The sequence below is a fragment of the Mauremys mutica genome, chromosome 1 (assembly GCF_020497125.1).
Source record: "Mauremys mutica isolate MM-2020 ecotype Southern chromosome 1, ASM2049712v1, whole genome shotgun sequence".
Lineage (NCBI taxonomy): Eukaryota > Metazoa > Chordata > Testudines > Geoemydidae > Mauremys > Mauremys mutica.
Window position 1 is genome coordinate 208,479,587 of NC_059072.1, and position 288,358 is coordinate 208,767,944.

General features: G+C 42.9%; 1 protein-coding gene and 1 long non-coding RNA gene across 2 annotated transcripts in view; one reads left to right on the forward strand and one right to left on the reverse strand.

The window, feature by feature from the left end:
- Nucleotides 1-8,543, reverse strand: part of DNMT3L (DNA methyltransferase 3 like) — a 20,195-nt gene extending 11,652 nt beyond the window's left edge. The window contains exons 1-7 of the mRNA XM_044998114.1: nt 8,420-8,543; nt 7,701-7,799; nt 7,260-7,304; nt 6,105-6,184; nt 4,781-4,893; nt 2,606-2,777; nt 30-114 (exon numbers count right to left, since the gene is read on the reverse strand). Of these exons, the coding sequence (XP_044854049.1) occupies nt 30-114; nt 2,606-2,777; nt 4,781-4,893; nt 6,105-6,184; nt 7,260-7,304; nt 7,701-7,799; nt 8,420-8,507 (682 nt within the window). The 5' untranslated portion in view covers nt 8,508-8,543. The remainder of the gene's footprint in view (nt 1-29; nt 115-2,605; nt 2,778-4,780; nt 4,894-6,104; nt 6,185-7,259; nt 7,305-7,700; nt 7,800-8,419) is intronic.
- Nucleotides 8,544-94,033: 85,490 nt separating this feature from the next.
- Nucleotides 94,034-214,572, forward strand: LOC123352539. Its single transcript, XR_006574208.1, has 3 exons — nt 94,034-94,185; nt 99,308-99,398; nt 214,468-214,572. It is a non-coding gene; the product is annotated as an uncharacterized LOC123352539 (long non-coding RNA).
- Nucleotides 214,573-288,358: the final 73,786 nt, after the last annotated feature.

The window sequence follows — 288,358 nt, forward strand, 5'->3', positions numbered from 1 at the left end:
ACAATCCTAAGCCATCTATGTACACTTACCTGTGGTAATATTATCAAAAAGGGTGAGAACATTGATTGGCTTTCGTTCCCATGGGGATAAAGGCTGATAAATCTCAAGATGGTTCTGTCATAAATAAAAAAGACCCTTGTTTGCACAACCCATTCATTTGTGTGAATGCTCAAAGCTGTCCATTAATAATAATAAAGCACAGACGCTGGCCTGTTTCGGGAGTCTGGCTTATTGGGACTATCACAGTGTAGGCAGGGTACTGTGCAGCCTGGAAAACCCCCAGTCAGGAGGGAGAGAGATGAGGATCTTTGCCTAAGAGAGTTGACATTTGAGGAGCCCGCAACCTAGAGTGGGAACCGTTGGTGGGCCACAGAGGGGGAATACAGATGCAATTGCCCTGAACTGTGACACTGTCCCTTTTTTAATGAAATGACCCACCCAGCATTGCCAGCAAACACTCCTCTCTTCAGTATCCAGTCAGGAGCCCAAAGTCCACAGAAAGGCATAAGGCAACTAATTGCAATTAAAAGCATTTCAGAACCTTGGAGACTCCTGGATTCTGATTAGCACATTAGGAAGTAGTGATTTTATACATTGCAAATAAGTATCCCTTCACAGTATAGTGTAATTATTCTGTTACATAAAATGGGTTCCACTTCATTTTCTAACACCATCCAAATTGTCTGGTACTGAATCATTTGCTGGAGAATTTAAAGCAGGATGCGATCTGAAGTATGTTGTGATAATTTGCCTTGTGGCAGGTAAAATTTAAAGGGGCAGCACCCAATACACCCAGTACAAATTTCGTATCAAACCCTAAATTGATGTGCAGTGTAGAAAAATATGAGTATAGTCTAAGACAGTGGTTCTCAAACTTTTTTTTCTGCAGACCACTTGAAAATTGCTGAGGGTCTCGGTGGACCACTTAATGGTTTTTCCAAATGCTGTTTGTACCGGTAGCTAACTATTGTGAAGTGCTTTGGATAAAAGCACAATATAAAAAAACCCTTAATAATAAAAAAAATTTGTTCTACAATAAAAGCACACAACTCATATTTTAATATCAGTAGCCTTACCTTTCTAACGCAATGGATGTGCCCTCTCTCCCCCGCCGCAGCAGCCCCTGAGCTGGGGCTGGGAAGGAGGGGGGTCTCTCCCTGGCAGCCATAGCTCTCAGCTGGGGAAAGTTGCCTTTCTCTTGCCGCCACAACCCTGCACATCCCAAATTTTCCCCACCCCCTCTTCTCAACCCACTGTCCCCTCCCGCCTACCCCATATTCCCCACAGGGCCACCACCTCACCTTACATGTGTGTCTTCTCCAGGGTCCAGGCACCTAATTAGTAGAGCCACGCCTGCGTGGCTCCATTAATTAGGTGGGTGGCCCTTTATTTTCTTGTGTGCAGCCACTGAGGCACGCACCTTAGAGGAAACTATCCGCGGACCATCTGAATGGAGCTCACGGACCACTGTTTGAGAACCTCTGATCTACGATGTCTGTGATGATTGCTGACTGCTGCAGAACTCAGTTCTTTCGGTATTTAACGTGGTAATTAGATAACATGGTGATCAACACCTTATTAAAACCTATGGTAGGAAGATTTCAGATTTTCATCAGTATTTGTCCCCAAATATTTTTATTTTTGCAAATGACAGCCTCGCGTTCCTTCTAACAGTACAGCTGATGGGGCTCTGCTTCCACCTGCTGGAGGCAGAACATATCTGATGGGTATGCTGACTGTTTCCTCTTGCAGAGGTGATAGATATCTAAGGTCAGTTTTTTGTGTCTACAACTGGCTGCAAGAAGAGAATTCCAGCCACCACTCACAACTGGCATGGAAGAATAAATGATACACTTAAAAAAATCCAAAGCTGTTAAATTCTAATTTGTATTTTGGTTATGACAGGAGCCTGATGCAGTTAATATATTTTATTTGTCTTAGTAGTACAAAGAAAAAGAGTCCAGCTATCGTACATGAACCTAGCTCTGAATACTTTGCATGAATTCTATATCAGAAATCTAATTGATCTTTAATGGTTTTATCTGAACTAAAATGATCATTCTTTTGGCCTATTTTGATAGCACCCGTGTCCTGAAAGAAAAAAAAGCCACGTACATTTAATGATCAAGAAGGAAAATATATATGATGGATCACAATGAACATATCTTATTTTTTCTTCTCTAACTTTTAAAACCTTAAAAAAAAAAAAGATTGTCAAGGTTATTTACGTAATTTTTTTCCATAACCTTTTTGGAAGCTGCTTCCTTACGAAAGTGTTTCTTTTTCAGTCCCACATACACACTAAGGCCCAGATCCTGCAAACATGTAGCAATCTGTGTAATTTTGCTGATGTACGTAAAGTCACACATGTACATATTTGCAGAATCAGTGTCCAATGTTAATTTAAAATGCAGGGCTGCTGGGTATTGATTTACTTTTTTATAAGAAAGAGGATTCAAACATTTGTTCTGAAAACATATGCACATGTTGGAGCTCATTATTAAGAGATACGGGAAGAAAGATAGGTCAATGATTGGGTCTGTGTCAGCCTTGACTCCTCCATCCCTTTAATTTTATATTAAAAGTTAATGGAGATGCTCCTTACAGATTCCTGATCGTAGAAGCACTTCAGTTTCGCACGCCATCTCTTCTTCCTCTTCAGCAAACCATTTGAACTCCAGGGGAGGCACATGAAACACAGCCATGTATTCATTGCTTTAGCTTTCTCTGCAGTACCAGGACTTACAAGGACATCCAGACACTCCAGGCAATAGCATCTACCCAAATTAAATAATAAGTCAATTCAGTGTTTAAACAGGTCTTTCCACACATCCTATGCTAGCCAGAGGCTCCGTTTAACTGGTTTGGTTCTTTTCTGATGTTTAAAATCATATTCAAGATAATTATCTTTTTCCTCAGGAATGTTTCACTGCAGATGCTGGTACATTGTCAGCTATATGATAAAGAACTTTAGCAGTGTAATGTCCATGAATGATCCCCTTCTGTGTTCCTGGCCCCACACCTTTAAAACAGTCAAAATTGAGGTAGATTCAAAGGAACAATCCCAGTTTTTATGCAAAACTCAGGGTACGGTAAGACTGGAAGCACTGGGAATTCACCGTAGTTTGTTTTCAATCAAATGACCAGCCATGCTAGATATGTCCAGTAAAAACCCACATGCTCTTTATTTTTATACCAAGTCTAAAGAGCAAATCAAGCTCCCATTGAACCCAGTGGAAAGACAATCCCCCCACTCCCGCCACCCTGACTAATATGGGGATTAGTTGGGGCCTGAATGCATTACAAGGAAGCTCCTGTTTATGTGGGGCACAACAACTAGGGAATAAGCTTTAGGAATGAGATAAAGGGTGTTTTTGCAGGGTGGGGAAAAAGGGGACATCCAAGCCAGGACAACCTTGAAGATTAAAGTAACCTCAAAATGGGGCAGCCGTCAGTTAGTGAGAAGGGCAAGTATTTGGCTATTTCCCCTGCTAGCTGTGCACAGAGCACTGAGCTGTTCTTCACCCTGCTGAATCATCACTCGTAGAAGTACAACCTCCATCTTCGGGTGGCGATGGACATGCCAAAGGGTAACCTTAACTTTGGGTGCTGATGAGCTTGGCAAAAAATGTTATAGGGTGAAATCTTAGCCCAAGGGAAGTCAGTGGGAGTTTTGCCACTGACTTCACCGGGTGCGCCTAGAGTGCAAAAAAACCCCTGCGGCAGCAAGTCTCAGAGCTCTGGTCTACAGACTCAGGCTTGCGCTACGGTGCTAAAAACAGCCCCCCCCCCGCCACCCTTTGCTGAGTCTCAGAGCCCAAACTCCAGCCTGAGCAAGAAAGTCTATGTTGCTATTTTTAGTGCCGTAGCGTGAGCCTGAGTCTGTAGACCTGGGTTCTGTGACTCGCTTTTTTCCCTTTTTCCAGTGTAGTGGTACCCACTGTGGGCAGGATTCACCCGCGGGTATAGCTGGTGATTTGCAAGGTGCCACTCTTCTCCCTCCCTTCCCCAGTTAGCCATGTTGAAATAAGGTGTTTTCTTACTTGACATGGGCAGACAAATATTATGACAAAGTGTCTTGAATAATCTTGTTTCCTTGACATGGTTGTTTGTAGAACTCCATTTCTTTATTCACATTTATAACTGAGGGTTTTAAGTGATGAGTTTTTCTTTAATCCCTACCCTGCTGCTATCCTGTGGATAATTTGTGTTGAATTACTTGGGGAACTACAGGTGATTTAAATGTGTATGTGAGTGCTGGGCATGTCAAAACCTGCACAACCCAAACAATATAAGGTACAACAATGAGAGGAGGTGAGCACAGTGCAGGTCCTGATCTAAAAATCTGACATCCCAGCACCCCAAGCTTATCAGAACTTTATAGCTAGCTCCAACCTCAATGAACTGAAGCAGACCCCTGCATGCAAACCTGCCCCTTCAAACTTTGCGGAAGTTTGGAACTGGATTTGATCCTTGTGGCTTAGGGTAGGTCTATGCTGCAGTCACTGGGTGTGGCCATACTGAGCTAGCTTTAATTTAGCTAGCGGAGGCCCCAGAGCAGCGAAGCTGTGACTGCACGCACTTCAGCATGGGCCAGTCCCACAAGTAATTACCCAGGGTTCGGGGCCAGTTTTTACTGCCTACGCTGACACGTGCAGCTGCACCATTCTGGTGCCCAAGTTAGCTAGATTAAAGCTAGCTGCAGTATGTCCGCTCGAGCTGCAATCACATGCAGCCACTGCAGTCTAACCAGACCCTCACGCCTACCCGTAGTCTTTACCTATTACAGGCTGGATCATCGCACATTAGCAGAGTCTTCCCTGAGCAGCAGATTGTGCAAAAAGATGGAAATCCATCCTCATCATACAGGAAAAATGTTTCCAGAAAGTTCTCCTTATAAAACAGCAAACTGTAGTTAGTTGCAAAAATAGGTTTATTTGATTAAAATGTAACGATCATCCTGAGCTGTGTTTGCTTTGCACGTGAGCTTCCTGAGCTTGCGTTAATTTTTTTATGTAGCACCATTAACGTGCATGGTGCTTTGCAAACAGATCATAGGTTTCCTGCCCCAGGAAGCTGAATGTACAAGTGAATGTAGACTAAATACTGACAAAGGTGATGAAGAATAGGATGAAACATAAAAGCAACCTGATATATTATATAACTTGAGCCATATAATTATAATACGTAAGTCTTACATGGTGTGCCTCATCAGTAGATCTCAAAGGGAGGCAAGTATCATTATCCTCATTTTACAGATGGGGAGACTGAGGCACAGAAAGGGAAGTGACTTTCCTAAGGTCACCCAATGGCCCAAGGGGCAACACAATACTATATCAATTCTAATTTTTATAAAGTATTATTATTATTGGTGTGTGTAAACTCTAATGGGAGCCAAATTAAAGGACACTGAGTTGAGGCATATTGCTGGGTTGCTGGTTAGTGATACTTCCTTATATATTTAGGCCAGAATGGGACCATTCTGATCCCCTAGGATTTAGAACCTCACCCAATCATTTCTGCATCAAGCCCATAGCGTCTGTGTGAGCTACAGAATATCTTTTTAAAAGTTGTGCCATCTAGATTTAAAGCCTTCACATGATGGAGAACCCACCACATCCTTAGGTAAGTTGTTTCAATGGTTAATTACCTTCACTGTTCAAAATGTCCACTGTATTTCTAGTTTGAATTTGTCTAGCTTCAGCTTCCAATCATTGCATGGATGCTGGAACTAGGGGTGTTGAGGCTGGGGTGCATGTGGTGGTACTGCAGCGCCCCCTGGCTTGAAGTGGTTTCCATCATATACAGGGTTTACAGTTTGGTTCAATGTCTCTCAGCACCCCCACTATACAGATTGTTCCAGCACCTCTGAACCATTGGATGTCATTATCCCTTTTTCTGCTAGATTAAAGAGTCATCTACAATCAGAAATCTTTTGCCATGTAGGTACTTACAGACTATGATCAAGTCACCTCTGACCGTCTCTTGGATAAACTAAATAGATGATGTTTCTGAAATGTCTCATTGACTTCAGGGGATCCACTTCCAGCTGAGATAATAGGCGGGGGGGGGGGCTGCCTTATTGAGCCATATGAACTACTAACCGTACATGGAGCACAAATTCCTCCGTGAAACAAGGGATGCTGGGTATGAATCTGGAAACTGCCACAGCAGATGCAGATTTCTATAAAACACAAAGAAAGTCCTCTCTCAAAATCTAGTATTGTTTAATTACAGCCTCTCTCGCTTATTTCTTCTGAACAAGATGCAGAATTCTCTAGCCATTGCTCTGAAACCTGAGAGGCTAGGCGTTCCCGGATTAGTAACTCTTATTATTACATGTTCAGCACACCAGTTAGAAATGAAAAACAGTGGCAAAAATATTCTTTAATGCCTTCTAAAGAAGAGTTTTAAGACTATGGTCCTCATCTGCACAGCAGAAAGGATAGGAAAAGGATCAATGTTACTAATAAAGCCAAAGGGACATTGTGTTTTTAATACAGACTATTTAAAACGCTGTCAATGCAAGGATCCACTTCCAGCTGAGATAATTTGCACACCACTCCTGTGGACATTGCCTGTGAGCCATTTCTTTCAAGGCTGCCTGCTAGAGACCTGCCAGCACTTCCAAATCACAGAATTTGTTCTTAAGGGCTAGATTTTCAATGAGGCTCTCTGATCTAAAGACAAACATGTGCATCTCTTTTAGCCAGACAATTTCGTCTTGCTTCCAATTTATTCAGCATCATGCCAGCCTCTGTTCTATCTAAGGGCTGGCCTAACACACCCACAAATGATCCTTGAAGGGCCACCACTAGCTGCGACAAGGCAGTGCAGTCTCTGTGCCAGTTCAGCTTTCATTTTCTTTTTCAAAACTGCCAATTCATGTCAATTTTGCTGATAGTTCTTGTGATGAGTCCATTAGATGCTGGTGTAAGTCCACCAAATCATTTCCTATAGGCCAGCAAACCACCAAATGTTAATGTCTTTCAGGAACTACCAATGTGGGGCAGATTTAAATTAGTGAACCAGAAATGAGGATGGTTGTAATCCCAATCCTTTAGGGCAGCCATTGTATGCCAAATTCTTCTTAATGTATTTTTGTTTATGTTTGATTACCCCATATTTTTGGATATTGCTTTTAGGTTGGACACTTGATTTTTTTTTTGTCATATTGGTTAATATGCAGTGTGACATGGAAATTTAGCCACATGGCTAAATGGCCTATTGGTTTTAGGTAATTTAATTTGATTACTCACCTTCAATACTCCTTTGGTTTTCATTTACTTCATGTGCAATAAGATCTGGGGAAAAACAAAATGTAAAACTAATTGTTTATTTCTTCAAAAACTTGAAGAGCAACAATCCTTAAGAGTTGGCACACCCTGTATTTTCTGCTAGACAAACAAAAGAGTTCCCTGAGAAATTTATGAGCCAATCCTTCAAGCCTTCCCCATGAAGAACTCCCATTCGAGTCCATGTGAGTTCTGCATACAGCTGGCGCTGAGGATCAGTCCTATAGTTTTGCTCTAGTGTTTCCTTTTTGTAGATCAAATAACTTCAGTGACTCGTATGCACACAAGTGTAACATTGTATGCTGCTTTAGTGGCACTCCGCAGGTCAAGCTGCTGCAACGTTTTAAAGAAAGTCTAGAGCAGAAGTGTCAACATATTGTGAATTCCTTCTGAAAACACTGATACCTCTGTTGGGGCTTGAGGGTGTAGCAGGCATTATTTCTTCAAGAGAGTCAACAGATATCACATCAGAAGAGGTGCTTTCTGTGTCTTGCAGTTCTATTGCTTGAGGAAAAAAAAATCAAGCAACCATCAGTTTCTTGGACAGTAACTCCACTTTTAGCAGTACTGAGATTTTCTAAGCAAGAAACACCATTATAGCTGGGTTACACCACTGAACTTTTGCGATTTCTATTTCCATACTTTTGGAAACACCAGTCTAGCCCACCCACATTCACTGGATTCTTCAAACAGCTGAGAAGACATGTATTTATATAGCTGATCCATGCACAGTTAGCTGAAGTCGGGGTGGGGGGGATCATTTATTATTCCAATGTGCAGAGTGGCCCAACTCTCCCTCCTATGGATTGAAGTGTCTGTTGTAACCCATGGCAGCAACTCACGTTCCCCAGGGCTGAACTAACTTTGAATCAGACACATGCTCTCCTATGCCTGGTACTGAGCATCCCTTCCAATTTTCCCAAGAGGGGAGGAAGTTTAAAGTTCATCGTTAAACTCTCCAGAGGTCCGTCTCTCAGAAGTCATGAGAGCATCAGGCATTCAGGGACTGGGCAGCCCCCCGCTGCTTCCAGTCCCTACCATCGCCTGGACCGTGTCATTGACAACGCCTCCGGTTACAAAGGCATTGCAGCCCCAGGCTGGCTCCAGTTATTTCCATTGCTCACTTATTCCAGAGAAGCTGGGCTCCACCTCCTCCAGGTCCTCTGCGCTGTCTGTGTCCGACAGGACCAGCACCGGCTCTCCCTGGGCCATGCTGCGTCTATATGGACCATACGCAGGACCGCCCGGCAGCAGTAATCGCACGTGGGTGCGCCGCCCGCGCCGGCGAAGGACAAGCTTGTCCCGCGCTACCGGGCGGTGTGCTGGGCGGGGCTCGCCGCACAGGGGGCGTGGTGAGCGTGTCTCTTGCAGGGGTCTCTGTGGACGCTCCAGGGAGAGGTTTTGAGCAGCGGGGGGAAGCTTTTTTTATAATAATCCGCCAAGGAAATTCCAGCCCTGAGAGATCGTAGAGGTTATATGAACTCTCCAGCACCTACGGGGTGTGTGTGTTTGTTTTGCAATGCTGGCTGCATCAAGCCCCGTTTTAGAGTTAAGTTCATGCCAGAAGAGCAGCAAGGTTCTTTAGTTTTCCAACCTGTTGTCAATTTCATTTACGGACTGAAAAACCAAAAAAGCAGCTTTTAAAAGAAATGTCTGTATTATAATTATCCTGTACTGTATTACATGTGCTGTGCATAGGCTTCGGTCTATCATATCTTGCTTTATATGCACACAGTGCTATAGCTGGGTGCACACTACTGTCTGCATGCATAGATATAACACAGAAGTATATATCCAGTGTTGTGTTTGTATAGCTCATGTATGTATCTATCTGTTACAAGCCTGTTATAAAATTGGATAATTGATTTTCAAAACTCCACAAAAATGTCTTTTAAAAAAAGTTCGATATATATAGTTTATAAAATACTGACAACCAAATGAACTTTGCTGTTAGTCTGGTATTATGATTATTCCACATAAATAAATATATTGGGAGACTTTTGCTTTTGGAGGCACATATTTTTTTTTAAAGATAACAGTACAAGGGTCTTAGCTGATGAAAAGAAACTTTGTTGCATTTGCGTACACAACGATACCCTTTTTCTAATTGAATTAAGTTATTGCTAAGTGAGATTTTTTTGATGAAAGGTTTTAGCGTAAGTCTTGCCTTAGTAAGTAGTGATACTGGATACTGAATGCCCTTTCTTCACAGAACTAGAAAAAAAATAAAGATCAAAACTTTCAGTAGAAAGGGCAGATACATCCCTGCTATAAGTAAAAACTAAAGATTGTGCATGAGTATAAAGCATATGCTGGGACACTAAGGCTGCAAATAGATGCATCTAAAATCGGCATCACCAATTCTTACTCAGCAACTCTGATGTCTAAATTAATTGCCAGCTAACTGATTTAACTGATGCTGGGATAGTGAATGTTCTGGTTTTGTTATTGTTAGTTTTTCTTTTCATTACCCTCTATCATAATAGAAAAATGTGAAGCTGCTGAATGATGGGGATGGTGGAAATGGTTCGACGTGTTTAATTTATTAATGTAGGAGGATTCTGTATTTTCTTGAGGCAAAAAGTTTAAGGACAAATTAGACAGATACGTGATACAGACAAGAAGCACAGAACACTCTATTGAAGACATACAAGACCTGTATTTTATTGTTTTTAATTGATCAAAGCTCCCGCTGATGTCAGTGGGAGTCTAGCTTGATGATGGCAGAACTTGGCCCAGTCTGTAAGTAAGGTCTCTCTTTTGGTGTGGCAGTTGACTTTAAATATTAAAATAACGCCCTTGTTTTATTTGAACTGCCACACACTTAAAATAAATGAGATCTTACTTTTATTTTCATTTAATATATCTCAGCCTCCTCTCCCACTTTCCCATCCAAATTAGGCACTGGAAGAATCAAAAACATTAATTTGTGCGGAACTATCAAAATGTATTGTTTTACTGTTAGTGTGAATTAATTTATATTCTTGTTGGTTCAGTTGAAATACAATATCAATAACCTTTAGTTATCAATGGGCTTGAGTTTTGTTGCATTGGTTTACTTTACGTAATTTCAATTATAAAACACTAAAGAGAAAAATACCTGCTAGTTTAATGCCCCCAGGAACTAAATAATTTGCAGGAGGAATCTGAAGCAGAAGCGGTATCTTTCCCCACCCGCCAAAGAGATGTGACATTCAGAGATGGCCCTGACCTAAAAAGTTCAGGTCTGGATCGAAACTTTCTCAAAGTGTGGGGATATTTGGGTCTGTGGCGATTTGGTTCAGCTCTGCATAGAGATGGACAAGTCACAAAGTTCAGCTCCAGATTAAAATTTCCAGAGACTTGGGATCTAAGGCTTTAGAAGTCCCATCTCTAATTAGAAGATTTAGCCAATCAAGTATTTTGATTCACTATGAAATTAGGTCGATTTTATAGAAGTCGATTTTTAGAAATACAGTCGATTGCGTATATCCCCACTAAGCTCATTAAGTCGGTGAAGTGCGTCCTCACTGCCATGGCTAGCATCGACTTATGGAGCGGTGCACTATGGGTAGCTATCCCACAGTTCCCACAGTCTCCACCGCCCATTGGAATTCTGGGTTAAGCTCCCAATGCCTGATGGGGCAAACACATTATCGCGGGTGGTTTTGGGTACATGTCGTCAGTCGTTCCTTTCCTTCGCAGCAGACGGTGCAGTAGGACTGCTAACCATCATCATCCACTGCAACTCTGCTCTCCTGCTCCCCAGCGACGAGCTCAGGGGATTTGTACTGGTCCTCCTGGGTGCTGCTGGCAGCAGACTATAGGCATGCACAGCACATTTCATTAGGGTGTGCACCCAGGAAATTTTATTTTTTTTAAAGGCGAACATCATAAAGGTTGGGGTGCGGGAGGAAGTACGGGGTGTGGGAGGGGGTGCGGTGTGCAGGAAGGGGCTCAGGGCAAGGGATTGGGGTAGAGGAGGGGTGTGGAGTGTATGGGGGGCTCAGGGCAGGGGGTTAGGGTGCAGGAGGGGTGTGGGGTGCAGCAGGGGGCTCAGGGCAGGGAGTTGGGGTGCAAGGTGCAGGCACGGGGCTTAGGGCAGGGAGTTGGGGTATATGGGGGTCCAGGGTGCAGCAGGGGGCTCAGGGCAGGGGGTTGGGGTGCGAGGTGCAGGCAGGAGGCTTAGGGCAGGGCATTGGGGTGCAGAGGGAGGCAGGGTGCAGGCAGGGGGCTCAGGGCAGAGGGTTGGGGTGCAGAAGGGGTGCAGGGTTTGGCAGGGCTCAGGGCAGGATGTTGGGGGTGGGGTGCAGGAGGGGGCTCGGGGCAGGAGGTTGGGGTTCAGGATGGGTGTGGGGTGCAGGAGGGATGTGGGGTGCGGCAGGGGGCTCAGGGCAGGGAGTTGGGGGCAGGGTGCAGAAGGGGGCTCAGGGCATCGGGTTGGGGAGTGAGGTGCAGGCAGGGGGCTCAGGGCTGGGAGTTGAGGGGCGGGGTGCAGGAGAGGTTTGGGCTCCGGCCCGGCGCCGCTTACCTGCAGCGGCGCGCTCCCTGCCTGTCTGCCCTGGGCCCGGCCCCAAACCGTGCCGCTCACCACGTCCCTCCACGGCCCCTGGGGGTGGGGGGCACAGGGCTCCATGTGCTGCCCTTGCCACACCTCCAGGTACCTCCCCCGAAGCTCCCATTGGCCACGGTTCCCTGCGGCACCACGGCACCATGGGGGGCAAATCCCGCAGGCCGGATCCAAAGCCCTGAGGGACTGGATCCAGCCTGCAGGCATTAGGGTGTGCCTGGGCACACCCGGCACACCCCGTGCACACGCCTATGCAGCAGACATTGCAGTAGGACTGCTAACCATTGTCATCCACTCAAGGGTGAAAGTAATTTACAGGACTTACCGGTGCTGCCGGAGTCCTGAGGGGGGCGTGGCCTCAACTGGAAGAGGCATGGCCTCAACCGGAAGAGGTGGTGCCTCTCAAGATTTACAGGCCCTGGGGCACCGGCTGTGGCTGGGAGCCCCAGGGTCTTTAAATCAACCCGGGGCTCCCAGCTGCAGAGGTGGCTGGGAGCCCCTGGGACTCAGGGGGAAATTAAAGAGCCTGGGGCTCTGGCTGCCGTGGTGCTCCGGACCCTTTAAATCCCCACTGCAGCTCTGGAGCTGCAGGCGGGATTTAAAGGGCTCTGGGCTGCCCGCAGCCACGGCACCCCAGAGTTGATTAGTACAGAAGTTGATTTTAAGAGCCCTTTAGGTCGACAGAACAAGGTTGGTTGCGTGGACGCATTCATTTTTAAATCGACCTAACGTGGCTAAATTCGACCTGACCCCGTAGTGTAGACCAGGCCTAATTCTTAAGTTTCAGAGTGGTAGCCGTGTTGGTCTGTATCAGCAAAAACAACGAAGAGTCCTTGTGGCACCTTAGAGACTAACAAATTTATTTGGGCATAAGCTTTTGTGGGCTAAAACCCACTTCATCAGATGCATGGAGTGAAAAATGCAGGAGTAGGTATAAATACGTTAGGTCGATTTAAAAATGAATGCGTCCACACCACATACGTCCATTACCCAAACGGCTCACAGTCTCAAACAACAAACACCACCTGAAAGGTGAGGGAAAGGAACACAATCAAAATATATGATCCTTTATTATTTGTATTACTGTAGCACCTAGGAGCCAATCATAGGCCAGGACTCAACTGTGCTAGCTGTTGTACAAACACAGAACAAAAAGATTGTCCCTGCCACAAAGTGTTACATCTTTTTGACCCAGGCAGCTAGTCAGAGTTCCGGGCCCTGGGCGTGTTCCGGTTGAAGACCGGTGTTCTCTTTGATGCCATTTTGTTTATTTACAAGGAATGTACAAAGCCCTGCTTCTCTGAATGCACAAGTCACCAGGAACAAAAGGAGCAGTTTCTTAGCGTACAGCCCCCAAACCTCTTTAGCAACACCAGACTCAAAAGCCCTCTAGCTTTTTCCAGGGTCACACTCTGCTTACAGGCTCCTATTTGGCTTTCTTGCCTCTTTTGCTCTCTCTGTACTTAGTTTCTATATGTTCTCTCTTCCTCCCCCCCCCTTGCACACTTCCCTCTTCCCAAAATGAAACTCAACCGCCCATGTTTTGTCTTAGGCGGGGGCTTATGCTTACAGTTATATTTATTGAAGGGTGAGTTCACACCTCTCAATCAGATGTTAACTCAACCCAGAGCATGGTTTCACCCAGCTCAGAATATGTATGGTTCTTATTTATTATTTGCATTACTATAGCATCAGTTATGGGCCCAGACCCTTCGGTGCACATTATAAAACACAGAACAAAAAGACAGGCCCTACGCCAAGGGGCTCACAAGCTTCAATTTTCACATAAAACACTGTCTTTTCTTTCTTTCTTTTTATTACACTACTATGTCCATTCAGCTTCTCCAGCCTGACCAAATTTCAATGACAGCATTTACAGGGATCGGAGCATCAGGGGTTTGCCCTTCCACAGCTCCACACGTTGCTTTCACGCCTGCACACACACTGTACTTAGTTGGCTAGGAGCGTCCTTGGGGACAAGAGTTCATTTCAAACACAATTTTTCTCTTGTCCGCATTCTCTTCCCACTTCACATCACCATACACTCATTACAACCACCAGCAAAAGTGATGTGTTCCCCCTCCCATTCTGCTCTACTTCAGCCACTGCATGTGAATACCAGGGGCCATATCCTGCCATCAGCCTTTTAAAATGCCCCCATTGACTTCAAAGAGGAGTCCTGCTTAAAAACGGATGGCATGATAGGACCCTGTGTATTTAATATCATTAAAAGTTGTTTGTCTAAGTTAAGGAGTTCTACTATAGTAAATATAAAAGGGAATGTAAGAAAATATCTAATAGTAAGCAGAGGGAAAGCTTTGGATAATTTCCTGCCTGGAAGTTTTTTAGAAATGACATAAAAAGAGCCGACCACACTTAACATGTGTGACACGAATACACTGTGAGTAGAAGTTTATGGCACCATCATCTGAATAAACTCTCTAATGTATTTGTCATGCATGGATCACTGTAACGCACCAGAATTACATCAAAATAATGACCGTGCCGGGGGGCCAGGGTCTCAGCCTATTTAGAGTTGAGTATCCACGTGTTAGCTTTATTATATATTGGGACTTCTGACAAAGAGCAGTGGGATAAATAATTCAGCGTCCTTGTCGGATCAGTAAACACAGAGTGTGTGCAGAGCTGTAAGCTTTTTACTCCCTATCTGTTGGTTTTATATTTTAATCATCTGGAGATCAGGGAGGGGTCTTATGCAGCTGTAACACACATAATAAATATAGTATTCAAGGTTATACAATAAATATAGTATTCAATAAATATAGTATTACTTTAGTTGCCTGATGGTCTAGTATTAGCTTCCTGATGGTGGTTCAAAGAGTTGAGGATGAGTCCAGATTATAGTAATTTGAGGTTATAAGGTTTAGACATACCATGACACAGCCTCCCCTTCTGTTTGAATCAGCAGGGGTCCTTCTCCTTTTTTTGGCTCTGTCTACATTTGAGATGGGACATGTGATTCCCACCTGATGTAGACACACCTGTGCTAGTTCTGCTTGAGCTACTGTGCTCAAAATGGAAGTGTAGAGGGGGTAGCATGGGCCGTGGCTTGGGCTAGGTACCGGAGTACATACCTGCCTGGACCCCTGAGGTACTCTGTCAGCTAGCCCAAGCTGCTGCCCATGTTACCCTGGCTACCCTGCTATTTTTAGCTAGTGCAGGGCATCTGTGGGAGCTGGGAATCACTCCTACCTAAAAGCTACCCAGATAATATAAGAAAGCTCTAGGACAACATTTCTCAAACTGGGCCTGCGGACCCTGGGGGTCCCTGAGGAAGCTCCAGAGGGTCCACGGACCCCGCTGATCAACTCCTCCCCCCTGGGGCAATGCTAGGAAGGGGCAGGAATAGTCACATGAGCCTCCCCAGACACCCTGGAGGGGACACATTCCAGAGGTGAGGGGGAAAGCTGTCCCTGTCCTGTCCTGTCCCACCCACCCAGGTATCTGCTGAGGAGAGGAGCTCGCTGGAGTCACTCTGCTTGCCGCTGCCTGCCCAGTGAGCAAAAAGGGGCACATTTCCTGCAGTTACAGGGCAAAATGGGAGGGCTCAGGGGAGGGAGGAAGGAAGGGAGCCCGGAGGAAGGGGGCCACCAGGGACACTAGGGATGATCATCATGGGGATCATGGGGGGAGGCAGCATAGGCAAGGGCTGGGAGTCTGTTTGGGGGGTGTCTGCAGCAAGAAAGAGAAAAGCCATGTGGCATGGATGGGCGTCTAGGGATGAAGCGGGGCGGGGGGGGAGCAGCAGAGCCAGGGGCTAGTGATGGTGTGGGTGTTTGGGAGAGAAATCAACCTATGGGGAATGTGGGAGTTCTGTGGGAGATTGGGGGAGGCAGCATCAAGGCAGGGGGGTGAGGATTTCCAAGCCCTTCAGTGCTGTACACGATTTGGCCTTTAGGTCAGTCAGTCTGGCACTTCTTGCCTGCACTGAATTCACTTTTTTTTAAAATGTAAACAAAGAGAAGCACTGAGTACCTCTCTGGCTTGTAGGAGAAGAGTGGGCTAGAGTCTGTGTATGTAGTGGTAGCCCAGGGGTGAATGCTTGCTCACTCCATTGCCCTCCCACCCAGAATCCCAGATCAGAATTAACATACCCTGGATTTTTTCCCTCACATGATGAACCCCTTAGGGTTGATTATGGTAGGACCACAATTGCCAGGGATTTTCTGTTCATGCCATTTTCTGTTCATGTGTCTGCAGACAAATGAACTTTACCTTGCTAATGCGCCTACTATTGGGGTTGACAAGAGCAGTTCAAGGCCAGCTGAGTTCTCTGGGCTGGGATGGATCTGCTTGAGCTCTCTGGCTGGATGCTTATGTGGTTTGAATTGGGACTTCCTAACATGCCCGGTGCCCCTTGTTTCCTTGCCCCTCTTCTGCATGGGTAGCATGCAACAGTGAGATGTCTGCTAAAAATGAGGAGAAATCTGGTTTTTTTTTTATGGCAGTGAGCAAAGTATGGATTAGTGAGAGTGTACTGTGGTTACCAAAAGCTGGGCTGCTAAGGAGAACCTGGTGTCTGGTGGAGAGATGTAGTAGATCTGCTCTGCTCCCAAAGCCAAACAGAAAGGAGCAGGTCAGTGGTGACAGGAGATAAATCTGGTCTAAGATGATCACAGCAGTATCCGTCCCTGGTATTACAGACTTAAGGGACAGCTCTCTGCAGCACAGAGTGAACTTGAAACAGCCAAAGGAATCTCCCTAGTGGCAGTGATGGTTCTGCTGCCTTCTGCATCTGCCATCTACTGTGCTGGAACTCACTGTGTGGCGTAAGGGAAAGCAAAGGCTTCTCGGAGGCAAGGAGGAGACAGAGCATGTGAGGGAAGGGGAGGAGGCAGAGCTAGTCTCCGATATACCCAGTTCTCAACTGGCTTAAGGTCCTTGGGGGATCTTTCTGCTTGGGCACAGTGGAGAATTAAGCCCAAATCTCTGAAATAGACCAGAGCACTGGATCACTGAAATGAGGGTCTTGGCCTGGTGTGCCCATTTATATAGCTGTAGTTACAGGAGAACAGTCTCTTACATTTTTAGCCCAGGGCTGGTCTTTTCAAATAAGTTACACAGATGTAAAGATGGATCAGCAATCTCATTGGTTTGATGGGGATATAGCAGCTCAAGGGCATAAAATTCTTATTCACTTTAGCAGGGTTCGGCCAGCTAGACAGCAAATCAATGACACATTTTTGTGCACTGTCTGAGCAAGACCTTGCTAATTTGCTTCTAAGTCCCCATTCTATTGTGTAGCTTAGGGGTCCCTGAAAAATTTTAAATCAAAATGGGGGTCCTGGGGTTGCTAAAGTTGGAAAACCGCTGCTCTAGGAAATGTATACTAGCCGGAGAATGACTTTGATATTCGAACGTGCAGGGAAAATCCATTCACACAAATTCATTCATGCTCCACAAAATTGGCCAAATATGTGTTATAAAATGGACAGGAAAAGAACACTCCATATGATTACACAGAAGAGAAAAATCACACACACAAGATGTTTTTGGACAATCTAGTGCTGATTAAATATGCTGGATGGGCAAACTGAGAGACTGAAATCATGTATTTAAGCATGGGCTCTGATGGTCTTATACGTCTTTGAGCTCTGTACCAACTGGGGTAATGGATATTGTGCTGTGGACGCGATGAACTGGACTGAGATCAATAACTTAGTCACACGATCCACAGACAGACATCTGATGATAAAATATTTTAGTTAAAATTAGGGCTGTCAATTAATCACAATTAACTTAAGCGATTAACTCAAAATAAATTAACTCGATTAAAAAATTAATCGTGATTAATTGCAGTTTAGGATGTTTTTCTACATTTTCAAATATATTGATTTCAGTTACAACATAGACTACAAAGTATACAGTGCTCACTTCATATTATTTTTTATTACAAATATTTGCACTGTAAAAAGGTAAACAAAAGAAATAGTATTTTTTATTACACCTCATTCAAATACTGTAGTGCAATATCTTTATCATGAAAGTGCAATTTACAAACATAATTTTTTTTTACATGACTGCACTTAAAAACAAAACAATGTGAAACTTTAGAGCCTACAAGTTCACTCAGTCCTACTTCTTGTGCAGCTAAATGCTAAGACAAATCAGTTTGTTCACTTTTTTGGGAGAGAATGTTACCCGCTTCTTATTTACAATGTCACCTAAAAGTGAGAACAGGCATTCTCATGGCAGTGTTGTAGTCAGTGTTGCAAGGTATGTGCCAGATGTGCTAAACATTCGAATGCCCCTTCATGCTTCGACTTGTAGATTGTTTTGTTTATCTTTTTTTACAGTGCTAATATTTGTAGTAAAAAGTAATATAAAGTAGCACTCTACACTTCGTATTCTGCATTGTAATTGAAATCAATATATTTGAAAATGTAGAAAAACATCCAAAATATTTATAATAAATGTAAATTGGTAGTCTATTATTGTTTAACACTGCGATTAAAACTGCGATTAATCGTGATTAACTTTTTTAATCTCACAATTAATTGTGATTAATTCTTTTAATTGTTTGACATCCTTAGTTAAAGTTGACCTTGAATCCAAACCATGACCTAGAAATGGAGTGCTCCATATTCCATATATTAAATAATTAAACAATCAACTATACATTTTAGTTTATGTAGTGTAGATTAGCTGACATTTTCTGCATCAAAGTGAGAATTAACAATAGTAATACCTAGCTCTTAGCTAGCATTTTTCATCAACAGATCTCAAAGTGCTTCACAATCTTTACTGTATTTAATATCACAAGCACCCTTTTTTGTTTTTGTTTTTACTTTTAGACATTTTTACTATATAAGTTAGGAACAGACAGGACATGACAGGGCAAAGAAGCAAACACAAATGTTTATTATTGACCAGGTCCAAGGTGTCTGCCTTTCACTTTGAAAGAGATGTGTCTGGAATTAAGAAACCTACTTTTAGGTGCAGAAGCACCTTTGTAACAGACATGATCACTGAAAAGCTGTTGGAGGTAAAGAACCTACACCATATTAGCTTCTTAAACATTTAAAAAACCTTACTTTACATGCAACAATAGTTTAGTTATATATTATAGACTTATAGAAAGAGACCTTCTAAGAATGTTAAAATGTATTACTGGCACGCAAAACCTTAAATTAGAGTGAATAAATGCACACCACTTCTGAAAGGTTGCTGACCCCGTACTAATATATCACCAGTTATTCCCCATTTTATAGTTGTGCGTTTGATTATTCCTTCCTAAGTGAAGTACTTTGCACTTATCTTTGATGAATTTCATTTTGTGGAATTCAGACCAATTCTCCAATTTATCAAGGTCATTTTGAATTCTAATCCTGTCCTCCAAAGTGCTTGCAACCCTTCACCGTTTGGTGTCATCTGCAACTTTTATAAGCATATTCTCCACTTTAGTACCCAAGTAATTAATAAAAATATTGACCCCCATGTGTCCCACCTAGATACATTCTCCAAGTTTGACACTGCACCATTGATGACTACTCTTTGAGTATGGTCTTTCAAGCAGTTGGGCACCCACCTTATAGTAATTTCATATAGACTGCATTTCCTTAGTTAGTTTATGAGACTGTCCTGTGGGGCTGTGTCAAAAGCCTTACGAAAATCAAGATATAAGATGTCTAATGCTTCCTCTTATCCACTAGACCAGGAACCCTGTCAAAGAAGGAAATTAGGTTGAATTGGCATGTTTTGTATTTGACAATTCCATGCTGGCAATTCCTTATATTATCGTCTACGTACATACAAATTGATTGTTTAGTAATTTGTTCCAGTATCTTTTCAGGTATTGAAATTTTCTGACTGATCTATAATTCCCTGGGTCTTTTTGGTTCCCCTTCTTAAAAATGGGTACTATGTTTGCCCTTCTCCTATCATCTGGGACTTCAGCCATCCTAAAGATAATTGCTAACAGTTCCAAGATTGCTTCAGCTAGGTCCATAAGTACCCTAGAATAAATTTCATCAGGCCTTGCTGACTTGTGTACACCTAACTTATCTAAATATTCCTTAACCTGTTCTTTCCCTGTTTTGGCTTGTGTTCCTCCCCCTCCGCCTCCCCCTGCCCCGTTAACCATTTTAGTGAAGACTGAAGCAAAATAAGCATTAAACACCTCAGCCTTCTTAATGTCTTCTGTTATTAGCTTTCCTTCCTTGCTAAGGGAAGAGGACCTGCACTTTCTTTAACCTTTCTCTTGCTCCTAATGTATATAGAGAACCTCTTCTTATTGGTTTATGTCATTTGCTAGGTGGAACTCATTTTGTGCCTTAACCTTTCTGATTTTGTCCCTACATGCTTGTGCTATTCTTTTGCACTCCTCCCTAGCAATTCACCCATGTTTCTACTTTTGAGGTATTCCTTTTTGATTTTCAGGTCATTAAAAAGTTCCTGATGGAGACATATTGACCTCTTACTGTTCATACTATCCTTCTTTCACATCAAAGTAGTTTGCAGTTGTACCTGTAATACTGTCTTCTGGAGATATGAGAGCTCTCCTGAACTATGGTGGAGTTAGATGTGAACCAAACCCTGCATGTGCATGTGGACGTTTGAGTTTGATCAGTTTGAATCTCCCCATGTGTCCATCCCATTTCTATGCCCCAGCCACCATCTCCCGTAAAGGGATCCCACTCTGCCTCCACAAGAAGCCTTGCTATCTCACCGGATGTATGAAGACATCTAAAGTAGGGCTGTCGATTAATCACAGTTAACTCATGTGAGTAACTCAAAAAAATTAATCGCGATTAATGGCAGTTTTAATCGCACGGTTAAACAATAGAATACCAATTGAAATTTATTATATATTTTGGATTTTTTGTACATTTTCATATATATTGTATTTTGTGTTGTAATTGAAATCAAAGTGTATATTATTTTTTGTTATAAATATTTGCACTGTAAAAATGATAAACAAAAGAAATAGTATTTTTCAATTCACCTCATACTAGTACTGTAGTGAAATCTCTTAATTGTGAAAGTGCAACTTACAAATGTAGACTTATGTACAAAAAATTGCATTAAAAATAAAACAATGTAAAATTTTAGAGCCTACAAGTCCACTCAGGCCTAATTCTTATTCAGCCAATTGCTAAGAAGAACAAGTTTATTTACATTTACAGGAGATAATGCTGCCCTCTTCTTATTTACAGTGTCACCAGAAAGTGAGAACAGGCATTCACATGGCACTTTTGTAGCCAACATTGCAAGGTATTTACGTGCCAGATATGCTAAACATTCGTATGCCCCTTCATGCTTTGGCCACCATTCCACGCTTATGATGCTCATTAAAAAAATAATACATTAATTAAATTTGTGACTGAACTCCTTGGGGAAAATTGTATGTCCCCTGCTCTGTTTTACCCACATTCTGCCATATATTTCATGTTATAGCAGTCTCGGATGATGACCCATTTTAAGAACACTTTCACTGCAGATTTGACAAAATGCAAAGAAGGTACCAATGTGAGATTTCTAAAAATATCTACAGCACTCAACCAAGGTTTAAGAATCTGAAGTGCCTTCCAAAATTTGAGACGGATGAGCTTTGGAGCATGCTTTCAGATGTCTTAAAAGAGCAACACTCTGATGCAGAAACTACAGAACCCGATCCACCAAAAAAGAAAATCAGCCTTCTGCTAGTGGCATCTGATTCAGATGATGAAAATGAACATGTGTCAATCCACACTGTTTTGGCTTGTTATCAAGCAGAACCTGTCATCAGCATGGATGCATGTTCTCAGGAATAGTGGTTGAAGCATGAAGGGATATCTGAATCTTTAGTGCATCTGGCACGTAAATATCTTGCAACGCTGTCTACAACAATGCCATGTGAACGCCTGTTCTCACTTTCAGGTGACATTGTAAACAAGAAGCATTATCTCCTGCAAATGTAAACAAATTTGTTTGTCTGAGCAATTGGCTGAACAAGAAGTAGGACTGAGTGGACTTGCAGGCTCTAAAATTTTACATTGTTTTATTTTTTAATGCAATTTTTTTGTACATAATTCTACATTTAGAAGTTCAACTTTCATGATAAAGAGATTGCACTACAGTACTTGTATTAGGTGAATTGAAAAATACCATTTTGGTTGTTTGTTTACAGTGCAAATACTTGTAATCAAAAATAAATATTAAGTGAGCATCGTGCATGTTGTATTCTGTGTTGTAACTGAAATAAGTATATTTGAAAATGTAGAAAACATCAAAAAATATTTAAATAAATGGCATTCTATTATTGTTTAACAGCATGATTAATCCCAAATAATTTTTTTAATCACTTGACATCCCTAATCAAAAGTAAGAAAGAAGGAGAGTGTTCTGTGTTGAAATGAGGAAGCTGTGGGGGGAAAGGTGCTTTACAGAAGGTCAGTTTATTTATCTCTGGTATGTATATGACCCCCATTAGCACAGTATCTGAACACGTCACAATTTTAATGTATTCATTTAGCCTCATGACACCCCTGTGAGGTAGGGCAGTGCTATTATCCCTATTTTAGAGATTGAGAACTGAGGCACAGCGAGACTAAGCGACTTGTCCAAGGTAACACAGGCAGTTTGTAGCAGAGCAGGGAATTGAACCCACATTTCCTAACTCTCAGGCTGCAGCCCGAATCACCAGCGCATCTTTCTTCTCTTTAGGGTGGAAAGCTTGGGTTGCCTCCCCAGCTGGGTGAATAAGCTCATCCCATATTTGCTGAGCTTTTGTGAACAAAAGCTGGGGTTTGTGAGTACATTAAGGTCAGATTTTCTAAAAGAGATTAACTCCTGTTTGGACACCAAAACAAGCGGCCAAATGGGAGCTGCGTGCTTTTGAAAATCTGGCCCTAAACCTCAACGCCCAGAGTAAGTTTAGAGCTTTGATGCAAATCAGCTTAGATGCACATCAGATCCCCATAATGCACTCTTAAATTGTGTGTGTGGGAAGCTTAAACAGTACCTGCCAACCGCATTTGTGGTCTAAGAGAGACCTCTTAGGCCAGTGCTTTATTTACAGAGCCAATCTTGAGCACTGAAGCTGCAGTGCTGCTTATGCTAAATTTGTTTCCGGCACTATATCAAGAGGCATGGAAGTTTAAGGCTCAACAAAGTACACGGCATTAAAGTGAAAGATTTGACTCCTGAGGATTTCAAATAAACTAGTGCTTCGACACAGCAGAATTGCACCTAAGAGCACTGAGCAAACCAGCTACCCCACCGCAAAATTATATGTTAAAGTGCACAGTAAAGTAGTCGTAACAATGGAAGCGTGCCCCATATATAAAGAGAGTAATATGAAGAATTAAATTCACTTTTCAGAATACATTTTCAAACATGGGCACTGAGGTTGTGCCTATACGTTATGTGTACATACCCATTGTGTGCATGTCACATGTAATTGCCCTGGCATTCCTATTTGCGTGTGACCACTCATTTTACGCCTTCAATGGATGCATGCACATGTTTTGTGGGTGCAACTTATATGCTCCTATTTGACAATGTGGCCCTTTGTATATCTAAAAAAATAATAATAAAGACACGCGTATCTGACAATTGCGCTTGTTCATGTGCTAAAGCATTTACTTAGTCTTTTGATACCATATGAAAAGTCAATTTATAATCCTAGTAAATTATTTCCATGGGTTCCATTTGTCAGTTATTTTGCTGCTTCCATAAATTCTGTCTGAACAGCTATTGAGCCTATTGAGATTAAGGCTCAGCCACTGCCTGAGTCACTTTGAAGTAGGGAATGATTGCTGATTGGATGAGGGCGAGGCGTATCTTTTTTCTGATGCTTCTTTCTCCACACCCGATATTCCAGCAGATTGCCTCTACGCTTGAGTTAGACTACAGATGTCATGCAGGGAAATAATAATTCTCACCATGTCATAATGAAGTCTGGTGGAAGCCTGTATGACATTTAATGTTGTATGGTCAAGACTATGATTTCACACCTTTGTCATTACTTGTTTTGATGGAGAAAAACACAGTGCTTCTGCTCTGGGGACCATTAATCATAATACTGTAAGGTGCAGTTAGACTCTTAAACCAAAAGCCCAATTCTGCAAAGACTTTTGTGCCTACATAACTTTAGACATGCGAGTAAGTCAAGTACATGCCTGAGTGTTTGAAGGATCCAGGCCCAACTTTGTAAAAATGGCTTGTGAGAGTAGCAAATGCTTATTTTTGTCATTAGAAACAGGTGGATGTGATGTGGAGTATATGGTGTACAGAAAGCAGATTTGTTGAGTAAGAAGGTGCCAGTTTTACCTAGCCACTTCTCTGGTTATGAGAACCAAAGAGCAAAATGATGTACTACCTGAAGGTGACAGCTTTCAGTTATTCCTCTGTGTGTGTGTGTATGTGTGTGTGTGAGAGAGCAGGGCTGATGAGAAGGGGGCGGGAAGCCGGTACAAATTACCGGGGCCTGGCGGTCCGAAAGGGGGCCCGGGGCCCGGCTTCCCCAGCTTCGTCGGCCCTGCTTAGCCAGTCTGCCCTTGCTGGGAGCCCCCAAAAATTTTTTTTCACCGGGGCCCAAACCCGCTCTCGAAGGGGCCCTGTGAGTGAGAGAGCAAGCATGTGTGTTGGAGATGAGGAAGAAAATCTAGGAGATTTCAGGCTTCATTAGAGGTTGTGTTCTTAACATGGCTTTTTGACACACTGTGATTATTTTTAACTGTAAGAAAAAGCTGTGTTCTGCAGCAAGTGCAATTACATTAGTTAGCAGCATGTTCAGGCTGAGATAATTGACTGAACAAGTCTTTTAATATCTTGCCCCTTTCACACCTGTTGCTTGGATACCACTTTCTGTGAACTATTATGTACCATATTGGAAAGAAGAATGCTTTTACCATCCTGCTCTTTGCTTTGTTATCTCCTTAAACTCCATATTTAAAAATAATTTCAGAAGTGGAGTCAAAGGATTATGACTGTCTGGCAGCACTAAACTGAAAGGCACAGCTGGAAAATCCAGCTCATGTGGACGCTGAATTCAAACCTTTGTTTTCTAGTTGTTGGTACTGAGTTATATTTTTCTTGCATGCAAGCATTTCCTTCTGCTTCCCTGGAGAGTATGACTTTAAGAGATGTGGCCAACAGAGCGTAGAAATAGAAGCATCTCTAAATATCCGGATAGCCTAGTCCAGGAAAATTTGCCACTAGGAGGAGGAGTTCATTGTCCTCACAGTTTTTCATAGGCTCTAAAAATATAAACTAAGATTTTGCACCATTATGTGTAGTGTTTGTAATCAGATGGTATGGTACAGTGAGTAAATGTTCCAGTTTCCATCTAACTGCAACAGGTTATGCTGAGTTATATTATGCTAGGTGCTGAATGATGTGATGCAACATGTGCTGTGATTTATTTGAATCCAAGAGCAGTTTCCTTGTCAATACACAAAAATGCCTCAGAAAGGTGTACGCTCCCATGACAGAAGGTCTCAGACACTACAGTGCTGGGGCATTGAAGGGAGAGGCAGGAGTCAGTGGTTGCCTCACCCGTTTAGTAGATTTTGGAACCCTGCAGAGAGCTACTTGTGCCTGATTTTCTGGGGCAGGTGTGGCTCACTAGTCTCCACCCTGAATAAGGAGGAGTGGGAGGTAGGGTCTGGGATACCCATGTTGGTTGGTTCTGAGGGAGGGAACCCTAGGAGCAGCACGGCCCAGGGTGCTGGTTTAGACTAGGATTTATGTTGTGTTACTTTGGATTTGCCTTTTAGTTGCTAAAGCCTAGGAGGGGTGAATTTTTGACTCTCCAATCACCTTGGCACTGGGTGAGATCCTAACTGTTTATATAGGATATGTAAATATGGGTAGGTAGAAGGCAGCAGCTCCTGCCCGGCCATTTTGAATTTTAAAAATTGGATTATGCAAGAACAAGTATTTACTAGTGTTTTGTGAAAGTAAGGATTATTCTGGGAAGGGTACCGGGGGTTGTGTGTGGGAAAATTCCATTCTGTTTGCAGGTGATGCTTATGCCCTTTAGAATTCGGCCAGTCTATGAAATTGAGACTGCCTGGTTCTTCACATTGAGTCATAGAAAATGAGTAAAAAGCCAGGGCATCACTAAACTATTATTTTGTTAGGAGGGTGGAGAGAGAGAGAGAGAGAGAGTGAAGAAAAACATATTTATACAGGCACACACATCTCTCGTGAAGGAGGAGTAGGAGCCCAACATTGCAAACCCTTACTCATGCAAGTCGGTCTGATGACTTCAGTGTGACTGTATGAATGACTGCTTGTGTAAGGCTGCAGGAACAGGCCCGGTGGGACTATTAACATAAATAAAATCGTACTGGACTGGGAAGGGTTGTGGCCACCATTCCAGATCCCAGCTGTCTGACCATGAGCTGGTGAAATGAATTTCATTTTCCACCTCTCTTGCTTAGTTTCTTCAGTAAATTAGGCTTTATGTGAGGTGAACTTTTTCCTAATAGCATGTCCCCTTTCACTTCGTTAGTGGAAACAGTTTCTTTTTACCTTTTTATATCTATATAACATGTTACAAGCTAAAATTCTATTTTAAACTTGGAGATGGGGAAAAAGCCCTCCTGGGCTGAGCTGTTATGTCTGTTTTTAGCCTCAGAATTCACTCAAGGTTAAATTATAAAGCCTTGTAAAAGGGGGCAGCGCTGTGTACAGTGGAACTGTGGCTAACAAAAATTCTCTACTTTGACACTAGTGCAGGTAGTGCAGCTTTGGTAAATGGCATGAGCCCTTTCGGAAAGTAGCAACTGAACTCAGTAACGTAGGTGAAAACTCAGAACTAATTCCATAGGGCCCCTTCAACGGGTCTAGGACCAAGCCTACAAAAATAGGCAACCAGCTTGATTATTATCATGATAGGAAAGAGAGAGGAGCATATGCTGAAAAACTTGGATCTGGATCCAGATTTGGACCTCAAACAGCCTCTGAACTCACTGGTGTCTGGCTTTGGAGTTTGCCCATAATCTCTAATACAAAGGCAATGTTTTGTCAGACTTGTCGGTAATATTGTAAAAGTGACTCACAAGGTCCTGAAATAGTGAGTCACTACACTCTGCCTTTGAGGAGCTGATACTAATCCTCCTTTCCTGCTGCTTGGTGCTTGTTGGAACCACAAAATTAACGTTTAAAGACACCACAACTTATTCTCTTTCTCATCTATGTCCAGGACTGTTTTTTCATAACTGAGAGGCGGAATACTTCTGTTGACTGACTAGACACGTCACACGTCTCACACCCAGGCACCAAAGGATGACAAGACTTTGCCATTTGTTTTACCTTTAGAATTGGGTGTCAAACTAATTTAAGTCAGAAGTCTTTGGCCTGGATTGAACAGCTTTCCTTCCAGATGACATCTGCTGAATGATTCTGCATGATATCTTCTCTAGTCTTGCCTTGATGGTCAACTGTGTTTTAAAAGAGACTCGAAGGATGCTTTTTTTTTTTTAATGCTTTCAAGATTTTCTCTGAGTCACCTGAATCGATAGATCAAAGGCAGGATATGATGCTTCCAACAGGGTTCATCCATTGCAGTGCCAGATAAGCGGTCTAGGAAAAGGCCTTTATGGTTACTAGCAGATATGGGGAGACAGAGCCTAGTTAACTGACTGAGTAGCTTGGTAAACCAGACGCAAGTACTTTTTGGGGTATTTCCTAGTTTAATGTTTGACATTTCTATTTTAATACAGGAATTGTTACAGCTCCATAGCTAGATTTGGCAGTGTGGTGGGGCGGCAGCCCTACCCCCATCAGATAGAGGGCTAGAGTAGGCCAGAGTGGCTGCGCAGGCTGGCAGCCAATTAGAGAAGGGCCTTCTGAGAGCCAATCAGGGCTGTGATTAGAGCCAGCCAATCAGGGCTAGGCTTGGCTAGGCCCTATATAAAGGCTGCCTAGAAGAGGCGCAGGCAGTCTGTCCCAGACCTTCATGGGGGAAGGTCTGTCTCTGGAGCAGGAGACCAGCACCTTGGACAGAGCAGTGCTGGGGAAGGGCAGAAGGAGCTGGGGAGCTCCAGCCAAGGAAAACCCCAGGCTGTGGGCCTTGCTACAAAGGGCCAAGCGGGTGCACAGGGCCAAAGGGGAAGCGGCCCAGGGACAAAGTCTGACTAGGGGAGAGAAGGAGGGCTGGGAGGCTGTCACTAGAGGGTCTCTGGGTCGGGACCCAGAGTAGTGGGTGGGCCTGGGTCCCCCCCCTTCCCTCTTGTATTACACCTGGCTGAGGAGAAGCATGGCCTGACACAGGCTGTGGCTGGCCCCTGTGACAAAGGGGCTAGACTTTTAGGCTGCAGCTGGCCACTAGAACAGGTCCAGACAGAGGACTGCTGATAACACCAGACCCCTGGAAGGGGGTGAGACTAGAGCAGTGAACACTGCCGGAGGGCAGCGTCCTGAAGAGGACGCCGCTGAACGGGGAGCAACGGAGGTCCGGACACCAACAGGGGAGCAGATGATGGACAGGACACCACTGGCAGAGGGTGCCCCACCAAGGGCAGAACTAATTCCCAGATGTGCCAGCGGGAGGCGCTGTGGTGGTGAGTCCCAAACCCGTCACAGGCAGAATTCAATTTTTGAAAATAATTTCAATGGATAATATTGGTTTATTTTAAAACAGTTTTTAGATTTTTATCTATTTACATTTTCACAGTTGCACAAAATTATGGGTTTTAAGCATTTTTTCCAGTTCTTATCGATTTAAATTTTCACAGTTGCAGGAAACTTGTAGGGGAATCAGACAATTATTTAATTACAGTAGGTGTTGAGATTCAAAAAGTTTACATTTGGTAAACTGCTAAAACACAAATTGTCAACATCTTATGTCCAAATATACAAAGTAAATAGCCTTAAATCAACAACTCAGACTTGTTTTTACTATTCATTCACTTGTCCGTTTGTAATATGCCTAATTCAAAAGTCTAAATCACTGGATTTTGACTCTAATAAGTTATCAAGCAGCATTTTTCTTACTTTGCCTATCTATAAATTTCTATTATAATCAATGAAAATATATTTTTCATCGGTTTGTGTGAAATTGATGTTTAATGACATTTACTGATAAAAATCTAATCTGCAGCTGAGTGTAGCAGGCTAACAGGGTAGATCTGAGGAAAAGACAATTCCATGCAGAGAATAAAGAGTCAAGCTCTTATCTGAAAGGGGAATTATTCTCAGGGCAGAGCCTACACGTGATAGCTACAAATTCAGAGATGAGCCTGCAGGTCCTAATGGAAGATGTTTTTGTTTTAAAACCTCTATCTAATAAATTGCTACAACTAAATACACTGTGGCTACCATCTTGGAATTGCTTCTTGTGAGAATGAGTGTCTATGACTTTTAAATATGTTGGGAATTAAAAAGTTAAAATCAGAGTTTAGGCTCAGTTATATGTTCTCTCTCCTTATCTCTCTTCCATCCTCCCCCGACAATCAACCAAAAGAACCCTATCTCCAAAACCAAAACCCCCTTGGAATTTCTTTTATATTTGTTTCCATATGTGGCACTTTCCTCTGATGGCCATATCCTGCACCTGGAGCTCCCTGTGTGGAGAGGCAATGTGATCTAATGGGTAGGACACTAGATTGGGACTAAGGAAACGTGGATTTTATTCCTGATGGTTCATAACTATTGTAACGTTTAAAAACGTTAAGGCTGTATAGACACTAGTTTTACAGTCTCTGCCACAGGGCTCCTCTTCACCTCCCCTAATGCCAGAGTTACAAATAAGGTGATTTTCTTACAAGTGTATTGGCTGTCAGCCAGAGGCTCTGCAATGTTTTCAAAAGCAGCCTTTACACGTTTTGAAAGGTTGTCTCCTGCCACGTGAACTCTGAGTGCACTGTTCTAAACAAAACTGTTGTAGCTGTGTTCCACAGACCTAGACTGTGTCTGCAGTGGTGTAGGCTGCGCTGCTCTGTTTGTAGTAGCAATGAGTTTCCCACTGCTGTTCCTACATGCGAATTGTGCCCATTAACTTACATTGTCTCCTTTATTTAAACTTTTAAGGCCTTAATTGTTTTTCAGTGGTTTGCAGACGCCTCTCTTGCTTCCCACATAGATTCCAACAATATGACCAGACGTCTAGTTCAGTTCTCTTGACATACTTTACAGCCCTAATCTCAAATGTTAACACCAGCCACAAAAGAATCAGATGTTTGTTGCGTAAATTATTACAACTAAAATAGCCAAAACATTATCTCATACAGGCCTAGTCATTACAATGCTTAATATTAAATTCTTCTACATGCTTCAGGAAGTACTGCCTTAGGATACTGGCCAGAGCTGTCTGTCCTTTCTGACTGTACTTTGAAAAGGGCAAAGCCAAACTTCTTTGTATAAAGTGTATGTGAGCAGTCTAGACAGATAGTGGGATCTGAGCCAGTTATTGAAAACCCACTAAAACTCATAATACTAATGGAAACCAAGTGAACCAAATGGAACCTGTGGCAATACAAACTCTCTCCAATACACCATAAGGGAGATCTACCATCAGAACCTAAGCTTATTGGGACCATGATTATTTCATTGCTGTAAAGCCCAGTTAAAATAAGACCTACTTCACAAATAGTCAACCCACCATATAAGAGTTTTCAAGGAGGAGGGTTTCATATAGACCACTTTAGAAGGAACAGGTGATAACATATGAATACTAATATTGGGCTTGATAAGCAAGCTCTCCAGACATAAAATTCTCACTGATTTCAGTGAGTCTTTCACCTATTGATGGTCCAGGCAGGAGAATCCAGAAGACAGGATCAGCTGCTGGCTACAAAGACCAGCAAAAAATTTGTACATCCAGAAGTTGAATCCAAAACTGGCCTCAGTGTGGCCTAGTCGAACAAGTACTGGGTTGGGACTCAGGAGACCAGAGTTGCTTTGCCACTGGCCTGATGGGCAACCTCTGTGCCTCAGTTTCCCCATATGTAAGAAGAAAGATAATGATACTGACCTCCATTGTAAAACATTTTGAGCTCTACAGATGAAAGGTGTTAGATAACAGGTAAGTATTATTATTTTATTCATCATTTTCATGGTGATGTTTCGAGCACAGTTTGCTGCTGCTGCTTCTTCGCTAATCACTTCAAAATGTAAACAGATTTTGCTGCTAGCTACACTCCAGGGATGGTCTCTTGGAACATAGATTCCAGTTTGTTGAACCAAATTTTCAGTATGTGGGTTCTTTTTTTGAAAATGTTAACCTGGATGGTTTGGATTGCCACCAGAACTCTTCACCCAGCTGTAAGGGCTGGCATTAAGTAAGAATATCACTCATACATAGACTGAGTATATTTATCAGTCTATGTAAGCACATCTTTGGGGTGCTGTGGAAGCAGTAGATACCTGTATATAAATACACACACACACACACATTATATATAAAATATATATATATGAATATCATTATAATGGATTTCTAGGACAATCATCTCTATAGTGTCTAGGCACCAGTATATAAATTAAAAGGATCTCCACAATCTACCTAGAGAATGAACCTCCTCCATAGTTCAACCTCCTTACATGCTGGGAGTTGGGTCATTAAGGTAGCCTCTTGCTGAGCCATTCCTCTCCTGGGCTGTTAGAGGAATTCTTGTTGAAATATTATTTGTATTATAGTAGTGGCTTGAGACATCAGCTGAAATCAGAGCCCCATTGTGCTGGGCACTCTATAGATGCATAAAAAAGTCCCTTTATGAGTATTCTGAGACAAAAAAGTTGATCTGCCATATTGTGTCCAGTCAAACAACTAAGCAGAGAGGCAAACCTTTTCAAAAATATAAACTGGCTTCTGGAATTTAATACCTACTGTGGAACAGGATCTTTCAGTTTCTTGAATGCAAGCAGCCCGGTCTGTTACTTTCCTTCTTAGGCAATACTGTGTAGTTTGAATGGCTACACTTAAGTTATTCTCAAAGCTTTAAAATTTGGATGACTTATACTTAAAATACCAATGGACCAGAACTGCAAATTCTTAATCCAGATCTGAAGACCACGGAATTTACGGGATGTTCAGGATTTGGCCAATATACCACTATTTGCACCACTACTCATACATAAAGAGTCATAGAATTTGTGGTGATCACAAGCAGTCAACCAAGTTCAGGATTTATTTGAGCTGTATCCTTCCCATACTGTTGTACGACTGTGAAACATGGACACTACGCTGCTCAGACTGGACAAAATGTCAACGTCATATATTGGGCATAAAGTGGAATGACTTCATCTGTAATTCAGATGTTTATGGTCTCTTGAGTTTACGGACTACTGGGGCCATTGTCCGCAGGCGGCACCTTACGCTTTTTGGACATGTTGCAAGGATGCCATAAGAGATTCCAGCGAACGCTGTTCTCCGGGTGGGTTTGTAACATCTGGGATAAAATTCCACCAACTGACGGGTGGAGGTGGCCAGGAGGGAAACCCCCTATTACATGGGTTCATCAAGTCTGTTCCAATGTTGGACTCTCAGGACGTCAAGCCTTTGTGGTTGCGCAGGAATGGACCAAATGGCGAACGATCGCTACAGCCGACTGTCTGGCTAAGCATTGAAGAAGAAAAGACAAGCAGTCAGGACCATGGTTTCATACCTCATATGGAAGGTAGCACCTTCACCAGCAAAGTTGCATTACACCATACTGGGGCAGTGATTCAGTATTGATGAAGAGGGAAGTGTGCCACCTGCTGAATCACTGCCATCCTTTCATCAGCATCCTACATTTTCCTTGGAGTCTCCCATCAAAGTTCAGGCCAGACTGGCAGGTCTCTGTAGCCTGATAGATCAGAGGAGATCACAGCCATAGGTGGTAAAGTCCCCAGCTAATCATATATTACAAGACATATTTGAAAAGAGGAAAATGTTGATCTATTCTGGGAACAGAGATTGTTTACACAGTACGTGAAAGGGCCTATTATGTAACGTACTGGCTTCTGAGCTCCTGGTGTAACCCTTTCAAATGTTGGGCTTTGTGTCCCAGAGGGAAACCTTTTTGTTTGTTCTTACTCCAGAAGTAAGAACACAGGTAAACTTTGCTTCTTTTCATGAATACTGCTCTGGGATTACTTTGCCTGGCTGAGTTTTGTCTGTGGTATGAGCCCCCATACAGATGTTAATTCCATAGTGTTCGGCTGCATCTTTTATTATACTGTCCAGGACTGGCTCTAGGCACCAACAAAGCAAAGCACGTGCTTGGGGCGGCATAATTCCAGGGGCGGCATGCCGCCTTTTTTTTTTTTTTTTTTTTTTTGCTTGGGCAGTTGCACTCTCGGAGCTTGGGGCAGCAAAACACCTACAGCCAACCCTGATGCTGTCCCCACCCCCACTCTCTTTGTTTTTGGTTTGCTCCCTATAAGATGTAGTCCTGTTAGAGGGAATAATGAGAGGTATTTAAGAGTTTAACTTCATATTGTGTTAGAGTCCAGACATCTTCTCTCTGATTTGGTTTTTGAACCTAACATGAATATTTCAGACTTGGTGATAACAATTGTTCTGTTATGGGATGTGTACAATGTGAAAATATTGATTTCATAATGTGATGAAATTATGAAACAGAAAACTTAAGGTGAATATCAGGAAAAACTTATTGGCAGATAGATGAATTGGGTTGTAAAGCAGCCTCTCAAGAGAAGAGATGGAAGATGTTGAATGTTTAAAACTTGATTGGATAATGCATTCATAAATTTACACAAGGGAGCATTCTTGCAGTAGCACGGGGAGTGTTTAGACTACCTAACAGATCTCTTTCATCACTCACACCTATGATCCGTACAAACCAAAATGTAATATTTCCTCCCATTTGTAACAGTGGTGCTATATTTGCAAAGAGAAGTTGCTGCCAACCCCATCAATTATTTCTCAATACTGGGCTGCCACATAGTGGTCTCCTTCATAAACCTGGTGAAACACAGGAAAAAGTTCCACCTTACTGACTCCTGCTATTAAAATCTTGCTTCATTACTCTGTTTACAGTACCAGTTAATTCATCACTGGGTCTAAATACAAGGTTTAATTATGTATAACGCAAAGCAATCCTAGGTAGCATGAATTTATGTTCTGCATTCCAGCTAGGTATTTTAAATAGTTCTTGAAAAAGTATCTGAACACCACTACCCATTCCCATACATATAGTCAACCTCTCCGTGCTTCCACCCAGCTTCCCCAGGCACTCCCCCCCCCACCCACCACATACCACGACCAGGCACACAACACTGTATTTTCTCCCCCGCATGCAGCCCCTTCAATCCAGATGCCCCAGGCACTCCTTTACTGAGCCCACCATCCTAATCCCTCACTTTAGCTCCCTGGTACCCCCTTATTCAGGCCATCACAGTAACCTCCCACTCAGATGTTCCTGGCACTCCTTCAGCCAGCCAGTGGCTCTTGGCACTTCTCATCATGAACCTGGCATAAATGTCTACACAAGGTGCAAGGCAATGGAGAGTTAGGCCCATTGACTTAGAGAGCCCTGCAGTAAAGATGACAAGTTCTCTTATGATACATAGACTGAAAACAAGAAGCCATATAATTTAATCATCTGCAGAGATGTTTAGTTTTCTCCATCCACAACCCTCCTCTCAACTTTTCATTGTGTGCAGGAGCATTGCAATACTCTCTTTTGAAAGGTAAGAACATAGCATGCTCATCCCAGTAGGTGGTGCTGCTGAGCTGCACAGTATCTTTACTCATCCTTCCATTTTTTTCTTGAAAAGATTATGCCAAAGTAAAAACATGGTTGTTAGAGAGAGATCCAAGGCACAAAGGGGCTGGATAAAGTTATTTTCAAGGTCTTAGCTGCTGTATAGTTTGAGAAAGTACTCTGCAACATTGCATTTGTTTAATTAATTTGCAAAAGCATTTGTGAATATAGGTTCTGAAAAGGTTTATTATTAATTACTATTATTATTATTATTGTGTAAAATATCAGAGGAAGGTGGAACTAGAGGATTTTCCAGTTTCAAATGGACACTGCCAAGGTCAGTACTATAGATCTACAATAAGATGCATAGCTTCTGCTGCCTAGGGGGTACAGATTGTCCATTCCCTCCCTTCATTCTGCCTGCCTGCTTCACTTTTTTACAAGATTTATTCTTCTGAGCTTCATTCTAGTGAAATCCATTTGAGTGGAATCATGGCTATAGGGAGAACTGCAACTTAGACCCTGTCTGGCTCTTTTGACTGCGCTGCTTAAGTGACAAGCCTGGTTTCCTGCATGTTACCTTGGGTCAGAGGTGAAAGTAAGCCGGTACGGTACAGCATACTGGCAAGAGCCAGTACGCCATGCCGGACTGGACTGGCTTCTCTGGCGGTGATTTAAAGGGCCCAGGGCTCCAGCTGCTGCGGGGAGCCTCGGGCCCTTTAAAGCGCCACCGGGCCCTGCCACCCCAGGGTAGCGGTGGCAGGGCTCCCGTGGTGATTTAAAGAGCCCGGAGCTCTGTGGCGACCGGAGCCCCAGGGCCTTTAAATCACCCCGGAGCTACCAGCTGCAGAAGCAGCTGGGAGTCCCGGGGCGAATTAAAGGGCCTGGGGCTCCCAGCCACAGCCAGAGCCCCAGGGCCTTTAAATCTTGAAAGGCCCCGCCTCCTCCGGTTGAGGCCACGCCCTGCTCAGGACTCTGGTGTACTGGTAAGTCCTTTAAGTTACTTTCACCCCTGCCCTGGGTGAAACCAGCCTAACCTCACAGTCTAACCAGCCTCAGAGAGGATCTCTGGGCTTCAGCCGGGGGCCCTGGTTGCCAACTGAGTCCATGATGTAAGCCCAGCATGGCTTTGGCACCTGTACTCGTTTCATAGTTCATAGATTCTGAGGGACCACTGTGATCATCTAGTCTGACCTGCAGCATAACACAGGCATAGAACTTTTCCAGTTAATTCCTAGAGCAGATCTTTTAGAAGAACATCCAATCTTGATTGAAAAATTGCCAGAGATGGAGATTCCACCATGACCCTTGGTAAATTGTTCCAGTGGTTAATTACCCTCCCTGTGAAAAATTTACACCTTATTTTCCAGTCTGAATTTGTCTAGCTTCAACTTCTAGCCATTGGATCATGTTATATCTTTCTCTGCTAGATTGAAGACCCTTTTTTCAAATATTTGTTTCCCAATGTAAGTACTTAAAGACTGTAATCAAGCCCACCCCGCCCCACACACTGTTAAGTGAAATAGGTTGAGCTCCTTGAGTCTATCACTATAAAGGCATGTTTTCTAATATTTCAATCATTCTTGTGGCTCTTCTCCCAACCCTTTCCAATTTACCATGTCTGTTTATCATGTCCATTTAGCGTGTCTGTTCTGCTCTTTACAGCCTGGTTTGTTGACCTATAGGCAGTACAGGTGCTTACATCAGAGAAAGAATTGCAGATAAATCAATAGTATTACAGTTAGCATTGCTAGGTTATGACAGTTTAAGCTACAAAAAAGGAAACTTCCAATGGCATACTTAAGTATTGTACCACCAGGGCCAGTCTTAGGGAATATGGTACCCTGGGCGAATTTGTATTTTTGGCCTCTCCCCATCACCCCTGGCCCACACGGGCTCTCCCCACCTAACTCCTGGCCCCGCTGTCTCCCTGCATTGCTTAGTTTGTATTGAAAGAAGTGCCAGAACTCAGCACCGGCTCAAATTAAGCACTGATAGGGGCAGCTGCTGGACGGGTGCCCAGTTCTGAGGGCAATGCCACTGTCAGCAGCAGCGCAGAAGCGCAGGTGGCATGGTATATGGTGTATTGCCACCCTTACTTCTGCTCTGCTGCAGTGGCTTGTGGCGCCTGGTGCTTGGCCTGCAGCTCAAGGTGGGCTTTGCGCTGTTACACAGGGGCTGCATCTTGCCAGAAGTCCTCCTGCAGCCCTCTGGCCATGCTTGGCTCATCAGGGGCTCTATTTCAGATTTTGGGAGGAGGAGGGCAACTTTAACTGTGATTCCAGGGGCTACTTAGGCAACTGAAAACTCTAGGGTTCTTTTGAAGATAATAACAGGAATTAGCTGACAGGAGCACTGTATCTAATTCCTATAGAAAGAAAGAAAAAAATATATACAAACTCCAACTAAAGTCATATTAAGTTTTATATGTAAATTTAGAATAACCAGGAGATAATACAGCAAGATAGTCTCAATCCCAAGCCTTGAGGTATCAGTTCTGGAGCTTTAACACAGCATATCAGAAACACGTTTGATACTCCTGAGGGCATTCTGTGCCAAAAAATTAAGAATTCCACACCAAAAACTTAAAAAGTCTCTGCACAATATTTTAAAATTTTGCAAAAATCTGCAAGTTTCATTTGTCAATAAATAAATGCAGCGGCTCCAGCTTGGTAGTAGGGAGCACAGGCCACTGGAAGCACAAAGGTGGGAGATCACCCTGCAGCCTCCCCATCCCTGAGACACGGACTCAGCATTGAGGCTGCACATGACCCTGACACAGCACAAAGCCTGGGTCTGCCCGAGAAACACCCTGGGGCCCTGCCCCTTTGTGCCAGGCACATCAGGTGTGGGGCAGGCAGGCTCAACCAGGCAGGATCCAAGTGTAGAGGGGCTCAGTGTGGGGGATCCAGGAGCAGGATGAGAGGATTCTGTGTGGATTAATCTGGGTGCAGGCAGCTCAGTGGGGGGTCTAGGTGTGGGGGGGATCTGGATGCACAGAGGCTTGTTGTTGGGGTTCCAGGTGCAGGAACAATGGGACTCTGCAGGGGCTTCCAGGTGAAAGTGGTTGGGGCTCAGTGGAGGGGTCTTGGTGTGAGAGTCTCAGTGTGGGGGTCTGGGTGCTGGGGGAGTGGGGCTTGGTGGGGTGGGGGTCTGGGTGCAGCTTGTTGGGGGTCATTGGTGTGGGGGTCTTGATGTGGAGGCTCAGGGTGGTGCACAGAGTGGGGCATCAGAGTGGGGGTTTGAGTGCAGGGAACTCAGTGTTGGGTGGCCTGGGTGCAGGGGTGGGGGTCTGGAGGCAGGAGTTCAGAGTGCAGGGGGCTCCAGATGCAGGGGTTGAGGTTCAGTAGGGTGGGGTTTGCATATGGAGGGCTAGGGGGCTTCTGGATGTACTGGGGGAGACTTGGCAGGGGTGTCTGGGTATGGGAGGTCCAGATGCATGGGGGTTGTGTGAATGGGGGAGCAGCTGAGGAGCGATGGGAGTGGGAAGCAGGGGAGGATGCTGAGCTCCTGCAACTGGGGGAGGTTTGTGGGGGTGGGTCTGACACAGCCCCAGCCACTCCTTTCAGGGACAGAGGAAGTCCCGCCCGCTCCTGCTGCCAGCCCAGACGAGACTAGCATCTGATCCAGGCTCAGGTTAGGAGCAACTGGCTGGAGTGTCCCCAGCCCCGCAATGATCTACCCCTACCTGGCTGCTCTGGATGCCTGAAATGATGTACCTGCGCAATTAGGGAGTGGTGCATGACTGCTCTTACAGCTTCCATTTGCTTCCCTGTCAAAGTCATTTTTATGCAGAGAAGCAAAGAAATCTGCAGGGGACATTAATTCTGCACACATGCAGTGGTGCAGAATTCCCCCACGAGTAGTTTGATACTTTGTACACTGTCTTTAGTACAGATAAATAAAAAATAAAATCTGCTTATTTTCTCTAACAGACACACTCTGGATTACTGCCATTATCTACTCTATTTTAGTCAATTGTTTTTCACTCCACTAAAAGCATATTTACTTAATTTTAACATATGTGATTAAGGATTTTTCTTTTATTGGGAAAGGGAATTTTTTTTTAATTATTGTGGCATTTATCTTTACTGATCAGTCATGTATGTGTCTCACTAACATTTTACTCCATCATTGCTATTAGTATCATACTTGGAACTATATTTATTTTCATATTAATTTTAAGTTAAGTTACAGATATAACTAAAATACAGTTTGAAAATAAATGACCTTCATCTGCACAGTGTCTAAAGTTATGTTTAGTTAATTTTTTTAAACTGTCACTGCTAAGGTTAGTACAAGCTACATTTACATTCTAGAAGGATACTGTTATTTGATTGTACCACTTTAAATAATGAATGACAAAACACAATGGGGTAATAAAAGTAATAATGATAATTACTCCAGCCAGGACAGGTTAGGCATTTTAGAACTCACCACTCAAATATTTAAATTTAAGCATAAGAGAGAAATAAAATTATGAAATGCACAGATCAGTTAAAAAAATAAAATAACAGCACTGTAACCCTTAAATTTTTTTTGAAATAATACAATTACAGAGAATATATGTGCCTTGGCATTCCAGCAGGAAGTTCCAAGAAGTAATAACAGTAACACAAGTGTGTGGTGGGGGGTGAATATGTGTGCTGGGGAAGTGAGCGAGAGAGAGTGTATTTATGTGTGCTGGAGAAGTGTGACAGATTGTGTGTGTGAGTGTGCATTGGGGGAGTGTGAGAGACAGGGTGTGTGTGTGTGCGTGCTGGGGAAGTGTGACAGTGTGTGTGTTGGGGGAGTGTGAGAGACAGAGTATGTACACAGCTGCATGGACAGGACTCCTGTCCAGGAGTGTGCAAGCCACTTGCACACACTAGCATGATCAGGGACAGCTGATGGTGAGCCTGGTGCCCGTCCCAGTGGGCTGGGCTGGGGGCGGTACAGCCATGCCGCAGGAGCTGCCCAGGCTGGGTGCTGGCTCCTGTGAGCGATGGCCTGACATGCTGCTGCTTTCACTGCTGCGGTTCCTGGCCTGGTCGCTGGCCATGGCCCTACTGGTCTCACTCATTGTTGCTAGATCCCTGAAACTCCACAGATATCCGTTTTATATCTGCAGATATCTGCATCTGCAGATACAAATTTTGTATCAGAGCCAGGCTCTACCCACTGATGGTGGTGCTGGAGGAAAAGATTCTTGGATTGGAGCACCAAGTCGAAACTGAGACTCAGAGAAGCTGAAAAGTTCCTAGAGAGCCAGGTCCAGGAAACATCAGTACCCCAGATTCAAGGAAGAAAGGAGCTGGCCACCAAAGAGTTAGAAAGAGAGGACATCAGAGAGGAGGCCTGGCAATTTGTAAGCACCAGAGGCAAGAGGTCAAAATGGTATTCTATATGCCTGGAGACAGATGATGATGGGCAGTCTGTGGCCACCAGAGAGAAGACCAAGAGGAATTCCACACATCTACAAGTTTCCAATCAATACCAGATCCTCAACATGTAAACTGTGGAAGATACTGCTCAATATCCAGCTAGTCCAAAGGAATGGAGAGATGCATGGGACACACCAGTGGATGGCAGCTCAGCCCAACCTTTTAAGAAAATCAAGTTTGTCCACAAAGAGGTCTCCAGCCATCCCAGGAAGACAGACCATCCTTTTTGGGAATTCAACACTTAGAAGAATTGAAAAAACATTCTGCAAAGCAACAGGTGAAGAACAGGACAGTGTGCTGCCTTCCTGGAGCCAAGACACGAGATGTCACTCCAAGATTGGATAGGCTTCTGAAGTCGACAGGCAAGACTCCATCAATGATGGTTCATATTGGCACTAATGACACTGTACCAAGGCAGATCGGCTTCCCCTGGCAGCAATTTAAAGGCTTACCCTGGCATTGGCTGGAGCCCCGGGCCCTTTAAATTGCTGCCAGAGCCCTGCTGCCGGAGTCCTGAGGAAGTGGTGGCGGAGCTCGGGCAGCAATTTGAAGGATCTGGGCCTGCACAGCCACTACTGCCCCGACCCTTAAAATAGCCACCAGAGCCCCTTTGCCACCTCCCCAGAGCTCTGGCAGCAGGGCTCTGGGGACAATTTAAAAGGTCCGGGGCTCCGGTAGCCGCTACCGCGCCGGACCCTTTAAATCACCCCGGAGCCTGCTGGAGCCCTGGGGTAGTGGCGATGAGGCTCTGGCAGCGATTTAAAGGGCCAGGGGCTCTGCCACCGCTACCGCCCCGGGCCCTTAAAATAGCTACCAGAGCACCGCTGCTGCTACCCCAGGGCTCTGGAGATGATTTAAAGAGCCCAGGGTTGTAGCAGCAGCTGGAGCCCCAGGCCCTTTAAATCACTGCTCGAGCCCCTGGCTACTACTGCTACCCCAGGGCTCTGGCAGCGCAGCTTGGGTGGTGATTTAAAGGGCTCGGGGTTCCCACTGCCACTACCCTCCAGGGCCCTTTAAATCGCCACCTGAGCCCTGCTGTTGGAGCCCTAGGGTAGCAGCCATGGGGCTCTGGTGGTGATTTAAAAGGCCAGGGGATCCCGGCTACCGCTACTGCAGCGGAGCCTCGGGCCCTTTAAAGCTACACCAAAGGCCTGGGCCCCCTCCTATGGTGATTTAAAGGGCCCAGGGCTCCACTGTGGTAGCTCCTGCCCCCAGCACAGTCCTCACAGCTCCCAAGGCACAACCAACATAATCTTCATGACACGACAGATTCAGGAGAAGTGCAGAGAGCAACAGCAGCAATGTTCATGGCATTCATCGACCTAACCAGGGCCTTTGACTCTGTCAATCGTGATGCCCTATGGAAGGTGCTGAATAGGTTTGGCTGTCTATGGAAATTCATTTCTATCAGACTACTCCATAATGGGATGATTGCCACCATTTTGTGCAACGGCTCAAAGACCGAACCATTCACCATTTGCACTGGTGTCAAGCAGGGCTGTGTCACTGCTCCAACATTCTTTTCCATTTACCTTGCTGTGATCCTGATTCTCATTCGTGACTGTCTTCCTGATGGAATCAGGATTGAGTATTGTATGGATGGCCAACTCCTCAACCTTCAATGTCTCCAAACAAAATCTAAGATCATGAGAATTGGCATCACTGACCTTCAGTATACAGATGCCTGTGTCATTCTTGCACACCCAGAGGCAGACCTGCAAAGCACCCTAAATCTTTTTGCAGATGCCTATCACAGCCTGGGTCTCTCTCACAACATCGGAAAAACTAAGGTACTCTACCAGCCCTCACCTGCACAAGCTACTCTTCATACGTCACAAATCACCATCAGCGGAGAACCCCTGGAAAATGTGAACCATTTTCTGTACTTTGGCAGCCACCTCTTCCAAACAGCCAGCATTGACCAGAAATTGAATACAAGATTTTGCTGTGCCAGCACATCTTTTGGAAAATTTCTCAAACGAGTTTTCAGTGATAGGGCTCTGCAAACAGGTACCAAGATCTTCGTTTACAAGACAGTTGTCATCCCCACCCTTCAGGTTTGAGACCTAGGTAACCTACAGACATCTCAAGTGGATAGAGTGGTTCCAGCAGCACTGCCTCAGGAGGATTCTCAGGATCAGCTGGGAGGACAGAGGTACTAACATCAGCGTTCTCTCTGCAGCCAACATCAGCAGTAGATCTCACTGAAGGACTGTTTGGATATGTAGACTCTCTACTCAGACCCTATGCTACCAGTTACTCCCAGCTATCTCCGTGACACCACCGTGACACCACTGATTTCCTGAGGAAACTACAATGCATTGGTGACCTTCCAGAAAACACCATCCTGGCCACCATGGATGTAGAGGCTCTCTACACAAACATCCCACATACTGATGGAATACAAGCTGTCAGGAACAGTATCCCTGATGATGCCACAGCACACCTGGTTGCTGAGCTCTGTGGCTTTATCCTCACACACAACTATTTCAAATTTGATGACAATATATATCTCCAGATCAGTGGCACCGCTATGGGCACCCGTATGGCCCCACAATATGCCAATATTTTTATGGCCGACCTGGAACAACGCTTCCTCAGCTCCCGTACACTCACGCCCCTTCTCTACCTACGCTACATCGATGACATCTTCATCATCTGGACCCATGGGAAGGAGACTCTGGAAAAATTCCACCACGATTTCAACAGCTTCCACCCCTCCATCAACCTCAGCCTGGACCAATCTACACGGGAGGTCCACTTCCTAGACACCACGGTGCAAATAAGTGATGGTCACATCAACACCACCCTATACCAAAAACCTACCGACCGCTATGCCTACCTTCATGCCTCCAGCTTCCATCCCGGACACACCACAAGATCCATTGTCTACAGCCAAGCACTGAGGTACAACCGTATCTGCTCTAACCCCGCAGACAGAGACCAACACCTAGAAAATCTCCACCAAGCATTCTCAAGACTACAGTACCCACACGAGGAAATAAGGAAACAGATCACCAGAGCCAGACGTGTACCCAGAAGCCTCCTACTGGAAGACAAACCCAAGAAAGAAACCAACAGGACTCCACTGGCCATCACATACAGTCCCCAGCTAAAACCCCTACAACGCATCATCAGGGATCTACAACCCATCCTGGACAATGATCCCACACTTTCACAGGCCTTGGGTGGCAGACCAGTTCTCGCCCACAGACAACCTGCCAACCTGAAGCATATTCTCACCAGCAACTGCACACCGCACCATAGTAACTCTAGCTCAGGAACCAATCCATGCAACAAACCTCGATGCCAACTCTGCCCACATATCTACACCAGCAACACCATCACAGGACCAAACCAGATCAGCCACAACATCACCGGTTCATTCACCTGCACTTCCACCAATGTAATATATGCCATCATATGCCAGCAATGCCCCTCTGCTATGTACATCGGCCAAACTGGACAGTCTCTAAGGAAAAGGATAAATGGACACAAATCAGACATTAGGAATGGCAATATACAAAAACCTGTAGGAGAACACTTCAACCTCCCTGGCCACACAATAGCAGATCTTAAGGTGGCCATCCTACAGCAAAAAAACTTTAGGACCAGACTTCAAAGAGAAACTGCTGAGCTCCAGTTCATCTGCAAATTTGACACCATCAGCTCAGGACTAAACAAAGACTGTGAATGGCTTGCCAATTACAGAACCAGTTTCTCCTCCCTTGGTTTTCACACTTCAACTGCTAGAACAGGGCCTCATCCACCCTGATTGATCTAACCTCGTTATCTCTAGCTTGCTTCTTGCTTGCTTATATGTACCTGCCCCAGGAAATTTCCACCACTTGCATCCGAAGAAGTGGGTATTCACCCACGAAAGCTCATGCTGCAAAACGTCTGTTAGTCTATAAGGTGCCACAGGATTCTTTGCTGCTTCTACAGAACCAGACTAACACGGCTACCCCTCTGATAATCAGCAGTATAGAAGCGCAGGTCATGAAACACCAGCTCCACTGGCTGGTCACTGTGTACGTATGCCTGACACTCACCTCCCGAAGCAAGTACTCTCTCAGTTAAGTCAGGGAAGAAGGGCTTGCGAAGGGCAGTGGAAGTATTTCAAAGACATACTGAAAATACATCTTAAAAAGGGAGGCATCAGCCCAACAAACTGGGAGGACTTGGCACAGAACAGAACACAGAGGTGCCACACCATACACCAAGCCACAGCTCACTTTGAGGAGAACAGACGTGCTCATGAGACAGAGAAGCGACAAAGGAGGAAAGAAAGGGTACAACACTCCAGCCAGCAACTATGTCTCCTCCAAGATTACACCTGTCACTTCTGTGGGAAAACCTGCAGGACAAGAATTGGGCTCCTCAGCCACTTAAAAACTCACCAATGAACCCCCTTGGCAGACATCATCCTCACATTGAGTGATAGCTGAAGAAAAGTATCTACATGGGGAACAAAAAGATGATGGGACTTAGACTCTTAAGTCACTTATGTGTTGAAAATTTTACCCTGCAACTTCAAAGGGAAATCAGAAAACCCTTGTGTTAGGAATTGGAACATCATCAGTTGGGTTGTATCTTGATTTGGGTTCAGAAAATTGAGTTGATCCTTTCTTCAGACTCAGACTAGAATTGTTGGTACTATATATGTGACTATCGGGGGAGTTCAATGACACTTGCACAAGACCTGATGTTTTCCAAAATGGGTCTTGGTTTGGAACTCTGTAACTTAAATTGCTGACATTCTGTTCTTTGATTTATTAAATTTTGAGTGCAGCATTATTATGGACAATTGTGGTAGTTTCTTTTAATAAAAGTATACGTGTGTGGCACTAAAAAATCCTAATCCTAGGAGAAAATGATTAAAAATGAGTGGCAATGATTTACAGTAGAACCAATGTTTTATCGTTGAAGAGCATCACTTTTGAATTATGTGCTGGTGTGGAATTCACTTCAGTTTCACTTCAGATGACACCAATGAAAATAATTGGAAAATATGGTTTCCTGAAACCACTAGAATTAGTTTATCCCTCAGGATCTGATCTGCCAAAGAAAACTTATTTTAATCATGTAAGAGTGTGACTTGCTTCACTGACTATTTTTAACCTTTTTCTTTTAATGAAGCTACAATAAAATGGTCACCTATATTCAGAGATTAAGCTGTATTCCTTTTCCTCAAAAGTGAAATAAAACCATTACTGCAAATACAGAGTATGGTACTTCCAGTAAATTATCAAATGTCTTGCTAGCAGTTACTTAAGTCTTATTAACACCCACCATACACAACTCATGTCAAGCAACAATGTGCTTTCCTTAGGATTGCATTGTTATACAGTTACTAGAAAGTTACTACAGTTACTAATAAAAAGTAGCCATACTTGAAGAAAAAAACTTCAAAGAGAAATTGCAGAACTAAAATTCATTTGCAAATTTAAAACCATTAATTTGGGCTTGAATAGGGAGTGGGCGTGACTGGCTCACTACAAAAGCAACTTTCCCTCTCCTGGCATTGACACCTCCTCATCAATTATTGGGAGTGGATTACATCCACCCTGTGTGAATTGGCCCTGTCAACACTGGTTCTCCACTTGTGAGGTAACTCCCTTCTCTTCATGTGTCATTGTATAATGCCTGCATCTGTAATTTTTCACTCCAGGCATCTAAAAAAGTGGGTTTTTTACCCACGAAAGCTTATGCCCAAATTTGTTAGTCTTTAAAGGGCCACCGGACTCCTCATTGTTTTTGTGGATACAGACTAATACAGCTACCCCGATACTATACAGTTACTGTGATTCACCTAAATTCATATCTGCACTTGCATGTAAATTTAAGAGTAAACAATAACCTAAAATGATAGGAATTAATCACATGTTCTTACTATAAAGTTGTTCTACCATTTTGTCTGTATCTTTCATAACCTGGGACATCTCTTGTATTGCTCTGCTTATTTCCAGGAGTTTGTTAGTGGGTTCCTCTTCCCAGAATGCAAAGATTCTTTTTTCTCTGTGTCTACTTTGCAGTTATAGGTTAGAGGACAGTTGTTCATTCTTGTTGCCCTGATTGCAATAAGCTCTTTCCTCTGGGCCTGAATCTCTAGATTTGGATTAGAAAGCCATAACATTTGTGACTCAGACTAAACACAGAGTTAAATTTGGATAACTAAAGGTGTGCTGTTAAAGTGCAACTTTGTGTGTGAACACTCCTCTTAACATTGGTTTAGATCTGGCTTGTATAAGTTTAATTTGCTTCTGCAAATTAAAGGTTGCCACTTAATAGCCTCCTGGAGAGCTAAGTAAGTGGAGTTATATGGAAGCTCAGAGAATATCTTCTCACCTTATGTAATTCAGTTTCACTCTGATTAAAATTAAGTTGTTGTTTTTACAGCTGAACTCTTAGTGAATATTGCTTTGCCATTCTTCGGTACTGCTGTCCCTCAGATTTTGGCCCCAGGTTACATGTATGCAGTAATTGGTGTGAGTTTCAGAAGGCAATGTAGTCAGACATTTATCTTTCTAAGTAACATTTTTGTACATTTTGTTGTACCTATAATTACTTTTTATTATCCCAAACTTCTCTAGGCAACTGGAAACCACGTTATTCTAGATGCAATTTTGAAAAATACAAACTCTAAAACTTTAAATGACAACAATTTACTATGCATTTGATATCTCAGCATTTCAAGTGTCGCAGAATCCTCCTTTGGTGAATTTTATTCAGCATAACTAATGCTTGTGTCACATACATAGTCCCTTCCCCATCAGTCATACTGATGTAATCAATTTGGAAAGCATGGGAGTGCTACAGAAAAAAGAAGTTTGTCAAACCAAGCGTAAGAAAGCAAATTTAAAAGTGGTGCTCAATCTAGAGTATTAAATCCATAAAGATTTCTTACATCATAGTTATTGGCTTTTTGAGATTACCCCAATGGAACTCTCATAAAGCAATGGATGTTGACTGGTGATTTTTAGTATGCCTGAGTTAAAAGAGCAGTGTCATATAGTTTATTTAGGTTAATACTCTGTTGGTGGGAAAATGTAAGCATTAACTAATGATCCTGGGTTATTTTGTTTATAAAAAAGCATTACATATTACACACTAAACAGATATTTATTATTGTAGGTATGTTGTTATATACTGTGTGATACAGCATGGCCAGAGGGCAGCAGGAGAGTGTTAGCAGGGAGCCTTATTCTCTGCAAGGGGAGGAAGGTTTGCTATAGATTAATTAGAGCACCTGAAGCCAATTAGAGCACCAGCAGTCAGTCACATGATATAAACCCCCTGCTTCAGTCAGACAGTGTGGGGGTTGGAGCAGGAAGGTTTGGGTGGAGCAGAGAGCGCTTTGAGGCAGAGAACAGTTTTGAAGAGAGACAAAAGGAAAGTTTGGAAGAGTGCTGCGTTGGGCTGAGAAGTCCAAAAACCCTAGGTAAGGGGCACCTGGCTTGTGTAGAAGGAAGGCAAGAAGCCCCTCCACAAGCTGAAGGGCAGGAGAGGGAAATAGCCCAGGGGAAGGAACCACCAGTTCAAGTGGTTCACCACTAACCTCAGGGCCCCTGGGTTGGGACCTGGAGAAGAGGGCGGGCCCAGGTCCCTCCCTCTCCACTCCTCAAGGACACTAATGGGGTAATTAAAAATACTGGTTCAGATGCAAGCAATGGTGCCCTGAACCTTCCCCAAAGAAGAGAGAGTGTGAGACCCAGCATAACAGTACCGGCAATTTGCCACAACTGTATCAAACTGATATTGTTCACTGGGAATGCTGTTGTTTTTTTTATTGTTCTCCATATCAGTGCAAGGCATAAGACATGCCAAATGACCAGGTTCAGCTTTTATAAGTATTACATACAAGATACCTACCTCCAAAGAGGTTGTGGAGATTAATTACTTAATATTTTTAGCACACTATGCCTATATTACATGCTAGTGGGTGAGGGCTTTTGGGACTGAATATTTTAAGACTTAGGCATAGTATTTTAGGACTGTAATGTAGAGGTGGATCTTCACATTTTCTCTCAAAGCTTTGGTGGTTTTCCAGAGAGCACACTAATTAGACAAAGTAGAAGATCTAGGGATATACGAGTGAAACAAGTGAAAATGTTTCTAGTGATAATTGAAAGCTAATTACTATCCTTACTCAGCAGTTGGCCAGCAGGTAGTGTGAAGCTTATTAACAGAGAGCCTGAGACAGCAACAGTGCTTTTTGGTTTGGAGTCTCAGAACTTGCCAGAGCTAGGGTACTCTAACAATACTGCAAAGCTGATACAATTCTTTACTTTGATTATATTTTCTCTTAACCTAGGCCAGGGGTCGGCAATCGGTGGCTCGCGGCTCGCCAGGGTAAGCACCCTGGTGGGCCGGCCCGGTTTGTTTATCTGCCGCGTCGGCAAGTTCGGCCGATCGCGGCTCCCACTGGCTGCGGTTCGCGGTCCCAGGCCAATGCGGGAGGCAGGAAGCCGCGGCCAGAACATCCCTCGGCTCGCGCCGCTTCCTGCCTCCCGCATTGGCCTGGGACCATGAACCGCGGCCAGTGGGAGCCGCGATCGGCCGAACTTGCCGACGTGGCAGATAAACAAACCGGGCCGGCCCGCCAGGGTGCTTACCCTGGCGAGCCGCGAGCCACCAGTTGCCGACCCCTGACCTAGGCCAAAGCGCTTGAATACAGAAAGATTCTAATTAAATACATGCATACATAGAAGAAAAAGGAGGGAGAAAATCCTATATGTTCAAAAACTAAACAGTCACTGTATCAGTCAGTGACAGGGTGGCAGGTTTGTATAATTGTTGATGGTGCCCAGAACAGGGCCAAGCCCCCACCCACCTGCTCTGGGAGGGAGTTTGGGTGCAGGAGGGGTGTGGGCTCTGGGATGGAGTTTGGGTGTTGGGTGCAGGCTCTGGGCTGGGATAGGGGGTTGGGGTGCAGAAGGGAGTTTGGATGCAGAAGGGGGTTTGGGTGCTGGGTGTGTGCTCTGGGCTGGGGACAGGGGGTTGGGGTAGCCAGCAGCAGCCAGTGAGGGAGCGCAGTGCGGAGCTGCAGGGGGCAGCTAAGGATGCTCTGGGAAGGTGCATGTGGGCAGCAGGTGGGGCTGGGGGAGAGACCCAGCTCTGAACATTGGTGCAGCCAGCCCCCCTGGAGCCTGGGCACCATGGGCCCATATAACTCGCCACCCTGGTCAGTCAACATTTTTCAACTGCATCTTGGCATGTTAAAATACGCAGTGTTGCTGACTGTCATCAGACTCGTGACATTTCGGTGCTCTTTTTAAAGCCTCAGCTGCTGGAATCATGTGATTGTGAGAATCTCCGTTTACTCTTTTTTCTTTCTTTAATGAAAGTTTCTAGCTCTCTTGGCTGCAGAGTAAAACTTGAACATGTGAACTCTAAAGGCACCAAATAAAAAGACCCCAATGTCTTATTTTAAAAAAATTAACTATTTTAAAGCTAGTCTCATGATTTTGATGGGGCACATGATTCATGATTTTTGCCCTTTGGGGGATTGGCAAACAAGGGAGTGATTCTCTTCTCAGACCAGTCTTACATTGAGGTAACACCTTTGGCTTCAGTGAGGTAAGTGAGAGAGGTGGCCTAAAAGTGGCTAATCAGCGTAGTGACACTGTATCTTCTACACTTAACCTCTACTGCTGGACTGACTGGCTAATGTAATAGCATGCTGAAAAACTGTAAAGGGAAATCGTGTCTTACTAATCTATTAGAGTTCTTTGAAGGGGTCAACAAACATGTGGACAAGGGGGATCCGGTGGACATAGTGTACTTAGATTTCCAGAAAGCCTTTGACAAGGTCCCTCACCAAAGGCTCTTACGTAAATTAAGCTGTCATGGGATAAAAGGAAAGGTCCTTTCATGGATTGAGAACTGGTTAAAGGACAGGGAACAAAGGGTAGGAATTAATGGTAAATTCTCAGAATGGAGAGGGGTAACTAGTGGTGTTCCCCAAGGGTCAGTCCTAGGACCAATCCTATTCAATTTATTCATAAATGATCTGGAGAAAGGGGTAAACAGTGAGGTGGCAAAGTTTGCAGATGATACTAAACTACTCAAGATAGTTAAGACCAAAGCAGATTGTGAAGAACTTCAAAAAGATCTCACAAAACTAAGTGATTGGGCAACAAAATGGCAAATGAAATTTAATGTGGATAAATGTAAAGTAATGCACATTGGAAAAAATAACCCCAACTATACATACAACATGATGGGGGCTAATTTAGCTACAACGAGTCAGGAAAAAGATCTTGGAGTTATCGTGGATAGTTCTCTGAAGATGTCCACGCAGTGTGCAGAGGCAGTCAAAAAAGCAAACAGGATGTTAGGAATCATTAAAAAGGGGATAGAGAATAAGACTGAGAATATATTATTGCCCTTATATAAATCCATGGTACGCCCACATCTCGAATACTGTGTACAGATGTGGTCTCCTCATCTCAAAAAAGATATTCTAGCACTAGAAAAGGTTCAGAAAAGAGCAACTAAAATGATTAGGGGTTTAGAGAGGGTCCCATATGAGGAAAGATTAAAGAGGCTAGGACTCTTCAGTTTGGAAAAGAGAAGACTAAGGGGGGACATGATAGAGGTATATAAAATCATGAGTGATGTTGAGAAAGTGGATAAGGAAAAGTTATTTACTTATTCCCATAATACAAGAACTAGGGGTCACCAAATGAAATTAATAGGCAGCAGGTTTAAAACAAATAAAAGGAAGTTCTTCTTCACGCAGCGCACAGTCAACTTGTGGAACTCCTTACCTGAGGAGGTTGTGAAGGCTAGGACTATAACAATGTTTAAAAGGGGACTGGATAAATTCATGGTGGCTAAGTCCATAAATGGCTATTAGCCAGGATGGGTAAGAATGGTGTCCCTAGCCTCTGTTCGTCAGAGGATGGAGATGGATGGCAGGAGAGAGATCACTTGATCATTGCCTGTTAGGTTCACTCCCTCAGGGGCACCTGGCATTGGCCACTGTCGGTAGACAGATACTGGGCTAGATGGACCTTTGGTCTGACCCGGTACGGCCTTTATGTTCTTTATGTTCTTATGTTCTTATGGATCATAAAACTTGTGAAGAGCTTCATGGAGTTTTGCTGCCAACAGACTGATACTTTTGTGGGCTACTCAAGTATTTCAAAACTTAGAAGTAAAAATGAATAGTGAAGCTGATCCATGCTGTTAACAGGTCAGTTGTTTGTTTCTGACACAAAGCAGAATGGCCATTAGAAAAGGGATCCAGCTATATATTTATAGAGGTTTTTAAGCTTATTGGTGAAGACTTTAAAAAGTGATTAGTGGTTGTTCTGTGCCCAACTTGAGATGTCATCAAGGAGCCTGACTTAGAGTGTGGGTGCTCAGCATTTTCTGAAAATTGGACGCTTCAGGTTGTCTCAAGTTGGGCACTCAAAGTCACTAGTCTCTTCTGAAACTTCTGGCTGTATGTCCCACATTTATGTTGGCCCTTTATTGAGGTGACATGACAAATAAATAATAAATTATGCACAATATAGTTTATCTAGCTTTCTTATTGTAAGTGATTAAAATGCTACAGTTAATCCATGAGAATGTAACATAAGTAAGTCTTACTGAGCAGCACTGTTTGAAACTATTTCAGTTTTCAGGATCTCTTTTTATCAGGCAACAGATATTCTCATCTGTTACAGGAAACTAATAAGGTACACTATTACCATAGGCAGTTTCCTTCCCGGGCATGTGCGTGATTTACTAATACAGAGGAGAGATCCAAAATTTTTTAGCTGTGGTGCAGTTTAGTCACCTACTGTGACCTAATATACCATCTTGCTGGATATTAACATTTATCTGGGATGGGGTTAACAAGTCAGATGTGGAAATAAGGCAATTAAACAAACAACCCCCTCTCCCCCACTTCACCCCCAAAACCCAACCAAACAGAAAAAACCCCCACATCAGACTGAGCAGACTCAACTCTATGGTAATAGCCACCACCCAAGAGATCTAAACTTGGTTTCCAAGCCCGTCCTCTCAATCCCCAGGCTGACAGGTGTCACAAAAGCCAGAGAGGGCACCACCTTCTCATTGTTTAAATAACTCCCTCTGAATGAAGCATGAAGTGGCACAGAAAGGTCCTAAAATGTGCCAAATCTCAACACTACAGTAATGGAGGTCTTTGGTAAAAGAGGAGAAATGACGGATTTTGGGAGTCCCTTTTGTTCCTGACTTTGGCACTTGCTTTGGGCTAAGCTGACTCATCGGTTCCAGTGCTTGACCCTTGATTTGTCTTGCAACATGGCTGGCAAATGTGGGCTTGTAACCATAGGGGAAAAAGTCGTCTTCAGTTCTGCTGATGACTGTGGGTATGCATGGTTCCTATATAAAGTGGCGCACAGTAGCTTTATGTAGTAAGTATACACAAATATGCCTGTACTTGGTAAGCTTTCCTGGTCATGGGTGGAGGAATGATGTGGGTTTCTATTTAACTGAAGATAGTTAGGGTGACTCAGCTTTTTATTAAACATTTACATAACACTTGAACATTTCATGGTGTCTCTGTGCCAAAAGCTTACTTGTGCCCTCTTAGTTTTTCAACTTCAGTAATGAGTCAATGACTACTATGAAAGGGGTTATTGAACAGATCTATTTCTTTGATTAAGATAACTAATTAAATTATTTCTCAGATGTGTCTTACGTTGGCTCCCAGTATACATTACACTTAAATTCACAATGTGATTTAAAATGCATGAAGTAAGTTATCTAGACTCTAATTGCTGAGTTTCTGTGGGTTCACAACTAGCCCAGCTAATTTCATCTTCATGTGCATGTACTAGTTTGTTGGAGACATTTGGCTCATTGTGTTGTTTCACAGCTGATTGTTTACCAGAATAGACCAGTCTTTAAAATTTTAAAATCTTAAAATCCACCAGCTCTGAAATGGTTTAATAGAAAATTTGAGACAGATGCCACAGCAATGAATGGGTAATCTTTGGAACTCGTGGCTGCAATACATTACTTGGAAAAATATTGGGACAAGTTTAATAAAATTAGACACTTATCAGGGAAGAATAGCATCAACATTTGTACCGTAGTAGCTTGGGTAAAATTCCAAGGGTTTTCAATTCAGAGGCTTCAGAGTGGTCACCATTTAGGGTCAGAAGAAAATATTCTTCTCCTTCCTCTGCCTATCCTTTGGTACAGTTTTGAAAATTAGGTAAACTATGGTAGTGTTCTGCCTTCTTGGAAAATATCTGGTAGAGGCAAATGTCTGGGACAGGATACCAAATTACCATGGGCCATTGGTCTGTTCTGGTATGGCAAGACCTATTTCCTCTGTTCCCTCTTTTCTACTATTCTTGGTATCCAGGTCTCTACTAACCCCAAGATATTAAAAATGGCACACAGGAAAATAATACACGTCTTCTATCAAAAGGGAGAGATCTGAAATGAGGACTTTTGCCAAAATGAATATTGTAGACCCATTTGCTAAATCCTGGATGGAATGGAAGTGGAAGAAGATGACAACAAAATAAGTTTATGGGACCACTCAGTCTCCCAAGATATTTGGGAACAATAACAGTGGGAACAAAAGTGGTGTGACAGACTGAATTGCCTCCAGAAAATTAAAAAAAAAAAAGCTGTCCCTGAACATTCACTGATTCCTTGCAGCTAAACCTTTTTCTTCTATGCTGCTCTAGAGTGTGGTTGAAAATGTATGTAAAAGAAATTTAATCAAAAAGTATTGAATTATTCCAATACTCTAATCTTGCTAGCTGAGGAGTTATGTTGGAGAAGTAAAATCGAGATGCTTCAAATCTCAAGCAAGATAGAACCATATACAAAAACCTCTTCCACTGTGGTTATTTTATGTGGATTATTTGATTTGCACTCATTAAGATTTCTGGATTCTTTTCTGGTGAGTCTAAATAGTAGGGGTTGGGTATGTGGTAACATCCTCTTCCAGCAGAGAATAATCACTCTTTGTAGAGATATACTAATATATTCATTTTCCTGTAGGAAAATGGTTTATCTTGATATTTTTTCATTGAGGCTAAATGGGAGGAAACAAATTGAGCCTGTCTCAGCTGATGTTCAGAACTCATTGAAGCCTGCATACCAGACTTGGGGAATTTATTAAATGCTATTTGTGTGGTATATGCTGTACATGTAGGTTTCCTGAATATCCACTGCCAAAAGCAGTTTAGGTTGGAGAACTTTATTTCAAAGACCTTTTCTCTCTAATTTTTAAAATGGATACGTATTCTATAGCGGTATTAGTTTGTGTTTCAAAGATTATACTAGTACTCATTCTGCTGGGAAAGCTTGTTTTGTCAGTGATTCCACTATAAACCCTTTTCCCCCAGAAGTTATGAATTTAGTCTATGGTGAAACTCATTGGGCATGATTTCACAGGATGTGTTACTTATTTTTTAAAATAAAAGTTATTGGTGTATGTGTCATTTAATTGGAACTGTAACAATGAATGGGCCTGTTTTCCTAAGAAGTTGAAGAATCTCTAAGAAACTTTCTTTAAACTCAAAACACTAAAAGATCATCATGTATATGAACAAAAATGTCGAGGTGATTTTAAACATTATCAACTTTGGCTATTATTTTTTTTAAATTATACAGGTATTTCATTGTGCAAGCAACTGTAAATATTGCTATAACTATGTTGCTATAATTATCTCCATAGTCTTTCCTCAAATGGGAGATTCAATACTGGTTTATATTTGGTGAGATTTTTAGCATCAAGATATGATTCCTTGTGCATAGGCCTCAACAGTATTTCCTCAAGAAAACCTGGCACCTTGCTTTTAGAAAACTTCCACCAACCCAGGTCCCCTTACTGCATCTCTGGCCTTCCCCACCACAGAGAGTTCAATGCAGCATGGTTGTCACTCAGAAGCATCTCCAATTTTTCCAGAATTTCATAGGTTGATGGATTTTTAGCACCAGAAGAGATCCTTAGAGCATCTAGTCTGACTTCCTGTGTAACACAGGCCACAGAATTTCACCCAGTTATTCCTGAACTGATGCCATTAACTTGTTTTTGACAAGGCAAGACTGTTGGTTTTCAGTGAGCAACAATGGCCAAGACTCTGTCTGTCAGCTTGATTTTGACTTCAGACTTAGATATGTAAAAGGTCCACAGTTAATATGAAAATGAAGCAGCATATATTAATTCTTTCTGAACTGATTATCTATTTTCCTACTAGAACCCTGCTAAAAGCATACTTTGGCAAAGAATGAAATAATTCTGTAATGAATTTGATTTCAGAAAATTACCTGGTGTGGTATTAATAAAAAATGACTAATTTTCTTCCTGGGCAGTTTAATACAGTATAAAGAAATTATCCCTGTTTACCAACCAATTTAATGTAGCATATATAACCCATAAATGCATTGACAAACTAAAACCCCAGTATTGCAAAGGGTTACATATGTGCTTAACTTTACACAGGTAAGTAGTCTCACTGCCGTTGAAATCTGTTTCCTACTCTAAAAGAACTATTCAGTCTATTAATAATAATCTCATAGAACCTACTTGTTTGTTTCCAGGGTGGTTTTCAGTTTTGCAATAGCTGTATTAGATGTGCTTGAGTACCTTTTTACAGCTGCTTATAAGGAATCCAATAATTCCAATGTTCCTGCCAAAACAGGTAAGAAGTTTTGAACTGGGGTGGGAATGAGGGGAATGGAGGGGACTAACACTAAAAAAATCAAAACTGCTAATGCAAAAACTGCAGTTAAGAGTAAATTCCGTCACTTACTGTAATACTATAATCCAGCCAATCTGCATTTGTGGAGTAGAAGGGAGAGACTGAAAACTATACTGTCTGAAAAGCTTAAATAGCCAATAAAATAGAGTAATTGGCAATGATATATTACAAATGCTCTAGCCAAAAATAAAAAGGATGAGGCAATTTGTATAATTAAAGTTCTCATGGAAATTGTCTGTGATGTTTTTACAATCCCACCAACACTTTGGAGTACTGGCTTAATAATTAAAATTTCCTTTGGCTTTCACTGTAATTATAATGATTTGGTTTTAGTGTGCATATCTTAAGTAGGCCTGTATGATTCCGTTGGAATCAGCAAATTAACTAGACCATTTAATTGTTGCCACAATTACTGTAGCCATGTGTAAACAGTTGTACAGACATTTTCAATGTTAGTTGGAGACCTATAAAAACAAGGGGCTCCTCAGACTTTTGGAAATGTCAGAAGAATGAATGGTATGATTTATCACCTTTCATATCTTCAAATGGTAGTAAAGATCAGAAAGACAGAGGACTAAAGAATAATAGAAGGTAAAGAATGTAGTATTGGAGGAATGGAGATGCCTAATTAAAGTGGGTTCTGTTGAGAAAATTTTCTGAAGAAGAATGGTTGAAGCCTAGTCTCGATGTGGAACACAAAGGCTAAATGGGCTATTGTTCTGGGATGTCTCCCTTTTTGTCATACTTGCATGTCTAGTCATTGGTCAACCAATAATTTTGATGAATAACAGTATACGTGAGAACGACTTAGAGAATCAGTTCCTAAGGATACTAGGTGGAGACACAAAGAAAATAAATCCCACGATTATATGATCTGAAGGTAAAAGATGTTGTACTCATAGTTACGAAACTTTGGAATTAACTGGCAGTAAAATAGGTGGTTTTGGCAACTACAAAAAATACTTAAATAATTACTCAGCACATCCTCCATTGAATTATCTCTTTCAAAGCTATCACCATTCTTTTCTTTTATATGAAAGAAGAACTTTTTATCCTCTGGCAACTCCTTTTTGAATGTTACATTTTCCACTGGTTTCCTGTTTAAAAGTTTTCAGATTCTTGTTCTACAAAATGTTTGTTTTTGGTTTCCTTCTTTAGCTTTTTATCTGTGATTTTTGCTTCACTACCATTACCTCCCTCGCTTTCTCAATCACCACCTTAGCTTTTTTCCAGCCAGCATTCACTATCATCTGCCTTTTGTGTAGCTAGGTATGGAATTGCTGTGCACAGTAGAGCTGATTTCGTCGTATGGAAGGAAGCATTGTAGCTAGTTTATTAGGTAGCTTATTTTTCCCCCTGCTAATTAATCAAACATTAACACCAACTTTTGTAATGAACATATATTAAGTAGATACATGTACTGTAGAGTGACTTCAAATACATCTGCCTGAGTATCAATTGTTGGGCTGAGATTCACTCTGCCTGAGCGGCTACCAATGAGAAGTCCTGTTCTTGGCAAAAATCCCCTTAACAAGACCAAATATTTGACTTGCTTTTCCCATTTTCAGAGAATGACTGTGAGATCACCTGCTCTAAATGGACTTTTAAAATAAAAGCACAAAGAAGTGAAGTGACTAGACCACAGTTGCAGAGTAGGAATTGGAACCAAGGTCTCCTGAGTCCCTGTCCAGTGTATTTCTAAGCTTTGGTGATCTACTCAAAATATGGAAAGCAATAGGCATTTGTTTTTAAATTACTGCCACATAAATTAAACTTACACAAACAAGCAACAAATTATATTCATTATGTAGGAACCTGGAAACCAGTGAACACAGCCAGACTTAGCAAGATCTCCTTATTTTATGCTTAATTGGACCAAATTTGGAAACACCCCTATGACAACCTGTGGTTTTGAGTAAAATTTCCCCACTGTGGTATAGACAACAAGTACTGTGTGAAATGTAAAAGAATAGATCATCTTGTGATTTCATTCATATATGGTAAATGGCCACATAGATTGGGCCAAATTCACCAAGGAGGAGAGGCCTGGAGATTCTTTGTAACAACCAAATTACTTGATCTTTTTTTGATAAGATTGCAGATTTGGCTGATAAAGATAATAGTGCTGATTTAATATACTTCAGCTTCTGTAGGGCATTTGATTTGGTACTGCACAACATTTTGATTAAGAAAACTAGAATGAAAATTAACATGTCACACATTAAATGGATGAATTGCTAGGTCTCAAAATGTAATTGTAAATTGGGAATCATCAGCAAGTGGGTGAGTTTCTAGTGGGGCCCCACAGGGATCAGTTCTTGGCCCTATGCTAATAAACATTTTAATCAATGACCTAGAAGAAAACATAAAATCATCACAAATAAAGTTTGCAGATGACACAAAAAAATTGGGGTAGTGGTAAATAAAGAAGAGGACAGGTCACTGATACAGAGTGATCTGGATCAATTGATAAACTGTGTGAAAGCAAACAATATGCATTTTAATATGACTAAATGTAAATGTAAACATCTAGGGACTAAGAATGTAGGCTATACTTACAGGATGGGAGACTCTATCCTGAGAAGCAGTGACTCTGAAAAAGATTTGTGGTTGGGGGTGAATAATCAGCTGACCATGAGTTCCCAGTGTGACACTGTGGCCAAAAGGGCTAATACGATTCTTGGATGCAGAACCAAGGCAATCTCGAGTAGCAGTAGAGAGGTTATTTTACCTCTGTATTTGGCACTGGTGTAACCCTGCTGGAATACTGTGTCCAGTTCTGGTGCCCACAATTCAAGAAGGATGACCATAAATTGGAGAGGGTTCAGAGAAGATCCACAAGAATAATTAAAAGTTGAGAAACCGTGCTTTCAGTGGTAAACTCTGGGAGGTCAGTCTATTTAGCGTAACACAGAGAAGATTTAAGGGATGACTTGATTACACTCTTTAAATACCTACATGGGAAGAAATATTTAACAAAGAGTTATTCAATCTAGCAGAGAAAGGTGGGACATGATCCAATGGCTGGAAATCGAAGCTAGACAAATTCAGACTGGAAATAAGGTGTAAATTTGTAATAATGAAGATATTAACCACTGGAACAGTTTACCAAGGGTTGTGATGTATTCTCCATTTCCGGCCATTTTTAAATTAAGATTGCATGTGTTTTGTCTAAAAGATGTGATTTAGGAATTATTTTGGAGGTTCTATGACCTGTGGTCTACTGGAGGTCAGACTAGATGATCACAGTGGTCCCTTCTGGTCTTGGAATCTATAAATCTACTGAAGGTACAATTCCTTATGTCAGCCATGAAATTGGTCCATTTTCTTAAACAAATTACTGTCTCATTTACCTAGTAGCACAGGCTTAGAACACAAACACTGGAAATTGTGTGTGCACTTAATTTTGATGCAGACATTTCATATGTCTTCCAGTTAAACTTTTTTTTGGAATGTTTGTTTCCTGACCTACCTTGTTGTCTTCCATTTTGATATTTTGAAAGGCTATTGTACAGTATTATGGAGGAAGTGCCCACTAGGGTGAAGTGGGTTGAAAATGGGACTTGGGCTACTAAGAGGCTGATCTTGTTCCCACTAAAATCAATGACAAAGCTCCAATTGATTTCAGTGGTGCAGGATCAGACACTTTTTTAAAATTTACCCATTAGTCTATATTGAGGCACTCAAAAAAGTGCCTGATTTTCAAATGTGGGGCACACCCAGCAGCTCCCGTTCATTTCAATGGGAACTTCTGGGTTCTCCATTCACACTTGTGGGAATCTGGCCATTAGTAACTCAAATTGACAACTCTACAGAAATACACAGCCAAAACAGAGTTGAGGGATTTTGTTACATTAATGGAAGATTTTATCTACTGCCAAAATTATAGACAAAGCCACTGCCATAGGCAAGTTAACGTTTCTGTAAAGCATTGTCATTTAATACTAATGAAAACAAACACACCTTTAATAAGATATGGTTTGTATTGCTTGAGTTCATTATACATGTCAATGAAAACAAGACAGCCTGACCATAACATCTCGGACCTAATCTATTTATCACAGGGATTGGCAACCTTTGGCATGTGGCCCACCAAGGTAAGCCCCCTGGTGGACCAGGCCAGTTTATTTACCTGCTGCATCCGCAGGTTTGGCGGATTGCAGCTCCCACTAACCGTGGTTTGCCACTCCAGGCCAATGGGGGTGGTGGGAAGTGGCAGCCAGCACATCCCTCAGCCTGCACCGCTTCCCACAGCCCCAATTGGCCTGGAGCGGCGAACCGCGGCCAGTGGGAGCCACAATCGGCCGAACCTGTGGATGCAGCAGGTAAACAAACCAGCTTTGGCCCACCAGGGGGCTTACCTTGGTGGGCCACATGCCAAAGGTTGCCAGTCCCTGTGATAAATAGATTAGGTCCAAGATGTTATGGTCAGGCTGTCTTGTTGAATCTAAAAGCCTCAGCTGAGATCAGCACCCCATTGTAAGAGACCATCACTGCCCCAAGGAGCTTGCAGCCCCAAATAGACAAGACTGGCAAAGGGTGAGTGGGGAAACAGAGCTACAGAGAGGTGAAGCAACTTGCCCAAAGTTACACAGTAGGTCAGTGGCAGAGTAAGGCAGAGAACCCTGGTCCCCTTAGTCCTGGTCCAGTGCCCTACCCAGGGGACCGTGCTATGGTCCATACTCAAACAAATACATATGGTTAAACTGTTAAATGAAGATTTCAACTACAAAATAGAACTAAATGTTCATAATAAGCTTCCAATCTTGTACAATGTAACTCAAGCTCAGAATGAGCAATACATAGTATTGGTTTCACTGTTCAGAATTAATGTATTACAAAACCAATCTACAAAGTAGTACAGACAATGTATCCTTAGCTAAGGAGACAACATATTTAAGATCTCTAGCAGAAGCATCAGAGGCTACATCAGGAACCCCAGGCACAGTCTCCATCAAGAACACAAAAGTACTTAATACTGCCAAGCACGTAAACCCCTGTCTCATCTGCATCAAATATCTAGTAATAGCTCACAGCATGAGCCACCGTGACAACTGCAGCCAGTTACATTAAATATTCAAAATTCTTAATGAAATATGGAAAACTTCAGTGATTACATTTATAGTCACTGTTTCATGCTTTGTGTGCTGGGTAATAACATGACTCCATGTGCACACAGACTGGCTTCCTGGTGCCTTCTTCAAACTCTTCCATCCTGAAACCTGTGTACCTACCTCCAAGTTCCATGCAGGTTGCTATAGTCAATGTAACAAGTGGAATTAGGGAGACAGGAAGGCTTAGGCTACTAGATTCCTGGGTAAGAGAAGAACAATAGCCCTCTCCCACCTCAGAAGAAGTCAGAGGCCAAAAGAAAACAGGACTCAACTAATTACAGGGGAGAAAAAAATGAAAAAGGAACTGGAGTGAGGTTATAGGTATAAAACAAGAGAACCAGAATGGGACACCAAGTAGAGAACCTCAGACAACATTCACTGTGCTGAGAAGATTATGCAGGGAATCAGCCAAACTCTATCTGGATGCGTGACTGCTCATGCTCAGGGAAAAAGGCCCCACAGTCATAGAACACCCTCATCTGGCTTCTCCTTATGGACTGATAGATGGCCAGTTTGGCTAGCACCAGGTGCTAGTCAAGAAGAAGGCTTTTGCTGACAATTGGATACAAGACCTTTTACTTCCAGGTCAAATCTGACCACGCAAGTGATTGAGGATCTCAGTCCAGTTTCTAGAGGACTGTTATCTCCATTCTAGATGGACTTCCTTCCATGCACTTACAGAAAATCCAGAGAGTGGCACCCTGGTACATACTTTTTGCAGATGATATAGTGCTCATGGGGGGAGAGCAAAGAGGAAATGGAAGAAGATTTAGAGAGATGAAGGTGTGTATTTGAAATAAATGGCATGAAATTCAGCAGAAATAAAACAGAGTACCTCATATGCAGATTCTATGATCCTTGCACAAACAGACAATGAGATTGTAAATCTGGGTGGCCAGCCACTACCAAACATACAGAAATTCAAATACCTAGGTTTAATAGTACAGGTCAACTCAACAACAAACTTATAAACAGAACAGGAAAGGCCTGGGCTAAAGGAGGAGAAGTGATTGGAGTGATCTGCGATAAGAGAAACTTTTCAATTCAATAAGCAAAGATCTACAAGTTGGTAATTAGGCCTGCACTTTTGCATGTCTTCGAATGCTGGGCACTAGGGAAGAGACAGTAGCAGTTCTTGAATACAAGTGGAAATATAATGATGAGTGCTTGGAGTTAGAAGGATGGAACCTATTCAGAACAAATGAATTAGGGGACCATGAAGGTGGTAGAGCAACTCCTCACTTAACGTCCTCCCACTTAATCTGGTTTCAAAGTTACATCACTGCTCCATTAGGGAACATGCTTGTTTAAAGTTGTGCAGTGCTCCCTTATAACATCATTTGGCTGCCTGCTCTATCCACTGCTTGTAAGATGCTATGGAAGAGCAGCGACTTTACAAGGGAGCATTGCACAAGTTCCTCTTCTCTGCCTCCTTCCAGCACTTCCCCCACTGCCAAACAGCTGTTTGGCCACACTTAGGACTTTCAGGGAGGGAAGGAGTGGGGATGCAGTGTGCTTCGGAGAGAAGGTGGATTGGAGGTGGGAAGAGGTGAGCCTGGACTGGATTGGGGATGGAACTAGGTGGGCCTGAAGCATCCCCCAGCAAAGCTGGTGCCTGTTCTTCTGGGGGGAAGCTGCCACTGCTGCTGCACAAGGTGCTTCCTAGCGTCCTTGCCTGCAGCGGGCTGTGCCTGTGTGGGGTAAGCCAGGGGCACCTCCCAACCACAGTACAGTACTGTACAATATATAATGCCTTTTGTCTGCCCCCTCCCCAAATTTCCTTGGAATCTAACCCCCCGCATTTACATTACTTTTTATGGGAAAATTGGATTCGTTTAACATCGTTTCACTTAAAGTTGCATTTTTCAGGAAAATAACTACAACGTTAAGTGAGGAGTTACTGTATCAATTATAGAAAAGCTGAGGGAATCCAGGCTCAGAGGGCTTGAATGTGAAAGGAAGATAGGAAGAATATATAGGAAACAGGTGGTAGACTTAGAATGGAGGGCCAGAGAGGGGTTGAAAGTCCCAAAACCAAATTAATGGATGTCATACAAAAGGATCTGATTAGCTGAGACGTTCCTGAGGAAATGCTTCAAGCCACACTGGAATGGCGAATAAGGACTTGAAGAGCCAATCCATATGGGACCAAAGCTGGCAGCTGTAGAAGAATTGCCTCCATTACAGAAACCCATTGGTACAATCTGCAGGGTCTTGTACCCTCATTAGTTTATTCAAGAAAGTATTTACTCCCTTCCATTTAAAAATCTTGTTTCATTTTCCAGCATCTGAGCCTTCACAAGTGTTTAGTGATTAGAGTTGATGGTGGCCGAATACTAGCAAATAATTCCATGTAGATCCAGGTTTGAATAAAATATAGTCCAAAAATATGTGTATGTACAAGAAATAAAATGGGAATTTGATGATCATTGGAGTTACTGAGATTATTATGATTATTATTTTATTTTTTGGCTACCTTTCTGTTAGCATTTTTCTGTGTGTGTGTTGACCGGCCACCCTTCAGAACCTATCTTTCTTTCAGTGTACTGCTTCTAAAGCACCTCTGTTAAAACTTCAAGCAACTAAAACAGAACAAAAAGATTTGCAACCACTCCCTCCCTCTAACTAATTAATTTGTTTTGTCAGATTATGCTGTACTGTGGTGTAACTTACTCCTTTAGCACTAGCAATACACAATGCAAATGCGGAAGACTTGTTTACAAAAGCCATCCCTAGATGGAATCTGTCATGCTTTCAGCTCAGGAAATTAGCATAGTTCGACCTCGCTATTGAATGTTTGTTTGTTTTTTTCACTCTCAACCATTGGTTCTCAAATGGCACATGGCTGTTGCACTTCACATTTACAAACAAATATGTACTGTTATAACAAAGGTGGAGATATTTTGCTTGAGAAACAATATAATTGGTTGGAAATCTTTGGAAAATACTTATGCAGAAAAAAATTGAGATTTATGTAATCCTTAACAGCTGAGATAACACGATAATATTTTGGAGTCGAGACTAACAGGACATTTAAATCAATATAATTAGAATATTCTGAGGACTGAGCAAAATGATCAATATTGCAATATAGCTTATTTATAGTAAATTATATTTGTATCCTCTGGTAGGATTATAGATTCTGATATAGCAGCAAAGAATCCTGTGGCACCTTATAGACTAACAGACGTTTTGCAGCATGAGCTTTCATGGGTGAATACCCACTTCGTCGGATGCAAGTAGTGGAAATTTCCAGGGGCAGGTATATATATGCAAGCAAGAAGCAAGCTAGATATAACGAGGTTAGTTCAATCAGGGAGGATGAGGCCCTGTTTTAGCAGTTGAGGTGTGAAAACCAAGAGAGGAGAAACTGGTTCTGTAGTTGGCAAGCCATTCACAGTCTTTGTTTAATCCTGAGCTGATGGTGCCAAATTTGCAGATGAACTGAAGCTCAGCAGTTTCTCTTTGAAGTCTGGTCCTGAAGTTTTTTTGCTGCAGGATGGCCACCTTAAGATCTGCTATTGTGTGGCCAGGGAGGTTGAAGTGTTCCCCTACAGGTATTTGTATATTGCCATTCCTAATATCCGATTTGTGTCCATTTATCTTTTTCCTTAGAGACTGTCCAGTTTGGCTGATGTACATAGCAGAGGGGCATTGCTGGCATATGATGGCGTATATTACATTGGTTTCACCCTATACCGAAAACCTACCGACCGCTATGCCTACATTCATGCCTCCAGCTTCCATCCCGGGCACACCACAAGATCCATTGTCTACAGCCAAGCACTGAGGTACAACTGCATCTGCTCTAACCCCGCAGACAGAGACCAACACCTACAAAATCTCCACCAAGCATTCTCAAAACTACAGTACCCGCACGAGGAAATAAGGAAACAGATCAACAGAGCCAGACGTGTACCCAGAAGCCTCCTACTGCAAGACAAACCCAAGAAAGAAACCAACAGGATTCCACTGGCCATCACATACAGTCCCCAGCTAAAACCCCTCCAACGCATCATCAGGGATCTACAACCCATCCTGGACAATGATCCCACACTTTCACAGGCCTTGGGTGGCAGGCCAGTCCTCGCCCACAGACAACCTGCCAACCTGAAGCATATTCTCACCAGTAACTGCACACCGCACCATAGTAACTCTAGCTCAGGAACCAATCCATGCAACAAACCTCAATGCCAACTCACATATCTACACCAGCGACACCATCACAGGACCTAACCAGATCAGCCACACCATCACCGGTTCATTCACCTGCACGTCCACCAATGTAATATACGCCATCATATGCCAGCAATGTCCCTCTGCTATGTACATCGGCCAAACTGGACAGTCTCTAAGGAAAAGGATAAATGGACACAAATCAGATATTAGGAATGGCAATATACAAAAACCTGTAGGAGAACACTTCAACCTCCCTGGCCACACAATAGCAGATCTTAAGGTGGCCATCCTGCAGCAAAAAAACTTCAGGACCAGACTTCAAAGAGAAACTGCTGAGCTTCAGTTCATCTGCAAATTTGACACCATCAGCTCAGGATTAAACAAAGACTGTGAATGGCTAGCCAACTACAGAACCAGTTTCTCCTCCCTTGGTTTTCACACCTCAACTGCTAGAACAGGGCCTCATCCTCCCTGATTGAACTAACTTCGTTATCTCTAGCTTGCTTCTTGCTTGCATATATAAACCTGCCCCTGGAAATTTCCACTACTTGCATCCGAAGAAGTGGGTATTCACCCACGAAAGCTCATGCTGCAAAACGTCTGTTAGTCTATAAGGTGCCACAGGATTCTTTGCTGCTTTTACAGATCCAGACTAACACGGCTACCCCTCTGATACTGGATTCTCATATGTATATTAGAGAGACATAGAAACAGATCCATAGTGAGAGCTAAGACCATTATTTCACATTGATACATGGAAGGATATATGGGAATGATTCTTGTTAAACAAGGATGAGAACTGTACAAAGCTTGTTCTTCTCACTGTTATTTTGTCCTGCTCCTGTCCCTACATTTGTTTGGTTTTGTCTGTGTTGCATATCCTCTTAACCAAGATTATAGGGTCCTTGGGGATCGGTCTTTTTATTTCATATTTGTACAGTGCCCCCCAGAAAGGATACCTACTGAGGCATCTAAGTATTGCCATAATACAAATAATGTAAACAATTCTAGGGTTCACCGTCTGGCGATTTCCAGGTTTTTCATTGTAAGGTACATTGATTACATGGGATGAATCAAACAAACTGTAATGGACAGACCTCTTAAGTGATCTGTAGGCAGCAGGTATTGTTGTGTGTTCAGAACAAGAGGTGTAGCAGAACAAAAGCTGTAGTTAAGGTCTTAGTTTTAATTACTGCAGAGGTTTGAGTTATACGGGGTTAATGTTTAGATAGACATTTTAGTAGGTTTTCAATTATGTTCTACTTAGAATTACAGCTCTTCATGCTAATTGTCAGCTCAGTTAGGGTCTGACCCAGTTCCCATTGAAGTCAATCGGAACTGGATCACCTCCTAAATCAGCAAATACAGCTATACACATCTTTGAAGTAACAGGACACTCCATCGTCCCTGGCATTTTTTACCTATCGCCAGTGACTTAACGAGATCTCCTTTGACCGTGTGGCACCTAAAAAGGTCTGAGAGCAGCTATTCCCTCCCCATCACCATTAAAAATGGACGGTTTGAGCAGGAGCTAATTTTCAGGCCCTCTTGCTTAGTTTGGTCTGAATCACTCAAAGCCACAAAAGAATAAATCAGCACTATTCGTTTTTCAGAGTCCACATAATTGTGTGTGTCTGGGTGAGAGAGCGAGCATCCTTCTTTTCTATAGTGCAGTGAAGCAAATTTGGAGAATGTCCAAAGTTAGGGTTAACAAAGAATTTAGTATTTAATTAAAAAAATGTGTTTCCTGAATGGAAATTGAATTCTAGGGTTCCAAGCTTCCCATTTTTTTCCTAAAAACATCGATGTTTCTTCTTCTAAAATGACTAAGCAACATTATGAATATTGATGGCAACAGGAAAAAGGGAGGCCACATGAGGGCAGCAAATACTCAGACTATCTAATCCATAGTACAAGACAGAATGTGGAAAGACAGAGTATATTGATCTCCCATTTATGTATCTCATGGTTTCTGGCTGTCTTGCATAGAGCTCTGTTACGAAATTATCACCAGCTGTAAAGGAGATGGAACATCATTTCTATGGGTCTGCAAAAGATCACACATTTTTTGTTCTTGCCTGGGTCCCTTTTGAAAAAATGTAAAGGATTGTGTGGATTTTCTGTGGGAGAGGGGGTTGAACTGTGGAGTTTCCAAATGGGAAAATCATTTTTTCACATGGCACTTTTCCACAACTGTGTTTCACAGGTTCTGTATAAAAGCCTTAGGAAAATATATACAGTAGGATAACAATAATATCTGGTTTGCCAGCATAAATTTAGTATGTGAGCATGTAACAATCAGATATGTACAAGATAAAGACTATTATAATGCATAAGCACAAGAGGGTCAAACAAAGGTTGCAGAGGAAACCTTAATTCTGGCATTTCCTAATGTTTAAGTGCTTGACTTTGCAAGTATAACGTTCTTTTAATATAGCAATTTTCTAGGTTTTAAAAAAAACAAGCTGAAAAAACAGAAATTGCATCATGTGGAACTATATTTATTCACACATGGCTCATTAGCAGGGTTAAAACCTTTAGATCTACTGAACAGACCTCTGCCACTCAAGCTAATAGAGTAGCAATAGTAAGTTGTCATCCTCTGTGTGAGTCATCCACTGGAGGGAAATGGCACACCTGGGGGTTATGCTTTGTAACTACTAGAGGCTCCTTTCCAATCCTGACCCCTAACACTTCTGCAGCTTGTCCTTTCCCTGATCCTTCTCTTTGTCCTAGTCCCAGTATCCCCAGGCCTCCCTTGACTTCCCATACTCTCCCCCCAGCTACACACACCATGGTTCTATGGTCTAGTCCTCCCCACCCTTTCTTAGCTACTTGTTCTAGTCTCCTCACAATCCCTCAGCCAGGGCTTCTTACTCTTCTGCATTTTAGTCAAGCCATTTCCTCTTTTCTGCCTGCCTGACACCTACTGGGGGTGAGGGGCATTGAGAGCACACTGAGTTTCTCTGCTCTCAGTACCACGGTGGCTTCTGGCTGCTAGGAGGAGCAATTATAGGAAAAGTCCTGTTCAGTCCCTGCAGCTTTGGCTGGAAGATGCTCAGTACAGATAAAATCATTGTAGAATTTAGCTTCCAAACTCAAGCAAGTCTCTACAGAGCATGTGTGATCTGTGATTTTCAGAGTTCATAACTTGGTTAAATATGGGTGAATTTTCAAGTGGATGGCAAAAGGCACATCCCTAATACCAGAGTGACACCCACCTCTGCCAAATTTTCAGTCCCAGTTTCAAAGTTCTCAAAGAAATGGCTGTAAGAATTTTTTTAACATGGACAAAACTATATATTTTCCCCTAAACTTGTTCTGAGATATAACTGAACTGTCTTGGCTGAAATTCATACATATATATCAGCCTGAGGCAGACATCCAGCATGGAAAACTTTAGCCAAATGGTTTAAGTTTGACAAAGTTGTAAGCAACTGAAAATAGGATCTTATAATGAGAGATGTTGAGGAACCTTAACTATAGGCGTTCCTACCTGCACCACCTATACTTTCTATGTCTAAAGGACCTTAGCTCTGTGGTCAGAAAATGTTTTACAAAGATCAATAATTTAAGTCTCTAGATACCCCTGCAAGGTAGGTACATATTATTCCTATTTTGCAGATGGGAAAACTGAGACTCTTATATTATTGGCCAACAGTTTCCAGAATTGCCATCGAGTGTGTGTGTGTGTGTGTGTGTGTGTGTGTTTTTTTAATATTGTGTGCCCTGCTTGAGACAATGAAAGCCTGATTTGCAGAACTGCTCTACACTCACATCTCCAGCTGAAGTAAAGGGAGCTGCAGGTCCACAGCTCCTCTGAAGATCTGGTCCTGTGTTAGGCACACAAAATCAGTGGTCATTTCTGAAATGTTGGCTGTAAATGACTTGCCCCATATCTCACAAGAAGTTTGTGGTAGAGCCAGAAATATAATTCATGTCTCATGACTCCTAGCCCTGTGCTTCAGCCATGAGACCATCTGCCATTTAGACTTCCTGCTTTGAATGAGATAATACATTTGAATAGTTTTGATTTTCAAGAATTAATTCATTTCCCTTTTCCTCTGTTTGTATTTGCCTGCATTCATATACCCTGAATTCACTGAGGTTCAGGTTTGAGTGGACCCTCAAAATCAATAGCATAACTCAGCTCATTTCCAAAGGTTATCAGTGTAAAGTCACAGACCCCTTTAGATTATGTTAAAGGACTTGAAAATAGTCTTGGCTTCAGCTTCAGGTTTGTGATGAAGCCTGGAAACAGGTAAGTTCCCTGTGCTTCAGGTGTCATACTGAAGGTTTTGCACTGCTCTAAATTGTAAGCCCTGTGTGTGTGTGTGTGTGTGTGTGTGTGTGTATATATATATATATATATATATATATATATATATATATATGTGTGTGTGTGTTGGGGTGTGGAGGAAGCTTTATGAACAGGGAGCACTATGTTTTCCTGGACTGTGCCTACATTTAAACTGCATCTGTATACGACACCAACTTGGCTCTAATCCATTAGGTCAGATACTCTGTCTCCCAACTCTGTTCTCTCAAATCTCCTAGGCCAAGTACTCTGCCCCCCAAGTCCATTTAAATTCTTTATGAATTATCTATTAACACAAACAGTTGGTGTCTCCTCGGAAGAACTCTCCCATCATTGTTTCACAAGGGGAGAAGAATATGCTGGACATGATTACAATGTGGATCACCTATTGACATATGTGGTGTTTTAAAGCCATGCCGATATAGAATCTGGTGCATTATTAGTGGTTTACCACTAATAATGCACCAGATTCTATATCGGCATGGCTTTAATTTTCAAGACTCCATTTCAGGAAAATCTGGTGCAGCTCCCTTCCCCCAGAAAAAAAAATCCCACCCATAAATGCCAGCTCTATAAAGACAGCTAATTCTAAGCTTCAGTAATACAGTATAGGGCATATCATCACCACTGCAGAAATGCTATATTTTAATGAGGTTTTGGGGATTAATAACCAATTGGGAGTTCAGTTTATTGTTTGTTTTATCTGCATCAGTTCTTCTGTCCCTATTTTTGCAATTAATAACATTCAAAGTACTGGAGAACTGAAATCTGTCTCTAGGATACCATCTGCACCACTTCCTATTCTTGATTCACTTTAACTTCCACCTTTTAACTCTGTTGTTTTCTCTTCTGTGCATCAGTTGTGAAGAATGCATTTCATAACTCTTATCACCAAAGGGTTAATGAGCAGCAGAAAAGCACAAGGCCCTGGAGATTTGTGTGTGTGGCTTTATCTTCACTGCAAAACAAAAACAAAAAAAAGTGTATTTTTACAGTGGGATAGCTAATATGTGTTAGCCATCCTGCTGTAAAATCCCAGTGGAGATAAAGCACCATAGTTTTTATTGCAAGGTAGCTAAACAAGGTTAACATGACACCTCTGCCCATGTTTGACTTCACCTAGCTACCTCCTGGTAAAACTAGAAGTTCTTTTTCTTCATTAGGATTTTATAATGGGGTAGTTAACCTGTGTGTCCCCATAACAAAGAATGACTTCTCCACAGTGGCATTTGAGCCTGGATTTCCTGGAAAGCAACCTTGATGTGCTTGTAGTCATGTGACTCTGTGAAAGTGTCTTCAAAAAGGATTTCACAAATGACATGACCTCTCTGTTCAGGGCTGGCCCCAGCGTTTTTGCTGCCCCAAGCGAGAGGGACCGAGGGGCCTGCTGCCCTTCTCCATTGGCCGCCCCAAGCACCTGCTTGCTGCGCTGGTGCCTGGAGCTGGCCCGGTCTCTGTTGCCCCTCATACTTTTTCTGACTACTATACTGTCCTTGTTTTCCAGCGTATGTAAAGGGACAGAATGAGATAGACACTGTTGCTATTGCGGAGTTCTTATTTGAGGATTAGTTTGATGCCCTTTTGGGCTTTTTTGGGGTAACTCATCTGGAAAACATCTTTAAATTCTGTTGTCACATGTTAATGTGGAAAGAAATAAATGTTTTTAGTACCTTGATCCATTGTAAGCTCTTGGAACAGGAATAGGATATTCACATGACAAACAATTAACAGAAAATTATTGCCACTACATAAACAGCCAATTTACAGCTTTCTGGAGTCCCAGCTATAGGAATTGGCATCATGTTGTTGGCAAACCTCCATTTTGTATGTCAAGATCTCACATCATGACCTGTATCTGTGATGTCTGAGTGTACAGGTCAGTGAGAAATAGGACGTCAGGGGAAAATGGGGTAAAATATTTCCAAAAGCATATCAAACCTGTAGCTCAAAAAACGATATGCAACAGAAGGAACTGTTGTCTAGGAGTCAAACCCCTTAATGGCATTTTGCACTTGGATTACATGATCATTTTGAGATTTTTTTTTAAAATATAATCCCTATGGGCAATTTACTGTATGAAATCCACTTGTTCTTGATGCCTTTTGTTAATTATTTATTCTTGGTTGTGGGCTTTGCATCTAGATTTTCTAGACTGGAAGGACACTTGCTTATATCAAATTTCTTGGAGGAGTGCATTTGATTTGCTAGGGTCAGAGGTTTGTGAACTCTCCTATCTCTTTTCTATGCATATAAATCTCTGTATAAGTGATGGGAAATAGAGTTGCAAATCTAACTGCTGTTTATAGCCATATTGTATTGTGAATACCTAGCACATGCACTGCAAACTTTGGGCAGATCATTATATGTGGATAATGAAGGGGAGGTTTTTCTCAGCTAATTCAGGCAAGGCAGGTACCCACATTCAACATAGGTTCATGTTTGGGACGGTGACATAAAATAGTTCCCATAGTTATTCCGAGAAGTTAATTAGCTGTGACCTTGGGAAAGTGACAACCTCATGATTCTTGGATATTTATAATGAGGCTGCCACTTGCAAGGTTTGTCAGGTCACATAGGACAAGGGTTCTCAACATTTTTCTTTCTGAGCCCTCCTCCCCAACATACTATAAAAACTCCATTGTGCATGTGTGCCACAACAACTGTTTTTCTGCATATCCAGTGGCTTAAAAGCTGTATTAAATTAATAGTTAAGCACACCTATATATTATCCTTTTCTTTTTTATATTATAGGTACATCAATAAAAACTGGAATATTATGTACAAATACTAATATGCCCAAGCCCCACTGTGTGGGTCTGAAGCCAAAGCCTGAGTCCCTCCACATAGGGTTCCTCCTTTGTTTCACCAGTTCCTTACCCCCACCAAGGGACTCTAATAAGGAGTACAGACCATATTATACCTGAGTCTTTGCACCAGGATTGGGACCTCATGAATGAATGGCAAGGCTCAAACTGTAATTTTCTCCCATTATTTCTTAATAATGTATTTGATATAATTGAAGGTTTACAGTCCATTTATTTATTTTTGAGAACACAGAGCTAAAATATAGTTAGTAAGATAAATCAGAATTAACAACAAAATTTAGCATCTGTAGATCTCAGAATGCTTTATAAACAGGGCTAAGCATTGTTATCCCCAGTTTACAATGGAAATAAAAACATATCTGATAAAAACCAAGGCTTACAGGGGGAGAGGCCAGACTGTTAGGGCCCAAGGGATGATGTCATCTGAGAGCACAGTCAGAATCTAACAGTGACATATTTATTCTTTTCTGGTCTTAAAGGGTTCCTCTTCGAGTCTTTGTTTTCATACCTTGGAAAATGAAACAGAGTCAAATGTAATGGTGCCTTCATGTTTACTGTCTGTCTGTTTAGCCATAATCCTGTGTCCCACACCCTCCAGTACCACATCTTAAAGTTTGGGGAGTCTGATTTTAGCTTTAAGTGTGTGGGCCAGTTGATCCCTGTAGATATAAAAAACCCCTAGAAGGCGGCATATCTCCATTACATTTTACAATCTTAAAATATTATCAGGTCTACCAAGTGAATCTGGGAATGTCCCTAAGAGTGGCTGGCAGTGAAGCTGAAGGCTTAGTTGAAGTGAATCTCCACAGCAGATTCAAGCTGAGTGTTATGCTTGGGTCGGGTGGGAACCCTTCTGGCATGGTCTCTGGGAGATATAGTTTTTCCAGTGCAACCTCATTCTTCCCGCTACTCTGTATCTTCAAAATCCTACCTTTGCAGTGCAGATAGAACAAATATGATCCTTCCATTAAATGATTATTTGAGACAGCAGTTAAGGAAGAATTCCAGGGGCTATCAAATGTCTCCTAGTTAAGGCATGCATAAAATATACGAATGCACTAATAAATAACCAGGCTCCTCTTCACTTATTTGAAAATAATGAGGGGGGGTTTCTTTAACTGACACGAAAGGGTTACTCTTTCACACTTAGTTTGCTCTGAGCACTGTGGGAAAATGATATTAGTACTGTTTAGTTTAAGGGAGGTAGTCATGCAAAACCTGTGGTGCATTTGTGGAGGGAAGCTGGAGGGTTTGAAGAAATAATGAAAGGCGTGAATCATCAAAATTCCTCTTTTTGTCTAATTAAAAGATTTTCTTATCTCTCACAGTAATATAAGGCCTCCGATCACTGTATTTTTTTTATACACTGTGTAATAAAATCTGCAATAAATCATTGAAAAAGATTCTCAGATTATCAGCAGGCTCTTCCTTTGATATTAGTGTTTCCAAGTAGTCTTCTTTCAGGGTTTTTACTTGTTAGTTTATTTTTAGGAGAGATGTAAGCCAATTAGTTCATTTTTCCTCTTAATAGTCTGTTTCTGGCATACTTAGAGAATACTTGAGCTCACATTGTTCAGTTTTAATGGTGCCCCTTGGAAATGCTGAATTTAAAGATGTCTTTTTCAGGGAGTGGTTTCCATATTGTAAAAAGAATTTGTTTTAAAAAAGTATGGCCAGATTCTGCTCTCATTAAAATGGCAAAACTCCCATTGACTTTAAAGGGAGCAGGAGTACCGTGCCAGACACTACATTTTTCCTGCTTGTGGAAATTCCAGCCAATAGTTCTATCCGGATTGAAGGGGATGGACTGGGATTTGTGTCCCCACTCAATGATGCTACACTACGGAACCTGCCAAGTGTACTAGGATGATTGGTATATCCTCATGAGGGCTTTGCCTTTAGCCAGTGCTGTGCACAATCCAAACACTAAAAGCCAGGTTGTGAAGCTGCTTCTAACACTAGGCAGTGATTTCCCCGACCTGAACTCAGTGGAACTTCTGTGAGTCAGTGCCCACCAAAGTGACTCAGGTGCATTTATTTTAAAAAGGTCCCCAACCTCCCTAGTTCAAGAAAATGTTGTTCAAGACAATTTCAACAAAACTCCATATTCCTTGGAGAAAAACAGATGCCTCTCTTTTTGCCTCTTTATCAACATGCATCATCACACTGCAGCATTTTTTACATCTTTTCACATACTGAAGGTTGATATCTTTCTGCACAGGAAAAAAAATGAGTGTAGGATGTTTTGCAAGTTCATTTCTAAGGGCTTCAGTGGTCTTTCCAGCAAAGTTATATCTTTTATTTATACAAGACATACAACACTGTAGAATGTCAAGAGGGCAAAGACCTTGTTGCAATTCAGTCTTGCAGAATCTTCTGTGATCAACAAAGGAGTAAAATAATGGAAGCAGTTGAGATTGCAAGCCTGAGAACCTGGCTGTGATGGAATGACTATCACAACCATTCGCAACTAGACTTTGACTGTAACATTATTTATCCTATACATGAGCATATAAATAAAAATTGGATTGTGTTGGCTACAATGGAAACTGAACAGTAATCTACAGATGCAATTCTTTTACCATCCACAGATAAAGGTATCTATGGGTATGTCTACACTGCGGGTCGACAGACTTGGGCCGTGTAGACAGCGTTTTGAAGTTGAGGCTTGGGCTGGAGCTCAGGCCCTGAAGCCTAGGGAGGGCTTCAGAGCCTAAGCCCCAGTCCCAGCCTGAGTCACACTTCAAAGCTCTGTCTACACAGCTATTTCTCCACTAGCCTGAGTCTGCTGAGCCAGGCTGGGAGGCTCTCTGCGGCAGACTATGTAAACATTAAATTAAACGTAAATTAAGTTGTCATGGGATAAGAGGGAAGATCCTTTCATGGACTGAGAACTAGTTAAAAGACCGGGAACAAAGGGTAGGAATAAATGGTAAATTTTCAGAATGGAGAGGGGTAACTAGTGGTGTTCCCCAAGGGTCAGTCCTAGGACCAGTTCTATTCAATTTACTCATAAATGATCTGGAGAAAGGGGTAAACAGTGAAGTGGCAAAGTTTGTAGAGGATACTAAACTGCTCAAGATAGTTAAGACCAAAGCAGACTGTGAAGAACTTCAGAAAGATCTCTCAAAACTAAGTGATAGGGCAACAAAATGGCAAATGAAATTTAATATGAATAAATATAAAGTAATGCACATTGGAAATAACAACCCCAATTACACATACAATATGATGGGGGGCTAATTTAGTTACAACTAATCAGGAAAGAGATCTTGGAGTCATCGTGGATAGTTCTCTGAAGACGTCCACGCAGTGTGCAGAGGCAGTTAAAAAAGCAAACAGGATGTTAGGAATCATTAAAAGAGGGATAGAGAATAAGATGTAGAATATCTTATTGCCCTTATATAAATCCATGGTACGCCTGCATACAGATGTGGTCTCCTCATCTAAAAGAAGATATACTGGCATTAGACATAACTGCATGTAAAAATGTGAAAATCCATTTTAGTAGAAATGTTGAATATGGGACATTTGGCTCGGAAACTGTGCATACCATATTAATAATAATATAATAATAATGCAGGACTGGAAGGGACCTTGTTAGGTCATCTAGTCCAGTCTCCTGCACTGAGGCAGGACTAAGTATTATCTAGCCCATCCCTGACAGGTATTTGTCTAACCCTTTCTTCAAAACCACCAGTGACCGGAGATTCCACAACCTCCCTAGGTAATTTCTTCCACTGCTTAATTACCCTGACATTTAGGATTCTAGTGGCTGACTGAAATCCGCCTTGCTGCAATTTAAGCCCATTGCTTCTTGCCCTGTCCTCAGTGGATAAGGAGGACAATGTATCACTCTCCTCTCCTCTTTATAATAATGATTGCAGACTGTTATCTTGTTTCCTCCTCCTCCTCCAAGTCTTCTCTTTTCCAGACTAAACAAACACATTTTTTTAAAATTGTCCCTCCTAGGTCATGGTTCCTAGAGATTTAATAATTTTTGTTGCTCTCTTCTGGACTTGCTCCAATTTGTCCACATCTTTCCCAAAGTGTGGTGCCCAGAACTGATCACAATACTTCAGCTGACACCTTATCAGTGCTGAGTAGAGTGGAAGAATTACTTCTTGTGTCTTGCTTACAACACTGCTGCCAGTACATCCCAGAATGATGTTCACTTTTTTTACAACAGTGTTACACTGTTGACTCATAGTTAGTTTTGCGATCCACTATGATCCTCAAATCCTTTTCTGTAGTACTTTTTCCTAGACAGACAAGGTGAGTGAGGTAATATCTGGGATCAACTTCTGCCAGAGAGAGAAACAAGCTTTTGAGCTACACAGAGCTCTTCTTCAGGTCTGGGAACGGTACTGAGAGTGTCCCAGCTAAATACAAGATCAAAAAGATATTTTAGCATAAGTAGTTAGCACATATTCAAAGGTCATTTCCCATTTTGTATTTGCACAGTTGGTTAGTCCTTCCTAAGTATAGTACTTTGCATTTGTCTGTAATCAATTTCATCCTATTTATATCAGATATTTCTCCAGTTTGTCAAGATCATTTTGAATTCTAATCCTATCCCCCAAAGAGCTTAAAACCCCTTTTAGCTTGGTATCATCTGCAAACCTTAAGTGTTCTCTCTATGCCATCACCCCAATAATGTGTTAAGACATTGACTAGAACTGGACCTAGGACCCCACTCAAGACACCCTTCCAGTTTTACTGTGAACCATTGATAGCTACTCTCTTACAGTAGGTTAGTCTAGGCTCAGTATATTTTCCCTACATCTAACTACAGTTCCTGTGTTGTCTGGGAGGTGAATTTTTGTTTAAATAAACCTCCACAAGCCAACAAATGGTCATGCCAATAAAAGGAGAGAAACATTTATTTCCATTTCTCCCACTTTAGTGTTTTGCTTCACACTGTCCCTTACATGTGGAGCAGTCTGTCCATGCACCGTTTTTTTTCTTCTGTTTCAACTCTGTCTTTGATTTGTATTCCATATGTGATCTTCTATAGCTCTCTCCTAGCTCCATATTCATGCCTCATCCTTTGTATTGTTCCAGTCTAGATTAGATTGTGAGCTCCACAAGCCAGGATCCATGTGTTGATGCTAAGGCCCTTTGCATCTGTGTTGTTACGTAAATACCAAATAAAAAGAATGGTTTGTATGAGACATATAATGGACTTTAAATATGTTACAATTAAGTTATATTCTAATAGAGAATTTCAGGGGAGGTGGATGTGAACTGCTCAATTTCCCCTAAATCTTCCTTAGATATGAGACAGTCATGCATCAATCGGGAGTTAACCTAGTGTGAAAAACATAAGAAATACTTTTTGTTTTCTTCTCGTTATGAGCGAGCATTAATCTTTACAGTGGTGTTATGGGACAATTGGAGAAGAGGACTTTCTGTCAAAGGGAACTCCTTGCGTCTAGTACTATGGGATCATGTGCTAGGAAGGGACTAAGGAGGAACTGAAAACTATTCTGTGTTATAATTGAAATCAATATATTTGAAAATGTAGAAAACATCCAAAATATTTAAATAAATGGTATTCTATTATTGTTTAGCAGTGTGATTAAAACTGCGATTAATTGCAATTATTTTTTTTAATTGTTTGACAGCCTTAGTCCTTAGTTCTTGGGGAAGTTCACTCCACAGTCTTAGCCTACCCTCAGAGAAAGCTTTACTCTTATTGTAGAAAGATACATTGTGCCAGAGCAGTGTTGTTGTTGACCAGCTTTTACATATGGGAACACAAAATGCAGGCCATACTTACAGAATGGTGGCCTCTATTCTGGGAAAGCAGTTACACTGAAAAAGCTTTGGGGGTCATAGAAGTGCCATAGCTAGGACAGGAAAACTGGATGGGCCCTGACTTTCGGGTGGGTGGGCAATGATGGTGGGGCAGGAAGGATGAAGGGCCCACCTCCCTCCAACTCCTTCACCCAGCCCTTACCACTCAGCAGGCACCTGAAGATGAGGCTGTCTAGGGCACGCAGGCTGAGGGGGGGAGCCCCGGGACTCCGGAGCTCCGGGGCTCGAGCTCCGCCCACCCTCTCAACCTCGGCCTGTAAGTACCTATATGGAGAATAGAAATTTGATAATAGAGATCTCTTAAGTGTTGCAGACAAAGGTATAACAAGATCCCGTGACTGGAAGAAGAAGCTAGACTAATTCAGACTGGAAATAAAAGACAGATTTTTAATGGGAAGGGTAATTAACCATTGGAATAACTTAACCAGTGGTTATGGTGGATGTCCATCACTGGAAATGTTTAAATGAAGATGGGATGTTTTTCTAAAGGATATGCTCTAGTTCAAACAGGAATTAATTCAGGGAAGTCCTATGGCTTATGTTATGCAGGGGGTCGGACAAGATGACACATTTTGGCTTTATAATCTATGAATCTATAACAAAGTTGAACTGCGATCCTGCAAAGACTAATGCAGGTGCTTAACTATGCCCCCTGTGAGCAATCCCATGGAGTTTAGTGAGATAATTCATGCACATAAAGATAAGCATATGTGTTTGCAGCACTGGAGCTTTGAAGCATCCCTATTTCTATCTCAAATCTTGGCAGGTATGCTGGCGTCAAGAATGTTATTGGGCTGGAGCAGCTGGAAGTGTCATTCAAGTTCTCTTTCTTGAGAGGGCAGGTGGCCCATAATTAAAGAAAAAGCTCCCTAGTTGATCAGTTCAGCTCACCCACTGCGGTTAGTGTTTTGTATCTGCAGCTTGCACTGCCTTCCAAGCGTAGACCTTCCAGACCATTTTTTAATAGCTGCAATGAAGGAAAATGGTTAAAGGAAATGTTAACCAAATTGCAGCTCTAGCAGGAGCTGAACTAGGTGCACCTTGCACGTGAGGGATGAAATCCTGGACCCCAGAGTGGATAGGTCTGTCCAACAATATAAATAAAGTTCTAGCATTTTGTGTAAGTCAGGCGGGTACTCCAGAGTCTGCATCAACCTCACTGTTGTGTCCATAATGATGGTCAGAGCTTTTGTTCTAATTTGTTTTCAAGTCACTGTTGTGATTTTCAATAGCTGAAGTAGCTTTTCAGTGATTTCAAACATCAGTGCTTAGCCAAATATTATCAGTTCTGGCTTAGTGCAGTCAATGATTAAGCAATCACACACTGTAGCACATCCATTGATATACTCTAATTATGGCAAGGATTTTCATGCTGTGTGGGTAGCAAAAGGAGAGTAGAGAAAGACCTGTGTGTAAGCTGGGAAGCTTGTCTATCTCACCATCAGAAGTTGGGCCAAGAAAAGATATTACCTCACTCACCTTGTCTCTCTAGGGAAAGGATAAATGGTTCTGATAAAGTATTTATTATGCTGCATCCAAACTAATTCTAGGTGTTTTACCGGGAAATGTAAAAAACAGTCCCTTCCCTGCAAAGATTACATGTAGTGTCTGTAGTATAGACATAGCTTAGGTATAGCTGTAATCAGATGAGTAAAGGCAACAGAAATGATGGAGTGGGGATGGACAATGATGTTTTTTATATATATACACACACACAAAGAAAAGATGTGGTTGCTTCAATTAATAATATACATCTCTTTGTGGTTTTATTTGGATTTTTTAAGTATTTTAGGGGCTGGCGAAGTTGTAAAAATGCAGATAATAGGATGGGAGTGTAGGAAGAGGCAGGGTTTGGGGGGAGCAAACAGAGGAGAAAGGATGAGAGAGGGAGGACATGAAGGGAGGAACGGAGTTGCTATAGGTGTGAAGGAGGATGAAAAGCAGGGTGGGAGGGATAGCTCAGTGGTTTGAGCATAGGCCTGCTACACCCAGGGTTGTGAATTAAGTCCTTGAGGGAGCCATTTAGGGATCTGGTGCAAAAATCTGTCAGGGATGGTACTTGGTCCTGCTGTGAAGGCAGGTGACTGGACTCAATGACCTTTCAAAGTCCCTTCCAGTTCTATGAGATATGTATATCTCCATATTAATACAATAATGAAAAAAAAGCATAGTGGGTTGAGCTTGGGTAGCAGACAGGAAAGAGGAATGACTGGGTGTGAGGAAGCAGTACTGTACAATACAATGTAGGAGTGAAATAGTAAACTTACAAAAGTCAAAGATGAGGAAAGTTATGGGCTGTCTCTAGAAGGGCTCCTGAGGCTGGGAATGTTGTCTCCCCTGGTTTCTGCTCCTGCTGGTCACTTGTGAATGTTGGTGGCTCCAGAGGGCAGGAACCTTTGATGAGCCACCCTCAGAGGGTGCTGAGCTGGGTTGCTGCCCTATTTGGAGAAGAGGGAGGAGGTTTTGGGACCCAGTAACCTTGAGAGATTGCTGGGAAGCCCATTGTGGGGAAGAGTGGGCTTCAGGAACAACTCTTTCTGTTGTTACTCCAGCTTCTGTTGGTGGCTGGTCTGTAAAATCTTTTCCCACAACTTGAACTGAATCAAATTAACTCAAACTTTTTTGAGATTTGAAAATATTCAGGTTCATTGTTTTTACAAAAAAATTCATGTGCCTCTTCATTTCTTGGTTTTCATTGGGAACAACAGCAAAAATCCTGAAATTCTGTAAGTCAAACTATTCCACTGCTATGTAGAACCTAAGAAAAAACAGGAAGTGAATTGGAGATTTGTTGTATTCCATAATCTTGACCAAAGGCTAAGTTCCAAAAAAAAAGCTAGAATAGGCTTTCAGGTGTTTATCTGGGCCTACCTGTATCCTTTTATCTCCCCACAAAGACTTGAGACTGAGAAGGGTGGGGCAGAGATGTAGGAGCTTGTATGTCTATCACATCCCACAGTAAAGACATTTGGACAAAGTTAAATTCTTGGCAGAAGGGGAATCTACAACAAAAAGTTCCTTAGCAAAGGCTACATGTCTGCCATGTGTATGTTTTGTCATTAAAGTCACTACTATGTATTTAAGCTTTTTAAAACATAATTTTTATTCTTGTTTGTGTCTGTGTGGAGATGATATTATTTAATTTTTGCGTGCAAATTTTCTCTATTTTATTTCTTTTTTCTATAATTGCAAAATATCTATCACATGCCAAATTCTGCGGTATTTCCTCAGCCCTTACTAAGGAAAGCTCCCATTCAAGTCAATGATAGATAGAGGGTAACAGGTAGATGAGATTTGAAAACTCTAGGTGCATTCTCATTCATATCTGAATTAAATCTAGTCAGTAGGTTCATTATGTCCCTACCCTGAACTGAATCACCAAACTTTTTGAACTTTTCCCATTGCTCTATGTTATGTCAATCTTCGCTGTACTAGTGAAGGAAGAAATTCCTGTTGCCTACAATTAGGGTGACCATATGACCCATTTTGTCCAGGACAGTCCCCTTTTCAAGCCCTGTTTCAGCTGTCCTGACTTTTTTTTTTCTAAAGGAGACATTTGTCCCATTTACTCTTGCTGACTTGATCAGTTGGCAAGCGCAAACGGGACAAATGCCCACTTTTGTCAAAAAAGTCAGCTGTGGTGTGGAGGGGAAGTAGGGCTGGGGGGGTGGGAGATAGTGTTCCAGCAGGTAGGCTGCCTCCCCCTCCAGGTTTCCAGAGATGGGCAACAGCCTCCTGAGGGGGCTCCTGCAGGGTTCCAGTGACAGGCAACATCCTCGTCTGTGTGTGTGTGTGTATTATGTGTGCATGCAGGGTTCCAGTGACAGGCAACAGCCTTGCAGGGCGTGTGTGTGTGTGTGTGTGCATGCACGCAAGGTTCCAGTGACAGGCAACAGCATGTGTGTATGTTGGGGGGGAGGGGGGGGGAGGGTTCGGGCAAGTGGCTGGCAGTGTCCCATTTTCTCTCTGAGAAATATGGTCACCCTAACTACAGTACCTTTCTTTTCTACTCCCTCTTAACCACAGTTATTTTTTGTATGTACGAGTGAAAACCGTGTTTTCGTTGCTTACCTGTATGCATCTTCATAATTAAGCAATAGATTTAGCAGCAAGCTATCTAAGTGATATACTCAACAACCAATCGTACCTACAATCTGTCTGCCCACACACATCCTCTTCTACATTACACCCAGTTCTTGTCGCATATGCTCAGAACAAATGTCTGTCTTATCTGGAAATGTCCATGTACTTGTAGGTTATAAACAGAAGGCAGATACTCATACCTCCTGAAACTAAAGTAATCCAGGAAGTTGGATTATCTAGTGTCATAAACCAGGAGCTGCTGACAACAACCCACCTTTGAAGTTACTGTATAGGTTAATTGTAAAGTGTTATTTCCCTCTTAAGATAAGATCTGATAAACTGGACTTTCCATGCAGCTGCAGCTAAATACACCTGCCAGTGTGTTTTGACTTTTACCTGACTTTTCTTTTCTCTTTCTCTCTTACAAACACATACACTTGAACAAGATACAGGCTAGTAGTTCTCAGCAGAAAACAAGTGGAAATGATTAAGCAGTCTGGTAAAGTAAAATAATTATCAGTAGTCTTGGACGCCACAGACTTCTAAAAGCTCTGGAATTCACTCCTTCTCGCAGCCTGCAAGTGCCCAAATCTGTCCATTATTGGGATGCCATGCAAAACATCTATTTAATCTGGTTTATTTGGGTCAATATTTGGGAGGATTTTTATATTTAGTGGGCAGCAGGTGGTAAGGGTAGCAGGGATTGGTTTGTGTTGTAGCCAGTTGTTGGTTGAAAATGTTTATATTTTTCAGAGGCTACTGATTGTAATTATTGTAAATTAGAGATGGTCAGAAAATAAGGGGAGGAAGGTGTTTTTTGTGCAGAAATGTTGCCCTTTTGTTGCAAAACTGAACACCCAAAATTGAATTTTTGTTTTGTTTTGGCTATTTATTTTTTTGGTTTTTGAGCATTTGTTTTTTTAATGAAAAATCATTGTTTTTAAATAAAAGCAGACACTTTTGAAAAAAACCTTCATTTAATTGAAAACTCAAGTTTCCATAGAAAAAAGTTGGATGGAAAAATTTTGACCAGCCCTGTTATAAACAAGTCCAGCCATTTTAATGGTGGGTGCAATATATATTAATGAATTAAATCTTAGCCTGTTTTCCCTGGAAAGATTCTTATTTATCCAGATTACTAAAGTTGGGGTCTGTTTTTTCTGGAAAGTTGACTATTCATTATTTAATACCTTTGTATACCAAAGGCTTTCCAGATATCCGGAATATGAGTGTGACGTACATACATCCTGATTATCAATTTGAAATGAATTGCAATATTGTAGGTTTAAATATGTTCAAAATGTTCTCTGCCTGTATAGTTTTTGCTAATTTTCTGAATGTTGACTGGAAACTCCCATATATGGCTGGAACTTCAGAAGCCACAGTTGTGAATCACTCCATGAATTTTCTATTTTTTGTTTTGTGAACGCTTTCTTTCATGGCCTTCTACCTGTTTCTCAGCTGCTTTTACATCATGGTGAGGCCATTTGATTTCCTCTGTTATCTGATATTTTAAAAAACATCACAATTATAGTTCTAGCACCTTATTGAAGTAGTTTGTGCATAACTTTAAACTCAATAAAAATGTTTCTATGACTTCCCTGTAATTATGTTCACTGATTGTTCCTGGAAACTGTCTTTGGCACTTTACCATTACTCATGTCTGGGCTCGGCATTTTGGAAGAATTCTCCTAATAATTAATTCTAGATACATTGTAAGCACTTTTTCTGTTATCTGGAATAGGCATATGCTACTTTTATACCAATATCACTTATATTCCCCCAAATCCAAGATTAAGATCTACTGAAAAGTTCTATCCTGATTAAATGTGCTAGATACTCTAGAGCCAAAACACTAATCAACATCTTAAATACATTCAGACAAACTAATTGATTACCGGATACCTAGAAATAACCTACTACTACATAGTAATAATAATTAGAAGTGCATGAAGAATTTTTAATGAATAATTTATTCAAATAATTTTGCCTTTTGAATTTATTTGGCAATTATTCTTGGAGTTCACATTGTTTGCAAACATTTCACTAAAAGAGTTGACAGTCCCAATTTTTTGCTGTGTATCTAAATCACACAGAATTATTTCTGTTCCCTGATTGAAGACTTGTGTAACTAGCCCAGACGGTGCAGATTGTGAATTTTACAATTCAATATACCGGGGTAGGCAACCTATGGCACACGTGCCAAAGGCGGCACACAAGCTGATTTTCAGCGGCACTCACACTGCCCGGGTCGCGGCCACCGATCCGGGGGGCTCTGCATTTCAATTTAATTTTAAATGAAGCTTCTTAAACATTTTAAAAACCTTGTTTACTTTACATACAACAATAGTTTAATTATATATTATAGACTTATAGAAAGAGACCTTCTAAAAATGTTAAAATGTATACTGGCACCTGAAACCTTAAATCAGAGTGAATAAATGAAGACTCGGCACACCACTTCTGAAAGATTGCCGACCCCTGCAATATACCATTCAAAATTCACTCTTGTCAAATTCTCAGCCTTAAAATTCACTTTGTCCTAGTAAAGTTTGAGTGCTTGAATGATCAAACTGAAATTCACTTTCAGATTCAAATGAATATTTGGAGACACTCCCCCCCTGCCGGCCATTTATTCCAGTCAGAGTGAAGAAAAGAAGTTGGTGTACATATTATGTCACAGCTGTGGCTTCAGCAGTTCCACCCATATACGAAATGCTACCCAATATGTCCTGGGATGTGATGTCCTGTTTGTTCCATTTTTCCCTCTTCTTTTGTTTGCAAATGTTTCTGCTGATTGCATATTACTTTGTTCCTTTGTTATTGCAACATTTAGTAAGGAGGAAAATCACCCTTGGTGTGGCGGGCTGACACAGGGCCTTCTAATGTGCTACTTAACCCCAGGGTGAGGCTCTGTGGTGAGCATGAGAGTAGCCATGCCAGGAGTCTCTGTTTCATGTGTGCTGTGGAGACTGTTCCCCAGGCCAGGCCCGTGTGAAAGGGAGAAGCCTGAGAAGGAGTAACAAGTTCTCTGATTAGGTAAATCTAGTGGCCCAAGTGCAAATGGATGGGAATATGTCTGCTGCTCCTGTCCATTGGCTGGAATTTCAGCCTCTGATGAACTGCAGTGCAATCCTGCAGTCTGATTTTCAGTGGTGGACTGCATCTTTCCCCATATCCCCCCCTTTGTACTCTAAAGCATGCTAGCATTTATGCAGAGTGAGTGAATTTCACCTTCTATGAATACAGTAGGTTGATAGTATTTTAATAACCTTGAACACTCACTTGCAGACTACAGTACTTGTGAAAGGCTTATGGGGCATTATATTTTATATTATTTCACACTATACACAGTCTGAAGAACCTTGAGAAATTCCAGCTTTCAGCGTTACAGCCATTTGATGCACATTACAGTAATTTAAAGTCACTTAATGTGATTTCAATGTTTTTGAAGGACTCCATTATTTTCCCAAAAGTTTCTTCAGTTAGGATGTGGGTTAGTGGCTCCACTGAAGCATTTCAAGGGTATAGGAATCTATTTAAAAATTTTACATTCAGAAAAGAACAAAACCCCATGAAACTATGCCAAAAATACTGTTTTTTCTTTATTCCTTTTGAACAACTCACATTCAAAGCCTAGGTAATTAAAGTAAAACTATGTATTCATTCTTGCTAAGCAAATTAGAGGAATAAGCAAAAAAAGGATGCTCAATTAAAATCAAGTGTTTTAAAGGGCTATCTTGGGATTTGTGTAATCCTTGGTGGAACATCTTCATTTTGGTTTTGAAGTGTTTACAGGAACACTCACTTTTCTAAATATTAGCACATGATAAGATATGAGCACATGATAAATCTTTGAATTTTGGGAATATTCAATCTCAAACATAGATGTACATTTTGAAAACACTTCTGATCTTCAGAATGGGTTGAAACAAAACCCTACATCCAAATACCCTGAAATTTGAGCCCAGATCTCCTTTTGTGTTGTATCATCTCTCAGTTGCATTGGGAAATCCAGGAGTAACATGGGAGCAAGTCAAATAGAAAGCCAGAGATACTATTCCATTCCTCTCTTTTAGGGCTTTAAGGCTGACAGCTAGGGCAAGCGGAGGGGTCTAAACATCACTGTGAAAAGATATGTGGTTACAAGTCAGACAGTCCCAGTAGTACAGAATGTGGAGAAATATGAACTTCGTAAGCTGTAGAGGAAGAAGGATAGAGTCCCAGGTTGGAGCATCCCTGAAAGGCACAAATTGGTTTACCGGTTCAAATGCTACACCTGTATAAACAATTTAAATGAATAATTTACACAAAGGATTTAACCTGTTTTTCTGCTCATGAATTGTCTGCTAACAATTTGCAAATGTCATGAAACAATTCATTATTGGCAAAATAAACCCTCAAAGAATAATTTTTGGTCTGTGGCTCATTAGAAGAAGTCCATAGTATTAAGAAAATTCATGCTGCTTTGGTTAATTTTGATTGGACACATAGGTCATATGGTATGTTTCTGTTATGGATAGGATAAATGTAACTTATGGAATGAAATTTTTAATGTGAATATTCATGTTTACACATCTGGAATTTTCCTTCCCTGACAATGTTGCCATATTTGCTTACAATTTGCTGTTTCCTTGAACATTCATGCCATCAAATTAATTTGCAAGCCTATCTCAGGAAACACAAAAGGGATATATATGCAGCCAAAGTGAATTCACTTACAACATTTGAATACATATATCCTGAAATTTGCTGAACTATTTTTTTGGCAGTATTTGCCCAGCTCTGTTCAGTGCCAGCCCTTAGCTATCAGATCACTTTTGAATGAATATTTAATCAATTCTATTTATCAGTGTGGAATGCAAGAGAGAGTCTACATTTTCAAAAGTGACAATGATTTGGGTTAACCCATTCTTGAGTACCCAATTTGAGACATCTCAGAAAGGCCTGATTTTCAGAAACACTGAGTACCCACCCTCGCATAATCAGGCCTTTCTTAGATGCTCAAGATAAGCATTCAAGAACAGAAAAACCTCATATAATTAGTCACTTTTGGAAAATTAGGCTGAAACATTTGGAGGGAGGACACTTAATGTAGAGTACTTACTTGTGCTGATGGGTATCCTCCACCTGCACTAAAAACTCCCTGCTGTGTGCCACACAAGGACTTTCAGGATCAAGACCTTAGTTACACAGTCCTGGACTATACATAAACTTTAGATCGATCTAGCTACATTGCTCGGGGGTGTGAATTTTTCACACCCAAATGTTGTTGTTAAGCCAATCTAACACCCAGTGTAGATGTAGCTAGGGTTGTTGACCTAGCTATTGCTACTCAGGGAGCTAGATTAGCTATATCATGTCTACATGATGGCACTACAGTTGCATAGCTGTAGCAATGTCCATTTTGTAGACATGGCTTCAGTCCTACAGATGGTTTTGTTCCAAGAGAGGCAGAAAGAGAAGAGACCCATTAGCCAGACTTCAGAGATACACTTTAATGACTGATACTCTCATATGAATGAGTGTTATACATGCACTATCACTTAGCTTCTGTTCAATTCCAAGAAACAACAGCTGCTGAACAGTATACTTGCATTGACAGTGCCACACATAGCGGAAGGAAGATTGGTCTCATCTCCTTTGTTAGTTATGTGCTGCCACCTACTGGCATTATTCATTGCCTTTGTCAATTGCTTATGTTCTCAAGGCCACACCTGTGTGTCTCCAAACACCCTTTTGAAAGTCACACATCATGAAATTACTGTTTTAACCAAAACTTTAGTCAAGGTCAAAATCTTTGTGCTGTATGTTCCCTTTCAGAAGCAGCATAACTATGGGAGCGAAGAGTAAATAATTTAAAGCTGCTGTCATGCTCTCTGGAGTGGCTCCCAGCATGAGTGCCAACCTCAGGGCCAACTGTTAAAAAGCAGGCAGAGACCCCAAACTGCTTTTACATTCTATAATTAGATTTCACCAACCCAGTAACAAGTGTGAACTCCTAAAGTACTATAACAGTCTTACCATGGAGTCTCAGACAGTCCCCTTGGGCATTCCAGTCTACCTTGCCACCTTGACGAGATGGACTAGGTGATAGATGGTCACCTTATACCAAAAATCACAACAATGTTCAGGTTACTCCCAGTCCCAAGGACCATTCGCTTACCCCAGGTCAACCATACTCAGCTCTCAAATCAAAGAGAACACCTGTAACCAATCCTGTAATAAACTAAAGATTTATTAACTAAGAAGAGAAATAAGAGAGTTCTCTGCAAGGTTAAAACAGGAAACATACACACACAAATGAGTTACAATCTTAAATTGAAAAAGGTAACATAAGCTCCTATAAGAAACAGCTCTCTATGGCCTTTAGGGCTGACACATGCCAAGCAGCATGGGGATCTCTTGCTTATATTTGGGATTTTTTGCCCTCAGATTCCAGACAGCGGAAAGATCCACCTTTTTCCTTGTCAGGGATTTTTATCCCCTTCACCCCAGAGTCCAAACTGATGGGATGAGTTCGTGCCCAGGCCTCCCCTTCCTGGAGGGGGTAAGGAATGCACTCAACAAGGTCTCTGCCCTTTGATGCTACACAGTGCCTCATTTGCCTTCAGTAGGCCATCTCGTGTTCAGGATGAGCACATTATCTTAATAAATGTGTTTTTTCCTGTTTGGTGAGATACACAATGACAGAGGTTTACAGTGCAAACACTCCATGTGACTTTATACCCTGGGATACAGATATCGTAAGTAGGATTAATACATGCAGCATCCTATAAGCATTCCGTAAAATCTAAACACTAAACACATTCTTATAATACTAATATCCATTTAAACTATACTAACCCACAGGTGAGCCAGACTGGTGTTCAGCTATGCATTTGTCGGTGTTCAGCGAGGCCCTGGGGCTTTGGCATGAGTTGGCACTGGTCTGCCAGTGACATAGCTGCCTATGGCAGCAGTAAAGTACATTTGTTGTTCTCCCCAAATGAGAAGGTACCAATAAGTGGTAAGCTCTGGGACCTGACTCTTTATGGGAAACTGTGTGCTTGTTGGTACTGACAATAGGAAATATATCTGAAATTTCAGTATTTGGATGTGCTGCTCGAGTCTCTCGTGTGAGTTAGTTAGGTGCTGGGGCACTGTGCCCCCAAGTAATTCTCCTCAGAATGGGTAATAGATGGGTATGATATTTACTCCTTTATTGTTCTGATGAGACTTTTACAGAATATAAATGCAAAGGGAGCTACATCAGTAAGAACAAAATTCAACTGTCATTCAAAATGAACTGTAAGGACAATTGTACATAGTGTAGACAGACAGAGGTTAACTAAACTTCAGTTAATATTTAACGACTAGCCAGCTTTTCCTGTGAGAAAGAGAGAAGTCCCAAGAATAGCAGAAAAGATCAGAGCAGACCTCCTGTGACTGTCTCACAACTACAAGAGAAACTATCTAAACCCAGGGACAAGTCAATTAAGACCAGTTTCTGCCACCTTTACTCCATTGAATCGTACCTTATTCCATCAGCAGTCTCCTCAGTCAGTTGGAGTGGTTGTGGGGAACAGGCAGCGTTGAGCAGGTATATGGGTGCAGAATTTGGCCCTTGCTGTTTCTCAAAGAGATTGTGGGCCAAGTTCTGCCTTGTCTTATATGACATACAACCCCAGTTTGCTGGGGTATTCATCTGCAAAATGCACCTTCTTTTTCAATGACAAACAGGAAACAATTTGAGGCAAAACTCCATATTGTACTGCTTTACGTGAAACTGGGCCATTATTTTTCCTAATTGCACCAACAGTATCAGTATTTTTGTACAACCCTGCCTAGTAATTGCTAAATCCCTCACTCACCCATATGAAGGTGAGGTTATATTGACATTATTCTGAATAAAATGAGCTTATTGTCCCTCAATGATTTCCATAACAATTTTGCCTTAGTTTACAATTCAGAATGAGGATTTCTCTACCTTCCTGTGTGCCAAACTCAACATTCCAAAGACTATCAAGTAGCAGCCTCCTGCCCTGACATCATTACCAATAATAAAAGTTCTACAGTCAGAATTTAGCAAACATTTTTATTGACAATCCACACAGAAGACTAGAATCAAACTTGCTCTTTTAAAATTGTATTGATTTCTGATACTAACAGCAGTAAAAACTTGTTATTGTTAGGAAAGCTGGCATCCTCAAAGACATTTCTGGAATCTCCAGGGGTAGGGAGAGAACCAACTACATGCAATTAGCAAGGGGAAAGATGGAAAATTCAGCTTGACTATTTAGGCTAAATGTGATGGCTCAAAGGGAAAGAAAGGACTTCCTCACAACCTGTTCCACGTGGCAATGGATGAAGTTCACAAAAGACTTGAAATGGTCACTGAAAACTCCAGCGAGTATGTATGACTTGAAGACACTAAGGAGGAAGGGGTTTATTAAGCAGCATCCATTTTACAGTCAGTTTTCTAATCCGAACCAAGCTTTAATATCATTTTTATGGACTTTATTTTTCACAGTAGTGGAAGGAACCTGATACCTAGACTCACTTTGTTTTTGTGTTGAATTCAGTGTTTAGTTTACATGGTATAGTGACATTGCAGCCTCACAAATCAGGGGCAGATTACTGGAGCCACGAGAGTTTACACTAACTCAAGATCTGCTCCCCAGCATCCGCCGATTATGCAATATTTCCCTCTTCCCCACCCTTCCCCCAGAATGGCTTGTTTCTTCCTCTTTAACGTTCTAGTATTCACTCCGATTCCTGTGGTTTATTTCCCCTCTTACTCTGCAGTTTCTCTCCATTGAGCTAAACGTTCATGCATGTTTTCCCTGTTCAGCCCTGTAGTTGGCTGGCTCTAAACTTGGGCTCAGCCATTGTCTCTTTACATCTCTTGCCCTCTGGAACCCCCACTCCTGGGCAAGTTCACTGTTTCCCGCAGGAGCTGAGCTCACTCCCAGGTTCCTCTCTGAGTTCAATTCCCCCTCATCCCTGGCACTGCTTTTCAGGTCCCGCTACAGGGCACTGACAGAGAGCAGACATCCAGAGCCCCTGTCAGGGCTGCAGTGTCTGTCTGAGAAAAGGGAAAGCTGGTAACTCCCTCCGTTTGGGCTCTCTAGCAGCCTCTCCTCTTGGGAAATCTTTCCCCCTGTTCTGTGCCAGCTTCACCTTTTTAAGCTTTCCTTCTTCAGGTAAAGAGCATGCTCTGCACAGGTGCACCTAATCACCACTGCCTGCGTGCAGGGATGCTCATTAGGCTTGCTGTCAGTGGGATGGGGACGTGTCCCATCACAACCCTCCACACAGGGCATCAATGTTAAAGATTTAAGAAACAGACTGGCAAATTCTGCCTTTCCTCCTCTAGCAGCCTCAAAGAACATGTCTGTACATGAGGATTCAGCTCTTTGCAGGTTATGCAAAACCAAGGTGATTTGTAGAGGCTTGAAAGGGCTATTTTCTTGGATTTTTTGTCTTGCTTGCCCAGCAAATGCCAACAGGGGGAGTTTCAGATCTACCTCAGACTTATAGTGCTACAGTATCCTTGGTTATAGTGAAATTGATCATGGGGGTAAAAGTTATTGAAATTCAGGAAAATAAACACTGTACCCATGTCTTCTTAATGCCTCCTCCCCTTAAAGAAACATTTCAGTGGCTCTTCTTCAGATTGAAAGCAAAGGTACAGTACCCATCTCTGGTTAAACTTCAGCATTGTCTTTTTTAAAAGGAGATCTCAGGGGAAATAGCTCTATGCTATGTTTTATTGGAGTGGAAGAAAACTAAAGTTTCTCTGGAATGAGTCAAAACCAGGATTTTTTATTCAGCCTCCATATCCCATCTCCTGAAACAAAAACAAACAAAGAAAACCTATCACCCCACGACCACTATCATCGCTGGTGGCTGGGTACAGTACACTCCTCATCCTCATTTTGTATAATGTAAAACCCGAATGAGAAGATTTTACAAACCAAAATTCTGCCTCCTGGCTTATCCCCAATATCAGTGCATAACAGCAAATATGTAGCCAAATGGCAAGTGCAAAATATTCCTCTAAAAGAGAAGAGGAGAAACTGTGGGCAGTAAAAGATATTTTAAAATATTAGGAAAGTTGGTCTCTGTTCTTGAACGACAAACACAAAAACCATGTTTATGTAGTAATTATTGAATGGGATCTGGTTTTGTTAAGATGCTCTTATATCTTTTTAAAAGATAGGTTGGAAAGAGTTTATGCAATGCAGCACTGTAATTCTACCAATCATTGGCTCTAATTTCATTAGCCACTGCCCCACAACTGCAGAGTTTTTCATTTCTCATTTGTTCTTTGTTGTCACTTTGACATTGTCTTCATAGTGGAAATACTCTATCCTTTTTCATGTCTGATGCTGGCTGCTCAATTAGGCCGTTTCTATACTACAGAATTTTGTCGATGCAAGTTCTGCAGACAATCTTTCAACTGACTGGCATTTCCAGGTTTTCATCAATGTAGTAACTCTTTTTAAATTTTGTATTGATTTATCAACCAATGTATTTTTACATTTTGGTCAATAGAAAGAGATCAACACAAATGGTTTTAGCTACTAACCCATTCAGATGGAGATATCATCATTCATTCCTTACTATTTTTTCCTCAGTGTCCTTCTGTAACAAAGAATTGTGCAGGTAACAGCAACATTTTCATGTAAACCAAAGTCATAACATACATCAGTGAAGTATGTGAATGCTTTTTCTGGGAGAAAACAGACCAATAATTTCTTCATCTGCAGCAGACAAATGAGTAATCCAACGATTAACATGAATAGTGCACCTACAGACCTAGCCATATAATTAATTCCCCAGAAGCAAAGAGTTTCAGCTCTCTGAGCATACATTCAACCCCAGCAGGCCCAGGGTGTGGAAGTCTAATTCCATTTCCAGAGCTGCTGCTTTTAGCTGACAGCCTGAACTGCAGCACCAGGACCATTTAAAGAACATTTTATACTCTTAGACACAATGTTACTTTTTCCTTGTGCCCCTTAAAGTGACATTTCACTTGAGCAAGATTGGCACATAAATACTGAAATGTGATCACATGTATTTTATGTGATTATCCATGCTCAGAAGAGGAAGTAATGATCTGATAACTGATTAGAGCTCTAATAGATGTGAAAAGGAGAAGAGCTAGAGACTCAGCTAGGAACTAAACTATGTTATGTGGAAGGCACAGATATTATGGTGATGAGCAGCAGTTCAACTCCCTAAGATAGATGGATGTACTCATTTTTGCAAGATAATCATATTTCATTATTATCTGCAGCATAGTCACTTATTTTTATAAAAAGATTATAACAGGGCATTGAATCTCACTGTATGGGGTCTAAGATGTCTCTTTGTATGTGTAGACTATAATACTAAAATTCAATCTTTTAAACCACCAATAACATCATGGTAACCTGTAAAATAGCAAAGTAATTGTAAGCACTGACCTAGACATGGGAAGTCAAAGATGTCTCTGACTGGATAATATTCTTAATAGAAACTAATGGCAAATGGAAATATAACTGAGCATTGCCTCGATACACAACTTCAAATGCCACATAATCCAAAGTAAAAAGTAATGTGCATGTGTTCCCAAAGATACTCTTCAAATGGAGGACCTGTATATCAAAACCTTATTTCCTGGTAATGAATTTTAAATAAGTGCCCAGGGGCATCAGGTCACTGATGTTTCTACTTTGCAAACTGGGTGGGCTATGAAAGCTCTTAAAACCCTTCAAAGCAAAAATTTTTTTAAACTAGATTTAACTGACCAAAACTTTTCAAGAAAAATACCTGAAACAATTAGGAGAATGAAAACCAGGTCAGAAAACTTGGCCCGTGGCTGAGGATTTACATAAATAGGCTAACCTTTGACTTGAAAATAAAAGGTAAGTACAGAGCTCTGACAGAACAGCAGGTCATTGGCATTTGTTCTGTAAAGTACTGCCTCTGATGCTATGACAAAAATGTCAAGAATTCCACTGATCATTGTGCACTGATAGGGCTCAAAGGTATGCGGATAGGCTAGCAGAAACCCAGTCTACCTGACCAATTGAAACTGCGGTACTCCCACGCATTTTATAACCTGCAAGCTGTGAGCGTGGGAAAGCAAATGAGGCCTTTGGAGACTAATTCCTTCTAAAAAGGAGGAAGATGCCTTCCCAGAAGGGTGATTTTGAATTCTTGTGGTTTGGGCAGCATATAAAATAGTTACTACACAGTCCTCAAGTGAGCAACACAGTGGTTGCCTCCAAAGCAGGTATTGTTCAAAAGGCTTTATAATCGATATTGAATTTACTAGTCAAGATCAATCCTAAATTTAGCACTATTCAGTTCTGGGATTTTGTCAAGGCTGGTCTCCACTTAATAGCAATACACAGCTGTGGAAATGATAATAGTGTGGGGTGGGTTAACTGCCTGCAATATTATGTCTATTCATTCGATCCTAGGTGGTGATCCTAAAGAGCAAGCACAGCTTCATGTTATAGCATACATCTGTGCTACTTCCTTTTTGTCTGGTGATGGCTCCATATTTAGGAATCTGAAAGTAAAAGATGAACCAAACAAAACCACATTTTGCATTTTTTGTGTCTACTTCTATCACAGTAACACAGAAAGCTATGAAATAAATCTTCACATTTCTACAGTGAGCAGAGAAAAAAATCATGAAAGCCAAAACAATAAATGAAAAATGTTTTATGTTCTTATGTTACACAGAGACAGATTCAGTTTCCTATTACACTTCTAGGCACAAATGTACATAAAATATCTACAGGCTGTCTCCAACTTGTTTTTCTAATTAATTAAAAGTGATCCATTACAGAAAACCTGAAGGAATGTCAAAGATGCTCCTGTCTGTACTGCTTTTGTCTCACTTGCTGCAACAGAGAGGGAAGCTGTTGATGCCTGTCTAGTAGATTATTGAAGGGTGGCTGTACTTTTGGTATTAAATCAGGAGAGGTGGGAGATGTGGATTAATTGTCTTTCTTTCCCACTGACAAACTGCCCCTGCAGGTCTCAGATAGGTAAAGCTTCCATTGGAGTTCAGTCTTGTGGCTAACCTCCCAATCATTTCTCTTCCCTGTAGCATTCTTTACACTTGTAGACCTCTGTGGCTGCTCACAGGTGGGTTTGATCCAAAGCCTATGGAAATCAATAGAAACACTCCAATGACTTCAGTGGGCTTTGGATCAGACCCAGTTTGTGCACCATAACTTAGAATCTTCTAAGAATGGGACGTGGGATAATACATAATGGAGAGCAGATACTTCTCTATACCAAAATGGGTTTTGGAGGTGGGTGGCTGATTGCCCTGTTAATGATCATCACATTTTGTTGGGGCAGAGGCTATTTTCACAATCAATTTCCCCCCATCTAGTTCTCACTGTCCTTCAGCTGAGGAAGTCTGCACAGAACAGTGTTGCTTGACTGGCCCCACAGGCACAGTCTCTAGAACACACGCTCCTTGCTGTCACACAAAGGACAACACAAACTGGGATGTCTCACATATAGTGGGCCGCTCACTTACATTTCCTGAATGAGTAATAGGCCAGACTGCATGAAACTGCTGGGATTAAAGAGATATTAAAACGACTTACTGCTAGACTCTTGATATGTCATGTATATATGGCACAATACCGATACTAGACCTAGCCATAGTCCATCCCCAGCTCCGTGCCTCAGCTGGGCTCTACTCTGAAGCAGCATTACAGCCATTTTGAGTGGGCAGGATCTCTTTGGGCAGTGGCTGCAGAGCAGCTCTATGGCCTGTGCTGACCCTCACCTTTCTTCTCAAAGGTTAGATCCACGATTCCATTGCTGCCAATTCTACTGCCGCAGACTAGGGAGAATCATTAGGGGGAGGCAGTGCTTCACCCAGTGTCCCTTCGTAGCAGGGGACTCCCCATAACTGAGTGGCAGGCAGATAGGGTGACCAGATGTCCCGATTTTATAGGGACAGTCCCTATTTTTGGGTCTTTTTCTTATATAGGCTCCTATTACCCCCCCATCCCCACCCCCGTCCCGATTTTTCACACTTGCTGTCTTGTCACCCTAAAGGCAGATGGAAAATGAGGAGGTCAAAAGGTGCCTCCTCCTCCCAAGCACTGGAGCTGGCTGACAACTCTGAAATGGCAACAGGTACCCATTGCTTGCAGACCATTGGTAATGGGGGGTGCTCAGCTCAGGTCCCCTATAACACCCTCTAACAACTAATATTTTGGGTGAGTCTGGCTGGGTGTCCCCATCTTCAGGCCTCCCTTTTTTTATCCACAAAGGTCTTCCTCTGTAAAGTGCTACTGCTCTCCCTGTCCAGCAGTAGCTTCTGTGTCTCTTCTGCTGTGGAGAGAATGGGGCCAAGAAGCAAAGAGACCAATGGAGGGTCCAAGTTCATCCTGAGGGCCCCTGGTACCTGACTATCATGACTCCTCCTGCAGTGGCTGACTATCATTGAGTGCAATCAAACAGGCTTGTGTTATAAGTAAAGAGATGTTGGCAGAGGTCCACAGAGATCTTGGGAACAGGCAGATCACACATGCTCCATTTCAGAGTTACAGACGGGTTAGTCTGTATCCGCAAAAAGAACAGGAGTACTTGTGGCACCGTAGAGACTAACAGATTTATTTGAGCATAAGCTTTCATGGGCTACAGCCCCACTTCTCCGGATGCATAGAATGGAACATATATTGAGGAGATATATACACACATACAGAGAGCATGAAAAGGTGGGAGTTTTCTTACCAACTCTGAGAGGCCAATTAAGAAAGAGAAAAAAAACTTTTGAAGTGATAATCAAGATAGCCCAGTACAGACAGTTTGATAAGTGTGAGAATACTTACATGGGGAGATAGATTCAATGTTTGTAATGGCTCAGCCATTCCCAGTCTCTATGCAAACCTAAGTTAATTGTATCTAGTTTGCATATCCATTTGTACTCTGTTTCTACGTACATACTGGGTGAATGGGTGAACCCAGTGGGCTTGGAGGTTTTGTGAGGTTCTCAAACTTTTTCAGACATTTCATGTTTTACAATGATGATTTCAATGGTTCCAAGATTTAACTCCAGGTCCCTTAGAGGGGGTCCAAGATGTCATGTTAAGATAATGCACTTTTTTTGCATCAACATGGAAAGGACCTATGGTATTTTTAATAAAAAGACTTAATGGATTCATCTGTACTTAATATGTTTGTACTTAATGTCTTGTTTAAAGATGCAGACTATCGTACTCATTTCATCCAATAGGTAACCATGACTCTCACAGAAATGTGAGATGCACTGATCTGTTGGAATGCAAATTAATTATAATTCCTCTTTGCCTATAACCAGCATAAAATGAACCACAAGGGAGATGTGAGAATCATTTACTCTCAGGGAAACCAGAGCATGGAAATCAGGACAGTGGTAACTTTGATTTGCAGTGTGTAGGTACTTCGCTTCTGTATTGAAGGAGGAAAGGAGGAGGGCTCATTAGAGAAATGCAATGAGAGTCTGATACAGAGGAAAAGCCATTCTGCTGTCACCGAATATCATCACTTGTTAGGAAATATTGGATGAAGCAATAGGGGGAAGAAAACTTAGATTGGTCACTGCATGGGGCTAAGACTGAGAAGTCAGAAGACTAACATACAGCAGCATAACGGCTGGAGACAGTATAACCTGTTTTAGTCATCATGCTCTTCTTTGCTGTCAAGGCAAATCGGGAGTGATTTTAGTGGAGTTACTTCCAATTTGCACTGGAGTAATTGGGATCAGAATCTGGCTCAAGGGTTACACACATGCATGTTTGCAAATCTAGCAAGTGTCGCTTTCAAATATGCCAAATGCTGTGCATTTTCAAATACCCGTCTGGATTGTAATATTTTTTGATTATCTCCTGCTGTGCTAAAGAGCTGTTCAGGACATTCACACAGAGGTAGGAAACAGGCATTCGAAAACAAAACTTGCAATATTGGGCCAACATTGCTCTATTGTTTTCCAGTATAATAATAATAAATATAATCTCAAAGGGGCCAAATTCATCAGGAAATTAGCTGGTGGTTTAATATACATTGAAGCATCAATGTGTTGGGAAGAATCTTTCAGAATACTTTACAGGACTTATCTGTCTTCCACTAAAAGATGCAAGGAAGAAGGATTGTCCTCATAAACTGACAGATCTTGTGGATGATGAGCTTTTCCTAACGTTCCATCGCCCTACTGCTTACTAGAAGATGCACCGGTTGAAACAGAAGTAGTGGAAGATGAGGGCTTTGTTTTTTTGCCTTTTTCCAGTGTGACTTTTGAAAAAAAAAAAAGACTGCCTTCTTTGAGATCACTGAAACTGTTTCCAACTCTGTTAAGAGGAGGTTACTCTCTCGGATCTGAAAGTAAATTTCTTCTTTGAGTAGTCTGGGGAAGGCCCAAGCACAACATGATGGATCAAATGTCCATCTTTTTTTCCTAAAGTGTCTTTCACTTTGACTCTAAACAGTTTTAGGCATTTTAAAGCTTGGGTCTAAGTTTTAGTGTGGACCTCACAAAATAGGCTGGAATAATTCTTCAGCTAAAGGGAACAGTGAATAGTAATAGCTGTCTCAGCCATGCAGGCTATTGTGTCAACAGGGCCGGCTCCAGGGTTTTTGCCGCCCCAAGCAGCGGGGGAAAAAAAAAGAAGCTGCAATTGCGATCGGCGGCAGCTCTACCGCGCTGCTTTCTTCTTCGGTGGTAATTTGGCGGTAGGTCCTTCCCTCCGAGAGGGACCGAGGGACCCGCCACCGAATTGCCATTGAAGAACCCGACATACCACCCCTTCCCCTTGGCCACCCCAAGCAGCTGCTTCCTGGGCTGGTGCCTGGAGCCGGCCCTGAGTGTCAAATGTGTAATACACCACTCAGAAAGCATGTTTGTCATATGTTGATCTTTAGGCACCAAAGATTTGTCCTCCTTCCTTTCTGTATCTGGTGGTTTCTCCAGCAGTAGGAGAAGTTTCCCCTGTAAATAGAAGTCAGACCTCACCAGTAATGCTTGAAAATTTGCAATCTGTATTTACAATTTCATTGATAAATGTGACTTTCCCCACAATTTATACAAGCACTTTGACTTTTTGTCCTGGTGCGCAGACTTGGAAGGTCTTTCATGGCTACCTCTCTTCCTCATTTTGACTTGGTTTAGAAGTGGAAGGACAGAAATATTACAGGAAAGTTTATTCTCAGGATACTTTTGATCTGGCTCAGACCTGAAGAAATGCCTGGTAGCTAATAAGAAAGACAGTTGTAAAATGTCCAGCCTGATTGGGAGACCAAAAAAACAAGATGATTTGAGATAAGCACCAGAAATGAACCTCTAAATCTTCACCAGTTCACCAATGATTAAAATATAATCCATTATTATTTACTCTTTATAGAACACCAAATATGTGCCAAGTGCTTCACAGACAGAGATGAAGACTGGTTGCCTGCCCTGAACAGTTTACAGTCTTAATGGACAACATACAGGTAAGGAATGGGAAACAGCAAAAATCAAGTGAGAGAGAGAGTAATGTTGATTAGCGTGGCTTGTTGGTTCTGTGATTTTGGTTGAATTGTTACTATTAATCCTCTCAAGTTAATACTTGGATGGAGGGAGAAATAGGGTTTGTAGGCCTCAATGTAGGGTGGACTTTAATGAGGAAGGGGTGGAAGCATGGTGAAAGGGTCAGGAAGAGGATCCAGGTGCTGCATAGAAGAAGGTGCAGAGATGGGAATGGGAGAATGTATAGTGATGCACAGAAGAAATATGCTGAAGCCATGTGAATTCAATTCCGCAATCAACCACGTATTATCAGCGCTTCTCAAATAATTAATATGGTTTACAGGTAGAGCGAGTATTTTGTTGTTGTGGGAATGATTTTTTAAAAATATATTTGTGTGCCAGGTGAAAAGATTTAAAGATAGTGACATGTGTGGAGAGGTGAAGTGAGGTGGAGTTTCCAAAAAGCATATTTTGAAATATCCGTGGGTGATCCAGAGACTCAGCTATTTGGATTCTAGCAGTGTGCTTTAGGGTTCTGTCACTTAGGTGGTATAACATGAGCTTGATTATGAAACTACAAAATTGTGTTTGCCTACAAAAAAGTGAAGCCCATCAGTTGCCTAATTGTTTTGCCTGTTGTTCTTCATCGTTGGTAGGTCACTTCACTCGATTAGAAGCAATACTATAGCAAATCATATAACTCACTAATTGGCATTAGTGAAGGAAGACCCCATTTCCATGATGGTACAGTAGCCAATTGAACAAGAAACTATTATATTGTCTGTTACTGGCAGATTGCCTTATCACTTACCATTTTAGATGTTTGGAAATAAAGCACGTGGGAAAGATTTTTATGAGTGAGGATATGTTTAAATAAATAAATAAATACATGCTTTTACAAGAAGTTTGGTTTTAAGTTAGCTTCTGTGACTCATATAACAGGAGAGCTTTATGCAATGTGAACTAGTAGTTAATCTGAATGAGTCACTACAGTGTGATTTCAACACAATTAGCTTCATTCAGAGCCAAGCTGAGGGAGTGTGGAGTATTATGGCCACAAAGATTTTGCGGCCTTGAATATTTTATTACATAAGGACTAATATCTCACTGGCCTAAGCTGTTGTATTTCCACTGAAGTCCGCTCCACTGAAATCAGCTGAAGTGGTTTCAAACGTTATACGTTTTGGTGAAACTCAATACTGATTGAAGTCATAGAATCATAGAATCATAGAATCTCAGGGTTTGAAGGGACCTCAGGAGGTCATCTAGTCCAACCCCCTGCTCAAAGCAGGATCAAATCCAACTAAATCATCCCAGCCAGGGCTTTGTCAAGCCTGACCTTAAAAACCTCTAAGGAAGGAGATTCCACCACCTCCCTAGGTAACCCATTCCAGTGCTTCACCACCCTACTAATGAAAAAGTTTTTCCTAATGTCCAACCTAAACCTCCCCCTCTGCAACTTGAGATTACTCCTTGTTCTGTCATCTTCTACCACTGAGAACAGTCTAGATCCATCCTCTTTGGAACCCCCTTTCAGGTAGTTCAAAGCAGCTATCAAATCCCCCCTCATTCTTCTCTTCTGCAGGCTAAACAATCTCAGTTCCCTCAGCCTCTCCTCATAAGTCATGTGCTCCAGCCCCCTAATCATTTTTGTTGCCCTCCGCTGGACTCTCTCCAATTTATCCACATCCTTCTTGTAGTGTGGGGCCCAAAACTGGACACAGTACTCCAAATGAGGCCTCACCAGTGCTGAATAGAGGGGAATGATCACATCCCTCGATCTGCTGGAAATGTCCCTACTTATACAACCCAAAATGCCATTAGCCTTCTTGGCAATAAGGGCACACTGTTGACTCATATTCAACTTTTCGTCCACTGTAACCCCTAGGTCCCTTTCTGCAGAACTGCTGCCCAGCCATTCGGTCCCTAGTCTATAGCAGTGCATGGGATTCTTCCGTCCTAAATGCAGGACTCTGCACTTGTCCTTGTTGAACCTCATCATATTTCTTTTGGCCCAATCCTCTAATTTGTCTGGGTCCCTCTGTATCCTATCCCTACCCTCCAGCGTATCAACCACTCCTCCCAGTTTAGTGTCATCTGCAAACTTGCTAAGGGTACAGTCCACACCATTCTCCAGATCGTTAATGAAGATATTGAACAAAACCGGCCCAAGCACCGACCCTTGGGGCACTCCACTTGATACCGGCTGCCAACTAGACATGGAACCATTGATCACTACCCGTTGAGCCCGACCATCTAGCCAGTTTTCTATCCACCTTACCGTCCATTCATCCAGCCCATACTTCTTTAACTTGCTGGCAAGAATACTGTGGGAGACTGTATCAAAAGCTTTGCTAAAGTCCAGAAATAGCACATCCACTGCTTTCCCCTCATCCACAGAGCCGGTTATCTCATCATAGAAGGCAATTAGGTTAGTCAGGCATGACTTGCCCTTGGTGAATCCATGCTGACTGTTCCTGATCACTTTCCCCTCCTTTAAGTGGTTCAGAATTGATTCCTTGAGGACCTGTTCCATGATTTTTCCAGGGACTGAGGTGAGACTGACTGGCCTGTAGTTCCCTGGATCTTCCTTCTTTCCTTTTTTAAAGATGGGCACTACATTAGCTTTTTTTCAGTCATCCGGGACCTCCCCCGATCACCGTGATTTTTCAAAGATAATGGCCAATGGCTCTGCAATCTCATCGGCCAACTCCTTTAGCACCCTCGGATGCAGTGCATCCGGCCCCATGGACTTGTGCTCGTCCAGCTTTTCTAAATTGTCCCGAACTACTTCTTTCTCCACAGAGAGCTGGTCACCTCCTCCCCATACCGTGCTGCAGAGTGCAGCTGTCTGGGAGCTGACCTTGTCTGTGAAGACAGAGGCAAAAAAAGCATTGAGTACACTAGCTTTCTCCATATCCTCTGTCACTAGGTTCCCTCCCTCATTCAGCAAGGGGCCTACACTTTCCTTGACTTTCTTCTTGTTGCTAACATACCTGAAGAAACCCTTCTTGTTACTCCTAACATCTCCGGCTAGCTGCAACTCCAAGTGTGATTTGGCCTTCCTAATTTCACTCCTGCATGCCTGAGCAATACTTTTATACTCCTCCCTGGTTATTTGTCCAATCTTCCACTTCTTGTAAGCTGGTTTTTTTGTGTTTAAGACGAGCAAGGATTTCACTCTTAAGCCAAGCTGGTCGCCTGCCATATTTACTTTTCTTCCTACACATCGGGATGGTTTGTTCCTGCAACCTCAATAAGGATTCTTTAAAATACAGCCAGCTTTCCTCGACTCCTTTCCCCGTCATGTTATTCTCCCAGGGGACCTTGCCCATCAGTTCCCTGAGGGAGTCGAAGTCTGCTTTTCTGAAGTCCAGGGTCTCTGTTCTACTGCTCTCCTTTCTTCCTTGTGTCAGGATCCTGAACTCGACCATCTCATGGTCACTGCCTCCCAGGTTCCCATCCACTATTTCTTCCTCTACTATTTCTTCCCTGTTTGTGAGCAGCAGGTCAAGAAGAGCTTTTCCCCTAGTTGGTTCCTCCAGCACTTGCACCAGGAAATTGTCCCCTACACTTTCCAGAAACTTCCTGGATTGTCTGTGCACTGCTGTATTGCTCTCCCAGCAGATATCAGGGTGATTAAAGTCATCCATGAGAACCAGGGCCTGTGATCTAGCAACTTCTGTTAGTTGCTGGAAGAAAGCCTCGTCCACCTCATCCCCCTGGTCTGGTGGTCTGTAGCAGACTCCCACCACGACATCACCCTTGTTGTTCATACTTCTAAATTTAATCCAGAGACTCTCAGGTTTTTCTGCAGTTTCATACTGGAGCTCTGAGCAGTCATACTGCTCTCTTACATACAACGCAACTCCCCCACCTTTTCTGCCCTGCCTATCCTTCCTGAACAGTTTATATCCATCCATGACAGTACTCCAATCATGTGAGTTATCCCACCAAGTCTCTGTTATTCCAATTACATCATAATTCCTTGACTGTGCCAGGACTTCTAGTTCTCCCTGCTTGTTCCCCAGGCTTCTTGCATTTGTGTATAGGCATGTAAGATAACTCACTGATCGTCCTGGTGTCCCAGTATGGGGCTGGAGCCCTCCCCTCTTGCACTCACCTACTTGTGCTTTCTCCCGATATCCCACTTCCCCACTTACCTCGGGGCTTTGGTCTCCTTCCCCCGGTGAACCTAGTTTAAAGCCCTCCTCACTAGGTTAGCCAGCCTGCTTGCAAAGATGCTCTTCCCTCTCTTCGTGAGGTGGAGCCCATCTCTGCCTAGCAATCCTTCTTCTTGGAAGACCATCCCATGGTCAAAGAATCCAAACCCTTCTCTTCGACACCATCTGCGTAGCCATTCGTTGATTTCCACGATTCGACGGTCTCTACCCTGGCCTTTTCCTGCCACAGGGAGGATAGACAAGAACACCACTTGCGCCTCAAACTCCTTTATCCTTCTTCTCAGAGCCATGTAGTCTGCAGTGATACGCTCAAGGTCATTCTTGGCAGTATCATTGGTGCCCACGTGGAGAAGCAGGAAGGGGTAGTCAATGGATTTGACATTGAGTCTAGCCGGGATTATTTTCATGGATTAAATCAAATGCTTGAAATGAAACAAACAAACCAACAAACCTCTCGAGTGTTTTCTTCTCCCCACTTTTGAAAGGCTCTGGGTACCTTGCTTGAGTCCAGACGAAAGAATTTGCATATACTCAGAATGGTGCAGCAGGACAAACTCAGCCGAACCAAAACTTTCCTACAGTATTAGTTTGAGACTGTTTAAGCTGATTTTTTACTGAAATTTGTTGTGTTTATGGAGAACTTGTAAATCAAAGTCAAAGTTATAAAGTCAAAAAAGGGATTGGACATCTATATGGAGAAGTAGAATATGCCAGAGTTGTCATAATTAATTATCATGAATTTTGGAAAGGATATTAAATCTTCTGCTTAAACCAATCTCTAATAATAAATACAAACACGGAGCCAGAAAACTTACCAGGTTCTGGGGGTGACTTCTGCCTCTTCTGTTTCTGCTGCCAGTTCTGCAGTGGGTTACTTCTCCCTGGGGCAGCGGAGGGGGAGGGGCAGGGGGAGTGGCATCAAAAAGTTTCTTTTGAGTAGGGATCCACAATGTGCTGCAGCTGCTCTGGCAGCAAAGCCTCCTCAAGGATCAGTTTCAGCACCAGAGTCACTTTGGGAGCCTCATATGGCTCCTGCTAGCTCCCTTCCGGTCCTATACTGGATTCAGGGGGGTGAGAAGATTACCATCCTGGTTAACCAGGCTGTCGTGAAGAGCCAGTGGCTCAGTGCTCAGTGCAGTACCCCGCACCCAGTCAAACGCCTCAGAAAAAGGACAGGATAAGGCGGGTTCCTAGAGGTGTAGTTCTCTTTCTTGGCTTTCTGGTAGTTGGTCTTCAGCCATTTAATCTGCTCTTTGCACAGGGTCTGGTGAATCAGTGCTGCTAACTTGTTTGTTATTAGCTGGTACGCGTGGTCATTCCTGGAACTGTTGCTAAGTCGAGCTATTTTATCACCATGCACCAGAAATTGACCAAAATCTGGCTGTGCTCCTACGACCAGTTAGCAGCACGCTTGGCAAAGGATGACTTTTTGTCAATGGCCATCACAAACACAGGGGAAGGTTCACATGATAGAGCTTCAGCCCGAGCCCCCACAGGACCAGGGCTCAAACTTTTTGGGGGCTGAGTCAGACAGAATTGGGTGCAGACGAAAGGGGGGTTGTGCCTGAGCCTGAGTCTGGGCCTAGTCTTACACTGCATTTTAGACATACCCTTAGAGATGAGTTCAAATGTTGGAGGTGAGGTATCCCATATTTGCCTACTCCACGGTTCCTACACCTTCCTCTGAAGCCTCTGTTCCTGACCACTATTTGAGACTGGATACTGGATACTGGACTAGATGCATCCTGGGTCTGATCCAGGGTGGCTAATGCTAAGTTCCTAAATTATCCTTTGAGTCTTTTAAACACTGTATAAATTGTTGGTTGGCTGATATTGGGGGTTAAAGTATGCATTTATTAAATATAATGTTGCCCGCTAAAATTTGACATTTTGCTGTATTAAATATGGCATTTTTCCCCATGAAAAAATACAACCTTTTTAATGAGACATTAATATGCTAGACAATATTGAGAATGTGAGACAAATTAAAAACTAGGTGGCTCACCCATGGCCCGCATCAGCACATTTATTAATATAACTCTAATCTCACTTCCATGCTAAAGTTAACAAGATTCTTTGTGTTGGTAGAGATCAAGGTCTTTTCTTGGATTTTGAATATGTCAGTCTGCAGTTGTTCAAAAGCCCTTTCTGTGCACCCCTAAAATTAAAAACACATGTACGGCAGAACCTCAGACCTACGAACACCTCAGGAATGGAGGTTGTTCGTAACTCTGAAATGTTCATAACTCTGAACAAAATGTTATAATGGTTCTTTCAAAAGTTTACAACTGAACATTGACTTAATACACTTTGAAGCTTTACTATGTAGAAGAAAAATGCTGCTTTTAACCATCTTAATTTAAATGAAACAAGCACAGAAACAGTTTCCTTGCCTGGTCAGTTTTTTTTAACTTTCACTTTTTTTTGGTAGTTTACCTTTAACACAATACTGTACTGTGTTTGCTTTTCGTGTGTGTGTGTGTCTCTGCTGCTGCCTGATTGTATACTTCTGCTTCCAAATGCAGTGTGTGGCTGACCGGTCAGTTTGTAACTCTGGTGTTCAACTATACAATCAAAAAATGTATATTTAAGACAATATTTAATAGCAACTCAAAAAGTTCCTTTTCTTCAGTTCAGTTTCTCAATAAAAGGTCTGATGACAAGTTTTGCAGACTTGCTGAAGGGGACGGGAGAGATTGTTACTTTGTATATTTCCTCACTTTTCATATAGCAGATATAAAGAGCATGGGATAAAATATTTAAAATCTGACCAACATAGCACATTTCCCCTCTCCTCAAATAATAATAAAAATTTGAATGGCTAATGTGTTGAATTGTTTTGGCTGGAATGATGATCATTTTATAATTTGTATCAATGAAGCCTTTTTTGTAATAAATAATCACAGCTTTACCACCAATACATTATTTTCAAGCCAAACATTTTTTGCCTGATGCTTCAACCACCAGCCCCGAAAACTCACTCTTCCATTTTTACAGTTAACAATTGTACCTGACAGCCTTTCCATTCAAGCAAAGATCTTTGTTTATCCACCACTGTAGAACTCAGCTTTTGACTTTATCACAGTCATTTTTATGTATGGATTCTGTGGGGTTGGCATTATAGATTTTCTGATCAGATAAACAAGTGCAGAAGGCCAAAAAGTGACTGGGATGAACCTTGGAGGACAAAGTTTATCTGCTGGAGCATTTCCTGTGCGCACTTTGAAACCTTTCAATCTGGCTTCATCAAAGCACAAGCCGACTCATTTCAGCTCCCAACTGAACAAACAAATTTACTGCTTATCATTGTTGCCACCTCATTCTTTAATTTACTTTTCCTTAGTAAGCCAGTGCATGTTAAATGAACAACCTGGTTACTACAAATGGTAATTCCTGATTGTTAAAAATAGGGAATAGTTCACCTGCATTAAGCTTTTTATATAGCATATTACAATACTCTCTCCCTCCTCACAAAAATCCCTATATACACTAGAGTTTGTTGTAAATACACAGTGTGGTATATCAGGTTAGGACCACTATGTCTCTATTTAACATCAAACATCAGAATAACGTTATAGGTTTTTTTTACTATTTTGGGCCTACTCCTTTCTTTCCAGTCAGAATTCTTACCTTGGGGCTTACGAACCCAAAGCTTACACTTAGGACTTATGTAGCCTGAGAAAATGAATGATGGTTTAAAAAAATGTTGACTAACCCATTTCAACAAATGCATTTTAAAATATTTTAGCACCTAAAGTAGACCGATCAAACTAACGTATTTTACAAATCATTATTTTTGTCAACACAAGTTGCTAATTGGTGTTTAAAAACATATTACTTAACATGTGTTTGCTAGGACTAGTCAAAAATTTTCCATCAAAGCTTTTTTAATGGAAAATTAGGTTTTCAACTGAATGAACTTTTTTTTGGCAAAATATGCCTGCTTTGTATAGGAAATGTTGACTTTTTGTTGAAAAATCAACTCCCCTAAGGTACCTTGGTGGCATAGCAAGGGGACAGACTGTGATACTTTAGGAGAGAGATGAAGTCCAGCCAGGGAGCCTGGACCAATGAGGCAGATTGGAGCATGAGGCACCCCCGTTACATTTCCAAATAAAACTTTTCTGTTTGGTCAAAAATTATTTGGTTTTTGGCTGAAATTTCTTAGGCTTCAGCTGAATATTTTAGACTTTTGATTTTTCACCATACAGTTGCAAATTTTGTGGAAAAAAACATTTTCCAACAACCTGTAGTGTGAGACACTATTTTAACATGTTTCAAAACATTACTGATTTTCCCAGTCCCACATCCTTATTGAGTCACAAGAAAATGCCGTTCCTAAGATTCTCATTGGTAGCAAAAGTCTGATACAACAACAGAGGAAATCACCTGTTCCTCCCAGACATTATAGTTGGCATGGTGCACTATGTGGTATTGCTTCTCTTTCAAGAGTCACCTATAAAAGAAGGAAAGAATGTTACATATTTGAAATTTGGTCTTTATTTTCAGAGTTGTTTGACAGCGTATTGTGTATAGGAAGTTCTGTGGCTTGTATGGTGTCAGTACTGTAGATAGCTATTGGTTTATCTCATTGTTTGATGGTCATGATTTCCTGGCTGTGCATGGAGTTTCTTCTTTCTCATACGCTGTGTTCTATGTGCCATCTTTCCCTCCTTTCTTACGGCTTGTTTCTCTCTCTCAGTGGGTGGGGCTGGGGATGGTACAGCTGCACTGGAGCAGCTGCCAGTGTGGGGTGCTGGCTCCTGGGAGAGGTGGCCCCACATTCTGCTCCTTTCGCCGCTGCGGTTCCTGGGAGAGCCCTGCAGTTCCACGGATACCGTTTGATATCCACATGCACAGGTATATATTTGTATCTGCGCAGGGCTCTTCAGATACACTAGTGTATACTCTTTATACCAAACAAACGTGAATTTATCACATCTTAGTTTCCCCATTAAAACCACAGACTATGACAAGTAGAGATTGAGGTTTTGTGAACCTTGTGAATTACATTTGGCTTTTGCGAGGTTTACTCAAATTACTTCAAGTTCACAAATGCGTGCAGCTGGGAGGCCACTCCTGCTCCCACCTCTCCCTGATCTCCCGCCACACTACCGATGGGAATGATATCCCCCACCCACACTCCTACCTCCGGCTCTCAGCCTGGTGGGTCACCCTGGGCTTGACGCAATGATGCCAGCAGCAGCAATGGTGGAAGCTGAGCCATGTTCACGCAGTTGTACTGGGAGTCCTGGGTGTGGGGCAGTCTGCCTGGATGTCCTAGGAGCCCAAGCTTCTGAGGAGCTAGGAGCTTGGGAGCTGGAACTTCCCAGGCTTCCTGGATCCTGGCTCCCCATCAGCCTGCTGAAATGTTTCTTAGAATTTTTTCTGACCAGCTCAATGGCTGGGATACAGACAAATGGATCCTCCTGCAATTACATGATCACATACCCTGGCCTTGTGTATTGGTTTTTTTTAACTTTATAACTCTGTAATAATTAAATTTATAACTCCATAATTTTCTAGAATAAGTCATATTAAATACAAACACTATGTTTATTTTTCAGAGGTTCCTCTCTCCACAATGCCTCCATGTCAAGAAAACTGCTCTCCATACATAGGAAATTATTCAGTAGAAGGGAAATGATTTCCTTATGTATGTTAGAAATTGCTTTACAATTAAGTACAGATATAGGTCAGCAAAATAAGTTCTTTGATCTATTGCTACAAGGAATTCAGTGTAAATACATTTCTTGATAAGAGTTGCTACTGCGTAATTGCATTTATAAACTGCGTAGTGTGCTATTACTCAGGAAATGTATTCACTGATATGCGTGTCTCCAGTCTGCCTCATGGTGAAAGGTTTGCTTTTTCTGATATTTAAAGTTCTTAAATATTTTTAAATAAGGCGATTAAACTTGTGATGGGATGGAACAGTGCACAAATAGAGAAATACATTGCAGCGTATACAGAACCACTATTGAAATAGAGACAAATTGATTGTTTTGAAACAAATGCATTTGAGATTAAATCACAAGACAAATATTAAAAAGGATTAATCTGAACTCTGACTACAGCTGAGCCTCATCCTTTTACCATGACAGACTCTCTACACTGCAGTTACTGCATTATTCTCTACCCTGCAGTTATCAAAAAGTTTTGTTCCTTGCATTCTTACGGAACTTTATTTTAGGAGAATTTAGCACTCCATATTTGGAGGAAACCTCTTTAAAATATGTACAGTTGCCGCTGTCTGAATATTAATTCCTGCTTACCTAGTGGCAAAATAATACCATTGGTTTCAGTGGGACTCCTCAAGTAAAGGGATCAGGATTCAGCCCTATGTTAGTATCACTGTATTGCATCACTGCCGTTACTAGTATGATGATTGCAGAAGCTTTCACTATTGTTAAGGGTATATAAATATTTCTATTCTAGTCCCTGGGTTCAGTCACTTAGAACTTCCCCAAACCATTGCCCTACTGGGCTCAATGTACATGGGCATGGTCTCTGCCTAAAAACAATTTTCTCTGTGTGTGTAAATTTGAGGTACAGCTATTTAGTCTTTTTTTTTTAAATTTGGGGAAAGTGGAAAAAATACCAGTCTGTTAAAAGAAAATAAATGATGACCTTTTCACAAAAAGCTCTAATGCAGAAGCAGCTGGAGGTAAAAAGTGGGAGTAGCATGGGAAATAATTCTCATGGAATAGGTGTGTCTTTCAGTGCCCTCGTGAAAATTCTTTTTGATTTGACTGAATTGTGAAAATCTCACTTTGCCAAGTCATGGTACCCGTAATAGGCCCTAGGGTATACGGACTCTTTAAGGTTGGAGAGTGAAGTCTCAGGGTCCAGGCTACCCCAGTAGTTTTACTGCAGACGGAGACCTAGGGAACAACAAAGGCAGCTACTGAGGGAGAGGAAGTTGTCCTGAGGTAGCAGTTGGTTTCTCTTTAATGTCTAGGCCTAGAAATCTAGTAGTGTGGGGTGGGGGCAAGGTTCCCTTCTCTCAGCCACCCAGGACAAGTTTTCGGAAGGAGGGCACCATATAATTTGCATCCTCCCACATCAAAAAAGGGAGACATTGGTAGGAAAAAGGCCATCTCACTGGCAGTGGAGAATGCAATTGAACTGTTTGGTTGTGCCTCCAGACTGTGGAGGAGCATTGGGAAAACCCCAGCCCAACAGGAGTATCTGGCGAGAAGTGGGTGCTTTGGCTGTGAAGGTTGCATTTCAGTTTTGTTTAGTTGAGAGACTTCACTGTCATTTTGGGCCTGGATGGATGGAGGTAATTTTAAAGGGCCCACTGGGAGTGGCCAGCTCAGAATTGCATCCCATTACAGTAGCATTGGCATGATTTCTTTTTTCAGGGACATTTGAAGCAAAGGTAGGCTGTGCTGTACATGTGTTTGTGGCTAACTAAGTGGCACAGTGAAAAACTTGGTTAGGAAAACAAAGGCGCTGCAACTAATTACTTCCTTCGGTCACGCCCATCTCGTAAAATGCCCTCAAAATGAGCGAGAGCTCCACAGGAGGCAGCATTATCCAGGTGATGGGGTTCTGGAGTGGGAGTTAGGAGACCCACGCACTCTTCCTGGCTCTGCTACTTCTGACCTTGAGCAAGTGTCTCTTTGGGTCTCTGTGCCTCACTTTATCTGTAACGAGGAGGTAACAATATCCTTCTCTGAAGTCACTTTTAGAGCTCTGGAGGGGAAAGCCATACTTTTCTATGTGTGTGTTTCTTTCAAGGAAATTATATATTTTTAAAAACCTGTAAAAGAAAACATTCAGGTTGTACTGTTAAGCAAATGTCGGGAAAGGACAATGTTCAGATTACATGCAGACTCTGATTTGAGCCCCCTTGTGCCTATGCATTATGGTACAAACTCTAATTACATGATCACATACTCTTTCCCAAGTAATGCAGTATAATATGTGATTTTTTTAATAACCTTGGATAGACATGAATGCCCTACTAATTATTTTACCCTTATGCACTCTTTATTGTCATAGTAGACCACCTTATTTTTATTGTCTTGGGGTCTCATTCTCATTTACCCAATAGCCCCTCTGACAGCTCTATGCAAAAGAGCAGTTGCTGGAAGACAGGAAGAGGAAGGATGTGTGAGTAGGGGAAAAACCCCTCCTGTAAGATGCAGAGGGTAGATGCCTGAGGTACTTGCTGAGCAAGGGAAAAGAGTGAAAGACAATTTGTTTGGAATTTTAGCTCAGATGTTTGTTTGATCTGGAAGGGGAAGGCTTCTATTTATTTGGCTGAAGAGTCTAACCCAAGCCACATCACTAACAGACTAAGACGGCCATCACATAGTTGCTAATAAAGTATTGGAAAGACGAAAAAGGAAATATGTAGCTATGTGGAGTAGGAGGCTACAAGAGATCACATCAAGCCACACTTCCCTCACCCCTGCCGTACTCATAATAAAATAAAACATGCCTATGCTATGATCTGTCTGGTGGTTAGAGAAGTACTAGGATTCAGGGTTCTGAAACTCTAATCTCAGTCTGCTACTAATTTGCCACGTGACCTTGATGGCATAACTTAACCTCCACATGTCTCAGTTTACTTATCTGAAAAAGAGGTTTTAATCTTACATAGACAGTACCTCAGAGGTGTTGTGTGTAAACCAGTAATGAATCTTTGGATGACAGGTGTGACACAACTGTGAGGTGTTATAGTTATGATTAATAATAATGTAAAAGGTTGCACTGGCATACACAATTGTGTGTATGAGGAGGGGAAGGTGATGGACATTGACTGTTCCCTTTCTAGGGCTCTGAAATCCCTACGGCTTCTCTTTGACATGTCTCTTAACCCTGAAGCAAGTAAAAGCTTCTGGGTGCAGAGATACCTGCTGATGAGATAACATGTTCTAGAATCTCCAAGCAGGAGAGCAGTCATGTTACTGTGTCTATTTCACTTCTGATATGTTTGATACTGATGTGTGAATCAAACCAAATTTTTGTAACCCACAAATTATATTTACATGGGGTAAAACAAGGGTTTGGGGGCTATCCCACCAGGGCGAGATTTAGGCAATCCAAGTCCTATGTACACCATAATAAGGGGCCCTCTGTGGTTCCTACCTCAAGTCCCCACTTCTCAAAGGAATGGCAATCATATGGGACCCCATTCTTCTCACTAGGAGCAGCAGCAGAGACACCACTCCCTTTCAGAGAGACAGGGGTAGCAACAGCAGGGTCCCCCAATATTGCACCCCAATGGCTAGGGTGTATGTGTTACGTGGGCCACAGGCTGAGAACCACTGCGCCCCCCCCAACCCCTCCACAATCCCTCATGCCTAGTGCCCCCACCTAGAGCAGGGCCAGAAGCAGAGCCCTGGGTGCTGGGCTGGGCAGTGGGGACCTGGACCCCCATGTGGGACCGGGCAGCTGGACACCAGACCCTCATGTGGGGCCGGGCGGACAGACCCCAGGACCACACTGTGCGTGGCCAGGTGGCCGACCCCGGGACCCCACTGTGAGGGGCCGGGCAGCCCACAGATGGACTTGGACCCCTCTCCTCACTGTGGGGCTGGGCAACTGGATCCGACCCCTGGAGCTGAGCCCCACCTAAAACCCGGGGGTGCTGTAGCACCCAGGCAAAACTCTAAATCCCAGCACCCCACACCCCCTCACTGCCCAAAGCTGCTCTCCCAACCCGACCCTCAGACCCACTCTCTCCCACCCCCTGCGGCACTCACCAGCCCGCTGCTGGCAGCAGCACTTCTGCAGCTGCCTTATTGTCTCTCTCCCCCTCAGTCAGACCCGCCCCCTGCCAGACCAGTGCGGCAAATGTTGAATTTTTTTTAGCACACAGCTGGACTGCAGCTGTGTGCTAATTGGGCCGCTTGCAGGCCGCAGGTTGAGAACCGCTGTTCCACACCAGTCATGATTTAATAGACCTCTACCATATCTCCCCTTGGTCGTCTCTTTTCCAACCTGAACAGTCCCAGTCTTTTTAATCTCTCTTCATCTGGAAACTGTTCAATACCCCTAATCATTTTTGTTGCCCTTGTCTGTACTTTTTCCAGTTCTAATATATCTTTTTTGAGAGGAGATGACCAGAACTGCATACAGTATTTGAAGTGTGGTCAAGCCATGGCTTTATATAGCAGCATTATGATATTTTCAGTCTTATTATCTATCCCTTTTCTAATGGTTCCTAACATTCTGCTAGCTTTTTGACTGCACACTGAGCAGATGTTTTCAGAGAACTATCCACAATGACTCTAGGCTCTTTTTCTTGAGTGGTAGCAGCTAATTTAGATCCCCTCATTTTGTATGTATGGTTGAGATTATTTTTTTCAATGTGCATTACTTTGCACTTATCAACATTGAATTCCATCTCCCAGTTTGCTGCACAGTCATCCAGATTTGTGAGATCCCTTTGTAACTCTTTGCAGTCTGCTTTGGACTTAACTATCTTGAGTAATTTTGCATCATCTACAAATTTTGCCACCTCACTGTTCACTGCTTTTTCCAGATCATTTATGAATATGTTGAACAGCACTAGTCCCAGTATAGATCCTTGGGGGCCCCCGTTATTTACCACTCTCTACTGTGTAAACTGTCATTTAACCCTACCCTTTGTTTCCTATCTTTTAACAAGTTACTGATCCATAATTGGGACTTTTTCTCTTATTCCATGACTACTTACTTTTCCTAAGAGCCTTTGGTGAGGGACCTTGTCAAAGGCTTTCTGAAAGTCCAAGTACACTATATTCACTGGATCACCCTTTTCCACATGCTTGTTGATACCCTTAAAGAATTTTAATAGATTGGTGAGGCATAATTTCCCTTTACAAAAACCACATTGATTCTTATGTTCTTTACTATAGTTTCAATCAATTTGTCTGGTATTGAAGTTAGGCTTACTGATCTGTAATTGCCAGGATTGGCTCTGGAGCCTTTTTAAAGGATCAGCGTTACATTAGCTATCCTCCAATCATCTGATACAGAGCTGATTTAAGCAATAGGTTACACACCACAGGTGGGTGGGCTGGGTCTGTTTTCCAGGGCCGCCCAGAGGATTCCGGGGGCCCGGGGTCTTCGGCGGCGGGGGGCCCTTCCGTTCCGGGACCCGCCGCCAAAGTGCCCCGAAGACCTGCGGCGGGAGCCCCCCGCCGCCGAATTACCGCCGAAGTGGGACCCGCCGCCGAAGCGCAGCCCGGTCTTCAGCGGTAATTCGGTGGCGGGGGGGGGGGTCCCCACCGCGGGCCTTCGGGGCACTTCGGCGGCGGGTCCCGGAACAGAAGGGGCCCCCCGCCGCCGAAGACCGGGCTGCACTTCGGCGGCGGCAGCAGGTCCCCCGGCCCCGGCCACGGCCTCTAACCCCCCCGCCCCGGCCCCGGCCCCGGCCCCGGCCCCGGCCCCTTACCTGAGCGCGTCTCCGGCCGAGCCCCTGAGCTCCGTCCCGCTCAGAGCCGCGTGGTGAGGGGGCGGGGCTGTGAGCTCCACGCCGAGCGGAGGCAGCTGCCCCGCCCCCTCCCCATGCCGCTCTGAGCAGGGCGGGGCTCAGGGGCCCCGGCGGAGACTCGGCGCTTGATGCGCTGAGGCTCCAGGAGAGGGGCGGAGGCGGGAGCCTCCGCTCTTCTCTTGGGGGCCCCTGCAGAGCCCAGGGCCCGGGGCAAATTGCCCCCTTTGCCCCCCCCTCTGGGCGGCCCTGCTGTTTTCTTCTCTTCCTGCTACACACACAGACTCCTCAGCCGCAGTAGTGTTGATCTTGATTCCCCAGGACTGAGTGGTCTTGGAGTTAGCACCTTATTGAGATGAATGGGGCAGTTCACATTCTCAGAGCTATTGCTTCAGGCTGTCTGTAGACGCAAGCAACCTTGCTGCATCAGTTGGCTCCACTGACATTTTCAAGCTCTTCACAACCATGAGGGTTAGAACATTTTTAATGGAAGTTGAAATTTTGATGTCATTGCTTAACTCCTGGAGTTGTGGCTTTAGGCATGGGCCTATAGTGCTTTAATCTGACCCTGTATACCACTACATTATCCAATGTGCAATCTTTGAGTCTACAGATTGGGCCCCAAAGATTCTTAAATTATCTGTATTACTACAGAGACCAGCTGATGTATGCAGTCTAATAAGCCACCGTGCCAGCTCCTCAACTGCATTTTACTGTAATATGAAGAACTAAGGTGAAGGAGGTAATTGAAACCACAGTGGTACTGTGATATTAGTACATCTCACTTTCCTACAAGAAATCAGCTTTTGAATGAAGAACAGCTGGTTCAAGCTGAATACAGGCAACACAGAAGTAGTGCTCGTCATAAAGGGGAAATGATTTGAAGAACTAGCCAAGAAACTGTCTCTCCATTCCATTGGAGGCATACAACCCCCATTTGTCAGAGTGCTGCTAAGCAGCAGTGTCCGGTTTGACTCCTCTCTAAGCTTGTATGTTCACGTAGCATCAGGTATCTTTAAATGCCTTCCTTCACCTCCAAGGTGCTAAGAAACCTTGTCCCTTCCTTCCAGATGAGGGCCTAGCCACAGTGATCTGTTCATTTGTCACCTTAAGGTTGGATTACTATACTTCACTGCATCCGAAGCTGATTGTTAAGATGGTACATAGACTCCAGCTGGTACAGAATGTGGCTGCCACCTCCTCTATGGCTCAGGTTGCTGTTAACACACTAAGCCCATGCTTCAGTCCCTCCACTGGCTTCCACTCAGCTTCCAATGCCACTTGAAGCTTTTGGTCTGAATTTTCAAAGCAATTAATGATTCAAGTCCCAGTTACATTAAAGTCCAAATTTGGACCTGCGAACCACTGTGACAGTTGAGTTCTTCTGGGATAGTGCAGCACACAAAGCCCAGTACAAAGTATGTGAAAGTTGGGGAGAAAATATTCTCAGTTGAAGGGATCTGACTGTGGAACAAAAGCCCAGAGGAGGTCAGGCTGTCCTTAGGAAATGCTGCAAAACCTTCTTCTTTCAGAAAGCCTTTCCTTCAGAAGAATGTTACACACAACAACATCACTGACCCAACAAACCCTTACCAACCATGAATGAATGAAAGAAAGAAAATCTAAGAATGAAAAATACTATCCCTCGCACAGCTTTTATTCTGGATAGAGAGTGTCAGAGAATCCATGAAGTCCACTAGGGACTTTCCTATTGCTACTGATTTTACATGGAAGGCGTTTGGATACTGCTGTGAGGTGTGGCTGTATAAAAACCTATGATAGATGGTCTGCAGTGATAAAAGTATGGAATGCTGGGATCATACTGTTCAGGCAATGCACCCTGCACCCTGTCCACATCAAGAGCATGTGATACTGCAAATCTGTCCTCCATATTGGGTCTGCTTGAGAGGCAGGATTAGTGAGGGATCTGTGGCATGGGTGGTCAGTGCTGCGACGTATTTATGCTAACAGGTGGAGAGTGTGATCCCTTCCTCTGGGGAAAGCTTTAAATTTGTAAATGGTGGACTCTGTTGCTTTGGGGGATCCAAGGTGTGTGTGTCTCACCCCTCTTCCCAGTGACTAGAGCTGGTTTAGGTGTGAGGGTGTCATTTCCCTGTGAGCAGAGCTGCTTTGTAAGGAGAAGCTGTCCCATGTCTGAGAGCAGACCTGGTGTCAGCAGAAACATTCTGCGCTCCTGCCCCTGAGCACAGAGCTGAGTTGGGAGATTGTAGTGTCTTGAGGGTATCAGAATCCACCACTCCCCGCTCCCACCAACTTATGGGCAGCTAGTGCTGGTGCCACACAATCCTTGCTAACACTTGCCCCTCCAATGAAGCTAGTACTGCTGCTTGTAGCACAGTAGTGCATGCATTGGACTGTCCGGCATGCTGCCTGACCTTAGCATTTGAGACAGGTGCGGGAATGCACTGCAGCACCATGATGCTTGTTTATATGGTTATATGGCCTTACATGTGATAAGACAGCCGCTTTGGAACCCATTCCCCCGTATTTAGAAGAGGGTTTTATAAAGGATATTTTTTCTGTCAAAGTATGTGAATAAAACAGTGCAGGAAGATGTCGTGACTAACACGAGGCTTTTTTTCAGGCAGCAGATGAAGCTGGTTAGTTTTAGAAAGGAGTAGGAGTCAGAACATTCAGCTTAAGCAGACAGACCATTCCGAGCTAAAATCAAGGGGAAACACAGAGACATTGGGTCTAATCACTTGCGTATCTGGTGTCAAAGAATTGGAATACAATGCTGGATTTATTATTGAAGTTATACATTATACCAGACCATTATCATTTTATAGTAGTGACCGGTGAGCACTTCGTATCAAGAAATAACTTGGAAATGCCGCCCCAATTCCTTCTAGCTCCAGTCATTTTTATTGACTAGCTTTCGGATACTGTGAATTAGCCCAGCATGACTCCTGGTGGCAGGTACCATATTGAGCCAGTATGGAGAACAAAATCCAAGGTACAAGCAATAAGGCAACTGAAGAGCTGGCTGTTTCTGTGCCTATTTCATCTTATTCGGCCTCCAAAAAATAAGTAAATAAACTCACAAGACCAGTGACTTTAGAGATCAGAAAAACCACATAATCTAGGGGTTCTTAAGCAGCTTTTATAGGGCATGCCACATGTTAGAAAAGAGGGTCTAGAGGACACTGCCCTTTGCATGTATATTCATGTGCAACATATCACCCTTGCAGTCAGAATCACGCAGACTTCTTCCCTTCCCACTTGTGATCAGATGTCAGTCCTGTGGCAGCAACATTAGTCACTTACTTGGAGAACGTCAGAGTGAAAAAGTGTTTAGTGCCTTTTTATGCAGCCATTTGAAATGTGGAGGCGAGCCAGCCCCATGTGACCAGACAACTCTCTGAGGACTCTGTGGGCTAGCAAGCCATCATTTGGGAACCTCTGCTCTAGTCCATCTCCTGCCAGTGCAGGATATTTCTCGATCCTACCTTCTTGAGTGCTTTGTCCAGTCTAGTGCCATATTTGTAAAATGATGAGGCTTTAGCTACTGTTGTAATTATTGTATAATGTTCATATCCTGGGATGGGTGACGTAACAGGATGGCTTGCCCCTTAGGGTATATCTAAACAGCACCCAAAGCCCAGGCTCTGACTCAGGTTTAAGCCCGTGCTCCACTTCCATCCACACACAAATCAGGCTGACTCGAGCTAGGAACTCTCTGGACTCAGGCCCGCAGACCTTGCTGGGGGTAGGGCAGAGTCCAAGTTCTGCTTGAACCCAGGCATTTTGCAGTGTGGACACAGCTCAAGTCCAGGTTGCCAAACTTGAGTTTGGATCAATGTTGATGGCTCTAGCTGCTAGGAGTGTGTAGACACAAAATGGGTCGGCTGGATGTGTTCACAGGCTAAAATCAAACAAAACACTTGATGTCAACTACTGGGAACAGACAGACAAATTCTCCTGCAACCCACTATGAACCAAGCCCTAAAGTGGCTACAGCTGGTGAGTTTTTCTTTTTCTTTCTTTCTTTCTCTTTCTTTCTTTCTTTCTTTCTTTCTTTCTTTCTTTCCTTTTTTAAAAATGGTTTTCAACAACAATAAATAAACCTTTCATTTTCATATTGCCTCTCATCCCAAAAGAAATTTTGCCAACATGACATTTCATGCAAAAATGGGTTTTTGTATTTATATATGATTTGATGTGAAAAAATATCTCTTGCCGTGAAATCTCAGGGCCATAAATGGTCTCTAAGACAATGTAGAGAATTCTACAAAATTTCCTATAAAACACAAATGCTCTGATTTTTGCACAAGGAAACAAGAGCTAAATCCCTGCAGCTCCAAATAACCTCCCAACATCTTTCCCCATATTTCCAGGAGAACAAGGAACATGCAGAAGACTCAAAGCCCTTTGAGGATATCAAAGATTATAACAGTGTAATATATATTACTTTTCAGGATGAAGAATATCCCCTACCTATAGAATTCATTTCTTTAAGACTGCATGTTTATTTCTGGAACCAGTTGAAATGGATTCCAAAGGGAAGATGTAATGCAACAGAAAAGCTTAAAATCCATAATACCTTATTCTGGCAATTGCATGGGTCTAGATCATAGATTTACCATTAGCCCTGAGTTAAGGAGCATGTAGCTCAGATGGTCACAATTTGGTTTCTGGTTCCTCTCGTGCTCCAGGTAGGCAAGTAATCTGTGCCAACCTAATGCAAATTACTTCTCCATCATGCTGGGTCAGCTGTGGTGACTGATGCTTTGGGTAGGGATAGAGTCAGGGCTCACCCATTCCCCACCTCTCCCCAACCATTCCTTGCTCACCTGCATGGAAGGGGAAGTAGTGGCCCAAAGTAGGCTGTTTTCCTCCCAGTGCTGTGGCTTGTAACGTCACACAAGAGGCACACACAAGAGAGTAATGAGGTGCCTTACCACCCCCATGCTCCTCTGTGTGGGTTCCTCAGATGAGCCAGATTTTTGCCCATAATTTTCCTGTTGTTTCTCAAACAGGACTTCAGGTAAGTGGAGGGAAAGAGTTAAGCCTGAAGGCTTCTGGGAGCATCTCACCCAGCTTGATGAAGGCATTTCCTGCCGCACAGCTTTACAATGGTAATTTATAGCACAGGATGTAAATTTCTCTCTTTTGCTGATTGAAAAGTCAGAGATTCTGGGCCATGTTCTTCTGTGGTGCAGCTGCTTTGTCTCACGCTGCTGGTCTCACTCGGCCCTGAAGTCCTTGAACAAGCCCAGGGGTGCATCATTGCAGGGTAAGGATGATCCTCCAGCAACACAGAGCTGATATAGGGGCTCTTATGCCATTCCCCCCTGCTACCAGGATATCCTTATGTTGCACTAATCCCCAGCTGTGCTTTTGGTCCGATGTGGTTTGTTGTGGCCCAAAATTAAAGCAGTCCTCCAGTTAAAAAGTTGAGAGATTTGCATCCTGTGCTGTAGCACGGCGCAAAGGGACTGGCCCTATACAGAACAGCTGTAAATCAGGGCAGTGAAAAGGTGAGCTTTAAACTCACGCTCCTGACCTGCACTCTGCAGGTTTGTTGCACTCCAGGACTGGCTCAATAATTACTCTGGGCCCTTGCAAATGGTGCTCACATGTCCTCACCTGGGGGTCTCTTAGAACTGTCCCACCTTGCTATGCTTTTTAAATTTGGGTTTCCTCACAGTCAGACCTTTATTAAAGCTGCTTAGCTTTTTTCTAGTACACCCACATCATAACTCCAGCACAAAGAGTGGGCTTGTGAAGCAGCAGCGTTTTAAAAAAAACCCACAAACTCTGATCTCAAGGCAATCTTTCCCTCCCACTTCCTCCCCCTTCACCAGGGGTGTGAGCCGTGGTGCTTCGAACTTTCTCTGAGTCATCTCATCAAGCAGCTTGTAAATACTTGAATGCAATCATCAATGTTAAGTTGAAGTAATTAAGTAGAGGCATACGCTGCGCAATGGTGGTTCCCCCACCCCCAGACTTCTCTTTATTTGAGGTGCAGGGATCTTTTCGGTAATGGGATAATCCTATCTCCTTATATCTGTAGCATACTTCCATTGGTGCCATCAGAGGTACCTCTCGATGTAGGAGAGAACTATGAAGTAAGGCCTAATAGATCAGGTATGCTTCCTACAGGCAAGATAACACACTAATATCCTTATGGGTGCTTTTTTAAAATGCCTATTCTTGTCTGATCAGATAGTGTGGTATTTTTGTACAACATCCTCTGCTATTTTTGTGTTGTTGTTGCATTTTTGAAAGTTCAAAATTAAAATGCCAGTGTTACAGGGGAATGTCCCTCAAACCTCCTACCTACCAACCTCTGCTTGAGGAGACCTAAGTGCTAACCTGGCCAATGAGCAGATACCATGGATAACCATTTCTGATTAACTGGTCAGAGAGTATGAACTGTAGCTAGCGAAATAATGTCATCTTGTTTTAAAAAGCCATCATTTACTGTGCCTTAGTTACATGTCAACATTTAAAAAAGAAAAAGTGTCAGTGGTTCTGATGGTTTGTGAAATGCAAACTGTCACTTCTTAAGATGCTTTGGAGTGGGAAAATATCTGAACGTAGAACAGCGATAAAACCTGCTTGATAAGTAAGCATGCATGTCCCCTTGAACTAAATAGCAAAACAAGGCTTGGATAGTGTTGGGGAAAATTCACCCTCTCAGCCAGCAAGAGGCTGATTCCCTGTAAAGGCAGCACACCATCTACGATAAGAGAGAGAAACTAAGGCCGGGTCTGCACTACAGACCTGCATTGGTATAACTACATCACCCAGGGGTGTGAAAAAGTGCACCCAAGTGCGATAGTTGTACCAACCTAACGCTCCACTTGTAGACAGCACTATGTCAGTGGGAGAGCTTCTCCTGTCAACATAGCTACCACCTCTTGTGGAGGTGGATTAACTATGCCAATGAGAGCGTCTTCACCTAAGCACTGCAGTGGCACAGCTGCATCAGTGGAGCTGCTCTGATGCAGCATTTTAAATGTAGACCTGCCCTAATTCCTGAGCTGCTCCCTCCAGACAATTCAGAGAGCAGGGTTGACAGACCCTTGAAAATACTAAGTCCAGTTCTCTTTAGCTAGTAGGTCTGATCAACTTGATATGGGAAGTAATGGGGCTGAGGGGGAAATCCTAGAAGGCCTGCCCCTTTCCCACCATCCAATCCAAATGCATGTGTCTCCATACAAAGTTGGGCAACTTGCTGTTTGATGAAAGCGTGAGACTGGTAACCAGGTACCATACACCTGAGTTCCAATGTCAGTGCTGTTCCAAGATTATCTTTGAAACAAAAAACTTTCTGTGGCTTTTGACAAGTCACTCAGCTTCTCTGGGCTAGAGTCTGCCATCCTGACTTGTTGTGAGCAGTCCCATTTTACATGCAGTCTCAAAGAAAGTCCACGGAGCACAGGGATTGCAGTTCTGTTTTGCCCTTATGTGAGTAACACAAAATGAAAGGGAAAACTGCTCGAACCCTCCCTCCTCTCCACTGCAGCCCAACAGTAGAGCCAAGCAGAATCTGGCCCTCAGGGCAGGTACTGTGTGAGTTGACTAGTTAATGTTTATTGTGTGCTTCAGACATGTAAAGGTGCTTAGTATTAAAATTCTAAGTATACTTCTTCTTCTTAATATAATCCTTATAATTAAAACTTCCCTGTAATGGGAATTAAAAGAGACTGTCCTTTCTCAGGGTTATGTAGGCTTTGTCCTCCTGAGAAAGGGTTTGGTGATATAGCTAGTGGAGGCACAGCTTATATTGGGGGAAAAAAACAACACCTTTTGCTGGTATAGCTTATACCAACAAAAGGAATGTTTTGACAGTATAATTGCACCAAGGCTTTTGCTGGCATATTAGTGATGTCATTATGGGTGTGATTTTTTTTCACACCCCAATCAATGTAGTGATGGTGCCAAAACTCCTGAGTGTAGACCAGGCTTTACAGTATAGAATATAACTCTGCAAGAAGCTAAAGTAATGGATGCTTCTCTGAATAGGAATGTACCACTAGCTGGATTCAATGAGAGTACTCACAGAGTAAGATACTGCTCCAGGTGAGTCAAGGTAGTAGAACTGGGCCCTTAAGCAATAGCTTTCTAGTGTTCCCTAACGTGACTGAGGAACACTTGTGGCACTGATCTCTTGTCTCACTGCCCTGGGCATTGGAGTAAACAATGGGGATAATCATGTTACAAAAATCCTTTCAAACTCACTCCTTTATTTACTTTTTTCATGATTTCTTTCCACTCCCAGGTAAAGGAATGTGGGTTGTTTGAAGGGTTGATCTGGTCGGGTGTGGCAATAAGTTAACTTGAAACATTGCTGAATGTTTAGTCACTTTTTAATGCATTCAGAAAAAGTTTGGGAATCATAAAATCCTTAGATTCTTAGTTTACTGTGCTTGTGTACACATTATATAGAAATAGGTGAATAGAGTCTCAAAACAAGCATGCCTCTATAGGCATTCTAAAGTAATTTAAATATTTATTTCTGGTTAAAAACAATTACAATACCACAATACACTCAGTTTAAACTCAGACCCCAACTGTACTAGCATAGACCTGAAGCTATTTCTGGAAAACATTAATATCCCGTGATTCACATCCTAAGACTCTTGGGGAAAAAATAAACTTACCAACCAAACCTTTGTATATTTTGAGATGTCACAGTTTTTGCAAACTTTTGTAAGGGGGTCATGGCTGAGTGAGCTATTCCTGCTGGTCATCTTCTTTCTTTGGAATGATGTCCTTGGTTGGATATGTATGATCACAGATAATTGAATTCATCTACTGTCTCTGCACCTCGACTTTTAATTATGATGTCCACTTGCATCTTGTTTTTCTGAATCATGTCAAAGTGCATGCATTTTATGTTCACCTCATTCAAAGGTAGTCCATATTCCTCACTATTTTTACAGAGTCCAACATTTGTTGCATTGCATCAGTGGTTGTAACGAAGAACATCCTATCTTCAGGTGCATCTGAGGTTGGTTAAGAGGTGAACACCAAAGGAAATCCCAGCTTTTGCCACTTTGTCAAAACCTTCAAAGGCTTGTCTTATAATAAATTCTGTGTACTTGTTGAAAAGGCTTGGAGACAGATTCTGCCTTGTCTCCCACCCCACCCAGTGGAAAACAACTCACTGTCACCTACTGCTGTTTGCACCATGATCTCTTGTTGACTGTAAAGATTTGTGATGAGATGAAGATCCCCATGTATCTTGGACAGTACTGAACACTTCTGAGTAGCCAATGAAACACATGATCAGTGGGTGATTGTATTGCCTGCATTTTTCAGTGATGTAACAGATGTTCACATTTGATCTCGTGTGCATTGTTGTCCCTCTCTGAAACCAGTTTATGGCGGTCGTGGTAGTTCTGTTTCTATCGTTCACTTCTTTCAATACTGGATTATGTAGAGCTAAACTTTTCTCACCTGTGTTATCAGAAAAATAATATGATTGTTACTACACCCTGTGAGGTCTCCTTTCCTTGCTAAGGGCAGAAAGATTCCTTTCGGCCAGTCATCTGGCCAATTTCTATTCATCTGTACTAGATTGTGGCAGATTTGCCAGATGAGGTCAATATCGCAGTCACCAGTTGCTTTTATAAATTCTGGTGTTACATTATCTACCCTGATGCTTTCCCAGGCTTAATTTTCATAATAGAATGCAGCACTTCCTCTTGCAGAGTTGATGGCTCCTGCTCCATACTCTCTTTTCTGTAGTCCTGTATTGTAAATCGCTCTGATGAGGGTTACACATTGGTACAGTCATCACTCTACCAGTGTTTTATATCATCACTTTCAGCGAGGGCTCTGCCTCCATGATCTTTTATGTTTGATAGTGGGGAAACTTTTTGTTAAGTTGAATATACCTGGGAACATACCTTTTCTATTATTACTGTCTTTGTGGTTCTCAAGTTTCATGCATTTTGCTCTTGTCTTGTCTAGTCAACCTTTGGATCTGTCTTCTCACTTCCTTGTGCTCTCTCCTACATCCTTCAGCCTCCATGCCATTCTCTTTCATTCTGCATTATTTTTTCATCAGTCAAAAACCTTCTCCATTAATCATAGTGAAGTCCAATGCTGACTTTTCAGAACACATGGTTTGGCGGCTTTGAGCACGATCGTTTTTATTTTATTCCAAAGTTCATTTGGGTTGTCCTCCTCTTTCACCTGTGACAGTGCCTCAAATCCATTCTGGACATAAGTCATACAGCTTTTATTGATTCTGGACAAGTCCAGACACCGGGGACCTGCTGAACATTTTTATGTATTTAAGTTTTAATTTTTTGTTTGAGGCTAACAGTTGATGGTCTGAGCCACAGTCTGCACTCAGAAAAGTCTTTTCCATTAGATGCTCAGTCTCTAGCACTGCTATATCATTACATAGTCAGTTTAGTTCTTTATCATTCTGTCAGGTGACCTCCATGTCTCTATAGATCTAGGAAATTAGGTGAAAATGGTGTTTGTAATGACCAGGCAATTACAGCAGCAGAATTCCATTAAATGCCTTCCTCTCTCATTTTGTAAACTCATACAATTGTTTCCCATTACTTCTTTATGAAAGTTTACATCTCCAACTTTCACATTCAGGTCCCCAGTTACAAGGAAGGTTGCTTTGTATTTTAATAAGCGTCTCTTCGAACCATTCATAGAACTCATCAATTGTGTGGTTGTCAGCTGCTGTCATAGCAGTGTAAACCTGTATGATCAATATATTGCCTGGCTTTGCTTCAAGGCAAACTGTAGTGAATCTATCACTGATTGGGTTATATATCCATGCGCCCACTTTGATGTCTCCTTGGATAAGATAAATGTGAACCCATTTTCTCAGATCCTGAGTAGTACATTGCATATCCATCCATTGCCATGACCCCTACCATTCCATCGCAGTTCTGAGATTCCCCATACATCTATGACATCTTTCCAGTTCTTTAGTCACAAAGGTGAGCTTACCTTCATACAGACTTTTCACATTCCATGTTCCTACTCTATTTTTTTTTTACAAAGGTTCAGCTAATTCTTTTCCTTGGTGCAAACATTGACCACTGAACTTCCTGAAGGATTTGGTACAGCATCATTCTACCCACAATCTGTACTCTTAATGACCAGAACCACCTCCCCTCTATCATTTGTCATGCCTTCTGGCCTCGGGGACCTCACCATCCAGCACCACACATGGATCAATGCTTTGCCCTTGTTCTGCCATAATAATCCTTGTGGGAGAAAGTACAGAAGCTGGTTTTCCATTGCCTTCCCCATGGTCTGTGGCTGCCATGGTTAAACCCATGATTTAACCCTTCTGCGTTTCAATTGCATTTCCTCCAGAAGAGATCCCAATTCTTTCCCCAGGCGTTCATCCGTCCAAAGCCATTGGCACTTCCTGAAGTTTGTCAAGTTACTTGAATGCTGCTCAGCATCCAGCACTGGCCAGTGGTACTGACTACGGCCATTACAGTAGCAGGTTTCAATGCAGCCTAACCTGACCTGATAGTTGTGAAGATAACCTTCCTGTTGTGAGCGGGATGTAACAAAGACTGTAGCACTTGCCTGAGTCTGCTGATAATCTGACAGGTGTGAGCTGTCCCTATTCCTTTCAGTGTGAGGTTAACACTGAAAACTAATGATGATCATTTACATGCAAAAATTTGGACTATTTCACTGGTCAGCACTGCATACATATGACGATCTTCGCAATCTGCTGTGAATCACACCTGATCCCTATAAAGAGGGAGCACAGCCCTAGGAACCCAGAGGGGCCACCATGCTCTATCCACTGTGACTTGACATCTACACTCTGATTGATTGTCACACCTGCAATGTCAAGATTTTATTGCATGTCACAGAATGTGTTTTATGATTCATTGTGTGCATACTGATTAACTGTTAATCAGTTAATGACCCCTTTGTGTCTGCCATGGAAGAATTCATGGAGGCAGCTCTATTTCACCAGATAGCTATTCTGTGTACCATGTGCTCCTCAGGCTCCCTGGTGGATGTCCACAAGGGAAAATTGTTTTAATTCCTCTCAGAGAAATAGAATGGTCTGTTTTTAGTAAAGTGTACCCATGTTATCAAGAGTTAGTTTTAGAAACAATGGGCCTGATTCCGATCTCGCTTACATTGATGTAAATCAAGGGTAATGCCATTGAGGTCAGTGGAGATATACCAAAGTATAAGTGCTAGGAAATCAGAATCAGGCCCATAGTACTTGCCATTCCAGATCACACAACTGGTCTATGTAGTCCAGCATCCCACCTCTAGTAGTGGCAGTACCAAATGCTTCAGAGGAAGACAAAAAAATACTTGTAATGCACAGTAAGCAAGCGTCATTATTTTATTAAAATCAGCTCAAACCGAGTGCTGGACGACAGCATTAGAATCAAATGGTTTCCCATTTTCTACCGGCAGTTTTGTAGGCACAATTTAGCACATACAATTATTGACTTTTAGGCTCCAACTACCCCCTTTGCAGGCATAATGTGGTAGTTGTACCAGTTGTATCTACATTTGTGTACCCACAAAACGGCTCTTGCAAAAGTATACATACAAACTTGTGAGACCACTTTTAAAAATTAGGTCTTTAAGGTCAGATATACAATAAAGGCAAAACAAAAGAGAGCAGCAGTAGCAAAACTCTTCTGACTTCAAAGGTGAACTGGTTTGCCGGGTTCAATGAAAAGCACCACATTCCTAGTCATACACACCAGTTAACATTCAACACCCCCAAAAGGCCACACAGAAATCACTCACTATTACATACCAGCACTGGCTTGGGTACTCAGGTGTGCCTCATGCCCTGACTTATCTTTGTATGTGTTGTCTATGAATAATTCAGGACATCTCCAGACAAGTTTACTGTTTCATTCCAAAGGAGTAAGTACTGGTAAGATTTCTGATGAAGAAATGTAGAACAAACTACAGTACATAGCTAGTATAAAGCAAGTAAGGTTTCCATGGACACACTTTTCCCGTGATAAGCCATTTTAAAAGAGAAATATAGATTAGATTAGTGCATTTAGAACATAAAAAAGAGATTGACTATTTTAGAAAGCAGCATGCATCTAACCAGTGGCCTTTTGTAATGTTTAAGTCAATCAGACAGGTGTATATAATGAGTGCTGTAGGCAGTTGATCATATTACTGATGTACAATATACTAATCTGTACAGTCCTGGACTGGTCTGAACTTTGCCAGCGTGCTGTGCCAGTTAATCAGTATGCACACGATGAATCATAAAACACATTCTGTGACATGCAATAAAATCTTGACATTGCAGGTGTGACAATCAATCAGAGTGTAGATGTCAAGTCACACTGTGCATAACATGCACACACACACATAGTGAGAGCAGACACCACATTATCATTTTACATTGGGTTTTGTTCAGTTTTCAGCTTGAAAATGTTCTGACCAGCACAGAGTACTTTGTTAAAAACAAATACAAGTTTTACAGTAGTGGTTTTTGGCAAGGATCAGATTCCACAGGATAGACTCCAAGGATGGATTGACGAGGAATTTTAAAATGCATTATCAGTGTTGTAAGAAAATAATATCTTCCCACTGACACAAATCCACATTCTATTCTTTTTCTCTCAGCTAATGATATTGGCCTCAGTGGCCTCCATCATGGAAGATACAGCAGATAATAGTCTGAAATAAGGATGCAATATACTAGTATAGTATTTCAGATGGTGGATTTATAATTCAGGAAGTTTGAAATGTGGAAGCAGGCAGGGGGAGAACTAAAGCAGGATCTTTGTGATCTGGGACCCATAGTCAAATGATTCCATATTGGAGGAGGACAGGATTCAACTCCTCATGCCCAGGGTGTGGGCTTAGTTCCCTCACTTCTTGGGACAAAGATCAAAAATTTGAGAGTAGAGTTCATCTGGGGCTAGGACGAGTAGAGGTCATAAAGGTGGGAGATCACCTGCGGTGGAAGTGGGAGGAATATCCACGGGGGAAAAGGAGGAATCTGAAATGTTGATGGATCTCAGTTCCAGGTGGCCTTAATCAACCCCAGGAAGCAGATACAAAAGGTAACATGATTCTTTTGGCAACGTGACTGCACATGTGTCAGATGCATTTCTAGAAATGACAGCGGTTGGGCCTTTTGTCTAGCTCCGTTATCTGGCTATTTCTATTATGTTCATTGCTACATAAAAATATGGGCCTGCTGTTTCCGGGACTGTTTTTCTGTTCTGTGTTTCTACAACCCCTAGCACAGTGTGGTCCATGTCCATGACTAGCGGTCCTAGGTGCTATGATCATACAAACAATAATAATATGTACAACTTATTCATTTTACTGTTATCTTTTCTTCCCAGCCCTCTCCATCCAATTTGTCTCTTTCCCCCCCCCCCACCCTTCTGTTTGGTTATTGTCCTGACTGAATCCTCTGGGGCAGGGACTCTCTTACTCTGTGCTTCCTACTACAAAGCACCCCTGATCCTAGGCACCAATATCATACAAATAACAATAGTAAAAATATAAATTTACCTAAATACTAATGCACTTGGTGGCCTTTTATCAGTTATTTGGATAAAACCCCCAAAGCAAGGAAGTCTTTGCAGTTATCTGCCATGCTAATTGAAAAAGGCCTCATTAATTTCTTCTGGGCCATTATTACATAGTGAATAATGCAGTAAGTCACTAACTATCAGCTCCCCTCTAATGTATTCTTGGTTATGGATTGTTTCCCAGCGTGCCTGCAGAAAAGTAGTTTATGTTGCTTTTACTTTGTAATTTGTGCATGCAGAACTACAGGAACATAATTAAAAATAAATTTCCCAATCTAATCTAGCCTCTCATCTGATTTCTCTTTCCATGACTCTTCCCATCTCCACATCCTCTTCACTCTATTTTCCTTCTTTCTTCTATTTTCTTTCCCTTTCTCTTCTTTTTTCCCCATCTCCTTTCGCCTGTTTTCCCTTCTGTCTTCTCCCTACTTCCCAACATGTCTCTGCTTTTTTCATGCTATATGTGTCTTGATGGCCCTCTTAGATCCCACACTTAATACAAATTGGAGTTTCCAGAAATGACAAGTCAACAGACAGAAGGCTCAAAGTAGGATAAATTGGATCAAACAAATATGAAGCTGTGGTGTTATTATAGGTGTTGCATTGACTCATACCTGTTAGCAACAAGCCTAACACTATCCAAAATATTTTTATTTGGCATCTAAATTAGACTATCGCTTAGCACCTCTCCACCAGTGAAGTCATACGTATTGTTTTCTGCAGACCAGTGTCTTCATTCTCATGACACTAATTATCATAATACGGAGACAGAGTTTGAATTCTGAAATTTCCTTTCTTTGGGCAAAATTCTGTTCCGTTTAAATGTGCAAAGCTCCCAATGGTGTTAATAGGCATTCTACACTCGTTTTGAGTGCAGACTATCATAGCTAAATACTATGGTGTGGAGTCGAGAGTTTTTCCATAAGATTTAGGAGCAACTGATCAGTGTCACTTCTTCAAGTTTCCTTTCTCCTTGCCACTCAGGAAATTCTATTGTGCCACCACATAATGCTAGTTCTTTTCAGTAAATAGGAGTAATTGGCTGCTGGAATGACACTGCATAAAGTACTGTCCATCATGCTACACCAGAAGGGATTATTATCTATTATGCAGAGATGCTAACCTCTCCATACCTAAGGTTGCCACCAGCTTCCATTATAAAGCCCGTGTTTAGCACCCCTATAACTTTAGTTTGGGCAATTTATTTGGCTAATAGTAAACATAAAGGGCTGCAGGATTCTGCCTTTAATGAAGAGGATAAAAACTGTACCTGATCCTTTTTAAAAATTGTCATCACTGCTCTTTCGCTGGAGTGCTCTTTCTGAACACAGATTTTATCCTGATAAATTCAATTCTGACAGACACAATAAAAAGTAGATTAATGGTGTTATGTTGAAGATCTCTTTCATGCAGCATTGCTTACTTTTAGATTTTTCCAGAGATGTGCAATTCATTATAGACACTGGGCCAAATATACTCCTCTAACTCTCTCAGTAATCCCTTAGCTTTTTCACAAGTGTGTTGGAAGGTTCTCTTTTTGATGGTTTGTAAAATGCAATGAGGTTTTTCATAGATTTCAAGGCCAGAATGCCTTTACTGTGATCATCTAGTCTGACCTCCTGTATAGCACAGGCCATAGACCTTCCCCAAAATAATTCCTAGATCAGACCTTTTAGAAAAGCATCCAATCTAGATTTAAAAATTGCCAATGATGGAGAATCCACCATGACCCTTGGTAAATTGTTCCAGTGGTTAATTATTCTCCCTGTTAAAAATTTACATTTATTTTCAGTCTGAATTTGTCTAGTTTGATCTTATAGCCATTGGATCTTGTTATAGCTTTCTTTGCTAGATTGAAGGGCCTATTATTAAATATTTATTCCCCATGTAGGTGCTTATAAACTGCAATCAAGTCACCCTTAACTTTTCTTTGTTAAGTTAAATAGATTGAGCTCCTTGAGTCTGTCACTATGTGGCATGTTTTCTCATCCTTCAATCGTTCTCATGGCTCTTCTCTGAACCCTCTCCAATTTATCAACCTCCTTCTTGAATTGTGGACATCAGAACAGGACATATTATTCCAGCAGTGGTTGAACCAGTGCCAAATAGAGAGGTAAAACAATCTCCCTACTACTTAAGATGCCCCTGTTTATGCAACCAAGAATCACATTAGTCCTGGGAGGGAGGGGGAGGAGTTAATCGGCAGAGGTGACAGTGAGTAGGAGGTGCTGGGGGGCAGGGAGGAACTTGGCTGCTGGTGGGTGCTAAGCAGTGTTCTCTAATTGTTCCCATCCATGTGCACAATGAATTTTGTTATGTGCACCAATATGGAGGTCATGTGTGACACATACCCTTCATATTGGTGCACATAACAAAATTCATGTGGTGGGGTGGGGCCGAGGGGTTTGGAGTATGGGAGGGGGCGCTGAGCTGGGGCACAGGGGTGTGAGGGCTCCAGCTGGGAGTGTGGGCTCTGGATGAGGGGTGCAGGAGGGTGTTCTGGGTCTACGGTGGGGAGAGAGGACTCCCCGCAGCTCTCTCTCCCCACAGCAGCACCTGGGCTGGAGGGAGAGGTGCCTCTCTCTGCCACGGAAGCTCTGGATAGGCGACCCTTCCCTGGCTGTGGCCATGGGCGCCAACTTATATGGGCTCCTGGAGCTTTAGCCCCAGGAATATTCACAGACAGGGGCTCTGCTCCAGCAATATTTGGAGCTAGGTTTCTCCCCTGCTCTGCGCTGCCGGCAGCCCAGAGCCCTTTAAATCCCAGCCGCGGCCGGGAATCAGAGGGCTCTGGGCTGCCCGCTGCGGCGGGGAGCTCAGAGCCTTTTAAATCCCAGCCGCGGCTGGGATTTAAAAGGCTCTGGGCTCCCCGTGGTTGCAGGCAGCCCAGAGCCCTCTGACTCCCAGCCGCGGCTGAGATTTAAAGGGCTCTGGGCTCCCCGCGGCTGCCAGCAGCCTAGAGGCCTTTGAATCCCAGCCCCTGTCCACTGATTGCCCCCTCCCCAGACCTCTGCCCCAACTGCCCCCCAGAACCTCCACCCCCTATCTAAGCACCACTGGTCCTTTTTCCCCGATTACCCCCTCCCGAGACCCCTGCCCCTAACTGCCCCTTGGGACCTCAGCTCCTGTCTAAGCCTCCCTTCTCCTTGTCCCCAACTGCCCCCTCCTGAGACCCCACCCAACTTCCCCCCCAGGACCGCACCCTCTACCTGTCCCCTGATAAACCTCCTAGACTCCCATGCCTATCCAATTGCTGCCTATCCCCTGACTGCCCCTTCGAACCTCTGCCCCATCCAACCCCCCCTGCTCCTTGTCCCTTGACTGCCCCCCGGAACCCCCTACCTCTTCTCCAACCCCCAAACCACAGACTGTGCCACTCAGACCAGCGTGTCTGGCTCCGTGCAGCTCCAGACAGTTGCTGCCATGCTCCCCCATGGAGCCCACAGCCCTCTCCCACCCCCAGCACCTGCCTTCCAGATTTGAACACCTCAAAATTCAGGAGTGCTCAAGCTCGGTTTGGGCAGCTTTTACTTCATTTCTCCCAAATCAGTTTCCCCTGCAAGGTGCCAACTGAAGGTGTTGGAGAACAGAGAGATCAGGTGGCCTCCTAATGCCTGGAAAAGAGACAAAGGCCGGAGGAGGGAGTGTCAGTGCCTGTGTGGACTTCTGGGAAGTGCACGGTGTGGAAGGGGATGCTGGGATGCTTTGGAACAACTCCATACAAAGCCAGTCAGGACTCTGGGGGAGCCTCCTCTCTGAGCATACTGTCTTCAGGGCAAGAAGCTTACACCTTCCTGGGTCTGACCTCGGAGCATTCAGCATGCCCTTCCACACCATGCACTTTCCAAAGTGAGTCTGCCCAGGCTGGTCCTGGGGCAACCAGAGGTCCCTGCACCCCAACTCCGCAGTCAGATGTGACTCTCAGCCAGACAGTAAAACAGAAGGTTTATTAGATGACGGGAACACAGTTTAAACAGAGCTTGTTGGTACAGAAAACAGAACCCCTCTGTCAGGTCCATCTTGGGAGGTGGGGAGCCCAGAACCAAGTTCTGGGTCTCTCCCCATTTCCCCAGCCAGCTCCAAACTGACACTCCCTCCTCTGGCCTCTGTGTCTCTTCCGGACAAGGAGGCCACCTGATCTCTTTGTCCCCAACACCTTCAGTTGGCATCTTGCAGGGGAAACTGAGGCACCCACACAGTATTCAGAGAAAATATTAAGAACATTCCCACTTCATCACAACAGGTGCAACAAAATATAATACTGTATATTGAAGTAGGCAAGTGCTGCTTCTGACTTTCCACTTTTAATTGACCCTTGTAATCTTGTGGCACTGACGCATTGTAGCTTCATTTTATATCGGCTTACAGGGCGGGAGCGGGGGGGCACCACCATTTTGGGCCCCACCAAAAATTATACAAACCTGCCGCCTATGGCTGTGGCAGGTCCTGGCCAGGGCTGGGTTTGGGCCGCCTCTGCCCCAGCCGTGGCAGGTCCTGGGCTGAGTTGGGGCTGGGGGAGGGTCACCCTTCACCCGCCTGGGGCAGGTTCTGGCCAGGCGGGTTCCCTGAATGCCTGCACAGTACTAAAGAGGCTGCTGCACGTGCAGCATACAGGGAACTTAGGTGCTAAGCACCTGCTAATTTTTTTCCATGGGTGCTCCAGAGTTGGAGCACCCACAGAGTCGGTGCCTATGGTTCAGATGATAAGAGTGAGAAATCTTTTGCCTGACAGGGCCATTTTTTGTTCCTAAAGAAATTCCATAACTGGCTATTAGATTATCAACAACTCTCACTTGGATCCTTGTAACCAGCACTAGCTTTTCAAAAACACACAGAAATAGTCACTAATAGAGCAGGTCAAAACATGGAATTTCTGTTCAGACATTTTGAACAGACATTTTGAAATGTCAGACATTTTGAAATGTTCTTTCATTTTGGATTATAATGAAAAGTCAAAATTTCCTGGAAAACAAAAATTCCAAAAAAATTTCAATTTAGAAATATCAAAAAGACCTTAACAAAGCACTTTGTTTTGACTTTGTCATTTTAACATTATATTATATATTAGAATGATGTGCTTTGATAATTTTTCAACAAAAATGTTGATGAATGTGATACATTCCCATGAAACATTTCAATTTTACTGAGCCAGCATTTTCTGGTGGAAAAGTGTTCAGTCAAAAAAATTTTCAACCATCTCTAGACACTAAGGAGCAAAAGAAATCATAAATCATTCTTTATTCACATTTGCAGATACTCCCACCCCCCACCCACTCAGAAGCTGTTCATCTTACAAACATCCACCTTAACCTCCTCTCCCCAGTACACTGAGCACATCTTGCCCATAGCTGAAGGTTGCGGCCTTAATCTTTCCATGCCTTAGTTCTCTGTTTGGAAAGTAGGGAAAATAACACATCCTTACTTCAGAGTTGTGTTGTGAGTATAAATTAATTAATGAGTATTTTAGATTATACTGTGAAGAGGCTCAATAAGCACCAAGACGGATGGAGAATTAGGCCCCAGGTTTGCAGGTAGCTTCTCAAAATGAGCCTGCTTGGTTGAAATCACCACCATTAGCAATATCCTGCTTTTTCACATCCAGTGTACCTGTACATGTAAATAATACATTGCAGGGATTTGGCAGTTCACTGTAAATACAGATGCCATTATTTTTTTTCAGGTGATGTGAACTTTTAATGATGTTGAAGTGTCAAATATACCAATGATCTTGTGATGTACAGAAGTTGTTATAGCCACACAATTACAATGTCCACTGCTCACTACAGAACAAGAGTTGCAGCCTGATCCAAAACCCACTGAAACCATCAATGGAAAGACTCCTGTTGACTTCAGTGCCGTATGGAGCAGACCTCTAGGGACTGCATACACATTAGTGTTCAAAGAGACTACAGTGCACACTTGTAGCCAGTCCAATTAAAAAAAAAGATTACTAGGCTCGTGTCTACTCTCAGCAGAGAAGCAGAACAGAAGGGTGCTCCAGGTCTGTTCTCAAACTGAACCACGGGCAAGTCATTTTGTGCATTCATTTTTATTGTTCTTACTGTTAGGCCAGATTTTATGTCTGCTTCCTCTCTTACCCCACAAAGGGAAAGTATGTGCCCAAATGTTTCCTGTTTTTCATTGCCAGCTGAACTGCAGTGCTCTGGGTACAACTCATGAAGGTAGCCTGTACATTAAGAGAAAAAAAACCAACTGTTCCAAATAATGGAAAACTGTGACATTCAGCTTCCCTATTCCCATACAGAAACACCCCAAGTGGAAACAAGATTGCCAGGTATAACTGTCCCTCCCCCTCCCTCCAAAAAAAAAAAAAAGTAACTGTTTTGAGAGAGAAAAGTAATCATGAGTAGAAACCTAAAGGAATCAGAGAGAGGGGGCTTGGGATTTACCTGGACAAAAATATTTACTTTTACATTGTGGCCAAGAAATACCAAGTTAAAGGAAGGAGTTGAAAAGACCACCTAATATTTCAGAATACTTTAGAACAGGGGTAGGCAACCTATGGCATGTGTGCCGAAGGCGGCACACAAGCTGATTTTCAGCGGCACTCACACTGCCCGTGTCATGGCCACTGGTCTGGGGGGCTCTGCATTTTAATTTAATTTTAAATGAAGCTTCTTAAACATTTTAAAAACCTTATTTAATTTACATACAATAGTTTAGTTATATATTATAGACTTATAGAAAGAGACCTTCTAAAAATGTTAAATGTATTACTGGCACCTGAAACCTTACATTAGAGTGAATAAATGAAGACTCGGCACAGCACTTCTGAAAGGTTGCCGACCCCTGCTTTAGAAGTTGGATGGAACTCCAGGAAGTGTTTTTCTTTCTCTCCTTTCCCACAGACTCAGTGATAAGGTACCATTATCCAGTTTTTAAAAGTTTTCTTTACTGATCGGTTGTGCAGCATCCATATAAACACATTGTCCAGTTAATTAACATTCTAAGGAGGTAGTATTTTCCCTTGGTCAAGAACTGAATTCTATCTGTGACTTCACTTCAACTTTTATGCATTATATATTTTTCAAGTTCATTCTTTCTAATCTCTGCCTCTTTTTTCAATCTAAATCATTTAAATCATTGCTGGTCATTTTCTGCTATAAATATATTATCTTTTTTACCCTACAATAAGGTACGGGACTGCATGTCTAGCTCCACAATTCTCACATGTGCAATACATCCTTCCCCCTAAATGCCCAACATTTCAACCACCCCTCCTTCTTGGGAGTTAAAACAAAGGGCTTGGCTACACTTACAAGTTGCAGCGCTGGTGGAGGCTTTCCAGCGCTGCAACAACACCCCGTCCACACTTGCAGGGCACAACCAGCGCTGCAACTCCCTGGTTGCAGCGCTGGCTGAAAACCCATCCCGGCAGGGGTATAAGGAGTGCAGCGCTGGTGATCCAGCGCTGCCCAGCAGGTGTGGACACTCACCAGCGCTTTACCTGTCCTCCAGGGAATAAGGAGGTATCCCAGAATTCCTGTTCAGCCACTCTGCACATCAGTTTGCACTCTACTGCTCTTGGCTCAGGTGACCCGCCCTGTAAATGCCCCGGGAAATTTAAAAATCTCCTTCCTGTTTGCTGCAGCCAGGTGTGGAGTGCAATCAGTTTTAATCAGTTACAGGTGACCATGCCTCCACGCGGCAAACGAGCCCCAGCATGGAGCACTGGTGAATTGCAGGACCTCATCAGTGTTTGGGGTGAGGCATCTGTTCAGGCACAGCTGCGCTCCGGCCGTAGGAATTACGATATCTTTGAGCAGATATCAAGGGCCATGCTGGATCGGGGCCATGATCGGGACGCAGTACAATGCAGGGTGAAAATTAAAGAGCTGCGGAGTGCCTATTACAAAGCCCGAGAGGGGAATCGACGATCCGGAGCTGCTCCCACGACCTGCCGTTTTTACAGGGAGATGGATGAGATACTTGGGGGTGACCCCACTGCCAATCCCAGGATAACGATGGACACTTCTGAGCAGGCTGGGGGACAGGAGGAGGAGGCGGAGGAGGCGGCGGAGGCGGAGGCGTGGGGGGGGGAGGAAACCGCGAGTGAAGCTCCTGGCATGGGGGAAGAAACCGCAGATTCCCTGGAGGCATGCAGCCAGGAGCTCTTCTCAAGCCAGGAGGAAAGCACCCAATCGCAGCAGCCAGCAGTTGCAGAAGGACAAGCAGAGGAGCGTGTTACCGGTAAGCGGCTTTTATTTTCTGGGTGAAATGTTTCTGGAGAGGAGGGGGGGTTATGGATGCATGCATGCCAGCCTCTAGATGTGGAATAGCCCGTTGATGTGGTCTATCACGTCGCGGTAATCTGCCTCAGTTATCTCAGCAAAAGCTTCATCCAGAGCGTGGGCAATATGCCTGCGCAGGTTTATAGGCAGAGCCACTGTGTCCCTTGTCCCAGTGACGGTGACGCGTCCGCGCCACTCTTCTGCCAGTGGTGGGGGGACCATTTCTGAACACAGGCAAGCCGCATAGGGTCCCGGGCGGAATCCACATTGCTCTAAAAGAGCCCCCGCTGTTCCCTAGTGACTCGCAGTAGGGAAACATCTTCCAGGATTAAGTCCTGTGAAAAATGTTGGGAGACTCTTTAGTGAAGAGATAGGGAGATAAGATCACCCCTGCATCTGCATTTCACTCAACCCCTCTAGCACTCCAGATTACCCGAAGCAACCAGCTCCCCTCTTACACCCAAGCCCCACTTCTCCCCATATAAGCACTGCTCACTCACCATGTCGTGGCTTCTGTAGTGTTATGCGTGTGGGTAAAAGAATGCTTAAATAAGAACTCACTCCCTCAGTGTAACAATTCATGTCTGGAGATAGTGGATACAATGCTGCCCGTGTTAAATGTTGTCATTTCTGTTTCTACAGTGACCTTGACTACTGGACTGCCCAGATGTTCAACATCACAGAGGCTTCAAAATTTGAGAAAAAATCCCCGAAAGAGCAAAGAAGACATGCTGAAAACTGTTCTTAATCAGTCTGCTCGAGAGAGTAAGGACTTGAAGGATTGGCGAGAGAAAGAAAGCAGGACACGCAAGAGAAATGCAGTGGCCAAGAGGAAAACCACGGAGCGGCTGCTAAGCATCCTGGAGCGCCAAGCGGAGTCTATAGAGTCACTCGTTGCCATGCAAGCAGAGCACTACCGTGCTACTCCCCCACCCGCCCCGTCCTTTGTGCCTTGTGCCCCAATGTCAGCTCAAACCACCTTTCCCCAGCATCCAGGTTCTTACCACCACCAGCTGCCTCCAACACCTGTATGTTCCCCAACCAGCCCTGATACCTACCACCACCCTTACCCTCTGCATTCAACCCCCATCACCATGCAGTATATGAACCCTGAAGTGCAGGATTCATTAAACAGCAATCCAGACAGGGCATATGCAAACTTGTGACTGTACAGTTCACCAACCCACACCCCTGCCCTCTTGTGTTCATGAAATGTTGTGTGTCTGTCTGTCTGTCAAGGAAGTTTTTTTCTTTTCAATAAAACAATTCTTGGCTTTGAAAACAGTCTTTATTATAGCAGATAGTGAAAGATACCTTAGCCCAGTAAAGAAAGAGGCACTACAAATCATATTATTATTATGGATAATAGAATAACAGTGTAAGCAGTGCAATTCACTCCCATGCAAGGCAGCAAACATTATTGTTGGCTTTCAGCCTCAAATTCTTCCCTCAAGGCATCCCTAATCCTTGTAGCCCTGTGCTGGGCCTCTCTATTAGCCCTGCTCTCTGGCTGTGCATATTCAGCCTCCAGGACTTGAACCTCGGTGGTCCATGCCTCACTGAATGTTTCACCCTTCCCTTCACAAATATTATGGAGGGTACAGCAAGCGCATATAACCGCGGGGATGCTGCTTTCCCCCAAGTCTAGCTTCCCATACAAGCAACGCCAGCGGGCTTTTAAACGCCCAAAAGCACACTCCACAGTCATTCTGCACCGGCTCAGCCTGTAGTTGAACCGGTCCTTGCTCCTGTCAAGCTTCCCTGTATAGGGTTTCATGAGCCAAGGCAGTAACGGGTACGCGGGGTCTCCAAGGATCACAGTGGGCATTTCGACATCCCCTACTGTGATCTTCCTGTCTGGGAAAAAAGTCCCTGCCTGCATCTTCCTGAACAGGCCACTGTTCCGAAAGATGCGTGCATCATGCACCTTTCCAGGCCAGCCTGTGTAAATGTCAATGAAACGCCCGCGGTGATCCACAAGCGCCTGGAGAACCATAGAGAAATACCCCTTCCGATTAACGTACTCTGATGCCAGGTGGGGGGGGGCCAGAATAGGAATATGCGTCCCATCTATCGCCCCTCCACAGTTAGGGAAACCCATGTGTGCAAAGCCATCCACAATGTCCTGCACGCTCCCCAGAGTCACGGTCTTTCTTAGCAGGATGCGATTAATTGCCTTGCAAACTTGCATCAAAACGATTCCCACGGTCGACTTTCCCACACCAAACTGGTTCCCGACCGACCGGTAGCTGTCTGGAGTTGCCAGCTTCCAGATTGCAATAGCCACTCGCTTTTCCACCGTCAGGGCAGCTCTCAATCTTGTGTCCTTGCGCCGCAGAGTGGGGGCGAGCTCAGCACACAGTCCCATGAAAGTGGCTTTTCTCATACGAAAGTTCTGCAGCCACTGCTCATCATCCCAGACTTCCATGACGATGTGATCCCACCACTCAGTGCTTGTTTCCCGAGCCCAAAAGCGGCGTTCAACGGTGCTGAGCATTTCCGTAAATGCCGCAAGCACTTTAGTGTCACACGCGGCAGGCAAATCCATATTGATATCATCGTCGGAATCCTCACTGTCACTTTGGAGCTGAAGGAATAGCTGGACTGCCAAACGTGTTGTGCTGGTGACACTCATCAGCAGAGTCCTCAGCAGATCGGGCTCCATTTGCCACAGAAATCGCGATTCACACAGAGAGTAACAGAAAGACACTCACAATGGCGCCAAACGCTGCTGGAAAGAGTGAATGCTGGGATGTGAAGCGATGCACCACGGGGCGCTGGCAAACAGGAAGCGGAATGACCCGCACACTTCCTTCCCCTTCCCACAATACTCAGCGCCAAAACGGCGCCAAAACGGGACGAGGTGCTCTGTGGGATAGCTGCCCACAATGCACCTCTCAATACAGCGCTGGAAAGTGCTGCAAGTGTGGCCACACTGCAGCGCTGGTAGCTGTCAGTGTGGCCACACTCCAGCGCTGGCCCTTCCACAGCTGCATGACCAGCGCTGTAACTCCCAGCGCTGCAACTTGTAAGTGTAGCCAAGCCCAAAGTCTTGTAGCAATGGTTATATTTAGAGTTTCCACAGTAATATGCAGATTTGTATCACTGTGAATGCAATGGATTTAAAGAGCAGTTGATAGATAGCTGGATAGCTCAGGAATTCAAAACCTTTCACTGGTTGATCATCAGTTTAAAGCCAGCTCAATATGATGGGATCAATGATAGCAACTGCTACCATTGATAGGGATAGACTGATAAGTAGAGCTGGTCAAACCTCTGAATTTCAGTTCCATGGGAAATTCCAAAGTTTTGAATTTTTTCCCCCATTCTGAATTGTAATTAAAAGGAAAATATTTCCATGAAATTAAATTTATTTTGGATCAATTGGAATATTTCATACTGATTTTACTTTTTTTATTTTAAAGTAATAAATATAATAAATATAAAATAAATTTAAAATTAAAAACAAAAAGTTGTTTCAAAATGAAAAAATAGAAAGTCCCATTCCAATAAGGTTGAAATGGAATGTGTTGGGGATGGGGGGATTCTAAACAAAATTATATTGTAGTTGACAATTGAAAATTTTCCATCAAAACTTTAGAGCAGGTCTGTGGATAAGGATAATTATAATTTGAGAGCTGGACAATGTGAAATGAGTTGGAAGTTCCTGTTAGCGGGGCCTCCGTATCAAAAACTACCTCTACAAACTGCTCTGGTGAGCAATCGCAACAGAGCAGACAGGGACTGACTGGGCACAGAGACGGAATCACCTACTTTCCACTAAAATGGCTTCTCCATGTCAGGACTGCATGCTGGTGGGAGAGCTTGTGTTGTTGCTGCCTTTGCTCAGTCTATTCTTTAGATGAACATAGGCCTTCAATCTTGAGGGGCTATTAAGAGATCCCCTTTTATGAGCATTAAATATACTTAAAAGTCAAGATCTAAAAAGAGCTATCGATGGGAAACTTTGAAAAATATTGAATTTAGAGATGATTCTGTTGGTGAGTGTCTGTGTTCACCTGGGAGCAATTGTGCTGAGAATAGGTGAAACAAGGGCTCCAGCCCTACGTGCCAGCCAGCACGACAGGCAGAACACACTGTGGGGACTATGTTTCACCCTGAAAACAGGAGTCACAAATCACTCCCACCGGCACAACCAAGCAGTGCATGGAGGCACTGTGCAGTGCTCCTTACTTCAGACTATACCTGAAGGCACAAGTTAGCCCTCAGAGATGGAATGTTGGCCAAGACACTGGAGTTAGACCTCCCAACTGGCTAAGGAACCATTGTGGGACACACAGAATGGAATAATGAGTCTAAATTTATGCCAGAAGAAAATATTAGGGCAGAACATTTAATAATTCAGGATTTATCCATTTAGTATTAATTAATAATTTTCTACAACAGTTGATATTTAGGGTTTAGAAGTCACAACTGTGTCACTTACATATGATGAGACAACACCTGGTTTGTGTGAGGGAGGGTCAATGCAAGTCCTGAGGGCATGGTCCTGCTTCCACTGAAGTCCAGATGTGACCTTCAAATATGGGACAAGTGAGATCTATGAGGTAATCCCCCTACTCTTTTCAGAAGGTGTCATTGGATCTTTAACTTCTATTAGACATGGGCTAAAAGAGCCGTCTTCTCTAAAACCAAAGGACACATCAGCTTCAGTAGTGCAGAACACTCCTTCCTCCACACCAGCTTAGTATTACCTTGCAGTGCTAGCACTGGCATGGTGTCCTGATTTTAACTTAAATACTTAGGCCATGATTTTGAAATTCCTACTTAGGCACCTAAGTGGCCCGATTTTCAGAGGTGCTATGGCAATGGAAAGTTGAAGTCAATGGGAGTGGTGGGTGTTCATCATCTTTTGAAAATTGGGTCTCTTAGGCCCCAATCCTGCACATGCATAAACTTACACAAGTGAGCAGTCCTCTTGGTTTCAATGGAATTACTCACTTGCCTATTTTTAAGCAATGATGTAAGTCTTAACAGAATTGGGGAATTGCTTTGGTGCTTAAATATAGACTTAAAAGATTAAATTCTCTGAAGAAATAAGTCTAGAAAAGAAATCTTACTGAAAATATTAACTAGATTGCAGAAAAATCTGGGTAATCTCAGCAGGAAACAAATGAATCAGCTAAAGCACTCTTAAGGGGCAATTGAATATTATAGTTAAACTATGAATCATAATAGCCAGGTTCAGCTTCTTAGATTCCATCAGGTTATCTGCTGAACTTTTAGAAGTGGCCACCCTAATTTAACAGTTAGCTGAAATTTTTCATACTGTGGACTCCCTTTGTACATATGCTATGTTGGGCACAAGTAGTTGCAGACACAGCTTTGGTCATGTAGACATTTAAGTACCAAGAGTGATCAGGTATTTACATGTCCAAATGATCTCAGCCATGATCACAAATAACAGAGGTTGCAAAAGTACATCTGTGGTTATTTGTGCCCACAATTTAATGAGTGGAAAAGGAGAGGCTGTGTGAAAGAAGAACTGGAAACCAAGCCATTAATGTACTACTTGTCACACATATTTTTGTAAGAAATGATGCTGAAACATAGTGTGACAAAGTTCCTTCTCTACCTTGGTGGGTCCTGTGCTTATTGGCAGATTTGCTCGCCTCAGAGATTCATCATGTGGGTGAGGAAACAGCCCAGAGACCTTCCCCTCTGGTAGAAGCCACAGTCCAGGTCAATTCCTCCTGTGTCTGATCAGGAGTTGAGAGGTTTGGGGGGAACCCGGGCCCGCCCTCTACTCCGGGTTCCAGCCCAGGGCCCTGTGGACTGCAGCTGTCTAGAGTGCCTCCTGGTACAGCTGCACGTCAGCTACAACTTCCTGGTCTACTTCCCCATGGCCTCCTCCCAACACCTTCTTTATCCTCACCACAGGACCTTTCGCCTGGTCTGATAATGCTTGTACTTCTCAGTCTTCCAGCAATATGTCTTCTCACTCTCAGCTCCTAGTGCCTCTTGCTCCCAGCTCCTCGCATGCACGCTACAAACTGAAGTGAGGTCCTTTTTAACTCAGGTGCCCCGATTAGCCAGCCTGTCCTAATTGATTCTAGCAGTTTCTTCTTAATTGGCTCCAGGTATCCTAATTAGCCTGCCTGCCTTAGTTGGTTCCAGCGAGTTCCTGCTTGTTCTGGAACTGCCCCTGTTACCTTACCCGGGGAAAAGGGATCTACTTAATCTGAGACTAATATATCTGCCTTCAAACACTCTCCTGTAGCCATCTGGCCTGACCCTGTCACAATAGGTATAGAGGGCATCTACATTCTGGAATAGCAGGCCTGGTGCTTCAGTAAGTATAGCAAAGAGTGCTTATGCAAGAGACGCAAGTTCTAGTAATAAGTGTCATCAGTTTTCTTGACTTCAATTTGAATTGGACTTGTAGGGTGAGATTTTCAAAAGCACTCACTGTTGGTCTAACTCTGTTCTACAAATCCCACCCCTTAAGGCTGAATGCGTCATGGGAGTTCTGCTAAACACATACACTGCTCTAACATCACCTCTTCCCAGCTAGAGGGAGCTTGACTACAATCAAAGGGCATGTGGGGATTGGGATTATTATTATTTAATTTATTAATACGCAGTCCAGGAAAAAGTCTGAATGAAATTCTGAGGATCCTTACATCTGGGAACCTTTGGGATATGGCTCCTGCTGAGGTTGGGTGGACTGCAGATAGCTCACACTGGTTGCCTGAAGCCTCTACAACATAAAGACAGTCAAAACAAAGTTTCTGAAATAATTTACAGGAATTATTTAGGAATTAATGTTGCAATATGAAGGGAGGGATTCCCCCACCTTTGGAATGTTTTGAGAGAAAATAGATCTCCTGCTGACATTTTCCAAGCCAAATTAAAACAATGTCATACTTTTGTTTGTTTATATAATTTATAGAGGGATGATGAGCCTGTCTGAGCTTGAAGATCAAGGCAGCATTGTTTTGCCCTACAGTACTTTTCTTGGCATTTCTGAGAATTGATAAACACAACTCAAAACCTTTTAAATTCCAAACTACGTTTTGAATGAGAGTCAAAAGATTACTTCATATGAGTTATTATTTCATAGGAATTATCAGTGCTTCATCTTGCAGGTGTGTGGATGACAGTTGCAAAGGTGCAGGGTTGAGCCACTGATAGGGATGCTGAGCATGTTGTGTTGTTATCACAGTCCAATATGAAATAAACTATGGGGAGCTAGTGCAATCAGCTGATGGATTGGCAAGGACATTGTGCCCGGCACACATCAGCAGTTTGTTGAGAGAGTTTTTCACTGTAAGCCTGTTTCTGTGTCTGGCCCTCTGCTTTCATTAGCACCTCAGCGCCTCCTCACAGCCAGCTAAAGCAGGGCTTTGGTGTGCCAGGAAGAGTGTCTTAAAATAGTGAAAATGGCCATTGTGCACATCATTGTCATGTACAGAGTTGTACTTCAAATTACAGTGCTCTGATCACACCATCTGGCTTACTCTGCAGTGTGTGGCAGGCAACTCAGTGCATCTTCCAGGTTCATTAGCCCTACTCTTCCCTGAATCAATGCTGTCTGATGAGTCACTGCTATTTCTATTGAGTGGACAGTGTCAATTCCAGGTAGAGGTCACAATTTAAGATGAGTGGTGACATAAGGATGGATGATATTAAAGACTGGGAGAGAGTCAGAGGAAGACAGATTTTGTGTTATATGCTGCACTTTCCATGGTTGCCAGCTCACAATGTTCATATCACCAGTTCTCTGTGTGGTGCTATGGTATCAGCTTGGCCAACAAAAACAGCGGTAACAGCCATTTTATTGTGCAGTCATAGAAATCTGACCCTGCAGCTGTCATTCTGGGGTAGTCAGCATAAATACCTTATGGCCTGACCGATTCTAGTGCATACCATTTAGCCCAGACACCCTTTTATTGGACTTTCCCACATCAGAACAGAAGATGGGACACTTTTCCAGCAGTCATCCATCTCCTTAGTATCTACCTGACGTTGGATTCTGTACAGCAGACACATGGGGTTTTCTGTTGGAAACATTGATGTTGGAGATCATGACAGCACTGAGAAACTGAAGGCCTCTTCTGTCTTGTATCACTGACATTCAGAAACTTTGTGCCATTTTTATTGTATGCTGTAGATGCCATTTTGACTTGGAGAGTTTTCAGTGGAGCTTGAAATACTCCATGGTTTTCATTTCCAAAAGGATTGTATATATCATTTATAGTGATATGGGGCTCACATTGGAGGCCTTCACAAATGACCTCAAAAGTTAAATTTCCTTATGGGGGGGGACAGATGAGACTAATACTTCACAACTACTCAGTATGGTGCTGTTACCCAAAAACAGATTTTTTCCACTGCTATTTTCCATGGAGCCAGTCATCATTTATGTGATTAATCCTTTTGATTTTTCCCCATTTTACATGTTGTGGTAAAGCTCTGGGGCTTTCTCTTCTCCTAGCAGGAACAGTCATTTTGAGGAAGGGAGGAAGAATTTTGGACATGGCTCACTACCATCACTTAACTGACAAATGTTTAATAATGAATGTTACTGTGGGAAGATTAGGTATTTGTATCTAATGGACACAAGATTTCTGTATTATTATTTACCTGTAGCACCTAGTGGCTCCAACCAAGATCAGGACTCCATTTTGCTCGGTGCTCTACATACACACAGTGAGAGACACTTCCTGCCCTGAAGAGGTTCCAAAAGAAATACCTCTCCTTTTTTGCCTTTTGGAACATAATGGTAAAATAGGATGTAGGCAACATAGATTTTAAAGCCAGAAAAGACTGTTATGATCCTCCAGTCTGACAAAGGGCATAGAATTTCATCAAGTGATTACTGCATCAAGCCGATAATTTCTGTTTGAGTTTGAGCATATCGTTTAGAAAGGTATTCAATCTCAGTTTAAAGACTTTGAGTGAATCCACCACATCTCTAATATTGTTTGGTTAATTATCCTCCTGGCTGAATTTGTCTAGCTTCAGCTTCAACCACTGGATGTTGTTACGCCTTTGATAGGATAAAGAGCCCTGTAGCAGAAGTCTTTTCCCCATGTAAGTACTTATAGACTATGAACAGGTAATCTCTTCACCTTTCTTGTATAAACTAAATAGATTGGGCCCTAGCAGTAAGAAAATGGCCACTTACTCAACATGTTAACTTTACAACACAGGTCACTCTGAAAGGTGACGGTAAAGATGGCAAGGTGGAGTTCCATATTTACTGCATCTTAATGATTTCTATAGTAAAAGCACTCAGTTTGCAAGTAAAAAGCTATGACTAGCTGCCAGATGTAGACATTCAAGCTGATTTCTTTCTGTCTTGAGTGTCATCATCAGTGCTAAATGATTTGTAGGTCAAACTATGAGATATATCTATGCATTCCCAAAGCCTTCAATGGGCTTGCACAAATGTAACTGATTAAATTTTAGTAAACAGTTCTGCTTACGGTGCACAAGACAGAGCAGAATCCATAGCTCCCTCTTTAGCTGTGTGAATTCTACATTTGTAAATAGGAATAACAGATGTAAAACTTATCATTGTCACTAAAATTGGCATACGACTCTGAATGCAAAAATAGTGTTGCATAAGACACTATTTTTACATAATCAGTTTTCAGCATACAACCATGTTTTAAGCAAATGTGTAATTTTCTTCTCCTGTTGTTCTTCATAGATAGAAAGAAAAAGTCTACAACTTAAAGATGTGAAATAGTCAAATTAAAATATAGAATTAATCCATTTATAAAGAGAACTAAAAATATAAATAGTAAAAGAGAAACAAGAAAAAGAAACAGAGTGGGGGAAAGTTATGATTGAGGAGAAAAGCCATGGTGTTTCGTTGCTTTCTTTATTGTCTCTTTCTCCCACCCACTATCCACCCCCAAATTTAACATTTGTTTTACAGATAGGCCATAATCCAGCAAATGACTTCAACAGGTACTTAATTTTAAGCATATAAGCATATTGACTTCAATGACCACAGTCAGGATCACAATCTTTATTTCTATACAGTAAATGTATAAATAGATATGTATTTTATTGTTCCTCATTATAGAATATTTCCTTTACAATTCACTAATTGCATTTATTTATCTATTTAGAGAGTTTATACCTAGAGAGTTTATTGAGAGAGTTCATACAAAGGGACCAACAGTAGCTCACTATGTGCCAGGAAAATTTAAAAACACGCTCAAATATACAACAAGTGAGAAGGCATTAAAAAACTGTCCAAAAAAGAAGTGGCCAGTTCTGCATACAAGTTATTAATTTGTCCTCTGCTGAATCAACTCATCCCTAAACACATGCATATTTGCAAGAAAAGTCAGAGAAAACAGGTGAAACTTGCAGTGTTCCCTGAAGGAAACCATTCCACATTTTATTCTATCAAGTGGAGGATGCAGCTTCCAGAGTTAAGGACCAGCAATGAGAATGGCCTTCTGTCATGGCCTGCAATGGCACTGGACCAAGCCTCAGGAGACCAGCGTTCAATTCCTGGCTCTGACATTGGTTTGCCGGTGGTCTTGAGCAAGTGACCTTCTCACTAGATGCCCCAGTTTTTCCCATCTGTAAAATGGGGAGAAAGTTATGAAGTGCTTTAAGAACTATGGATGAAAAGAACTATACAAGAGCTAGGTATAATTATTATTTTCTTTTTATTATTTGGTATTTTTTAGTGTTTAAAAAAGTTTCCCACCTAACTCTCATAAACCCTGTCACCACCACTAGCATTAATTACTTTTAACTTCTGAAGAAGTATTTAATATGTCTTTTAAAAATTTTATTATAAATATGTCTATATTATAGAGAGATAGTCACCTGTTGGCAGTGTATAAATGCAAATCATACTAGAAGAGAGATTTAATATGGCTCTTATTCAATATTTATTATTTTAAAAAACTTTGTTTCTTAGATTTATAGGCACATGATTTATAAATAAAAAATAATTCTGGAGGGTGTATTTAATTTAAATTATTTTATTTTTTATTCTTATAAATCAACTATACACAATACTTTATAGTTGCATAAACATCTCTCTATATAATTTTCACCTGAGGACATATTTAACATGAAAGTTTCTTTACAGTCTTTAGAATAAATAATGTATATACTGCAGGTGCATTGGTACATAGAATTTTGTGGAATTTATTATAATTGGAGTTCAGCTAACATGGTATAAGAAATGCAGGTAGGGTGTTAATTCACAGCTATTCACACTGGGTGAAATTCATCCCTTAACGGAGGGGTTACAAAGGCTCCTGTCTTAAATGGCACTTAGGCAGTGCATAGGCCTTGGGCAGGCTCTATACACTAGGGTAAATTTTACCCAAGGTGAGGAGAGGGTACTCAGACTTACCAGTCTGGAATCAAATTGTGCCCGTGCTTTTAGGTTTACTATTTTGTGGTTCAGTTGTACATTGTATTTTGCATCTTATATAGTTCCTTCCTCTCAAAATACCTTAATATTTTATGGATTTAAACTGCTATTTGGATTATGCAAAGAGATCACATCATGCATCACTGATATGTAGCCACCTCTGAGGTGGAATGGGACAGCTGTTTAACAACAGAGGGAAACTGCACAATTTTTGGAAAATAGTACATCTAATTAAAGCTGAGGGGGAAATGGAGGTACTTTGTTCACAATGTTAATCACTCCACTTGGAAATAGGCTAGGAAATTGGGATTTTAGCACTCTCTTCTGAAGAGTGCCATGGGTCTTTTAATGAGTACAAGTTGTCAAGACTTAAGTATTATGTCTCATAGGACCTCCTGCAGGCTAGGCACCTAAACACCATGTTGGGATATAGGCCTGACACTGACTAGTGTCACCTACTGTTTCACCTGAATACTAGCAGTACTGTTCGCTTTACTGATGGCTGAAGTGTTTGGGGAGCTGATATGTCCAGTCTAAACAGAACAAACCAGTGTGTGTGTTCGCTGCTATACATATTGGTTGGAGTATTATGTGTATTCATATTATCCCTTGTTGTATTTATAGAGAGCAAGCACATCTCCCCTCTGTGATGCTGGCAGACCATTGCCAGTTTATGCCATGGTCCCTAGGCCTCACTGATCTGTGACAAGTGGATATATGAAAACCAGCAAAGAGTCTTGTGGCACCTTATAGACTAACAGACGTTTGGAAGCATGAGCTTTCATGGGTGAATACCCACTTCGTCAGATGCATGTAGTGGAAATTTCCAGGGGCAGGTATATATAAGCCAGCAAGAAGCAGGCTAGAGATAACGAGATTAGTTCAATCAGGGAGGATGAGGCCCTCTTCTAGCAGCTGAGGTGTGAAAACCAAGAGAGGAGAAACTGGTTCTGTAGTTGGCAAGCCATTCACAGTCTTTGTTTAATCCTGAGCTGATGGTGTCAAATTTGCAGATGAACTGAAGCTCAGCAGTTTCTCTCTGAAGTCTGGTCCTGAAGTTTTTTTGCTGCAGAATGTAGTAAGTGCAGGCCCTGATAAAGGCCTGGTATGAGTCCTGAGGCCTAAACTAAAGTAATGGTCAAGACTTTGTTAACATAAAGCAAAGTTAAACTGTGAGCCAGAGGCAGGCCCTGCTCACAGAAGCAAGGAAAGGGCTGATGCTGCAAGAAGATACGTACCTAAAAGGTACTGAACACTAAATATCAGAACATTCACATACTTGCACATTCCACACAGATAACAAAGAACAGGCCGACCCATCCCAATGACAGGGGCAAAAGGGTAAAATGATGGATAGAGTTGTTTTGATCGAACCAACATGTACAAGGTAGAAGGCGGTACCTAAATACGTAGAAAGGTTGAACCTTGCTACGTAGAGGGGTTGCACCTCATACGTCAGGAGTGATGTGTAACTTGTTTATATCTGTGTATAAGAATGCATTCCTGGGGAGGTGCCTTTGTCCAGCCTAGGGGGCAGTGGAAAGTCCCGCCACTGACTGAGCTGAGTCCATTGCCAAGAGGCACTCTCTCGCAGTACGCCCGGTAGACTAAGTAATCTACGGGGACCCTGCAAGGGTGTCCGAGGTCGCAATAAACCTAGCCGACGTGGCTTTGCATCTTACTGGACTCTGTGGTTATTGGGGGTTCTCGTCGGGTCTGCTGTGTCAGCTATCTGCGCAGAGCTGGGGCAGCACACAGAGGGAACACACGCACGCAGCTGAGTGATATCGACATTGGAGAGAGCAGAGCACCATACCGGTAGCACTCTGACAACACAGGATGGCCACCTTAAGATCTGCTATTGTGTGGCCAGGGAGGTTGAAGTGTTCTCCTACAGGTTTTTGTATATTGCCATTCCTAATATCTGATTTATGTCCATTTATCCTTTTCCGTAGAGACTGTCCGGTTTGGCCAATGTACATAGCAGAGGGGCATTGCTGGCATATGATGGCGTATATTACATTGGTGGACGTGCAGGTGAATGAACCAGTGATGGTGTGGCTGATCTGGTTAGGTCCTGTGATGGTGTCGCTGGTGTAGATATGTGGGCAGAGTTGGCATCGAGTTTGTTGCATGGATAGGTTCCTGAGTTAGAGTTACTATGGTGCAGGGTACAGTTACTGGTGAGAATATGCTTCAGGTTGGCAGGTTGTCTGTGGGCGAGGAATGGCCTGCCACCCAAGGCCTGTGAAAGTGTGGGATCATTGTCCAGGATGGGTTGTAGATCCCTGATGATGCGCTGGAGGGGTTTTAGCTGGGGACTGTATGTGATGGCCAGTGGAGTCCTGTTGGTTTCTTTCTTGGGTTTGTCCTGCAGTAGGAGGCTTCTGGGTACACGTCTGGCTCTGTTGATCTGTTTCCTTATTTTCTCGTGCGGGTATTGTAGTTTTGAGAATGCTTGATGGAGATTTTGTAGGTGTTGGTCTCTGTCTGAGGGGTTAGAGCAGATACGGTTGTACGTCAGTGCTTGGCTGTAGACAATGGATCGTGTGGTGTGCCCGGGATGGAAGCTGGAGGCATGAAGGTAGGCATAGCGGTCGGTAGGTTTTCGGTATAAGGTAGTGTTAATGTGACTATCACTTATTTGCACCGTGGTGTCTAGGAAGTGGACCTCCCATGCAGATTGGTCCAGGCTGAGGTTCATGGTAGGGTGGAAGCTGTTGAAATCATGGTGGAATTTTTCCAGAGTCTCCTTTCCATGGGTCCAGATGATGAAGATGTCATCAATGTAGCGTAGGTAGAGAAGGGGCGTGAGTGGACGAGAGCTGAGGAAGCGTTGTTCCAGGTCAGCCATAAAAATGTTGGCATATTGTGGGTCCATGCGGGTGCCCATAGCGGTGCCACTGATCTGGAGATATATATTGTCATCAAATTTGAAATAGTTGTGTGTGAGGATAAAGGCACAGAGCTCAGCAACCAGTTGTGCTGTGGCATCATCAGGGATACTGTTCCTGACAGCTTGTATTCCATCAGTGTGTGGGATGTTTGTGTAGAGAGCCTCTACATCCATAGTGGGTAGGATGGTGTTTTCACACCTCAGCTGCTAGAAGAGGGCCTCATCCTCCCTGATTGAACTAACCTCGTTATCTCTAGCCTGCTTCTTGCTGGCTTATATATACCTGCCCCTGGAAATTTCCACTACATGCATCCGACGAAGTGGGTATTCACCCACGAAAGCTCATGCTTCCAAATGTTTGTTAGTCTATAAGGTGCCACAAGACTCTTTGCTGCTTTTACAGATCCAGACTAACACGGCTACCCCTCTGATACATGAAAACCAGTTTAACTCAGTGGTTCTCAACCTTTTTTCATTGGAAGACCCCTAATAAATTTTGAATGGAGGTGCAGACCCCTCTGGAAATTTTGAATGGAGGTGCCTTTGGAAGTGTATTGTCTGTATATATAGTTGAATTCTGTTCAGTCAGTTTTCACTCTAAGGCTTTCGCAGCCCCCTTAGACATTGTCCATGGACCTCCAGGGGTCCGTGGACCACAGGTTGAAAATCACTGGTCTAACTCACCTCTATGTTAGTATTTTTAAAATAGATATTAGAGTTTAGACTTCAAGAAATGCTTGTAGGATGCTGCATGTATGAATCTTACTTATAATATCTTCATCCCATGGTATAAGGTAATATTTAAGTGTTTGCTCTGTAACTATAAAAGTGTTTGCTAAGCCTGTAACCCCCACAGTCAAGGGAGTAGTATTACCAAGTGTGATATACTAGTTTACCACAAGAGGTTTCATCTCCTCCCCAACAAAAGAAGGCCTATAGACACCAGATATGCCATTGTGGAGCATCCGTGGACAAAAGACTTTGTTGATTGCTCCCCTCACACCCACAAAGAGGGTACATGCACAAACTCTCATCCCATCACAGTTTGAATGCTGGGGGAAGGGATTAAAAAACCCCTCTTAAGGAGAAATTATCATCAGTGTGCTGCTTAGAATACAGAGAGGGCAATATTTCTAAGCATAAGCCAGGGATCTCCAAACTACTTAGCTTGGTTTAGCCCTTGCATATTATAGCAGCTACTATCACCTTTTGGAACCTAAGGCTGTCTCATTTGTGTGTATATGTTTATCTGCTTTAACCTTGTGTATAACTCTCATTACTTTTTTTTAGTTAATAATCTTTAGTTAGTATTATAGGGCCTACTGTCCGGCCACTCCCTTCAGTGGCAAACTGCAGTCCACTGACTAGCCACTTCTTTCAGTGGCTCCAGCACCCTCTTTGCCCTTGCATCAGGGCCTCTGTCTGCAGAGAATGAAATGAACAAATGAAAGAATAATTTGTGAAGGTCAAATAAAATGTTTAATTCAATGTGATTTTTTTTTCATTTTGATGAGAAAAAAATCCATTCAGTTGACCTGAAACAATAGATATATATATTTTGGTTTTGTAGCAAAAAACCCCTAATTTATAGACAGATGGAGACAAACTTATCCCTCACTTACATCTTTGCACTCCCCCTGGTGTCAATGGATTTGCAAAGATGCAAATAAGAATTTGGCCCATTATCTGAGTTTGCTTGAAAATCTTTTGATAATATCATATGTTCATTTAAAATCCCACACACATAAAAGGAACCCCTCAGAGCTGTCTATGTGTACAATAGCTAATATAGCAAAACTAAGCAGGGTCTTTCACAAGTTGTGCAGTGGATCTCTTCAAGCTTGATGGCAGCAAAAGTAAAATCCTATCAAGGCAGTAAAAAGCAACATATGAGGCATCTGGAAGAGAGTGGAATACAGCCCTAATGATGATTCCTTCCTATTAAAAATAACATATGGGATGTGTGATAACACTTTTTCACCTCTAATTTTACTGCCAAACAACTCAAAGCAGAGTGTAACTATTTAAGCTAAAAAATAATTTAAAAGGTAACTCAAGTAAATTCAATGAATTTGCCCTGTCAAAGGACAATCTTAACAGCAATATTTGCTGGAGTATAATATTGGCTTAATGTGATGGCTCTACTTTATGGAAATTCAGCCTCAGAAAAGCCAAAATAGAAGCTAATTCTAATGATTTCTTCCATAAAACTTGCACCCATACTCTCTACCAGAAATGAGCGACATGCTGTCTATGTACTTCAGATTACTAACCATTTAGACACCAATCTGCGCTTTGTCCTCATAATAAATCATTTTTATTACTACCTAAGCACAGCTATTGAATAGATCTGGTGAAAGATGTGCAACACTGAAACAGTTTTGTTAAAAATCCTGCTGATGACACAGCAACATTCTCTCCTTTAGATTAGCCTTAGAAAGTTCCTTTTTAAAAGATTTGTAATAGTAAATAAAGTGGATATTTCTCTTCAAAGTCTGAAAAGTGAAATGGAAATCACACTTTTCACTTTTTCTCCTCTGACCAAATATAAATGGCAGACCAAAAACAAAATTCTAGGTCTGAAAATCCACAGATTTTGGAGGTCTAACATCTCAGTTCAGAACTGGATCTTTTTTGAATTTTGAAACTGGCCATTATTTTCATTAAGGCTGAACCAAAACTTTAAATCCAAACACCCTGGATCTTTGGTAAATTGGACAAATTGATAAAAATGTGGTGTGAGCCTATTTTTAATCAAAGCCTATAAAAATAAGATAATGTAATCACAAGATTAAAATACAGATGGATTAATTATTTATGGTTTAATAATCTTTTCAAATGTAGCCATTGTTTTCTGCTTGTGAATTGTTTGCGAACCTGTGTATCCCAATTCACGGTGTTTGCAATTGGTCAATTATTGATTCTGTTTCTACTTTGGATGACTGATACTTTTAAAATAATGAATAACACATATCTGGTCATAAATTTTCTGGAGCATAATCATTCAGGCCAAAATCTGTAAAATATTGGGGATTTGTGAATATTTGCACAAATACCTATAATTGTTCTAAATATTTGTGAATAATAATAATGTTGTCCCCATGATCAGTTCTACTCCAAGGAAAATGTTAATATTTAATATTTTAATATTTTTCAAACTAAGTATTCTATGATGGTAAATAAAACAGTTCATTAGTAATGTTTCTAACTTCTGGTTAGTAAACAAACACAAAGAGGAAACTAAACACTCAGTTATTTTGCTTTATACTCAGCTCTAAGACACTAAGAACAATCACAGTGAGTTCAGGGGCTCATAACTAGAGCTGTGCAAAACCTAGTGGTTTGTGGTGAACTTTTTGTTTGGTTTTGATCACAATGGGTTCGCACACCTGAAGTTCTGGGGCCCAGACTCTTCTCTCAGTTACATGTGAATAACTGAGAGAAGAACTCGGTCCTGTGTTTGAATGAACCAAACTCCCAAAAATGAAACTCAGTTAAAACCACTGAGTTATACCTAGTTTTCTGTCAAAATCTAGAAACATTGTGAACTTTGTGTTATTTCATCACAAACTCATCTCAGGTACACTTGAGAAGCAAGGACCATAACTCAAGTTTCAAGATTACACAGAAGTTCAAACCCAGGCACGTTTTGTGAGGTCTCAGATTTCAGTGGGAACATTTTACACAACGCTATGCGTAAAGGAAAGTGGGTTTTTTAAATCTTGGGCCACTGACAGGAAGTACTAGTACCTAGCTAATGATCTCAGACCTTCAGAACTTAGACAAAACCGAAAATTCAGGATGGCAACCAACTGTACCTTGTTCTACGCTGGTGAAACTAAATGTATGTTGAAAGGGAAGCTGGCACAAGGAATGCTGATGAAATCAATGGTATTGCAAATGGCGTTGACGTTGAGCTAGCACAGGAGAGGCCCCAGTGATGTACAGCCAGCATAGGCAGCTCCCACTGCCAAACCCTCAGCCCTTCCATATAGAGCTTATTGGAGGTCGGGGGCAGGATGGGAAGGCACATGCTCTGGCTCATACCCAGCAGGCGGATAGTTGCCTGGATGGCAAAGGTTAGGGCAGCTCCCATGCTGTTTGAAACTATCATGGCTGGGACTGGCATAAAGCCAGCCAGAGAATCAGCGTGACTATGTCCCTGATGCCCCTCCTTCTCTCAATTCTCTGTAGAAATGGAATGCAGCAGAGAATGGAGGCCTTACAATCCCATTCTAATTATAACAGACAATCTGAGACGGGTGACATTTGCATAATTCCGAGGTTATGGGCAATTGGGAACACCTATTTCCTCGTGACTTACTCCTCCTGACACTGCATAGATTGGACCCTGCAAATATTCATATTCACTATTTGTCCAGAATATGGTTTCTATTTGCAGACCAAACTGCTGACTTTGGATGATATTCTTTGTTTTATTTTTTATAACATAAGTAATAAAGTTAAAATCTCACACAAATGATGAACTGTGTGAACTTGACTATTAATAAACTATCAGAGGGGTAGCCGTGTTAGTCTGGATCTGTAAAAGCAGCAAATAGTTCTGTGGCACCTTATAGACTAACAGACGTATTGGAGCATGAGCTTTTGTGGGTGAATACCCACTTCGTCGGATGCATGTAGTGGAAATTTCCAGGGGCAGGTATATATATGCAAGCAAGAAACAGGCTAGAGATAAGGAGGTTAGTTCAATCAGGGAGGATGAGGCCCTCTTCTAGCAGTTGAGGTATGAAAACCAAGGGAGGAGAAACTGCTTTTGTAGTTGGCTAACCATTCACAGTCTTTGTTTAATCCTGAGCTGATGGTGTCAAATTTGCAGATGAACTGGAGCTCAGCAGTTTCTTTTTGAAGTCTGGGTTCTGAAGTTTTTTTGCTGCAGGATGGCTACCTTGAAATCTGCTATTGTGTGTCCAGGGAGGTTGAAGTGTGCTCCTACAGGTTTTTGTATATTGCCATTCCTAATATCTGATTTGTATCCATTTATCCTTTTCCGTAGGGACTGTCCGGTTTGGCCAATGTACATAGCAGAGGGGCATTGCTGGAGGCATGAAGGTAGGCATCGCGGTCGGTAGGCTTTTGGTATAGGGTGGTGTTAATGTGACCATCACTTATTTGGACTGTGGTGTCTAGGAAGTGGACCTCCCATGTCAATTGGTCCAGGCTGAGGTTGATGGTGGGGTGGAAGCTGTTGAAATTGTGGTGAAATTTTTCCAGAGTCTCCTTTCCATGGGTCCAGATGATGAAGATGTCATCAATGTAGCGTAGGTAGAGAAGGGGCGTGAGTGGATGAGAGCTGAGGAAGCGTTGTTCCAGGTCAGCCATAAAAATGTTGGCATATTGTGGGTCCATGCGGGTGCCCATAGCGGTGCCACTGATCTGGAGGTATATATTGTCATCAAATTTGAAATAGTTGTGTGTGAGGATAAAGGCACAGAGCTCAGCAACCAGTTGTGCTGTGGCATCATCAGGGATACCGTTCCTCCAGCTTCCATCCCGGGCACACCACACGATCCATTGTCTACAGCCAAGCACTGAGGTACAACCGCATCTGCTCCAACCCCTCAGACAGAGACCAACACCTACAAAATCTCCACCAAGCATTCTCAAAACTACAATACCCGCACGAGGAAATAAGGAAACAGATCAACAGAGCCAGACGTGTACCCAGAAGCCTCCTACTACAAGACAAACCCAAAAAAGAAACCAACAGAACTCCACTGGCCATCACATACAGTCCCCAACTAAAACCTCTCCAACGCATCATCAGGGATCTACAACCCATCCTGAACAATGATCCCTCACTTTCACAGGCCTTGGGTGGCAGGCCAGTCCTCACCCACAGACAACCTGCCAACCTGAAGCATATTCTCACCAGTAACTGCACACTGCACCATAGTAACTCTAACTCAGGAACCAATCCATGCAACAAACCTCGATGCCAACTCTGCCCACATATCTACACCAGCGACACCATCACAGGACCTAACCAGATCAGCCACACCATCACCAGTTCATTCACCTGCACGTTCACCAATGTAATATACGCCATCATATGCCAGCGATGCCCCTCTGCTATGTACATTGGCCAAACCGGACAGTCCCTACGGAAAAGGATAAATGGACACAAATCAGATATTAGGAATGGCAATATACAAAAACCTGTAGGAGAACACTTCAACCTCCCTGCACACACAATAGCAGATTTCAAGGTAGCCATCCTGCAGCAAAAAAACTTCAGAACCAGACTTCAAAGAGAAACTGCTGAGCTCCAGTTCATCTGCAAATTTGACACCATCAGCTCAGGATTAAACAAAGACTGTGAATGGCTAGCCAACTACAAAACCAGTTTCTCCTTACTTGGTTTTCATACCTCAACTGCTAGAAGAGGGCCTCATCCTCCCTGATTGAACTAACCTTGTTATCTCTAGCCTGCTTCTTGCTTGCATATATATACCTGCCCCTGGAAATTTCCACTACATGCATCCGAGGAAGTGGGTATTCACCCATGAAAGCTCATGCTCCAATACATCTGTTAGTCTATAAGGTGCCACAGGACTCTCTGCTGCTATTAATAAAATACTTACCTTTCAGATAATCAAGCATACCAAGGTACTTATACAGTATCTAGTATGCAGAGAAAAAAATTCAACTCAAGGTTTCCCAAAAATCTCCCACTCAAGTCCGTCAATAGTGGCCAATGAAGGTTCAAAAGCTTCCATTTTCTACATACAAAGAGCAATATCTCCACTGGAATGTTATCCCTGAGGGGGCAACATCAGGGGAAAGATAGGAAACTGATATGCAAGACCATTGGTATGTCTTTGATTCACTGAATGGTAAGTGCTGATTCCTACACTAGAATGTATTGAGTTAGAATGTGATTCCCATATAAATTGTTTGTTGGTACCATAATCACAAAAAGGCAAAGAAAGGGAATTTTATAATTTGGGGGGGAAATTCAAGAAATTTTTTCCTCCATTTTTCTTACTTTCTGGCACTGGAAGCTCTGGTTTTAATGTTTTGCATTTAAACAGGAAGAACAAGACAGTGGCTTCAAACTTATGTATTAGTGGTACTACATGTGTCCACCACATTTTTGTAAACACTAAATAAGGAAATAAGGTTCATAATAAAGCATATAGTGAATTTGTAGGTCTCAATTCTTCAAGTGGACCATGTGTGAACGTAACCCTACTCCTGCACTGAGCTACGTTGAAGTCAATGAAGTTGTATGTTCAAATCAAGCTGTGGAAACTTAGCCAAACTGGCTATGCTTTATTTCAATCCATTCAAAAAGCTACGGTCTACTCTAAGGGTACGTCTACACTACAAGACTATTTCGATTCATCTTAATTCGAATTTCTGGAATCGACCTAATGAAGTCGAAGTTGTGTATCCACAATAAATACACTAATTCGACTGTGTGAGTCCACAGTAACGGGCGAAGCGTCGACTTTGGAAGCGGTGCACTGTGGGAAGCTATCCCACAGTTCCCGCACTCCCCGCCGCCCATTGGAATGCTGGGATTTCCCACCAATGCATGCTGGGGGGGGGGAATTGTGTGGAGGGTGGTTTTGGGTAACTGTCATCATTGAACCGTCAATCACGCCCAGCATCCCTCCCTGAAAGCGCCAGCTGGCAATCTGTTCGTGCACTTTTCTTCTCAGTGACAGCGCGGGCGCCACAGCACTGCGAGCACGGATCCCGCTGCAGTTGTGGCCGCTGTCAGCTCCTCGCTACTTATCGTCCACCTCTTCCGCAGTCAGCTGCTGAGAAATTTGGCTAATTTTCAATGGTGCTGTGAGCAGTGGTGGACCATGGGGGACGTTTTACCAACATCAACGTCGGGTGGCCAGGCAAAGTTCATGACGCGCGTGTTTTCAGGAACTCTGGTCTGCTTAGACGCCTGCAGGAAGGTAGTTTCTTCCCGGACCACAAAATAACGCTTGGGATGTGCAGATGCCCATACTGATCTTAGGGGACCCAGCCTACCCGCTAATGCCCTGGCTCGTCACGCCCTATGCAGGCACCTTGCACAGCGACAAGGAACTCTTCAAGTACCAGCGAGCAGCGAGCAGCGTGAACTGTGACTGTTCAGTTTCTTCACAGAGAAGCTGAACCTGCCCCTGTTTCTTTACCAAGTTACTGTTGACTAGCCTCTGCAGTTACATACCCCGTCCACCCCGCTTCCCCAACTTCTAACACACATTTAAAAATTAAATTACGTGCTCCACTGTAGCTTTACAACGGTGTCTTTATTGATGACTTTGCGTTAAAGGGTTGAAACTGGGATGCACACTGTGCTGGGTAGGGTGTGTGGTCATGTAAAGACCGCCTCTAAAGTCAAGGTTTGACATGCTCCCGCTCCCAGACCGATCAGCAGTGCCGGACTGGTTGTTTCAACGGATCCTGCCATCCCTCCTTTTTTGGACTCTGTGTGCGGAGGCTATGTGGCCTTGTTGCGGGGGAGGACGGATACAGATTTCTCTGCTGCGTGGCTCTGCGGTCCATTACAGGGACCGTTGCATGACATCTGTAACCCCCCTCCCCCGCTACAAATGCACGTACCACCCCCAACGACAGAAAACCTGCAAACCACCTCCCATACCAGCTAACCGCCTACTGACTGCACTGTGTGTGTGACATGCTGCTGATCCAGCCCCCGTCTCTGTACCCTGCTAAAGGTGACTGTCCTATGCATTACACTACCCCCTCAACCACCCAATGACCCACCCAAGACATCTAACACAGCGTTGTGTAAAAAACCATGACTGAAAAAGTAAGTAACAGAAAACTACTTTTAATAATCAACAACACAGTAAGGGAAGGACTTTTCAAAATGTAGTGACTGATAGCTTTTGGGTAATTTAACACTGTCCTGTGGTGCAGTGACAGTTTTCACGGCCCCTGGTGACCCTCCTTCTTGTTATTTTTGATGAGGGGGGGATTGGAGTTTGAGGCGGGGGTGGGCAGTTGCAGATACAGTGCAGGGGGGCTCTGTCTTCCTGCCTGCGGTCCTGCAGAACATCGACAAGGAGCCTGAGCGTGTCTGTTTGCTCCCTCATTAGTCCAAGCAGCGTTTGAGTCACCTGCTGGTCCTCGTGACGCCACCTGTCCTCCCGTTCGCAGAGTGAGCGGTGCTGCTGACTGAGGTTCTCCCTCCACTGGCTCTGCTGGTCCGCCTCGGCTCTGGAGCAGCCCATAAGTTCAGCAAACATCTCGTCCCTTGTCTTTTTCTTACGCCTTCTAGTTTGCGCCATCATCTGTGAGGGGCATGGTGCATCAGGTCGTGATACAGTTGCACCTGTGTGATGTCAAAAAGATAGTGAATTTCTTACAATGATACATTTTTTAAACAAAGAAACATAGTCTACTCGTTGTCTGTGAACAAGAGTATGCACAGCACCTGTCTCATGCGCACTCACTAATGGAAAGTTCGATTTCTCTGAATGCGCTTTCATTGCCTGGGTTATTGGGCTGCAGATCAGAGAACCTTTGCAGGAAAGAATTCGTGTAGCAGCAAGGCATGGTAAGCCAAACACGTTTGGATTCATAGAAGTGAATGTACAGCTCTGTCCTCTTGATGCAGGCAATCCTGAAAGCATAAACTCGGCCCCTGTTGCACCCCCTTGCGGCTGTTCACTGGGAAAGTTCCCTGTATGCTGCCACTCTGTAGACTGCAGCACGTGGCTGTTAAGTGAGGCTTCTTGTTATGCAAAGGAACAATTAAGCGCTCCCATTACTAATAGTACCCCAATTACTCTAATTTCATGCAGGAGTGTGCGAGAGAGATCACCCTGAGGAGAGTCTCACGGGCAGAGAGAGCGCGCATGCTGGAAGAAAGCCACCACAACCCAGGGGCCTACTCTGCCATGCTCGTGAGGGCAATGGTCCCGGGGTTCCAGCTTATAGCATGGAAAGGCAAAGTGTGCTACCTCGGGGCACACGATAAGCTTGCTCTGCCAAGGAACCTCCTGCATAGACTTTCAGATTACCTCCAGGAGAGTTTCCTGTAGATATCTTATGAAGATAAAAGTTCCATCCCCCTGTATGTAGACCTTCTGTTCTCCTAATGTCTCTCCCTGTTTAATTACTAAAAAAATGTTAACTCGTTGTTCTTAGCTGCTTTTAATAAATAAATGTTAACTTGTTTAAAGCACTTACGGACTGATCCTTCTCCCGATTCAGGGTCCGTGGTAACGGCTGGGGAGGGTTGGTAGGGGATCTCAGTGAGGATGAGGAAGAGATCCTGGCTGTCGGGGAAAGCGCCGTCGACTGCCTCATCCTCCTCATCTTCCCCGTCCGCGAACATCTCCGAGGAACAGTCCATCGACACTATCCCATCCTCAGAGTCCACGCACACTGATGGGGCAGTGGTGGCAGACCCACCGAGAATGGCATGCAGTGCCTCGTAGAAGCAGCATGTCTGGGGCTGGGCTCCGGAGCGTCCGTTTGCCGCTCTGAGTTTCTGGTAGCCTTGTCTCAGCTCCTTGACTTTCACGCGGCACTGCATTGCATCCCGGCTGTATCCTCTGTCTCTCATGGCTTTGGAGACCTTCTCAAAGGTCTTTGCATTCCGTTTGCTGGAGCGCAGCTCCGAAAGCACAGACGCATCGCCCCACACAGCAATCAGATCCGAGACTTCCCGGTCAGTCCATGCTGGGGACCTCTTTCTAGTCTGAGATTGCCTGGACTCCTCTGCTGGAGAGCTCTGCATCGTTGCCGGTGCTGCTGAGCTCGCCCCGATGAGCAACCAGGAAATGTGATTCAAATTGTCCATACAGGAAAAGGAATTCAAATTTTCCCGGGGCATTTCCTGTGTGGCTGGTCAGAGCATCCAAGCTCCGACTGGCGTCCAGAGCATCAACAGAGTGTTGCACTGTGGGATAGCTCCCGGAGCTACTAAGATCGATTAGCATCCACACCTAGCCTAATTCGACATAGCCATGTCGAATTTAGCGCTACTCCCCTTGTCGAGGTGGAGTACCGAAGTCGAACTAAGGAGCCCTCTATGTCGAATTAAATGGCTTCCTGGTGTGGACGGGTGCACGCTTAATTCGATTTAACGCTGCTAAATTCGATTTAAAGAGCTAGTGTGGACCAGCCCTAAGACTTCCAAATACTGGCAATAAAGCACTTGTTAATATCTGACAATGTCAAAAGTATCTCATGGAATTTTTCCCTTGGGGAAGCATCTGTTTTCCTGTTTGGTCAAAAAACCCAGTGCTCTATTTTAACTGTAGGTATGATAATAAATAGAAGCACCAAAGGGTTGTCGCAACAAGTTTGGATTGAGCTCCGTGTCCCACTTATGCAGTTGGAAAGCCCCAGGGAGGTAATCTAGGAGACAGAAAGGAAACTGAGGGGTCTTCCACATAATATCTTTTGAGATTTTTCATACAGAGGCGCTCAATAGAGATAAAAGAACCTTCTGATCATGATGGGCACTGTTGGCAGAAGCAGCATGCTGATATTAACAAAGAGGAGCTGCATGAATGTTTGTTCTGAAATTTAAATAAAGAAAAGCAGAAATAGAGTTTTTACGGAAAATTGTGTACCATTGAAAGCAGCATTTAAGCACCTCCAAAAATATATAATGATTAGCGCTGATTGAAAATTTTTGACGGAACACTTTTGCGTCAGAAAATGTGGATTTGACAAAATTGTAATGTTTGTGGAAAGTATCAATTTCACTAGTTTCCGCAGGAAATTCTGAAAATGTTTCATTTTGTTAAGGTGGAGACATTTTGTTTTGACTTTATCATGTTGACTTTTATGTTGTTTTAGATTGTATTTTATAATACGACCTAATGTAAAAGTCAACATGATAAAGTCAAAACAAAATGTCTCCACTTTAACAAAATGTTTCAATAAGGAAATATTTTCAAAATAATTAATTTCACAACAAATTCCGAGCTTTTGACTTTTTGTCCTGATTCAGGATGAAACCACATTTTGAACATTTGGAATTTTGCATGGGACAGCAATTCTGAATTTCAACCAGCTCTGATAATGATGATGATTAGTGAATCACAGGGAATTTCTATCAAGAATAAAAGCAACTGATATTTGAACTCAGTGTTGGTTGGGAGGAGGATAACTCAGTGGTTTGTGCATTGGTCTATTAAACCTAGCGTTGTGAGTTCAGTCCTTGAGGGGGCCACTTAGGGATCTGGGGCAAAAAAATCAGTACTTGGTCCTGCTAGTGAAGGCAGCGGGCTGGACTCAATGACCTTTCAAGGTCCCTTCCAGTTCTAAGAGATAGGTATATCTCCAATAATTTTTTTTTTTTTGGTTATAATACTGAACCTGTCTGGACTCAATTCATTCCTGATACAACTCTCTGGAGATAGACCAGGGCTGGATTTGGCCCATTTAATTTAAGCATCCAGAAAAAAAAATCACTAGAAAGTTCTTTTACCCTGGAATGTCATGACACTCATTAAGATAACTCAAAGCATAGCTCCCAAGGATTTTGGGCCTGCATTTCTCAGGCTCTGTCACTCTTCTTCCCTTAAGGTATTCGAAATTCTCACAAAATAAGCATTTTAAACAGGATAGGTGCTGAGGAGTTGTAGGGGCCTCTTGTTCCTATTTATCCTATTACCTGGAAATATTTGGGAAGGGACGGTTCCAGGGTTCACGTTGTATATTTGGATAATATTTTACTCACATGGACAGTACAGACAGTTAGATTTTCTTTTTGGATGCATCTTTTCCATTCGTTCAGTATATTCTTCTGCGTTTTCAGATTCTTAGGTGTATGTAATCTAGCCAAAAATTTTTTCCATTTTTCTGGGTTTATTTGCACCTCCAGTGACAGAGATTAAGGCTTTCCCTGCTCCTAGTAGGGAGTGTTGAACCCATTCAAACACAATCTTTTTTTTAATTTCAAAGCAGTTCGATTAGCAATAAATGAATCAGTTGATTAATCTTATTGTTTATTTTTGCACGGCTCTTCACTTCCAGATTACAGCCAGAACTGCATGTAGAATGTGGAAATGCCCCAGGAAAGGCTGTTCATGCACTAGCTCTGGCCCACCCAAAAAAGAGCAAGCAGTAGGTACCTCATGAGAGAGAGAGAAAGAAGGCCTTTTGGAAAGCTCTTGAGCCCAATTTTGCTGACTGGAGAGATTTTGATTCACATCCATGCTTTTGGCAGCTCTAACCTTGGCTGTAGGAATTGCCATTCAGGATCAGACTCACTAGTGTTCAGTGACCATCTAGTGTCCAGTAGCCTGTCTCTGACAGTGGTCAGTACCAGATTCTTCAGAGGAAGATGCAAGAACCCCACAGTAGGCAGATGTGGGATAATCTGCCCCTCACCTTGGTCCCAAGGGACCATCTACCAGCTAGATATAGCCAGAGGTTCACCCATTGTTAGTCCTGCATGGAGATGGCCTTCCATCACAGATACCATTACCATTGGCAGCCTTAAGGCCTGATTCAAGAAAGTATCCTTACTCAGGACAGCACTTCAGCAATGTGCTTAAGTGCTGTTCTGAAAAGGGATGGACATAAGCATGTGCTTAAATGCTTCATTGAAATGAAGGCTCAGAAAAGTGAGTAAAAGGGTTTTTACAGTATATTCAACTCTTAAGAACACTAATGCTGGATAAAGTGGAAATGGATCAAACTACTCGAGGTCAGAGGATACCTAAAACTGCAGAGCAGAACCTCAATAGACCTTAAACTGGATGAGCTGGAAGTTATCAAACAGGGAGGACAATGAACTCCAAAGAAGTTATTAAAAATGAAACAAGGAATATGATTGCTAGTTGTCTAAACTTTTCACAAAAAAAGTTTCATCCATTAAGAATAGGCTAGCCCCTAAGTAGAATATTCTCTATTTATGAAACATAGACCTTTCTTCCTGCATTCCTGCACTTATAAAAATTTGGGACCAAGATGATTGCAGCTTGCATGCCTTCTCTCCACTTGGAACCAGCCACTCTTTTCTGAATGTTTTATAGATACTGACTCTAGTTACATATTCACAAATGCACATGACACACAGTTGACTCAGCCCTCATTTTTATTCAGAGATCAGGTTGGGATAGTGTGTTTGCTGAAAAACTTTCCTGATGTTCTGTCTTTATTTGAATGCATTGTAAAAGATGCACCAAAATGACTTATAACAATGCACAAACCAAACTTCTAGAAGAGTGAATTTAATCCAGAGAGATTTTTTATCCCCAAACCAGCTTCTCCTGTTTATCATCATTTTTCTTCTATAGTCTCTATTATCAGGGGCTCTGTAGTCACAGGTGGCTCAGAAATTGGTCATATGAATACTCGCCTTTCACTTTTCAATGGATTAATGAGAACATACAATAACTCTGCCTGTCCTCTTTAGCAGGTTTGTGACATATTATAAGTAAGACATGTTAACTGTGACTCTCTTATAAACTCCTCATTAGGCTAACAGCATATTTTACTCTCATTCTTTCTTCAGGTTGCTGTAGGAGTGTAACTGATGCACCTTATTATAATTTGAAGTAGTGTGAGTAATCTTATTGTCTCTAGCTCTGCTTTTAGTGTGTGTGTAATCACCATGCCTCCTCATGATGGTATGAGTAACCTCATTTCTCTGACAGCTTGTTCAATATTCCCTATTTTTGTTCTTTAAATTCAGCTTCTGTAACTTTTGATTAACACTGTTCAACGGAGGATGTAGGGGGGAAGGAAAGATTCAAAGGTAGGACAAAAGCACTTTTAGATTCCCCTGCCCCGTAACCTTACCTCTGAAACAAGGTTCAGCTTGACTGTGGGCTGATGACAAACCAATGGAAATGATGCAGCCAAAGTTCACCTGGCTAAAACTCCCGCAGTTACATGAACTCAGTGCATGATACATTTCTACGGCACTGCTCTAGGGGCCAATTATTGTCTTCTGATGCAGTACCAGGGCTGAGAAATCTACATACACGTCAGAGATGTGTGAGTAAAAACACTTAGTCCTTTCTTCATGGAGCTCAATTGTTAATCTGGCAGTGCATCCGCTCAGGGCAGCAAAGGGCCTTAAGGAGCCTCTTGCTCCCTTACACCAACCTCCTACACTGCCAGACCCTGCACAGTGTGTGGGAGCAGGGTCAGGCAGTGGTCTGCGCCTTGGTTTCGTCGCATCCCCAATGTGCCAGCTAGCACAGCTGACCAGGGCCGGTGCAAGGATGTTTCGTGCCCTAGGCAAAACTTCCACCTTGCGCCCTCCCCCGCCGCGACCCCACCCTGAGGCACCCCCCCTACGGCAGCTCCCTCCCTATGCCCTGAGGCGCCCCCCTTGCGGCAGCTCCCCACCCACCACCCTGAGGCACCCCTCCCGCCCCAGCTCACCCCTGCTCCGTCTCCTCCCCGAGCACGCCATGGCTGCTTCACTTCTCCTGCCTCCCAGGCTTGCAGCGCCTAAGCTGATTGGCGCCGCAAGCCTGGGAGGCGGGAGAAGTGAAGCAGCCATGGCGTGCTCGGGGAGGAGGCGGAGCAGGGGTGAGCTGGGGCGGGGAGTTCCCCTGCGTGCCTCCCCCACTTACTTGCTGCAGGCAGCCCTCCCCATGCTCCCCTGCCTCAGCTCCCTCCGCCTAAATGCCGGCGGCGACTGGGGCGGCCGAAGATCCGGCCGCCACAGTCGCTGCCGAAGAAAATGGCACCCCCCAAATCCTAGCGCCCTAGGCGACTGCCTAGGTCGCCTAAATGGTTGCACCAGCCCTGCAGCTGACCCAGCAGGGAGGGGGACTTGAACTGTGCCAGAAAAAGGGCTGATGCTGCCAGGGGCAGCTCCAGGCCCCAGCACACCAAGCGCGTGCTTGGGGCGGCAAGCCGCGGGGGGTGCTCTGCCGGCGCCGCGAGGGCGGCAGGCAGGCTGCCTTCGGCGGCAGGCAGGCTGCCTTCGGCGGCTTGCCTGCGGAGGGTCCACTGGTCCTGTGGCTTTGGAGGACCTCCGAAGCCGCGGGACCAGCGGACCCTCCGCAGGCAAGCCGCCGAAGGCAGCCTGCCTGCCGTGCTTGGGGTGGCAAAATCCCTAGAGCCGCCCCTGGATGCTGCTTATTTTTTCCTTGGAGCAAGGGGAAAGCAGGTTAGAGTTTTGACTCTCAGAGCGAACCGTTTGGTCCCTGCCTTGCTCCTGGGGCAGTGCATCTCTGTGTTGCCCCTTCCTTGGGCTGAATTGTAAGGGTTCCCACTTAGCTCATATGTATGTGAGAGCAATGAGAGCTGTTCCAAACAGTATCCAAAAGTATTGGTGTTGGTTGGGTGTCCTTATTTCAGACAGTAAGTATATCCCTTCCTCTGAGAATAATTACATCTAAATTAATTTCCACATAGGCCAATTAAGCTCTATGCCAGGAGCATTAGTACTGACAGGGCTCCAGGCAGCCATTGGCATTTGATGCAGGCAGGCATAGGTGGGCATAGCATGGTGGTAAAAATGCCTGTGGCTCCTGGAGCTCAGTCTACATTAGCTCTCCACATGCTGCTCCTATTGGGGGGCTAACGTAGTGATGGCAATAGTGGGAAATTTGGGGCCAAAAAGCCTAGTGTAGACAAGGCCACAGGCTTGTGCATGGCATGTTACTCACCCACTCAAAACACTGTGTTATAAATACACACTTATAAACATTAATCAATTTATAGCAGGGCACTAAGCCTGGGTCCTGGCCAAATTCCAGTTCTGGTAATTAAATTCTGCCTGCCTAAATTCCCTGTGCAGTTAACTGTATTATTCTTCACTTCCTGTATTCAACTGTTGGGCAATGTTGCTGTGCTCTGCTTAGCAGCTGCCATGCTTCACTGCAGAAGTGGCTGCATTTTGGTAGGAGGTGATGTTATGCCTGTGTACAACAGCTGTGTTTTTTCTAAAGTGCTGTGAAGTTCTTCAGAATGAAAGACCTGAAATGTGAGATCGTATTAATTGTCTTTTTGGACTGGCTTTGAGCACAGAACTTGCATTGGTGTTCATTGGTTGCTGATAAGTTCTAAAACACCAGGGAGTATTATTTAATTTTATGATTTTCAGACTATCATTTGCTATTTTTTTGACTGCATGTGCTGTGTTATTGCTTATTTTCAATTTACAGTAACACTAGAGGCCATGACATGCTTTAGTACTTGTTTTAGAATGTTCATGACTTTAGCTCCCTCAGTTAGAGAAATATTCACATTTGTTATTGAAGCAGCCTGTGTTTTGCAACACTGGAATATACTTTATCCAATAGTTTTCATCCATACTCTGTCCCTCTTCACTAGAGTGTTTTGCCACAGGAGATGAGCAGAGTTGTTCATAATATTTCCCAAATGGTTAACAATAACTCTTTTTGTTTCTGCAATCAACTTTGTTACATTTCCTGGGGATAACACAGATTACTATTTATTTGGAGATGTAGAAGAAGCAGACATATACAGCTATCAGTGGGAAAGCAGGATAAATATTTGCCAGTGGATCATAGATTCATAGAATATCAGGGTTGGAAGGGACCTCAGGAGGTCATCTAGTCCAACCCCCCGCTTAAAGCGGGACCAATCACCAACTAAATCATCCCAGCCAGGGCTTTGTCAAGCCTGACCTTAAAAACCTCTAAGGATGGAGATTCCACCACCTCCCTACATAACCCATTCCAGTGCTTCACCACCCTCCTAGTGAAAAAGTTTTTCCTAATATCCAACCTAGACCTCCCCCACTGCAACTTGAGACCATTACTCCCTGTTCTGTCTTCTGCTACCACTGAAAACAGTCTAGATCCATCCTCTTTGGAACCCCCTTTCAGGTAGTTCAAAGCAGCTATCAAATCCCCCCTCACTCTTCTCTTCTGCAGGTTAAACAATCCCAGTTCCCTCAGCTTCTCCTCATAAGTCATGTGCTCCAGCCCCCTAATCATTTTGTTGCCCTCCGCTGGACTCTTTCCAATTTTTCTACATCCTTCTTGAAGTGTGGGGCCCAAAACTGGACACAGTACTCCAGATGAGGCCTCACCGATGCCGAATAGAGGGGAATGATCACATCCCTCGATCTGCTGGTAATGCCCCTACTTATACAGCCCAAAATGCTGTTAGCCTTATTGGCAATGAGGGCACACTGTTAACTCATATCTAGCTTCTCGTCCACTGTAACCCCTAGGTCCTTTTCTGCAGAACTGCTGCCTAAGCATTTGGTCCCTAGTCTGTAGCAGTGCATGGGATTCTTCTGTCCTAAGTGCAGGACTCTGCACTTGTCCTTGTTGAACCTCATCAGGTTTCTTTTGGCCCAATCCTCTAATTTGTCGAGGTCCCTCTGTATCCTATCCCTACCTTCCATCATATCTACCACTCTTCCTGTGGGCCAGCTAGTAAGCTTAGGGAGGACTAATGACCCACCAGAATTTGGCAGAAAGCAGCACATTTATTATACTGATAGCTAAGCTCAAAAGAAAGGGAGGGAGGTCACACTCACACTCGCATGCTCACGATCCCAGGACAGGCACGGCACTGGAGATGTCAGGATTCTTTAAGGTAAGTATCAACACAGCGCAGCTATGGACGGTGTGATGAAGGTTAAGTCTTCCCGAAGCACGATGGAATGCAATGATAGATAGATGGATCTCGCTCTCTCAACATTAATAAAATCAAAAATTATCCCAGGGTCCAGACACTTGTGACACATAATTACAAATACAGTCCAACTAAGACAGAAACAGCAGGAGCAAACAAACAACCTTTCTCAACACATAAGAAGTCAGGCCACAAAACCAAAATTTCCTCAGTTCCCATAAAGCCCTAATCCTACCTCACCCAATTAAAAATCCACCTTCCTCCTTCCCTCTCCTGCACAACCTCAAACCACTCCATTTTGAGGGATCTGAAGGAGGACAATGACATGGCTTTGCATTTTTGTGCAGGGAGCTCCTGCTATGCATAAGGAGCAGAATGGGAGAAAGCCTGAAGGTTTTTGAGGGAAAATTGGACTGATGGGTGGAGAAGACCAGCACCACTGGCAGAAGAGAAGTGAGAGTCAACAGCTTGGTACCATATAAGACATGAGAGCTCTTTTAAAGAGCCTGCCATTGATACAAACAGTACCACATTATTTGTTCTTTTTTAAGCAGGAAAGAGGAAGCTAATTATGGGCCTGCTAAAGCCCACTGAAGTCAGTGGGAGCCTTTCTATTGACTTCAGTGGGCTTTGAATCCAGCCAGATCTGAAGTCAATGCTAGCTTCTAGGTACAGCTGTGTGGGATTTGTGTTTCCATTCCTAAATTGAGATGAAAAGTCAATCTCTACTACAATTTTTGCAAATGGGAAAAACTTTGTTTTTGTGTTATTTTTTTGTTCAGGTCAATCAAGACATTTCACTTTGGTAATTTTGAAGTGTTTCATTTCGATTTTGACCTTTTTTCTTTTTCAACTTTTTATTAGTGTAGCTAGGTTAAATTTTGAAACAAAAAGTCCTTTGAAACCAGAAAAATAAAAAATTTCATTTTGAAAATGCTGAAACTAAATGTTTCAACAATTTGGAAACTTTGTTCAAACATTTTTTGAGGCAGGAGATTTGTAGAAATTGACCCTGCTTTGCAAAAGTTGGCATTTTTTGATGAAAAATCGTTTTGTCAAAAAAAATTCCCAACCAGATCTATTTTATAGGTTATCTGTGGAAGAAGAATGTGATGAATATTTAGCTGTGATCATTTCTCTCCCTATTCTTTTTAACTACCTTTGCCTCAGATGGATAAGAAATAATATATTTAAACAGTTAATATACAAAATAGAACCTCAAAAATTTTGTGCAGCCTGTTGCATTAGGTTGTATCTGAAGTAACGCTGCTGTGTGTTAGTCTGATTCCTTTTAAATTATACTGTCAGTGTTAGTATTATTAATCCCTATAGATTGGGCTGTGGTGGGATTTGGAGGGGGCCACATGAAGAATTTGAATTAGCACACTAAGGAGTAACTTCATCAAATAAATATTGCAAACTACAGAAAAATATTGGGGGTAGAGAAATTTTTAATGGTTTGTTTTGGAGCCAAAAATAGCATATTAGTGGATGCAGTACAGCAAAGAAAAGAAACCAACCAAACAGAGGCAAATGTTGAAAAGTAAGCATGGGAAATGTGTGATATGAAAAAAGGAGGCATTAGAGAGTTTTTCTGAAAAAAAGTGATGGCGCACAGTAAGAACCTCACTTTAAGAGAAGAAAGACAAATGAAAGGTAGTCTGAAAATCACAGGGAACAACTCCATTGGCCTGGCCCAATGTAAATATGCTACCACATGGATAGGGGCGGCTCTAGGTATTTTGCCGCCCCAAGCACTGCAGGCAGGTTGCCTTTGGTGGCTTGCCAGTGGGAGGTCCCCAGTCCCACGGATTCGGCGGCAGCCTGCGGGAGGTCCGCCAAAGCTGGGGGACCAGCGGACTCTCCGCAGGCATGCCGCCAAAGGCAACCTGCCTGCCGCCCTCGCGGCGACCGGCAGAGCGCCCCCCGTAGCTTGCCGCCCCGGCACGTGCTTGGCGTGCTGGGATCTGGAGCCGCCCCTGCACATGGAGAAATTGTAAGCAAATAAGGGGCATTCTTAGCTGGTGGAACTTAGGTATGTTTTAAAGGAGAGTGGCTGGGTTCTTGGAGAAGGATGGCAATCCATATCTATCCTTTTACTAGCTATTTGTCAGTTTAGGGTAGCGTTGTCTTGATAACTGTTCATTTATAGTACTCTGCTGGTTAGAAGGACCACCATGTCAGTCATCTAATACAGACAAGACTTACTTAGAAAGAAGAGGAGAGTGGCACCTAATATCTCAGGGACTAGCTTTCAGCTGAAGGCTATATGTAGTTGGAGTGAAGGCTTTCACCATCTTTGAAGGACTGGAACCCACTCAAGTGGTAAAGCACTAGCATATTTGAAAGTAACTTCACTTACAGTGCACAAAGTCTGGGAGAATTTTTGAAGTTATGTGATCATTGTTGGGGAAAGACCAGGACCTAATGAAAACTCCATTTCTTCCTGCCAGGTGGTTCACTTTGTGGCATCATCAGAGGTCTCATTCAGTGGGGAATATTGTGCTACAAAGGAGTGCAAGGAACATTCTGGGGATGTGTCCCTTGAATAATGAGATAAACAAACAAAAAAAAGAGTGGCCTGATGCAAAAAACCAGCACACTCAAGCAGCAAAAATAAGAAGCCAGTTGCCTACAGTAGTTGAATACCACATTGCATTTCTTGCTAATTCTGTGCACCCAAGAAAATTACAGTTTTAATGATTTGACACAGGGTTTGCTGCTGTATGAGAAAACAAAACATCTTATGTATTTCCACATTCCAAATATAAAAGAAAAAAAAATGTGGGCCAGAGACTCTTCTGGCATACATCTGCCTAGCTCCATTGAAGTAAATGGTACTACGGGGCTGATTTACACTAGCTAAGGACCAGCACTCTGATATATGCAGAAACACTAGTGAACATTCATTCCAGTGTTTGGATTTTCTATTTTCAATTGTTAGGGTAGTTTTCTCTTAAATATATTGTTGCCTAAAATGTTGCTCTCTTGTCTGCTCAGGTGACAGTATCTTTAGTCATTTAATTGCTCAGCACATTAGTGTTAAGTGAGGCCTTCTGGAGCCATCGTATTGTTTTAGATGATCTAGATTTAGTTCTACCTTATTCTGGTAATCTAGCACTATGAGTTTTGTTATGGAATGTTACAGTCACAGCTCACTGAGCATACCTCTCCCCTGTGTTCCCAGGCTACTCTGTGTCTATAATGTGTATGAAAGCGTTCCGGATAAAAATTCAATTTATACTTAACAGGTCCATTTTCTGAAGTGCCGGGCCAAGTGGTTTTGTCATCTTATTACATATTGTGATAGGGTGAGCACCTCATCGTCCCTGGAGTACAGGATGTTGTCTCTCCTGCAGGGATGAATTTGAGAAATACTTGGGAAGAGGGGAACAGACAATTTCTGAGGGGCTGAGTCTGAGCTGGGGAATGGCAATCTTTTCCTCTTTGTGCCTTGGTTCAAAAGTCCCTGAAAATGGAGCAGCCAGGCATAGGCAAGTGGATGTCACCACTTTCTTTTCATCCTATAGGATAGAAAAATTTGAGTAGGACTTTGTTTTTAAAGTGTATACTGTGAACTCTGCCTGTGAGGGAACTTCCTCCCCAGGACAGGCTGTGCTCTCCAGACTTTCTGAGAGTGAGGGCATGTCTTGCTACAGGTGGATGGGCAGCCAGGCTGGCGTCAGCTAGGGGGTTGGAGCAGAGGGCTCCTCTCCTGAACACTGGTGGTACATTAATGAGGTCCTGTGGTTCCTGCAGTTCTCATGCGAACTACTATTTATTTAGTGGAATATTTTTCTTTGTTTTTTCCCCTTGTCAATAAATGGCCATTTGCGCAACGTCAGGGACTTGGAATTTATTTAACCAATATCAGAACTCATTGGTAGAGCTAGTCAAAAAAAGAGCAAAGGAATTCCACAGTAAGTTGTTTCTATTTTGCAATTTTTTCTCCATCTTTTAAAAATATTCTCTTTCTTTGTCATTTAAAAAAGATAAATGCCTGGAAAAAAGTAAGGGGAGGAGAAGATTAGGAAACAATGTTTTGTAGAGTTAGAGCAAGCGCATGTTAGGCATTTGGGGGATGGGATAGCTGGGATTCTGGAGAATTACTCTATCAGTAAGAAATATAAGTGTAGTACCATAATTAAAATAGAATTTTTACTTTAGTCTGCTTATATATGACATTTAAAAATGTTCGTCTCTCTTCTGTGCCCATTCCCTGAGATTGATTAGTAAATGTATTTTCTATACTGGTGATCACTTGACTGATCACTTTCTTGACTGGTCCCTGCTGATTGATTGGAGCCTGGTATTTCCTCTGTGTTGTTCTTCCTCATAGCCACTCCTGGAGTATACAGATGCCACGTAGTGAGATGGATTAGGAGATTACATAAGTGAAACTATCAGAGGGGTAGCCATGTTAGTCTGGTTCTGTAGAAGCAGCAAAGAATCCTGTGGCACCTTATAGACTAACAGATGTTTTGCAGCATGAGCTTTCGTGGGTGAATACCCACTTCTTCGGATGCAAGTAGTGGAAATTTCCAGGGGCAGGTTTATATAGGCAAGCAAGAAGCAAGCTAGAGATAACGAGGTTAGTTCAATCAGGGAGGATGAGGCCCTGTTCTAGCAGTTGAGTGAAAACCAAGGGAGGAGAAACTGGTTCTGTAGTTGGCAAGCCATTCACAGTCTTTGTTTAATCCTGAGCTGATGGTGTCAAATTTGCAGATGAACTGGAGCTCAGCAGTTTCTCTTTGAAGTCTGGTCCTGAAGTTTTTTTGCTGCAGGATGGCCACCTTAAGATCTGCTATTGTGTGGCCAGGGAGGTTGAAGTGTTCTCCTACAGGATTTGTATATTGCCATTCCGAATATCTGATTTGTGTCCATTTATCCTTTTCCTTAGAGACTGTCCAGTTTGGCTGATGTACATAGCAGAGGGGCATTGCTGGCATATGATGGCATATATTACATTGGTGGACGTGCAGGTGAATGAACCGGTGATGGTGTGGCTGATCTGGTTAGGTCCTGTGATGGTGTCGCTGGTGTAGATATGTGGACAGAGTTGGCATCGAGGTTTGTTGCATGGATTGGTTCCTGAGCTAGAGTTACTATGGTGCGGTGTGCAGTTACTGGTGAGAATATGCTTCAGGTTGGCAGGTTGTCTGTGGGCGAGGACTGGCCTGCCACCCAAGGCCTGTGAAAGTGTGGGGTCATTGTCCAGGATGGGTTGTAGATCCCTGATGATGCGCTGGAGGGGTTTTAGCTGGGGACTGTATGTGATGGCCAGTGGAGTCCTGTTGGTTTCTTTCTTGGGTTTGTCTTGCAGTAGGAGGCTTCTGGGTACACATCTGGCTCTGTTGATCTGTTTCCTTATTTCCTCGTGCGGGTACTGTAGTTTTGAGAATGCTTGGCGGAGATTTTGTAGGTGTTGGTCTCTGTCTGTGGGGTTAGAGCAGATGCGGTTGTACCTCAGTGCTTGGCTGTAGACAATGGATCTTGTGGTGTGCCCGGGATGGAAGCTGGAGGCATGAAGGTAGGCATAGCGGTCAGTAGGTTTTCGGTATAGGTTGGTGTTAATGTGACCATCAATTATTTGCACCGTAGTGTCTAGGAAGTGGACCAGTGCAGATTGGTCCAGGCTGAGGTTGATGGTGGGGTGGAAGCTGTTGAAATCGTGGTGGAATTTTTCCAGAGTCTCCTTCCCATGGGTCCAGATGATGAAGATGTCATCGATGTACCGTAGGTAGAGAAGGGGCGTGAGTGGATGAGAGCTGAGGAAGCGTTGTTCCAGGTCAGCCATAAAAATATTGGCATATTGTGGGGCCATGCGGGTGCCCATAGCGGTGCCACTGATCTGGAGATATATATTGTCATCAAATTTGAAATAGTTGTGTGTGAGGATAAAGGCACAGAGCTCAGCAACCAGTTGTGCTGTGGCATCATCAGGGATACTGTTCCTGACAGCTTGTATTCCATCAGCGTGTGGGATGTTAGTGTAGAGAGCCTCTACATCCATGGTGGCCAGGATGGTGTTTTCTGGAAGGTCACCAATGCATTGTAGTTTCCTCAGGAAATCAGTGGTGTCACGGAGATAGCTGGGAGTGCTGGTGGCATAGGGTCTGAGTAGAGAGTCCACATATCCAGACAGTCCTTCAGTGAGAGTTCCAATGCCCGAGATGATGGGGCGTCCAGGATTTCCAGGTTTGTGGATTTTGGGCAGTAGATAGAATAGTCCTGGTCGGGGCTCTAAGGGTATGTTGATTTGTTCCGGTGTTAGTGTAGGGAGTGTCCTGAGTAGATGGTGCAGTTTCTTAGTGTATTCCTCAGTGGGATCTGAGGGAAGTGGCCTGTAGAATTTGGTGTTGGAGAGTTGTCTGGTGGCCTCCTTTTGGTAGTCAGACCTGTTCATGATGACAACAGCACCTCCTTTATCAGCCTCTTTGATTATAATGTCAGGATGGTTTCTGAGGCTGTGGATGGCATTGCGTTCTGCGCGACTTAGGTTATGAGGCAAGCAATGTTGTTTTTCCACAATTTCTGCCTGTGCACGTCAGTGGATGCACTCAATGTATAGGTCCAGACTGTCATTTCGACCCTCAGGAGGAGTCCATGTGGAGTTCCTTTTTTTGTGCTGTTGGTGGGAGGGTAACTATCTACTGCCCAAATTCCGCAAACCTGGAAATCCTGGACGCCCCATCATCTCGGGCATAGGAACTCTCACTGAAGGACTGTCTGGATATGTGGACTCTCTACTCAGACCCTATGCCACCAGCACTCCCAGCTATCTCTGTGACACCACTGATTTCCTGAGGAAACTACAATGCATTGGTGACCTTCCAGAAAACACCATCCTGGCCACCATGGATGTAGAGGCTCTCTACACAAACATCCCACACGCTGATTGAATACAAGCTGTCAGGAACAGTATCCCTGATGATGCCACAGCACAACTGGTTGCTGAGCTCTGTGCCTTTATCCTCACACACAACTATTTCAAATTTGATGACAATATATATCTCCAGATCAGTGGCACCGCTATGGGCACCCGCATGGACCCACAATATGCCAATATTTTTATGGCTGACCTGGAACAATGCTTCCTCAGCTCCTGTCCACTCACGCCCCTTCTCTACCTACGCTACATTGATGACATCTTCATCATCTGGACCCATGGGAAAGAGAATCTGGAAAAATTCCACCACGATTTCAACAGCTTCCACCCCACCATCAACCTCAGCCTGGACCAATCTGCATGGGAGGTCCACTTCCTAGACACCACGGTACAAATAAGTGATGGTCACGTTACCACCACCCTATACCGAAAACCTACCGACCGCTATGCCTACCTTCATGCCTCCAGCTTCAATCCCGGGCACACCACACGATCCATTGTCTACAGCCAAGCACTGAGGTACAACCGCATCTGCTCTAACCCCACAGACAGAGACCAACACCTACAAAATCTCCGCCAAGCATTCTCAAAACTACAGTACCCGCACGAGGAAATAAGGAAACAGATCAACAGAGCCAGACGTGTACCCAGAAGCCTCCTACTGCAAGACAAACCCAAGAAAGAAACCAACAGGACTCCACTGGCCATCACATACAGTCCCCAGCTAAAACCCCTCCAGCACATCATCAGGGATCTACAACCCATCCTGGACAATGACCCCACACTTTCACAGGCCTTGGGTGGCAGGCCAATCCTCGCCCACAGACAACCTGCCAACCTGAAGCATATTCTCACCAGTAACTGCACACCGCACCATAGTAACTCTAGCTCAGGAACCAATCCATGCAACAAACCTCGATGCCAACTCACATATCTACACCAGCGACACCATCACAGGACCTAACCAGATCAGCCACACCATCACCGGTTCATTCACCTGCACGTCCACCAATGTAATATACGCCATCATATGCCAGCAATGCCCCTCTGCTATGTACATCGGCCAAACTGGACAGTCTCTAAGGAAAAGGATAAATGGACACAAATCAGATATTCGGAATGGCAATATACAAAAACCTGTAGGAGAACACTTCAACCTCCCTGGCCACACAATAGCAGATCTTAAGGTGGCCATCCTGCAGCAAAAAAACTTCAGGGCCAGACTTCAAAGAGAAACTGCTGAGCTCCAGTTCATCTGCAAATTTGACACCATCAGCTCAGGATTAAACAAAGACTGTGAATGGCTTGCCAACTACAGAACCAGTTTCTCCTCCCTTGGTTTTCACTCAACTGCTAGAACAGGGCCTCATCCTCCCTGATTGAACTAACCTCGTTATCTCTAGCTTGCTTCTTGCTTGCCTATATAAACCTGCCCCTGGAAATTTCCACTACTTGCATCCGAAGAAGTGGGTATTCACCCACGAAAGCTCATGCTGCAAAACGTCTGTTAGTCTATAAGGTGCCACAGGATTCTTTGCTGCTTCATAAGTGAAACTAGTTAACGGAACGAGGCACCCTCTGGAAATAGTAAGCATTTTAAAATGAGAATAATAAGCAAAGGCATAAAATAGTGATGCTTTGAAGAAGAAAAAAAGGAGAAAATCTAGTAGGTAGCTTCTGTAACTGAAAGCTGTCACCTTTTCTCTCTGATTGACATCATCTTTAAAGTAGACACTTTGAGACACTCTCAGCACATCCTCAGGGTCTTATGGGTTTTTTAACAGTGGCTGATCTTCCTAGCTCTTCCTTGTTTTAAATATTCATTATACACTGAAAAACACCACAGAATATTACAAAGTATTGTCTTGCCTGTGGAATCTCAGATATTAGCTTCTGCCTCTGGGGGTAAATAAGACTAATGATTCTGATAATGGCAGGATTATCATCTGTGGTAAAAGGATACTGTGAAAAGTCAGATTGAGTCCCCCTGGGGGAGACTTGCAAAGACACAAATGGCAGATAGACACCTACCTGCCATTTGCACCTTTGAAAACCTCTCCCTTTGTTTTTTCCAGCCATCCAAACCCAGAACAGCTGTCACCTCCTTCTCATCCCTAAGCTTGTGCTCCATCCCTGAGAGCTCTCCCTGCAGGGCAGACTGTTACCATGGTGGCAGCAGGCAGCCCTGCAGAGAGCTGTGTAGGTATGAATGTTTTGCACAGCTCTAGAATTTTAGATAGACAGTATAATTACCCAGTCATTCACAACAAAAATGTACCTCTGTTTTTCTCCAAATTGCCATGATTCCTGCTTTCATACTGTGAGATCATCAAGATGTGTAGCATGGGTTTCTGAAAGCTAATTTGTGGTCAGCCTGTGAATTAAAACCTATTCCTGATTTTACCAACTATCTGCTGCAGACCAAGAAAGGTCTGAGCATCCACTACAGTAGAAGTTACGGATGATCGATAGCCTTGAGATCAGGTCCACAATTTTTGCTAGATATCTTGTACAGAGGAGTTGGCAGAATTTCATTTTTTTTTAATGATTTCAGTGAATATCAATTTTTGTTTTAAGCATTTTTTCTATTTTTATCGATTTAAATTTTCACATTTGCAGAAAAGTGTGTGTGTGTGTGTGCAAGCAAGACAGAAAAATTATTTAAAGACAGATGTTAGGATTAAAAAAGTTAAAGCTTTATAACTTTTAACACACATCCTGCCAAAATTACATGTCAAAATATACAAAGTAAATATCCTTAAATCAAATGCTAAGAAGTTCTCAAGCAGCATTTTCTTACCTGGCCTGTAAATGTCAATTATCAAGAAAAATATTTTTTCCATCACCATGAGTGTTTACAATGTAATAGACTTTTACTAACATTTATCAGTAAAAATTGAATTCTTCCAAGCCTAAGTATAGAGTTGTTCCTTGATTAAAAGTCCTAAGATGATAAATGACCCAACAGGCAAAAAGAAGCCAATCTAGAAATCATTCAAATGTTTCTACTATTTTTTTTTAGTACAAGAGAAATAGAAGCAAGAACCCTAGAGTTCTGATTTCATCCTTAACAAAATGTTTTGTGTTGATTGTAATGAGACCTCTATACGGCCATAGTGAATGTCAGCTCACATAGTTGTAGCTGATATACCTACAGCTTCCTGAAATCTTCTAATAGATTATAACGGCTGTGATGCTCAAGCTGAGAACAACAACCTGCAATTACTGTAGTGCCATGAAAATATAAAATTGATAAAGTCTTTGGTTAGAACAGATGGGAATTTTACAGTGCAGATTAGAATCTATTATAAATTATGAAAACAAGCTATTATAAATTCCATTGGAGATATTTGTTACCATTGTGCAGTGATATTCCATGTGGCCACACTAAACTAAAGTATCTCTGGGACCGCATTACAGAGTACTCATACCAATAGTTGATTGTGATATTAATAGCTATATAAGTAAGTCAGAGAAAAGAAATTATATAGACAGCAGTATAATTTCGGGATTTATAATGAATTATCATTACTCTTTATTTAATATTTATATTGGAGTAGAACGTAATGCCCTTAGCTAGGTCAGAGCCCCTAGGCACTGTACAAACAAAGCAAATGATGGTCCCTGCCCCGAAGAGCTCACAATGTAAATTGCATTAATGATGAAAAATATAAAAGAGAGTAAGTGATTTATACACATATCCAGATACCGCTCATCTGGTATTAGGACAGGACTGTACACGTACCCCAAAAAGAGGCTAGGGGCTTGGCTACACTTGAGAGTTGCAGCGCTGGGAGTTACAGCTGTGTAGGGACAGCGCTGGTGTGTGGCCACACTGACAGTTAACAGTGCTGCAGTGTGGCCACACTTGCAGCATTTGCAGCGCTGTATTGAGAGGTGCATTGTGGGCAGCTATCCCACAGAGCACCTCGTCCCATTTTGGCGCCATGGGTTGTGGAAGGGGACGGAAGGGTGCGGGTCATTCCACTTCCTGTCCCAACGCCCCGTGGTGCATCGCTTCACATCCCAGCAGTCACAGTTTTTCCGGCCACGTTTGGCGCCATTGTGAGTCTCTTGCAGTGTTTTACTCTCTCTCTGTGAAGCGCGATATCTGTGGGAAATGGAGCCCGAGCTGCTGAGGACTGTGCTGATGAGTGTCGCCAGCACAACACGTTTGGCAGTTGAGCTATTCCTTCAGCTCCAAAGTGACAGTGAGGAGTCCGACGATGATATCGAGTCGCCTGCCGCGTGTGACACTAAATTGCTTGTGGCATTCACGGAAATGCTCAGCACCGTGGAACGCCACTTTTGGGCTCTGGAAACAAGCACTGAGTGGTGGGATCACATCGTCATGGAAGTCTGGGATGACGAGCAGTGGCTGCAGAACTTTCGGATGAGAAAAGCCACTTTCATGGGACTGTGTGCTGAGCTCGCCCCCACCCTGCGGCGCAAGGACACAAGATTGAGAGCTGCCCTGATGGTGGAAAAGCGGGTGGCTATTGCAATCTGGAAGCTGGCAACTCCAGACAGCTACCGGTCGGTCAGGAACCAGTTTGGAGTGGGAAAGTCGACCGTTGGAATCGTGTTGATGCAAGTTTGCAGGGCCATTAATCGCATCCTGCTAAGAAGAACCGTGACTCTGGGGAACGTGCAGGACATTGTGGATGGCTTTGCACAAATGGGTTTCCCTAACTGCGGAGGGGCGATAGATGGGACGCATATTCCTATTCTGGCACCCCCCCCACCTAGCATCCGAGTACGTTAATCGGAAGGGGTATTTCTCTATGGTTCTCCAGGCGCTTGTGGATCACCGTGGGCGTTTCATTGACATTAACACAGGCTGGCCTGGAAAGATGCATGATGCACGCATCTTTCGGAACAGTGGCCTGTTCAGGAAGATGCAGCAAGGGACTTTTTTCCCAGACAGGAAGATCACAGTAAGGGATGTCGAAATGCCCATTGTGATCCTTGGAGACCCCGCTTACCCATTACTGCCTTGGCTCATGAAACCCTATACAGGGAAGCTTGACAGGAGCAAGGACCAGTTCAACTACAGGCTGAGCCGGTGCCGAATGACTGTGGAGTGTGCTTTTGGCCGTTTAAAAGCAGGGGCGGCTCTACAAATTTGGCCGCCCCAAGCAGTCATGCCCGGGAGGCGCCCCCGAGCCGCGGGAGCAGCGGACCTCCCGCGGGCATGATTGCGGAGGGTTCACTGGTCGCGCGGCTCGGCTGGACCTCCCGCAGCTGCGGGCGGTTCGCTGGTCCGGCGGCTCCGGTTGAGCTGCCGCAGGCATGCCTGCGGGAGGTCCAGCCGAGCCGCGGGACCAGCAAACCGTCCGCAGTCATGCCTGCGGGAGGTCCACTGGAGCCGCCGGCCGAGCGTCCCCTCCGCAGTCATGCCTGCGGCAGGTCCGCTGCTCCCGGGGCTCCGGTGGACCTCCCGCAGGCATGACTGCAGCAGGTCCACCGGCCCAGCCTGCCGCCCCCCCGGGAAAGGGCCGCCCCAGGCGGGTGCTTGCCCCGCTGGGCTCTGGAGCCGGCCCTGTTTAAAAGCTCGCTGGAGATCTCTGTATGGGAATGTAGCAGAGTGGACCCTGCTCCTGCCCTGAGGGGTTTAAAAGCAGCCTGGCAGGGCTTGAGAGCGGTGGCTCTAAAAGCTGGGCTGATTGGGGAAGTGGCTGCAGCTGGGGGCACGCCCCAAACTGAGCCAAGGGCCTTATAAGAAGGCCAGGGAAGCTAGAAGCCAAGACAGTCTCTCTCTGCCTTCAGAGAGAGAAGGGCCTAGCTGCAGGGAGCTTGAGATTGGATACCTGAGTGAAGCAGGGCTGGGGAAAGGCAGAGGAGCTAGGGAGCTCCAGCCTGGAAAGCCCCAGGCTGCAGCCTAGCATTGGGCTAAAAGGTACTGGGGATTGCAGAGGGCAGCCCAGGGGTAGGCCAAGGCAGCAGGTCCAAACCCCTTTGCCTGTGATGAGTAGGCTGATACTGCAGTCTGCCCCAGAGTGTGGGGCTAGACAATGACTGGCAGTAGCCAATACTGAGGCAAGGTGGGGATAGAGGGTGGGGGTTCCCCAAGGAGGGGAGACCCAGAGAGAAAGGGGTTACTGCCAGGGGTAGCACCCCATGTGAAAGGGCACCGGGTCCAGGGAGGGACACGGGGGGGCCTGAAGACAGGCGGATCACCGGCCTGCAGAGGGCGCTCCAGCGCTGGACAGAGCTAATTCCCGGAGTCACCAGCAGGAGGCGCCGGAGGGGTGAGCCCTGACCCGTTTACAGGGAAGCTAGTCTTGGGGGAAAGCAGCATCCCCGTGGTTATATCCGCATGCTGTACCCTCCATAATATTTGTGAAGGGAAGGGTGAAACATTCAGTCAGGCATGGACCACCAAGGTTCAAGTCCTGGAAGCTGAATTTGCACAGCCAGAGAGCAGGGCTACTAGAGACGCCCAGCACAGGGCTACAAGGATTAGGGATGCCTTGAGGGAGGAATTTGAGGCTGAAAGCCAACAGTAATGTTTGCTGCCTTGCACGGGAGTGAAGTGCAGTGGTTACACTGTTAGTAGGATTCTGTTTTCCCTAAAATGATTTGCAGTGCCTGTTTCTTTACTGGGCTAAGGTATCTTTCAGTTTCTGCAATAATAAAGACTGTTTTCAAAGCCAAGAATTCTTTTATTGAAAAGAAAATAACTTCCTTGACAGACACACAACATTTTGGGAACCTAAAAGGGCAAGGGGGTGGGTTGGTGAACTGTACAGTCACAGGTTTGCATATGTCCTGTCTGGAGTGCTGTGCAATGACTGCTGCACTTCAGGGTGCATATACTGCATGGTGATGGGGGTTGAGTGCATAGGGTAAGGGTCGTAGTTCTCAGGGCTGGTTGGTGAACATACAGGTGTTGGAGGCAGCTGGTGGAGGTAAGAACCTGGATGGTGGGGAAGGGGGTTTGGAGCTGACATTGGGGCACAAGGGAAAAAGCTTTGGGACAGGGGAGGGGGGGCGGGGAGGCAGCACGGTAGTGCTCTGCCTGCATGGCTACGAGTGACTGGATAGAGTCCGCTTGGCACGCCAGGATGCTTAGCAGCTGCTTTGTGCTTTTCCTCTTGGCCACTGCGTTTCTCTGGCGGATCCTGCTTTCCCTTTCTCTCCAGTCCTGCAGGTTTTTACTCTCTCTAGCAGAGTGATCCATAACTGCTTTCAGCATGTCCTCCTTGGTCTTCCGCGGCTTCTTCCTGAGGTTTGTAGTCTCTGTGCAGTCAAGGATACGGGCAGTCCAGCAGTCAAGGTCGCTTTTGGAAAGGCAAAAATGGCAACAGTTAACAGGGGTAGCATTGTTCATAATCTCATCCAGACAGTAATTCCCACACACTGAAGGAGTTTACAGTCTTCACTTTAGCATACTTTTCCCATACCAAACAGAGCACACATAACCCAACAGGAGCCACGAAATGGTGAGTAAGGGGGACTGATTGCTTCAGGGCTGTGCAGGGGTTTCTGTGCGTTGGGGACAGCAAACAGCTGCAGGGGGCATCTGCACTGAACAGTCTCCCAACATTTTCTACAGGAGTTAATCCTGGAAGATATCTTGCTGCTGCGGGTCACCAGGGAAGAGCGGGAAGGTCTTCTACAGCAATGTGGATTCCGCCCTGGCCCCTATGCAGCTTGCCTGTGTGCAACAATGGTCCCCCCACCCCTCGCGGCACAGTGGCGCGGACGCGTTAGCCTGACTGGGACAAGGACCACAATGGCTCTCCCTATAAACTTGCGCAGGCGCATTGCCCACACTCTGGCTGAAACTTTTGAGGAGATTACCGCAGCCGATTACCGCGATGTGATAGACCACATCAATGGGCTATTCCACATCTAGGCATGCATGCATGCAGCCTTAACCCCACCTCCTCTCCCAAAACATTTCCATCCTGAAAATAAAAGCCGCTTACCGGTAACCCGCTCCTCTGCTTGTCCTTCACCAAGTACCGACTGCTGCGATTGGCTACCTTCCTCCTGGCTTAAGAAGAGCTCCTGGCTGCATGCCTCCTGGGACTCCGGGGTATCTCCCCCGACCCCAGTACCTTCACTCTCGGTTTCCTCCCCCCCCTCCTCCTCCTGTCCCCCACCCCGCTCAGAAGTGTCCATCGTGGTCGTCGGATTGGCAGTGGGGTCACCCCCAAGTATCGCATCCATCTCCCTGTAAAAACGGCAGGTCGTGGGGGCAGCGCCGGAGCGGCGGTTTCCCTCGCAGGCTTTGCAATAGGCACTCCGCAGCTCCTTCACTTTAACCCTGCACTGCAGCGCGTCCCGGTCATGGCCCCTTTCCAGCATGGCCTTTGATACCTGGCCAAAGGTATCATAATTCCTACGGCTGGAGCGCAGCTGGGACTGCACAGCTTCCTCCCCCCAAACACTAATGAGGTCCAGCAACTCGCCATTGCTCTATGCTGGGGCTCGTTTTGCGCGTGAAGGCATGGTCACCTGGAAAGATTCACTGATTGCACTCCACACCTGGCTGAGCAAACAGGAAGCGGATTTTTAAAATTCCCGGGGCATTTAAAGGGCGGGTCACCTGAGGCCAGGGCAGTAGAGTGCAAACTGATGAGCAGAGTGGCTGAACAGGAATTCTGGGATATCTCTTAATACCCTGGAGGCCAATAACAGCGCTGGTGTGTGGCCACACCTGACGAGCAGCGCTGCATCACCAGCGCTGCACTCGCTACATCCCAAGCAGACCAGGTGTACAGCCAGCGCTGCAGCCAGGGAGTTGCAGCGCTGGATGTGCCTTGCAGGTGTGGACAGTTACTAAGTTGCAGCGCTGAAACGCCTCCACCAGCGCTGCAACTCTCAAGTGTAGCCAAGCCCTAGAAGAGGAGCCTCTGGCCTTGTGCCACAGAAAACAAAAGAGACACCAACAGATATCAGTGATCAATATGTCTAATGTAATAAAACCTTGTCCTTCCTTCCACAAAGCTCCCTTTGTTCAACACACACTTTCTACAAATAGAAATAAGAATGGCTCCTACACGGTCTCCCGGAGGTCACAGGGACTGCTTGAGGTGGTTCACTAAATGCAGCAAGCAGTTTATGCCAGAACTATACATTGTAATGCTAATAGGTGAAAAGATGTTCATATCACGCCTCAGACTGGGGTCTGAGGGCAGGGTGAGGGAACAGCCTGTTTTTTTGTTGTTGTTGCATCAGAGTTCTGCATTTGAGTTTCCAGGTTTGTATGAACTCCAAAAACAAGCAAACAAACAAACAAAGGACATGTGACTCAAATATGCCAAAAGAGAACAACAAAAGTAACATGAACAGAAAGCAATGATTCCTCACCAACCGTGGTCCTATTTACAGAAAATAATTACCATGCACTGGCCAGCAGTTCTGCAATAATTAGGCCCAACATAATAAGTTAAGAATGTATCATCAGCCTTGGCTTTGAATTTCTCTGGTTTTGTTGATATCTAATAACTTTATCACTACTTAAAAGCTTTTTAAAAAATAGAAGCCCACCTCAAAATAAACCATAATGGTTCATTTAATCTATAGCATAAACACAGGTTTTGATTTTTAAAAATCTGTGAGTTATGTAATCACACATTTAAGACTATTTAAACTATTGATTATTTACCTATACTGCAATGGGGTTTATCTACAGTATAAATCTTTGGTTTAAAGATACCTTTAAAGAATAAATCAGAGTGATTATGGGCTGATGTGCCGATACAGCGGAGGGATGTGCATACTAAAAATATTAGGAACTCTTGCTGAACAGAGAGGTAGTTATGACTACAGCTGGGTGAAATTTTTTGGCAAATAGTAAATTAGCTGAAAAATGCATGGGGGGAAGGGACAGAAACTATTCTCAAATTTGGGTTGAGTTGGTAAGTAGTTTCAAACACCCCCCCACCCCAACCCCTAGATGGAGCCAAGCCCGGGGAGCCTAGCAGGAGCCGCTAGTCATATTGAAGCCCGATCTCTGGTGCTTAGATGTGGTGCAAGCTTGGAGGGATGAACCTCGGTCTCTGCTGTGTCACCTGATGTCTATCCATATGGTCAGCGAGCAGAGTCTAGGCCACTCTTCCAGTCCTGCCTTCAGGCTGTGTTTGGGCCTGCTTCCTCCAGCAGTTTGCGAAGCACCATTTGCTCCTTGCCTAGCCCAGGGTCTCTCTCTCAGCAGTCTCCCCACGCCAGGTCAATTGACAACCAGGTGGCCTGCAATCAATCTACTGTCCTGTCTTCACTTGGGCAGGACTGAGCTGTGGTTCTGGAGTGACATTCCCCTCTTTCCAGGCAAGGTAGGCTGCAGCAGGAAGTCGGGGTGAGATTTTCTCTCACTCTTCTAGTTAACCGTGCTCTGGGCCAGCTCTCCTCACTCTCTCCTCAGTATGTATGCAGTGTAGTTGTAGTCATGTTGGTCCCAGGATATTAGACAAGGTAACCTGAGGAAGAGCTCTATGTGGTTCGAAAGTTTGTCTCTCTCACCAACACAAGTTGGTCCAATAAAAGATATTACCTCACCCACCTTGTCTCTGTCTCCTGTATAATCAATCACGTCTCTTAACAGCTAGGGCTGTCTTTTCTACATTGCTGGCGTGTGCACGTGGAGTCGGTGTGAACTTTTGGATCTGTGTACTCTTTATTTTTTCCACTTTTCTAAAAGCTTGTGCTGTGGACTACCAGCTGGTCAGTTACCAGAGAAACTGATCTGTCAAAATAAATTATTCATTGTAAAATGGCAACTTTGTTAGAATGATTAATGCAATAAATAGTAAGTGACGAACTCTGATATGGGCTCTCCAAATTATATATCTATACATTATGTAATGGAGCAGAAGGCAGGTGCAATATGTATTCCTTCCCTACACTATTGGCATCATATCAACTGTGCGCTCAATCTCTCCTGGCCATAGGAGGAGGAATTACAAAGTCCTCTTTTGAGCCCTGCCTCCCAGCCATTAGCCAAAAAGCAATAGGCCATGGGTTTACACGGATGACTGAGAGCAGTGTTTGACCCAATTTCTGAAGAATTCAAGGACATGATGTTTAAAAAAAGTCTAATAATGGTCCAATCCAACTCCCCATGATGTCAATGGAGTCTCTCTTTAGACTTTAATGAGAGTTGAGCCACATCCTAAGGCCACAATTCAACACACTACTTAAACACATGGCTAGTTTTAAGCATGTGACTAGTCCAAATGATGGCTGTAGAACTATTCTTGCTCAAAGTTAAGCACGTGCTTAAGTAATTTGCTGATTCAGGGCCTTCATAAATATCTTCTGTAGAGGGAACAATAGAAACTGGATTATATAAAATGCTGACCTCTCTCCACTGTTGACCCAGAATGCTTTAAGCAGCAAACTGCTCTCAAAATGTGTAGGATAATCATGTCTAGTCCCATAGCAACCTCTTTCACAGAAGGAAAGGGAAAGAAGGAACAGAAAAAGAGAGAATTCATTCCATTTAGTAAATAAATTATAACAAGGTTAAATGGCTTTAAATTTCATAGTCTTGGATTATGTCTTAAACGACACCACTTTTACCCCCACCAAATGTTATAACAAGATTATTGGTCTTGCACTGTGTGTTGTAACCAGTGATAAGAAATTAGAGAACCCATTTTACGAGTTTGCTATTCTGCCCCTTTCACAAAGTTAAATCTTTATCCTAAGAGGAAGTATGTACAAGTGGCAGACAATGTTTGGGCCAGTTGGCAGCATTTACAAGTTGCAGCTTATTAACCACAAATGGTTTTCAGATCTTATGGATTCTCTTTCAAGAAGCTTTCCTTGGACTCTTGGACCAGCTTCTGAAGCCAGTTACACTGGTACAATCCCACTGAAGTCAGTGTCTCATTGTCCTGTTTGCAGCCAATCAGCCAATGTGGTGCTAACATATAAGCATTCCAGGTGGTACAATATTGTGTCTCCCTCTCTTCACTTTTGCTAGATTTTCAGATGGCTCCAGGGTCAAAAAAGGGACTAAATTTTCATACAGAAAGGAAATTTGGAAATGGGAATTAAGGATGAAAAAGCCTTTATACTGAAAATTAGGTTGAAATAGAGACAACACAGAAGTAAAATTTTAGCAAAAAATATTAAGGGTTAAGGTGGAGTTCATACCATTTTGTGGACTCTCTGCACTGGGATGAATTAGTGTTTCTAATGAGTTTCGCTGAGAAAATTGTTTACTGACCCAGCATACCAGGATGATTGTAATTTAAAAACCATAAATATAAACACTTTCTAATTTTTTTTAATATAATGCCCTGTAACCCTAGCCCCTCCCTGTATTGGCACCCTGCTCATTAATGTAATAATATTTTTACAAAATATGCTTTGTGAGGTATCATATGAAAGCTAATAACACACTAGTTAATGTCATTGTACAATGTATGTATTAATGTTATATGTGAAGTTATGAATCCTTTTGTACAATGTTCAGATGTGGAAAAAAGGGAAGAGATGTTGCCTTATATAATAAAAATGTATACACTTGAACTGGGATTGAGATGGAAATAGGAGATAGACTTGTTGAAAGTCTCTGGGTAAGGATAAAAGGTGTAAAAACAAGGTTGGTGTCATAGTAGGGGTCTACTAAAGACCACCTAACCAGGAAGAAGAGATAGATGAGGCCTTTTCTAAACAGCTAACAAAATCATCCAAAGCACAGGACTTGGTGGTGATGGGGGACTTCAACTACCCAGACATCTGTTGGGAAAATACAGCTGGGCACAGATTATCCAACAAGTTCTTGGGATGTAATGGAGACAATTTTTTTTATTTCAGAAGCTGCATTTAGAAAGCTACTAGGGGAGAGGCTGTTCTAGATTTGATTTTGACAAATAGGGAAGAACTGGTTCAGAATTTGAAAGTGGAAGGCAGCTTAGGTGAATATGATCATGAAATGGTAGAATTAATGATTTTAAGGAATGGTAGGAAGGAAAACAGCACAAAAAAGATAATGGATTTCAAGAAGGCAGACTTCAGCAAACTCAAGGAGTTGGTAAGTAATATCCCATGGGAAGTAAGTCTAAGAGGAAAAACAGTTCATTAGAGCTGACAGTTTTTCAAAGAGGCATTATTAAGTGCACAAAAGCAAACTATCCCACTGCATAGGAAAGATAGGAAGTATGGCAAGAGACCGCCCTGGCTTAACCAGGGGATCGTCAATGATCTGAAATGCAAAAAGAGTCCTACAAAAAGTGGAAACTAGGTCAAATTACAAAGGATGAATAAATAACAGAAGTATGTAGGGATAAAATTAGAAAGGCCAAGGCACAAAATGATATTAAACTAGCTAGAGACATAAAGGGTAAGAAGAAAATATTCTACAGAAACATTAGAAGCAAGAGGAAGACCAAGGACAGAGTAGGCCTATTACTGTATGAGGGAGGAAAACAATAACAGAAAATGTGGAAATGGCAGAAGTGCTAAATGTCCAGAGAAGAGCAACAAAAATGATTAAAGATCTATAAAACATGAACTATGAGGGAAGATTGAAAAAATTGGGTTTGTTTAGTCTGAAGAAATATTTATAGAGGGAAGAATCAATGGGGAAACATTCTTTCATTGACTAGCTCTTTATGATCTGATGAACACTTTCTGATGACAGCATGAAACAATATGAAAAAGTAACACAGGCATAGCTGGGTCCTAAATAACTATGTTTACTAATCACGCACAAACATGAGCGGCCTACTGTATACATACTGCTTTGCTAACTGGTTTCTGGCTATTTTCAAAGCATAGAACAGATTGAGCACCACAAGAGTGCTCATGAACTGTTTATGGGGATTCTACTTTATTCCTATATGCTACATACTGTTTGTAAGAAACACAGCTAGGTTGTCTTTTCATGCCTTGCTTCCCAGTATGAATACACAGCAGGTTTCATAACTGAGCCCCACTGAGTGGTATTTCATTGACTTCAATGACTACTGATGTCGTAAGCTACTATTCCATATGAGAAATGGTGTCATAATCTAGCCCTTAGTTTGTAACTGAAAAGAATGTTCTGAATAATTTTGGGCTGATCATATTGTTTATTCTCCAATAGCAACCAAAACCCAAAATGCACGTCTAACAAATGATGAGCATGAGTGTCAACACCTGCGGAGCAAAATTCAAAGTCCACTGCTTTGACCACGTCTTACTATAGTAACTCTCTCAACAAAACCCCAAACCCGGTACAGTAGTTTCTGCTTGAAAGGAAAAGAGAGAAGATATCTTGTGTGTACAGTGCATAGTACTGGGAGCTGCACGTATACCACAGTGAGGAACATGTAACACACTGCTGGAAATATCCAGAGCTGTGAGCCACTGTGTTACTGCGCTGCCTCAGCAAGTGAGAGATTTGCTAGAGATTAGACAGTGTGCCAGTTCCCTGCCACACCAGTATGTCTTCCTCATCAGCAAACTCCTCAAGGCTTTCCCAGCCCAAACCTTGCCTAGCAGGTACCAGTGAACTAGAGATGGTGGTCCTTTCTTGACTAGTTTAAAAAGTAATACAGTCCACACTTTCCTCTGGTATAGAGGGTATTTTAATGACCAGGAGCACCACTACCCTTCACATGGTGGAATCAGAACTGCTTGACTATATCATAGGTCAGGGGTCGGCAACCTTTCAGAAGTGCTGTGCCGAGTCTTCATTCATTCACTCTGATTTAAGGTTTCGCATGCCAGTAATACATTTTAATGTTCTTAGAAGGTCTCTTTCTACAAGACTATAATATATAACTAAACTATTGTTGTATGTAAAGTAAATAAGGTTTTTAAAATGTTTAAGAAGCTTAATTTAAAATTAAATAAAATGCAGAGCCCCCCGGACCAGTGGCCAGGACCCGGGCAGTGTGAGTGCCACTGAAAATCAGCTCGTGTGCCACCTTACATAACATAAGAACATAAGAATGGCCGTACTGGGTCAGACCAAAGGTCCATCTAGCCCAGTATCTGTCTACCGACAGTGGCCAATGCCAGGTGCCCCTGAGGGAGTGAACCTAACAGGCAATGATCAAGTGATCTCTCTCCTGCCATCCATCTCCATCCTCTGACGAACAGAGGCTAGGGACACCATTCTTACCCATCCTGGCTAATAGCCATTTATGGACTTAGCCACCATGAATTTATCCAGTCCCCTTTTAAACATTGTTATAGTCCTAGCCTTCACAACCTCCTCAGGTAAGGAGTTCCACAAGTTGACTGCGCTGCGTGAAGAAGAACTTCCTTTTATTTGTTTTAAACCTGCTGCCTATTAATTTCATTTGGTGACCCCTAGTTCTTGTATTATGGGAATAAGTAAATAACTTTTCCTTATCCACTTTCTCAACATCACTCATGATTTTATATACCTCTATCATGTCCCCCCTTAGTCTTCTCTTTTCCAAACTGAAGAGTCCTAGCCTCTTTAATCTTTCCTCATATGGGACCCTCTCTAAACCCCTAATCATTTTAGTTGCTCTTTTCTGAACCTTTTCTAGTGCTAGAATATCTTTTTTGAGGTGAGGAGACCACATCTGTACACAGTATTCGAGATGTGGGCGTACCATGGATTTATATAAGGGCAATAATATATTCTCAGTCTTATTCTCTATCCCCTTTTTAATGATTCCTAACATCCTGTTTGCTTTTTTGACCGCCTCTGCACACTGTGTGGACATCTTCAGAGAACTATCCACGATAACTCCAAGATCTTTTTCCTGACTCGTTGTAGCTAAATTAGCCCCCATCATGTTGTATGTATAGTTGGGGTTATTTTTTCCAATGTGCATTACTTTACATTTATCCACATTAAATTTCATTTGCCATTTTGTTGCCCAATCACTTAGTTTTGTGAGATCTTTTTGAAGTTCTTCACAATCTGCTTTGGTCTTAACTATCTTGAGTAGTTTAGTATCATCTGCAAACTTTGCCACCTCACTGTTTACCCCTTTCTCCAGATCATTTATCAGACCTTCAGCACCCATGCCATAGGTTGCCTACTCCTATCATAGGTACTATAGTGCTGACAGATTTTTTTTTATTATTCTTGTTGTTTCTAGGTCAAGTTGAGTAGGGCCTTGTGCTTTTGGAGTGGGGAAATCTGAGTTCTGTCTCAGCTCATGACCATAAAATTCCACATTGCCACAGGGTGCACACAGGACAGCATAGTGGCAGCCCTGATGTTCCTGGTTTCCTGTAGTTGTTTCATGATATTTGAGGTAATCTGCAGCAGCTAAATTGGGATATTTCACTGGAAACAAGAATTCACTGGAGAACAATAAAATATAAAATAAATCTCAGATCTTTTTATGCATGATCTCAGCTCACCTTTTGGGCTTCCATGCAGTGGAAAGCAACTTTCTACTCTGAGGGTTGGTGCCTCTGGTTACAGGGTAGTACGACTTAGTGGCCAGAGTCCATAGAGTCACCCCTGGTTACAGGGCAGCAAGGCCTATTGGCCAGAGTCCATAGAATTGCCCCAGATTGCAGGGCAGCACGGCCTAGTGGCCAGAGTCCATAGAATCGCCCCGGCTTGTGAAGCAATGTGGCCTGGTGGCCAGAGACTCTCCCACTCCACCAGGTCCTGGCCTCCGGCCTTAACAACAACATAGGACCTTACCCCTGGCTCAGCAGGGGGGTCCTACCGAAACACACTGAGGTTTGCCGGTGGCAAGGTACCAGTCTGTCACCCCCCCACCCCTCGGATTGCTTCCTACCGGCTTGAGGTCTCCCATGAGTCCCTAGGTTCCCTGTGGGCCTCTGGGTCAGTCGCCTCACCAGATTCCTCCTATAGTAGGGCTTTGAGCCAGCCTGGAGAGGCTTCAGTCCCTGGCGCCTCCGTGGGCAGTGGCTAGTCCTCCGCAGGAGCTTCCTGGTCAGGTCCTTCCCCCACAGCCGCCAGCCCAGACTGGACTGGGCTCCCTCCTTTTATACTCCCAGAGCACTTGGAGCATGCCCAGTAGGGACAGGGTGGGACTTCCACCATCAGTGCTTCCGGCCTGACACTACTGGGGCAGGTGCAGGGCGGTGCTGCCCCGTCACATACTCTTATTCTAAACTCAATTTAGTATACTCTATCTCTTTGTGTAGAATTGACTCATAAAGGCTATAGGAAGGCACTGATGAGTAAAATCAACCTGCAGTGCTCGGTATGGTGCCTGTAGTGGGACTGCTGTTTAGCAGCATTCTTGCTAATCAAGTCTCTTCAGTCAACTGAATGTCATATAAGTTATGTAAATAAATGCAACTTTAAGAGGATTCTTCACTGATCTGTTGAAGTTATGCTTCTTCCTAGTCCACCATAAAATCAGCAGGCATGTTAACAGATATCCAATCCACCTTGTGCAAATAACTTTTCTTGTTCATTTTATCGCTGCAGCTGAGAAAATAGAAGAAACAAGAAACAGTGATAAACGGCCCGCTCCCCCTGAAGAGCATTGGAGGAAATATGCTCATACTAGTGATTATAACAAAGAAGTGTATTATAGAGTCGTGATAATGACTCTATAATTAAGCTTGTAATGTAGCTCCCATTGTAAGCTTTTGAGCAACCCCCCTGCCCTCAACTTTTTGGATAAAAGCCCCTGTCTGCATAACATTTCTCAAGTGTAGTCCGCATCCAGATGGGATTTTTTTCTCCTTTAATAAAACGTTAGGTTGATTGGTCAAGCTGTTGTGATGAGACATTTCAAAAGTGGGTTTTGAGACTGTGTGAAATCTTGGTCCCATTGATGTTGATGACAAAACTCCCACTGATATCAGAGGAGCCTGGATTTCACCCAGAGTGCATGGGACCCGCCAGCTCTTCAGGGAAAATAAAAGGTGAGAGTGGTTGGGAGGAGGTTTAGGTGCGGGGAGAGGGACATTGAGAAGGAGACATGGGGGTGTGTGACAAAGGGACTTGGGGAGAATAGAGGCGGGGCAACTGTCAGCCCCAGATTCTCCCTTTCTCTGTATGTGCCAGGATCTGGGGGGCCCTGAGCCCTTCTCCCTACCCTCTATATATGCTGGGATTTGGGGGTCCCTGCCCCCAAGGGTGTCTGAGCCCCTCTTCCTGTCCCCCTCTGTGTGTGCCAGGATCTAGGGCCTCCCCCACCCCTCTAGAGGGATCTGATCCCTTTTCTCTGCTCCCCTCATGTGAGCTGGGATGTGGGGAGCCTTGTCTCCCCCTGGGTGTGTCTGAGCCATACTCCCTGCCTCCCGTGTGTGTGTCAGGATCTAAAGGACCCCTGCTCATCTTTGGGGATCTAATCTTCCCCCCATGGCCTTCTCATATTAATCTGTCTGGGAAGGGGGTTGCCTTTCTGAGGATGTTTGAGCCTTTCTCCCTACTCCCCTATGTGTCCCAGGAGTCCGGACGTGGGGTAGACCTGCGGCTGCCCCTGCCTCTCTGGGTGGGTAGCTCAGAATAGGCATGCTCAGAGCATACACCAAGAACACACTGCTGAGCTGAGGAGCTGAGAACAGTTATGCATAACACAGATCAGAAACTCTCCAGCACTCTCGGCCGTGCAGAACACAGTGCCATCCAGAGCCTCAGAAACAACTCTGACATCATAATCAAAATGGCTGACAAAGGAGGTGCTGTTATCATCATGAATAGGTCGGAATATGCCAGGCAGCTCTCCAACACCACATTCTACAAGCCATTACCCTCTGATTCCACTGAGGGTTACCAAAAGAAACTACACCATCTACTCAAGAAACTCCCTGAAAAAAGCACAAGAGCAAATCCACACAGACACACCCCTAGAACCCCGAGCAGGGGTATTCTATCTGCTACCCAAGATCCATAAACCTGGAAATCCTGGACGCCCCATCATCTCAGGCATTGGCACCCTGACAGCAGGCTTGTATGGCTATGTACACTCCCTCCTCAGGCCCTACACTTCCAGCACTCCTAGCTATCTTTGAGATACCACTGACTTCCTGAGGAAACTAAAATCCATTAAAAAAAACAGGAGTACTTGTGGCACCTTAAAGACTAACACATTTATTAGTCTTTAAGGTGCCACAAGTACTCCTGTGTTTTTTTTTTTGCGGATACAGACTAACACGGCTGCTACTCTAAAATCCATTAGTGTTCTTCCTGAAAACACCATCCTACCCACTATGGATGTAGAGGCCCTCTACACCAACATTCCACACAAAGATGGACTACAAGCCATCAGGAACAGTATCCCTGATAATGTCATGGCAAACCTGGTGGCTGAACTTTGTAAATTTGTCCTCACCCATAACTATTTCACATTTGGGGACAATGTGTACCTTCAAATCAGCGGCACTGCTATGGGTACCCGCATGGCCCCACAGTATGCCAACATTTTTATGGCTGACTTAGAACAACGCTTCCTCAGCTCTCGTCCCCTAGTGCCCCTACTCTACTTGCGCTTACGTTGATGACATCTTCATCATCTGGACCCATGGAAAAGAAGCCCTTGAGGAATTCCATCATGATTTCAACAATTTCCACCCCACCATCAACCTCAGCCTGGACCAGTCCACACAAGAGATCCACTTCCTGAACACTACAGTATAGTAAATGATGGCCACATAAACACCACCCTATACTGGAAACCTACTGACCGCTATACTTACCTACATGCCTCCAGCTTTCATCCAGACCACACCACTCGATCCATTGTCTACAGCCAAGCTCTACGATACAATTGCATTTGCTCCAACCCCTCAGACAGAGACAAACACCTACAAGATCTCTATCAAGCGTTTTTACAACTACAATACCCACCTGCTGAAGTGAAGAAACAGATTGACAGAGCCAGAAGAGTACCCAGAAGTCACCTACTACAGGACAAGCCCAACAAAGAAAGTAACAGAACGCCACTAGCCATCACCTTCAGCCCCCAATTAAAACCTCTCCAGTGCATCATCAAGAAACTACAACCTATCCTGAAGGATGATCCATCACTCTCACAGATCTTGGGAGACAGGCCAGTCCTTACTTACAGACAGCCCCCAAACCTGAAGCAAATACTCACCAGCAACCACAGACCACACAACAAAAACACTAACCCAGGAACCTAGCCTTGCAACAAAGCCCGTTGCCAACTCTATCCACATATCTATTCAGGGGACACCATCATAGAACCTAATCACATCAGCCACATTGTCAGAGGCTCATTCACCTGCACATCTACCAATGTGATATATGCCATCATGTGCCAGCAATGCCCCTCTGCCATGTACATTGGCCAAACCGGACAGTCTCTACCTAAAAGAATAAATGGACACAAATCAGACATCAAGAATTATAATATTCAAAAACCTCCCTGGAGAACACTTCAACCACCCTGGTCACTCGATTACAGACCTAAACGTCGCAATATTACAACAAAAAACCTTCAAAAACAGACTCCACCAAGAGACTGCTGAATTTGAATTAATTTGCAAATTGGACACCATCAAATTAGGCTTGAATAAAGACTGGGAGTGGATGGGCCATTACACAAAGTAAAACTATTTCCCCATGCTTTTTCCCCCCCCCCCCCCCCCACACACACACACAGTTCCTCACAACTCCTTGACAATTGCTGGAAATGGGCCATTTTCATTACCACTAGAAACAGTTCTTTTTCTCTCCTGCTGATTATAGCTCATCTTAACTGATCACTCTCTTTATAGTGTGTATGGTAACACCCATTGTTTCATGTTCTGTGTGTATATATATATATCTTCCTACTGTATTTTCCACTACGCGCATCCAATGAAGTGGGCTGTAGCCCACGAAATCTTATGCTCAAATAAATTTGTTAGTCTCTAAGGTGCCACAAGTACTCCTGTTCTTTTTGCAGATGCAGACTAACACAGCTGCTACTCTGAAACCTCTCCAGCACATGCGTATGGGGGAGGGGGAGGGAAGGAAACACCCACTGACATGAACTGAGCAGTTCACTTATCTCCCAGATCTTGTTTCAGGCTGTATGCATCTCCATCAGATATTCTCTTTCAGCTGAGAATGTCTCATTCAGATGAATAGGCCACTTCACACATCTCTAAGCCTGCAACTTTGAAATTTGAAACCCAATCTGGTAAGAAATCTGAGAATGAATTGTAAACATTTGGGGAAAATCTGCCCTGTGAAGAGATTTTTTATTAGGGCTGTCAGGCGATTAAAAAAATTAATCGTGCTGTTAAACAGTAATAAAATACTTTTAATATAAATATTTTTGGCTGTTTTCCACATATTGATTTCAATTACAACACAGAATACAAAGTCTACAGTGCTCACTTTATATTTATTTTTTATTATAAATATTTGCATTGTAAAAATAAAAGAAATAGTATTTTTCAATTCACTTAATACAAGTATTGTAGTGCAATCTCTTTATCATGAAAGTTGAACTTACAAATGTAGACTGTTGTACCAAAAATAACTGCATTCAAAAATAAAACACAATGTAAAACTTTAGAGCCTACAAGTCCACTCAGTCCTACTTCTTGTACAACCAATTGCTGGACAAGTTTGTTTATATTTGCTGGAGATAATGCTGCCTGCTTCTTGTTTACAATGTCACCTGAAAGTGAGAACAGGCATTCGCATGGCACTGTTGTAGCCAGTGTTGCAAGTTATTTACATGCCAGATGCGCTGAAGATTCACATATCCCTTCATGCTTCAACCACTATTCCAGAGGACATGTGTCCATGCTGATGATGGGTTCTGTTTGATAATGATCCAAAGCAGTGTAGACTAATGCATGTTCATTTTCGTCATCTGAGTTAGATGCCACTAGCAGAAGGTTGATTTTCTTTTTTGGTGATTCGGGTTCTGTAGTTTCCGCATTGGAGTGTTGTTCTTTTAAGACTTCTGAAAGCATTCTCCATGCCCCATCCCAATCAGATTTTGGAAGACACTTCAGATTCTTAAGCCCTGGGTCAAATGCTGTAGCTATCTTTAGAAATCTCACATTGGTAGCTTCTTTACGTTTTGTCAAATCTGCCGTGAAAATATTCTTAAAACGAACAACATGCTGGGTCATCATCTAAGACTGCTAAAACATTAAATATATGGCAGAATGCGGGTAAAACACAGAACAGGAGACATACAATTCTCCCACAAGGAATTTAGTCACAAATGTAATTAACGCATTATTTTTTTAATGAGCATCATCAGCATGGAAGCATGTCCTCTGAAATGGTGGCCAAAGCATGAAGGGGCATAAAAATGGTAAGCATATCTGGCACTTAAATACCTTGCAATGCTGGCTACAAAAGCATCATGTGAACGTCTGTTTTCACTTTCAGGTGACATTGTAAATAAGAAGCGGGCAGTATTCTCTCTCGTAAATGTATAAACTTGTTTCTCTTAGCGATTGGCTGAACAAGAAGTAAGACTGAGTAAACTTGTGGGCTCTAAGGTTTTACATTGTTTCATTTTTGAGTGTAGTTAAGTCACACACAAAAAATCTATATTTGTAAGTTTCACTTTCACGATAAAGAGATTGCTCTATGGTACTTGTATGAGGTAAATTGAAAAATACTATTTCTTTTGTTTATCATTTTTACAGTGCAAATATTTGTAATAAAAATAGTATAAAGTGAGTACTGTACACTTTGTATCCTGTGTTGTAATTGAAATCAATATATTTGAAAATGTAGAAAAACATCCAAAATATTTAATAAATTTCAATTGATATTTTATTCTTTAATAGTGCGATTAAAACTGTGATTAATCACAATTAATTTTTTTAATCATGATTAATTTTTTGAGTTAATCACATGCGTTAACTGTGATTAATTGAAAGCCTTAATTTGTATTTATTTTGGAGAAATGTAATCTGAGTACAGCAGAATATTCCCAGTGGCTCTTGCCAGCTTCAGGGAGGCAGAGTTAAGGAGGCATGAACATTTACTTTAACTCTGTATTTCCTGGTTAGGAGAAGTTTGAATTTGCCCGAATTTGACATTTTGGAAGGACACTTTATATTTATTTTTTATTATAAATATTTGCATTGTAAAAATAAAAGAAATAGTATTTTGCTATCACTGGGCAACCTTAACACTGCATTATTAAAGATTTTTTTGCCATTTAATAGACTTATCCACATGCTTCAAGTTAAGTAAAGAGAATAATACTGTTTCATGCAAATATTATTGGTTTCCTGATATAGGGCTAGATTCTGTCTCTCTGAATCATAGAATCATAGAAATGTAGGGCTGGAAGAGACCTCAAGAGGCCATCTAATCCAGCCCTCTGCTCTGAGTCAGGATCAAATATAACTAGACCATCCCCTTATGTTAAATAGTATGCAAATAGTCCCATTGAATTTGAGAGTTTCTAGCATTTGGGCATTTTAAAAAATATAATGCTCCAATGTTTTTAAAGGGAAATCTCTAGCACTCCTGAATATCTTATCAATGAAGTTTTGAATCTGGACGTTTATATAATGTTTTGTGACCACAACACTTTGGACAAGCAATGAAAACATTTATTCTCTTTACAATTAAACAATTTTCTTAGTCTAAATCCTAGTCATATAGTGCAAAAATACATCAGATTGTCTATTAGTTTATTACCATATACACAGGATATTAAGAGGATGGATTTTTCACTCTGATGTAAAAGATGAATTAGCTTGAGGAAAAATCATAGTGATAGGTGATAAAGAGCATTTTGAATACTGGTCACTAACAGATTTCATAGATGAGAAGCATACATACCAATTTTTCTTTCTCCAAATGCATTCTCTAACATATTAGGGAGCAACAGAATATTTGCCCTAGTGAACAGGAACAAAGATTTCAGCATTTTATTAAATATCAGAAAATTGAGCCTAACAACCCCTTGAGCATACAAAGAAATATTGAAATCCTTGGTTTAACTGGTTGTCAGTAAAATTATTTCAGAACAAGCAAAATTGCTCTTTGAAAACAGATGCTAACCGATGATTTTGTAGCAGTAAAGCAGAATCAAAACTTGAGTAGGTGATCTAGCAAATATAGCATGAAAGCAGTCGAATGAAATGTAATGGAAGCAGCATAAAGTATATGAGAAATCAGGGTGTGACAGAAATGAATGAAGCCTGGTGAAATTCCATAATAATATAAAACAGATCTTCAAAGAGCAGTGTTAACACCTTTTTAAAGATTATTTTTACTAAAACCCTGTTAGAGTTTTGACATTTTTCCTTTACTGATTTAGTCCTTTTCCAGTTAGCAGAACACTAGGGATTTTCCTCCTTGTTTTGAGGAAGCTGAAAATAACAAGAGAGTTTAGTTTGAAAACTTTAAAATACACAGCGTATTTTCATGCCATAACATCCTTCCACACTGTCATTAGGGCTAGAGGTTTGTCACAGTAAATCATACAATGGTTACCATCTGGCCATTGAGGTTGGGGAATGCAAAAGTCACAAGCGTATAGTAAGAGTTACAGATCAAATTTTTAAAATCAAAATAGCCTTTATTTTGCAATAAAAATATTTGAAAACTTCTCCCTTGGTATCTGCTAGTTCAGATCCTCAGCAGAAACAGTACAGAAACGTGGACAGAGCTACTGGTGCTTGCTCTTCATTGCTGCTTTCCTGCCTCAGCCTGTGTAAAGGTAACAGTGTATGTGATCTGTATGACAAGCCTTTCCATCACCAAATCTAGAGAAGTTGTAGTATCTATGGCCTGGTCTACACTAAGAAGGGGGTTTGAATTAGGGTACGCAAATTCAGCTACGTGAATAGCGTAGCTGAATTCGAAGTACCCTAATTCGAACAACTCATCCGTCCACACGCGGCAGGGTCGAACTCCGCGGCTCCCCCGTCGACTCCGCCAACTCCTTCTGCCGAGGTGGAGTACCGGAGTCGACCGCGGCGCTTCCGGAGTTCGAACTATCGCGTCTAGATCAGACGCGATAGTTCGAACTCCAAAAAGTCGAACTCTCCGCGTCGAACCAGCAGGTAAGTGTAGACGTACCCTATGACTCCCCTAATAAACCACTAGCTCGGAGGCTGAGAACTTCTGCTCTGGAAGTCTTGCATGTAACGTAGGCTTTAATTTTGCTCCTCTCAGGCCTTTCCATTTAAATTAATACAGCTGTTTCCCATCCTATCTGCCTACTCAGATGCAAAAGTCCACAAGCGGCAAAAGTCATGGGTAGTTTTTAAGACCCATGAAACCTGTGGAATCCATAATTTATGCAACAGCAATGACAAAATTGCAGCTTTAACTATTATCACTGATGTCACCCCGGATCTGGAAAGAGTGCTGAAAAATCAACTGTAGTGCAGAGCCAACAGTCAAAACCAAATGTTATGGTCCATATTCTTTCTTCAGCTGTGCACATACACCTCAGAAATGAGAACTTTTGTTTATTTGTGTAGAGCCTATAAAACTAGTGAATTAAAATATATTTTCCATAATACAATCCAGTTCCAAACTGGAACCTTTTATCCATTCCTCTTCCATACCCACACAACTGTTGGGGGTTGGGATATAGTAAGACCCAGTTCTGAGCTACTCCTGGGTTGGGGGTGGCAAAAACAAACCTCCAGCTGATGAAACTTTGTAAAGCTAAAACGACTCCTGTTTTTGCCCCATATCTATTTTGATCAGAAAGAAACCAGAACCACTTACAGGACCTGAATCTCTTTCCCTGAACATTACCCAATTAGATTAAATAGATCTGTCAGGTGCTGGCTGGCCCTTTGAGACCAGCCAGGCTCAGCGTTGCCCAGGACTTAGCAACTCTCTCTCAACTTTTTACTGTTCTTTTCTTTTAATGACAAAGCAGACTTGACTGAATAGTTTCTAGCCACCACCAAGTACAGTACAATTACTAAATACTTAGGGGTTTATATTCTCTCTCTCTGCCCTGTCTTTCAAGTAACTGAACAATGCCTTTCTAATAATAGCAGCAAAGAATCCTGTGGCACCTTATAGACTAACAGACGTTTTGCAGCATGAGCTTTCGTGGGTGAATACCCACTTCTTCTTGCATCCGAAGAAGTGGGTATTCACCCACGAAAGCTCATGCTGCAAAACGTCTGTTAGTCTATAAGGTGCCACAGGATTCTTTGCTGCTTCTACAGAACCAGACTAACACGGCTACCCCTCTGATACTTTCTAATAATAATGCCATTTCCCTGATATTTTTGCTAAACAACATAATGTAACTTTTGTTACCTTCAGAGCTTTGCCTCAGAAAGCTTTTCTCTTTCTTTATCAAAGCCTTTACACACTCATCAAAGGTTATCAATTGTTTCTTCCACCTTACAAAGTGCACATAGTCTGTCTTTGTGGCTGTTTATTTTAATAAGGTTTGTTTAAGCCACGATGTTAGCATTCTAAACAAAATCACTTCATTTTTCCAACCTAGGCCTGGAAGTATGTCATTATCCCCAACTCTAGGGCACAATTCAAAATATCTTCTTCCTCTTTTTTCATTAATCCATAGTTTTGCCATTCCTCTTTTAGATTTTTCTGTGCTAAGCTTTTAAATTCCTGTTTAATCAAGGATATTTCTATGTCAATCCTTTTATTTCTTATAGTACTTTTAGCTTCTTTATCCACCATTTCACTCTCTGTTATCCCAATATGCACTCGGATTCAAGCTGGTGCTACATGTATATACATCTGTACTAATTCTAACCACTTCTCGCAGCTCCCCTTGGCCAAGAACGGCAAACTGCAGCCACTGGGAGCTGCAGGGAGCCGTGCCTACAGACGGTCAATGTCAGCAAAATGTCTCGCCACCCACAATCAGATTACCCTGATGGGCCACATGCGGCCCATGGGACACGGGTTGCCCACCATTGACCTACGGTCTCTTTTTTACTCTTAAGCTTATAAAATAAACTTAAATCCATGTTTGGACATGTGACTTTCCATCCAGGGGTAATTTTCCCATGACTAAAAGTTTTGACTTTGTTTAGCTTTTCCTTGACGTTCAGCTTCTGCATTCACACTTTAACTTGAACAGCATGTGGGTTCTAAGATCATGTGCTATAGGTCGCCTGTCAAACTCCCAAGTGTCCTCATATTTGCTTAGTACTTTCATCACTGCAATTCCCATTAACTTGGGCCCAGAAAGTTAGGTCAGTAGTTTCATTCATAGCGTAACTGGCATTTCACCATAAGTTATTTGTAGCACATACAAGTGTTGTGATAAATGTACCACACACAATTTGAAGTGCTTGGGCTTGTATTAAATCTAACTTTTTAAGTTCTGATTTTGATGCCACAAATGGCAGCCAAAGTCAATAACTGCTCTGTTTAAGGCTCTGTATCATCAGCAGTCTTTTCTTATCCTCCTCACAGTTAGTCCCAGCAAGATTTTTAAGCAGTTTAATCCTTCCTGTACATTTATCTTTAACATAGTCTACATAAGAACAGCCATACTGGATTAGACCAAAGGTCCATCTAACCCAGAATCCTGTCTTCCAACCGTGGCCAATGCCAAGTGCCCCAGAGGGAATGAACAGAACAGGGAATCATCAAGTGATCCATCCCCTGTCGCCCATTCCCAGCTTCTGGCAAAGTCTATATGATCTTTCCAAAGTGACTTAGTAGCAAATATTACCTCTAGGAATGTCAACCTTTTAACTATATCTATTTGCTCTGTGTACAGATAGAGTTTACATTGCTTTGTAAATTTCCTTATTGTAAAGACAAATCATTTGTTTTTGGCAATGGGGAACTTGAAATGCCACACACTTCTCCAGTCAGAGGTTTCTCGTAATGCCTTGTTGATTCTCTTTTCTGCCACTTCAATATTCCTGCTCCTAAACCACAGAGCACAGTCATTTGCAAACAGCGTGACACTTACCCCGGAACTTATTCATTTTGGAAGGTCATTTATTATAATATTAAATAATGTCAGGCTGATAACACTTCCCTGTGGTGTATCATTTTTAACATTCTATGTGCTCAACATAACTTTCCTAACTATGACATACATGGTTCTTTTACTCCAAAAAAAATCTCTAATCCACCCATACATTATTCCCCTTATCTCTAATGCACCTACTTTGTACAACCCTTCCCTCCCTAACATGACATATATCTTTTGAATATCTAGAAAGACAGCTATCATGAAACATTTGTGCCTCATACTATTTTGTATTTCAGTTTCTAATTTAACAATGTGATCAGCAGTGCATCTTATCTATAATTTTCCAGATAGGCAACCAATCTTTCATTCACCATTCTCTCCATAACTTTAGCCAGACACAATGTAAGGGCAATTGGTCCTTAGGCATATACTTTTGTGGATAGTTTTCATATTGCAATTACTATGCATGTTTCCACCATTCTAGTATCTCTCCTCTTTCCCATACAATATTATAGAACTCGAGAGAATCTTCAAACTGCTTTCAGAGAGATATTTAAATATTATGTTTGTTTACCTGAAGATATATTCTTGCTGATGTCAATAGCTTTCTCATGTTTTCTACGGACAAAGCCATTCATTCAGTACAGTGTCTTCATGTTTACCCCAACTACATAACAGTTCATGAGTCTATTAAATGAATTGTCTTTCAAGCTGGTGGAAAACTGCACTTTGATTTTCATGATGACTCTTGGAAAGTTTCTGCTAGAACTTCTGCTTTTTTGTCATCAAAACTTCTAACTGTTGTCAGTCCCAGTCAGATCTGGGATGTGACTACTCTTGGTCTGAATTCCGTTCATTCTTCTAATTTGCCTGTATATTTCTGATGTCTTGGTATTTTTATTTATCCACCCACAGTACTTCCTCCAACTCTTCCTATTTGATTTTTTTATAATTCTTTGTGCTATTGCCTTATTTCCTTTATACTTCATTAGATCATCACTAACCACTCTATTTTTTGCATTTTTATAGACTTTGTTCCTTTCTTTAGCTGCCATTTTGCCCCCCTCATTCCACCATGGAAGTGAGTTTTTAGTTTTGGGGTATGTCAATATCTTAGGAATGTCTACAGTAGTTGCTTCCATTAGTCCCTTTATTATATTGTCATTAAAATTCTCTATGTCATCACTCACACAATGATCATTCACAAATTCAGTACATTTACTTGTAAACAGCTCCCAGTTAGCTTTCTTAAAATTCCATGTGGGTAATTTTTCCCTCAACCTCACTGAAGAGCTGGCAACATAAGGGCTAATTAGTGACCCCCAGCTGGGTGTAATGGGTAATTAGAAAGACTGACTCCAGCTGGGGTGAAGAAGCAGGGAGAGCCCTACTTAAATAGAACTGAGCACTAAGTAGAGGAAGGAAGACTCTGGAAGGAGGAACATGGGGTGTTTCCCTTCTAAGAAAGGGCCTGAGGAAATCAGGTTGAGTCACCCACAGGGAGCAGTGAAGGAGCCCTGAGTTAGAGCCTGCATCAGGAGACAGAAGCCCACAGGGAGTACAGTAGACTCCTGGGGGTGGGGGAGTCCTGATAAAAGGCCTAAAAGGAGTGGGGAGACCCTCAGGGGTAAACTGCTGGAGTCCCTGGCAAAGGGAAGCAGTAGGGGAATCCTGCTAGGGAAGAAACAAGCTAAGGCCTTGTCTACACTACAAGACTATTTCGAATCTACTTAAGTCGAATTTGTGGATTCGACCTTATGAAGTCGAATTTGTGTATCCACAGTAAATACACTAATTCGAATTTCTGAGTCCACAGTAACGGGGCTGGCGTCGACTTTGGAAGCGGTGCACTGTGGGAAGCTATCCCACAATTCCCGCAGTCCCCGCTGCCCATTGGAATGCTGGGTAGAGCTCCCAATGCCTCCTGGGGGAAAAATGTGTCGAGGGTGCTTTTGGGTAACTGTTGTCATTGAACCGTCACTCCCGCCCTCCCTCCCTGAAAGCTCCGGCGGGAAATCTGTTCGCGCCCTTCTCTTGTCAGTTACAGCGCGTACGCCACAGCACTGCGAGCATGGAGCCCGCTGCGATCATCGCTGCACTTATGGCCGTTGTCAACTCCTCGCACCTTATCGTCCACCTCTTCCACAGTCAGCTGCTGAGAAATCGGGCGAGGAGGCTCCGGCAGCGTGGTGAGGACAGGAATTCACAGAGTGGCGCAGACCTCTCACAAAGCAGGGTACGCCGCGCCGTGGAGATCATGGTGGCAATGGATCAAGTTCATGGTGTGGAACGGCGATTCTGGGCCCGGGAAACAAGCACGGACTGGTGGGACTGCATAGTGCTGCAGGTCTGGGATGAATCACAGTGGCTGCGGAACTTCAGGATGCGTAAGGGCACTTTCCTTGAACTCTGTGACTTGCTGTCCCCTGCCCTGAAGCGCCAGGACACCCGGATGCGAGCAGCCCTGAGTGTGCAGAAGCGAGTGGCCATAGCCCTCTTGAAACTTGCAACGCCAGACAGCTACCGGTCAGTAGCGAACCACTTTGGCGTGGGCAAATCTACCGTGGGGGTTACTGTGATTGAAGTAGCCCACGCAATCGTTGAGCAACTTCTCTCAAAGGTAGTGACTCTCGGAAACGTCCAGGACATCATAGATGGCTTCGCTGCGATGGGATTCCCAAACTGCGGTGGGGCTATAGATGGGACTCACATCCCTATCCTGGCACCAGCCCACCAAGCCAGCGAGTACATTAACCGAAAGGGCTACTTTTCAATGGTGCTGCAAGCACTGGTAGACCATAGGGGACGTTTTACCAACATCTTCGTTGGGTGGGCGGGCAAGGTTCATGACGCGCGTGTGTTCAGGAACTCTGGTCTGTTTAAATGCCTCCAGGCAGGTACTTTCTTCCCGGACCACAAAATAACGGTTGGGGATGTGCAGATGCCTACAGTGATCCTCGGGGACCCAGCCTACCCGCTAATGCCCTGGCTCATGAAGCCCTATACATGCGCCTTGGACAGAGAGAAGGAACTCTTCAACTACCGGCTGAGCAAGTGCAGAATGGTGGTGGAGTGTGCTTTCGGACGTCTCAAGGGGAGATGGCGGAGCTTACTGACTCGCTCGGACATCAGCGAAAAGAATATCCCCGTAGTTATTGCTGCTTGCTGTGTGCTACACAATCTCTGTGAGAGCAAGGGCGAGACCTTTTTGTCCGGATGGGAGGTTGAGGCAAATCGCCTGGCTGCAGTTTACGCTCAGCCAGACACCCGTGCCGAGAGAATATCCCAGCGGGAAGCGCTGTGTATCCAGGAGGCTTTGAAAGCAAGTTTCCTCGGAGAGCAGGGTAACCTATGACTCTCCACTTGCTTTCAAGAGAAACTGACCCTGGGCCTGTGTCTGTATGTGTCGATTTCGATCTGCGGTTACATACCCCGTTCTCCAAGTTTCCCCCACTTCCAAAGCACGTTTTAAAGCAAATTAATTGTAACACTCATTATTAATAAATCTTTGTTTTACTTTGCATTTCTGTTCAGGTGTTGAAACATGGACGCATACTGTGCTGGGCACGGTGTGCACTGATGTACAGACCGCTTGTTCCATAGAGGAATGACATCCTCCTGCTCCTACATAGGTCTCTGGGGTGGGGGACGGTTGCAAGTGGTTGTGCATGAAGGGGAGGGATTGCATGAAGGGGAGGGTTTGCAGGAAGGGGCGAGTGGTGCCTTCTTTGGATAGGGGTTTGGATGACGGCAGTGGGCTGCGGGTTTGGGCGTAGGAAGGGGTGAGGGGTGTGGGGGAAGGGTGAGTATCTGTCCGTGGATGAGGGCTCTTGTTGGGGCTCAGGGCAGCGGAGAGGCTCGTTGCTACGGTGGAAGTGCATGGTAAGGGCAGCGTGCCTTAACATTAAGGGGGTGGCAGGCGCTAGGACCCTGGACAAGCATACACATCACAGAATGACCCGGGGCAGCATACACCACACAGAGTGACCCTGGTGCCTACTGACTGCAGTGTGTGTGTGCCCTGCAGTTGATCATGCCCCCAAGTCTGTACCCTGGTAATGTAGGCTATACCGTGCAATTATAAATCCCCTCCCCCCCCATACACAAAAAAATCCTCTGACACGAAAGACGTGACCGAAACAGTGAATAACAGCAAATAGCTTTTAATAATCTAATACACAGTGGGGGGATGAAACTTGGATTTGGGACTGGGTGAGCCTGTAAGGGAAGCACTTCTACAAATGTATAGCGTGAGAGGTGTGTGGTACATTAGCGCTATGCAGTGGTGCAGTGACAGTTCTCACGGCCCCTACCGCCCCTCCGTCTTGTACTTTTGGGTGAGGGGGGGGCAGGACTTCTTGGCGGGGGAGGGCGGTTGCAGATACACTGCAGGGGGGCTCTGTCCTCCTGCCTGCGGTCCTGCAGAACATCAACAAGGCGCCGGAGCGTGTCCGTTTGCTCCCTCATTAGCCCAAGCAGCGTTTGAGTCGCCTGCTGGTCTTCCTGCCACCACCTATCCTCCCGTTTGATGTGTGTGCGATGCTGTTGACATAGGGTCTCCCTCCACTGTCTCTGCTCTGCCGCCTCGGCTCTGGAGCAGGCCATCAGTTCCGCGAACATCTCGTCCCTAGTCTTTTTCTTTCGCCGCCTAATCTGCGCCAGCCTCTGCGAGGGGGATGCCGGGGCAGTCCGGGAAAGAGCCGAAGCTGTGTGATGGGAAAAGTAAGTGATTTCCTTGAACAGATACATGTTTGCGAACAGTGAACACAGTCTAGTCAGTTTCTCTGAACAAGACCATACAGGGCAACAAGTCTCACGAGATCTCAGGACAAGTTCGAGATTTCGGAATACGCTCTCATTGGCTGCGGCATTGCACAGGAGAGCGGACAAGTGGGGAGAGACAGCTGAATCCGTCTAGCAGACAGTCCTGGTAAGCCTTACAGTACATTCTGCTTATCAGTTAATGGATAGCTGTGCCCTCCCGCTAAAGGCAATCTGGAAATCATATACTCTGACCCTTTTCCAGCCACTCCCGCCAGTGCACGGGAAAGATCAATGTATGCTTTTCCTATGTGGCCTACAACACGTGGCTGTTAAGCGAGGGTCATTGTTATGCAAAGTAAAAGTCAACCATTCACAACAGTAACAATACACTAATTGCCCTAATTAGATGCAGCATTTCATGAACGAGATCACCCTGAGGCGGGTCCCTCGGAGTCACAAAGAGCGGATGCTAAGGGAAGCCCTGCAGAGACCAGGACCATATGCGGCCATGCTTGTGGAGGCGATGATTCCCATGTACATAAGGATGTCCGGAAGAGTGTGCTTCCACGGAGCACCCAACAAGGCACGTCTCCCCAGGAACCTCCTGCGGAGGCTTTTCGAGGACCTCTATGAGACCTTTGTTGAATTGTCCCTGGAGGATTATTGTTCAATCCCTATATGTGTGGACCTACTTTTCATATAGTTTTTCATTGAAAATTTTATATATAGTATTTCTATTTTTTTATACCTGTTTTATAAAAAATAAATGTTTACATGTTTATAGCACTTACCGCCTGATCCTTCCCCTGATTCAGAGTCTGGGTTAACGGCCGGGGAGGGTTGGTAGGGGATCTCTGTGAGGGTGATGAAGAGATCCTGGCTGTCAGGGAAAGCGGTATTGTGTTCGCTGTCGCCTGCGCCGTCCTCCACAGACCCTTCCTCATCTTCCCCATCAGCGAACATCGAGGAGGAACTGTCCAGGTTCACTATGCCATCCACTGAGTCCACGGTCACTGGTGGGGCAGTGGTGGCAGACCCACCTAGAATGGCATGCAGTGCCTCGTAGAAGCGGCATGTCTGGGGCTGGGCTCCGGAGCGTCCGTTTGCCGCTCTGACTTTTGGTAGCCTGGTCTCAGGTCCTTGATTTTCACGCGGCACTGCATTGCATCCCGGCTGTATCCTTTCTCTATCATTGCTTTGGAGACCTTCTCGAAGGTCTTTGCATTCCGCTTGTTGGAGCGCAGCTCCGACAGCACAGACTCCTCGCCCCACACACCGATCAGATCCAGGACTTCCCGGTCTGTCCATGCTGGGGACCTCTTTCTATTCTTGGATTGGCCGGACTCCTCTGCTGGAGAGCTCTGCATCGTTGATGCAGCCAGGACGTCAGATTCAAAGTGCCCAGACAATAAAAGGAATTCAAATTTTCCTGGGTCATTTCCTATGTGGCTGGTCAGAGAATCCAAGCTCGGACCGCTGTCCAGAGCGTCAACAGAGTGGTGCACTGTGGGATAGCTCCCGGAGCTACTAAGTTCGATTTGCATCCACACCTAGCCTAATTCGAGCTAGCCATGTCGAATTTAGCGTTACTCCACCTGTCGGGGTGGAGTACCGAATTCGAACTAAAGAGCCCTCTAGTTCGAATTAAATGGCTTCCTGGTGTGGACGGTTGAGCGGTTAGTTCGAATTAACGCTGCTAAATTCGATTTAAAGTCCTAGTGTAGACCAGGCCTAAGAGAAGCTCTGCAGGGGCCAGGAGAAGCAGCAAGAGGCAGAGGACTTCAGTGGAGCCTGAGCAGGTCAGAAAAATTACTGGTTTGGGCATTTGATCTGGACTTTCAGTTGGACCTTTCATTACCCTGGAAGGGGAATGAACAGTTACATGACTTGGATGGAAGCCTGAGCCAGTGAAAATCCAGAGAGGGAGTTGAGAGATGACATTAGCTGGGACTGCCCTCCAAGGAAGTGGCCACCAGGACTGTATGAGAGTCAAAATTCCCTAACAAAGCCATGACCAGGCACAAGGGGGTGCCCTAAAGGTGAGGCTGCATGTGTGCATACAAAAACTGAGACCAGAGCAACCTCTACATAATTGCTTGTGGGGTTTTGGATTGTCTCTGCCTCTCTGTAGAACCTGGTCCTAGTTTTCTGAAATCTAAATGTTTAGAATCTGAAATATTTTGCCACTGAACTCTATGCAGGTTTAAACATTGCCTAACACTCTGCTGGTGTTAGTATGATTTTTTTTTAAATAATGAACAGATATAGTTGACAAATGACAACCATGACTCTGAATTCTGTACAAAGAAAGTAAATTTGAGTTCCTTCCAAAGGAGTTGAGATACTAGTACCCACAATAAATTAAACTAAGTTTGGGATCAAGAAGCCACATCTGAACTGAAGTTAAGCAATGCATAGTCTAATTTTGGGGGTTTGTCAAACAAATTAACAATACAGAAAGTGTACTTCATGCATTACGATTTTTAATAGTTTATAGCATCCAACAGAATGAAAACATAAGGCCAAATCTTGGACTATTTATTTTTACAGAGGTAAAACTCCATTGACTTCCAGGAGAATTATGTTTAAGTAAGGAATGAGGCAAAAAAACAGAATATAGACTGCATAATTTTACCGCTGTGTTTGAGTAACCTTCACGTAGCAGTGATACCTAAAAACATGGTATCCAGTATATTGCCAGAGAGATAATGAATGAATGAATGAAATAACGCCAAGGGTCAGAGTCACATTGATCCCTGTCTGGATGACAATAGTGATAGAGGTAAACCTATGGGGCCTGATTCCCCATTTCCGTCATTTATAGCTCTGTAAAGTAGGCGAAAAATGCTATCAAATCACAACATTGGCACTTTACATTCAGCTTTGTACAGGTGTAACTGAGGAGACAAAGTGCAAGAGAATGGAGAACCAAGACCATGGATTAGATATAAAATTAATTTCATTGTACCTGTGTGCTCTCGGATATTGAGAATATGGATATTATGGGCCTGATTCAGCACTACATGAGGCCAGGTTTATGCCAGCATAAATCTGGGATGATAATGGAATGGTGAATCAGGCCCTTTAGGTTTGCTTTGCTTCAGTTCTGTCAGGTATTCCAAAGTGCATAACAGCTTATCACCATGGGAATCAAAGAAAGATCCACTAAAAATGAAATTGTAGGGATGTCAGAAACACAGAGGAAGATGAGAATCATTGTAGTCCTTGATCAATGCTGTTTTATTGCAACACATTGGACTGAAACTCAACAGAAATTGATTGAAAAGCTGTGGTTTTTTCCAGTCAGAAGGGGAAACACTAAAAAAAATGATAAATTAAAATAGGCTGAAAGCTGTTTTTTGAATCTCCTGATATACACTACAAATATTTTGGTAAGCACTGCCTTATTTCCTTAGAAGTGGATTCTGATATTCTTATTCTAATTGAATAGTACTTTATTCCTTGGGAAGCCCCTTTGATTCCAAAGGATTTACTTGTGAAGTAAGATACTGTTCAACATGAGTAGGCATATTAGAATCTAGCCCTCAGTGTGTAATAACACTGCATACCTGATGTACATTACATCATGTGTTCTAGGATTTGTACACTGTTTCATTTCTCTAAAAAATAAACACAACACTTTATCAAGTCCAAATAATAGTCTATTACAATTGAAAAAAAAAATCTAAAGTTCCAGAGCTGAAATAAAATCTGATTTCTAAGCATATTTATTAGAACCACAAAAATATCCAACATGCCTAGTGACTAATAGGGAGAAGAGAATGTGTAAAAGATGTGGATAACATCTGGGATTAAAGTATTGTATGAAAACGACTTTGTAAACTTATCTGACGTAAAGAAACTAGTAATATTACACTTTGATAAAACAATAACAAATGGCTTAGCTTAGCTACAGCTTCAATATGTTAGCATTTAGATATTTAAAGTATTGCAAATGTCTTCCTTATGTGATTATTTCAAAATATTAATGATAGAGAAATATTTGGATTACACGCAGCCAGTAACAATGTGGCAATGCTACTTTTACAGTAAATGTACCTGCAGTTTATGAGCAATTGCAAAGTATGACATAAAAATATCTACTTTAAATTTCCTAGCTTTATATCTAACGAAGGACAAACTTCTGAGAAATATCTCTCTCTCTCTCTCTCTCTCTCTCTCTCTCTCTGTGTATATATATATATATATATGCCTTCACATACTGTAAGTGAAGGCAGATTTGTATAACCTGTCATATATATATTTTTGAATATAGACTGGTTGGCCTTTGTTGCTGATAATGCTCAGTGGGGACATTTGTTTTCCTGCAAAGTTAACATTAACGAAAGGAAAAAGTGATATTGCTTCTTTCAAATAAGATTATGAAAAAGCACTTTTGTTTAAATGGGAAAACATTAACAGTTCCCATTTTTCTCACCTGTCCTGCAGTGACTGCACATACTCCTGGAACCCAGATTTATTACAGGCTGAAGGAGAACATTTCTGTGGGAGCCCCTTGATTTAAAATATTAGCAACACATCACTTGCCCCTGGAGAGCTAGCACTTGGTTTCCCCTGGATGAAACTGGAAGAAACCTGGTCTAAATTTATCCTGCTATGTTACTGAAAATCTTAATAAAGACTTAATTTTTAAAAGGACTTTAAAATTTTGGATTGTGGTTGGTTAAAGCATTCCAGTAAGTGAAAATAATTATACTGCTGCGTGTTTCAAAATATTTGGGTTTAAGAGTGTGGCCTCAGCAAAGTCTTGAAGAAAAATCTAAATAAGTACATCAATAGCTGATCTTTCTAGCATTTCTAATGGCCATTTCATAATGCTCTTTCCCTTCCTCAACTGCATTGGTCAGGACTTTCCTCCCTCTAGTGTAGTATGTATTTGCCTGCAATAGCGGGTGAGGTTTTAAGGTCCTGCATAGAGATTTGGAACTCGTCTGACTCATCCCTGAAAACTAGTAGACCGGGTAGTTCCAATCCAGAAATATAAAAACATTTGTCTGCTCTTTGAGGCCCAAAGAACTAGTAGCAATGACAGATGTCCTGCAGGGGAAAAGTCCTAGAAACAACTATTCTCAGGAAAAAGCACAGACTGGGATTTGTTTTGTTGTTAAGTTAAGAAAAGGAGATAATATCTGACGTGGATATCGTGTTAAGAGCAGTGGTGAGCTGGAGCTGGTTCCCACCAGTTCCCAAGAACCAGTTGCTAAAATTAGACCTCCATGGAGAACCGGTTGTTAAAGGGCCAGGGGGTGGGCAAAGAACTCCGGTCCACGGGCCGGACCATCCTGTTGCTCGCAGGATTCCCAGCTAGGGAGGCTGAGGTTCCCCCGGCCCCTTCCCCATTTTCCCCCAGCTGCAGCGTGGCCAGCCGCCAGCACCAGCTGGGCAGCTCAGCTGAGTTCCTGAGTCATCCTGCTGCTTTGAGCTGCAGGCAAGGTAAGGGGTGCGGGGGGGGGGCTGCAAGCTCCAGGGCCGCTGGGGGCGGCAATTTTCCCCAGGCCCTGCATGGGACCCCGGCCCCACGAGTATGTCTCCCCCCGCCCTGGCCCCTCCCCTGCTTCCCCCCCATATCAGAACTTTTTATAGGGAACCGGTTGTTAAGATTTTGGCAGCTCATCACTGGTTAAGAGTGTGGGGAGAACTCTATCTTCCTGAACTGCTCTTCTGATTTTGATTTTCCTCCCCTTCAGTGCTGCTGAGGACTTTGATTCTCTGACAATTTTTATTTTCTGATTGAAAAGTTGAAGTGAGAGTTAGTTGTTTATCAATCCCACTGGAGTTTTTTCAATGGAGACTAAGCAGGTGGGCTAAACCCAGGGGAGGCTCTAGACATTTCGCCGCCCCAAGCACGGCGGCATGCCGCGGGGGGCGCTCTGCCGGTCGCCGGTCCCGCGGCTCCGGTGGACCTCCTGCAGGCGTGCCTGTGGAGGGTCCGCTGGTCCCGCGGCTCCACCGAAGCTGCGCGGGACCAGCGGACCCTCCGCAGGCACGCCTGCAGGAGGTCCACCGGAGCCGCCTGCCACCCTCCCGGCGACTGTCAGAGCGCCCCCCGTGGCATGCCGCCCCAAGCACGTGCTTGGCATGCTGGGGTCTGGAGCCGCCCCTGGCTAAACCACAGACGGGAGTTGAGAAGGGTCCACTTCTTCCCTAGCCCAGAGAGAGAGGGGGAAGTATTTAAATTTCACAAGCAGCTGTGCAGTTCTCTAACATTTCCCTCAGGAGAATAATTCAGTGTTTAGTTTAATTTTGCATTGGAAAACTTGATCAGGAGCATTCAACAGCTCCTGAGTTTTTAAAATACAAACGAAACTGTGCCCAGATCAAAACCCAGAATCCAAACATCCTTGCACTTTGGAGAAGTTTGGATCTGAAATTTGAATCTTGAGAGCAACTTTCAATGAAAATGAGGAACCAATCAGTATTAGTGAAATCGATGTCAAGGTAAGGGTGGTGTAGGTCCTGAGCATCCTTTATTTCAAGATTATGTAGATTTTTCCACCTGGTTGTTGGATTTCTTACTCCAGAGCTGTTCTAGAATGTATGTTTGGTGATCCTTTATAGATGAACTGCCTTGCTGTACTAGGAATAGTGCTTGTAAAAACTAAATAAATATTCAAAACTAGTATCTTATCACTGAGTTGATGTGAAAGTTGTAGCCATCAGATATAATTATCATAGAGATTAGAACTAGGAATAATGGTATTTTTTCTTTTGTTGTATCCTACTGTCCACCTTTATAAAGACTCTTTACAATTGCTACTTATTCTGTTGGCCAGTCCTTTGTGTCCTTTATGTATATTAAAAAAAAAATGAATCAGCAAATACTGGCATCTTAATTAGGACTGAAACCATGAACATTTCTTTCTAGTGCAGATATGAGCAGTATGCTTTATTTATGATGGTTCTTTTATGTGCTCCTCAGTTTTAGAAAAAAACTGTCCTTGTGCTGGTTTCCGTAACCTGCAGACCCTGCCCTTCTGAAAGGAGCTATTGGTGACTCAGGAACCACCCGAGCTCTTAGGCCTACTGCATGAAGCAGTATGTACCACACTGGAACTCACACAATCTCCTCATCCTGCTGCACCATGTTCTCAGGCAGTGTCCTGGGTCAAGGAGATCCTAATGGAGATGAGAGAAGGAAGAAGTGGCCCTCCTTAGGCAGTGCCAGGCCCCCAGTTCCTCTTGGCCATGCCCCTCCCACAATGCAAATAGGCCTGCAAAGGAAGAAGTTGTCCAGCAGCCACCCAGAGACTTGGAATAGAGGCAGAAGGTTCAAGCAAGCTAGACTGACACCATTTTCACAGGAGGGGAGGAGCAGAGCTGGGTGCCGTCTGCTCCCTCTTTCCTCCTCCTCTCCTGTGAAATCAGTGCTGACCCAGCCTGTCCCCTCTCTCCTCTCCAGTCCAAATGCTATCATCCTGGTCAGCTGTGCTGATTCCATCACAGGCCTCTGCTCCTGGGAAAGAGGGGAGCAGGGGCTCAGGGCTGCTGGTGGAGAAGAAACAGCTTAAGGCAGGGCTGGATTAACCCATAGGCTAATAAGGCTATAGACTTAGGCCCTCCTATTTTTAGGCCCTACTGGTCAGGCAGAGGGTGCAGCCGGGCCAGGTGAGGGGTGGCGGGAGTGAGATTGCTCACGCAGCCCTGCTGGAGCGCTCCTGCCAGCAGGAAAGGCAAAGCAGCCCCCTGTGGCTTAGAAGGAGCTCAGCCATCAGCCTGCTGCTTCCGCTCCCTCCTGTCTGCATATCCACATGCTGCAGGAACACACTGCCCGGTATCCGGTTAACACTGGTGACCGGACACTAAAAATCCAGTTACCATGGGAACTAGGGTGACCAGATGTCCCGATTTTATAGGGACAGTCCCGATTTTGGGGTCTTTTTCTTATATGGGCTCCTATTACCCCCCACACCCTGTCCTGATTTTTCACACTTGCTGTTTGGTCACCCTAATGGGAACCCACGCCAGTTGTGGGTGTAGTTTGGGCAGGCATTGTCATCCCCCCACCCCCAATTTCTCTGGAGCTTTGCTTAGCTGTCAGGGAGGGAAGAAGCTTCCTCTGTCCCTCTCCTCTGCTGAGGCTGGTAGGCAGCTCCAGGACACTGCCTCCTGGGTACTAGTGCCCATCGCTGTCACTTCTATGTGTGCTGGGTCCTGTTTCTGGACAACTAGTGAGTGCCTATGGCTGGGCAGGGCAACAGGGTTGCAGGGGAAAGAGAAAGTACCAGAGCGGTAGGGTGAGAAGCTTGCACAGAACCTGCACACGCTCTATCCAGCTCCAGCCAGAACTATCGCCTCTCCCATGTATAAGGAATGAATTCCCACACATTTGTAGGAAAAACAAAACATCCCATTCTGGACACCAGTACTTTAACTTTTACAGTACCTTCCATCGAGGGGCTTCAGATTTATGATGCACTGTGTTCAATACTGTTCTGAACTATACTAAAAATCAAAGAAATCCAATTTTTTTCTTTGCTGCATTTTTCTGTACTGGGATGCACAGGCAACCAAGTTCTTTCCTTATGCTCAGCCTAGTTCCACAGGCCAATTAATCTTTGTACTTTTAAGGGGTTGAAAAAGCACTGGAGGAAGCTCAACACATAAAGTTGTAGGTTTCTCCCTCCCCTCTCACTCAAGGATTTTAAATTCACTTCTTAGCAGGCTATAATAGAAAGACTGGTGGAATTGGGTAAAGGGAGGTTCTGTCCATTTGCTGGTTCTCTAGCAGGTCAATCCATCATAAAAGTACCTCACATTTGATTTCTTTTGAGTTTCATTCCAAAAACTTAAAGCTAAATAAACCTGAGCCCTGGTCTACACACAGCCCCTGGTTCGAACTAGGGTACGCGAATTCAGCTACGTGAATAACGTAGCTGAATTCGAACTACCCTAGTTCGAATGACTTACCGTCCAGACGCCGCGGAAGCGAACTCCGCGGCTCCAAGGTCGACTCCGGCAACTCCTCCTGCCGCGGTGGAGTACCGGAGTTGACCGCGGCGCTTCCGGAGTTCGAACTATCGCGTCTAGATCAGACGCGATAGTTCGAACTCCGAGAAGTCGAACTCGCCGCGTCGACCCGGCGGGTAAGTATAGACGTGGCCTGAAGTTAGTCCTCATTTTTCTGCCTTAACTCAAACTAACTTCTTTCCCAAGTGGAAAATGTTGGGTAAGCATAGAATGTGTGTGATTCAAGAAGGGAATGAGAACACAGGCCAGTTCCTGCTGATAGTTACACCTGTGTAGCCTTATTGACTTCAGGGAGAACAGATTTTTGCACAAGAATAAATTTTGGTCCCTTCTGCTTTTTCACACCTGGTATAAGCAGAATCTCATTCACTTTCCTCCCCTAAACTCTGAGCACTTCAGGGGAAAAAATAAGAAAGGTCTGCTTGATTTACACATGCAAATGAAACAGGAAGTTCTCCCTTCATTCTATACCAGCCTTAAAGAAACACCAGATCTGATGTAACAAGGGTGTCACTACAGCAGCCTTGGTTGGACTGTTCTTTTGAAAGATCCTTAAGGTTCTTTTAAGATGATGATTTTCAATGAAGTCTTTTTGTTCAGGGGGGCAGAGAACACAACAGGGAATATCTCTGTTTTGTCAGCTCCTAGTCATTCAAAAGCTGAAAGGCTTTAGATTAAGTTTGTTTAATGTTTGTTCAGTGATTTTGAAGAGCTAACGTAGTACAGAAGTACAAAATATTATGACCGGGCAACCATCTAAAGATCTGTGTCACTTCTAGCTGTTATCTTTTTCTTGTAGAAAGCTTAAAACAAACAAACTCAAACCATACGGGATGCACACAGAACTCAGGCTTAACAAACCTCATGTCAGAGCTGCTGATCACACATTCTAGAATAGATAATACTTAGTCCTGCCATGAGCACAGAGGACTAGACTAGATGACCTCTTGAGGTCCCTTCCAGTCCTATGATTCTATTCTATTATTCTAATTGTGGAAGACCTTGGTGACAGAATGGCCTGATGTGGCGAATCACTGGAGATTAACTACACAAACTAGGTATTACCCCCCAAATAATATTTGGGTTCAGTGTGAAAACAGTAATTCATTGTCCTCAGCCAGTGCAACCCTGGGAGGCAGCTTTTGGAGTAAGACAGTCTAATATACAATGCCACCCAATGTAATTTTCCCACTACTACTTCCTCTACTTCAGTGGATTTTACACCTGAGTGTAAATAATAAAAGCTGGCTACCTCCCAGACTGCAGTCAGAGTGAGATAGGGTATGTGGTGTAGAGTCCATAGCTGGGGGGAAACACCTGCAGGGCTTGGCTTTGCACTGTGCCATGTGGAGAGCTGAGGGCAGAAGCACAAGGTTGAAAGAGGTGAGCAGGATGGGGAAAGTTGCGGTGTTCATCCTCATAATAGATGAGCACTCCACTACGAAGGAGGCCTACAAGAAGGACAGCGTAGCATCTCTTGTGCTACCTCTTACTCAGAAGTATCTGTTTGAAGAATTGAGTGTAGTGAGAGTAGAATAAACTTTTTAATTTTACATAAATAAATAATATGTAAATACATATGTAGATAAACGTTTGATGACTTCATAATGTTTTTTGCAATATGTAATTCATACTGAGGCCCTTCCCTCTCATTAGCCTTAAGCCCCTCATAACCTGAATCCGGCCCTGGCTTAAGGAATCCTTACACTAACTGTCATGGGGATGGGAAGCCTGTATTACCTGAATTAGGGGCAGCCTGGGCAAAGATTACTCTTCCTTCCCCAAATCACCATGACAACCCACAAGCAGTCAGTACTAGGATCCTCTTCTTTATACTCTCCTCCCCAGCCCCAAAGAACAGTCCCAAGGCAGGGATCCCACAAACCCTCCCCATCTTTAAAACTAGCCTGATCACTTCACAAGTGCGAAAGCAATTTTTAAAAGTGGTTGTATAGTGGGGAAAAAAAGTCACCACTGTCTGTTGCTGAGGGTGCAACATGCAACAAAACAGGCGCTCCACACTTCATGCATTTGTCACACATTTTGATGTCTTGCGTCACACACTGGCAGCTTTCAAAGTTGAGAGGAATGGGGACCACCCTGATCAGGTCAATGACATGTTGTCACTCTACTTCCCCCACCCCATGACCAAAAGTCTCAGAAAACCAGGAATCAGCCTTTTGCTATTTTTTATGGCTATTCCAGCCTCCCAGCTGGGTTTACATGATGCATCAGCATGAAAGTAAGTAAATCAAAACTGAGAAGCTCACCGAGATGTGCTTGTCACTAGTATAAATGTTGAATAATGTAAGAGTTACTTAAATGAGATAAGACTGCTCTGCCCCCCCTCTTGCCCCCGCCTTTCCAGGGAATGAGAAATTTAGTAATATGCCTGAAAATAGTCTCAAGGAGTGTTGCATGGAACCAGTGAATAAGTGTTGCTTGAAAACCACTGAATAGAAAATGCTTTACATTTCCTGATGCTTTGTGGTTTTGTATAAGGTCATCACAGTAAAGATCAAATGGAAAAATTGCACAATGTACTATTTTAGATAGCGGTGCTGGAACTAGGGGTGCTGGGGGTGCTGCCTCACCTCCTGGACTGAAGAAGTAATAACAAACACCAAATATATGGTTTCCATCATCAGCACCCCCACTATAAACATTGTTACAGCACCCCTGATTTTAGATGCATAAACCATTGAGCACTAGGCAGCTCCTTAGTGCCATTCTGCATAGTTCTAGAGGGGAAAAGGACTTTATATCCATAATTCTGTTTTAATTAAGACTTGATCAGTTACTTCAGAAAAATAACCAGTAGAAAGAATGCAGTAATTATCTTTATCTTTGAAAGACAAGAAATTGTGGTATTAACATTTCCAGGTGATCATTTTGTTCTTCAAAATTTAGACTTAACTCACAAACAGCCTTAATTATGATTCTGTATCTCCACTCCAGTCATGATACCTATAATGTACTCATGGATACAGGTGACTATAAGTGGCATAGCTGTCCTGTAGGATTGTTTTGGGTACTATTAGGATAGGCACACTGTTCAGTCATATGTTTTACAGTGTGGCACTTGAGACGTATGAGGAGGTAACTAAAGGAAGTGCTGTGGAGTATTACTGCCACTAATACTTTGGAGGCTGGAGAGGTGAGGTGGGTTGTCTTGCATATAGTGGAGCTGAGCTAGGTTTGATTTTGAAATTTATGACTAAAGGATAATATAGCACATCAGTTTTTCTTGCAGGCAGAGTGTGTGTGTGTGTGTGTGTGGTTAAAGTGGCAGCATATGTGTGTTAGATCAATAGGGTACATGGGATAGGTGATGAAATCAGAGGAACAGAAATCTGAGAAGCTAGTGCCTAATTCAGGGTAACATTTTCCATAGATTCTGTATAAACTTTTGGAAAATCTGTAGAAAAATCTGAGGCAATTCACTCTCAACACACATAAGAAAACACAAATTAACTAGCTAGCAAAGTATTTGTAATCCTATTAGGAAGTCTTCCATAAAATCAGCTGTTTATTTCACCTAGTCCTATTTAAACCTTCCCTCACCTCCCTGCATTTTCCTTTCCTCCATCAAAATCCTTCAGATCGCATAGAATGATTTGCTCTTTTTTTCCTTCTAGCTTCTTATGCTGCAGACTAAAATAAAATATCTCAGAGAACATTCAATTATTGGATCATGGCACTACCCAGGTGCATAAAGTTAAGGACATGCCTAAGAGGCCTGCAATCCTGTTACATTCCAGTATGTACCAAAGAAAATAGTATATATGAGGTTAATGTTATTTACTAAGGGCTAGTCTACACTTACCTGTCTGGTCGACGCAGTGAGTTCGACTTCTCGGAGTTCGAACTATCGTGTCTAATCTAGACGCGATAGTTCGAACTCCCCGCACGCTCCGGTCGACTCCGGTACTCCACCTCTGCAAACGGCGGTGGCGGAGTCGACCTTGGAGCCGCGGACTTCGATCCCGCGGCGTCTGGACGGGTAAGTAGTTCGAACTAGGGTACTTCGAGTTCAGCTACGCTATTCACATAGCTGAACTTGCGTACCCTAGTTCGACCCCCGCCCTTAGTGTAGACCTGCCCTAAGTTACCTACACTCAGGTTTAGTTATGGAGATAACATATAAATATAATTTCACCAGCTCAGATCTAAAGCCTGATGTAAAACCAAACAGAGTAGATCGTATATTAATTGAAGCCTAGCTGATTTAGGTCTCCATTCAGGAAAGCCTCCCTATTCAGGACAGCAGTTAAGTATGTACTGAAGTCCCATGGAATTTAAAGTGCTGTCCTGAATAGGGATGGATTTAAACATATGCTTAAGTGCTTTACTGAAAAAGAGAAAGAATATACCATTTTATGTGTTAAACAGTTTTTTTATTCCCATTCTGGTATGAACCATACAGCCCTAAATCCAAGAAGGATCTTCCTGCATGAATTCTTGGGTTGCTTCAGCTTAACACCTAATTACAGAGCTGGTGAACCTAGATACACTGAAGACGGTTTGAACGGCTGCCTGAAACATCATGGGCTGAGATGCCTTTGTTGAGAGCATTGTGCTGTGCTATGTAATGTGGGTGGATTCCTGTGGGAGGTTGACAGTTTGTGGCAAATGTATGTAGGAGGAACTAGGTCAATAAGACCAGGCTTTCTTATTCTCTTTCTTTCTCTCCTTTTGGGTAATCTCCTAGGGCCTTGCTGCTTTTTTTCTTCTGTTTTTGGAAAAAATTAGTTTGATAAAATGTGTTATGAAATGAGTCACATCTGACTGGAAATTGACTAGGGTACAGGTTCTTTGCTCGGAGCACTTTTTTAAGTGACAGACTTATGTTGGTCAATATAAGTAACAGCTGTAATGGTCTATGTGTGTGCACATCTTTATATGGAGGTGATAACCATGTGATAAATTGTGGAGTCAGATGATAAATTAATTCATCATGTACTGTCTCTCCAGCTCTCTGCCCACCAGTCCATCCCTCCCGGGACTTATTCTAACTTTCCAAACACAGACAACTGCTAATATCATTTTTGTTTAAATCAACCTGCCAGAGAAATGTTTCCTCCTATTCTCCCTAATTGTGGAATTTCCCCTCAAAATTACTCTGGCCTGAAGCAAAGCATGGGAAAGATTCAGTCTTGCAGCAGTGACAGGTTTTTAGTACATGAATGTGTCAGAATTTAAAGTCCAATAACTCATGGCTCTGCTGGGATGGCTCTGCTTTATGCCATTGGGATGCTGTGAAGCATCTCCTCATTCTCTTCTAACCTCAACAGGGACAGAGATCTGATTTTTCAATTCTGAAATTTTTAGATTACCATCTATGTTCAATTATAAGCCAGTTCGTTTATAAGCCAACCCCCGCAAGATGGATAAGTAAAAATGGCAAATTTTTATGACCCATTCATAAGACGACCCTATAATTCAAGGGTCAGCAGAATTTGGCTCCCAGCCCATTAGTATAAACTGCTGGTGGGCCAATAGAGTTTGTTTACCTCGAGTGTCCACAGGCACAGAGATAAACCTAAGTAAACAAAATGTCCCAGACTGCCAGCGGCTTACCCTGATGGGCTGGGACAGCAATGGGTGAGTAAATTTTGGGCAGGGATGAAGCTGGGGGTCAGGGGCATAACCCCTGTGACCACCCCCTACATGACCGCACCCCTAACCCGGGACCTCCCCCACACGACCCCTCCCCATGTAACCTCTCCCTTCCTCATCCCTAGCCTGGGACCTCCACACTCTTCCCATCCCATCCCTTCCCACCTTACCTGGGGTGGGCCAGGGGAGGATATCTCTGGCCTAGCTGCAGCTGCCCTGGCGGACCGGGCAGTGCAGCTGCAGCCTGCCAGCCCCGGAGCTGCAGCTGCTTCGGAGGCTTGGGGGGGTGCAGCGTGGCCAGAAGCGGAGAGACTCTGGCCCCGCCTCTTCCCTTCTGGCTCTGCTGGCTGTGCTGCCTCTCCTTGCCCCCTCTTTTTTTTGGGGGGGCGAAGGGCTGTGTCCCACCTCTCCCTCTCTATACCCGTTCATAAGCCGACCCCCTTCTCTGATTCTGCCCTTTTTTACTAAAAAAATTTGGCTTATGAACGAGTATATATGGTATTTTCCAGGTTTCGTATAGGAATTGCCATATTGTCAGCCCAGGAACATTTAATCTGGTATATTGTCTCTAGCAGTGACCAATACCAGATGCTTCAGAGGAGGGTGCAAGAAATATTGATGAGGAAGAATCTGCTCCTAGGGATGTTAGCTTATGCCCTATAGTGTTTGGGTTTATATCCTTTCAGAAGCAGTTTGATCCTGTCTTATGCAGCTTTGAATGTTCTAATTTTCCATAGAAATGCCCTGTCCATTTTTGAATCCTGCTAAGCTCTTGGCTTTGTTGACATCCTGTGACAATGAGTTCCACAGGATGATATGTGCAGTATGAAAAAGTTTCTTTCATCATTTTTAAATTTTCTGCCTTTTGTTTCATTGAATGTCCCTGGAATACAGTCTTAAGAAGGCCAAGTGGTCTAGTGGGTAGAGCACCAAGCTCCAACCCAGGGCCCTATGAGATCCAACAGTGTCCAGTATCCTGGAGTGCCCTCAGAGTTGCCTTCCTGGGTCACTTCCTACCATCAGTCTCCCTGCATTGCTCCAAGTCCAATATGAGATAACAAAAAAACAAACCAACAACAACAACCGGCACTTCAGCCCCAGACAGACTCACAGGCAGTCTTCTTCCTCACAGGGAGGCTTCTTTGGCACCCTTGTTCAGGATCCCTCAGAGTAGGTCTGTCATCCTCCCGCTTCTCAGCTGAATTGCTCCCTTTTAAAGTTTCCTCTCCAGTTGGAACATGCTCTGCAGGTCTGGAGGGGCAAGGCTACAGACCTCGGGTCATGATGCTGGAGGCTGATTCATGTCCCCTCCATCCAATGAAAAGTTTGGATTCCATTCCAAGAAATGGCAAACTTGCTTCTTTGTGTAGGAGCTGGGGCAGCAAGGTAGGGATTAGACTTTGTCCACCAGGCATCACAACTGCCCCCCGCACACACACACACACACACACACTGTATGCTCTAGGTAGGTGACTTCCTGGGTGGCCAGTCAACACTTGGTTGGGGTTAGCCATCAACCCTGCCTCCTTAAGAGCTTGTAATATTGCAGTAATATGCTTCATATGCTTGCCCCAACCCTCAGTGTAGATGATGATATCATCAATGTAGGCAGCTGTATATGACTTGTGCAGTTATAGCATTTTGTCCAACTACTGAAAGATGACAGCAACCCCATAGAGCCTGAAGGGCATGATTTTAAAATGATATAGTGCCAACTGAGTGAAGAAGGCATTTTTTCTTCAAACTCAGGTGTCAAGGGGATCTGCCAATATCCTTTTCAGTCAAGAGTGAATGTATATTTAGCAGCTCCCAGTCTTCCCAACAGCTCATCAACTCTTAGCATGGAGTACACATCAAATTTTGAAATTGCATTCACTTTATGGAAATCACTACAGAATCCTGTCAACCTGTTATGATGGGCACAAGCACAATGGGGTTTCTCCACTCGCTGTGCGATTGTTTAAAAACTCCTACTTCTAACATGGCCTGGAGCTCCTGCGGAATTGTCTCCCAGATCCTCCTGCGGAGCGGCCATAGGGTCTCACATACCTTCCACCTGAGTTCAATGTCCTGATATGATGGAACATCAGGTGTGTCTGCCTGGGTACCACCAAAAACCCTCCAGGCAATGATTCAACCAGCTGGTGTACCTGTTGCTCTTGGTTGGGCCACAGATCTTTCCGTAAAGGCACTGAAGAAAGGTCTTGAGGTGCAGGGGCCAAGTTCAGGATTGAGAATAACAGGATGATGAGGAGGCCTTTTTGTTCCTTCCAGGCCTTCAACAGGTTGATGTGATGCACCTGGGTTAACTTCCTTTTTCCAAGTTGCCAGATCTCATAACTGACCTCCCCAACCCATTTCACTACCTCAAAGGGGCATTGCCAGTGGGCCAGTAGCTAGGATTCCAATGTTGGCAGCAGAAGTAACACTTGATCTCTGGCCTGGAATGTGCATAGTTGGGCCCCTTTGTTATAGGTCTGCTCCTGGTTGCATTGTACCTTTTGTGGATTTTCCCTCATAAACTCCCCCAGAATCTTCCATTTTTTTCTCTGCTGTATAATGTACCACACCCCAGTGGTTATTCTGGAGTCTTGCTCTTCTCACGTCTCACAGAGAAGGTTCAGAATTCCCCTTGGCTGCCTCCCATATAATAATTTGAATGAAGAGAAACCTGTGGATGGCTGAAGCACCTCACAGTTTGTGAATGGGAGAGGGGAGAGCATATGGCCCCAGTGTCAAAGATCAGAGGTCACAAACTTCTAGGGTGACCAGAGCGCAAGGGTGAAAAATCGGGACAGAGGGTGGGGGGTAATTGGCACCTATATAAGACAAAGCCCAAAATATCGGGACTGTCCCTATAAAATCGGGACATCTGGTCACCCTACAAACTTCCTCAATATGCTTTTTAATATTTTGTTAAACCATTCAACCAGTTCATCAGTGTGGGGATGGTATAGTGATGTCCTCAAGCACTTCACCATCAGTAGGTCACATAGCGCCTTCATCTGTTGTGAGGTGAAGTTTGTCCCTTGGTCTGTTAGTATTTCTTTGGGGATCCCCACCTGGACAAATAATTTTGTGAGTTCATTAGTGACAACAGCCACTGTTGCTGACTAGTTGGGAATAACCTTGGGGTATCTGGTGACATAGTCCAAGATTATCAGAATAAATTTGTATCCCTCTGTCTGGGTCTGTAATGGACCCACCTGGTCTATGCCTATCCTTTCAAAGAGTACCTCTACAATGGGTAGTGGTACTGTGGGGACTTTGGGACTTTTTTTTTTGTCCTGTCTACTGGCACTCAGGGCATGAAGTGCAATAATCCCAAAAAGGGACTAACATTTTCCCTGAGCCCCTCTTATGAGCCCTTTTATTGGCTGTCCAGGCCTGACTGTAATTACAGTCCATGAAGGGCAGTCCCATCTGAAACAGCCTTGCTGTCCATCTGCAAAACAGTTCTCCACTGCTGATTCTACCAAGTGGGATGGCCCCATTGGATGCAGCCACTCAGCCACAAATCCCTCTTGGCTAGCTGAGAGCAGGCTTCTGGGCTCCTCTCTTGGCCTTTGTACCCCCCTCCACTCAGATTGGGCATCCAAGTTCCCTTAGATATCCTTGTCTTGGTTTGGATATTGGGGGTATGCAGGGACTGGGTTGGTGCAGGGCTGATTTTTGGTGTTTCTGCCTCAATCTTGAGGGACATCTGGCAATTCTCCACCAAAGCAACAGCCTTTGCCAAGGTTTCCGGTTGGTGTCTTACCATCCCTCATGTCCTCCCGTGGGGAGAATTTGTGTGAACTGATCCATGATGATCTTTTTCTGCCACCTGAATCCCCGTGTAGCCTCAGACTGGAGCCAACATCAACAATGCTCCTTCACATTCTGGGCAACAGTCCAGTGCCATGTTCTGCATGGGTATTTCTCACCAGCAAACCTCTGCTAGGTTTCAGAGGAGATGGTAAGGGCGTCTAGGGTTATCACCTTGTCATGAGTGTAGTCCTGTGCCACCAGCACATCATGGCCCTCGTACACCACCTGGGTCAGCTCTGTCAAGTAGGAGGCCAATAGGCCCAAGGAAAACTGAGCCACCCATCAGGCCACTGTGGCCACTCTCTTGAGTGTGACAGGGAACTATTCTGGGTCATCTGCAGGGCCTATTTTTGTCAGATTTATCTGGATTGGTGGTATTGGGTTGGCATTTCCCCCTCCCTTGGTTAGGCTTGCTGCTACCCCAGTTGTCTGTAGGATCAACACCATCTGCTGGATGAACCATTGCTGCTGCATCACAGTTTCCTTAATCTGCTGCTGCTGGGCAGCGAGCTGAAGAAGCAGTTGACTCTGCTATTGCTGCTGCTGGTTCTCGAGGTTCTCCCACTTCAGTGGTTTCTCAAAATCCGTATATGGGTGGGTTTGTTTTTTTTCTCTCTCTGGCCTACTGTCAGGCCTGGGATGCTGTTGTGCCCACATTCTCCACCAAATGTAATAAAGTCCTCGGAGGACCAGGTGGCCTACAGTGTAGTGCACCCATTTTCCAGCCTTGCTTCATATACCTCTAATGTATCCCCTCTTGTTTCCTTTCTAAATTAAACAGTCTGTCTTTTCAATCTCTCTTCACTGGGAAATTTTTGCATTCCTCTAATTGTTTATCACTTGTCTCTGAACTCTCTATTTCTGCTTTACCCCTTTTTTGGATGCAGTGACCAGAACTGAAAACAGTATTCCAGGTGAAGGCGTATCATTAATTTACATAATGACATTAGAACATTTTCACTGTCAATTCCCATTCTACTCCTAATGCAGCCTAACATTTCACTTGATATTTTTGGATTGCCACTGCACCTTGAATAGAAGCTTTTTCATTGACCCATGAGCAGTGACACCCAACTTTTTCCCCTGCATTTTTAGGTAGTTTAGAATGGAATAAGGTGGATGAGTCATTCAAATTATTCTTTCTAGTGTTTATCAATCCTGGATACTGTGGTGTCCATTCATGTGGCTTTGTTACGTTCCCTGAAGTTCCTTAAAGGGTTCTTCAGTCTTAACTAACATATTTTTTATCTTTTGCAAATTTTTCCATCTCACTACTCACCCCCTTTTCCAGACCAGTAATATATACATTAAATAACACCAGTGCTAATCTTGCAGAACTGGGGAACACCCCTTTTTAAATTATTGCCATGATAAACTGACCGTTTATTCCTTCTCCATGGATTTTGTTTCTAATCCATGACAAAAGTTTCTCTCTCACCCATGACTATTTAGTTTCCTTAATAGCCACTTGGAAAGAACTTTGACAAAGGCTTTTTGATAGGTCAAGTACATTGTCACCTTGTTTATATACTTTCCCTGAGCTCTGTACAGTAGGATTTATAGGCTCTGATCCAACAAAACACTTAAGCAAGTGCTTAATTTTAAGTATGTGAATAGTCCAATTAACATCAGTGGGACAACTCCCATGCTTAAAGATAAACACACGCTGAAGTGCTTTGCTGGATCGGAACTGTGTTAACTAAAGCACCCGGCTTTACAGGCAATGGGAAGAAATAGTCTCAATAAAACATTCTAAAACTTTCTAAAATACCTTTTCTGTAATATATGTAGTATATACAGAATAGAAGAAGTTGTGGTATAAAGCTTTTTTGGCAGGTGTTTGAGTTCACCTGCATAAACAACCATCCTAAACTCATGCCAGTAAAACCTTTATACTATACAATCATTAGAAAGAGAGAAGAGAACACCTGGCTGTGTGTCCCTGAGTCATTGGAATAAAGTCACAGAGGTTCACATGTGTGCATAAAATCCCTGCCACATTATAGTAATGCACATAGTTACTGGGACTAGAATATTGGTTTACTTTCATGAGCAAGGATCAATGAATTTATTTGAACTTTTGTGTGTGTGAGTGGAAAATACTATACAAAGTGATATCAAATGGACTGGCTTACATGGCTGAAAACAAAGCAGCATTTGGAAGACCTCAAGAACAAGAAATGAAAATATTTGCTTCTCATTTAAGTTTGTTCACTTGGCTTGTTACACATTTAATGGGGGTCACTTGGAATTCCCTGTAAATTATTTGTGGTTCTTAATTACTCTGATCTAGAAAGATAGCCTCTGAGCCATATGAATAAAGTACTAGGCTTGGGCCTCTCACTATAATAAATGTATGTTTAGTTATGTACATTGAGGTTTTCCACATGTCTGTGTTTGCAGTTAGAGTCGTGGGGTTCTTCATAGTCATGACTCCTATGATTTAATCACTGGTCTCAGGGTGGTTTCTACAAAGTTATGGGTTTTGTCACCCCCTTTGCTTAACTTTAAGCCTAAATTTCTCCTTATTCAGCAAAGCCCTTACAAATGAGCTTAACTTTAAATATGCATTAAAGTACTATTATAGTTGATGAGTAGAGTTGAGCCTGTGCTTAAGTGCTGTGCTGGAGCAGTCTCCAATGAAACAGTCCACATCTACTCTACAGCCCGGGGTGGAGGATTTCAACTGCTGCTTCAATATCACACAGTAGACCCCTTAAAAATATGTATGAAATGCCTAAAGTTCAGTTTATAATCTTTACTTAGCCCTTGGGGTAGAAAAATGTCAGTTTGATTCAAAATGTGTTAGTGTTTAGTGCCTGGATGTCCCAGCGCACAGGAGTAACATAGAGCTTCTGCCAGGTTTTAGGCTTTTTCAGCATTCTCTGGGGACATGGAGACATCAAGCTTTCTGTGAAACTGTGGGTCTGTAGAACCACAGTCACACAACTCCTGTTGAAGAGAAGTAAAAAGGGAGTGTTGAGAAGGCTGAAGAGCAGCGGATTGATATTTATGATCCTCCCCTTTGTCAGCCACTACGTATTAAGTGGCAGGTTGAGATCACAATGAGGAGATTCGTAACTGAACCCAGCAACAACCTCCATCAGCACAGGTGCAGTTTCGGCAGCTCTCTAGGTAAGGATATATTGTTAGGATGGAAGACCAGGGCATTTGGAAGCATGTTTACCAAGAAATGCTGCTACATGGTTGGTAATCACATGATCACCAAGAGCTTTGGTGTTGCAATAAGATGACCAATGTTGGACATAAACTGAATATCTGACCAGATTGTCTTAAGTACCTAGCTAGAGATCAATCTGGGTGGTACTTGCTCTGCAAGGAGGTGATGTCCCTTTTGGGATTTGTCTTGATAATCAAGTCCAGCTCTCCCCCACACTCCAATCTCTCTCTCTCTCTCTCTCTCTCTCTCACACACACACACAAAAGTGTGCAGCAGTTGTGAGAATGGCTGGTGAGGTAAGTGTGTTTGTGAAGGGAGAAGTTGTGGGATGAATGCAGTTTGTCAACACAACAAATAAGCAATTACAGTAAACAATTTATTGGGGTAAGGGTGGAGGTGGAGGGCAGGGAAGGGAAGGGCAGGAACTCACGTGGTCCTGAAATAGATAACTAAATAAACGGTACATTCATCTCAGTTACTTCAAACTTTCATGTATAATAAACTTAGGGGTAGATCATTTTACAAGATTTTTGATCTAGATATGCTGAGGAATATCAACCCTTACACAGGGCCTGATTCTGTGCCTGTCCACTGGAATCAATGGCAAGGCTCCCATGGACTTTAATGGTGCAGGCTTAGACCCATAAAGAGGACTTTGCTTTCCCAAGTTTTTACAAGATGCTCATGAGTAGAGATGTACAGTCACAGCATTCTTGAAATTTGAAAAAAATATTTACTTAGAGCAAGGCTATGACTGAGCAAGACCTAATTCTCCAGATGAGGCAGAGCATTAACCCACAAGGATATCTGTCTCTCAGGGCATTTTCATGACTCCCTCAAACAGGAGAGGATTAATTTGATGGTCAGTTATGAGAGGCACATGACCATGGGAATCCACCTGCTACTCTTCCTTCCCACCTCCCACCTCTGGCAAAATGAATTTCACATACATAGGGAGCAATTTCAAGGTACAGTCAGGTTTGCGCAGTTGTAATGCACTTGGTATTTTCAAAATTGTAAATGTAGTATTTTATGGAAAATGCATACGTTTGAGAAATAAATTTACATTTGAGTTTGGACAGCTAATAACACCTGAAATGATTAATACTCAAAGTATTTTTAATGTTCTTTTTACTGCTTGCCTTTGCTTTTTACATTTGAGTTGGAACAATGAAAATGGAATAGTTTAATTTTGTTTGAGTAACTTTACTACTTATGTATTAGCATTTTCTGTGGGTATTTTGATTTGGAAACATTTCAAGGAAGAATTCTTTTTTCAAACATTTAACTGATTTAAAAAAATAATAGAGTTCTATTGGTGTCAACTTCTGTAAATTTTATTTTTACAAAATCTTTTTTTTCTTTTTGCCAAATTTGGTCTAGCAGTGCCTTTTTGTGGTGTACTGAAAACTGTTAAAATTGTAGGCTATCACTTCAAATTTCCAGGTGTTTCCTGATCCTGCTTTCAGGTCTCTGTAGGGAAGCATGCAATCTGGGTTTAGCAGCAGTCATTCAGTCTGCCTCGCAAAGAGCCAGCCAACAGCAAGGTGGGGTGAGTTGTTCCTTTTAGGGAGCAGCCTGTTTTTTCTCTCTGTCTCTCAGTTCTTGTGTGTTCAAGTTCTGGATTTTAAGAAATAAAGAAGTTTTACACTGCTACCTTCTGGAAAGGGTATTTTATATTTTAATCTAATTTCTCTGTTTCTATGCTGTGAACATAATTTTTAACTTCTCATGAACCAGTAGAGAGACAAAGTGGGTGAGGTAAATCTTTTATTGGACCAATTTCTGTTGGTGAGAGAGGGACAAGCTTTTGACCTACACAGAGCTCTTCTTCAGGTCAGGGAAATGTACTCCGAATATCACAGCTAAATACAAAGTGGAACAGATTGTTTAGCCTAAGTAGGTAACACACACTTCAAAGGACCATTCAAGGTGAAATGGTCTGTTAACACCCCTCCAGTCATAAGGCAGAGGGAAGCAGCTGGGATTGGGGTTGTTAGTGGATTATAGATTGTTATAATAAAACATTAATCCAGTGTCTCTATTCAGTCCATGCTTTCTAGTGTCTAGCAAAATTATGAATTTAAGTTCCCAGGCTTGTCTTTTGAAAGTGTTGTGCAGGTTTCCTTTGAGGATGAAGACCGATAGATCAGACATAGTGATCGCTTTGTGAAAAATGTTCATTCACAGGTGATATAGTGTTTTTGTCTTGTATCATTTTCCTGTTTGAGTCCATAGTGATTATTTCATTTCACCCACATAGTTATTATTGGGGGAATTTAGTGCACTGGATGAGGTGCATCAAATGTTCTCATAGGGATGTGTAGGACCCAGGGATTTTGAAAGGTGTGTTGTGGGGGGTGTTGAACATTGTAGCAGTGGAGATATGTCTGCAGGTTTTGCATCTGTTGTTCTGTCAAGGTCTGAGGCCACTTTGAGTCGGCACGTCCTGGTCTGTGGGGAACTTGCTTGGATGACAAGCTTGGAGAGGCTGAGGGTTTTTTTTTTGAAAGCCAGAAGAGGGGATTCAGGAAATATTTCTTTCCGATGGGGTCCCCATGAAGTATGGGTTGTATTTGTTTGATATAATTATTCCAGTGTGGGGTGGTAGGTCAAAGGGGGGTTTATTTCTGTATTGAAGCAGGTTCTCTTGGGGTATTTGGGCAACCCATTTCATGATGCAATCTACTTCTCTGGTCAAGTGTCCTTGTTCGGTGAAGGTGGTTTTGAATGTGTTTAAGGTGTGTATCCCAGACTTTCTCCTTGGAGCATATTAGTAGAGCCCTGTGCGGATACAAAAATGTGGATCTGCATCTGATTCACATCCACCAGGGTCAGCCGCAATCCACTAGCCATCTTTTTACCTGTATCCCCATCTGCACCCACAGCAGCAAGCCATCTCACAAGGGCTAGTGACAGGAGGAGGAAGGGAGTGAGTGGGGAGGGCAGGGTCTTGCAGGAAAGAGGCAGTGCGAGGTGGGGACTGGGGGTAAGGGGTGGGGTCTCGAGGAGAAGGGGCAGCACGGAGAGGGAGGCTGGGGGGGAAGCGGGTCATATCACGTGCTGCTCCCAGGGCCTTGCAAGTGATGGCACTTGGCAGCAGCAGTGCGTGTTACATCACAGTGGGGAAGAGAGGTGGGGTGCTGGGGCCCTGCTCTCTCCAATCCATATATCCAGGGGCGGGCCCTGCTACCTATGACCCAGCAGGCCAGGCCCAGGAATGTGGCCAGTGCTGCTGGGCCATGGTGGGGACGCTGGTGCTGTCTGAGGGGCCCAAGCTGCTAGGCAGGGAGCAACATGGTGAGCGGGTGCTGGACAGCCCCAACTCTGACCTACCGCCCAGCCCTAGCCACTGGCTGCTGCCGTCAGCCCTGAGTGCGCTGCTCCTCCCCTGGGATGCCTGAGCCAGATGCCGCAGGCCAGGCACTGCCAGTGAGTAGAGCCCTATACAGCTGTATCTGCATCCAATCCACTATCTGCAAAAATGGTCCACAGATATCTGCGGATTTGCAGGGCTCTACATATTAGCATATTTGATGGCCTGGCTGTAGATAACTGACTTGGTGATGTGTTTAGGGTAGTTACCGGATCTATGAATGTAAGTGTAGTGATCCGTGGGTTTCTTGTATATAGTTATCTGTAGGGTTCCATTGTTGAAGCTGATCATGGTGTCAAGGAAGCTGATGCTAGTGTGGGAGTATTACAGAGAGCGTTTAATGGATGGGTGGTGGTGCTGAAATTGTTGTGGAAATCTATGAGGGAGTTTAAGTCCTCTGTCCAGAGGATGAAAATATCATCAATGTATCTCAGGTATATCATTGGTTTTGTGATGCATTTGTCCAGCAATTCTTCTTCAAGGTGGCGCATGAAGAGATTGGCATATTGGGGAGCCATACCAGTACCCATGGCTGTTCCCATAGTTCGGACAAAGTGTGTGTTGTTAAATGTAAAATTATTGTGAATAAGGATGAAATGGATGAGTTTGCCAATGTGTTTGGGGTGGATATCTGAGGTTTGTCCATTGTCTTGTAAATATTTGAGGCTGGCAGCTATCCAGCTGTCATTGTGAGGGATGTTGGTATATAGGGAAGTGACATCCATGGTGACAAGGGTGGTTGTTAGTTTGCGGAGGAAGTTGGTTGTGTCCTGGAGGAAGCTGGCCCTTTGTGTGGCAAGTGGTTTGAGGAAGGTTTCTATGAGTCCCAATATTCCTTCAGTGAGAGTGCCATGGCCAGATATGATGGGTCTGCCTGGGTTCCCTTGTTTATGTATCTTGGGAAACATGTAAGACACATGTAGTTGATCCAGTCAAAGGTATTACCTCATCTACCTTGTCTCTCTAATATCGTGGGACCAACATGATTTTAACACCGTATACATGTATATTTCATTCAGGATTTTATGATGTCTTAATTAAAATACTCTTTAAACATTTTTAGAGACATCAAGATAGTTGAAGGGATATGTTTTTAAAATTCTACTTCTGTTTTAACAGATGTGACTTCAGTATATACTTAAACTATACTTACAAAAAGTACAATGAAGAAGAGACTTTCCAAAGGTTTGGGTGTGGGGCTGCAATCCTGCACACACTTAAGCATGTGAGTAACTTTATGCATGTAAGTAGTCCCATTTAACTCAATGGAACTATTCCCATGTGTAAAAGTATACATCAGCTTAAGTATTTTTGGATCAAGGCCTAATTGTGTGAATGAGAATGAATTACATGAATAAAGGTTGAAGGATTTGGGCCCTTAAATCATAATTAGTAAAACATATGGTTGGTTGAAATACTACATGGACATTAATGACTTGATGTAGAGATTTTAATAGGAAAAGATCTGTTGTATTTAAATATAATTACCCAAACCACATAAACTGGAAAGTCTGTGGGCCATGTTTTTTGTTGATTTATACACCATATAATTCACACTGAAAACCATAACACGGCCTTATTAGCTTCTTGATGGAACTACACATGGAAGAATTAAAATTCTCTCCATTAAACAGCAGTTTGAAGAGTATATCATGCACAGATCTAAAATGTCATGATAAACTAAAATAAAAAAATCATATTCTAATACTGGTTTTATATATTTTTTTTAAAAAATAACAAGCGCACACTATTCACAGTAAAAGTTTAGGAGTATGTGGAAGTATACACATCTTATTTCTACTTTACTAGTTGTAAGAGTATCTTTTGTTTAAAAAGTTAAATCATAAACTGTAATAAAGATCTATTTTGTTCTTCATTAAGGGTACGTCTACACTACAAGACTATTTCGAATCTACTTAACTCGAATTTGTGGAATCGACCTTATGAAGTCGAATTTGTGTATCCACACTAAATACACTAATTCGACTGTCTGAGTCCACAGTAACGGGGCCAGCGTCGACTTTGGAAGCGGTGCACTGTGGGAAGCTATCCCACAGTTCCCGCACTCCCCGCTGCCCATTGGAATGCTGGGTAGAGCCCCCAATGCCTGCTGGGGGAAAAAATGTGTCGAGGGTGGTTTTGGGTAACTGTCATCATTCAACCGTCACTCCCGCCCTCTCTCCTTGAAAGCGCCGGCGGGAAATCTGTTCGCGCCCTTCTCTGGTCGGTTACAGCTCGGACGCCACAGCACTGCGAGCATGGAGCCCGCTGCGATCATCGCTGCACTTATGGCCGTTGTCAACTCCTCGCACCTTATCGTCCACCTTTTCCACAGTCAGTTGCTGAGAAATCGGGCGAGGAGGCTCCGTCAGCACGGTGAGGACAGGAAGTCACAGAGTGGCGCAGACCTCTCACAAAGCAGGGTACGCCACGCAGTGGAGATCATGGTGGCAATGGGTCAAGTTCATGGTGTGGAACGGCGATTCTGGGCCCGGGAAACAAGCACGGACTGGTGGGACTGCATAGTGCTGCAGGTCTGGGATGAATCACAGTGGCTGCGAAACTTCAGGATGCGTAAGGGCACTTTCCTTGAACTCTGTGACTTGCTGTCCCCTGCCCTGAAGCGCCAGGACACCCGGATGCGAGCAGCCCTGACTGTGCAGAAGCGAGTGGCCATAGCTCTCTGGAAACTTGCAACGCCAGACAGGTACTGGTCAGTAGCGAACCACTTTGGCGTGGGCAAATCTACCGTAGGGCTTGCTGTGATTCAAGTAGCCCACGCAATCGTTGAGCAACTGCTCTCAAAGGTAGTGACTCTAGGAAACGTCCAGGTCGTCAGAGATGGCTTCGCCACGATGGGATTCCCAAACTGCGGTGGGGCTATAGATGGGACTCACATCCCTATCCTGGGACCAGCCCACCAGGCCAGCCATTACATTAACCGAAAGGGCTACTTTTCTATGGTGCTGCAAGCACTGGTGGACCATAGGGGACGTTTTACCAACATCTACGTCGGGTGGCCGGGCAAGGTTCATGACGCGCGTGTGTTCAGGAACTCTGGTCTGTTTAAATGCCTCCAGGCAGGTATTTTCTTCCCAGACCACAAAATAACGGTTGGGGATGTGCAGATGCCTACAGTGATCCTCGGGGACCCAGCCTACCCGCTAATGCCCTGGCTCATGAAGCCCTATACAGGCGCCTTGGACAGTGAGAAGGAACTCTTCAACTACCGGCTGAGCAAGTGCAGAATGGTGGTGGAGTGTGCTTTCGGACGTCTCAAGGGGAGATGGCGGAGCTTACTGACTCGCTCGGACCTCAGCGAAAAAAATATCCCCGTTGTTATTGCTGCTTGCTGTGTGCTCCACAATCTCTGTGAGAGCAAGGGGGAGACCTTTATGGCGGGATGGGAGGTTGAGGCAAATCGCCTGGCTGCTGATTACGCTCAGCCAGACAGCCGTGCCGATAGAAGATCCCAGCGGGAAGCGCTGTGCATCCGGGAGGCTTTGAAAGCTAGGTTCCTCGGAGAGCAGGGTAACCTATGACTGTCCACTTGATTTACAGAGAAGCTGAACCTGAGCCTGTTTCAGTGACTGTTGACTTCGATCTGCAGTTACATACCCCGTTCTCCAGGTTTCCCCCCTTCCAACACACGTTTTAAAATAAATGTAATGGAACACTAATTATTAACAAAGTTTTCTTTAATTATGAATTCCTGTTCTAGGGTTGAAACATGGACGCAGACTGTGGTGGGTACGGTGTGCACTGATGTACAGACCGCTTCTACACTAGAGGAATGACAGGCTCCTGCTCCTACAGCGGTCTCTGGGGGGAGGACGGTTGCAGGTGGGTGTGCAGGAAGGGATGGGTTTGCAGGAAGGGGTGAGGGGTGCCGTCTTTGGGACGGAGTTTGGATGCAGGCTCTGGGCTGGGGGTTGGGGCGTAGGAAGGGGTGAGGGGTGTGTGGGAAGGGTGAGTATGTGTCCGTGGGGCTCTTGCTGGGGCTCAGGGCATCGGAGAGGCTCGTGGCTAGGGTGGAAGGGCATGGTAAGGGCAGCCTGCCTTGCCATTTGTGGATGGCAGGCGCTAGGACCCTGGGGCAGCATACACCTCACAGACTGACCCGGGACAGCATACACCTCCCAGACTGACCCTGGTGCCTAGTGACTGCAGTCTGTGTGTGTCCTGCTGTTGATCCTGCCCCCAAGTCTGTACCCTGGTAATGGAGGCTGTCCTATGCAATTAAAAAACCCCTCCCCCCCTTCACACAAAGTCTTCTGACAAGAAAAACGTGACGGGAACAGTGAATAACAACAAACTACTTTTAATACTCAGCTACACAGTGGGGGGATGAAACTTGGATTTTGGACTGGGTGATCCAGGAAGGGAAGCACTTCTCAAAATTTATGGCATGAGAGCTGTGTGGTACATGAGCGCTCTGCTGAGGTGCAGTGACAGTTTTCACGGCCCCTAGCGCCCCTCCTTCTTGTTATTTTGGGTGAGGGGGGGACAGGACTTTGTGGCGGGGGATGGCAGTTGCAGATACAGTGCAGGGGGGCTCTCTCCTCCTGCCTGCGGTCCTGCAGAATATCTACAAGGCGCCGGAGCGTGTCCGTTTGCTCCCTCATTAGCCCAAGCAGCGTTTGAGTCACCTGCTGGTCTTCCTGCCACCACCTGTCCTCCCGTTCGCTGTGTGAGCGCTGGTGCTGACATAGGGTCTCCCTCCACTGTCTCTGCTCGGCCACCTCGGCTCTGGAGCAGGCCATCAGTTCCGAGAACATGTCGTCCCTAGTCTTTTTCTTTCGCCGCCTAATCTGCGCCAGCCTCTGTGAGGGGGTAGCCGGGGCAGTTCGTGAAAGAGCCACAGCTGTGTGATGGGAAAAAGGAAGTGATTTCCTTGTAAAGATACATGTTTGCGAACACTGAACACAGTCTACTCAGTTTCTGTGAACAAGACCATACAGGGCACCTAGTCTCACGAGCTCTCAGGACAAGTTCGAGATTTCAGAATATGCTTTCATTGGCTGCGGTCTTGCACAGGAGATCGGACAAGCGGGGCGGTACAGCTGAATCCGTGTAGCAGCCAGGGCTGGTAAGGCCTACACTATAGGCTGCTTAACAGTTAATGGATAGCTGTGCCCTCCCGCTGAAGGCAATCTGGAAAGCATAAAGTCTGACCCTGTTCCAGCCCCTCGCGGCTGTGCCCGGGAAGGATCACTGTATGCTTTTCCTCTGCGGCCTCCAACACATGGCTGTTAAACGAAGGTCATTGCTATGCAAAGTAAAAGTCAAGCATTCACAATAGTAACAGTACACTAATTGCCCTAATTAGATGCAGCAGTCGCCGAACGAGATTACCCTGAGGTGGGTCACTCAGAGAGAGAGAGAGAGGATGCTGCTAGAATCCCTGCACAGACCAGGACCGTATGCTGCCATGCTGGTGGAGGCAATGATTCCGCTGTACGTTAGGATGGCCTGGCGCGGAAGAGTGTGCTTCCACGGAGCACCAAATAAGGCACCTCTCCCCAGGAACCTCCTGCGGAGGCTTTTCGAGCTCCTCTACGAGAGCTTCGTGGAAGTGTCCCAAGACATTTCTGTTCCATCCCTATATGTGTGGACCTTCTTTTTATATAGTTTTATATGGAAAAGTTTTTATATGGTTTTTATATAGTTTTTATTCCTGTTTTTTAAAAAATAAATGTTTCCATGTTTATAGCACTTACCGACTGATCCTTCCCCTGATTCTGAGTCCGGGTTAACGGCCGGGGAGGGTTGGTAGGGGATCTCTGTGAGGGTGATGAAGAGATCCTGGCTGTCGGGGAAAGCGGTATTGTAAGCGCTGTCGCCTGCGTCGTCCTCCACAAACCCTTCTTTATCTTCCCCGTCGGCGAACATCGCCGAGGAACTGCCCGTCGACACTATCCCATCCTCAGAGTCCACGGTCACTGGTGGGGCAGTGGTGGCAGACCCACCTAGAATGGCATGCAGTGCCTCGTAGAAGCGGCATGTCTGGGGCTGGGCTCCGGAGCGTCCGTTTGCCGCTCTGACTTTTTGGTAGCCTTGTCTCAGGTCCTTGATTTTCACGCGGCACTGCGTTGTATCCCGGCTGTATCCTCTGAGTGCCATGGCTTTGGAGACCTTCTCGTAGGTCTTTGCATTCCGTTTGTTGGAGCGCAGCTCTGAAAGCACAGACTCCTCGCCCCACACAGCGATCAGATCCAGGACTTCCCGGTCTGTCCATGCTGGGGACCTCTTTCTATTCTGGGATTGCATGGACTCCTCTGCTGGAGAGCTCTGCATCGTTGAAGGTGCTGCTGAGCTCGCCCTGATGTCCAACCAGGACATCAGATTCAAAGTGCCCAGACAGGAAAAGGAATTCAAATTTTCCCGGGTCGTTTCCTGTGTGGCTGGTCAGAGAATCCAAGCTTGGACTGCTGTCCAGAGCGTCAACAGAGTGGTGCACTGTGGGATAGCTCCCAGAGCTACTAAGTTCGATTTGCATCCACACATAGCCTAATTCGAGATAGCCATGTCAAATTTAGCGCTACTCCCCTCGTCGGGGTGGAGTACCGAATTCGAACTAAAGAGCCCTCTAGGTCGAATTAAACGGCTTCCTGGTGTGGACGGTTGAGCGGTTAATTCGAATTAATGCTGCTAAATTCGATTTAAAGTCCTAGTGTAGACCAGGCCTAAGAGGAGAGAGAGGTTACTTTTGAAGATGTATCTCCACAGAAATAATTTACCTCCTTGCTTCCATCCATTTCATTATTAGAAAAATATATAATTTTGGAGCCATATCTTACTAAGGCAGAACTCCTACTAAAGTCATAGAAGCACGGCCTGAGTAAGGACAAAAAACTCTAAGCAAATGGATACATAGGAAGACTGCCTGGGTGAAATCCTGACCCCCTTGAAATCAATGGGGGATTTGCCACCCCATTGAGTGTTTCCAGAACTAAAGCCAGAAATCAGAATTAGTACTTGTTACCCTGTACACAGATGTACATATGTAGTGAATATATTAGAGACCTGACATTAGCACAAAAGATCAAAGAATGAATGGGAAAAGTTGGCAACTTGTATCATTGATTTACTGGTGCTCAAGAGAGTGGTGGAAATTATGATCTGTGGCATTTTATACATAACTTGTTGGCAACAGATTTACCAGAGCTTTCCTACACATCTGACATGGAGATTGAGAAAGTGCATTAGACCATAACCTGAACCCAATTAACAGACAAAAGCAATTATTGTTAAATTCCTGGGATTTCAAGATAACAAAGGTGTTCTTAGTGCCTCTGGAAGAAAGAGACAAATAAATCATGGCAACTTTATTTAGCAGATTTATTCAGATACTAGTAAGGAAAGTCAAAGATATTCTCTGGAACTGAAAGCATGGTTGATGAAATTCAGAGCCCGAGGCTTAAATCCAGAAATGAGTCACCGATCTCTATGTTATTCCTGGGAAAAATCTCATAGTCTTAGCAGAAGAAGCTGAACATTTTCCTCTTGTATATTTTCAGTGGCATTCTGAAAGAAAATTTATATGGATTGGACTAGTTCCTTGAACTATTTTCTTTTAGTGGATTTATTATTATTATTATTATTATTATTATTATTATTATTATTATTATTATTTATTAGAAAACCTTAAAAATACTCTGTAGGTAATGCTGAGGTAAATAGTTTACTATTGTGGTATTAATAAATAAGATAGGAATAAAGGGGCAAGACCACTTACTGGGAGATTCTGTTCTTGTTCTGTCAATAGAGAAGTTTTTTGTTGCTGTTGTTTGTTTCTCCTGCTTTCATTTTGCTTTTTCACTAGTTACATTGTACATTACATATATATGTTACTAGGCCAAATTCATCCTTCATGTAACTCTAGTGAAATTAGAGTAATAATTGATTTTGGCTTATTATAACTGAAAGAGTATATACTGCCACTCAAAACTCAATATAAAAACTATATTAAAAGAACATTAAGGCGGCCAGGTGCATCATTCAAGTCAGGAAATGCCAATATATCTCTTAACTCTTCCCCATTGTGTTTATGCATTACAGTAGTCTTTAATTACATGGTTATGCACCGTTATTTTTGCAAGACTACTGTCTTATTTAGTGCCATGGTGGGAGATTGTGGAATGACTGAGGCAGCTAAGCAATATTTGTTTTTATCTTCAGTGTTCAATGGGTGGACTCCATTTCATTCATTCCACAGCATCCAAGTTGCATACTTAGTTATGAATGAGTCAGGGGTCTCCACACTCAGTCACTAAACACACCTGTCTCGGTCTCTTCATGTTGGCGAATATGTACATTAATATTTTCTGCGGTTACCTGAACTTCAGAGCATGACACATGGCAAAGAGGCAGAACTCCTTTGTGCACCTACCCAATTCATGATAAATTCTATTTAGCTAGCACAGAGAGGCATGCTCAGAGACAATGGAATGTTAAGAGATCACAAATTCCACTCCATTTATTTTTATACACATTCACTGCACATTCATACATATTTCATACCCATTTGGAGATTGTCAATTTAAGAAAAGATTGTATTAAATGGTAAAAATCAGGATGCATATACCAAATATGTTCTTACACTTCTATAACTGGCCAAATCAAATCACACTACCAAAGGGCACGTGTCAAAGCTTGGGGACTATCCTCATGCCAAATATCAAATTTCTATCCGCAATCACTGAGGCACAAGAGTTATTATAAAAAACAAACCCAAACACATTTGTTTAGAATTTTTTTGTAAAACTTTTTGACAAACTCAAGGTGTATACTGTTTTTGCTCAAACTTAAAAAAAAATGCCCACAAGCAAAGACCGGACTTGGAAAATGTCATCCTGAGAGGTGAAATTTTTAAAATAACCTGTTTCAGTTGCTTATCACTCTTCAAACTGTCACCTTTCAGGATAACATTTTCCAGGTCTGGTAGGTGTTGCTATGCATTCAAAATATACAATGTTGAAAAACGGTTGCACTCTCAAACACATGGCAGGACATCTCATTCTGATCCCTTGGATCTTAGCAATTCATACATCAGAATGCCTGTGATGGGATGTATAAACCATGCACTAGGGGTTAAAGAGCAATTCTGGGCTCAAATGACCTCGCCCATCTGCACCTGCGGAGCATGCTCCAGATGGAGGAGGGAGCTTAAAGGGAAGCCAGACAGCTCAGAACGGGGCTGACCAGGCAAGGAGGAGGACTTGCTGTGGGAGATCCCATGAAGGCACACTAACAGGAGCCTTCCTCTGGAAAAGAGGACCCCAACTGCTGGGCCCAGACAGGCTGTAGGGCAGTCAGAACCTTTTTCTACTATTGGTTCACCATAGAGTCTATGCAAAACTTGGTCTATTGAGTGTGGGTAGTAGGAAGTGGCCCAGGAAGGGCAGCCATACAGCGCTGCTGGCTGCTGAACCCTTGCTAAGCATGACAAGGCCCTGACCCAGAGCCTAGTGGAGTGGGAGGGCTTGGGCTTCCCTACCAACCCCCTTCCACATTAAGGAGGATGCAACCCACTAACCATTTGGTGATGCTATCAACTAGTATAGATCATCACAGTGACATTGGTATGATATTAAAATTCACAGTTAATTTGAAAGTCATAGTTTTATCTCATCTTCAACGCTTTAAAAAGGTGGTAAAATTAGCTAGAACACCCACTAGATTCATAACAATATAAAAATAGTATTCTAAAAAACAATATTGTTTCAGTTCGCTAACAAGTCAGACAGAATGGTTACCTGTTTAGGGTTGTACAAGGGGAGAGATGATATTCCCCATGAAGAAACACATCTATATAGAACTGTGCTTTATAAACAAACTCTGTTTTTGTATTTTTGGTACAATATTTATATTCATGATAGGGGAAAATAGGAAGAATAGCTTCTCACAAATTATCATGGCCATAAAACTATCAAGCCTGGATCTAGTAAACTTTGTGGATCTCATAGCACAGGGGACTTGTAAAGCAAGAAGAATATTCCATTGAAGTCATTGTAATCCTTTGCATTGGGTCCTACTTGCATTGGGTCTTCCAAGAAGAGGGATAGCTCAGTGGTTTGAGCATTGGCCTGCTAAAGCCAGGGTTGTGAGTTCAATCCTTGAGGAGGCCACTTAGGGATCTGGGGCAAAAATTGGTCCTGCTAGTGAGGGGGCTGGACTCAATGACCTTTCAAGGTCCCTTCCAGTTCTAGGAGATTGGTATATCTCCAATTATTACCTTTTCATTGTGCCATTCTCAGCATTGTATCTTCATGCTACTTTGACTGATTGTTGCTCTCTACCTATCAACAGTAAAAATGTTATTTCGATCTTCTGGGTTTCACTTGCGTATCACTTTTTGTTTGACTGTAACACATTGGGGTGCAATCCAGACCAGTGGGAGGGGGTGTCACACCATAACCTGGGGTGCCTTGCAATGCCTTGCTGATGTAGCCTTCAAACTGGACTGCTCACAAACAGGCATCAGCATGCAGGTCACTCCCAGATGTGTTTGTGTAACTACAGCCTGTCCAACACATGCTGGCTCTCACCAGCCTTGGACTCTGGGGTCCTGACCTGAAGGATGGTCAGTAATACTGCTGGAAGCATGTGATGAGAAACTTTGCTTTGCATCTAATGTAGTTTGTTACCTTAGGTACTAGAAAATATTTTATCTTTATTTTTCCTGTAACTTTTATGCCTTGTTACTTGTACTCAAAATCTATCATTGTCGTTAATTGTTTTATTTAATGCAATGCGTGTAAGTTAGTGTCCAGATAACTCCATTTAGGTTGGTAAACTGTTGAGTATTATTCCCTTAAAGGAATAATGAACTTAACATCTCTGGATTGTCCAGAAGTGGTCTGGACAGTATAGAACATGCATTTTAGGGGGAAAATCCAGGACCGGGATTGTGTTGGGGGGGGGGGTCACCCTGCAGAAATAACCAAGGCTGGTAAAAGCCAGTGTGTAATTCATGTATGTCTGGCAAGTTGCAGTTACACACAGACAGTCAGGGTGTGACTTGCACGCCTGAAGGCTGTTGATGAGCACCCCAGAAGCAACAGCAGCAAAGCATTGTACAGCATCCAAGGTGGCAAGGCAGGGGTGACACAGCCCCATTCTGGTCTGGATTGCACCCCGGAATGTGTCACTGATATTTGTCCTTTATCATCCCTGATCTCTTAATTCATAGATTCTAAGGCCAGAAGGGAACACACTGAACCATCCAGACTGACCTCCTGTATAAAACAGGCCATAGGATTTCCCTGAATTAATTCCTGTTTGAACAGGAGCAGAACTTTTAGCAATACATTCCATCTTGATTTTAAAATGGCCAGTGCTGGATCCACGTAGTCAGACTTCAGCGGCTGTGCAGAACCTCAATAGGGTTTCACCTGCACGAGTCTGCTTATAAGATCAAGAACTTAGATTGTAAATTCCTCAGGACTAGGTCTATATCTTGATCTGTGTCTTCTATAGAGTTGAGCATATTGCTTAACAAATAATAAATTATAAGAATCTGCAGGGACTAATAGACTAATATGTCTTAATATGTATAAGTTTCCTAATAGCCTAGTGGAACAGCTGTGTAGCTGGTGTTTTAATTTTGTAGTTTAAATTCCCAGGACATTCAGGTTTTTTAAGCTACTGTCTAAAAAAGAAGTACTGTTCTTCCTTCATGGACACAAATGGAAAATCTGTTAATAAAATTGAGACTAGAATATTATGAATTTGCAGGCCAGCTAGCTGACTGCTTGTCTTTCAAATTAAAGGGAAAAGAGACAGAATGGACGAAATACATGATAAAAAAGTGCAAATAGCCTTTTTAACCTCTGCTGAGGAGTCTAGCATAGAAAAATCCTTTATTCCCTAGTTGATTATTTTAAGAATCTTTGCAGCTAATTCCTCAGGACATGAAGAATTTATGGACTTATTTTAAAATAATACATAATTATCTTAATGAGACTGGGGAGTGTGAAACAGAGAAGGAAACTGAGACAAATGCTTTAAAGCAATATTTTTTTTACTGAGTGAGAAAGCTCTGAATTGAATAAGTTTTACTATTATTAGTCAATGTTTCAAGAAAACACATTCTTCCTTAAGGAGAGAGAGAGAGACCCAAAACAAATCAATGTCCCAATACCCCCAAACTTTTGAAATATATGAATTCTAATTGTTTCCATTGTCTAGATTTTGACTTGAACTGAATTCAAAGCCCAGAAAAGGCCAATTTCTGCTTAGAATCATAGGATGGAAGGGACCTCGAGAGGTCATCTAGTCCAGTCCCCTGCACTCATGGCAGGACTAAGTATTATCTAGATAATCCCTGACAGGTGTTTGTCTAACCTGCTCTTTAAAATCTCCAATGATGGAGATTCCACAACCTCCCTAGGCAATTTATTCCAGTGCTTAACCACCCTGACAGTTAGGAAGTTTTTCCTAATGTCATAAGAACATAAGAACATAAGAATGGCCGTACCGGGTCAGACCAAAGGTCCATCTAGCCCAGTATCTGTCTACCGACAGTGGCCAATGCCAGGTGCCCCAGAGGGAGTGAACCTAACAGGCAATGATCAAGTGATCTCTCTCCTGCCATCCATCTCCATCCTCTGACAAACAGAGGCTAGGGACACCATTCCTTACCCATCCTGGCTGATAGCCATTTATGGACTTAATCACCATGAATTTATCCAGTTCTCTTTTAAACGCTGTTATAGTCCTAACCTTCACAACCTCCTCAGGTAAGGAGTTCCACAAGTTGACTGTGCGCTGCGTGAAGAAGAACTTCCTTTTATTTGTTTTAAACCTGCTGCCTATTAATTTCATTTGGTGACCCCTAGTTCTTGTATTATGGGAATAAGTAAATAACTTTTCCTTATCCACTTTCTCCACTTCACTCATGATTTTATATACCTTTATCATATCCCCCCTTAGTCTCCTCTTTTCCAAGCTGAAGAGTCCTAGCCTCTTTAATCTTTCCTCATATGGGACCCTCTCCAAACCCCTAATCATTTTAGTTGCCCTTTTCTGAACCTTTTCTAGTGCCAGTATATCTTTTTTGAGGTGATACCATGGATTTATATAAGGGCAATAATATATTCTCAGTCTTATTCCCTATCCCCTTTTTAATGATTCCTAACATCCTGTTTGCTTTTTTGACCGCCTCTGCACACTGCGTGGACATCTTCAGAGAACTGTCCACGATGACTCCAAGATCTTTTTTCCTGACTTGTTGTAGCTAAATTAGCCCCCATCATATTGTATGTATAGTTGGGGTTATTTTTTCCAATGTGCTTTACTTTACATTTATCCACATTAAATTTCATTTGCCATTTTGTTGCCCAATCACTTAGTTTTGTGAGATCTTTTTGAAGTTCTTCACAGTCTGCTTTGGTCTTAACTATCTTGAGCAGTTTAGTATCATCTGCAAACTTTGCCACCTCACTGTTTATCCCTTTCTCCAGATCATTTATGAATAAATTGAATAGGATTGGTCCTAGGACTGACTCTTGGGGAACACCACTAGTTACCCCTCTCCATTCTGAGAATTTACCATTAATTCCTACCCTTTGTTCCCTGTCTTTTAACCAGTTCTCAATCCATGAAAGGACCTTCCCTTTTATCCCATGACAGCTTAATTTATGTAACAGCCTTTGGTGAGGGACCTTGTCAAAGGCTTTCTGGAAATCTAAGTATACTATGTCCACTGGATCCCCCTTGTCCACATGTTTGACCCCTTCAAAGAACTCTAATAGATTAGTAAGACATTATTTCCCTTTACAGAAACCATGTTGACTATTGCTCAACAGTTTATGTTTTTCTATGTGTCTGACAATTTTATTCTTAACTATTGTTTCGACTAATTTGCCCGATACTGACGTTAGACTTACCGGTCTGTAATTGCCGGGATCACCTCTAGAGCCCTTTTTAAATATTGGCATTACATTAGCTAACTTCCAGTCATTGGGTACTGAAGCCGATTTAAAGGACAGGTTACAAATCTTAGTTAATAGTTCCACAACTTCACATTTGAGTTCTTTCAGAACTCTTGGGTGAATGTCATCTGGTCCCGGTGACTTGTTAATGTTGAGTTTATCAATTAATTCCAAAACTTCCTCTAGTGACACTTTAATCTGTGACAGTTCCTCAGATTTGTCACCTACAAAAACCAGCTCAGGTTTGGGAATCTCCCTAACATCCTCAGCCGTGAAGACTGAAGCAAAGAATCCATTTAGTTTCTCCACAATGACTTTATCATCTTTAAGCGCTCCTTTTGTATCTCGATCATCAAGGGGCCTCACTGGTTGTTTAGCAGGCTTCTTGCTTCTGATGTACTTAAAAAACATTTTGTTATTACCTTTGGAGTTTTTGGCTAGCCTTTCTTCAAACTCCTCTTTGGCTTTTCTTATTATACTCTTGCACTTAATTTGGCAGTGTTTATGCTCCTTTCTATTTGCCTCACTAGGATTTGACTTCCACTTTTGAAAGGAAGTCTTTTTATCTCTCACTGCTTCTTTTACATGGTTGTTAAGCCACGGTGGCTCTTTTTTAGTTCTTTTACTGCGTTTCTTAATTTGGGGTATACATTGAAGTTGGGCCTCTATTATGGTGTCTTTAAAAAGCGCCCATGCAGCTTGCAGGGATTTCACTTTAGTCACTGTACCTTTTAACTTCTGTTTAACTAACCCCCTCATTTTTGTATAGTTCCCCCTTTTGAAATTAAATGCCACAGTGTTGGGCTGTTGAGATGTTCTTCCCACCACAGGAATGTTCAATGCTATTGTATTATGGTCACTATTTCCAAGCAGTCCTGCTATAGTTACCTCTTGGACCAGCTCCTGCGCTCCACTCAGGACGGTACAAAAGGATTGATAACCATCATCGCCAATTTCCAAATGCAAACGGTGCAAAATGACTGATAACCATCATCTCATCGCCAATTTACAATGGCAGACGGTGCAATAGGGACGGTAAACGTCTCTGCTACCTTGCAAAGGCAAATGAATGCTGCTGTGTAGCACTGCAGTACTGCCTCTGTCAGCAGCATCCAGTACACATACGGTGACAGTGACAAAAGGCAAAACAGGCTCCATGGTTACCATGCTATGGTGTCTGCCAGGGCAATCCAGGGGAAAAGGGTGTGAAATGATTGTCTGCCGTTGCTTTCATGGAGGAAGGATTGAGTGATGACATTTACCCAGAATCACCTGCGACACTGTTTTTGCCCCATCATGCATTGGGATCTCAACCCAGAATTCCAATGGGCAGGAGAGACTGCGGGAACTATGGGATAGCTACGGGATAGCTACCCACAGTGCAACGCTCCAGAAATCGACACTAGCCTCGGTACATGGACGCACACCGCCGAATTAATGTGCTTATACAATCTGTTTTTTAAAAAACGGTTTCTGTAAAATCGGAATAATCCCATAGTGTAGACATACCCTCAGTTTCACAAACAAACTTCAGTACTTCTTCAGGAGTGCAATGTTTCTTAAGTCATCTTGAAAAAGCCTGAAGCTCGCTACACAAATCTGTAGCATCAATGTCTTTTGAATTTTCATGAGTCAATGCGGACTCCAGTTTTATACAAAATTCTCTTATCTGTATGCTGTTTTCTTTTGCAAGCTGTGGATATTATATATAAATCCAAATACTGACTTTAGCTGCTGCATCTGTTGGAATCTTTCTTCAACCATGTGAATAGCAGTATTAAGGACTGTGAAGTAGAAATTCACTTTGAACCTTTGTTTTGGGTTCTGAATGGGTATGTCTCGTCCTTCATATGAAAACTGTTTCTTTTGCCAAATGTGAACTGGCTCTGGTTCAAATTCTTTTGGAAAGTCTATTTCTTCAGCAAGCTCGAGAGAATCTACCAGTGTTCTTTCAAACCCTTCATCACTTCTGAATTCCTCCAGAATATTTTTAGTTTGCTGCAGTTTTTGAATAACAGAATGTATGTTCAAGTTCTTTTCCTGAAGCCTCTTACTAGTGAGGTTAATCTTGAAAAGGATATTATACCACAAAATGAGTGAGTTCACAAATTTGAACTTGGAAAGGCCATTTGCAAGAGCTTCTGCATCTGCGCCGTATTGCCAGAGGATCCAGTAAAGGTAGTATCATCACAAATTTCGATTAGGGCATCATAAATGTTTCCAAGTTCATAGTGAAGAGGCTTTAAAGCATCAATGAGACTCTCCCATTTTGTCTAAGTGGTTTCACAGTTAGAGAATTCACATGGCAAGTCAGATTCTCCCAATGGTGTGTTGAGTCTGAGAAAAACACACAACCACGTTGCACCAGGTCAAAGAAACTGCTTGCTTCCAAACAGCATCTAGAAGCATCATTGACAACCAAATTCAGAGAATGCGCACTGCAAGGAACAAAAAAGGCCCTAGGATTGATTTCCATCATTCTCCTTTGCACACCATTGTCTTTACCCTTCATATTACTCCCATTATCATAGTGTTGGCCACGTAAATTTTCAACAGATAATGACATTGTTTCTAGCTCTTGTAGAATAGTTTCAGTCATAAATACTCCAGTCATTTCTTTCAGTGGTACGAAACCAAAAAAATGTTCCTTTATGAGCACTTCAACATTATCTTAATCTGCAGACTTTTCCATATCCACAAAATGATGATCATCGTCATTTGTTCAACATGACTCACATCTGGTTTACAGTCCAGTATTATTGAAAAGTATTTTGCAGAATGGGGAGCTTCTACAATTTTCTTTTTAATAGCATTTGCTTGGATTTGAATCAGTTCATTCTGCATATTTTTTCCTAAGTAATGAACCTGTGTTTCATGATCAGTTATTTTACATAGATGCTCCTTCATGACTGGATCAAACAAAGCTAGGTATTCAACAAATTTTTAAAAGTTTCCATTAGCTGGAGTGTATAATTTTTCACTTTCACTTCTAATTTTTCAATTCTTCTTTTTCCCGATATCACATAAATTTTCATTGATAGTGTTTCCTTTTTTCAATCCTAATTCAAGTTCTTTCCAATTTTGAAAACTTCCAAATGTTCTGTACTTCTTTCATGTGAAGAGAGAATTGAAGATATGTTTTTCCAGTCCTTCAAATCATTTTCAGTAAGTGATGTACCAATTGCTTGATTTCTAAACAACTTGCAGCAATAACAAAACAAAAAGTCCTTCAACACTGAATATTGTAACCAGTTTTGATGAATTTCTTCCCCATTAATGAGTTTTCTCTTGTAATTCTGAGCAGAGAATTTTCTTTTATTTCTATCCTTAGGGAAGGGAAATTCACGAACTTGGTGGGTCCATGTTCCATGAGAATTTGCCACACACTGTCATCACATCTGGGCCATGAAGCTGGGTCCCCATACTGTAATTTGTTTAGGATGACCAGATTACATGAACAAAATATTGGGACACATGGGGGGGGGGGCGCAGGTCTGGAGCGCCGCCAAAGCCAAAAAAAAAAAAAAGGCCCGAGCCAGAATATCGGGACAAATGGCATGCCGAACATACATCCGTCAGGACGCGGGACAAACGACTGAATATCGGGACTGTCCCAATTTTATCGGGATGTCTGGTCACCCTAAACTTGTTTGTAACTTCCTCATCCTTTCTTCCTTCTACTTCATTTACTTCAATTTCTGCATGTGTCTCTAAAGGTGAATAAATTTTCTCCACTTCCATACCAGTCTGATGCTATGTAAATTTCCATCATCTTGAGTTTCCAAACTGCTTTTTTGTGGATGTGAGCTCCCTCATCTCGAAGTAATATGCCTTCATCTTGATGTTCCAAACTGCTTCCATGCGGATGTGAGCTAACCTCCTCTCCAAGTAAAATTATTTCATTTGGATGCTGTGAACTGCTTGCATCTTTGTTTGGATTAAAGATAAGATATTTCAGGAAGGATCCTGCTGTTTTGCTTGGTCCTTTTCCTTCTCAGTCTTTTGTTTAAGATACTCAGCTCCTAAGGGTTTTCTTTTTCCTCTTTCTGCTATGGGGTATTTGAATATTGTTATGTACTGTGCGCCCAACTGCAAGCATTATAGTGTTAAGGATGGCTGACACACCCACCACATGGTTGGCAATATAAACCACATTGCAGCCATCCCAGCACATCTTTTCACTGCTTAAAGGTTCAATTATTCATAACATACACTCACTAACTCACTAACTAAAACAGTTAGTTACAGCATTTACACAGAAACAAAATGACCTTTTTCAACTTTATAACGCGACACCAGTTGCTTGGAAAGTAATCCCCTTCCTCACGGTTACCCGCTTGGAGTGTGACATCATCACTTTCGTAGTCTTTTAAGTGTTAATGCTGTTACTTTTCTTTTATGGACCTTATTTGTTACATGTGAACCAGTTAAAACAAAGGAAAGTTCATAATTATACAGCCCAACAATAACACTTAAAGATACTCACGTTTTGGATTTATAATGCTGAAAGACATTATTCTTTGACACCAAGAAACACAATTTTCCACAGTTTTTGTTCGATTTTTTAACCATCTACCTGCAACGTGTGTTAAAATGACCGTTTGACATGTACCAACTTGCTATATCTCCACTCTACTTGAATTTGTGGATATGCAACCTTGACGTATATTCGAGTTAGGTGTCACTAACATTGCAGCTCTTGCTGCTGGTGGATATGTTTCATTGTGGCTGAGTTATTGCTTATCAAAATTGCGGAGTGGGTCATCTTGACCCTATGTCGCAAATTGAAGAAAAATTTAGCTAAAATATAATTTATTTTTGCAGTAAATAAAAGATTTAACATATTAATTCTCAGAAATGTAGAGAAATGAATTATAATTCATATTCCATCCATATGCACACGGGAATTGAAATAATGACATCTTCATTATTTTATTTGTATTTTTTCATCTTTTTCATTTTTTTTATTTGATTTTTTTCCTCGAATTTTGTGCTCCATTTAACTTGGCACCCTAGGCAACCACCTAGTTCTCCTATATGGATGGGCCTCCTCTGAATCCTATCCTCCAAACCACTTTGCAATCCCTCCCAGCTTGGTATCTTCCACAGACTTTATAAGTGTACTCTCTATGCCATTATCTAAATCATTGATGAAGACATTGAACAGAACTGGACCCAGAACTGATCCCTGTGGGACCCCATTTGATATGCCCTTCCAACTTGACTGTGAACCACTGATAACTACTCTCTGAAAACAGTTTTCCAACCAGTTATGCGCCCACCTTATAGTAGCTCCATCTAGGTTGTATTTCCCTAGTTTGTTTATGAGTAGGTCATGCGAGACAGTATCAAAAGCCTTACTAAAGTCAAGATATACCACATCTACCGCTCCCCACCATCTGCATGGCTTATTAACCTGATCAAAGAAAGCTATTAGGTTGGTTTAACACAATTGGTTCTTGACAAATCCATGCTGACTGTTATTTATTACCTTATTATCTTCTAGATGTTTGCAAATTGATTATTTGCTCCATTATCTTTCTGCGTACTGAAATTAAGCTGACTGTCTGTAATTCCCTGGGTTGTCTTTATTTCCCTTTTTATAGATGGGCACTATATTTGCACTTTTCCAGTCCTCTGGAATCTCTCCCCTCTTCTATGACTTTTCAAAGATAATTGCTAATGGCTCAGAAATCTTCTCAGTCAGCACCTTGAGTATTCTAGGATGTATTTCATCAGCCCTTGGTGACCTGAAGACATCTAACTTGTCTAAGTAATTTTTAACTTGTTCTTTCCCTGTTTTAGCCTCTGAGCCTATCTCATTTTCACTGGCATTCCTTGTTAAATGTCCAATCGCTATTAACCTTTGTGGTGAAAACTGAAACAAAAAAGTCATTTAGCACTTCTGACATTTCCACATTTTCTGTTGTTTTTTCCCCACTCACTGAGTAATGGACCTCACCTGTCCTTGGTCTTCCTCTTGCCTCTAATGTATTTGTAGAATGTTTTCTTGTTACCCTTTATGTCTCTAGCTAGTATAATCTCGTTTTCTGCCTTGGCCTTTCTAATTTTGTCCCTACATACTTGTGTCATTTGTTTATATTCATCCTTTGGATTTTAACCTAGTTTCCACTTTTTGTAGGACTCTCTCTCTCTCTCATTTTTTTTTTTTGAGTTTCAGATCATTGAAGATTTCCTGGTTAAGCCAAGATCCATATGAGAAATTTAGTGTTGCCAATTACTGTGATGTATCACGAGTCTCATGATAATTGATATCATTTTTAAAAAGCCCAGATCTTGAAGTCTTGTGAATACAAGAGAATTGCAGCTTTCATTTCTGAAACGGTATGTTTCTAGCCCTCCTGTATTTTTCCTATATACAATGTATGCTTGACCTTTTTTAAACAATTATATTTGAAAACTTCAAATTAATATTGTCTGATTTATTTTAAAGCAGGGATAGAGGGTGACTTTACTTTAGTGGAGGAAGGCAATTGAATTTCTCTATCCTGATCCTAGTAAATCCTGACAGCAAGTAGCTGCCTTGCTGCACCCTCTCCCAATAGCTGGCCATGTAGTGAACAATAACAAATGAGACCATTCATTAGTTGGATGTTTCTGCTAAACTGATCAGCTGTGAAATAGTTAATGCTGACATTTAAACAATAAGCTATAATTAGGCAGTCGTTCATGTGGCTATGCAAACTCATTGTACCTGGGGCCAATGCCAGCAGCAGAAATGAAATTTTTTCGGAGGGCTTTGTACCAGAAGCAGGAGGGTATTTGAAGAACAGGTTTCAGGAGGGTGTTCTATCCATAGGAATAACATAGAAGAAGTCATCAAAATGAGAGCAGAAGAAAATGAGGGGAGAGTCAAGGCTATCTTTGGTGGAATGGAGAGCATGTGAAAATGACCAGGGGTGAGAGCCTGACCCTTGCTATGACCCCTTTACGCCAAGTAAAGGCTGGATCACAGTAAAGGGCGCCTAAAAACCCCAGTTCCAGCTGTGGTATTCCCCTGGTGAAGGCATTGCAGAGGACAGCCTACCTTTCAAGGACCTCCTTCAATGCCTGGCATAGGGGGCATGCTAGGGCAGGACTAGTGTGTAGCGCACAGCACTGTGGAGATTACAGGCAGTGCTATGGGAAATAGGGTAACCCAGGGAGGCTGCCTTAATTTAGACAGGATTATAAATCGTGAGGCGCTAGCTGTCCAGTCTTCTTTTCAATGGCTACTAAAAGACAAATTTCTTCTTCGAGTTCTGGTCCTTATATTTGTTCCACATGTGGTGTGTGTGCACCTGAGTCATAGAATCATAGAATATCAGGGTTGGAAGGGACCTCAGGAGGTCATCTAGTCCAACCCCCCGCTCAAAGCAGGACCAATTCTCAACTAAATCATCCCAGCTAGGGCTTTGTCAAGTCTGACCTTAAAAACCTCTAAGGAAGGAGATTCCACCACCTCCCTAGGTAACCTATTCCAGTGTTTCACCACCCTCCTAGTGAAGAAGTTATTCCTAATATTGAACCTAAACCTCCCCCACTGAACTTGAGACCATTACTCCTTGTTCTGTCATCTGGTACCACTGAGAACAGTCTAGATCCATCCTCTTTGGAACCCCCTTTCAGGTAGTTGAAAGCAGCTACCAAATCCCCCCTCATTCTTCTCTTCTGCAGACTAAACAATCCCAGTTCCCTCAACCTCTCCTCATAAGTCATGTGCTCCAGCCCCCTAATCATTTTTGTTGCCCTCTGCTGGACTCTCTCCAATTTTCCCACATCCTTCTTGTAGTGGGGGGCCCAAAACTGGACACAGTACTCCAGATGAGGCCTCACCGATGTCGAATAGAGGGGAATGATCACGTCCCTCGATCTGCTGGCAATGCCCCTACTTATACAGCCCAAAATGCCATTAGCCTTCTTGGCAACAAGGGCACACTGTTGACTCATATCCAGCTTCTCGTCCACTGTAACCCCTAGGTCCTTTCCTGCAGAACTGCTGCCTAGCCACTCGGTCCCTAGTCTGTAGCAGTGCATGGGATTCTTCCATCCTAAGTGGAGGACTCTGCACTTGTCCTTGTTGAACCTCATCAGGTTTCTTTTGGCCCAATCCTCTAATTTATCTAGGTCCCTCTGTATCCTATCCCTACCTGGAGTCTGGAGATTTTAACAAGCAGTGTCTGTTGGCCTGCACATGTGCAGAAGTTCTCCTCATGCTCCCAAGTGAGAGTATAAGCAGCAGTGCAGGTCAACTGCCTCTCAGTTCCTTCGTACTGATGCAAGGCCAGAGTCGGAATCAAGTGTCCTCTCTTGCTTCAGCCTTTTGAAAAACCTGCAAATAAGATTGTAAATAGTTATTCTTTAGCTTAGTTCAATTAATTTTTAGTGTAGTTTGTTTCCCCGGACCAGGGACTCCCTCCCCACCATTGGGAACAATGCCCAGACTCCCAGTCTTCAAAAACAGCATCTCCTGCCCTTGATCCTTCTCTTTCAGTGATGAACATCAATGCTGCAGCATTTGTTGCTTGTTTCCATTGAGAACTTGCAAAGCTTGTGATCTTCGCTTTAATGGAGAAGGCTACAAAGCCCCCCTCCGATCTGGGCCAAGAAGCCCCCCCACACACACACACACATCAGCCTCACCAAATGAGCAGCACCCCTCTGAGCACATGCTTAGGAGTCGTGCCCCCCTTTTCTAAACTCCAAGACTCTTCCTCCAGGTCTTCCCATGAAAGTAAGAGACACTCTTATGGGCCCAAGGACAGATCCTAATTGAGGACTGTCCATAAGAAATGCGCTCCTTCTCCAAGCCCATTGATGTCAGGTAAGCCCCTATGCACAAACTCTAAGAAACCAGCTCCACAAAAAAACCCAGGTTGGAGGGTGAAGTGCATAAGAAGAAGGATCCGCTGGTGCCATCGGTGATTCCGGTACCAGAGCACAAGGACCATTATCCACTGGTTCCATCCACAAGTGCAGCTCCAGACTCTGCAGGATCGATATGTCTGCCCTAAGAATGCACCACAGAGGTGCGCTGTTTCTGTCGCTGCTGACCATTGGAACTCCTCACACACTGGGGTGCACAGAGACCAATGCAACACTGGAGGATATCTTCCTTCCCAACTACAGACTCCCCTTTTCTCTGACCCTGCCCTCCTAAGAGCCATTACTACACTGGAAGGTGATACTACTTCAGTGTCCCTGTAACCATCTCACTTACAAGTGTCAGGCAGGATTTCCCTGGTACCAAAGGTGAAAGCACCCAGAGTGTTTACAAAAGCTTTCTCCTCAGTGGCAGATGAGATGTCAGGACCACACAGTCTTTCCATATCTTGATGACTGGCTCCTGGTAGGTCACTCTCAACAGTAGGTGAGATCAGCTATTCAATACCTCATTCAAAGTCTCACAGCCCTGAGAGTTTGTGTGAACAAAGTCCATTTTATCCCTCAGGAGGCAATTAGCTTTATCAGGACAGTGATGGGCTCTGTTTCTGCAAGAGCCTTCATCCCCGGAGAAAGGTTTCAAACGATGCACAACCTAATTTCTTTAATTTCTGGCAAACCAAACACTATAGTGTGGATGTACCTATCATTGCTAGGTCATATGGCAATGTATACTTATGTAACACCCTCTGCCAGGCTTCATCTACGTTGCATGCCGGCCTAGCTCATTTCAGTTTATTTGCCCAACAAAGACTGCATCAACTCCAGGATGACTGTCCCCACCAGGATCATCACCTCCTTCATCATCACCCAGACAAGATACAAGTGGGAGTTCTCTTCTCCACTCCCACTGCCACTAATGTAACAGATGTGTCCCTTCTGGGGTGGGGGCCCACCTGAACAGTCATACTGCACAGGACACATGGACCACAAATCAACATCCTGGAGCTGCGGGCAATTCACCTTGCATGCAAGGCCTTCCTCTCATTCATTCACTCCCTCCACATCCAAGTGATGTCAGACAATATCATCACTGTGGCCTACATAAGAAAATAGGGAGAAGTGAGATCCATCCCACTTTGTCTGGAGACAGTCAGACTTTGGAACTGGTACATCAGGCATATCATCAGCATCCAGACAGAATACCTCCCAGGTATCCACAGCTCCTTAGTAGACAACTTCATCAGGCATTTCTCAGGGGACCACGAGTGGGAAATCTATGACTCCATTCTGACAGACTTGGTCATGCTTTGGGGGCATGGAACCTCTTTGTGTCACAAACTAACAAGAAATTCTACCTATATAGTCCTAGGGGAGTCATAGGCTATGACTCTCAAGGTGACGCTCTCTTACTATCATAGACGAGTAGTTTCAGATGTGCCTTTGCTCCCATCCCCCTGCTTCCCCAGTCCTGAAAAAGATATGTTGCAACAAGGCAAGTGTCATTCTCCTAGCACCATACTGGCCCAGGCAGTTTTGGTTCCCAGAGAATCTGTCAGTGTCAGCCCACCCTCCAATCAAGATCCACCCCTTTCCAGAACTCCTGAGACAGGATAGGGGCAGGGACAAACATCCCAACTTGTCCTTTTTCCAAAATCTCATGCTTCTCCTGAAGAGCAAAGACTTCACTCCCTCGACATCAGGCATGCACTGGCCTTTTACTTGCAAAGAACCAAGTCCATCAGAAAGTCTCCAAGACACTTCATCACGATAGCAGAGAGATCTCCTGGTCAAGCTGTATCCTCTGAGGATTTCTCTGTGGGTTTCTGGCTGTATTATCAAATGCTACAGACTAGCTCACATCCCGCCTCCCAGTGGTATAATGGCCCATTCTACAAGAGCACATTCCACTGTAGTAGCATCCCTGCAGGAGGTCCAGATCAGAGGTGACATGGGGTCATGCATTTTGCACCCAAGATATTGAACAAAATATGCAATGCTCCAGTATTATAGGACCTGGCCTAACCAAAGATCTATGCACTCAAAAAATGTGAAGTAGAGTCCTTAGATAGCAAAGATCACATCCAATCATATCAAGGCCTTGGTGATCTAATTTCTAAAATGTGACCAGATCAGATAAAAAAGCTTGCTTGAAGGAGTGGTCTCCACATTATCTCTGTCGATGACAGACTAAATAATGGAATAAAAATAATTTTACTGCCAAAAATCTTGTTTTTAATCCTCCTGCTGCATATTCATAGCAAGTTATTTGAAGTTTGAAATCACAGTTTGCAAAATTTCATTTGAAGTGAGAAAGTCAAAGCAGACTTAATGCCTCATGTATACTGGGCGGATAGTATTAGCTGACATAAAATAAATAGTACTGGGTGGCCATAGTTACCAATGTTTCATTCTTCTAGAAGAGGTTAGAATGTATGTAAGGAGAGATGGTGCATATGGATATCTGATGACATGTTATTGAACAAATGATGATTTTTTTATCATATTATTAAAAGGATTGAAGTATGACTCAAATGGCAGCTGTCTTCTCTCTAAGCCAAAAAGAGAAGGAAGGTTCAAGTCTCAAATTCGCTCTCATACCATTTTTGTAGCGATGCTTGTGAGACATATGTTGAGTCCATTCCCACGTGGCAGGGTGACGATGAGGCTTTTGTGGCCCCAGCTCTAATTCAGTTTCTGAACTGAAGATGAGCCACAGTATGAATTATCAGATTTGTACTTTGAATAGACTTCACCTATTGGGCATTGACTCCTTAGAGCTGAAACAGACAATGGCTATCAACAGTCAGTCAACAGCCTTGGGGGTGTATTTGCACCTTGTTTCATTCAGATTCCTGTTCTAAAGGTTACAGGGGCTGTGAAGTGAATGGGGTAGGGGCTTGGGGACAAAGAGAAGCTAACTACAAAAAAAGAAGTCTGAAAATGTGGACTTAAATAGTGCCTTGTTCCTGGCCGGGCTATTTTCAGTTCAGTTTAATCAACTTACATTGGTTACACAGACAATTACACATACCGGACCAAATTCAGCAAAGCTGTCATCAGGTACAAGGAGCACCATCATTGCTCCTTGTGCCCAGGGGAGACTCTCCCTTGTGGAGGGAAGGCAGTTTAAACACCATGTTTCTGCCCTTACCATGGGTGAGTTTTCTGCTTACGTGTGGAGAGCTGGCAGCTTTAACTCCCAGTAGGACACCACAGAAGCTCCACTGGTGGCTGAATCCCAAAAGAGCTGCTAAATCACTCTAACTGTCCTGGTCAGGACCTCCTTCTGCCAGGTTGGGAAGCTGAGTAGGTTGCCAATTTGGTTGGATGTATTCTTGGAGATAGATAATCTTTAATTAAAGATTAATCTTTAACTCCTGGAGACTCCAGGCCAATCCTGGAGGGTTGGCAATCCTAAAACTGAGGTGGCCATGTATGTTGTGGATGAACAGTTTTGAGGGCCATAGGAAATCATAATGCAACGAGATGCATACTTTGTGGTTATTGAGAAATAAGTAGTAGACTGTCAAAGCACAGGGATTCATCTATGTATAGCTACTGAAAAACAACCACACTGGAGGAAGAGGGAGCTAGAGGGTTCCTGGCAACTGCAGTTCCCAACATGCCCTGAGGGAAGGAGAGGGTGGCACACAGAAAACTCCATGTAAGCCTGGGACTGAGCATCAGGCTGTTTCTCCCTTTGGATCCCTGGGCTCGGAGTGGGGGGAATATCTGGACCAGGGAGGTACCATGGTTGGGCTCTGGTCAGGGGGACGGGGTGTGGGTATCTGGGCTGGGGGGCCCCCAAGGCTGGGCTCTGGGGAGGAGGAGGTTTGCGTGTATTGGCGGGAGGGTGCACAGATGGGCTCTGGTGGGGAGAGGTTGTGGGTATCTGGCCCCCCAGGCTGGGCTCTTGGGGCATGCGGGGGAGAGGGAGGGGAGCAGAGAAACAGGAACTGGGTTGTCAAAGGGGTTTCTTTAACTCTTGACTCCTGGGGGAATGTTGTGTGTGTGTCTGTATTGTTATATACTTACTGATAGGGATTTTGAAATAAACTACCAAAATAATTGAAACTGGTGTGATTATGTAGTGTTATTTTGACAAATAAAATTTGCAAAATATTGCAGAATTTTAAAATATTGTGTGCAGAATTTTTAATGTTTTGGTGCAGAATGCCCCAGGAGTAATATCTGCCACTACATGTGAGAGATAAGTACACTACCTTGTTGTTTCTGCTGAAATGCTCAACAGTGGAAATAGATAATGTTGACATTTAAATGACCATAATTAGGCATCAAAACTAATACTCTACTGAGATGAATGGGAGCAGTTTACAATCATTGTTAGTGCTATTGTTTTAGCAGACTTGAGCTATCTGCAGACTTGAGCAATCTTCACTGCATTGGTTTATATTCAGTTCACATTTGGAAGGTTAGCTTCATAATCATAAAGTTTTGTATCTACAGTATTACATAAATGAAAGCTTAGATTCTGGTGCATAAACATGCAGTAACATTTTAAAAATCAGCAATTACATATCTACTTACATGGCTGCATAGTCACATTTTACATGGATGGAGCTGCTAGTGTGATTTTGTTATAAACCGATGTTTCCCAGCTTTTTGCTGGTGGAGTCCTCTCTTGCAGAGATTGGTAGATGGCACCCATGTCCCCGGTGTCTCTTTAGGCAGTACCCCAGCACAGTTGCTATCACCTTTCTTTCTGTCCACTTTCTCTCTGTGCCTCTGTTCTTTTTTCCTTATCTTGTTTTCTTCATCTCTGTTTTTATGCTTCCTATTTTTTATTCTTTTCTTCTCATTTTGTGGCTCCCTTTGCCTGTTTCCCATTCGGGAAAAGGATACTTGGACTGGGGATGTCCATTGGTGGGCCTTTACGGGGCTCAGTCACGTATGTTTTGGCACCTTAGGCCTTGTCTATATGGGGAAACTTACCAATGTTACTATACCTGTATAAATATACCACTATTGCTTTGCTGGTATAACTCCCCATGTTAACACTGTTATTCAGAATAGCAATGGTCTTTTTCAGTTTAGCTTATGTTGAAAAGCATTTCATAATTATTCCTTACAGCATTTCTGTAAGATATGTGAGTATTTTCCCTCACCTTACAGATCGCTAAAGTGAGGCACAGAGAGTTTAAATGACTTACCTCAAGTCACTCAGCAAGAGTGTTTCAGTCAGGAATAAAGCCTAGATCACATGAATTTTTTTTATAGACAATACTTCTTCCTATGTTTTGTGTCTTATTTAGCACTAACCCACATTTTAAGACACTTTTAGTATATATTATCTTGAATGATCTTCGCATGCTCTCATGTGGCATTTCCCAGAACACTGCAAAGATACTACAGAAATCTTTTTACCTGCTTTTATGAACACCCAAAATCTAAGCCCACTGTAGCGTACAAGTATGATACAATGAGCCACATTTATCCCTGGTGTAACTCCACTGACTTTAATGGCGTGACACCTGGGACTAGTTTAGCCCACTACATCTAAGTAAAATAATGTAGGTTTCAAAACCAAATTTTCAACACATGCGTTTTCCACAATGGAAACAGTAACACCTTTGATCACTAAATTACAGCACTTGAATGAAATAAAAACACAAACAGTTTGTGTGCAATGAAGATAGTAAGTGGTAAACTACCCACAGATTTGACAGAAGAGTGTTTGTTACAGCTGAGGAAGAAGGTCTAGCCCTTCAAAAGTATAATTTAGTAACCTATTAAATTGATCAGAGAAATTAAATAAAGCAAATAGTGAACAACACTGCATAAATTAAAAGCATCAGTGAAGATAAGGTTCAATTAAATGAAACTCCATTCCAAATCTTCCTTCCCTCTTCCTTAGTTTCTCACGGGATAAGATAATATTCAAACATACTACTATTGTTTTAGTCCTGGATTGGATCCAAATCTCAGGCCTTGTTTTCAAATCCAGTTCAGATATGCATCAAGATATAAAAAAAATCTCCTGTGAACAGCTGTTCTCATGAGATCTCAGCTCAAGATGGCAGAAATCTCACAAGAAAAACAGGCATTATGAGATTTCCACCTTTCAAAACTAGTGAACTTTGGGGCCAAAATGTTCACTCTGGTTTTTCATGTTTTGCTTGAGACTTTATAAATAACGACACTATCTTCAATTTGGCATAATAAAACTGACATGATGCTAACTTGACATAACAAAATTGTAATTGCTCTGATCCAATCTTTAGGCTGTTTTCTCTATCCACTAAGTATAGTTATTTGTTTACACATTCATTTCTGTTTGGCTTGAGACATGATATTGTAAATGAAATATTAAATGTATCAGAGCTTTGCAGGAGAATTTTATTCGTACTTTATGTGATCTATTATGAACTGTAAAAGCAAAACAAATCAGTAAATGTATATAATTCCTCAACTTAAACACATAATGGAAAATAAGGTAAATAAAAACATACTTGACAGTAAATATGTCCACTGGGAACACTCCCTTGTGTTTTACTTTATAGCAGCTAAACATTAAGTCAGACCCTTAACTTGATTTTAATGTATTAATGCAATAACAATCAAGCACAAGGCATTTCCTGGGAATTAATGACCGACTGGGAGAGTTGAAGGACCAAAGTGAAGCCAAGGGCTATTAACCTCAGCTAGTCATTAATTCCCCAGAAGATGCCCTGTGCTGAGGTTGTTATTGCTGTTTATAATCGTCCTATATATTAAAAAATATAAACCTTTTCCCTGCTGTCCCAGCATTTCAAAAAGCTCCATGGGAAGGAGGCATTTAAGTGACACCACTGCTGCACTAGGCTTTTCTGAGAAATTAAAAGTGATCAGCAAAATTAAAAAGAACCAAACACAAACTACTTTAGTAGTAGGATCTGAGTTCCCTGAATAAACACTGTGTCATTTGAGAACTTCAGTTCAATAATTTACACATCCTGGGGCAACATACATCTACTGCTGATATCATACTATTGCCCCTTTATCAAGCATTAGCGTATATATCAAGGTCCTTCCAGGTTAATTTCCCTCTTAGAACAGATATCAGTGACATAGAATCAGGTATCTTTGGTGGATTTTTCCCACAAAGAGTTTATTTATTTGGTACTCACCAAGAAATCCCTATGGATAACTACCCAAATATTAAATAAACTCTGATCAGAAGGACAGTAATTGTTGGCTGATAGATTCATGGGGCCAGATTGTCTGCTGGCCCATGGATTTTAAACCAGAAACAACCATTATGATCCTCTTATCTGGGTTTAGGTCATAGGTACCCTATACATGTACTCCTGTGTCTATATCTTAACAAACCCACCATCATATGTTTACTACTGGTTTGTTTTAAAGGTCATCCTCTCATTTTGGATGGTTGATTAATTATGTTTATTACACAAACTAGGGGTCGGCAATTGAAGCAGTTGGGAAGCAGTGGCTAGCACGTCCCTCAGCCCACACTGCTTCGCGCAGCTCCCATTGGCCAGGAATGGCGAACTGTGGCCAGTAGGAGCTGCGGGGCTCTGTGCCTGCAGACGCTCCAGATAAACAACTGGCCTGGCCCGCCAGTGGCTTTACCCTGATGGGCAGGGTGCCAAAGGTTGCAATCCCTGAGCTAGTCCCATGTAACTTGGCCAACCAGTTTTCAGTAATTGTTCCATTCATCTTATAATTGGCAATAAAATTGTCTTATAATTCCACTTCTTACTGCAGCTTGTTTAAAAATCACTCATTGCTAATAAATGAAAACTCAGCATGTGGAAATATATGAAAAGGATGTTGAACCATGTATTGGGGTATTTAGTGGCCTTGATATTTTTGTGCATCTGTGAAGTAATTGTAACATATGAATCCGTGATTAATTGGAGACAGTAAAGCATTTTCAACCCAACAGTTTACCTCCCTATAAAATTACTATAATCTAGTGAAGAATATCCTCTGGATTAATATATTTAAAATATAACCCTCCAGCATTGATCAAAAAAGCCACCATTTATGAAGGAACTACACAATTTAGAGCTCTGTTAATGCAGAGCCTGACCACCAGTGATTTATCATTAGTTAACTAAAATGCTCTTTTCCATGATCCATGCGTATATCATCTTTGAGTCAAGGAAGGAAATGAAACAGAACCCTTGTTGCACATGATACATAACAGAGCAGGAAAAAAATCAGTTCTTGACTGGGAATTGTAAAGGACAAAACTAGATAAAAGCCTAAACCAAAACCGCAAATTCAAGCATCACCAGACTTTGGGAGAATTTTGATCAAATCATGATCTGATCCTCATGGCTGATGCCTTCTGATCTTAAAAGGCCAAACATCTCCAGACATAACTGATAGGGAAAAAATGCTATTTGCAAATATATTAAAAGAATATGACAAACAACAGAGAATGAAAACAACATACAACTATGAAAATGTTCTTCACTGCCTATTTGACATGTCTATTAACCCAAAATGAGTTTCATGAAAGTGATGTATTTTATAATTTGAGCTGTCATGGTCAACTATTATAGTTCAACAGTCTATTAGATCATCTTGACTTAGTGCTTTATATTGTGATGGAGCAAGGCCGGATGGCTACAGGAAAGTACTCAGGAACAGGTATGTTAGCCCCAGGTTAAGCAAATCCCTAGTACCATGGGAACCAAAATGGCAGTTGCTCCAGGGTAATTAAGGCACCTGGGGCCAATTAAGAACTTTCTAGAAGGCACCGGAGAGAGCTACATTGATTGGAGCACCTGCAGCCAATCAGGGCAGGCTAATCAGGGCACCTGGTATAAAAAGGGGGAGCTCACTCCAGTCAAGGAGGAGGAGCCAGAGGAAGGAAGGGCATATGAGGAGCTGGGAGCCAGAGACACAAGGAACTAAGAACTGAGAGGGTGTACTACTGGAGGATTGAGGAAACACCATACAATCAAGCAGTATCAGACACCAGGAGGATCCTATGGTGAGGATAAGAAAGGTGTTTGAAGGAGGCTATGGGGAAGTAGCCCTGGGAGCTATAGCGGTCAAGCAGCAGTTACAAGTAGCACTATAGAGACTGCTGCAATTCACAGGGCCCTGGGCTGGAACCCAGAGTAGAGGGCGGGCCCGGGTTCCCCCCAAGCCTCGCTACTCCTAATCAGACATAGGAGGAGGTGATCCAGACTGTGGGTTTCATCCAAGGGGAAGACCACTGAGGGGAGGAAATCCGCCAATAAGCGCAGGACCTACTAGAGGAGAGGAGGAACTTTGCCACAATATTCTTTCCTACCACACAGTCTCATCAAGTTTACATCACTTTGAAAATGTCTATGGAAAAGGCAATGAGTGTTAAATTCAGAAATATTAGTCATTGTTTGGGTATTGTCATTAATAATTTTCATACTTTAGAAACTCAGGGCAAATCCCAGAAAGAGTTTTGAGGGCTTTATTTATATCAAATTGAGCAATGATGGATTTCTAATAATGCTAACATAATATTTGGGATTTCTGTAGTATCTGCCCTTCCAGGACCTCTAGTACTTTACAATCATGGATTAGTTAGTTAAGCACCCCGCTACCCATAGTATTTAGGTCATTATTACTAGTCAGTAGTAGTGTCATCAGAAACAGAATGTGCAAGAGTCCTGACTTCTAAACACTAGAGAGCACATTCAGTCAATTAGTAGAATAGCATAATATCGTTTTAAATTATCATGGCTGAAGAGGTGGCAAAAGAGTGTTGGGATTAGGGATTCTAAACAATTTCCTTCCCAGTCAGAGGGGTTACAGAAGAAGTGAAGACAGTACACAGCGGGAGATGTTTTAAAGAACTGCATTGATTCATTAGAATGTTGACAGTTAAATATTTAGTATGTAGGAAAATATATAGAGAATTAATGTGGAACACAGTTTTCAGACATGCACACTATCTCTATTACTATTACTGTGAATTGTAATCATAGCAGTGTAGGGCTGGAAGGGACCTCGAGAGAACATCTAGTCATGCCCCCTGTGCTGAGGCATGTCCAAGAAAACCTAGATAATCTCTGACAGGTGTTTGTACAACCTGTTCTTAGAAACCACTTGGGATGAGGACTCCACAACATCCATTGGAAGTCTATTCCAGAGCTTAACTACCCTTATAATTAGAAAGTTTTTCCTAATATGTAACCTAAATGGCCCTTGCTGCAACTTAAGCCCATTACTTCTTGTCCTACCTTCAGTAGACATTGAGAGCAATTGATCACAGTCCTCTTTATAACAGGCCTCAACCTATTTGAAGACTATTATAAGGTTCCCCAGTCAGTCTTTTTTCCCTCAAGACTAAACATGTCCTTTTTTTTTCTTTAACTTTGCCTCACAGGTCTTAAGATATGGGTATACCAGGAAAATGCACTGCATTAGAAAAACATGTTAACTAACGCAAAGTTAAACACAGCTCTTAGTGTGGCCTAAGACAGCAACATTTCAAAATGTATTAGCTGGTCATAGAATCATAGAATATCAGGGTTGGAAGAGACCTCAAGAGGTCACCTAGTCCAATCCCCTGCTCAAAGCAGGATCAACACCAACTAAATCATCCCAGCCAAGGCTTTGTCAAGCTGGGCCTTAAAAAACTCTAAGGATGAAGATTCCATCACCTGCCTAGGTAACCCATTCCAGTGCTTCACCACCCTCCTAGTGAAATAGTGTTTCCTTTGGGGGGGGAGGAAGGATAGCTCAGTGGTTTGAGCATTGGCCTACTAAACCCAGGGTTGTGAGTTCAATCCTTAAGGAGACCATGTAGGGATCTGGGGCAAAAATTGGTCCTGCTAGTGAAGACAGGGGGCTGGACTTGATGACCTTTCAAGGTCCCTTCCAGTTCTAGGAGATTGGTATATCTCCAATTGTTACCTTTAATATCCAATCTAGACCTCCCCCACTGCAACTTGAGATCTTCTGGTTCTGTCATCTACCACCACTGAGAACAGCCTAGCTCCATCCTCTTTGGAACCCCCCTTCAGGTAGTTGAAGGCTGCTATCAAATCCCACCTCACTCTTCTCTTGTGCAGATTAAATAACCCCAGTTCCCTCATCTTCTCATAAATTATGTGCCCCAGCCCCCTAATTATTTTCATTGCCCTCCGCTAGACCCTCTCCAATTTGTCCACATCCCTTCTGTAGTGAGGGGACCAAAACTGGATGCAATACTCCAGGTGTGGCCTCACCAGTGTTGAGTAGAGGGGAATAATCACTTCCCTTGATCTGCTGGCAATGCTCCTACTAATACAGCCCAATATGCTATTGGTCTTCTTGGCAACGAGGGCACACTGCTGACTCATATCCAGCTTCTCGTCCACTGTAATCCCCAGGTCCTTTTCTGCAGAACTGCTGCTTAACCAGTCGGTCCCCAGCCTGTAGCAGTACATGGGATTCTTTCTTCCTAAGTGCAGGACTCTGCACTTGTCCTTGTTGAACCTCACCAGATTTCTTTTGGCTCAATCCTCCAATTTGTCTAGGTCACTCTGGACCCTATCCCTACCCTCCAGCATATCTACCTCTCCCCCCATCTTAGTGTCATCTGCAAACTTGCTGAGGGTGCAATTAATCCCATCATCCAGATCATTAATAAAGAAGTTGAACAAAACTGGCCCCAGAACCGATCCCTGGTGCCCTCTGCCTGATACCAGCTGCCAACTAGACATCGAGCCATTGATCACTACCCGTTGAGCCCAACAATCTTGCCAGCTTTCTATCCACCTTATAGTCCATTCATCCAATCCATACTTCTTTAACTTGCTGGCAAGAATACTGTGGGAGACCGTATCAAAAGCTTTGCTAAAGTCAAGATATACCACATCCACCACTTTCCCCATATCCACAGAGCCAGTTATCTCATCATAGAAAGCAATCAGGGGTTGGTCAGGCATGACTTGCCCTTGGTGAATCCATGTTGACTGTTCCTGATCACCTTCCTCTCCTCCAAGTGCTTCAAAATGGATTCTTTGAGTACCTGCTCCACGATTTTGCCAGGGACTGAAGTGAGACTGACCGGTCTGTAGTTCCCCGGGTTCTTTTTCTTCCCTTTTTAAAATATGGGCACTATATTTGCCTTTTTCCAATCATCTGGGACCTCCCGTTTGCCACGAATTTTCAAAGATAATGGCCAATGGCTCTGCAATCACATCAGCCAACTCCCTCAGCACCCTTGGATGCATTAGATCTGGACCCACGGACCTGTGCATGTCCAGCTTCTCTAAATAGTCTTTAACCTGTTCTTTCACTACTGAGGGCTGCTCATCTCCTCCCCATACTGTGTTGCCCAGTGCAGCAGTCTGGGAGCTGACCTTGTCTGTGAAGACCAATGCAAAAAAGTATTGAGTACTTCAGCTTTTTCCACATCATCTGTCACTATGTTACCTCCCCCATTCAGTAAGGGTCCCACACTTTCCCTGAACTACTTCTTGTTGCTAACATACCTGTAGAAACCCTTCTTGTTACCCTTCACATCCCTTGCTAGCTGCAACTCCAATTGTGCCTTGGCCTTCCTGATTACGCCCCTGAATGCTCTAGCAATATTTTTATACTCCTCCCTAGTCATCTGTCCAAATTTCCACTTTTTGTAAGCTTCCTTTCCAGTTTAAGCTCACCAAAGATTTCACTGTTAAGCCAAGCTGGTCACCTGCCATATTTGCTATTCTTTCTGCACTTCAGGATGGTTTGTTCCTGCGCCCTCAATAAGGCTTCATGGCTAATCCGAGTGTCCTCCAGAGCAAGGTAGCATGTCAACCTGTAGCTAACCACAACCAGCTAACATATTTGTGTAGATTAATACACAAAGAATGCAGCTTCCATTTAAATGTATAACAAGACAGGAGACTTTCAACTTTGTTGTAAGGTAAGCTCTCTTTTATTTTGTAGCGAAAAACATTTCTTTTAAAAACAATGGTAGTGGTATTAAAAATGATGTACAGTGTGGAATGAATACAAACATTTAATTTTTTAAGTCATTTGGCTATTGAGATGACATCTTGCCCAAAGTCTCTTGGATGCTCCAAACACTAAATGGCAATGTTGTCTGCACTTCTTAGCATATGTGCAATGTGCCTCAGGTAGCACATGACCAGGATTTATCACCAAATTTTGGTCCGCTGGTTGGATCATTAGCTCCCCTGGTCCAGGCTGGGTACTAACGGGAAGTGGGAAGTTGACGCTGATCCATGACCCCCTTGTCTGCACTAAAATGTTATTTAGGCTCTGCTGAGATCTACTGATTGAAGAGTATTGTGAAGTGACTGGGCAGACTATGACAGAAGGCTATAAACTACTGAAAACATTCTAAATAAGCATTTAATTTAGAAGCCAGAATAGTTAAGAACCTGCCATATATGTTCCACAGGCAGAGATTTTAATGGCCAAGAGTTGAATTAGAACAATATTATTAAACAATGTGTCTTTCTCGAATTGGTACTCTCTCTTGACATTGCATGAAATGCAATCGCTGTTGGTATGCCCGTATCAATTATGCAAGGATGATTATTTGGACTATAATGGAATGAAGAGATCAGAAACATTGACCAATAATAATAAAAAAACAACCCAGAAAATTAAAAAAAGCAGGAGGGGGGTAAGGAGAATAATCTTCCTCTCTTCCTTGAAATATGACTGGACTTATAACTAAATATGTAACTCACATACTTTTTTTTTTTTAAAAAAGAGTAATAAGGCTTGAAAGATCCTATTAATAGAAGAGTAAAAATTTGAACTGAGAGGAAATATGCAGCCTGTGAAGATATCAGGCATTATAGGCTACTGTTAATTTGTCTGAGGGATTTCAGATCAATGAAATCCTTTGAGGGGGAACTTGATCTGTGGAAGCTGATCATTCTTCTTCTACATGGTTGTGTAGCCCCAGAGTGGAGCACAGGCCCTGTACTACAGTTTGTTAATATCTGACGGTGTCAATATGTCCTCTTCCTTCCACCTCTACCTAGGAGTGGCCATTTCTCCCATCATTACCCACACAGTGCCCAGTTGCCACTAATTTATACCCTACTTCTGAATTTTGTGTTGAGAGACTTGACCTGTTATTGACCTATGCAATTCACTGAGATGAATTTTCACTCTTCATGCAGGAACAAATTAATGGTTTTAAATATTAGATGTTAGAAGAAAATTAATGGTTTTTAACAAGAGCATTATTGTTACTTTGGACTGGTATAGTTATCTTCCTTTTCTTTAGCCATCATCTCTGTGCTCATTCTGGCAACTTAACTGACTACAAAAGTGGAAGCTTTATTAGGGGATTCAAAAATATAAATGTATCCTTCAGATTATGTTGATTTTCAGAGTGAATAGCAAAAGAGCCAAGATTGTTTGGAATTAGGACTATTTTTGAGCTGCTCACAAAGGATATGATGATATATAGTCCATAGGGGTTATGTAATGTAGCTTTCTTATTACCATCGTAGCATCATACTTCTGAATTTTCAATATTTTATACATTCTTTCTATAGTAGCTAACTGGCAATAAGTAAAATGACTTCCCAATAAAGAATTGTATAATTTAATTTACTTGTAAATGTTTTTTTCTTACTTTAATCCTATTACTCATGGTTATACTTCCATACGGTGCCCTAAAATTCTCTTTGTCTTTGGTGTGTAAGCTCTTCAAATAGTTCTAAAAATTAATGGGCATCACTATCTTTCCCCAGTCTTTGTTTAACTTTATTGTGCCAAATTCTGCTTTCACAGTGGTTTAAACTGACTTAAATGGTGTGGAGTTTGTCTCATTACATGTGCTTAGGAACTTGTACAGGAATTTGGGATGCAGAACTTCTGCTGGAATTTGGGGTAAAGAAAGCAGCAAATAATTTCTCTTAGTAGTAATTTCTAAATTCTACATGTAATTATAATTTGCTGCACAAGTATTTGGGGAATCAGAGCCCTTTGTATTTTGGAATGAGAACTGTAGGAAATAAAAGGTCTAAAGTAAAGGCTGAGAGGTATAATATACATGGCAGACAGCAAATATCCTGCTAGGTATATTTATCTGGAGGTACAGACAGAGGCAGCAAGTGACAATTGAAGCAGGAACTGAGGAAACAGGAAAGGAAAAATAGAATGACTGGAGACACTGATATTGTTGAGGCTTGGCTGAAAAATGAGAAGGCTGTCCAAGCTGGAGAGAAGAGGAAGAGGGACAGATTTAAGATGTTCGGAATCCTTAATATTTTTGGGAAGTAAGCAAAATTAGCCTATAGAGGGCGACTGGAAAAGGAAATCAATCTAGGAAAGCCCAAACCAACCTAATTAAAAAAGAAAAGAAAAGAAAAGAAAAGAAGGTCTAACTCCATCTGTTTCCACATGGGCAAGAACTGGGATAGAGTTTCTCAGTAAGAAAAGTGGGAATTGTAGTGAAAGTCAAAATGAAGAGCAAATTATCTTAAACAGTCTTTGAGATGATGAGAACATTCTTTGAGCCAATTCCTCTAATTCCTAGAGATTGGTTGTGGATCAGATATTAATATGTGAGACTGAAGAAGAGAAACTGAAAACAAGGTGAATGCTGCAACAGACTAGACAAGGAATCACTGGGTTGGTTGCACTGAATAGGTTCTGGGGGAAGGAATTACAGTCCTGATTTAACACTGTACAAAGTAAATGGATGCTGAGGTGGAGACATTATATCAGTAGGAGTGTTGAATCACAACTCATTATCTGGAAAACTGAAAATTCTCACCACTGAAGCAACTAAACAATTGCAGTATAGATTCTGGTGGGATTGGTGAAAGCAGAAAGGAGCCTTTTTTGGTGCAAATATGAAGAAAGTGGAATTAACTACTTGGTTTTGGTTTTTGCCTACACTATGACTCCCTCCCAGATTTAGAAGAAGAATGGTATTTTATTTGACTTCTCATTTTAGTTCTGAATTATTTTAGCAACATAATTCACTCTTTCTTTCAAATCTGAAATGCTGGTAAGAAGAAGCAATGCTATCTAAAAGAAACATGATATTCTTTGCACAGACCTGATTTTATACAATTTTCTGCAGCTCAAGAACTCCAGGCAAATAGGGTCATGTTGGATTAGTAATGAAGTGGCCAAATGCTTGTTTACTGTATTTAAGAATCAGAATAAAGATGGAACCTCCACCTGGTTTCACTTAAAATATCTAGATTTTTAGGGAGGCTTCATGTAAGACCTGAACGATTGTTGACTTTTTATAAGGAAGATAAAACCTGGGCAGACAACATGATTCAGTGAAAGAACTTGCTTCTACAGATTCACTGCATTTGTAGCAGTTAGAACTATGACACTTTCAGACAAAGCAATATATATATATATTGTGGACTGAATGGAAAATGGCCTAATACTTCTGGATTGGAGGCACGTCTGTATTGTCCCTACTCTATAGCTTTTGGTTAAAGAGATGCAGCTCAACAAGACAAAATGAAGACACTAACAGACCCAACTCCAGGTAATTATTGCATTTCCAAATGGTACTCATTAGTTAATAAAAAAAATATAACACAATGAGATTTTAGTAAAAATTCAGTTGGAGAGGAAAATTGGAAAACCTGTCCTATTTGGGACACATTGGATGGTATTATAATTTTATGTAGATACATTGACAAGAGGTCAAACTTTAAGTCTAAAGTCAAGCCCCTTCAGGGTTTTTTATTATTTATTTGAATTTTAAAATTATGATATATTTTGAAACAATTACCTTTGTAAGCAGAATTATAAACTCTAAACTGAATGATGGTCATATTATCTTCTTCTAAAATATTGTACCATTAAACAGTCAGGTTGTTGCATCCTGAGAATGAAAGACCAAAAGGATTTGCCTGGTAGGATAGGGTAGAAATGTTATTTCAAAGTGTACAAATCAGTTACTGTCCTTTTATAATAAGCCTATTCAAATATTTTCCTTGTAAAGATGCTTTATTTGGCTTTGATCTTTTCCCATTTAAAACGTGCTGTAGATATGCTTACAGCTTGTTTTTTTAAAGGAAACAAATACTTGTTTACACTATACCAATATTTATTTGTATCTATGGATAAATGTTTGAAAGATAATAGAAAAGATTCTAGTTTTATGAAGCCAAGGTTTTTTAAAATGGCTTTCAAATAAATGAAATTTCTACATTCCATATTAAGAAGTATTATTTTATGCACGTGCTACATTTAGTCTTTGATAAATAAATACTTCTTATCTAGTATTCATATTTTTTAGAATAACCAGGTTAACAGCAATTTTTGGAGTTCACTTCTCTGGCTAAAGAAGAGTACCCAAAAACTAGGTGAATGTTCAGCAGACTAGACAAGGGTCAGAGGGTTAACAGTGATTGTTTTAGCATGCTTCACAGTATAAATAGACTGTAGCTTGATTTGTAAGAATGTATGGATTTTTGTTTTCAGATACATTGGTTTTAAAAAATATAAATCCTAAAATACAGGATTAGAGTAAAAGGTTGGTAAAACATAATTTCATCAAACAAAAAACCCTGCCCTTGCAAAACTTGAATGTATAGTTGGGACGGGTATTAAAATAATGGATTTTTATTTTATAAAGCCAAAAAATAGAATTCCATATCAGTCAGTACAAACCTATAATAATGCAGTAAAAAGAATTCTTGTAACCCACTTGGACTGCTGGGTCATGCAAATATATTATTTTGAAGTCAGTTTCACAGTGGATGAAATCTGATCTATAGGAAACAAAGACAAATAATTTAACTAAAATAAATACATCATTTATTTCCAAAATTTTAAACAACATACAAAAACCAAATTAGTGAATTATTATTTAATAAGGCAGAGGGGCAGATCCTGAGCCAGTGTATAAAGTATGAAAATTTACCCTGAGGTTCTCCTCCATTCTCTAGCTATAATTACAGTAATTTTTTTTCTAGATTTGTTTCCAAATGTTAAAAAAAAAGTCCATTTAGTTAAGTGGGTAAACATTGTGTAAAATCTGATGACTTGCAGCTATGGCATCTTCCACCATCAGATGCCTGAATGTAATCAAACACTGGACTTTGAGCATGTTCCTAAAAGCTATGTACATGATTTTAAAAAAAAATGGGCTAAGTCCACTTGTTTCTTTTAATTACATTTCAGACATGCATTCCCAGGTCCTGAAGTGCCTTCCAAAACTCAGCGGTTCCTGTCGGGTTTTCGTTGTTGCTTTAATGATCTAAAGATCTCTGAGGATAGCAAGATGGGGAGTTAATGTATACATTTAACTTATTTCATCTTTTGGATTCGTTTGCCTTGTCTGTCGAGCCCGAGAGCGGCTGTGCTGCTGGCCAACAGACACAGGGAGCCAACGACCACTTATCTTCTGCCTGGTCAGTGAAAAGACACCAGTACCTGTACTGGGGAGCTCCCAGAGCTCAACTTCCTCTGCTCTGGCAGGGACAATCTCCGCTGCTCTCAGTGCCCCTTTGCGGGGAGGGGGGGGAGGGGGAGTAGCTGTGCTGCGAGGAAAGTGTTTCGGGGGCTGGGGGGGGGGCGAGTCTCCCCGCAGCAGGGCTGTGGGTGGCTGCGTGGGCGCGGGCAGGTGGGCTGGCCGCGGGGCGCGGGCGAGGAAGGGGAAGAGGCGCGCAGCAGTGAGTCAGGTGACCCTGAGTGTGGCAGGTTGGGTGGCGGGGGCGGCAGCGGCAGCGGCAGCCGGGCTGGCCAGCGGGCTGCGCCCCGAGCCGCGGCGGAGGCGCCGGAGCAGGGACTGGGCCATGTGATGCAGGGGAGGGGGAGGCCGGCGAGAGGAAGAGGAGGTGGGGGAGGAGCAGGCGGGTAGGTGCTGCTCGCTATAGAGTCGCTGGGGCGCCGCCGCCGCCGCTGCTGGGAGCGGAGCCGGGCAGCAACAGCAGCCGCTGCCGCGGGGGAACGTGCCAGCGAGCCGGGCCAGGGGCAGAGCCGCCGCCGCCACCGTCCCTCCCTCCCTAGGAATCCCGAGCGGCCGGAGGGTGGAGCCGCGGCCCCCGGAGCGAGCTGCTCCCCCTGGCTGTGTGGCGCGGGGAGGAGGGAAGGCAGCGGCAGCAGCAGGGAGCCCGCGCTGCAAGGAGTCGCCGACGCTTCATCCTGCGGCACCGGGAGGCAGCGAGGAGCCCGGGCGTGCGCAGGTGGGCAGCCCCCTGCCCTGGGGCGCGGCGGCGGCGGCGGCTGCTGCTGCAAGGCAGCCGCGTGGCTCCAGCGTCCCCCAGCCCTTTGGCGGGTCTGTGGTTGCACGCGTGACCCTCCCCTTTCTCCCGGGGTGGGGGCTCAGACACAGGGTCACCTAGTGCTGAGCGTGTCTGTTCCCAGCTGTGTGTGAGAGACGCATCATCTCGTAATTTCAGTTAAATCTTTTTTAGATCTTCAGATTCATCCCATGTGTATGTGCCTTCCAGACAACGTGTGTGTGTGTGTGTGTGTTACATAGATTGGAGTAGTTTCCTTGCATTGCTTACTTGTCATTTAGTTATTTATCCTACTTGCATTAGGGAATTGATAATAGCCAAGCTGTGCAGCGAGGGTGCCGAAGGTGGCTGCATGTGTACGTTTTGACAGGGGAACGATTGACGTTTTTAGTGAGCAGTGTGGAAAGCGCAATTCCCTTTTAGGTGAAATTTTGGCTAGTAACTTCTAGCGAGGCAGACCTTAGGTGCAGTCAAGGATTTACCTGGCTTTTCGTCATATGCTCTGCACGACACAATAAAGCACCATCAGCCTTTTTTGTTTTAGAGAAATTTGCTGGCAAATCATGTTTAATCTCTTTTTGGGATAAATATGTTTCTCTTCAAGTTTGTGATTTTGTTTAGCTGTTTTGATCATATGCAACACAAAAAGCTTTTATGATTTCAGATTTCAAATATGAGGACAGCCGTTGTCATGCATGTGCTCGCAGTGGCATGAGGAAATGATTTAGTTTCAGATAGTTAATGACTTGATAGCATTTTTCCAGGTAGAGAAGCACTAGAGAGAGGGCTCCTACAGTTACTTGTAGACAAAATATCAAAAATTAATAAGTGGAGCCAAGAGAGAGTGTGCACATGCAAAAAACCATGATCTTTCAAAAGATGATTTCCCCTTGAAACTCACTCAGTTGCTGAATGAAACAAATATGCTGAATACAAATAGATGTTTGCTTTTACAAGTAAAATATTCCTTTCCGCCCAGAATATATGATGACTGAGGTCTTTGAATACCCAGCATGCATTTTTGTTTGACTGGTGTGTAAATGCTTGAATCTGGAGAATGTGGCATTTTGGAGTAAAAGTTATTTTCTAATTTATTACAGTAAATTTAAAATTGACTTTTTTATGCAATAAGAAAATTACAGGGTTCAACCTAATTTATTTTCAATAAGACATCTAATTATTTCATGTTGTCATCATTAATTTTTGTGCATATCATTACGAATTATATGAGTTAACCAAGTTATCCATGAAAAGTACATTTTTGTAAAATGGTGATGTTTAAATGGAAGTTGGGATAGAAAACTAAGTACAGATATTTCTCTGTGCCTGAAAAAGTTATAGTATTGCCTTTCAGGGTTATAAAGTAGCCATTAAATAACACAGAAGTAGCTGGTGGGATACAAGGTGGGTTTTTGTTTGTTTGTTTGTTTTTAAAGAGTCTTTAAATATTCTATTGAATTCAATAATGTTGGAATTGTGTATTTCCTTACCAAGAAGTTTACACATAAAACAATATAAGTATTTTAACTGTCCTGGTACAGATGGGAACATTTTACTAGTATGGTTGTGTAGTAAAATAAACTAAATGAAATATTTTGTGATGGTAGGCTTTACAGAATAATACATGACTAATTTCTCCTATATAACTACAGGTGGCAGTGTAGAAGCCAAGAACAAAAACTGACATAAGTTTCTATTCTCTATAAGAAAATGAAGAGAGAGTACACATGACTAAGCACAGGAACCTGAAAAACCACAGGTATGTGACATGATTAATCTAACTGCCTGTGATACTCCGAATATTTACTGCATCCTGATATTACTGATTCTTTAGATATTTTTAGACCAAATTTCATTTGAGTTATCTGAAGCATTCAAATCAAGATCCTAATCCAGATGGCAAAAAAATCATATGCAATAACTAAAGTAGAAAAAATGATCTGAGGTGGTTGTGAGGGAAAGGGGGTATTTCAAAATCTTTCCCCAGTTTATTTTAGCTATAAAGAATTTGAACACGGTATACTTTAAATAACTTGATTTCTTAAATAAGTACATGGTCTCACATTGGTCGTACTGTCATCTTTCCTAAACCAAATATGACTTCTTTTACCTAAAATAGACAAATTTCAGTTACAATAGGAAGTTTCAATTTCTAGATGTTCTAGGAGTCTTATTAGTACTTTTAAAGTTTGTGCAGAGTCAAAAGCTTTAGACGTGAGATAGAGGATGTTTCAAAGATGTTTGTCCTCAAACTGTCCAGAAGTGGTGTTAATCCTTTAGTTAAATATAGTATTTTAATCTTTTTAAATAAAAATAAAAATGTGTACTAATACACACAGATGACAGTTCAATTAAAAAAGTCAGTGAAGAGATTCCAAATACATGTAGTACTCAGTAATAAAATAACATCACTGATCTTCCACGATAAGGTTACTAATAAAATACCAAATCAACAAATATCTAAAAATAAGCAGTCATAGTAGAGGTGCTGCATGGAATCTTTTTGTGTATTATAATAAAGGGGGAAATTAGAGTAATTAGCAGTGAATTCTGATTAGTTAACAAAAATGGAATAAAGCATATAGCTTTCCACAAGACTACCCCTGGGTCTTCAGTGCCTATAGAAACTATTCCCTGGGACCAAATGATCTGACTATTTTGAGGCTGAAAGAAGGTACAGACCTGTTGCTTGAACATGTTTTATTTAGGGCAATTTGTAATGTAAGGTGTGGATTTATATCACTCTAGTTATACCCATATAACTCCCACATGGATACTCTTATTCTCATCTAAGAGGGCCTTCTTTTTCTTTAGTTTATGTTGCTTTGAAACTAAGCTGAAAAAAATCCAATCTTATTCCAGAGTAAGAGGTGCACATGGAAAGTTAAAGTAATTTAACTGTACTAGTATAATTGTACCAGGATAACTTCCCATGTAGAGAAGCCTTTTGATTGTCCTTACCTCAAAAAGCTTACAATCTTTTTGTTGATGGAGTGCCTAATACCATCAGATCCTGCTTCATAAGTGGGGCTTCTTGGTGCTATCGTAATATATGTAATTAATAATATCCTACACCTGTGATAATTCTGTAGAATACATGGTTCTATCATAGTTACTAAAAATTAACCCACATAAAAATATTAAAACAAACAAATCTAGAACTTAAGAAGAGTTATGTTGTAGAGAACAGTTCTCTCAATTATTTTCATGGGATATCCAGGCTAACCCTGGCCACCTTTTGAGTCAGCAGTTTGCCAATCACCTCCACCCCAAAGGGAGCATTTAACCTGTAGCTTATAGGAAAAGGGAAATTAGCTAAATAAGATGAAAATCAATACAACAATAAGTATTGTGACCCTGATTTAGCAAAGCAGGTAAGCACATGAGTGCTTTAAGTACTTTAGTAGCCCTATTTCAAAGCAAATGGGACTACTTGCGGGCTTCATGTTGAGCACATGTTTAAGTGCTTTGCTGAAATCACTAATTCAGTCTGGTACCAACATGTGTAGATGAGAAAATGGAAATATATATTTATATTCGTGTCAGGAATGTAAAATTCTAGTAGGTTATTCTATTATAGTAAGTAGTCACAAAAATTAACTACAGCACTCTGCTTAGTTACTGCTCTTCTTACATTATAAATTATGCTTAAAGATTCATATTACAGAGTTTTTGCTATGCTATGTGCACCTAGTACTGTACACTATGAATAAACTAAACTATAATTGTAAAATGATCAAAGTATATTTTGTGGTATATAACCATTGCTTTTTGTGTATGAGAATTCACAAAATTCAGCAAATTGTAATGAGTCAGTCTGCCACTAGTGCAAATTGGTGAGGATCAACTGTATTTGCACTGCATTGGACTATCTAAATTGGATTTGATAGTGGCAAATAGTGCAAACTGATATAAAATGAAAATGAATAAAGCCTTCACTATGAATCAGTTAAGCAGTATATGGCTTCCTTCCCTTTTCTGTACACCTCTCACTGCAAGATAAAGTAATCATGATTGTTTATCATTCTCTATAAATACTGCAAGAGAAACAGATGAAAACTTCAACATGTCTTTTGTTGTTTCATGTTGTGTACAATATAACTAATAAAGAATAACTTAGTTCTGACATTTAAAAGCTACAGTTGTAGTGTTAGATTTAATTTAACTTAGATTTATGATTGATATGGTATAAATCAGAATGTCTTGGTAATAATAAAATATATAGAAATGTTTGCTTTAATGGGAGTTACCCCTATAAATCCATCATGTGTCAATGGCACAATAAATCTCATATCTTTGTAGGAGGGAGAACCATCTCATGATACCGTGTGTTTTAATTGAAAATGCATTGCTGTCCATGCATTCTTTCTTCTTGTCATAAGTGTCTGCACAATGAATCATTTGATGGCTATCATAAAGATAGTTAAAGTCAGCATTACAACTGCTATGGAATCATGCTAGTATGAAATAAATGTAGTCATCTGTTATGGTACTGTGGTTTTGTACAATAACATCCTATATTCTGTGTGTTGCTAGAACTTTTATGAGATTGCCTTGGAAGTCTTACATGGGGAGTGGGAGAAAAGATGAGCTTTGTGGGTCATTGTTGATGAACAGTGCAATTGAGCCAGTATAATTGCTGACATTCAGGAAGCCTAGCTGAACGGTGGAGAAAAGACTGCAGACAGGCATTTTGAAGAGAGTATGGTGCCTAGACCATAAGTTTCAACCAGTGAAGGGCCACTACTTCAGTTAAGAAGCATAAGCTTAAATATAGACTGGTTATCAAGGATCAAAGGCAGTTTTATGTGAGACATGTAGAATGTCTTCGTTTCTACAAGAGGATGAGGGCTTGAGCTGAAGTCTCTGGCAAGTGAAAATTCCAGATGGAATAGACAAAGAGTAAGAAGATGGAGGCATATAGGACGGAATTGAAGAGTGTGTTTGGAGACATACAGCTAGACACCCTGGTCAAGGTAATACTGGGACAGCTGGAGCCCCACTCAGAAGAAGAGAAAATAAAATGTGTATCCATCTCAATTCTGTGCATAGGTCACCAATGCTAATTTAATGGGATAGCTATTCCATGTGAAGGGCCCACTTGTTGTGGGAGATGATCATTCCAGTGCCCAACTTGTAGTACACGTTCCTGAAGTAGGCACTAAAGCAGAAGGAAAAATACAGCCTTCAGCCATGACACAGCACTGAAAAGCATTCTTACTTAATGAACATATGTAAAGCTACAGCACCACCTAAAATTTAAAGTGCACCACCTAAAATTTTGACCTAGAAACATCCTGGTAGATAATGGAATGATCAGTGAAGAAACGGAAAGTACTGAAAAGGACAAGAGGCAAGTGATCCTGATCAGGGAGTCCTTGGTGACAGCCTGACAGAGCCATACCCTCAGAACAGGGGAGAATCTGCTCTTTTCCTTATGTGTGTTCAAGCTTACAGATTTGACAAACAAAGAGCAAATAGTGTCCTGGAAAAAGTCTGAGAAATTTCCTTTTATTGTAGCTGCTTATTTACTAGAACTGGTCGCAATTTTTCAACCACCAAGATTTTTGTCAAAAAATGGTGTTTTCTGAAAATAGATTTTTTTTTTGCAACATATCGTACATGTCTATACATTTTTAATGAAAATGCTCACTGTTTTTTTGGTTTTGTTGATAATTTTTCTTTTCCCTTACCACCTTCTCTCCTGTCTTGCTTTCTCCCCCCACCTCCCAAATCATATTTGAAAATTGAGGTTTTATTTTGAAAATGACTGGAGGGGTGAGGAATAAAGGAAGAGAACCTGAAAAATGGGAGACGAGAGGGAATCGATTTACTGATGAAATATTTCAAAAACACCAAAAGCTAGTCCATTTTGAATCCTGTCAAATGAGAACAACTTCAAAATTTTCACAAAATTCTTTTTCTACATTTGACAATCTCTAATTACTTTTCCGGAAAAAAAAAATACAGTATTCCATTAAGTGTGGTGTCTTTCAGGATGTCCTAGCCTTCTTCCACATGTGTCAACCTTTTCAAACTTAAAGTTAGGCACCCAAATCCATACTTTTAGGGTATGTCTACACTACAATGTAAGCCCAGGGTTAGTAGGTCTCAAGTTAGGGTCCTGGGTTAGCACAATTGCAGCGTAGACACAAGGTAGGTTGGGCTTGAGGCCAGACTCAAGCGCAGGCTTACATTGCAATGTAGACGTACCGTAAGGCACCTGAAAAAGTGACTTGATGTTTCACAGGTGTTGATCCCATCTGTAGGTTTCATTCTACAATCTCTCAATGTAAACTGAAAGGCCAATAAATGGCCAGTATATCTTGAAGTGGACTGTTCAAAGATTTATAGCGAAAACGAAACATATATTGGAAAAGCAACAGAAATAGTGTGATATTTGTTTTTATTTCATTACCATATGTTTTTTGACAGATGCATTGCATCATGGACTGGAGAGGTGGTAGTTTCTGTAGGGCCCTGGGGACATCATGCCTATAAATAAATTAATGGAGATATCCTATCTCCTAGAACTGGAAGGGACCTTGAAAGGTCATTGAGTCCAGCCCCCTGCCTTCGCTAGCAGGACCAAGTACTGATTTTGCCCCAGGTCCCTAAGTGGCTCCCTCAAAGATTGAACTCACAACTCTGGGTTTAGCAGGCCAATGCTCAAACCACTGAGCTATCCCTCCCCCCTGATACTCCCCCTGCACCTAGAATATTGCATATAATTCTAGGTACCTCATGCCCAAAATTGTTTGTTGAAAGGAATGCTGAGAAAAACTGTGAAAATTACTAAAATAGAAAGCTATTTTATTCTTAAATCAATCTAAGTATGTTCTGGCTAACTGATGATTGAGTTGGTAGATATGAAAATCATGTAGAAGTATTTGAAGGGTATAAATGTTAAGAAGGGAGAAGAATTGTTCATAGTGGTTCAAGCAACTAATGAATGAAGTTAAGGAAAGGAAAATGTAATCTAGCTAGGAGGAAAAATGTCCCAACTGTAAAGTTTTTTTAGATTATAGAATAATGTGACAATAGAAGCACCTTTGTTAGTCATTTAGATGACTAGACCAAACAGTATAGAATATACTGGAGGGAATGAAGCGGACTTTGCTAAATGTCTTAAGTTATTCTTCAACTTCTTTTATATTAAGATCAAAAGGCAATATTAGTTAAGTGAGTTTTCAAAGTTTTCATAAAGGAGAACTGGATACTTAAATTCAGTCAGTCCCACTGAGCCATTCGAGAACAAATGTTTTGAGAACTACAGCATGTACACCTCTTAACTTTCATAAGGAAGTTAAGAGCTTTATTGTAACTTGTGCTAATGAGAATTTTTGTAATGTTGCATCACAAATTCTCCTTTTAATGATGAGAGAAGCTCTTTTTACAGTGTAGAGGGATTATGTAGAATTCTCTGAATGGGAGCCACCAATGTGGATTGTCTTTTGTTTGAAATAAGAAACTAATCCTGTAACTCACGGTAGGTCCAAACTATCCCTTGCTTCAGTGGAAGAGCAGGGTGCATAAGGAATGGGGACTCAGGCCCCAGACAACTAGCCTGATTTAGAGCCAGATGATGGTCCTGTGACGGTTCTCGGTAACCTAGGGCTTTGAATCACCTTGTTACTCTCCTGCCTCCATCAAGAGGGTGCTTAACTGTGTGTCAGCTCCTTGAGACCACGAGTTCGTTAGCCACCTAAACAATCTCCTATGAGGTAAGCCGCCCCTTCCTTTGCCTTGCAGATTAACAATAAGTGTACACTTGTCCCCCAGCCCTTAGCAGTGTTCCCTGGTAGGGTCCAGTCCCTTATCCACAAAACACTTGCAGAAGACCTGGTATTTCTGCTTTCCCCAAATGAACAGTGTGCACATCAGCTTAAATGATTCATCTCAGTATCAGCTCCTTGTGTAATACCACAGCACTGAGATTTATTTGTAGTGTAAACAACAAGTTTATTATCAAAGGTTCAAGAGATACAGAGAAAGGATAATGAAAACAAAAGGACTACATATAAAACAAAATACTAAACTTAACAGACTAACCTTGTCTATAAAGAAATTTACTTCACCCAAATGTCCTTTGCAGCATTTCAGCCAAGGTTGGTTGTGATAGCAATGCCTGATTACTTCCTAGGGGCAGAATAAGAACATAAGAACATAAGAGAGGCCGTACCGGGTCAGACCAAAGGTCCATCTAGCCCAGTATCTGTCTACCAACAGTGGCCAATGCCAGGTGCCCCAGAGGGAGTGAATCTAACAGGCAATGATCAAGTGATCTCTCTCCTGCCATCCATCTCCATCCTCTGACGAACAGAGGCTAGGGACACCATTCTTACCCATTCTGGCTAATAGCCATTTATGGACTTAGCCACCATGAATTTATCCAGTCCCTTTTTAAACATTGTTATAGTCCTAGCCTTCACAACCTCCTCAGGTAAGGAGTTCCACAAGTTGACTGTGCGCTGCGTGAAGAAGAACTTCCTTTTATTTGTTTTAAACCTGCTGCCTATTAATTTCATTTGGTGACCCCTAGTTCTTGTATTATGGGAATAAGTAAATAACTTTTCCTTATCCACTTTCTCAACATCACTCATGATTTTATATACCTCTATCATGTCCCCCCCTTAGTCTTCTCTTTTCCAAGCTGAAGAGTCCTAGCCTCTTTAATCTTTCCTCGTATGGGACCCTCTCTAAACCCCTAATCATTTTAGTTGCCCTTTTCTGAACCTTTTCTAGTGATAGTATATCTTTTTTGAGGTGAGGAGACCACATCTGTACACAGTATTTGAGATGTGGGCGTACCATGGATTTATAAAAGAGTCTCTTCCTTACCTTCTCCTTGTATTCCCCAAAGTTCATTGTTTGTAGACAGAATCAGGATAACCTCTGCATTAGTCTCTGATGTGCTCCCCCCTGTTGATTTTATATCCCCTGCTGCATTGTGTATGTAAATAGGGCTTCCCTTGTTTTGGCTTACAATACTTAATTTACATGTCTACATAGAGACAGGTGAATACACATCTTTGGCAGAAAATCTGTTTGTCAACTCTGTCTTGACATAGACCTTAGGAACATATTTTCGGTATACATACATAACTCCTTACATAGTATCTGTACATACATTTCACAATGATTTAATGACCTGTATGACCCCGGCTTTCATTTAAGACCTCACATGATATTATTTGGTGAAACAGAATGTACATAGCAGAATCAGGATTTTCTTGTAACCCCAAATGCCAAATGGCATTGAAGAGTTCTTAGGGTCACAAGTCCCCTTTGAGAGGGTTGCCATTGATTTTAGTGGGACCAGGATTTATGCTTAAAAGACGAGTCCATGATTAAAAAAAAAAAAAGGTAAAGATTTAAAATGAAATATTGTACTGAATAAAAGCACAAGAAAAGAATATTCATGAAATTTCTTGTCAAAAATTGAAAGAAATAACTTCTCTATTAAGAGGTTAGGGTTTCACACTTATTTGAAACCTCTCAGCATCATTGGGCCCACATGCACCTGCCAAATGCATCTCTGCAGAATTTCTCCTAATATTGTGCCAATTAAGTAACAGACATTGGTGTTCATTGTCATTAGATGAAATTCAGCTCCTTGGGAGATATACCTATTAAGCAGACTTCCTAATTAAAAATGTCTTGATTAAATGGAATGGACTGTACTATATTAAGCTTCTAAGCTTCTGTGTGTGCACTAAATCTTTCTTAAGATCCATAGGCTTACTGTGTTTCATTTATTTTTTAGATATACTAAAATGTTCTTACTAGGCAAGTAGCTTGTTTTATCAACATTGTTTTTTGTCTCTGAACTGTGTTTATCCATTATAGCTCATTATAAGAAGATTGCTTAATACAAAAAAAAAAATCTCCATTTTGAAATCCGAGTGAAATTCTATTGATATCCATTACTCAAAACTTGTTTGATTAAGTTGTCTTTGCTTGAACATATAATTGTAAGAAACTTCACTAATCGTAATTTAAAATAGTACCCAGAGCTCAAAAATCTTAGCAGTACCTGCTAAACTAAGGGTGAAGAATACTTGCGATGCCACACACACCTATGCCATGCCCTGTTCCTGCCACCCTCAAGAGTCCCCCATGTGCAATTGAAATTATTAAAAATATTGTGCACTGCTTTTCTAACTTATTTACCTCCTCCTCTTTATTCTGTTTTTCTGTTCCTATGTTGTTTTCTACCTTTTCCACCTGTATTTTCTACCTCTCATCTCCCATTTCTCCTCCCACGTTCATACTGTTTGATGCCTTATTTTGCTTTTCTAACTTATTCCATAAACCACTTTTTCTTTTCCCCCCCTCCACTCCTCAGATCCTGAACACACACAGGCTTTGGAAATCTTACCAGTACAATACATCTAACATCTACTCCATCCCTCCCTTCCACTCCCTTCTGCACAATTTCTAATGAGAATTACTATTTAACGAATTATAGAACCGGGCAAGTCACTGGCTTCATCACTTACCAGCTCTGGTCTTCCTCTGAAGTTTCAGGAAGGTTATCTTGTTTATTCACATGGATTATGAAATTGTTAAGGTGTAAACTCCTGTTAACCAGGTGTGCAACACTTCTGAACAGGACAGTCTCCGTTTACTAAGGCTGTAGTGCAACTGCCATTGCTACTAGGATGCCACAACAGTTTATCTAGATTTGGGATCAGCTGAAAATGTAGCTTGTTTATTCTGTACCAGGCACCTTGATAAGTCTCAACTGCATGTGATTTCGAGGTGCAGCTAAGTCCAGGAACAAAAGCTGGTTTTGGCTAATATATTTCCTCATCCAGTTCTAATTTGATTAAATTGTGGGAAGACCCTCAGTTGTCCAAGCACCACAGTTTGAGTACTGTAGGTCTAGCTTGGGGTTCCATTCCCAGCTCTGCTACAAACTTCACATGAGATTGTGGGCAAGTCTCTTAATTTCTCTTGCCCAGGGGCGGCTCCAGGCACCAGCGCAGCAAGCGCGTGCCTGGGACGGCAAGCCGCGGGGAGGCGACGTGCCGGTCGCTGTGAGGGCAGGAGTCAGGTGGCCTTCGGTGGCGTTTCTGCAGGAGGTCTGCCAGCCCTGCGGCTTCGGCGGCAATTCAGCGGAGGGTGCCAAAGGTGCGGGACTGTCAGATCACCCACAGGAAACGCTGGTGAATCCATGTCACCAGCAGACCGCCTGCAGAAACGCCGCTGAAGACTGCCTGACTGCCATGCTTAGGGTGGAAAAAACATAGAGCCGCCCCTGCTTTTTCCTCATTTACTACCACTAAAAAATGGGAGTTATTTACTTCACTAAGTAATGGTTATGAATTACAGATAATAAGAAAAGGTAAGAATAGAACTGCTGACTCCTAACCTTGTGCACATTCTCCTA